The 270,757-nt window shown below is 39.2% G+C and overlaps 1 protein-coding gene across 11 annotated transcripts; it reads right to left on the reverse strand.

Annotated features, from left to right (window-relative positions):
• Window positions 1-1,892: 1,892 nt before the first annotated feature.
• Window positions 1,893-201,031, reverse strand: SSBP2 (single stranded DNA binding protein 2). 11 transcript variants are annotated; one of them, XM_054810053.1, is made up of 18 exons: window positions 200,896-201,031; window positions 156,031-156,103; window positions 152,073-152,134; window positions 150,361-150,445; window positions 71,455-71,544; window positions 52,285-52,344; window positions 48,830-48,896; window positions 48,569-48,639; window positions 44,731-44,798; window positions 38,340-38,388; window positions 36,340-36,375; window positions 31,743-31,797; window positions 28,550-28,620; window positions 27,142-27,220; window positions 24,089-24,117; window positions 19,859-19,924; window positions 18,768-18,866; window positions 1,893-15,976 (listed from the first exon to the last, which is right to left on the reverse strand). In XM_054810053.1, exons 1-18 carry the CDS (start codon window positions 200,952-200,954, stop codon window positions 15,947-15,949), a joined length of 1,149 nt encoding a protein of 382 aa, XP_054666028.1. In that variant the 5' UTR covers window positions 200,955-201,031; the 3' UTR covers window positions 1,893-15,946. The 11 variants fall into 11 exon arrangements, with proteins under 11 accessions (XP_054666028.1, XP_054666035.1, XP_054666031.1 ...); XM_054810060.1 differs by lacking the exons at window positions 19,859-19,924; window positions 200,896-201,031 and adding exons at window positions 171,667-171,862; window positions 174,833-174,951; XM_054810056.1 differs by lacking the exon at window positions 71,455-71,544.
• Between the last annotated feature and the right edge of the window lie 69,726 nt (window positions 201,032-270,757).

A 270,757-nucleotide genomic window follows, 5' to 3' on the forward strand; every position in this document is an offset into this window, starting at 1 on the left:
TACCAGTCTTTCACAGCTGAAAAATTAGTGAAATTAAGTTACTAGCCCAGGTTCACAGAGATCTATGCTTTTCAACAGTTTCCCAGTTGAAGAGTACCTTTTGTGGCACAGTAGCCTATACCAGCACCTCTGGCACCACCACCGGATGAAGGTGGCTGGACAACACTGCATGGCTGAGACAGGCTCTGGGAAGCATCTTTGTGAACCATCACATTTCTCTTTATTGATGCACACTGTGGTGAGAGGAAGAAATGGTAAAAGGCAGATGGAGGTTGCCTTACATTCAAACCCATACGTCACTCAGTCACTGTCTTCGGTGAAATTTTTCTTTTGAAATGAGAACTGGTGGTGAATTAGAGTGAGATCAACTTCAAAAGTCTGGTTAACTAAGAAACCGACTTCCTTTCAGAATTGTTGCTTGCTAATACAGTTTTAAAAAGTTTTTGTCAATAAATGATTTGCATATAATGGCTTGAGGCTTCTGGTGCTAAACTGAAATAGTAAAACCAACATCAACAGGTGCGGCACTGCTTTAAATGCATTTACAAAGAAAAAACAGAATGGATATCAGGTTATCATCTCCTAATAACATGCATTTGTAATAGAAGCAACATAAAGTAAAAACCTTTGTGCAGCACAAGTGTTATCTCATGAGTGCTGTGAAGAACAAGACACAGTGCAATGGCTGTAGAGGAACTGTGCCAGAAGAGGTAAGGCACTTTATTAATAAAAGATGACCTCACTATTAGATGTCAATAAATCTTCTGTAAAGTAAAGCCATTAGAGTGAGCAAGAAGTACTATTCAATCACACAGCACAAAGGCAGCTAGCAGCCCACTCAACTAATAGCGTAGCTGCTCCAGACCTGCATTTCACCCAAGTTAGAATTTATTCTGAGAAATGGTATGGAACAATGGGGTAGCAAAGGAGGCCTGATTAAGAACCAAAATTCCACAGAAGCCTGTAATCTAGAATTGTATTTTGGCTTTCTGCCAAGCTTCTTTTTATATTTAAACAGATGTATGCACAACTGGAGAGCTTTAGTGGTTCCTTGGAAAATAACACACTAATGTGATAATCATGACATCGTTAACACATTCACAAATCTTTTCTTACCAATGGAGTCAGCAGCCAAACTGCTGGCTGGACACGCCTCCAAAATGGATCTTTTTGGTAATGTTTCAAATACAGATGTCAGTTACTGCAGTAAATCAACTACAATATATAGGTGTGCATTTTTGTAGACTGTGTACTTCTATATTCTTGAAACAAAATATTACTGCCTAAAGTTATAAATGCTTGTCAACCCAGCAGGTAACTGAGCACCAGGCAGCTGCTTGCTCACCCCTCCCCACCTAAGGGGATGGGGAGGAGACTGGAAAAAAACTTGTGGGTTTTATATCTAAAGACAATTTAATAGGATAACAAAGGGAGAGGATATTATTATGCACAAATGCAATTGGTAACCACATGCAGAAGGGGAAAAAAACCTCAACCTGATGCCCAGTCTGTTTCTGAGCAGTGATCTCACCTCCCAGCTAGCTTCCCCAGTTATATACGGAGAATGACGTCATATGGTATGGGATATCCCTTTGGCCAGTTGGGGTCAGCTGTCCTGGCTGTGTCCCCTCCCAACTTCGTGTGCACTTGGCAGGCTGTGAGAAGCTGAAAAGGCCTTGACTGCCTGGCAACAACTACAAACATCAGTGTGTTATCAACATTCTTCTCATCCTAAATCCAAGACACAGCACTAACCAGCTGTTAGGAAGAAAATTAACTCTATCCCTGCCGAAGCCAGGACAATGTTTCAGAGACTCATATGTTTCTTTCATAACCCTAGTTATTCAGGGTAAAAAGGGGGGTTTTGACACAGCTTGTGAAAATACAACTACTTCTTGTAAAATGAAACTTTATTCTAAAATGTATCCAAAATTGCAAGACACAAGCACCATTAAACAGATAAATAGACATATATTTATGTACAGAGAGCATCAAAACACAAAACAATTGTTAATATAATTCTTATACCATTTTAATGAGTATCCATCAATAAAACTTTACAATTTAAAGAAGACTTTTCAGTTGCAAAACAGTTGTAAAATCATATGTATAAATTATGTTTACTACAATTCCAATAACAGAGGCAAAGTAAAATACAAAAATAATAATCAATACTGTAAATTCAAATACAAAACCCAAAGTAATGCTGCACAGGTACATATGTACACTGGATGAATTCATGCAGCTAGGCAGTGCAACAAATTAACTGCTGAGTTTAACTTATCACAAAATGGAACAACCATGTTGGCAAACAGAAGAAAATATATTTTTGTAATAAATCATAGTGCATTTTGAAGTTAGACTTTATAAAATGATTGTTGAGTGATATACTTCTAATATTCCCCATGTGATCTGATATTCCCCAATTCCTCTCCTGCAAAATAAAATACAAATGACAAAAGCTTAAAAAAAAAAACCACAAACAAACCACTGTAGTACTGAGTCTGATGTACTGGTACCATCTTGATTTTTTTTCTCCTCAGTATCAGACTTCTTTGCAAGTGTCCATGTCCACAGGGACATGCATTACTCCTTGCTACCAAAAGTAAATCTTTCACGCACCAATGCTGTCTCCATAAGCTGAATCTCACACTGCACTGGTTTAAAGAGACACAGCTGAGCCTTGAAAAAAGGAACTCCTAAATCCCTATGAAGTACAGAGAGAGAATAAAACAGAGGATAGAGAGACCTCATTATTCCTGAAGCTCCTATCCCTCATTGCTTTAATTACATAAACACGGAATAACATAAGAGGCTGTTATGGCTTGGGTGAAATTTCTGCTGATTTGCTGGGCAAGCGCAAAGCCCGTGTTTCTCCACAGGGCTTGCCTTTCACAGTGCAGAAGGCTACAGACTATTTTGGTTGGTGAAAGGAAGCCTCAGGTAACTCTATAGAAAAATACTTCGGCGGTGAAAATGTATTAGAGCTAAAGAAACAAAATCAAAGCTCTTTAAAACTGTGATTTCTTGTGTAGCTGCAATACTAAAACATGGCTGTTCACCTTTCAGTTCTGCGTTGGTTGGTATATCATGAACATGTAGATAAAACTGAGGTTCATACCTCATTGAATATTACTGGTTAAGTGTCAAAATTAGATGAGATACAATTACACAGTCTGATAACTTTTTCCTTAAAATCTTAAGTGATAAGCACGCTCAGTGTTTTCACTAGGAAGTTACTGCTAAAATGCTACATTTTTTTGCTGAGAAGACATTAATTTACAGCAGCCTGTAAACTACTGAATAGTTGCTCCCTGCATCCTTTGTGCTTCCAAAACCCCCTTTCAAGCCATTGTTAACTTTCAAGTTAATGGGAGTTTCGAGCAAAAAAGGGATGCAGAAAACACCTGTATTGGGTAAACAATGTAGCACTTTATACAGCAGAATTTCTAAATTTCCAACATGCAAGCACGTGTAGAGAGGAGCTAAGAGATGGCATGCACTGCAGTGATACGTCATTGTGCTTATGTCTGGTGAGAATACTATGGCATTTTCACCTGGGAAAACATAAATGTTAGCCCCAGAAGACTCAAACAGCCAGTATTAATGAGGCCATCAGCTACTACGTAGTAAAGAACACCCAAAAAAAGGGAAGAAGTTTGTCTGCTTGTAGCTTATAGATACTGAAGCTGAAGAGAATTACAAAGGCACAATACAAGCCTATATTTCTTGTAAATTATATATATTCCTATATTTTTGCTCATACCACCTCAAGATACTGAATGGCAAAATAATCACTGAAGATACAAATGTTAATTGAAAGTTAAGCACTACAAGTAAATGATTGCTGGAGAAGATAGCTCATTACCTGCTACATTTCTACCCTTCCTGGGTGGTGAGCTCGTCCACCTTTCCTCCATTGGCTGACAATACCCATCACTATACTCAAGAACATGGTGATCCACTGAGAAAAGTGGAAGAATGTCAGATGATATACAGAATGGCTTTATGTATCTGAAAAGTTGTCAGTAAGTGGCTGCCTCAGCAATCTTTCCCACTGCAACTGTTTTACCTTTGGCCCTTGTGAGAACCCAGAAACAGTTAACTGGAAATTCATACCCATTTTCATGCAGAGATGAGGCTAAGATAATCCGTGAAGATAACATTTTGGTTAAGTTCAGCAACTCAAAATATCGAACAACAGAGCAGGGATTGTAATAGCATATAATAAAAAACCAATTCTCAATTTTTCTATTCATAGCTACACAAGATGCGTATCATTTTCAACACTGAATGACTCACAACTCAGGAAATAAAGCAAATATATCAGTACCACTCCTGTTAAACTCACAAAAAAAAAAATTACTCCCACTTTTGTGTGATGAAGGTATATGGCAATTTTGGAGGCAGCTGCTGTCTCAGGCCCAGCTGTGAGAATGCAGACACTTCATGACAGTGAAAAGGCGCAAGTTACAGCATTTGTATTTTTAAACTTCAGCTGCTCCTCAGCTTGCAACAAGAATTGGTACAACTGATGTTATGATTTCGTACTGGCAGTTAATGAAGAAAGATACCAAGTTGAACTAGTATAAGATAGGTGTATGGTGCAAGCCTGAGGTGGAACCTGCTGTAAATGGGCTTTGCTAATCCATAGTAATGCTGTCTGCAAAGATCTGGTCTACCTGAAACTGGATACTTTCCTCATCTCCAAACCAGCATGTGAAATCGTACACATTTACCACAAGTTTACAAAAAAAACCCAACCAAACAAAATATAAACTGCCATTAATACCTGTATTCTCACAATCCTGAATTAGGAATTCCTAGATTTATTCCTTAAAGCTCTTGGGAAAGGAGTCTTTAGCCATTAGTTTCTTAGTTACAACCTCACAGCTGAATTTAAAAGCAGTTGATTCATCTATGCAATGGTTTCTTCATGTGTTGCTTTCAGTGAATTAATCAGTGCAGGCAAAGAGTGAGAGCCCACTTAAATAAAGGTGAGGATTTCTAGCAGGTGTAAACCTTCTAGAAATGTTCAAACAAGTTAGTTCAAGTTACACCTGTTTATAAAAAAGGAAGTAAAGATGAAGAAAGTATCAACTATGGGGCAGAAATCTCATGTTTGAAGGATTCAGAAGCTCATCTGGAAGCCACTCAGATTCAGGTTCTTAGGAGCTGCATTATTCTCGCCCATACCAGAGTTAAATAAATACACTTCTGTGTACAGGGATGTGAAGCTAAATATAAACCCTTGGATTCATTCCACCCAATTGTAGGCCTTTAAAAGCATGCAGGATTCATCAGTGGAGAGGGAAGTTGATGCCGTAATACAGTCTTCCAGAGGCATCTCCTCTTCTGTCCCTCCTCTGGCTTACAGAAGAGACCTCGGCTGGTAATTTTAAGGCAGCTAAAATTAGGGTAGGATGAATCAGTCCACAGTGTGGAGCAGCAACAAGTCTGATGTGGTGGTACAGCATTACCATTACAAAACACAGTTTGTAATAGCTTTGTCTGAGGCTCCAACCCAGATATGCTTTGTGGTTAGTGACCCACGCAATCCGTGTCTTTGCAGCTCCCTAGTCTTGCAAAGAACTTTTAAAAAAATAAAACAGTGAGCCTTGATTTTATGACCTTGTTTCCCTTGTTTGGTCCTTAGACAAGGTGGCTTCTCCGAACACTGGATTTCCAGAGCTGTGCTACACTGAGGGGAGACCCTCTCAATATACACAAGCAAACACGGTTTTATTTTGGTACAACAAAACTAGCACCACTGAACCTCTCAGCACTTTTACAGCTGTGGAAAACAGCTGTATATTTCAAAAAGGATTTTGAAAGAAGGGAAGCCTTCAGGGGCAGGTCTGTTTTCTGACACAGACGAAGGGCTACAAATAAAGATGTATTTGTGGTACAACTCCTTCCAAGGGCTGCAGCTGGGATAGTTACAATTCCCCAAAGAAAGACCCAAAACTATTTGGAAAGGGATCACTGACAGGCAGCATGTTGGACCTTTCATCAAAACAGACTACTGTCCTTCTGAAACATCGCAGAGGCTGCTTGTAAAAGTTACACACAAGGTCTGGGGAAGTTTGCAGTTGGAGCGGTTACTCATCCTAACACAATACTCACACATGTCCGTGTATTTAGGATGTCGTAGGAATTTTGTATCACCATGCTTTTGAACCCTTTCAGCGCAGCATGGATTGGCTCTTTGTGGTAGCTGGTGATAATGAAGAACACACTGAGGAGAAATACAGCTGCTCTGAAATACACAGACTTTGTGAGACCGCCAATATTATCCATACTAATGCTTAAGGTCAGAGGCAGTATCAAGTTTTGCATGTATTTTCTACATTAATATTTATATCAACAAATTTAATTCTTGCTGGTTTGGAAAAATTACTGTTTTCTCTTTACTTCCAAAGAGTGGAGTTTGAACATTAGGTTCATTTATGATGTTCAAAGTTATTCTTAGTCTAAAATACTCCTGCCTAATTGTTTAAATGTGACCTGCAAATACTTAGGATTATGGGATTGGGTTTACCCTCTTGTTCTGTGTAAAGGGCTGAAGTATTCTGTAGAAACATTTTTTTCTACCTTAGAAATATAGGGAATTTATCTACAGATTGGCTTGGAAGTGTGAGGAACATTTATTGTAAGTACTCAAACTCACGTGAAAGAGTGAAGGTGCAAAGTCACTAACAAAGACTGCCTTTATTCAAAAGATTAATGTAGCCATTTAAACTATCAATAAAAACAAATAAAACACAGAACTTAAAATAATCCAAGTAAGAATCCCCATCAACTTTCCCAGCTTTTTCACATTTCTTCTCATTGTCTTTCAGTCTAGACAAGACTTGATTTTCTGATGTTAGAAACCAGTAAAGAACACATACACATTTTCAGGTCTTTGTTGTGTATCAAAAAATACTACTAAAAAAAGAATCCAGAGTGCAAGAATTCAGATTATTTTTCTATCTTGATAAATAGACAAATAATTAAATTCTGCTTAAAACACTGCCTCATGTAAAAGTCTGTCATAGCTGGGGATGAGGACACAATACAGAGGCAGTGTTTTACCCCCTTCATACCCTTAGAGGTGGGTTTCCGTCCTGGCACCGATTCAGAAGTTTTGCAAAAAAATGTGTTTCCTGCACAGGGTCTGATCTCTCAGGCTTGCAGGTACCTGTGATTGAAAAGCAAACACTGCACATAACCAGCACAGGGCTGCGAGATGTGCAGCTGCTTCTTGTCTGCTAAAATCCAACCCCAAGCTCTCCAAAAGGATATGAACTGGGTTGAATTCTCTTACGTTACATTTAATATTCCTGTAAATGGCTTATATATCTGCTGTTTGAAATAAAATCAGAAACCACTAAGCGTGCTTAACAAAGCTTTAAGTATATGTGAACAGCAAGTTTTGAGGACAGAACAAGTACTGCTGTAGTATATAATACACATGGCTGTACAATCAAAAGCCACCTCTTGCTTCAAAACAGGAATTTACAGTAGTAAGCAATGGTGACAAGATTTCTTACACAAAACCTACAGGAATTTATAGAATATGCATGGATCGCTGAGGTTATAATGCCAGCAGTAGACTACACGAGTATCTTGTGCAATGTGAACAAAGTTGACAATATTTTACCAATGCTTTAAGTAATTCACATAAATATGCTAACCCACCAGCTATCACATCTTCCTCCTCTCCCCACCAGAAACAAGTGTTTGCCAGATGCATATACAGCAACCCATAAAAAAAATCCATTTGTTTTTGTGATTTTAGGCAAACATGCACAAAATAGATGCACTGTAACATTTTTGCAAGGGGATACTTGCCACAAAAAAAGCCCTCAAAATTGGTCTCATAAGCATATACAGCATTTTGATCCACACTTCTCAAATAGCCACTGCAAGGCTAAAAGTTTCTTGTATGGATACTTTCTGTCCTGAAAAAAAGAAAAGTACTTGATTCTCAACTAACAGAAAGCTACAGCTTCTACTTTACTCATGCCACTCTTCCATGTCTGCATTTCAGCCCTAGCTTAGGAACTTTTATTCTCTTCCTTAACCATTAATGTAAATGTAAATCAAATTATGTAAATCAAATGAAAACCAGGAGTTGATCAGAAAAATGAGAACAGACTTGGGAACAGCCTTCACCTGCTTCTGAATGCCGTGTTTTTAGATAGCAATTCAGCAAACACTGCTTTTCTTTCCTGCTAAACTGCTGGACATGCTCTGTGCTCCTGCTAGAGAAAGATTTGCCATCTGCTGGAAGGCCACCTGCACTTTGCTCATCTGTAACAAAAGGTGTGGCCCGTGGATATCGCAGTCCCTGGTCCACAACCCGCCTAGTTCAAGAAACCCAACCTCTCTGCTGGGGATTACAGAGTCTGCAGGATGCACCTCTGCATTAAGAGAGCAGCTACTGAATCCTAGCTACCAGTTTTGCTGCTAGCAAACTTGGTATCAGTAACATACTGTTAAAACTTTCCTAGTAAATTATAGTTTTAGTAAATTTCTACCTCATTTAAACATCCTCTATTTGGATTTTATTTTCCTCCAATCTGCATGGCAAATAATCAGCTTTTTTTCGAGCTGATTTTATGTCATTGTTAGAAATCATCTCGTCTAACGTGTGAGTCTGTGAGATGCTAACTTTCCTCATCTCAAACAGTAAGAGCTCTCAGGAATTGCACTGCCACTCCTTATTTGTTGTTACGTTCAATGTCTCTAATGAAATATAATAGGGCTCTAGCTAAAGATGTGAACAGCTTTCTGCATGTTTATTGGGCAAATTGTTCTTATTTTTGTGCAAAGATCTGGCATGGTACATTTAATGGGACAATCCAAATGAGAGAGAAGAAAACATGAAGATTAAACAACAAAAATAAAGCCTACAAATATCCAGTTCATCCAGTGGATAATTTGGCTCCTCAAGGATTGGAGCAGTTGTTACACAGCAATAAATCTTCATATCAAAAGCAATTACTGATGATTCACTCTATAGGGACAAACATAGGTTTGGTCATGGTTATTGTTACAATTCCCTCCTAATCTGAGGAACTGTATATATCTCTGTAACAGACCAAACATCTAAATTCTATGGTCTATTTCCTAGTACACCCAGGGTATTGAGAAAAATGCATCACCTTTGAAAATCCCCATGTTTTGTGCTGATTCTCTATGAAAACTGGTGCTAAACTGCCAGAATTTTCTCTTAGCAAAATTAAGCTTGTCTCCACATTGTAAAATCTTCAGGGAGCCCAGACTTAACTGCAAGAAGAATTGTACAAGTTTTCAAGAGAACAGCGAGGTAGCGTATGAATACCTTGTTTCTGAGCGCACAGCTGCGCGCACCTGGTGGATATATTATCCAGTCCTTAATTACCAGACCCTGTGAACAAGCCTGCTCGACCACTCAGTTACTCTTCTGAGAAACACAACCACAGAACCCTGCACAGCTAAGGGGCACCCTGAATCATCCATGAGATATACACTGAAAACACGAAATAAACAAATGAAATTACTATTTGTGAATTAGGCTCTTACAAAGTCATACGTATCAGATGTTAGGCAATCCACATTTGGGGATGTGGAAGGAGCTTTCAACATAAAATACAGCTGTATTACTCATAGCAACTAGGTAGTAAATCTTGTTTTGATCTGATTTCCCCAAAACCATGTCTTTCAGCAAATATTTATGATGCTGAATTCAAATAAATAAGTATTTTTTAAAAAAGGGTAATGTGCTTTCTCAATTTCTTTTGCACATTGAAATTAGATAGTGGCTAGAAAGTGACCATTTCAAATAATAACTGAAAATTGCATTTTTATTAAATGTGAAAACAGGTACCCAAGAAAACCTTTATACATTTTTATGGCAAGTTTTCCCATTACATGAGAGGCTTTCTTACATATTTTAAGCTTAAATGAAGAACAGTGACCAAACAGAAGTTTGGACTAAAATTGCAAAGCTGTTGGCTATGTTGAGGGAACTATGGCTGCACAACCGAAAACAAGATGGAAGGACAAGTTCACAAAAATAGCTCATGTAGTAGTGAACCAATACTCTAATAAAATAAGAAACAGAAGAAAGCCAAATCTGTTCCGCATATCAGTACTAGATACATAAACATGCTCCTGCACTGGTAAAAATCTTTAAAATAATGTCTGCTTCAGGAAGACTTAATTTGAGCTTCTAGACTGTCCACGCTTGAGCATGATTTTAGCATATTAGCAGTCCCACTTTTCTGAAGGATACTACTTTATTCTTCAATTGGTTTAAAATTAACTATGTGCAGGCTTTATTTCAAACAAATGTGAATGTGTTTGCAGGATCTGAGTTTTAATGTGCTGAGTAGGGGATCTATTTTCTCTAAATTTGTTACTGTAATTTGTTTCCAAGATAAGAGCAATGGCAGACAATCTGCATGCATGCACTCAAAGCAGTATTTTAGATAAGGACTTTTTTCTTGGTCAGGCTGAAACATAATTTTGGTAATTTCATCAGACCCTCTGTGTTTTGCTCTATTTACTTATTTTATGTATCTGCCAAATAATGTCACACCTCAGATAAATTATGTATTTCACCCAGATCAGAGTGAAATCCTACCCAAAATTGACCTTATGTTAGTGGTTTCATCACACTTTGAGCAGGATGACTGACATGAGCAGCAGCTTATAGGCCTGAACCAGTATGTCTGGAAAGTAGAGGAAGCTGCACACACTAAAATTTAAACCTAACTCATTTATCTCTGAGTGTACTGAATTTTTATAGTTATTTCATATCATTAAATCCTGAATTAGATCCTTAGTGTGATCAGTTTGAGGACAAATGAGCTGTCACTGTTGAAAGAGGTTTTTGGGTTTTATTTGAAAGATGTACTTTGTTAGGATTCCCATCCTTAGGGCTCAACCAAACCCAAGCATGTCTGGGACAGGAGCGATGGTTATATCATCACTTACAGTGAATTAAAGAAAAATAAATTTACCTGTACTGATCCTTTTTTTTTTTTACAGGACTAAGCTGCATGTTACATTCTCCAAATGCAAATGTGCAGGGTCAAATCTTGAAGAATCCAGTCCATAATTAGCAACCACAACAAAACCAAAGAATTAGAGCTGACTAGGAACAGGGGATAACACTTAAAAATAATTAACTGATCTGAGAAATAGAAATTGGTGCAACATGTATCAGCTGAAAATTCATTTTGACTGGTAAAGGGAATAAAAGAATAAAATGCTCAACACTGAATATTGTAACAGCTGGTCCCTCATCAAATTACTGATCTAATTCAAAATCATCTTTACATGCAGTATTTCATTTGGCAGCCACAAAACAGGGGAAAATTCAAATGATTTTTTAGCCAGTTCAGGAAGCTGTCCTTCTGACACATGAACTGCTATCCATAAAGAAGCAAGATTCTATTCACTTCTTCCTAATTTGAATTATTTAACATAAATAATTAGCTCACATATTTCTCATTGCACATACTCATTGCAAGGGAAAGCAACAGCTGGATGTCTGGGGGACATGAGGCATTTAATCCTATATTAAGAGGAGCAGGCTGGTCAGTCTCTGAATATGTGACCCATTGGTGGTCTGGGCTCTGCAACCAGGTGGACTCCAAATAAAAAATGGCAAATGTGGCCTCCACCACAGGCTGATGGACGACCCTCTGATCTGGGGACTGTCACTCTGAGATGCTGAGGCACATTTGTGTCAGTGGGCAGCATACAGTGTGTCAAAGACTCAAGGTTATGGCCACGTTTTTTACATGCACCAAACTCAACTCTGTGGTGGAGGCGGGGAGAACACGGAGTGCAACTGCAGTTCTTCCTCATGCTCAGGCAATTAATAATGCAACCTATACATGCAAATAGCCAGGTATTTTTTTTAATGCACATGTCAGGCCACATGCTTTACATGTGATTCATACAGCTTCTTCCTTGCCCTAAACCCTGTTCTTGCCTATACAAGACTTAGACATGGAGATAAAAATCTGGGTACAAATACTCCTTTTCATGGGTTGATGCGGTAGGTAAAATACTGGTTTCACTGTGAAATCCCAATTTCAGCTGGTTTATACAAGGCCAGAATATTTGCCAGAGTTCTCACAGTGAAATAGATCCATTACTTCCTATTTCTGCTACTCTAAGATTTCATCACTTCTGTTTTTTAAAAGCCTTACTTTAACTTTGCCTGAAAGACCCATTTACAGAATCTATTTATTTCTATATTAAAGAGAGAAATCTATCTAAAAACCCAGTGTGGAACAACTATCCTGCACCACTTAAAATAAAATTGCTCCCAGAGCTGGACAAGTTCTGACATTATCAATAATGCTGTTGCATAAGGACAGATATAAACAGCAAATACATTACACACTGGTATCTAGTGGATTAGAAACATAAGCAGGAGTAAAAAGGCAGCACTTGGAAATAGTCTTTCTTTCCACATTAATACTCTAGATATGATGAAAATCCTACAAGGATTTATAAGCAAAAGAAAGAAAACAAATTAATAAGCAAAAAGCTCTATGGATATTTAAAAAATCCACACACACACAAAGGGATACTTATAATTTTGAAGCTGAGTATTTAGCACATAAGATTGTTTTCTAATGGTTCAGCTGCAGAACCCATGTATGGTTATTATCACCTGATCTTACCAATGCACATGTAACTTTACTTATGTACGTAAGAACAGGGATGTAAGCATTCCCTACAGGAAGCAAGATGATTAGATTTCCTTATATCTGATTGAAATACTAACAATAAGATATGGAGTGAGTATTTAAGCAGATCTTCCAAATCTAAAATTTTGCAAGCTTGCACATCTTTTATTCCACCAGTCTACGGGGCTACATGGGTATGAGAAGTGCTGGACATACCTAGTAACCTGCAATATCAGGGCACAGAATGACAGGCTACAAGAAGCAGGGCCTGATCCTGTTCATTTTGAAGCTAGGAATGTATTTACTGAGATTAACGCTGCAGGATCAATGCAACAATGTTTAATGATATGAATGTTCTGGAAGAGAAATGGACAGGGGAAACAAAGATATGCTGGCAGTAAGAAAAATTGTACAGAAGGGAGTTCAAAAGAACTACAGAAGAAAAATTACGTGCCGAAAAGGATGTTAGGCTCTTGTATATAAATTAGGGTAATATTTTGATAATCATATTCAATATGTGTCGGCAGTTCCATTTACGGGGTTTCTTTGCACAGGTTTAATTTAATGGTCAGGCTTTCATCCTTAACAGGTGCCTATAAGCTAAAATACTGCAGATAATGCCAAATTCAGAAAGAAAAAAAATAATCAAGTCTCTGATTAATACTAAACCCCGATTCTGCTTAATTTTGCCACAATATGAAGCTTCAGCAGCGGCACATACTCTGTCTTGTAAGGGAGCCCTCAGTGATGCCACCACAGGCAGCTGTCGTGTGGTCACTGGACACACTGCTTGCCTGCAGGACGCCTGGCTTGGCATGGGACAGAAGGGGGGTTCCCCCGGAGGTGCAGAACAGACCCCAGATGCACTCAGCGGCTTAAGACCTCGCTCAAGGGCACACTTACCTGGTGCGTGAATGGGCTTTGGCACTTGATGCATAGTCCAGACACATCCATCTATCTTAGTGCACTAGCAGTGACATCATCTGACTGAAACTGGGCAGAAGAGAGTTCTCAAGTCCTTCTTAGAAGACTATCAAGGATAATATAGATGTAAGGACGCCTGGACTCTGCAGTGCTTATGGGAGAAGCTGGGGTGTGCTGGGGACAAAGCCACTGAAACCAGTGGTATTAGTGACAACAGTGAAGGGTCTGAGGAAATTAGATTTGATTTTGTGGATTTTGTAACTCAAATCAATAGTAGGGGCTTCTACCATCTTTTGAGACAGCAACAAAGTGTTTTCCAAAGATAAGGAAATGAATGTGACTTTCATAATCACTGGGAATGAAGTCCACAGAACTATATAATGGCTATCTAGTTTATGTTTACAACTAATCAAAGTAGTTATTATTTCTAAAAAAGCTACCAAAATCCTTGATATTTTAACATAATTTTAAGCCTCCGAGAGTTTTACCTTTGAATAGCCCTAAGAAAAGAGTAGTGTTACACCTTTTTATTTTCATATATTATATATATATTATCTATATATAATAAATGCAAATAAAAATGAGTTAGGACAATTGTTGTATTCCTTACACATCCCGTTACATGCAACTACTGTCAGAATGAGCCCATTACATATGCTTCTTTATCACAAGTTCATGAAAAAAAAATCTCCTTGCAAGACTTCGTGGACATACCACATCTCAGAACTGCTCCTCCTATCTAAGTGGCTCTTCTATATGCAAAATACAAGAAAGTGACTGCTTTTTGTCTGTGGCGTGAACTTTTGTTCAGCCACTTCGTGCCTGCATTGCTGATCATTGACCTTTTGATCACTACACAACTGAAAAGCTTTTGTTTTCTTGGGGGAGCTGGAAGTCATTAGGAACTAAATGTACCAGAATCTTGGTTTTAGAGCTCTGCCTGAAGAGACACGGGACTGCTTCCAGAAGCATTTCTTTGAAGACCATATGCCTTTTCTCCATTCTGTCCCCAGCTTTCATGTTTACTAGGCTGACCTCCTTATAAAATGGCCCAGACCTTTGTTTCTCTTCTGTTCATGGCAAAAGGTAAGACCCTCACAAGGCCAGTAGTCATAAAAAGTTTACTCTATAATTTTGGCTCAAAAAAAAAAAAAAAAAGACTGCTTACTGGAAAGTTTTGGGAGAATTCATTCTGATAGATGTGGTGAAAAATGCACACCCAAGTAGCAGGGTGACCTGATTTTTTGAGTGGGCTTAGGAAATACTGTTTATAATTAGGATGTTACTGTTTATAATGGATTGCTACGATTCGGTTGAGAATCACTGAAAATGGGAAACATAACAGCAAATTGTTAGAAAAGGTTTCAATGATAAGGACTCTATTGTATTTCCACTACCTAGCACCCCTACAGAAGATCATGCTAAATAGAAAACTCATTTCCACGGGCAGAAGCCCTGACACTTTATTGCTAGATACTATAGCAATCAGAGCTCACTTACAGTAACCTTAGAGTACTCTATATAAACTGAGAAGCTTGCATCAAATTCAGGCTTCCATTTAAAATAGATATTGCAGATATTAGGCTTCAATTAAAGAAGAAAAATAACCTTCAGTGCTTCTTTTTTTAAAGGCAAAGTATAAAAAAAATCACCAAGTAGGTGAAAATTATTAAATTTCTCCAAAAATTAAGATGAGCTTTCTTCTATTTCTTGAGACAGTACAATTTGTGATTCACAGGGTAACTGGTATCAAACACAAGTTAATGAAAGCTCTTATAAGCAATTTTATTCCTATCCATAATGGCAGACATTTACAAAATCAGAAGAATTTATCATTTGAGTTCACCTTAAAAAATAACTTATAAAGCAGTGATATATGCAACATAAAACAGTTCAGGAGGGGAGAGGGAAAGCAAATTTTAATAATTAAAATGTAAACGTGAAAAAAAAAAGATGGAATAAAAGTCCCTACTTCTCATTTCTACTTAAGATGTCATGTGATAATATTTTACAATGTCCTGTGGGTCTATATATGTATGTGTGTATTTCTATATCACACACACATACATATACATTAACCCACACATGTACATACACAGATAATTGTTTGCAGTTCCATCTTGGGCGGTTCTGTTATGCCACTCTTTACAGTTGCCTCAATCATGTTTGGGACCCACTGTCTTGACCAAAGGGGGGAGATGGTAGAAAAAAAAAATGGTGGGTCTGATTGTGTCTGAGATCCTTTTGTTAAACTGTACACTGGGACGAATAATTTTCTTCTGCAGTAGCTCTCTGAAGAGGGCCAACTCACTGTGGTCTTCATGGCGAGACTTGTTAACGGATCACACACTCATTGTCATGCTAGGGGAGTACTGAAAAAAGAGGAATCCACATTTTAACAACCATTTTTTCCCCCCCAGGTAACTAAAACCACTTCTGGACCACAGCAATGAGTTTAAATGTCAACATGCTCTTTGAACGTCCTCCTAAATTTGCACTAAGTCGTGCTAAGGCTGTAGTTCAGTTTGTGGTATCATAACTTCTGTTATGCTTCTTGCATTATGCAAAAACACAGCTATTGATGATAAAGCCAACTCTCTGTTTTGGTGTTACCTGGGTGCTGTGATGAACCAATACTTCTCTGATGCGTTCCATGCCTTTTCCTGGTCAATGTTGGCTGTTGGGGGGATCTAGTTAGGCAGATAGCTAGTCTGAAGCAAACCAGCATTCATGGTTAGCTGAACCACAGAAGTATTTTGGAGAGCTTTTTATTACTTTATGGGAGGAAAGATCTGACTGGAATTAAAATAGGCTTTTGGGTTTTGTTATTCTGTATTACTGATTTTAGGAGGCAAGCTGAATCAAGGATAAGTGGTCATTCTCCTTTATGTGAACCAAAAAGTCAATCACCACATTACATTATTATTGTAACACAAATTGAACTGCAGCCCTTATACAAGCTATAGTAGCCCGCAAGTTAGCAGTACTTCATTACAATAATCAATAGGACACCACAGTGCCTAGAAGAAGTGCACATCTGTATGCCTAATTTGTTTTTAAACTGGAAGTTGTGGACTGCAGAAACATTTAATTTGGCCTAAAATCTTCTAAGGAGAGGAAAATGTTCAAATGCAAGAAGTATTAGCATTATGAAAACTGATAGAAGAAACAGAAAGATAAATTTGCCTTTGCAAAAACAGATACGGAATAAAACACCTGCCAAAGCTACAGTATGAAGCTGGCCACTTCCAAGTATCCAAACATACTAGAAAAAATATTTTGGAGGCGTCTTCTCTGTCATGGAAACTGCATAGGATGGACTACTTGGTTAAAGTCTATTTTATCCCATGTCATGTCTCTGATGGTTTGTCTGTCCTATCATGCACTGAGCACTCCCATAGTGGGCCAGCAAAGCTAGTAAGGACATGCTTATCTTTAGTCAATGTCAGAGACCAGCTCAAATGCTTAAGGCAAAGCATCTGTTCAAGGGATTTTCTGTATCTGAGCCAAAGTGCCTGCATAATCACTTTGAACAAGGAATCTAAAAATTATCTAAAGGTGTTTGTGATTTTTAACTTACTATTAGCCAAGCACCATTCCTCACCCCCAACCAAAACTCCTGATGAACTGAACAGCACATCTGCCTGAGAAAGGACTTCTTAGTAATGCCTACTCTAAGTAGCCAAGTAATGAAATATGAATCTGAACGCAAGACAGTTCCCAAAGAGAACAACATGCCTTGTGGCACATATAATGCATGCCTCATAGGCATGTATCTCATGTAAAACCTTCAGAAAACTGGGTCCCAGGTTCTTCTGGGTAGCAAAACAACATCTAGGAGCACCTAGAATCCAATAAGTGTCTGGATTTTCTTTTGAGTACAGCTGATGTCCTTCTTTTCATGACTTTAGTTTGGTGAACTGGTCTGCCTGCTGATCAGACTGCCAGCCCTCAGTACAAGCAACACTTACCAAGTTGAGAGTCAAGGATTACCATGACCAAGGATCACATTTAATGGAGGTTCTATGGCTACTGGTTTTTTTGGCAGATATTGAAACATCAGTCTTTTGGGGTTGTACGAACCAATTTTCTCCAATACTCCACAAAATCTGAACACGAACCCTCCTTATGAAGACTAACAGTCTAACAGCTAACATGCACAAACCTCTTCCTTTTCACTACTTAAAGAAGCAAACTCAAAAAATCCCAAAATCTGATTCCCATGAAATTTGCCATGCAATTGATGACTCTGTGATCTAACAGAAACTATTTACTCATCATAATGTCTGAGCTCAAGTTCACCACAGCATAGTTAATGAAGGTGCACTCACTTCTGGCAGCAGTGATTTCCAATAAGAATAGAAGTGTTGAAGTCACTCAGCACTTCTGAAAAATCAGGCCACTTCTATTTAGGAATCTAAATATGGATGTAGAAACCCAGCTTCAAGCACGTGAGTATGAAAATACTATAGTCTTGCTTTGTAATGTATTTTACACCACATTTTGCTGCCTCAAGTATTCTCCATTTTAAAAAAGCGTAATTTGTCCCAGAATGAACACTAGAGGGAACCTTTGCTTTTTCTGGCACTAACAGCACACTGCATCTTTCCAATGTGAGATCTACTGGTGCTCTAATTACACACTTCAGTGTGAATCCTGTTCTAAAAGACATTCCCTGCAAAACACATTGTTCAGGAGTCAAAGGCTGGGCAATCGCACATTGAAAAAACCTCAGATGTAAGGAACTGTCAACTATGTGTATTTAGGCTGCTGGGATATTGCTTGACAAATGCCTGTTGTGCATCACTGAATACGTGCAGCGTAATTAGTACTGCTTGACAGATCTAACTTTCATTGACAACTGACCACTTTATCTAGAAAAAGAGTTTCTGCAGTAAATCTACACCTCCCATATTTTCCAGTTTCAGCTCAACTTCTAGCAGTATTTTGCACAATTTTTTGTTGAATCAATACTAAAATTTTAAAAGCTAGTAAAAAACTCTTAGGGCACAGTACTGCATTACAAGTTCACTACGAAACTGTTCTTGCTGGTTTTGGGGGGGGAGTTGGGTTTTTTTTTGTTTTGGTTTGTTTTTTTTAAGAAAATGACAGAGATAAAGGTTCACAAAGTAAAAAAAACCCAACCACTAGGTAAATACTTACGCTCTCACTCTGGAAAGGGTTTAGGAAGTTTCCACCCATCTCACCGTCATCCCTGGGAGTGCCAGGCTGATTACTCATGCTCATATTACTGGGAGAGTTCTGTTAAATAAGATTTTAAAATATAGATTAAATGTTGAAGATTTCAGTGCATTTCCCAGCTTCACCAAGTGTGTGAAAGGCACGCTTTACACAGTACTGTAGCACACAAAGATGCACTGTGCAATGCACTGGGATTTTCAAAGATGAAAAATAAGCCCCTGCAGGGTTCTGCATGATTCAGTCACTAATTTTAGCCTGGAAGTAGTGTTTTCCTCCCTGAAGCAAGAATTATTTACCTGCAATTCTTGTCTTCAGGTTATAGCCAGCAACTTCTGTGGAGTCAGGAAAAGCTATAAATGGCTGGGGCTGGTATGACAGGTAGCTCTGCCACTACATTAAATCATGTGGTCAAATTCAGTGAAATCTATGACCATGTGCTTTGACACATTTGACTTATGAATCTGTACTTAAAAGGCAGACATACGGATGGATCTGGTCCGCACAGACCTTCGCAAAGGCCTGTGCCTGGGGTCTTTGTTCACAGTGTTCACAGTTTAGTGAAATGCAGTTTCACAAGCAGTTCACAAGTGTGGTGCAGGTGCTAAACCACTTCACTGAGCAGAGCTAATACACAGCGTTTATATGTAAAAGAGTTAACAAGAGTGTTACATAAAAGACTCCTGAGTAACAGCTGGCCACTGGGCTGGGCTTGCAAACACTTTCAGGAGGAGCTGTATGTTTGTGATTTGCTTGCACAGAGCATAATACAACAGTGTTTTAATCTAACTTTTCAGTGTCTAGGTGTAACTGAAATGCTAATAAATAACAACAATACAAAGACTTCTGAAGATAAATTTCCTTTTTTTAAAGAAATGCTCCTGTACAACCACCTCTGCAATATTCAGGAAACGCTTTCAAGATTCATTTACTTACAGAAAGGATGAAATGAAGTGATTGTCACAGAAATTATTCTAAGTCATAGCTAATACATGATTATTGTAGACACTACAATTAGTTAGGTGTTTTTACAAAGTTGATTTGTGGTACCCTACCATGCTTGGAGCATGGGCGATTCTCTTTCCATCACTGTTAAGACTCCAACTTATAGAGGATTTGTGCTGGAAAAGGAGCAGTCAGGGAAAGGAGGGAGTGAAGTCATGAACTTCATTATGAAACATTACGTCTATCACAGTTCTTCCCTTGAATTTTTTTTTATCCAGAAAAATTGAATGCAATATTGCTGTTGAGATTTTACTTACACAAATGTAAATCTGGTATGTCACAATAAATTTAACACAAACAGTCAACAGGCAAGCTAACAAAATGCAACTCCAAGAAGAGCTCTTGATCAAAGGGACCAAATCATAACAGCTGTAAGAATCCTAAGTTAATTTGTTCTGGTTTTCTTAGGTTATTCTCAATTGCAAACCTGACACAGTATGTCTGTTAGCATAGAGATTTTTTTCTTTAAAAAAACCAAGTTATTTTGTACTTTGAAAATACCTGCACACAGTCTTCATTTAGTATAAATAAGTCTGCAAGAGGTCAAACTTTGAATGAAAACCAGGAAATGTTAAAAAAAGTCCCCTTAATTTCTTGGCACGTTCCTCACAACTACAAAGACTCTCTGTCCTACCCTGGCACTTTAAAGATGTATAGTGGAGTAGTCACTGAACAGAAAATGGGATGGGTCAGCTACTTCCCCCTCATACCATATTTCCACAGGATCCCCTTTGTAATCATGAAGTCCCATGTTGACCACTGTCCATAATTTAAATATTGCAACATATTTCACTGTTTCACAGGATTTACTTCACTTCCAAAAAGAACAAAAAGCATTGTTCCCAGCTTCACCAAATACCAAAACTTAAATGAGTTACTTTTTGCTACTGTATTAGCAGAGTGGTACACTTGATGGCTGTACATACTGTCTGCTTTGCAATGTATTTTGTATGCTAAAAGAAAGTCTGCTGTTAAGTTTCCACCATATTCCCCTGAGGGAAGATCACCATTCTCAGTATGAATGGCTAAGTATGTTTATGGGTTCAGCTCAGTGTATTTATTTTCACTCACAGATTAAATATAAAATTAATTACATAAAGTGACATGCAGGCATAACTGGTTTTTATTAGCACCTGAAATACAACTTACAGAGTCAGGTCAAGACTCTTGCCTTTGTCCTTTTGCCTTCTTCAGTCTAGTTCACCGCTTCTGAAACTGCGATCCCCAGATCTCCAGGAATCACTGGACATTATGTCCACCAAAGACAACTAAAAGCCTGACTAGTTAATTAACATTTATCCAGTGATAAATGATTAACAATTATCCAGTGAAAGCAGTATAGCAAATATTTAGGGGTCCACAGCTTGAAAAAGGTTGAAAACTATTGCTTTAGTTCCACCACAGCTATTGTACCTTTAGCAGGAATTAATGTAGGGAAGTCCTGTTGCCTGTGTTATGCAGGAGGTCATACTACACAATTGTATCAGTCCCTTCTGGCCTTAAAATCTATGAATATAAAGTTTAAAACCCACTAAGGCCTTGTCACATTTATTTTATATGACGGCCCTGCATTTTTTTCGTTCCTGGGGGATTTACCTTACCCCTATTTTATCTTGCTCTGTGTAGCGCAAAGCTTTGAAATTCTGCAATTGCTACAGTATGCCAGCCCCAAAGGTTTAAATTCCTGACATAAACTCTTTTATAGCAACTCCCCTGGGCTGCTTTTATGGCCAGTATGGGGTCTAGCATTGTAGCAGTTGCTGAGTTTTTCCAAAGCAAGTATGTCTTTGATGCCTGCACAAATTCCATGGGCACTGCAAGAAACTCTGGTTATTAATGTTTATTTAATATGCATAATTTCAGTTCATTTACTTCCCCCATCTCAATCTACTTCATAAAAACTTCATGTTTTGCTGTTCAGCCAATTAAATTGAAATCTTCTCTAGAAAATGTAGCTCTGAATTCTATGAGCCGTAGTACTGATTCTACCAAGACTGGTTTAATTTGCTACTTCTCCTGGGACTTGATAATCAGCTCCTCTAATATGCATTTTACTCCCTTGAAGTCCCGTGCCTGGACTTGAGCATCACACACCCCAAACTGTGTTAAATTCAGTGAAACATTTCCATCACTGGAAATCTGCTTGTGAAAAAGCCAACTGCAAGACTGGCCGGTGCTATCTACAGGGAGATTGTTGCCTCAGCAAGAACCATCCTGGTAACTGTGTACAAAATTGGAAGGCAGCCACGTACTAATTTTGCATGTATCAACCCCAGAAATCTACTATTCCTTGCAAGCAGAACTTTTCCATTCAGACTGCAAAAGCACGATGTACTACTCCCTACCCGAAATTACTAATGCTACCCGCACGTTTTCAGTACTGTCAATGAAAGCTGCATATTGGGCAGCGTGACTCAGAAAAAATACAATGGTGTAACAGGACAACTCTGTTACCTCCAAAGTTAGCAGCATTTTTCTTTTAGTTATTTGAAAAAGACATGCATCAAATGTGATTTCCATGAGTTAGTTATTACTTACAACACTTCCAGGTAAATTTTTGCATCCATGTTTTCAGAGCTCCTGATACTTGTATTAAGCACATATACTGATATTTAATACCAGTTAGTTCAATACAGGCTTTTAAAAATAATCCCATAGCAAGCTAATGGAAATGTTTTGTGGTTTTTTCTTAAAAAATGCTGCAGTTTGCAATAAAATGCTAAAGAAAAAAATGTGGCCATTGATTTAAAAAGTGCTGTGTGCTTATTATCTCATTGGGGGCTTTTATTGCATCCATCACTGCACACCGTAGCACAGCACCACTGAGGCAACACGGTCATTTCAATCCATCATTTTACTCTTTGCAAAGCCTGAAAATGTTATGGATCTTAAAAATGTACAAAAATATAGGATCGCTATAGATGCTGCTCCCTAACAGGAGCCTTGGACACATTGCTGAGGTCCTTCTCTCCAGAAAGAGGCTAAGCAAACTTTTCAGGCTACCCCTCTCCCCTACCATACCACCAGAAGACCACGCGCTGGGGAACTGTACAGGGTCCTTCTCCTACCCGTTGGATACACAAATATGTATCACCAACTGAAGAACAATTCCTGCCTCTTGAACACCTGGAAGTGTATTCTAAACAAATTCACACTATAAACTTCTATGTTAACCCACGGGAATTCAAATGGGTATTTTGTTCCCTGTTGGCCAATGTGTTGGCATCTCACCATAGCTCCCGAGAGTGCACCTATGTACAGCAAGGTCCCTACCGTGACTGGAGCATGTGCAGACCAGCCTTAGACAGGTCTGAAGTGGCAAAGTCTGCACTGGGACAGATCTAGCCACAGCACCACGGTGCTCAGTCCAAAACGCACAGGCAGCTGATATGCTCAAAACCAACTCATACTCCCTTGGAAGATCGCGAAGAATTTTGCTACAAACGAATGAGTTACAAAACTTTAACTGAAACAATCTCTTCATCAATTTCTGTATTTATAGATCAGAAGCACAAAAGTGCAGGGAGATTGTTGTAATGATATATTTATTCGTTTCACAGAGCCACATGTGAAGATGCTGAGTATAAAACACAGTGTTTTGCAGGGGACAGATTTATGCTGCTTTATCAATAGCAAATAAGCTCGTTTATTCCTAAATTAATGATGATCACATATGTACTAGTTTTGTGAAGAAGTAGTGACACATTCAAGCACTTTTTTTTTTTTTTTTTTTGGTAGATGCAAAACCCCTGCAGGTTAAGCTTACATTTATTTCCAGTGTACTATTTAATGGTTGTGATATCAAAGCAGTGCTTCTTCTGAAACTACTTCTTAATCTACCTTTTAGGAACTTATACTAATGATGAAGATATTAACATTGCCTTACATAGGTGACAAAAGCAATCATGCAATATATAAAAGTAACATCCTAGTGACATTTTCCCAAATTTCAATTAAACTAGAATTGATTATTAAAACTATATTAATTTGTCTTAACAGTATGGAAGATTATAACATGATCAATCAGATTATGAACTGGATATAATTAAACACATTCATTAATACACATTATTATGCAGTAGGAAATAAGTCTACTTATATTCACTATTGATTATATTGGTTTAAAGTTTTCAATTAATACTAATTCTGTCTGCACAGCCTCCAAAGAGTTGACAAGCAGAAAATGTAGATACGTAATAAAAAGGTTCATAACAGAGTCAAAGAAAATATGTTTAGAGTGAAATATTCTAAAAATTCCAAATATTTGATTAGATACTCACTTTGGAAATACTGTCCATGTCTCCTGAGCCTTAAATTAAGATAGACAATTATTCAGTTAGTTTTGAGCTGACATTAATCTAAGGATTTTTTCATAGTAAATATATAGTGTAACAGCAGTATTTTAAAACATAACCAATCATGTGTCATCTCACTTCCTTCTCAATGTCTCTTTTAGTAAAAGTTTACAATCAGTATTGAATAATGTTAATCCTTTCTCTGTGTACACACCCAGTGCAAAAAGTGAGAGTAGAATGAAGGACACACTTCTGATCTGTGTCGGTTATTTGGATGGCATCCTTTCAGGATGAGACAGCCCAGCACAACTCAAGAAACCCTATGTCCAACCTCCCTGACCGATTAGCAATGGTAGGGTACAGGAAAGGTAATTAGTTTTGGGTATATCCACCTAAGGGAAATGTTGCTTCAGCTTGAGGGAAGAAAAAGCAAAATTGTGGATAATTAGCAAAAGTCGATGTTCCTGAAGAAAAAAAAAGACCACTGAACTTCAGCTACTCAAAACTCCAGTGGGATATCTCCAAGGTCAGCAGCAAGGGTTTCATCAATGTCTTTGCTCCCAGAAGCAGAAGCCTAGTACTGAAATTGGCTGAAATGACATCAGCTTTTGATGCATTACAAATACTGATGATGACAGTATCTTTCAGAAGAAAGCGGATGATCCAGAGGACCAGAGTAACAGAAACCAAATAAAATTAAATATAATGAGACTCTTGGAAAGAATTTTTTTCACACACTGTAGCTCTCGGGTAAAGCTAAGAATAAAGGAAATATAGTTTTAGGATGGATGTATCAAAAAAAGCATTTTCAGCAGCCACAGATAGTAAGCAGTTCTGGTCACCTACTTTCAGGAAAGACAAATTCAAACCAGAAGAGTATCAGAGAAAAACAATCAAGAAAATGGAGTTGTGGGAGGAGACTGAAATAGCTTACTATACTTAGCCAGGCAAATTAAGGCTGAGAAGAAATATGATTTCTCTCTATAAATACATCAGGTAAATAAACATTAGGAAGAGTCACTTTGTCACAGCCCAAAAGATAAATTTTGGTGGAAATTAGGAAAAGATTTATTTCTAACCATCAGAGCTATGAACAGATACTGAGTAGAAGGGTTGTGGTCAAAGAAGTTGGAGAAGTTCAAGATGGACCTTGACTAATTTATCCATCTGATTATGAGACACAGCTACCTACTGCAGCATGGAAATGAACACAGCAGATCTCTCCCAGCCCTCCTCTCCTAAAAGAGCTCAGGTTCCAGTTTAGATATGAAGTTAGCCCTAGAAAGCAGTCATCATTAATTTGACTAAGCACATCATCATTTTCACTAGAGAAAATAACTAACCAAACACTAAGTACATGTAAAACCCTTCCATAACTGTTTCAATTTAATTTTTTCTTTTAGCTAAGAAATAATTGTCAGGCTACAGAAAGTGACAGAAAAAGATGTTTTTACCTTTTACGCAGTTTTTCATTTACTTGAATATAATGTGCATCATTATTAATTAAAGCAACAATCCATTTCAGGATTGTAATATGTAAAGAAAGGCTGTAAAATCACAAGGTGTCCTTATGCAAAGTAATCTAGGAATTTCAGGGACATGCTTTCCTAGAAGAAAAGGTAATTATATTAGGAGATGGATACCTACTGCTGAATTTTAATTGTTCAGAACATGTCTGCTAAGTGAGGTTTGATAGCTTAGGTTTTTTCTCATCTTCTCATAGCCTTTTCCAAGTTCTCCCTTTTTCTTACCTGTTCATACTTCCCGTCTCACAACCTCCAAATTTTGGGCTACAAGTGGTAGATCTCCATCCACCATGGTAGGACGGACTTAAATCGTATGGACGTCAGGTTGGTCCATGTCTGTGCTGGGAAGATGATACGAGCTTTTCTTCGGGGACAGAAGCACAGGGAACAGTGGCAGCTTGGCTTCTGCCTGCCTGTCCTGTATCTAGCTCACTTGGTCTTCTCCCCATAAAGGAAAACGCTGCTCAGCAGGGTGCTGCTGGTGTCCCCTATGGGCAACGGGCCAGCTCTCAGATGTAAAAAAGAACCTTGCTGGTGGACAGTGGAGATAGAAGAAGAAAGAGATCTGAAGTCTTTGCAGCCCAAGGTTCCCCGGTGTTGTTGCCTGCATGACCAGCACCCCTTGGTGCAGACAGAAGTGAAGAGTACAACACAAGAACTGTATACAGAGCTACTGGCCTGGTGTTAGGGTATGAACAGAAATAAAAATCAGGTATTTATTTACCTTGTGGGTATGGAAGAGGAAGGCACAAATGCAATTTATTTAGCTGTGTCTTGTTTATTAAATCCCTTTCAAGTGTCTATTATGCTTCCAGCAAAGAGTAAGAGCAAAGGAGATAAAGCAGCGTGTGTTTTGCAGAGTTGTGCAAGGCTTCTCCCCTAGATGCGAGTCCTTCAAAAATCACAGTGTCAAAAGTCAAGCAGTACACTGTTCCTCCTGCCTCTGCATGCCCTGACAAGAATTCACATTCTTTTGGGTGCGTTACAATTGGCACCTGTCTGAAGATGCTTAACAAGGATGGAGTAATAATACTCACACTTAAAGAGACATGGCTAAGTATAGAACAAATGAGGATATCAAAATGTTGGGATAAAAACAGCTTAACAGATAGATCGGAATATGTAATAACTTACTTCAGGTAATTGATAAGAATGTGCAGCAGCATGTCACAATGACACCTTCCCAAGATTTTCAAAGAGGAAGAGAGGTAAATAAAAATGGTTCTTAAGCCTTCACTTCTCTGTTACTGCAATGGTATGCTTTTAGACTGGTTTTAATCAACTGGATTAAAACTATACTCTCATATAAATAAAATAGAGTATTTTTCTTCCAGAGGTGCATGATGTATGCCAACTCATATGCTTAAAAAGTATCTTAATACTTCTTATTGAACTTTTTCAGTTTTTAAAAGAATTTTACATACAGTCTTTCACATGACTCAGAGAACTACTCATAGAAAATGGCACTAGTCATTGAAAATTGACAATGTTTGTAACATTTACTATCATTACCTAATGATCCATTCATATGATGTGAATCCATTCCACCCAGTCCACTCATAGGTCCATCTGACCCTGGCCCCATTGGAAACTACAAAAGGATCAGACATCAAAAACTGGTATTACTGTACAACATTTTGTAGATAATCTAGTGAAAAGAAAATATTCCTCAGGGAAAAAAACCCCAAAACACTAAAGGAAAAATGCACAGTCCCAGCTCTGAATGCACAAGTCAAGTCAAAGTCTTTGATGTGAAGACTGCAAAAACATCGCTGCTTTTGTTGACTTTTTGCAATGCTACCTTCACGACTTTTGGAAATTCTCACCTCTGTAGACTGGAATATAACTTAGGAATAATTTATTATTTACTTCAACAATTAGTGTTTGACTTTCAAACCTGCTAGTGCTGACCTAGCTCTACTCCCACTGAAGTTACAGGGAACTTAATGATTCTCTTGAGTGAGTAATTAATTAATTAACAGCTTTCAAATCCCACCTTATCCATAACGACAGTTGGACAATTACACATTACCTTTGCAGCATGAGGACCTTCTGTCCAATTTCAGATATTAACCTTAAATTTAATTCTTCAAAAACTTAAAGACATTAACATTACAGAAAAATTTCTAAAATTCACTGCATAATTATTTAGCAATATCTAAATATCTATATTTTTAAGTTCTACTGGCCTTTTTTTCCAAAGGCCCATAATATGGATCGTGATTAAGTGACATATGGCTGTAATCAGAGAAATACAATAAAACTGAAGACATAGAGAAGGATCAGAGAAGAAACAAGTTCTACCTAAGAATCCAGGTTTTTGTCAGCTCTAGAACTCCTGAAATTCAGGCTAAAATAGTGACAAGTTAACTAGTTCATTAGGCAAATACTTAAATGTTATTGATAGGTTTCATTCTTAACATCCCATTTAGATAAACAGGGAAATTTGTTTCATCTCAGAGACATTAATTTTATCCTTTTTTATAGAATGGTAGGGCAACATAATACTGGGTCACTTTCAGCAATTTTCTCCTCCCTTTTCAAGAGTAGATAATTTTTTTATAACAAAAGTTTGAATCCTGCAGAAACTAATGCTTTGTGGCAGCTCCTAGGATGATGTCCTATCACACAGAAGTCTATTGCACCACAGTGTGACAAAGTAAGTTGTCCCCAAGATCCACATGCAGAAGCTTCTAAGGTCTTTTCCATGTAGAAGAATATGCCCCAATCATTATTTTGCATGTATTGGCATGATTGATTTGGGAAACATTAAAAGGTACATGGTGGGGGGGTAACCAACTGAAGCTTCACCAGTAAGAATGGAAAACTTAGTATTAATGATATGTGATGGAAATGTAGTGTTTGGATTAAAAAAAAGGTTGTATAATTCAAAGAAGTATATAACTAGATTCATATTTACATTAGGTCTGTTGGGTCCAGGTGGTACTGCATTCATTAAAGTGTACATGTTGTCTCCAGAGTTGGTTGAATCTGTAATAAGAGATTATTTTAAGTGCTAATATATACCTTTCAATAAAACTACTCACCTAATACATTTCCTGTCATTTTGTTCATATTATTTCCGTGCCTGAATCACTGATACACAGTGGCAATATAATGGAAGATTTCATTCTCTATCTACTGCTACCACACAACAGAGCTATGAAAAGAAATAATTGCAATGGTCCCTAAGTGACTACTTCTAGACTCTAGTTTTATGCATGACTGTTAAAAGGCTTATAAATCACCCCATATCTGTAACTATTTAATTCCATAAAGCCTTTTTCCTGAAGTTCCAAATTACTTTACTAATCTTCAATATTCTTTACAAAACAGGAGTTTTTCTTATCAATACTTCCTGTAATTTGTTTTCCATCTGTAATAAATGATAAATAGCTTCTCATTATGCAGACTGAAACTTAGTATAGTGAATAAAATTTTTTTATTTTCATTCATGTCAGTCTTTGATCTTGGATATATCTAACTATTCAGTGGAGCATTGTGCAAAGATCCCTGCTCTAAGGGCTGCTTTAACTGATGCACAGTGTGGTGCAATGCTTCAAAAAACCCTGAGTCCAAAACGAACAAAACCATCCTGGCACACCACAGTGCTTAAGCTAATAAGTTCTGCCAAGGCCTTGCCAGACATGGACACAGCTATATTGCATCTCAGCCCTTTTGCTCTGATCAATGCACATGAACTTTCAGATGGAGCACCTCCAAAGTTGAAATGCAAGATTTAATTAATAAGACACAGAAGACAACTCACATAACTCTTCTGGTTGAACTTAAGAAAACAATGCCTAAGACCCATTAGTAGATACAAATTATTAATTCTGATCTCCAACTTATCCCTACTGCTAACACATGCAAAGTCTTAACATCCTTCATCAATATTCGTAAGAAAAAGAAGGCAAAAAATGCAGCAGATGATAGAAAGTTAGGCAAAAACCTTTCTTAAGGGAACTTGAGAAAAGTTTACTGTGATGAGAATGACCTAAGAAAATTCTAAACACATCCCTAAGGAGATAGCATGGTTTAAAAAAATATTGTCAATTCTGTAAAATCAGTACCTCTATAGTACCCACAAAAAGAATAAAGAGTAGCTTAGTACTCTGTACCTAGCTCCTCCAAAAGACCATTCCACCTCTTTGAACCAGAGTTTTGAGGTTAACAATACACACCAAAACCACTGTTGAGCTGTAATTGCTTTTCCAAGACAAGGTGATGGGGGACTCCCGAGTCATAAGTAGTGAAAGTGAGAAAGCCAAGATCAGACCGAAATGCTGGAATTGGGAATGCAGCCTTGACCTCCTGCAAGAAGGTATTTGCATGTACACCAAGCAGTTAAAACCAAGGTCTTCGTCTATTCCTTAATCTTTCTAAGACAGTTTTCTAAACATTAATTAACCTTGGGGAGTAAATAATTCCATTATATGTAGAGCATTATGAATCACTACAACATTCAAATATGTTGCTTGAAGAAGAGCAGGAACAAAAAGTTTTTAGCTTAAAGTTAGCAAAGTAAAATTAGCATGTAAAAAGTTATTTTTAATGTTCGATGAGGTAGGCAACAAGTTCTTCAACCACCAGATCCTGTTGCAACATACATCTCTGGCTCTTCCCATGTTCTGCTGGCTCATGTGAAAATACATACAGGCTAGCTGGGCCATGGGAACCCTCGGAGCTGGTTTGTCTCAGAGGCAAGTAAGTATGTTTGCAAAATTCTCAGGTGGCCAATTTCTAAGTGTTTTCATACTTTGGAAAACAGAATCTCAAAATGTCTTTGACTGTCTAGGAGAAAATGGGAACAACTGTCAGCAGAAACTTTACTTGAGCTGCACAGCCTAACATGTGCTGTAACTACAGTGATGACTATTTTTAAAAGTGCAGGATGGCTAGAAGTTTGGTTTATCTTAAAAGAGACTCTAACTTTCAAATGCCAACTTGCACCAATTATCTTTTTCACTAATGATACAAACAATGAAACCTTTATTTCAGGTTGCATTTTTTAAAGTCCTGGAATCATATTTAATGAAGATATTATATTGGTGCAAGAAATTCTCATGGGCAGTTAGGAAACTTCCTTACCCTCTTGTGCTGTACAGGGCAGCAAGAACATGTAGGACATAAGGATTGAGGATGCTGTAACCTCACTAGTACCTCTTAGCTGGTGAAAGTGAGTTACTAAGGCAGAAGTTGGCCAAGAGGAGTAGCCACTGAATACTGGGTTATAATACTGGGTTAATCTCATTTTAGCAGATTTCTGATGATGTCCATGGGGGAGGACAGCATCCTCCACATCTTGCAGTTCCACCTTCATATCAGAAGCTTTGCAGAAAATCAATGGAGGGAAATACGCCCATCTAGTTGACCATCTTTAAGCCTTGAGAAGCTAGCTAGCCATCCTGAATCCTCCCATCCTCCTCTTTGGTTCATCAAACCTTAGTAGGAATGTAGCCAGTCTTTTGTATGGCCAAAATCTCCATGTGGTCAGCGTTGCAAGATACAGCCCATGTTACTTGGAGAAACAGTGGGGCAGTTGAAGTTCTGGGAACAGACCGCTGGTAGGACACGATGATGGTTCCTCTGGGACCTAACTCCTCCATTGCAAGAGAGAGGAGAGCAATCTGTCCAGCATGACCCTGCTGTTGGTCAGACAGCATAGCTGCAGGATGCAGCACATTGCTCAAGAGCCACACATTGATCTGGTCTAGTCCTTAGGATACTACAGGGAAAGTTTCACCAGATTCAGAAATCTCCTGATTTCCAAACTGGTGGAATGATCCCAAAGAACACTAGCAAAAGCAAATAAAGACCATGACTTCTTCAGTTTTTAACTTGTTGTTGCTGAAATTGTGCAAGAAAAGATGGGCTCAAAAGACAGAGAAATTAATTGTTCTGAACTGCAGAGATACAATGCTTTGATCTCTGCAAGACAGTAGGGAAAGAAAGAGAGTGAAAGCGCAGGAAAAAAACTGATACAGAAAGCACAAATCTAATAATCTCTCATTAGCTGATTTTTCATGAAAATCAAAGTCTGAAAAATAATTTGTGTACTTCCTAATATGCCTTATAATTATCTTTTATTATTTCGGAGTATATTTCAATACCTGCAGGACTAGGCATGATAGGTGTTCCTGGTGGCCCTCCACCTCCCGGAGGACCCTAGAGAGGGTAGAAAATGTCAATTAGCATGAAAGAAAAAAATACTGCAGTAAAAAATGAACACAGAACAAATGAACAAAAAGAAAGTACCGTGAATGTCATGAGTTACTCTGGTAAAAACATGCACATTTTCTGATAAATTAATGAAATAGCTCGTCAAAGAGTAAGACAAGGTAAATGGTCAGCAAGCTCTGGCACAGACTTCTGATGTACATAGGTATACAGACCCAAGAATATCCATTAGTCAATAACTCTGTGTCATGCTGTGAGTCAGACAATAGAAATAGTTGGAGCAGGGCCTAAGACAGCTATATTTAATTCCCTCAACCTACTTTTATTAACACTGGCTTTTCAGCTGGCACTTCTGTTTTGTTGCACTCTGTACACAGTCAATGGTAGAGTAACCAATATTTGCTAAGCACAAAACAAGGGGTTGTCCTATGGGGACAGAACTGCTTAAGAAAGCTTTTTTTTTTAGGCAGACTTGGTATCTCAATGCCACAGGCATCTTAATTCTGTCTGTATAATATCCTACAATTTTTTAAAAATAATATCTGTATATAATTTCTTCTCAAATTAATGGCAAATGGATTAAAAAAGTCAGGATAATGCTGGGTACAGTCAAATCACTTGCCTAGACTGCTAAATCAAAGATTAAAAAAACCAAGGAAAAAACTCCATCAAGGAACAGCTATTTTCTTACTTTCAGGTATTTCTGTGTTACAAATCTGTTTACGACTAAGAACTGTACACAAACTGCTGTGGTTTTTAAACAAGCTTTTTAAGGTTCTTTAAGAATTTCTCCAAGAATTTTATTCTAAACATCCTAGCTGTTTAGTAAGAACAGAATTGTAACTTCTTGCTTCCTACGTTTGCAGATCCACTAATATTTTTAGTTAAGTAACATGAAAAACTACCAACTTCCATTTTGATACAAATGTCTTTGTCAATAAAAGTCAATAAATATTGAATTTCCATAATAAAAAATACACCGATTGCTAGCAACAGATTATTATTTTCATTGCCACATGACTCATTATATTTTTCTCTCTTTTGTTTTGTTTTAAAATAGCAAATATACTGTTCCAGATGGGAACATTTTTTCAGCAGCACCAAATATAAAGGTTTCATTGTTCCTGTTTGCTTACAAGGACATTGCTGAGATTTGCTGTAATTCCCTGTGATATTTTGGAAGGAGGCAGAGAACTCTTGAATTTAAAACAATGGATGCTGTTTTTTAATGACCTACTTAAAATAACATTTCTTACAAAACATTTAGCAATAATATACTAGCAAATACTATTTTCAGACAATCAAACTCAGTAACGTATCAGCTTTCTGATTGATACCGCTCCACCCCAGGTTCATACAAGTAAAATACTTGCAAGGAGAACCATCTGTCTGTCAGCCAATCATCAACTCTCCTTTAATTGCAGATGAAACAAAAATCTTTTACCCAGAAGCAGCAGCATGCCCCTGCAGTCAGTCTACATATATATACACCTCTGTGCTCTTATACATAACCCCACCTACCAGCTCTTTACCTTGTGCTTCCCCTTGCTTGTGAACTAAGCAAGGTCACCAAGTATCTTTTATAAAGCGTGATAGAACAAAAGCTTGTTCCACCATGAAACCCACAGATCAGCTTAGAAAAATCAAGGCATAATCACAACTTCATTTCATGCTGCCAGCAGCCACATAGCTTTTTTCCCCTCCCAAATTACAATTGAATCAGTAATGAATGTGTTAGGATTGAGCTTGCCAAAACCGTCTGAAAGGCCTATTCAGCCCTCAGCAACAAGAAGCTCCCCCATTGCTGCTGCAGAGCTATAGACTCTAAATTCAAAGGGACCTTTGGGTCACATATATGACCCTCTAGGCATCACAGGCTATGACTTTTTATCCATGTACTTGTGCACTAAGCTCACTAACTTGATATTTTTAGGTTTATATATATTTTTCAGCATCACATAAAGAGGTATAGAAACCACTAACTGGGCATTTATTAGAAAAGTTACTTTTCTTCACTACCAACTTTTGCATCTAATTTTAAATTTGCATGTACTCTCATTGTATATTTTCTTCTCTTAGAAAGTCTCGGTATCAGCTCTTTTCACTCTGAGAACATATTAATATGTAATGGAATTATTTCTCAAAAACTGTCTGATAAACTAAACAGATTAAGCTCACAAAGCATGTAGTTCCATGTCACAAATCCTTTGGCTAAAAAGCTGCTTTAAGAGCTCTCCAGCACAAACGTTGTCCCCAACTGACTGCTCTCTTGGAAGCTACTGCCCCCCAGTTTTGCTTACTTAGCTGTTTGTATGGCTGGACTCCATGTGTTCCTTTCCCAAAATGTGGTGAGCCTTTCTGAAGCAAGACTACTCTCTCAGCATTAGACAAGACATGCACTGTGCAAGCATTTATGCTGGGAGAAGAGGATTTCAACCCTTGGCCCACCTCAGCTGCTCCACCACTACCCTCTGCTAGCAGCAGCCTCAGGTTGGCTTGGAGCTGCCTCTGTGAGTGTCCCTCCACCTATTTTGGGTCAACTGAAGTGCTTCAGCAAGGACCTGGTTCTTTAAATGCTTCAATCAACTTCAGATGTTCTGGATGAAGAGGGTCACTCATCCAAGGAACTCCAGTGACAGACCTGAAGGAATGGTAACCTTCAGCAGTAGAGTAGGGACAACAAATCAGGCAGAAATGCTACCACAACTGGACTTCACAGAACGCATCTGATCAGGCATTTTCTCCAATACTTCAATTGTCTGTATGTCTCACTCTTGCATCTCTGCATATCTTTTGATTTCCCTTCAATGTTGCCAATTAGAGATGCAACATTCCGGCATCAGTCTCAACATTGTCACTGAAAGAGGTAAAATCAACTCTTTACTCTTACTCCTCTATCTATGCACTGAAATATGGTGATGTCCTCTTTTGTCCAAGTCATTTATCCTGAATGACCTTTGGCTTGATGTGAGGACACCAAGAGAGTCCACTACTATGACCTGCATTTAATTAGGTTTGCTTCTTTAAAATAATTTCCTGTATTATCTCCTTTTCTAGTTTCTCAGGACTTCATACGTCTAAAAAATTAGACTATGAAGTCAAATATTCCAAAAAAAGTCTTCAAAATCTGCAACAATAACTGATCACAAATATCTAGGGCAAAACCAACAAAAATTCTTCCCTACACAGAGAAGCTTATTAAGTTCTGCATTACAAGAACTGGTTTGGAGATCAGCAGATTTGGACCATTTCCACTAACATGTGGCAAAATGAGTACTAGTTACGGACACTTACGAGAATTGTAGCCTTTTTCACAGGTAATTGTCTAAATAAAGGACGAAAGAAATTTTTTTGTCTGGACAAAACAAGCTCATCCTTGAACTCATCCCTCAGCTTTAGCTCTGCAGGATCATCTCTCTTGCAAGACTGAAAGTAAGAGAAACCTACAAGCATCACAAACAGATGAGAAAACACTGGTATATTGTCCTCATGGTGAAGGACCTTGCTATCTATGTCCACACTCTGAAATAGCTTCAGTGTTTATGCTGGTTAAAGCCAGCGCCCTGCTGTTATCTAATCTTCAGGTGGTAAAACATGAAAAATCAAGAGAGGTCTACTGAAACCTGACCGACCAACAGAAATTTGGAATCCAACGTATGTATATATACAATTCTCCCTCATTATCCTGTGACACCAGTACTAAGCACGTGATAAAACCAGATGAAACAACACACCTTAGAAGAGTACATGAGAAGAACAAATAATCCAAGCACAACAGTAACAACAATAACAAAGAGCCTAAAAGGATAAACAAAGTTAATCTCTCCGGACGAAGACAAAAACCAGCAGTATATCCTCCAACAAAACCCCATTTTGTTGATAGGTAAAGTGTATATGTTAAATTCCAGAGAGAGTGGCTCTTTTGAATCGACAGCTCATTGCTGGGCCTATTACAAAGTTTTAACTATTCCATTCAAAAGTACGCACTGAGAAAAAAATAAAGATACCGACTAATCCATAATAAACTAAGAGAATGTCTGTGAAATGAAGACATAGCAGACTATGGAGAAAAAATAATTTTCAAGTCTTCAGAAGGTAATTATAAAAATTTCCCTTAAAATGTTAGCTATAAGGACCCATTTATATATCTCTGGGGAGATAAAAGCTTGTTCTAATTCTTCAAATGCTTTTTTTTTGTGAAGAAGTTCAGAAACTCATGCACAATATTGTGTTACCGAGAAAGCTAGGGGTTTTTATTCCTTATTATTGAAGACAATATATTGTATTGGTTATGTAAATGTTTGCTGAAATAAAACAGCACTCAGGGCAATTTTGACCAGACTGATAATGATTCTAGTAATGAACATCAACATATGCACCATAGATGGCAGGAAAAAACCTAAGTGCAGATCAGATGTTCAGTTCTCAACCAACACACAAGGGTTCTTCTTAACATCTGGACAGCTATTTTTTTGCCTAAATAAAATGTAACATCTATTCTAATACGCAAACACACACAAGTGTACTTACTACATAGTTCCCAGGAGATGCTGAAGAATAAGGTATCTGTAATATCAACAGAAACAAAACAGTGACTTCTTCTGCAGTGAGACACAGCTAATACATATATTTATGTACAGCTGTAGGTTAATGCTTATTTGTTCAATTTATTTCAAAGACACAGTTAAGGATTGCAGAAAAATGCTACTGTTGTCAAAACAAACACCTCTTCTTTTCCACAACTTGTCCTTGTAAGTATGTTCAAGTTAAAAGCTATCAACATAGACACAACCCAAATTTAATACCCAATATTTCAAATAAAGATACTTCCATTTAAGATTACTGTGCCCTGGTAGCCACTCTAATGAAATCAGTATGAATAACATAATTCACACATTTAAATGTCTGTAGGCTGAGGTCTAATATCTGCTTTCTATTTTTTCACAGTAAGTGAGGCATGCATTTTTAACAGCCAGCATCACTTTTTTAAGACATCAAGTTACAAGCCCTAGTACCAATTCAGCTCTTGCATCTACTACAATAGTCTTCTTATTCTTACTGCAGGAGCCACAATAAGCTCTGTAAAGATCTGCAGTCCATAGTAAAAGGTTAAGCTGTAAGATTATTAAGGTAATACGTTTTATAAGGTTTATAAAGTTAAGCAGCACATACTTGCATTTAAGTCAATAGGACTTCAGAGTCATCCCAAGCACAGACTGAATTAGCATGTTCTTATATATACTTAATCTTGATTAAAATCTTGACCATAAAAGGAAAAGCAACTCTCTTAGGTCTCTCACCCTAGAAGATTCTAATTTTATGTCTCTGCATTTTTTTTTTTTTTAAAGGACAGTGTTCTATAACCATTTCAAATTCAATTGCGGTTTTTGTTACAGAGGATATGTGGAGAAATCCAGTTGCCTGCAAATAATCCAGTTTTCTTCCTTATGATACCCTTTGCAATTATTCTCTCTAAAGGAGTATGGACCAATGATATCATAGGAGGATGGGGTAAGAATTAAACAACTGTACTGACAAAATACACAATTATGCTGTAGCATAAGCATCTTACATGATTGTAGACAACTTGTCAGCCAACTCATTTTTACAGATACATCTATTACTGGACTTCTCAATTAATTGCACAGAATGAAAATATTTCAACTATTAGTTAAAAAACATCTTAACATCCATGGATACATGCAAAAGAAAACTGAGGAAGAGTTTCAGCTCTTTTTCTCCCTCAGTCATCATCAGTAGAATATAAAAATCAAAACTGAGAACAACAGGAAGAACCAGGCTACTCTGTTAAGCCAGACACATCTTATCCAACTGCAAGTGCTAAAATGGGACACATTTTTATACTAATGATGTATGAGCACTGAATGAAAATGAAAGCTTTGCCTTTGTGTTTTCTGAAGAAATATCAGACACTGCTGTTCGTGTGGGATGCCTCACTGACCTCCTCCTTCAAACTGCTATTAGGCTACTTCATTTTGTAATTGTTGCAATGAAATTCAACAGAGTGCACTGCTTTTTACAAAAAGCATATAAAGATGGCTGGTGTCTTGCAAGCAATTGCTCTATGATTCCATATTACCTAGTTAAGAGCAGCAAATGTGCTTTTGTTATGTAAAATATGTGAGCACACATTAAGCTGTATCTTGACAAGCTGTGATTTCTGTAGAGCTTGCTGGCCAGCCAGTGTGGACCTAACTCATCTTACTTGTGCTAAAGGAAGCCAAAATGTATTTTAAATATACCCCAGGATAACAATTGTGTTGTAACTGATGTGAAGATGCAGACCTGTTGTGTGATTATGAACAGAGCTGGATATTTGCAGGTCAATGAGATCGCTGTTCAGATGTGCTCCTCACTGTACCAGCTCTGCATTAGGGTAATAGAGAAAAATAAAAAGCATGCAGTATCCTACTTGTTGAATGAATTGGATTTTTTTTTCCTGCTGTATTGATGAGAAATACTTCCCTAAATATAAGATGATGTCGAATATGTTTTAAATGTTTACTTACAGAATTGGCATTGGTTGGGTTTGGCCAAGGTCTACCACCCCCAGGACCCCTGTAACAGAAGACAAAAGATGAGACACAGAACAATCCCCATCTTCTGACCAGCTCTGAGGAAGCAAGTCAAAATAATCTGTTTGCAGAGTAAGGAAGGAGATGGCTTTTTTCCAAATTAAAGTGTGTTTATAAACCACAACTACACCAAGTTATAATGTTATAGCAAAATTCTCATCATTGCACTACCATCATAATTTAATCAGTTTATGAGCTTATTATTTATTTATTTATTATTACAACCCTGCCGCTCACTTTTCAGACAGCTCAGATCCTGACTCATTCCGGTACTCCTGTACTCTCCGGGACGGGCCCTGCCAGAATGGCACCATGAGGAGTCCTTCCCCAGGAACCACACTGCCAGGCGCTGCAGTGGAGACGGCACAGCTCCGCATTGGTCCCAAACACTTGCAAATTTAGGAAGCGCAAGCCATTCCCTTTTATATTCTCACTGGAAAAATTTGAAAGACCTTGCAAATTTACATCGTTTGAAGCGCTTCCCTTCACGGAGAATTTAACTCTGTGTTACATAGATGCAACATTTTAATGTGGCACGGAGTTTTGCAAAGAGTAAAAAACAAGTTCCCAAACTCTTCTAGTTCTCATGAGGAGTGTTTTCCATTGTACTCTGTTAACCTTTTTAAAAATATTTGGAGGAAGTATCACACATTCCACAAAAATCTACTTAGAGTAGAGACAAAGGCAGAAAGGTACTAAAATGTAAGTGTAATTTCAGTCACAGAAACAGTCTTGCTTGCATAGAATCATAGAATCATAGAATGGTTTGGGTTGGAAGGGATCTAAGTAAGTACCTTCCTGAAGAATTGAGGGTGCATGTATTGAGTATGGATCTAGAATACTGCAAGCATAGTAAGGTTTCATTAGTGAAACTGATGCTAGTACCTTATAAATGTTTTGAGAAAACCTGTTTTTTAAAAGAGCAAGCCACAGAAAATATGTTGCTATAACCTGTATTTGATAATAGTAATAACAGTAACAATAAAAAATCTCAGGTATTAAAAATTGAAAACATGCCATTTTATACATGTGCTTTAAGCATATGTTTAGATACATATCTAAAAACAGTTTGCTACTTGACTAAGGCTACATTACCTCCACAGAGGTCACAGAAACATGAAATTTATGATACACCACGCAAAATGGAAATTTCACACTTTTCAGACATTCTCGTTACAGTTGGCCGAAATGGTGTGCGCATGATTAAGTGGCAGCTCCCCAAGGCTGTACCAGGCAGAAGACCTGTTTGATGAAGCCAACTCCAATGAGACATCAGACAGGTACTAAAAGCAGAAGGAATGGGGAAAGGAAAAAGGAAAACCTGTCCAGATAGAGCATGTTTTTTCTCACAACTCTTGCTGTTATTTTAAGTTTCTCACTCTTAGCTGAGCTCAGAAAAATAGTTTGGTGGTTAGGCTTCGTCTTTTAACAGTCTCAGGGGAACTAAGCCATATGGGAGGTAAAATCTCCATGTTTACAGTCATAACATCTCAATAACCGTAATTATTCCTAGGAGCATTAAGAACTCTTAGTTATTTATAAATACGACAAAATCACTTTTTGAAGGCCTGGCAACTGAAAGGCAGAGCAGATGACAAAACTTTTGCATTTAAAATGGCATTTTGGCCTCATTAGCTTTAGAAAAGCAACATTAGCCACGACAGCTTAGCAGATATGGGAGAGTGATTCAAATATAAAGAAAGCAGGCTTTATTAATGAGTTCAGGAAGTTTTCTATCTATTTTAAAGTCTTGCAAAACTAAAAATTGTTAAGTAGATACATTGCCTGAGGGATTTAATATTGAATCTTATTTTTTTAATTAGTGTTGATGAAACTATAAAAAAATTAGCTCAATCAACCGAAATAAATCACGTGAAAATTGATTTATTTCCACTGATATTATTTTTGGAATGTCAGAAAACAAGAATGTAGGTAAGGGTCTTTTCTGCCTTATTCACTGGGAGGAGGGAAGGCAAAGCAAGAAAAAGGAGTCACAGTACTCATGCTCCTCAGGTCAAATATTCAGCAGTTTCTCCTCTGCTAACAATTACAAGCTAAAATATTAGGTTCTTTTTTTTCTTTTTTAAAAAAAAAAGTAGTTCTTTTTCCTATGTACCACATTTGGTTTACTGGGTCCTCTTTTTCAGAGAAATCAGGAATATTTGTAACAACACTGGAAGTCTGTTTTCACTCCAAAATCCTGCACTTGGTTGTGTGACATTAAATAACACAAACATACCCAGTGAAAAGCATCAAATGGAAAATGGCTATGGCTACACTGCAGAGTACTCTGAACAACAGAGATATTAAAAAGCTGACTCAGATACACAATTGGCTTAAGCCAAAGCAACATGGAAATTTAGATAGCTTAGAAGAAGACAGGGAAACTCACCTTTCATCTAAAAAGCTGTTGGAATTGGCAAATTTATTGGAAGCCATGGACAGCTCTAAGTATAGACTTAGAAAACACTGTGGCAGATTCTGCTGGAAAGCCATATGGTTTTTGTGGAGCCCAATGTTGTCAGCTTATAAAACACACATAAAGACCCAGCTACCTGCACCTTTTTTCAATGCAAGGCAAGGAATTTTTTTCCCCTTTATTAAATGTTTATTTTGGAAACATCAACAGAGTCATAAAACATTACTATGAATACACCAATTCCAAAATGGATTAATTTATGAAGTATCTATCACTATGACTAATTACAACTGCATTTTATCCTTGAAGGTAGTCCTATAGCATTGATCATAGTACTTGAAAAAAATAAAGTCTAAAATTTCAGTTTCCCAAGGGGCAAATATATTCAATCAGGAAATTAAACATCTAGACACAAGTTTGTGAATTGAAGTAAAAAAAAAAAATCACTTTTTTTTTCTTTTCAAGCATGACTGAGATACTTTTAGCGCTTAAGACAGCACTGCAGGTCACACGGGCCATTAAAAAGTGCCAGTGAAATGTAACACTGCTCCTTGACATTTTCCATTTTATTCAAAGAGGGCATTTTTCCACAAAGAAAGAAAATCTTACTAAAAATGGCCATACCAAGTTTCAACTTGAAATCTTATAGCTAAAATAAAATTATTTTGAAGAAAAACACAGGATATGTATCAGCTAGTTCAAACTGCAATCTGATAGGCGTTAGTTATGACTGAGTAAGCAATTATTTAGCAATACTACATTTGTGGAGTATATGCTCCTGAACTGAAATACTGTGTATGAGCTCCCAGGCTGGTTGTTGCCATTTTTGACAATAAAGAACACTTTTTCATCCAGAAAAATGTAAAATTATATCTGGCAGATACTCTGCTCTTAACCAAAACTTCTTCCTTTCAAGCTTTCCCAGGAGAAAAAGCGAGGTTTTAAAATGGCAACTGTTTTTGTAGAGTACACATTTTTGTATTTTAGCATTGTCAAAAATCCAAACACATTGAATAGAACAGATTCTAAGATTTTAATGTAAGAAAAAGATATGGCTATGTAAAGACAAATGTATGTTACTATAAGGCAATACCATTATGTGTAGCTATCCTGTTTCCTAGAAATGAAAGTATACTAAATGTAAGTACACTGTTGCTTCTTAGCACTGTGCACTAGATAAACTGTAAGGAATAATACAAAGAATGCATTTGACATAGCTGGGTCCATTTATTGCTGCTCCCCGCAGGTTATCCTTGGATGCAGTCTGACTGATCCTCAGTGCTTGAATTGACCAGACAATGAGTCTTCACTAGGATTTTGGTGTAAGGACTATTTTGACAGCAGTAACTTCACAGTAAGCAAAAAACCTGATGTCCTGGAAATACCACTAAAAGAAACCCAGACCATGTAACCCTTTCCTTTTTCCTTTTGATCAGTGTGTGTCACTCCATTTGGCAGAGGAAAATAATTACTCAGTTTGATGGTAAAAAAAAATATTCATAGTAAGGCATGCAATAATGGAGCTCCTTGCAACGGTCTGTGATTCAGCCTGTAACAGACCTCACGATAAGCATAATGTTCCAGTACTTGCACTTTGGACTCTCTTATGCCTTTAAAGTAAACTATAACAGGCAAAGGAACACTATGAAGTCTTGTTCAAAACCAAGAAAGAGCATTCTGTTCCCACTTTCAGTTGAGCTGGAGTAAAGATGAGTTTGTAAGAAATCACAGAATAGTAGGGGTTGGAAGGGACCTCTGGAGATCATCTAGTCCAAATGTAAAGGAGTGCAGTATATGCCTGGTAAGATGTGGAGACAGCTATGGCTACGTACTTCATAATTATTGCTTTACTTCTTCTTGTTCTTCTCAGCACATCATATACTATATTAAAGTTCATCGGTTTCCCAAGTAAAGGACTCCAATTCATGATGTCCCCTTCAAGAGGACATACAAGTTCAAAAGAAAATGTAATTCCCACATCACTGAATTAAAAGAACCTGATCTATGTATGTTTACTGGCTCAATACAAGATGAAATGTGCTTATTAAATGCTACAATGTGGAAATGTTAGTATTTCAACCCATAACCATCTTCTCTCTTTCTGGTGTATCAGGAATTCTTTTTGTCATCCAGGAACCTGTTTTCTTATTTTTCTTACATAAACTCTCCACTCTATGTTGATAAGTAGCCTACAATATCTTACCTATCCTGAATTTTAATTCTACATCATTTTATTTTAGAAAGTTAATTTTCTTATCATTAAATCTCCTCCTGAGGACAATCCATGTAGTGCTTATATTATACTCACACTGAATTTCAAATATCTAAATATTTTTTCTACATCAATTTTACTTAAAAGAAGAAATGCCTACCCTTGGGAAAGTTCCTAGAATTGTCTTGAGTCCAATATATGATGTCTATGACAGAGTAACACCCAACTTTAGACTTAATTTTATTTGCTTCAAGAATTCAAGATATGTCTGGAAATCAAAAGAAATTAAGGATATGGTGGATTAGATATTTTTTCAACAGTATTTTCTATCTCAATGCCTCTTTTAGTTTTTCATGTTGGTAACTATTTACTTGAAATGAAATTTATCATCTCTTGTTTGTTTCCTATAAAAATAAGAGTAAAAATGGGTATCTATGATATAATGGTAACAAGCATATATAAATATTGACTGTTGTTTTCTGTGTTGATCTTCTGAAAACTCATTCTTGAAAGATGAAGATGTAAAAGGAGTAAAAGAAGATGCTCTCTGCTTTAGATTGTGACAAGACACATTCTAGTGTCTTGATAGCTGGACCACAATACTATCTTCTGTGACCACCCCAGGGTCTGCAAAATGCTGGTTATGAAAAAAATGTGCTAACTTCAGCAGAGGTAGGGCCAGGATAGAAGAATAACTTGATAATCTTTGGTCTATGTTAAGCTAAAGGTAACTATAGCAGCCCCTTAAAATCTGTGAATCTCTTAAAAGAGAGAAATCTAAATAATACAAGGAGCATCTTACTTTCCCTTGGGCTTGCTAATCATTTAAGCAACTCCAGGCAAGCAAAACATTTATCTAAAGTGCAGAAGATTCCTCATGTTGGGATACTTGCTATGCTAAAATCTTCAGCTTAAATCTAGTCTACTCTAGATACAGTCATTTTACACTTGAAATTTTTCTACATACTTAGAAAGGGGAGTTGTCTACAGGTATAAAAGGCATAATACACTGCCATGACTAAATCCATGCTTGAAATAAAGCAGTATAGCTTAACTGAACTCAGTCTATATCAATTTTTACCGAATGATGATCCAGTCCCAGAAGTACACAGAGACACTGAAAACCTTACACTCACATCTGTAATACTCTTCTATCTGTTTAGAGTGGAAATGAATGTAGTTATGAAAATAAAAACAGCAACACAGAGAGAATCATCCATATTTCTTTTTTCAAATATGTCTTTTTTTATAAATAGTTCTAGACAGTGGTTTTGTTTCGCTAAAATAAAGTACTTCTTTATTTTGCAGAAAAGAACCATACTTGTACCATTATTTACAAAATATTTAATCAATAAAGTAAAAAAAAAAGTGTAAATAATGCCATTTTTAAAAAAAATGCATACAAGGATTTATCAGTTGCTATACTGACAAAATATTCCCAATATTTGAACTTTGACCTGTGAAAGAAACTGAGTAGTTGTACAGACTTGTAGGGACAGCAAAGGTGCCTGTAAGAGATGCATGCAGAAGAAGGAAACTGCTGTGGGTTCACTTTTTCAAATTTCTATTATTAGTCATCAAAGCATGTTTCTTATCAAAGCATGTTCTCCTTGTCTTATGTATCCCAAATGTTACTTATACAATGAAATAATTATTTTTTTCTAAATATTATAAGATTTTATTATTGTGCTTACATGTTCATTCCAGGCATCCCCGGGCCACCTAAAGCATTCAGTGGGGGTCTCATTGCACCTCCATAGTTCTGCAATGATAACCAAGGGTCAGACTACCACAAAACAAAAAAACAAAACCAAAGAGGAGGGGGAAAGAAAGGACAGCAGGTTAATGATATCCCTACATAACTGCTGACTGGATAGGCCAATGAAATTCATTGTTTCAGGAGTTTCCATTGTTGACTTAAAAAAATAATATTGTTAACCCCAGGGAGAAAGAATTACAAACAACAGAAATAGTCCTAAGAATACTGAAAATGTCAATTGTTTCAGGAGGAATTATTTACACATATAGAGTTCTAGTCAATGGTCAGCAAGGGGCAGTTCTATAATGTATTCACTTTTATACCAAGGGAGCTCATTGAAGATCAGAAACCGGAACTTAGATTCTAAGATTTCTATATCACGGAATTTAAACAGAATTTTTTAAAATTAGATTTTGTTAGGATATCAATAAATGCTTGTATAAAATTACACCACATGATATCACTTTTAAAACATACAGCATAACCATTACATTTCTCTAATAAGTCTATGGTAAATAATATGAAAAGTATTTAATGATAATGTATGTCATAGTGATGCCAACAAATGAATTACCCAATGCCTATAAAATCTGAGTTTGTGCTCTGATATTATGACGAAAGTTTAACTGTACTACTTACATGAAAAATGAAATTATACCTGTTTTTATTCAGAGGAATACAAGCGGAACAGTCTATCTTACCTCACAATCATAATGCACTCCCTAATCTGTGTTAATCCTGCTACATTTTTCTAATGAACAGCTGTGCATTTTCCAAAGAGGGAGGACAAAGAAGCAACTTTAAAAACATTTAGGTCATTGTTGCAGTCTATTGTGCAATAATAAAACTAATACACTCTATTTCATGTACAATGTACTACAAACTGCTATTTGACTCAGGTTTATAGATGTTCTCTATATTGGTCTGATTCACAAAACCACATAAACATGAAGTCATAAATAGATGGGAGAAATCCAACAGTGATATTGAAAGTACGGGTCTGGTGCTGTGTGTACCTTGACTGATATGACATATCAGTTATCAGGAGCTGATCTAGAACTGATCTATAACTAGGACAGGAGGTTCTGTTGCTGCAAACAAAAACCTCAAACTTAAAATTTTCTTCATTTTTAACAACTCTGAAAATATTCCAGACCCAACAGTGCCATCTGAAGACAGTATTATCCACAGCTGACAGCCATCAATTGCTACTCACTCCTGCCTTTTTGAGTGCAGCCGGTAAACTGACTGGTGCACATGCTCAGGCAAAAGTCAGCCAGATTAACTCAAACCTCCTGTTTAACCTAGGTTACCCTAGATGATTTTGCCTGAGCAACTCCTCTGTCAGAACTGTAACCAGTGGGTAGTCAAAGCATCTGGGCACAGTACCATCTCCAGTTGGCACTACTGGATCTGGAAGAGAACTGACTGTAACAAAACAGCAGTTCTGTATCTGTTATATTTAATTTTTCCATCTTGATGTGGAGGGCTGAGCCATTCTCCTTCCTTGGTCTGTCTGGTATCTCCCCTCTTTATTTTAATTCAGGAATCATCTGTCTGGACCAGGGTTAAAGAACTCTATGGAAGACTATGCAGGACTGGAAGAATCCTAATCAAATGTACTTCTAACTAATTACTGCTAATTCTAATCAAATGTACTCCTTCATCCTCAAATAAGAGGGCTTTCATTAAGGCTGCCAATATACATGTTCCTTCAGCTGCAGCTATGCTCTCTGCAGAAGTTAGTGTCCCAAATTGTTCCTTAAAGCTTTTTACTCAGTCACCAACGCCACAGTCTATCTGGTAGTTGAGTTGTTCATAAAAGTGCTCCCTAATGGCCAAAATGAGCCAGATTAGGCAAGACTTTTTTCATAAATATTTAAGATGACCCGATTCTTTTTGACAAGAAAGCATTAGGGAGCATGTGGGAGGCTCACCAGCAGATGTGAAGGATGGGGAGAAGTAGTGGTCATGGACTGGAGGTAGCATCCCATTCATCTAGCGTAACTATGGCTTAAAACCCCCCCTGAACCTCATTCTTTGGAGCTTTTCACAGATTCAAGCATTTCCAAACATCCGCTGTTTTTTGCTTCGTGTAATTTAACAGTCTAGAATCATAAAATACAAAACTGAGGAAAATTTTCTGTATGTTTTCAAGCAGATGCGTGCTATACTTGCTATGCCGGATGTAAACATTTCTATATCAGCACATTAAGTGTTTTGCAAGTTTACTGCCTGTGCAGCAAGGCAGCAGGGCCTCCCATTACGGGCACACCTACATCAACTTTGCAGCACTGTAGCAAGAAGACCTTAAAAGCAGGTGTGAAAGATTCATCAAATTTGTTTTTAGGACTGCATTCTGAGAAGATCCTAAATGCCAGATACAAAGATAGATTATGATCCGTTTATAGAAAAGATTGATTTGTGAACTTAAATTTTGTGTAGATTAGCTACATTTTTCCTCATTTTAAGAGGATGTTCAGTACAAGTAAGAGGAACCTTACAAAAACACTGGATTTTAACAGACAGAAAGAATGGAAAAAATATCCTTATGAAAACTGGCATGAGATTTGCCTGCTGTGTGACTAATGGTGCTGCATAAAGTATCAGCTCAATCTCATGTGGCAGCATTGCAAAGCTTTTCTTTCTACCTCCAAAAGGCAAGTGGTAAATATACTTCAATGCTATAGAAAAAATAACAAATGTATTTAATAATGGTTTGTTGGTCACAAAGCAGATGTTGCATAGAACTGCACAACTGGTTTCTACCAAGAAGACCCAAAACTGTAAAGATAGTTATGAACAGATTTTAAAGGCAAAGCTATTTAACTGTTTAAAATTGAGTTGCTCTTCCAAGGAACAAAGAAGTCACTAGAAAGATTATCTGAAATGGGGAAGTAAAAATGCAAAGTGTGGGCACCACAAGCACCCTGTAAAACAAAATACTGGCAACACTGGTATGAAATACCACCACCGTAATTTTCTCTCACTGAGAGTGTTGACAAAATACAGAATATAATCTGTTGCATTCATATTTCAGGTATGTGTCAGAATTTATTTGTTTTCTACCTTAGTTTACTGTTGAAACGTAATACTGACAAATATCCACTCCTATTTTCACACTTTTGAAGAAAGAGCCTATGCACAATTACAACCAGGTCAGCACCATGGAGAAGTCTGATTCTGGCAATCCAAGGTTGCTTCAATCCTCAAAAACAGAGCTAGAGAGATGCTTATGATTGACAAGGGGGAGAAATGGCAACATGAACTTCTCATTTTACATTAAAATCTCTTTAGCATTCACCAAAAAATCTAGATCAATCGTGGATGAAAGAAAAACTTTACAGAATTTTGGGGTTTTTTTGGTACAAAGAGTTTGCCTAAGTTAAAAGTCTTAACAATTGTTTCCTCCTAAACACCATAATCAATTAGGTTGGGAGGATGAGGAAACACCTACTTGATCCTTGGTCTCCTTTACAAATGTCAGCCTTTGATTGCAACATACACTGGCTGTAGGACAAACATAACTTTTCTAAAATAAGCAAGTTAAGGGATTCCTTTTTTAATTTCAAATCTTAATTAAAATGACTGATGTTTTCATTTCACACTTTGTACAGCTGCAACTCAGAATCAATTTTTGTAAAACAGAAAGTTAATTTTAAAATGGGATTAGACAAACAAGTCCTGGCCATCTGCAAGCTATGGAAAGCCAGAGTAATATAGTGTAAGTATAGGCCTATCAATAAAACTGGGTATCTATCTGTGGAAGGTACCTGTGGTCCTAACGGAACCATTCCTCTTGGAGGAGTCATTCTCTGCATCGGCCCACCCATGTTTGGATGCCCTGCAAATTAAATTATGTAACTTAAAAAACTGTATGGCACACAAACACTTTCTAAAATAACTTTAACAAATCATTCCTTTTTAATTAAGACAAAGCTTAAAAAGCTGCAGTAAACTTTGAAACACAGAAAGAAAGACACAGGTTTGAGCAGACAGTACTTTTGAACGGTCCAAGTAATTATATCATTCACCTTGCTGCCGTGTTGGGTCCATCCCGCTAGGCAATAATGGCTGACTTCCTGGGACACCTCCGAGCGCCTGCAGGCATAGAAACCATATGTTAAAAGCATATAATGCTTTGAAATTTGTGATAAAGACGTAACACAGATATTTTGGTTTTAATTCCCAGATGTTTCTTCTGAGTCAAGAAGAAGAGTTACCTTTCCTAAATGTCCTAACTAAATGTCCTAAGTGCCTAACTAAACTGGAAGTCCTGAATATCCTATGATCCTGACTATGGATTTGCATGAACAAACTCTTGGACTTCTGTGGAATTATGCATAAATAATCTCAAAAATATAATCACCTAATTTGCTTTCCCCCCACCAATACTTCCCTCATTTTAGCTTACCTATTATTTAACCTCCAAACATTGCCTTTTTCTTGGGTACGTGGCAATTTATCTAAAGCTCATATTGCTAGAGTTTTCCCTTGTAACCATTATTTTAACGTTTCCTTTCAGAGATCAGGATGTGAACACTGATGTTCTCTGAGAGTGAGCCGTAACTGAGCCAACCACACAGCATTCACAGGGTACGGTTAACTAGGGCTCTGATGTGGCGGGCATTTTATCTTCCACTCTGCCTTACTCTTGAAGGGCATCAGTGCCAAGATAACCTTATTATTCATCTACAGGAGATAACAACATTCACAAAACTTGCTCCTAAATTCTGCCTTCAAACATGAAGGAACATTGCTTTGTTACTTCACCTCTGGTCCAAATCAAACATGTTGCTTTTATGCTGCCACATTTCCATCTGCCCTTTGGGTTTATAGTAACTGGATTAGGTTTCAGGCTACTTTCTACAGTCTCTTGCCTACAGTTTAGTCAACTAGGAAAATGTCTTCATGAATTGATCCATTAGGTGCTATTTAGCATTTCAAAACACCACCACATTTTCAGTAAAAAAGTATGGAGAATGAGTAAATCTGTTATTATGAAAGTATTCTACTCAGACACTACAGGTATTGCTTACTAAGGGAATGGGTAAGTAAGTTACTCTTGACCTGGAAATACTGTAGTACTCTTGGATACTTACAAAGGGGAACCTATCTGCAAATATTATACAGTTTGTTTCCACAAGAGGTAGGAAATGCAAAATTAAGATGCATGTTATTACCTCAAAGGTAATACAGTCAAAAGGTACTGCACTGCAAGATTAATGGAATAAACAAATAATCTGAGGCAACATCACTTGAATCAGAGTTTTACATGTACTTTAGTGGCTTGAAGTCTGGGCAATACGTAACGACAATACATAAGTACATGGAGGAGTGTCAAATACTAGCAAAGCAGGAACTGGTCACTTCTGCCAGAGATGGCAGATGAGACGCAAGGACATGAAGGGATTTGCTGCTGTGAGCACACGTGGCCAAACTTAACTCATGCAGTCATTACACCACGGGTTTTTATGTGAGGCACTGTGGTGCCTTTCCAACACATCATACAACTTTTCAAGAAAAACAAGTGTACCTGCACAGCCCAAGGCATTGCCAACAGCAAATATCCTTGTAGGGCTTCATCTTTTAGGATGTGATTGAGTAGTGGAGGTGACTTAGGAGCACTAGTATGGCACTTGGTCGATACTAACTTTCCTTGCTACAAAGCCTAGACCTAGCTTAGATAAGTCTTACACAGCATTGTAATGTGCTGTGCACGCATGCCCTGTATTATCCTTCCTTGCCTAAGAAACACAATCCGTACTGCAAGGCATTAGGCATTAGGGTTATAGTTACAGTGGGAATTTTCATTCTGATTTTTACTGACTTCCATCTAATCAAATTTTTAGGCTTAAAGCTGCACTACAATAGTTTATTACTTCCACACACTGCCCTTCTATACTGTAACATAAATAATGGCAGGGTTGTTAAAAGCAGCAATTCATGAATGTGGCATAATGTAAATTAATTGCAAGAGCTGTAATACACTAAGATTATGTGATTATGGTTCAGCTCTGAACTGAAAATATCACAATGTGCAGACAAAAATGCTTCCGAAACTAAAACTGCAGGTTGGCAGCACTTTCACAGCATTCACCACATCCAGTTTCCACCTGCCAGTATTTACAGTGTTCAGAAACATAGAAAGAGAAAGAAAGGAATATGTGAAACCCAAACACTGGTATATTGTGGCCAAGATATTACTGAAAGATGCAAAAATCAGGAAGATATTTTCTACTGAGTTACAGTATGTCTGCAGCAAATATTTAACTAAAGTACTAATGACATTGAACTATTACATTGTCCCTTGATGATCACCTCAACAAGGTTAATTAAGTCACCCATTTCCCCTTGTAAGAAAGTAGCTATGCTACAGGTACCTTAACCTGCTCCAAAACTCACCATGTTTGATTTGCAGAAACATTTGAAGAAGTCTTGCAACCTGATATATCCAGTTCACGAAATTTTAAACTTAAACTTTCTGGCAATATTGTGCCAGTGCTAAAGACAACTTTTTTGACACTGTGTTACACAGATGTAAAAAACAGCCAGAACTGAGGTTGGGGCATAAAACTCTGATCATCAAGCTTTTACAACAAAAAAGGCAGTCCTGGAAGTCCAAGTTGGACCAAAACACCCATTCCATCTGTCCTATCAACCCTTCCCAATATTGTAAATGACCCAGTTTTTCTTTCAGAGCTCCACTGATATTTTTGTGTCTGCTTATCTTCAACTTTTCATCTGCTGACAACCGCTTTCTTCCTCTATCTGCACTACAGAGAACTTAAAAATACAAATGCTATCTGCTTGCAGAACCATCTTTTCACAGATGGGCCAATAAAGGTCTCTGCTGACGAACAGCAGCTCATTACTCATTCTTGTTACTCTGGCATGTATATCCTTTGATGGAGATGAGAGAAAATTGGGAATTTGATGCTTTTATAAAGTCCTCAGAGTGTCTGCAGAGCCACAGAGGACCTTATGAGATGTGTTTCTCACCAATAATCTCCATATTTACTGTGAAATAAATATACTTCGTACATCCAACAAAGAATAGGAGGGAGTGATGCATTTTACATAGAACAAAGTAAAAAAACTCTCAGAGCTAAGTGCTTGATATGGTTAGGAAAGTTTAGAGAATGTAACAGCTATGGGGACGCTCTGCGTTCGTCTCAGAGCAGGCAGAGTTGGCTGAGTTTAATGCAGCACCACACAAGGCAACTATGTCCTCCCTCTGCAGACAGGATTAACACACAATAAATTTTGAGGTGTAGACACACTAATTAAGCATAGGAAAGTGAGCTGGGAGTGGCATGGTCACACCATATCAAAATAAATATTTCATGGTCAGACAAAATGGGGTGGAGAGGGACTGAGCAACTGTTGTAGCCACTGAGCCACTGGTAGCCAATGAGACAGCATTCCCTGTTCCCATCACTGCACCATCATCCCGGACCACAATGGTGCATCAGTGATAGGTTCTTACCTGATTGGGTATTCTTAAAGGTGGCCTTGGACCTCCAGGGTACCGAGGGGACATGAAAGGCTATGAAAAAAAAAAAAGAAAAAGAAATACTGCTAAAAAATTCAACTTAGCTTGTAAATACTGCATTGAGTCATTGGGCTTTTGCAATGCTCGCACCTCAAGCATCCAGTTTAAATACTTTCACAGAGCATTCAGTATATTATTCCACAATGTTTAGCAGAACTAAATAAATTTAGAGATTCTTAGCAAATGCATCTACCAGCATATATTATTTAAAATTTTGTTGCATCTATTGTGAATGGAGAATATAAACAACTTAATGTGTTAACTGTGAAGAATAATAAACCATTTAGATGATATAACTATCCAACTGTACTTTCCACTGGAGAAGGGAAAGATAGGAACCCTAGAATACAAAAGAAAAATGTTTTTGGGAGAGTCAAGAGGTAAGTAACAGCAAAACAACTTGCAAATACTTTCCATTCACTTTTTCATAATAATACAGCAAAATGCAATACAAGATTTAACTTGTGAGGCACAGATTTCAAGTTCCTGTCACAAATAATTAGAACTTTAGTGCTTTAAATGAACCACATTAATTCAGTGTTACTCCTCCCACCCCTCCATACGTAACTCCACGCTCACTCACTCAGTACATCTCCTCTCTCAAAATCAAATATACACCCAAATCTGTCGTACCATCTTGCACCTTGTGAGGTTCTAGTGGCTCTTGGCTACTACTGTACTACTTTGAAGCCCACGAACAAGGTCAGTCCCATATGATAAACAAATGGTAGTACCAGCAAATACATTTAACATCTCTACTTATTCCATCCCAAAGTGTGACAGTAATCTAGAAATCTAAAAAGCTAGGAGATTAGTGGCAAGTGTGAGATCTGCAGGAAAAAGGCACAAACATCTGACTAAACAGATGATGAAGAGGATCATTTTGGCAAGCAAACATACCTATAACTCCAAAAGAAAATTAAGAGCTGAAAGTACGCTTTGACTGTGAACACAGGGACAAAAAAGACCGATTCTTTATATCATGAAAGAGCTCGCTTCTGTTCATGACACTGTCACTGGAGACATGGGAGAGATAAAAGAAAGGAGTCTGCTGGGACTTCCCAGGGGCAATTTCTGATGACAAATGATCTCCTGCACGTTTAAACCCACTCTTCGAGGGTCTCTTTGAAAAGAAACAAATATACCTACACAGGCATCATCTATTCAGCTGTAGCTGAGGACCACTGGCAGGTCCCTAAAAGTCTGTGATCAACATCACTGTTTTACAAATGAATGGCGTATTTCAGCTCCATCAGCAGCCCTGCGTTATAAAGTAAAATGCCAGTGATCATCAATGTTAGTAATGCACGTATTAATAGCAGCAATAGCTAGCAAAAGAATTGCAATTATGTTACCAATAATTAGTAATAGAATTGTTCCTATGATCTTGCATGAAAAAATTTAACGGAACCTTTCACATCTGAGAATCACATGAAAGCTGAAATAATGTAACCTACATAAATGTGTGTTCAAAATAGGCACTAGAAAGCAATTTAAATGCAGAGGGTTTACAAACTGGAGAAGAAAAGTTCAATGACAATTGTGAAAAGATTAATATAAAAGGCGTTTGAAATTATGTGCTACAGAAGAGGGAGGCTTCTTCACGTCCTCTCTCTGATGGTGAGATTCTCTGATAAGAAAGAAAGGAAAAAGGATTGTGCATGTGGTGAAAGCTGTAAATACGCAGGCGCCTGCAAAGCAGTAAAAGTGTGAGGAAATTAGAATTTCAACAATTTCCATAAAGGTCAACCAAGTGCATTGTATGGAGTGCAGCATACTCTAGGGAGTACCTTGGATTTGGCTGACCTCATTCAGCAAACGAAACCTGAAATTTATTTACAGTTGCACAGCTCATAAAAGGGGAAATCAACAATGTCTCTCAAGTCAATCATATCTTAAAGTAGAATCACACTACTAATATTAGTATCTATGACAGTGTTATTGGCTGAATATCTACTCCTTTCAAGCAGGATAGAAACCTGTTTGTCCTCTCTTCTCAGTGGGTTCACCTTCCCATGCAGTTTCTAAAAATACCTAAAAACTTGCATTTTGTATGGAATTGAAATTTTATTTAAAAAGCTCAAACAGATATTCCATTGCATTAAGGAGAGAAAGAGGCTTACTCATATAAAGTCGCAATCTCTCTTTTCAAAATATGACTCACATATTGTTTCTAATACCTAACAATCTTATTTTTTGGTTTGCTGTGCCCCTGAGGGCAGTAGCTGCTTCAGATTTTTGAGAAGGTCTAGATCTAGGTAGGTCTGAAGTCTACTTAATAGTAGACTTCACAGAGTAAGTCCAGGATTATTCTCTGAAATTATATATGGGGTTTTTGTTTGTTGTTTTAAGGCATTGTTTCCTAAGCAGGCCTCAAAGCAGACTTTAATTTGAAAGCCAGTGCTTCTATTCTGAACTGACTTGTTAGTTCACTGCATGGAATAACTACAGGAGCCTCCTTGATACGAGTCTGTCTTACAAGGAGGTTTATATACTGTAAATATTTATATATCTATGTATTCCCCTTAAACTTATTTGTGGAAGTATTAAAGCCTTCTCCCATTCTTTATGCAACTGAACTCAAGTGAAACTGCAACAAATGACTTCATCTAGTACATTTCAAATAGTTCCTATGGTTCCTGATGATCTATGGATATAAACACTGCACAGTTCTAAAGGCAGGAAAATATATAAACAACTGAAAGGCACAACTAATGTTTTGATGAATATGCGTATCAATAAAGGTCTCTATACCATCGCAGAAAATGGTGAGATAATGATGTTCAAGGACAATTCTAAAAAATTTAGACTGTTTTGGATCAGCATTTAGTACTTAAGTTTACCACAAAATTCTACCACCAAAAAACCCCCTTAAAATATTGTAATTTTTAAGTCAGTTACTAAGCTTCTCTCTCTTCATCAGCAATGTCATGTTTGTCCACAAAAAGTTCTACTGAGACGTATCAAGACACCAAGGAAATTCTGTCAAACATTTTAATGAAAATAAATTAAATAAGAATAGCTTCTCACTGCATTAGGAGCAAGTATTTTCAATTCTGACACACACATATAATATCATTAAGCACTAGGGATTCTGAAAGACAAGAACTCAACAGCAGGCACTTTTTTGTCATGTGTGGTGTTTTGCTACTGCACTGTCACTAGTATTGCCACTACTGCAGCTCTCAAGTCCCTCTAATCCACAACAGGGAAATTACACAGAGAACGAGGAGGTATGAACAACACTATTTGCACTACCCTAACTTAAAATTAACTTCTCAAATGGAGTTCAGGAACTGGCACATAAACTGATGTATTACAAAAAGAAAAGAAAAAAAACCCCGAACAACAAAACCCCAACATAAGCCTAAACTCAAACCAACCAACCAAACCTAAACCTAAAATAAATAAAAAAAGAAAATAACATGCAGAAAACAAAGCTACAGGCAAGAATGTCATATCTAAGCCACAACCAAGATAGAAATGCGTTTGAAAACATGTGTCACGCAAGTTGTAGCAATAGCAGAAGAATTTGATAAGTGTTTTTGGAGAACAGCTAACTAAAGACATCTGCAAACACCAGTGCATTGTAATTACTGCCTCCAGGTATAAAATTCAGTAATTTGGTATCACAACTAGCATCTCGAAGGCTGCTGTCATGCAGCTGAGACCAAAGGAATATAAGCAGAAACTTCTACTAAACTAGATGAAAAAGAAGCCAGATAGGAAAAACCTTTTGTGTAGTCACCACGGAATATATTCATTTGTCAACTTAAAGTTAAAAAAAAAAAAAAAGATAAAGCACTAAAAAAGAATAATAAAAAAAGTAGTAGGAGAGACTACACAAAATAAAATCCAGATGTGAAATGTTAAGTTTAGTAAGCTCCCTGCTCTTACTTACAGCATCCTATCATGTCAGATTGTTAAAAATACTTAAAAAGAAGTAAAGTTCAAGAACTCGAATGACGGTGCCACACATTCTGGTACTTTTTGTTACCTTCTTGCTAAAGAAAGAATCCAACCATGTACAGGGAGAGTAAAGGGTATCTCATGAACTGTGCACTTAATAAAATTTTGCAAGTTGTGTGTGCATGTACAATGTAAAACCTTATAAAATATTATTCTTCTTAATCCCTGGGAACACAAGGGGACAAGCAGATAATAGGTTTCTAGGAGGGAAGCCTTTGAAGAAGCAATGTTGAAGCACAGTAGCCTCACTGCCCACATTTTGCTTCCAGTATTCAGGAAAAATATTTTCACAAAAAATATCCACCAGGAAGCTGATGACGTAAAGGCATAGAAGCTGGCACATTTCTCTGCCAGTTGTGTAATTCTTACTCTGTCTTCTTTTAGTTGTTTGGGCAACTCTAGAATATGGTGTGCATTACTTTTCTCCTACCTAATACTGGTAGAATAAAAGAATTTAAAAGATGGTGTTCTAGTAAGTATGAGAGATTTCAAGAAACCTACTTTTCTTTAAATTTACTTCCCTTCCAAAAACTGGAAATAATTTACCTGCTTCCAAATATGTTGTTGGATTTTTTTTGCATTGACATTTTTATCCCTTTTTTACTCATAACATTGCATTTATTGACTACATTTTGTCCCACAGAAATTGCAAAATTTACAATAATCCACAGGTAAATAACTAATCCTAAATATTGCTTACATTTCAATTCCTATTGAGACTTCAATTATTCAATTCCTAATTCCTAATTATTCAATTTTTCATTTCCTAATGAGACTGAATTTACCATAAATATCTGTATCTGTTCCCATATGTGCATATTATGTGATACACTATGACTTCTTATACTGGACAGTACAACCACAAATAACACACACACACACACACACACATACACCAGAAAAACAAATAAATGTAGTTCAAAAATAATCACTGCAGGTATTGGGCATGAGTAGTGGAGAGATTGCACACATCTGGCAACCATAAAAATACCAAGAACCAAAATGCCAGGAAACAAAGCTCGGGCTGAGGAGAATAAAATGGCAGGAAAATTGCTGGAACAGAACCATGTCCATAAGGCATGAAAAAACCTGACCTTTCTCAGTCAGGGTAGCTTAAAATAACAATGTTCATCTAGATTCATATTAACATCTTCCCAGCTAGGTGTACTAAAACATTTTTCAGCTTAAGAAAATCCATGTTTGGACAAAGCAGGACAGAAGGTATGTTTTAAAGCACACCACCAATCTGGTTTAAATGACAACATTTAAGGCTGTTGCAGTGTGTTGGGTTTGTGTGGCAAGGTTTTGGTAGCGGGGGGGCTACAGGGGTGGCTTCTGTGAGAAGCTGCTAGAAGCTCCCCCTGTGTCTGACAGAGCCAATGCCAGCCGGCTCTAAGACGGGCCCGCCGCTGGCCAAGGCTGAGCCCATCAGCGCCTCTGGATTAACATATTTAAGAAGAAGAAAAACACTTAGAGCTTTTGCAGCCGGAGAGAGAAGTGAGAAGATGCAAGAAACTCTGCAGACACCAAGGTCAGTGCAGATGGAGGGGGAGGAGGTGCTCCAGGCGCCGGAGCAGAGATCCCCCTGCAGCCCGTGGTGAAGACCATGGTGAAGCAGGCTGTCCCCCTGCAGCCCATGGAGGAAGGATGAGGGGGTGTAGAGATTCCACCTGCAGCCCGTGGAGGACCCCACGCCGGAGCAGGTGGAGACACCTGAAGGAGGCTGCGGCCGGTGGGAAGCCCACACTGGAGCAAGTTCCAGGCCGGACCGGTGGACCCGTGAAGAGGGGAGCCCACGCCAGAGCAGGTTTGCTGGCAGGACTTGTGACCCCGTGGGGGACCCCACGCTGGAGCAGTTTGCTCCTGAAGGTCTGCACCCCGTGAGAGGGACTCCATGCTGGAGCAGGGGAACAATGAGAGGAGTCCTCCCCCTGAGGATGAAGAAGCGGCAGAAACACCGTGAGATGAACTGACCGTAACCCCCACTCTCCGTCCCCCTGTGCCGCTGAGGGGGGGAAGGTTGAAGCCGGGAGTGAAGTTGAGCCCGGGAAGATGGGAGGGGTGGGGGGAAGTGTTTTAAGAGTTGATTTTATTTCTCATTCCTCTACTCTGTTTTGCCTAGTAATAAATCAGATGAATTCCCTCTCTAAGTTCGGTCTGTTTTGCTCGTGACAACAATTAGTGAGTGATCTCTCCCTGTCCTTATCTCGACCTACAAGCATTTCGTTATGCCTTTTCTCCCCTGTTTAGTGAATGAGGGGAGTGAGAGAGCGGCTCTGGTGGGCACCTGGCCTCCAGCCAGGGTCAACCCACCACATGCAGAAAGCAGGGCAGTAGCATGAACAGTTTCAACCAGCCAAAATACGCCCTCTGAGATGGACTGGCTTGCAGTGGGGTGACTTGCTAAGTAGAATCATAGAATCATACAACGGTTTGGGTTGGAAGGGACCTCAAAGCCCATCTAGTTCCAACCCCCTGCCATGGGCAGGGACACCCTCCACCAGCCCAGGTTGCCCAAAGCCCCATCCAACCTGGCCTTGAACACTGCCAGGGAGCCAGGGGCAGCCACAGCTTCTCTGGGCAACCTGTGCCAGGGCCTCACCACCCTCACAGGAAAGAATTTCTTCCTAATCTCTAATCTAAATCGACCCTCCTTCAGCTTAAACCCATTACCCCTTGTCCTGTCACTACACTCCCTGATAAACAGTCCCTCTCCAGCTTTCCTGTAGGACCACTTCAGATACTGGAAGGCTGCTCTAAGGTCTCCCCAGAGCCTTCTCTTCTCCAGGCTGAACAAGCCCAACTCTCTCAGCCTGTCCTCACAGGAGACGTGCTCCAGCCCTCTGATCAGCTTCATGGCCCTCCTCTGGACTCTCTCCAACAGTTCCACGTCTTTCTTGTACCAGGGTCCCCAGAGCTGGACGCAGTACTGCAGGTGGGGTCTCACCAGAGCGGAGTAGAGGGGCAGGATCCCCTCCCTCGACCTGCTGGTCACGCTGCTGGACACGCAGCCCAGGGCACAGTTGGCTTTCTGGGCTGCAAGCGCACACTGCTGGCTCATGTTGAGCTTCTCATCCACCAACACCCCCAAGTCCTTCTCCTCGCGGCTGCTCTCAATCCATTCTCTGCCCAGCCTGTAGCTGTGCTTGGGATTGTGCCGACCCACGTGCAGGACCTTGCACTTGGCCTTGTTGAATTTCATGAGGTTCACACAGGCCCACCTCTCCAGCATGTCCAGGTCCCTCTGGATGGCATCCCTTTCCTCCAGTGTGTCGACCACACCACACGACTTGGTGTCATTGGCAAACTTGCTGAGGGTGCACTTGATCCCACTGTCCATGTCACCAGAAAAGGTGTTAAATAGCTCTGGTCCCAATACTGACCCCTGAGGAACACCTCACATTACTCATCACTAATCTCCACTCGGACATCAAGCCATTGCGTGGAAGCCCCAGAAGGCATGTGCTTGATGCATTGAGTGCTCAAGCCACTGAAGATGTTTCCTGCCCAGCTTGTCCCTCCAGCTGTACCCAAGGTGAGCGTTCCTACAGGAGATGTCATGAAAGGGAAGGTGTTTTATGTATGCCAGGTGCTTCAGCACAGTGTCAGCCACCAGCGAGGAGGCTCACCTGGACAACTCTGCCTGCCAGGGACCTCTCCTCAGCCCCAGCCGGGGCAGCACTCCACTGCAGTGGCAGTGATGGACAGTGGGGAGAGAGGATCCGTCTCTAACAACAGCTCCATCCAGAACTGGTCCCACATTCTTACTGCATTTTTCGTGGCTTAGGAAAGCAGATGAACAGGTTCTGCTTGCAGCAGACCTACTCTGCAGGGCTTCCCAAAACCATCTCTAAATTCATGGTTTTAAAAGCAAACAAAACCAAGTCATAACTGCCTTTCAGCATCCTTTTTTTTTTTTTTTAACCTGCATTATCAAATATAGGAAAATCTCCTTAGATTGCACATCTTAACACCTCGTGAGACGGATGATGCTCCTAACTTGAGAACATCTCTTAGAGGAGCAACAAAAGTACACAACAAATTAAAAAAAAAGGTGAAACACAGTTTTAGCACTTAGCATAAAAAAAGGACTCGAACTGTATTAAGTGGTTTGTATAATTCAGTCACCATAATCAGCACAAACTCTAAACAGTACTTATCACTAGAAGCTGAAAATGGAACCACACACTTAATTTGTATACACTATGACAAATTACTTTAATTTTGCTGCTCATCAAAAAGCAGGTATCGTAAGAGGGTCCAAGCAGCCAGCATCAAGGTCATAAGCTACATGGGAATTCTTATAATAGCCAAATCTATTCCATTTATTCATTTGAAGTTCTAAATGATAAGTGAAACAAACCAAAAATCTTTTTTCTCCTCTCCTCCATTAAAAAATGAATTTAATTGCCAAGTTACATATTCTGTCTCTGAAAATACCATTCATATTCAGCTTTTTTGCTTTTCAAACTCTATTCCTGGTTAAAAGGATTGACATCACTTAACTATTTATAGTCCAAACAGTAAGAAATGAGACTGCTTGATATTTTTATTTCATTTTTTTATTATGGTAGTAATAAAATGACTCAAAAATGACTAGGAAGTAACATTTTAATGTATTTCCTTAAAGATGCTGTATTTTATAAAATGGTTTAGAGGTGCTTTACGACTACCACTGGTGTGTGTGCTTCCATTCTGAATGAAATGGGGGTTTGTACTCTTGAAGAGTACCAGTGGTGAACCATAAAATATGTGAATTGAAGGTATCCAAGTTAGTTTACAATTCATATACTTCTATTTATTTCGTATCCTCTATGGTTTTTTTGTGGACGTGTCCATTAGCAATAACAGTCACCACAGTGTATATGACACTTTTCATTAACATATTTTAATTCTAACCAGGACTAAACTAAATTAGCTCTCAAAATGGCACAGCCTGCTGATAAGCACAAACATGTAACCTATCCTCTGCAAAGCTCGGACAGGCCATCATCAATTCTTAGCAAAAAATTATTTTCCTGTTGAATTGCATTTTACTGTTAATTATACAACCCTTCTTGTCCTCTTTTGCCCTCCAAATGGCTACCACAGGTCTTTGTTTTATGTTTTACTAAAGTATTTCAGAGATGAAATTTAAGTTACACACTATGTATTTTGTAATCTGACAGTATAAATCAAACTAGCTGTTTTCATCTACACTATTTCACATAAAATTGTGTTAGATGCTCAGCACCAAGACAGGATTTCTCTCTACACTGGCCTTTCCTGATGACCAAACTTATTTCCACAAGCAAGTACTTCTCTGTGCTGATGTGCTGATACAGGGATGAAGATCCCTGTATAAATCATTTCCATATTTATGGTTTTCTAACAGCCACCTGACATGGTCTGGCAACCTATAAATGGCAACAGTAAGATGTTTGATTTAATTTATAGAGCAAAATTTAAAAAAAAAATTAAAAATTGAAAAGCCTTCCATGGACCTCTGTGTTTCCACATCTAAAATTCCAAAAGTTACAATAATGGCATTTCAAACAAAATTCATGCTTTATCCCTGGCCAAGTGTCCTGGTTTTGGCAGGGACAGAGTTAATTTTCCTTCTAGCAGCTGGTTAGTGCTGTGTTTGGATTTGAGAATAACATTGATAACACACTGATGTTTGTAGTTGTTGCCAGGCAGTCAAGGCCTTTTCAGCTTCTCATCCTGCCTCCCAACTGAAGGTGGGGGGCGATCAAGAAGCTGGGAGGGGGCACAGCTGGGACAGCTGACCCAAACTGACCAAAGGGATATTCCATACCATGCAATGTCATGTTCCATACGTAACGGGCCAGGAGGCGGGTCAGCTTGGGGTCTTGTGGAGCATTGACTTTGAGCGACAAAAACTGTGCTGTTCACCACTTGTTTTGTGTATTTATCATCATCATCATCACCATCATCATCTTCTTTTTTTTGTTTTCTCCTATTAAATTGTCTTTATCTCAACCTGCGTGTGGTTTTTTCCTTTTCCATTCTCAATTCTCTCCCCCATCCCATTGGGAGGGGGGAGTGAGCAAACGGCTGAGTGGTTGTTTTAGCTGCCAGCTGGGTTAAACCACGACACCAAGAAATACAGGACTCACCCACCATATGAAAGAATACTGCAATACATACCTTGCACACTCTGCATAGAAAAATGAAGAAGCAAAACCTCTTGAAAAAAAAAGTAAAATCCTTTTGTCCCTAGCTAAACATCTCTCTGTGATGCTAAAAGCAGGATCTGCCTGCTAGCCAGGCTACTTCAGAAATTTATTTTGATGATAGATGATCTTTAGGAACTGTGCTGTTACTACATCTGTCTTACTTTGTGGGAAATATATCATCACCTCATGTTCAAGAAGATTTAGCAAGTGGGAGAGAAAAGGGCTAAGTTCTGCACATGAAATTTAATGGAAATTTTGAAAGAAGCACAATTTTAGAAGAGCTATTACCTACATGCATTTTAAGCAGGTTAAAAGCTTTTACTTTAATTTTTATTAGATGCAAATACTACAGAAAATTGAGTATTTCAAACCTGACAAGCTAAACACAATATATCAAGAATAATCACCTTTTTTTAAAAAAAATAAACAAATTGTGCTTTTAGAATTAAGACATCATACACACAGATCACGAAACCCGAGAAAGCATTTCCTTAAATTTAGTAAACCTCCTAATCACCCCTGTTTATGACATACAATTGATTTTTTGGAACAACTTTGACAATGACAAGCTGGAGTTTGTTATTCCTGCTCTTGTATTTAATAAATATATTATTTCAAAGCTACAGACTTTATCATCATCCAAGGATTTTGGCCTCAAACCCAAGCACTTGTGGCTCATCTAAAAAGTAAGAGTCAGACTAGGACAGGAACTAACTTGACCTCAGCAGAAGGAAGCATCATATGTAAGTGACAACCCTTCCCTTACTCTTTAGTACACATCAGCAGCAACTATAATGCCAATTTTGGTATATGGTCAGTAACAAATTTCTGAGGTTTATCTCAGAGAGAACTTTAATTTTCAGGATAAAATTCTAAAAGTTTGGAACAGACCTCCTAGGTAAATGATTTGTGCCCAATTCCACCCCTTCCCCCTGCACTGCTCCACAGCTAGCGGTGGGTCTCTGGCTGCTTGAGATGTACATGTGGAAGGGGAGGTGGGGGAAGCGTGGGCTCAGAGCTTATTTAGTTATTCAAGCTGAGCAGTTTTAATTTGTTCTAACAGTTACGAGCAGTAAAACCATTACCATAACTGCAGGATAGAATTATCAAAGCTGGCAGATGTCGGACACCTTTATCTTTTTAAAGTTGACTTTATTCCTGGTACTGAGAGACAATGAACAGAAAAGAGAGGAACAAACACAAACTACTTACAGATCTTTCCAGATGCTAATCCCCTCCTACACAGGCTAAAAACTCAAAATAATTCTTGAAATGAAAATATTTTAAAATACAATGTGATACTGGCAAGGGCAGAAATGCACACATCCCAAGTCTGCAAAGAGTTAGACATACACTTAGTTTTATGCACTTGAGTATTTCCAGTGGGTATCAGTCTGCATTACTGGGGTGGATGCATTTACAAACAATGGTTATTCAAAAAATTCAATAAAATTCTTATTAACATTAATTATATAAACCCAAGAGGGGGGAAAATCCCCTTTAAAATCCATTTTCGTATTTTCAAAGCTTTTCAAGGCCTACCAAAGCTACTAGCTTTACTCACGAGCTGTATTTGCAGCTTTGGTGATGTTTCATTCGCTCACAGTAATGTTTTAACAATCCATGATGCCTTATACACTTCTTGGACATCACTGTATCTGCTCTGCTCAGGGCCCAATTCTTTAACTGCAATCATCTCATTTGCTCCACTGTAATTTAGGATGGGTGTGAACATGCAGCAAATCTAGCTAATTTTGCAGTCATGTGCCAGTTCATTTTTAATGATTTGTACATTTTAGTTTTTTTTTTTTAAAAAAAAGTACAGGCAATGCTGCAAAAGTGGGGAAAGCATGATCAGCAGTGAAAGGTAAGTGATGAAACAGGATGCTAACCATAATGAAGTGTGGCTGCTTGAATGAAAATTCAGATGGGGGATAAAAAATGGTAATGCCCTGGAAAATCAGGAAACCATGTGAGTGTGAAACAGTTCAAAAGGGTTTAAAAAGAAACAAAACATTTTTAAATGGGTATAAGTACACATTTTGGTCCTGAAAAGACCAGTCTGAGAGATGTCTGCATCTTCTAGCTTTAGTCATGTAATTTAGCAGCTGGAATTAGGAACCCTCATTCCTTGTGCAAACAACGACCCCTTGGTGGACAATTCATAGAAGCAACAAAGTCATTCCAAAATGGGTTTAAAGGGACGCTGGAGGATTTCTCCCTCCTCATCTTCCTTACTGCTGGATGCTTGTTCAAACAAGCAATCTGGGAGAATGTTCTGCGAGTGTGAAGGGGCTGAGCAGAGGGTCACGTACCCCGCAGGCCCCTGGCCAATGCAATAGTTTCCAGGAGACTAATATACGTGAGCTGGATTAAAGTGAGTGCGAGGACTGGGTGAAACCACATATGGGCTGGTTTAACCCCAGCTGTAGTGGAATCAGAGGAGATGAGGCAAAGGTGCCATCTGTATGTGTTTGGGAGACTTCAACCAATTGACTTTTTAAAAAGATATTTTACAGCCTTACAGAGAAGCCTACAAATCCATTTTATTTTTATATATAAATAGGTCATTATTTCTGTTTCAAAATGCAAGAGGCATGTGTTGTTATTGATTTTTCATTCATGAACTTATTTTAGTTATTTTCACTACTTAAATGCTATTTAAAGTCATTTTTTTTGTGACAAATAGTAATGCTAGGCAGGAAGAGAAACAGAAAAGTTCCTTCTGCTCATGTGCCTTACTGTAACGATGCTCTCCTAAGGCATTAGGTCAGCTCTAATAAAGCAAAACAAGGCTAAAAATAATACTTTAGAATAATACGAATTGAGCTAAAATGAGAATAAGCAACTGCCACTAGATGGCATGACAGCCTTACATTACTTTGGTGGGTTGGGTTTGGTTCGTTTTTTTTTCCCCCCTTTATATAAGAGGAATATGTAACATTTGTATTTCAGACATGGTGTCGACACATTTTTCCCATGCCATTCCAAGCATATCTGATCACAAATTAGTGAATGAAGCAAACTACTTGACAATTCCTTTAGAATATATATATGCACTATGGAAATACGGTTTAGTGGTAAGCTCAACTGGAACAAATTTGCTGAAAAATAGCAATGCATTTAAAAGAAAGAGTACTTTACTTATATGTGAAAAGGTATAGTCAGTGATAGAAATTAATTTTATTAAAAACTACCAAATTAAACAAGTGAACTGTAAATTATCAAACAACCTGCTTCCTCTAAATCTCAGCTGGCACTTGATAAGTTCACTATTCAGCAGTGTCTGTCAGGTGAGGTAAGTACAAACCTGATGTTGTTACCTGCCTGAGTGCCTTTAAAAAACAGACAGGTTTCTTATACAGATGCAGACATAGTAAATTTTTGGTCAACTGTGTAATAAAAGAGGTGAAGATAACTGAGGTTTAATTAAATATGCATTTAAATGTTTCTCATAATTGCATTGCAAAAGTAAGCAATCAGGGTCAGATATTCAGCAGTGTTAGTTGTTGCTAACTTGGAGAAACATGATGAATTCCACTGGATTAGAGCCTAGAACTCTGTGTTTAGGTATGTTAAAACTGAAAAAAGTAACTGAAAGGCAAATAAAATCCTGCAAAATCAATACTTTTCATCCTGCTTAAAAAAATTAAAAATACATTAATGAACACAAGCTCCAAAACTTCCCTCTGGCCTCTGTTTATTTGCTTACTAAAGCTGATAATGTCCACAAAGATCAAATAGTCTGTGAAAATAAAAATGTAATGTATCTCAAATTTTTAGCCAATTTAAAGATCAGTGAAGAGATGGATGGAAAAGGGCCAGCACTTCACTACCTGAAGAGCAGCGGTTTGCACCTGAACGCAACCCTGATGCTTCACATAGTACACTGGTGTGTGCCATGGAAGAAGTGTGTATCCAGGCTTCAAAATTTCCCTGATGGTATTTCCAAATGTTCATGTCACTGTTTTCTAAATGCATATACTGTACCATGATGTGCACGTATAAAACATGATTTTTTTCCTGATCTCACTGTCCTCAAGAAGAAGGGAGTGAAGACCTTGCTCTGCCTGTATCTAGGAGGCACTAAGGAACAGTTCTGCACTGCACAGAACCAACGCTGGTGAAAAACGCTGTCTGTCCTCAGGCCAGAAAGTGAAGTAAAATTGGATGTAAAAATCTGAGCATCTTTGAATTCTATGACCTAATCCTCTTTGATCACAAGTGGATGAATTTAACTCAGAATAAATGAGTGTATTAGAACCCTGAGTAAAGCTTTGGCTGCTGACATTACATGCATCCTCTGCTGTCTACCCAAAGGTAAATAATGGCTATAATCTTACTTAGTCCTCCAGTTGCCCTATTATTTCACTGTCAGATAGCACTCCAAAAAGAGGGATGGAGACCAGGTCACGTTGATCTCTGCAGGTGGCCATACCAAGAAACAGAGTAACTCTGATGCTAAAAAATGGCACAGAACATGTCCTAAATTACTATTTTATTAACATAGTAGCTAAGTGCCTTCCTCACACCTTAGCTCCATGTTACAGGATGTGGTCTAGAGAGGAAAACTGGCAAACTGATGATGAATTGAGACTCAGACCGGAGTTAGATGAGCACTTCAGAGATGTATACAGCCACCTTAACCTTATGCAATCTAAGATTGTTTTATGATGTCTATTGCCCAAGCAATTAATAATTATGACATTCTGTTTTACAAGTGGAGAAACATGAAAAAAGAGAATTGAAATGACCTATCTTGGGTTATCCAGGAAAAAAGTGGGAAACTTAGGAATAAACTGCACACAGTTCTTTGCATCCAGCCTTGCACTCTGATTCCCAAACATTATCCTTCTCTGAGGGTCTATATTTAGTAAAGCAATTTACCAGAAGCACTGACCCACCAGACACCACCCTCATTGAACTGCACTTGACCGATTATTTCAGTCTGAGACAAAATCTACTCTAAAACTTGTTTGAGTTCTCCTATTTGGAGTTTAAGAGTCTTATATGAAAAAACTATTGTCTTCATTGCTCCTGTAGTCCCATACATTCAGTTTTGCTGCTAACAAACCAAGAGCAGATTCAGTTAGTTACTGTATAATCCCAATTTCCAGAGTATCACCTATTTTATGTACTGAAAGAAGATGAGGACAAAAAATATGTAACTATGAAATTTAAAGTCACATTAAAATACATACACACCAGCAGATGAAACTGACACATCCTAACTCCACATAAACATGTTTTCTTGACTTCTCAAGTTTCTTTTTTTTTTTTTGACACTGTAAACAATTTTCTTCTTTTTTAAAAAAAGTAATTTAGTTGATAACAGTTGTATGCAAGTCTACCACCTTCTTTTCACTGTATCATTGTAAGGTGTTGCATTTTGGACTGTCAGCATTGTAGTGATCATCATCCATCACCTGAACTGAAGTATAAAAAAACAAAATACAGAGATACAAGACAAAATTTCAGCTGCTGGCTTCAGAACTCCACCTCTGCAGACCAGACATAAAATGCCAGAGACTGCTAATTAGCCTTAGTGCTAGTGGCCCACATATACTTGAAAACCTCATTTTACAAAGAGCAGAGGAAAGGTTTTACTGGATACTGTCTGAGAATCCATACTTCTCCCACATTTATCTACCTCCATGTGCTATACTAGTGTACTGCATTTTTTTTCTTTTATAAAAAAATAGAATACATTTTCTTCTATGAAAAATAAAGGTCACAGAAATAATGCTAGTGGTCAGCAGTGCCAATAAAACTGGAACCTGTGTAATGTTTCTTGGTTCCCAGCACAGTCCCCACCTAGGTTGCCATGTTCCCCTGAACTGCCTGGTAAGAAGCAACTGCAGCAGCAAGAGCATGTTATTTCATTTACATCCCAGTCAGTGCATAGTACCACATGCCAAAGGAAAGTTGCAGTACAAAAACAGGAGCCAGTACTGATGAGAAATAAAATTATTTTAAATCGACTAGCAATTCTGAGGTTGCCAAGCAGAGCTGGAGGGTAGTGGCTGTCAATAGCTTTAGCTCAGGCCAATCAAAACATTTCATGAAGCAATAAAAGGCAGCTTTATCATTCCAGGATGACCTTCTAGATAAATTTTAGGTTGCAAAAAGGTGAAATGTTACAATGCTTTTGTAGTGCAAAGTCTTAGAGAATTAAATATAAAGATAAATACCATTCTCCCACTATTTCTATAATCTTCTGACTCTTAAAACAAAATTGTCCATTTTCATAATCTGTGAGTGAATTGCAGGTCTAAATGGCAACCTTTCAGTGAAAGAAGACTGGCAGTTCACAGACATTTGTCAGTATTCAGACTAACACAGATGTTTTCTGTGGTGATTGTGGTTTACTCTTGCGATTATTAGGAATCAGAAGAATTGCAGAAGAGCATGCAAAAACGTTGTCTAGTTAAAGGTGTACTAGAAAGAAAGCACCTACGAAAAGAAATAGAAAGTTTTGACCATGACTTTCTCTTTCTTGCTTGTCTTTCCACCTGCTTTTTACATCAGCAGATGATGCTCTTCTGTTTACAAAGTTCACATACACGGCTATGTCTGCCAGTATATTTTCATGTCCTCAGATAAATTGACGTTGGTAAGATTCAGCTCCATCTGAAAGTATTACAACCAGATATTAACTGCTTCTTGACAACTCTTATTCCAACAGCACAACACATTGTCACCAACTGCCTGTACATATTTGCTTTATACACACCTTACAGTTTCAGCACTCTGTTATGTAACTGACTGGATTTTGGCTCACCTCCACTTGCTGGGATTGCTCCCAACCATATCAATATATCTCCTATCAAACTTGCAGTTGGATTTGCTGACTAGCATGTTAGTTCTTTACATGTATTCTTAAGCAGACGACTACAGTGAAAACCAATAATCTCTTGAAAAATGTTTGTTCTGTTGAGAAGGCCATTCAACTGAGGAAAGCAGATCTCTGTCAACTAAAACTGTAAGGGACTGATCTTGAGTATTGTGTGTTACAGAGAGGCATGATGGCACAGACCCAGCAGTTTGAAGCAGAGGTGAAGGGTGATGTCTGGAGGAGTCCAGACCAGACTGTGCAGGCCAGCTCTTGGAAGACTCATCAACCGTGCTGTTGAGTTGACGATAGCTCTGATTAATGTCACAAACTGTGTTACACTGAAAATGGTTTTTCCTGTGTTTATTTTCAATCCCAGGCCTTGCAAAAAGAACAGGCTGTTGGTGGGGCTTCAAGTAAGACTGGAGCCAGATACTGACAGATGAGGAAAGTTTACGCATACTTAACTTTCTATCATCTTGTCTTTCTTACATCTTTGAAGATTTAGAGTGGCTAGAAGTCTTTTCACGCTTCTAAAAACAAAACTCCCACACTTGCCTCCCGCAAAACCTTTAAAATAGTTACTCTCTCCTCTACACTTCACATACTTGTCCTATGTGTGCCCCTTCCCCCTCTTAATTGTCCTCAAAGACAATAAAAGAAAAAAACTTTAAACTTTAATTCCTTTGACATTACAACTGGAGTGGGCGGCTAAAATAAGAAAAAGTGAAATATTTATACAATCTAAAAATGAAGATAAAATTGTGTTTAAAAAAATCTACCTAACCAGCTGTTCAAAATAGGAAAAGCAGAAATAAAATAATTGATCAGTTCTGCCAGCTCCTGAGGATTTTGTGACTGGCAACAGTAAGATATTTTCTGCTTCACTTGCAAGTACCTTTTCATTCATGTATTAAAAATCATGCATCACTTTTTGAGTTGATCGAGGAAACAACATGCTCATGCCAGGTTCAGGGTTTCTTTATGTAGGTGTCAATACTGCAGACAGCAGTTTTTTCCTCTGTGAAGGTGGGAAAAGGAACACCATGCAAATAACATTGTCACTTACATACAGTATAAATAAAGACTGCTGATATCCTGCCATTTCTCTACCATCACCATTGAACAAAAGAATAAAAAAAAATTCTTTTTTTCCCAGATCAAATATGCTGCTTTTGTCTACGTATCTTGAGGAAGAAGAAAAAAGACACTGGTCTCTACCTGGATTTCAGCAATTGTTTTTTACAGAACATCCTATCACAATGTTCTTCCCACATCACGGTCCTGGAAGTCTGAGTTGTTTCTTTCACATCATGAGATTACATATGTGAAATGGAAATCACTGTTCTTCCTGAAGAGCTAGAGATGCTGCTAGTTTTTTCTTCTGCTGCACAGCCACAGTTTGCCGGTGTGGAGAAAAACAACCGAGCCTTGGTGAAGAGGAGATGCAGGCTTGCTCATAGGAGCAGTCCAATCTTGGATTACAACTGTTAGGTTGGCCCCGTGCTAAAAACTGCCACTTTTTCCATCATAGTATTGTGCACTGTTAATGTCCAAAGTGCTAACTGGGTATTTAGTTTCATTTATGACAAAACTTAATAGAAGCAACACATGGTCTAAATCCTTGGCTTGTTTTTTTAGGCATTAGGGTTGAGATCTTCAATGTAGCAAGGAGATGCTCAGTGGGATATTCTTAATTGCCTAGGTCTAATTCCCACTGAAACTTAAACATCTTAAAAATCTGGCCTGTGTCTTTACTACAGAGCTAAACACAAACAACAACATTCTCACTTTAAAGTTTCAATGCAATGTATGTATATTATCATAAGAAATTATTTTGAAATTATATTCAAGCATTTTCAGTCTCCACTCATAAACCAGCACCATTTCTTATCCTTGAAATTTTGAAATGAGTTGTGGTGTACTATTTCATAAATTAAATATGTGACAGTCAGAAAGATCCCTTCCTTTCCACCTATTCACTTTTGTTAAAAAATAAACTCTCAAGTATTGCACCATATAGTGACACATAGTTTAGAACAGGACCTTTTCTACAGACTTGTAAACAGTTTTACGGAGGATTTTCTATCCTAAAATTCCTGTAATCATAATTTTTCTGAATACCTGAAAAAAACCCGGTGGTACAGGACCTACTGGCATGCCATCTCCTGGGGGAATGTTTCCTAGCACTGGACTGGGAGCTGCTGCAGCACTCTGAAAAGAACAAAGGGAGAATAAACCTTTGTCATTGCATGGTAGGCATTAAACTCCCCCCCAAAAAAACCCCAAACCAAAAAAAACCCCAAAACCTGACCAAAATGCAGGAAGTAATCCTCTGGATATGCCATAATGTCACTGTTTCATGTGAAGGTAGATTGAAATTGTATAATGTTTAATCTTTGTTTATAGAAGTATAATGATTTGTTAGAATAACAAATCTGTGTTGAGGGCAAGTATGCTAGAGATTTCATGGATATACAAATATGCATCAATTAGATAAATCTTGACTAGATTTTAAAAATAGTGCATCTGAATGTGTCGATATATATACAAATGTGAATGTAACTTGCAAGCTTTTTCTTGTATTAAGTGTATAACCATCCTCACACATGCACAAGGATATACATATAGTTTAAAGAAAGTAATTTATGCATTTTATCAGCAATTTCCAAGCACTTTAAAGATAATTTCAGCAGACTGTAATATTCTTTCAGAACTACATCAAGCTTCAAAACGGGATCCTGCTATAAACAGTACAAGAAGGAATGCTCACGACTCTGTTGGTAATGCTTATGATTTTACCAACCCCAGAAATAACCACCATGACAAATTAGAAGAATTCAGGTTATGTTTTTGGAAGGGAAAAGAAAAAAGGGATTTCTAAGAAGTGAATCAGAGGATGAAATTAGTTACCTTTGCAAATCCTTCAGTTGGAATAAGCAAGTAAAGAATATTGCTTCTGGCAATTTACAAGCAGGAGATCATCACAAAAAGGGAAGGCAAACTGTTATTGTTGTTTTGTATTGGAACCTCAATTACTTTTAATTTCTAGCAGTTTTCCTTCCTGCAATATGTTTCTGTTAGGTCATAAGGCTGAATCACCTGTGAAGGCTCACTACCTTTTGTGAAAGTACTCAGGCACACACAATGCGCTGAGAGTCACTTGCAGCTTGCTAATCACCTGCCAATATTTGTCCTACAGAATATTAATTAAGGTTTATGTTTATTAACTTATCATTCTATTATATGCTTACACTTGATACCAAAAGATGCAGATCTGGAAATTGTCTTTCCAGGTGTTTGGCACACTACCTAGGAAATCAAAGAATAATGCTGGAAAGATTTGAAAACTGGCACAAAGACGGGATGACCTATTTAAACCAAGCAGAAAGGAAATATTAGAGTCAATTACCACTGATTAACGTGCTTAAGTTGTGCATTAGAACAAAATTTCTGAACAGCTAGCAGTAGCATATTTAGCATGTAAGCTGTATGTTCTTTCCAATCAAAAGTCTAGAACGTATCATTAAAATACAAAAGACTGCAGAAAGTGCTGGCTTCAGAGCTGAGTGCAAGACCTAAATTCACTGGAAAAACCTGTAATAAAGGGTCTTATTTATGCAAAGATCTGGCCTACAGGATCAGTGTTAAAATACTATATAATTGCTATTGACAGAAAAAGCCAGTCAGACGTAGGAAACAGTTTTGAATACCTTCTCGTGAAAGGCTATCACAAACCAACGAAAGCAGCCTATAAAGAAGAAAGACGGTTCCCTGGTAGCCACTGCCATTCTTGGAGCACTGCCTGAAGTTCATGACACTGGAGTATGATGTTGCTTAGATACATGCAAAATCATGCAACTCCCAGGAAGGCAGAACTGCCTGCAGAAGGTGTGCCCAGGTGAGGGACCTCCTGCAGCAGGTGGCTGAGCTGCAGAAGGTGGTGAGAAGGCTGAGTAGCATGAGGAAAGCTGAGAAGGCGTTAGATAGCTGGATCCAAGCACAAATTACAGTGGGCCCACAGCCCATGGCAAACAGCCAAAAACTCCCTCATTGACACACACAGACGGGAGGGGGGACAATAATGCAGAAGAATGGAAGCTTGCAACAGCAAGGACTAGCAGGATGAAGAGACTTCCTCCAAAGCCCGAGGTGCCCTTGCAGAACCACTTCACCACTCTGCAGGCTGAAGATGAAAGACCCGGCACATCAGGAGAGACGCTGGAGCTGAGTAAGGCAGTCTGGTCTGGTCCCCGTGTAACAACCAGTGCAACTAAGAAAAAGTAACCGGCAATAGTAGTACCCTTCTGAGAGGTAGAAATGCACCATCTGCTGACCTCACATGCTCTCTAGAGAGCTGTGCTGCTTACTGGGGGCTTGGAACAAGGATGTCTCTAAATTGGAGAGACATGGATTTCATGGATTGACCACTCAGTAGATAAGGAATTGTCTGGATGGTCACACTCAAAGAGTTGTGGTCAACGGCTTGATGCCCAAGTGGAGATCAGTGATAAGTGGCGTTCCTCAGGGGTCGGTATTGGGACCAGAGCTATATAACACCTTTTCTGGTGACATGGACCGTGGGATCAAGTGCACCCTCAGCAAGTTTGCCAATGACACCAAGTCATGTGGTGTGGTCGACACACTGGAGGAAAGGGATGCCATCCAGAGGGACCTGGACATGCTGGAGAGGTGGGCCTGTGTGAACCTCATGAAATTCAACAAGGCCAAGTGCAAGGTCCTGTACGTGGGTCGGCACAATCCCAAGCACAGCTACAGGCTGGGCAGAGAATGGATTGAGAGCAGCCGCGAGGAGAAGGACTTGGGGGTGTTGGTGGATGAGAAGCTCAACATGAGCCAGCAGTGTGCGCTTGCAGCCCAGAAAGCCAACTGTGCCCTGGGCTGTGTGTCCAGCAGCGTGACCAGCAGGTCGAGGGAGGGGATCCTGCCCCTCTACTCCGCTCTGGTGAGACCCCACCTGCAGTACTGCGTCCAGCTCTGGGGACCCTGGTACAAGAAAGACGTGGAACTGTTGGAGAGAGTCCAGAGGAGGGCCATGAAGCTGATCAGAGGGCTGGAGCACGTCTCCTGTGAGGACAGGCTGAAAGAGTTGGGCTTGTTCAGCCTGGAGAAAAGGCGGCTCCAGGGAGATCTTAGAGCAGCCTTGCAGTACCTAAAGAGGCCTACAGGAAAGCTGGAGAGGGACTGTTTATCAGGGAGTGTAGTGACAAGGGGTAATGGCTGTAAGCTGAAGGAGGGTTGATTTAGATTAGATATAAAGAAGAAATTCTTCCCTGTGAGGGTGGTGAGGCCCTGGCACAGGCTGCCCAGAGAAGCTGTGGCTGCCCCTGGCTCCCTGGCAGTGTTCAAGGCCAGGCTGGATGGGGCTTTGGGCAACCTGGGCTAGTGGAGGGTGTCCCTGCCCATGGCAGGGGGTTGGAACTAGATGGGCTTTGAGGTCCCAAACCATTCTATGATTCTAAGGTCTCAGGTACTTCTCTCAGGTCTGTCCCTGTCTCTTGGCGTCCAAGACAGATGGGGAATTAAGCAAGTGGTATGAAAGCACAGAAATAACTCCTGAAGAACAAAATAATTTTGTTACCATTCCTTTCTTTTGCATGGCCTCTGTGAATGTCCACTAATTACTTTCAGAGTATCTAAACTTCCAAAGGAAAACAGAAGAGAAATTTTTCAGCTTTTTTTTAAGGCAAAAAAATGACCTGTTTAAACTGAGCGTTGGGTAACGATGTAAAATCCAGTAAAATCATGAATAGGTGCAGACACAGTTTGAGTGAAGTATGTTGGATCTTACTTCTGTATGTACGGGTTTTCTAGATGAAGAATGACAACAGTAGCATCGCTGATGGAGAAAATCAATTATGTTAAAAGCCTGACCATCTTAAAACGTCCAAAATAGCCTGCACTGCAGTCTCTGACTAAGAGGGAGTAGCCCATTAAAGGGGCATTAATAATTTTTAACCTTATTACAGTATCATCCCTCCTTGCATACTTATTCCTGATTGTCCCTGTGCTCCTTCAGCTGTGTCCATCTTTACTGACCATGCATGAAGCAGTGTAAGATGTCCAATGGAGTCAATGCTACAGAATAAAGCATTTCAACAGACTGTAATAAATCACTGGGCAAACACATCTCAACAGTATGAAGTCAGGTAGGCAAAGTCCTGTTAACTTGTGAGATCTCAAAAAAAGAGTTAAGCAGCACCTCCTCTGCCAAACAGTTTTCAGAAGCATCCCATCCCAGGTTTCTTCACTCCTACTCAGATTACTGAAACTAAACTATGCCAGCCATTAATGCATGTCAGAGTGTCATAATGCACTCAATGGGTCTTAGATCTTCTCTCAAATGAGGCCTCTGCCAGACCCCCCAGGTTAGGAAAGGATGCTTGTAAAAGGAGGAGGGAACAACTTTACAGGATGCGCTGCTCCTATAGGGATATAGGTATCTGCCGCAGACGAGTTCATGCCGTTTCCCACATTTTAATAATCACTTTAAAAAAGAAAAACGGTAAAATACACTTAACAGTTCAAAAAAAAGAGAGAGGGGGAAATCATAATTATTCCAAAACAGGGGGAGAAAAGGATCAAAATTATATCTGTTGAGATTTATGTTAGTCATTAAACCTTGTAACAAGGCTTTGTAAGAAATGTATCTAAAGATAACATTTTCATAATTGTCTCAATAGTATTTTGGGTTATTTGGGGGTTTTTTGTTTGTTTGGGTTTTTTTTTTAAATTTTTTTCCCTATTTTTGAATCTGACTTAGCACTGACACCAGAGGAACACAGCTTTGTTCCTCCATGAACCTGAGGGACCAGCACGCAACTCTCCAGGCCTGTTAAATGGGCACAGGGTAATTCTTTATCTACAGAATCAGCAATGAATGACCACAAGTCTACCTCACACACCTATAGATACAATGAAACATACTACTTTCAGAGGTGCTGCCAATACCTGTGAAGGGGATATGGCTCCAAAGTAGAAACTTTCTAAAAAGAGTGGGGTTTGTACAGCTTTGTTGATGAGGAAGACATGTAGAAAGGAGCCTAATGGATCCAACTGGAGACTAGAGAGCTTCTGTGGCCTCCTTAGAAAGCCTTCCACTTGAGGACTGAAGTCCCATACTGGAGACATGCCCTGAGGGTGGCCAAAAGATCTGACCAATGCTATCGGATGGATGTCAAAGGAATCATTTGGGACGATGAAGGAGGAAGAAAAGCAAGGTCTCGTGGAGGAATTACACAAGTGATCCAGACTGATTTACCCAATCTTGGTTCTTGTGGTTTCTGGAGAAAAAGGTCTCAACTAGAAGAGAACCAGCTCTTTGCTTCAGGCTAGTTATTAAAAATTAAATTAATTTACTAATGTTGGCTATTTTTTGATCGTAGGCCATGATGTTTCAAGGACGTATTTAACATGTTGATTTTAACTTGCCTAATTATTTGAGACTTGACTACACTGCACAGTTTACAGACACTCGTGCAAAACCATCTCTCCTTCGTATTTCTGAGTTGGAAGAAGGATAGAATGCTGCAGAGTTTGAGTTGCCATAATAGTAGGTCAGTACCACTTAATAATTGTAATAATAGTGTAGTAATAGGCATTCCACAATAGACTAATCTTAGGTATTACAGAAACTGCAATTTCCATCTTTCATTATGTAATATACTGGAGTTTTTTTCTGTTTTCATGTTTGTTTGGGATTTTCTTCCCTGATGGGCAATGAAGTCCCAAAACAAAAAATAAAGCATTTTCAGTGTTTTAGTAAATTACATTTTCTAGCTTCCAGTATCCAATGAAGATTTTAAGAACTTGTACTAGGTAGATCAATAAACAAACCTGCAACAGGTGCATTGAAACATTTTTGTTTATTCTATCCTGATGAATTATTCAGTTCTTTTCTCACAGTTCCACAGCAACCCATGGCTTCTTTTTGCATGCATTACAAATTGTTCATAATTTATACTGTCATTAGTTTGGCATTTCAAATGTTTACAATTGGCTTTTCCTGTTTTTCATGAAAAGATGAAATAGGAAAATTTAAATGGTCTAATCTTTTTTTATAGTATCTCACCTCCTCAAAAATGGAAAACTGTATTTGCTTTTGTAGCTAAAATACTGAATTATGGTATCTACTATTATTAATTAAAATGGTGTATTTGAATGAAACCTTGTGGCCATTCTTGGCTCTACCCAGTACCCTCCACAATGGAAAAATAGGTGATAAACTAGTCATGGTTTGGGCTGTTTTTTACAATAAAGAAATCACAAGATAAATTAAAAATAAAAATGAAATCTGTTAGTTATTCCATTAGTACAGTACCTTAAATATAAAAATCCAGAGAGAAGTCTTCAACACATACATCATTTCTTGAGGATATCTCAAGAAGTGGTTTATGACAGAAGCTCACAATAGAATTCCAATTGCAATCAAAGAATTTTACAAAGAAGGGACTTCACTTTATCTATAAAAATCCTCATCAGGTTCATTCACTAATTTCAAATATTTTGCTTAGAGTAAGACATCTTTATTCTAATCCGAAATAAGAAGTTTATCACGTGACTAAATTTTTCCACAAAAAGATTTCCAACTTTTTAGCAGTCTACTTGATGATGAATGATGAAATCTACTTGACAATGGATGAGAGAAGTTGAACCTCACATACAAGACACATCTATGGCCACTCTGGGCCACTCAATTTCCTCGTTATCCAAGCCTTCTCCATAAACTTCCTCTACATCAGCCCTAAATCTGCAGAGTTAGCTGGACAGTCCTAGTTTCTGCTGAATTACTAGAGGTGGTGGGTACCCACTTCTTCAGCTGCACCAGGCATCAAGCTAACTCATCCTGCTGCTGGCTTATTTGGAGGCAGCATCCTTGTATTCTGTTTTCTGTGGCAATAAGCTTAGCTATAAGAAAATTTACGCTAACCAGAAAGCTACTCAAGGCCTGGAAGGAAAATTTCCAAAAAGGGGAAAATGTAATCATGGGATAGAGGCTGTGAGACAGAAACTGTAGAATGATTAGCTTGGAATAATTAGTTTGCAATCAAGGTAACAGGTAGTGAAGCTAACTGACCATGGCAATGTACAATGCTGCTACGTTCCGTGTACAGTCTCTACCCAACCGGACAATAGGCCCGAATACTATTCTTATGAAGTAAGTTGTTATGGACAGATACATCCACAGTGAGGATACTGCACATGCCTGCAAGAAGAAGGTCATCCAGCAAACACGGGTGTGCGACCACTGACGACCACCAGAGACCCCTTGAGGACCACCGACTCAAATCACTGAGCATGCATGATGGGGAGGAGAATATGTAAATTAATTCCAAGAAATGATTATCATAGGACTGCCTTTTCTGAGAAAAATGATGAATATGTATGTTTTGATTCTATATAACCTGTGTATTGGTAATCACCTGCATGCACATTTGGTGGAGCTGTCCCCCGTGCATCCAGTGTGCTGTAAATAAAGCAAACCTAGGGCAACTCATGTCAGGCAGACTTCTTATACCCTTTTACAGGCAAAGCATGAGCACATTACCGGCGTGCTGTGAAGACCACGCAAGTAGAAGCCTCTGGTGGACTCCAGGAAAAGACAAGGAAGTGCCTCTAGATGACACTGAAACTACTGGCATCAGTGTTCAATAGTGTCAAGATGAGGAAAGGAGCTGCATCAGTAACTAGCTTGGAAGAAGGTGTGGAGCTAGACCTAGTAAGGCACAGATGCTTGCTGTCAAGTGTGCTAGCTTGAGTTGCTCTCTTGAAAATAAGTTATTTCTATAGGGAGAGTCAGAAAAAGTTGATTTTCCCTTTTAAAGATGTTTCTTCTCACTGCTTGCACAGTAGATGCAACTGTGCTTTCTCACGCTCCACAATACATCCCATCACATAGCACACAAGTGAGGTGTGCCTGAGAACTCTTTGTCATCCTGAGTTGTCACTCTTCCACATAGTGCTGGAAGCAACAGCCTGTTGATGCTTCCATGGGTAATCTCCAGGCTGACAGAGCCTCTGAAAGACAGCTCTCACCCCTTAATGTTAGGGTAAAACAAGGTGCTCTCTGGAGGGGCACTGCAATGCCCACCTAGACGGTTCACAGATTTTTGCTGCATGGCTTGATGCACGGTGCATGTGATGCACCGTGAATGTAGCAGTAAAGGCAGCTCAGGGTGAACACATGAAAGTGAATTAGCAGCATTAGACTGATTATTTAAAAGCTTTCATATTGGTAAAAATTTTTAGCAGAAGTATGTCTGAGAGCATTCTGGAAGAATGAAGTTCCAACCTGCCTTCAAGAGTCCTAGAAGCTGAAAAATCTAAGCAGAAACATCCAATTGCAGAACTGGCTGCAAATTATTGCAACTGCATGTTGTATGCACTATTTTTCTAGGCTGAAGGTCAAGAAAAATCAAACCAACCAAAAATACCCAACAAACTTTGTGTTTACACCAGATCTCAGAAGTCTAAAGCCTAGGCAGCACTTGCTGAAAGTACTCTATGGTGTAGGAACTCCTACTTCTCACACTCCTTTATGCTGAGACTCTAATTACTTTAATGATACAACTGAAAGATTTGGTTTTGATTATTCCAAAATCTCATATCTAATTTTGAATGATAATCAGAAAAAACTGCTAAATGTACTCTGAACCATTGTAAACAATGCCAGACATACTTTAGCTTTCTTTCCTCTTTCTGACTCCTGCTTCAGAGAGAAGTTAAGTCAGAATTTTGGCAAGATCTTCAGAAATAGTAACATTTAAATCAATTTCTCAAATACAAGTTTTTCATCAAGAGTGATATTTTCATAAGAAATCTACTACAGAGCAATTCTGAGAACTAGCTGTATTGTACAAACAGTATAATTTTACATTTTATCTAAAATTTAACATGACAAAGATATATTCACTCAAGTACTGAAATACAGATACAACTGGCACTGAATGTGGTGTTAAGGATCATTTTGATCCTGTAATAAATAAACAAATTATTATTTTATTTTAAAATCACTGAGCTTTCTAACCTACATGAATTTAGATGTTTTTTAAAATGATGGTGTAAGTATTAATATTGTGTTTTCATATATTCATATATGCAACTAAAATATACAGTTACTAGACAGAAATACTCTGTCATGGAGGGTACTAAAACAATCAGTTGAATCTAAACAAGAGCAGAAACGTTCAGCATCTCAGGTCAGTTTTGTGTATGTTCATATGATATTAATGCACAGATAATTTACACAAACTGAATGGTGAATGTGTAACGATTGATGTGAGAGACAATGCAGGGAAACTACAACTGCCAATGGTACTAAGTTTGAAACACTGATGACAGCAGCATACTGTTGGCAGGAAAAGCAGAAAATGTTTAGGTTTTGGTAGATATCTCCTTGAAACCCATGTTGAAAACTCACACTGATGCTAAGCATAAATAAGACTCTGCTAGTCAGTTGATAGCTCTGAGATGAATGTACAAGTAAGTTCATATGAAAGTCAAACGTCTTTCCAAATCAGTATTGCTTAATTCATCACATCCAGCGATGCCAATTAAGAGAACTGTAAATAAACACAGGAACAGATGACATTGGGGCCATTGCGTTTAGCTGTGACCAGTCCCTGATGCACCAAAAGCGCAATACTAACAGAAAAATAATCCAAAAGCCAACTGTCTATTTTTGTCACTTTCTCATACCCTCCTTTTTCCAGCATTTTTGTTAAGTTAAGCACAACATTCAGCTTGCTTTCCCAAAGGCATGGATATGTATAATGCACCAAAAAGCTAACTACTTATTACCAACTTACTAGTCATTATCTTAAAGAATACCTTTTAATTCACAGTATTGCATGCCTTCTCCAGCTTCCTGCAAACAAACAAGAAACTAACTGAACAGACACAGACATGCAAAATTGTGTATTATGTTTTACCACATTTTACTGGGTGTTTTTGATACAACTATGTTGTCTTCTTTAGAACACTTTAAAAACTTATTGTTTCTCTTTTTTTTTTTCCTGAGGATGAAGGATAAATATTTAGTATTACTTTTTCAAGTTCATGAATTTAGGGGTTTTGTTTTTGGGTTTTTTTTTCCTGTAAAGACAAATGATGATTACTATTTCCAATCACATTTACCAGGTGTTTAATTTCTGGTCATTGATAATTTCAAAGTGCCAGACATACTGTAGTCAATATTGTAACAAGATCAGCAAATTTCCATTTGTAAACACTTCAGCTTGCAACTTATCAAGTATTTCTAAGCCATCAGCTAGTTACTATAATAATGCTCTATTATTTTTTACCTACCACAAATCAGAGAAAGAAATATTAAGAGGAACTACACTGATTAACCACTAGAAACCTAATTTTGTCCAAGATAAAACATAAAACTACTCACCACTCTAAACAAAAGTTCTTTGAAACTGACTGGCAATAAGCTATTATTGCTTCTGTAGAGCCTTTGAATGCTCAGCTGTACACAAAAGAAACAGAAGCCTGGTTTACTTATAATGAGTTTAAAATCTTCCCCAAAAGGTAGATTCATCACACTGATAGAAGCAGGCCACTTGAATCACAAGACCTAATTAATTCTTCATGTAGTTCCACTGATATATATTTGTTCAAAATGCTTCATTTCTGTTCTGTAACAGGAAGGCATTCAGGTGACAGTAGTAGCCTGAGAAGTATTATTGTAGAAGTCATAATGCTATTCCTCATAACTTCTCCGTTTTCCTCACGTTGCAGCTCCTTACAGTTTGATCTGGACTCTGGCATCGTATTTCTGTTCATTCCTCCTTATACATTATTGTGAATGATAAAGAATCTATAATGCCATATAACAATAATTCTATTAATGAATTCTATAAAGCTGTAGGTCTGTTATCAGAAGAAAAAAAATCACATTTAATCTTTTTTTGGGGGAAAAATTTGTTTGCTCAGTTTGTATCAGCAAACCTGTTCACTCAGTGAAGAGCAAACCCGTTGACGAGGATGGTATGCTCTGGGACTCCATCCATTCTTCTCTCCCCATGAAATAATCCTACCCCCAAAACAACTTCACTGTAAGCAAAGCTTCCCTATATCTGAAGTAGGATTACAATTTGTTTTATTGTATCCCAGTGCCCAATCTGGGCTTTTCATTCACTTAGCTGAGACAGTGAAATTCTATTATAGAACTGAAAAACAGGTATTAGGCTGGAAGTATACTCTTACGGGTAACAGAAATGATAGCTTTGCTATCAATGAATAAAAGAATTACAAACTCTTGCACAAAGACAACATTTCAGTCCTGACTCTTAGCTGATGGTTCTTGGATTATTTAGAACACATTTTCAAGACAAAGATTTCTCTAAATTATAGCTATAGAGAAAATTTATTTTAAAATGAACATTTGTTCTTCACTGGAAGTTACTAAAATCACTACTATGCACAGATATCAACTGAATGTTCACTTAAAAAAAGTGCAAAAATAATTCTTGTTTTGAATATGGAAATAAAGTATCAAATTTCTGTCCATTCTTTTTCAAAACTGAACACAACTATACTTAAACGCTGAATACTTGAGGTTTCCCATATCTTTACGAAGATGCAAAAAAATAAGAGTAATATTTCAAATAATATTTTCAGACAATTTTCTAGGAAATTAAGGGTATTCATTTCAGATAAATTCCAAGCCCTGTTATTTAGTAATGTATACCTATGTACAAAACCTAAAAACCAAAGGCTAGCCAACTGAGTTACGTTACACTTTTGATAAAATGCAACAGTATTATCAGATTCATCAGTAATAACCATGCTGCTGACAAGTTAAAGGCACTTGAGGACACAAAACACTGTTGTTGCAGCTTGGAGCTGAGTTGCAGTGATATTTCAATGAAATGACTTCTTCCCTGAACTGACGCTTACACCCCTCCTCCAGATTCCCTGGAGACCAAGAGTGCTTCGGTCTGCTAGCTTAACAACCACAAAATACTCAATGCGCTCTTTTTTTCCAAGCTGCACCTCCAGATCACATCTTTGTTGAGTAACTGACATTGCAGACCACAGGCTTAACCCACTGCCTTCCTCATCACGAGGAATTTGAATGAAGATGTGCAAAGATGCTTCACTTAGAAAGGAGTTAGCAGGAAACTCATCAGAGGAAATTGTTTAACTTCAATGGTTGTGACATGTTACGTGTATCTCATTGAATTTTTAAATCTGTCTTACCAGATTGAAGCATTGCTTTTACATTTAAAATTGCTGAAATACAAAACTGCATCTATTGTCTTCTCTCAGTATTTTCTCAACAGCTGTTGGGGTCATGACAATAGGAATACAAAAAAAAGACAACTACTGCTGCAGATTTTTAATATACACAGTCAAATATGGCTAGCTCCTGATTTCATTATTCCAAATACCTTTAAATGGTGACTGATCATACAGCACCCTCTTTGATCAGGCCAAAGACAGGTACCTAAAGATAATTTTTAGAGATACTATCCCTAGTCTACCTATGAGTTTGAGTAATACTCGGCCGATCGCTGTGCTTAAGCCATGACATACTGCACAAAGCGGGCTGATCACTGAGTCCTTTCTTCCCGCTCCAAACACGCTCCATTTTGTTCTGTTGATGCTTTACGGAAAATTCACAGTTGGTACAGTTGTGCTCGTTAAGCTAGTATGACAAGACTTATATGCTAACTTTCTCTAGTAATTAAGCTGCTTGGCACGGGGTCTTTAAATAATTTAATTAAGGTAATTTTTAAACCCATTTTGTTTTCCAAATATTTTAAGATTGCGATAGTATTGTATTCCAGTTCTCATGCCACTGTACTCCCCACAACAGTGAAGTGCTTTCCCGTTTTACAAATGTAGTCATCAATAATGTTAAGACTAAAGTTCCTCTGCACCTCTTGGTCTTCTCCAAGTTATGAAACACAAACAAATATGCTGTGATTTGAAAGACTGAATTTTGATTATGATGAAATGCAAAGTAGACTAGTTTGGGGTTATCCTTAGGTCACCTGGGAGTGATTCAGCAATCTTGGCAATATGTGCACACCTTCAGAAAAAAAATCCAAGGAAACTCAGTAATTCTCTCTCTGTGTAAAATGGCTTTTTGTCTCCGTATGTAGCTGGCTGGAAAACAAAGCATATGCACAGAAAACTAAATGCTATTTCAGAAGAAGCTGAGATGCAGATTTCACATCATGATGAAACTGCTCTTCTGCTCAAGAAAGAGTATATTTGGGTGTTCTTGTCTGGACCTTCATGTCACTAAATTAATCCTTAATTACCATTACTAAAATACTAACTACAGATATAAGTCTCTCTTTTTCGAGGATGTGCTGTAAATGTTATTACTCTTCCTTAAAACATAAAAATGTATCACTTCACAGATATTGTAATTATTGACAGCAAATTTTCATAGACAAAACAAAGTGAAGCAGCCATTTGGATTTTTTGAACATTAGCTCCATTCTTGATTGAGATAGTAGTACGTACCACAATACATACTTTTCTTTAGAGTCTCTAGCCTGAATTTCATGACTTTAAAATCAGTGGTATTTCTTGTGTATACAGGTGCTGAAAAATAAATACTTAATTCCGTAACAAGTACATGTTCATTGTAAGACACTGAGGGACTGCAATTAAAAAACTACAACACAATATTATTATTATTCTTTTAAAGAGATTTCTCTGTTTTCTGTAAGAGTGAAGCTGTTCTCTAAATGTCCTGAAGTTAATCCCATAAGCAGAAACGTCAGCATGGGGCCAAAATTTTCAGAAAAATAACAAGCACCTGAAAATTAAAGATATATGCTGGAATATCTCAATTTCCATATAACACTGAATAAAGCCTTTATGAATACTTCCCTACCATGCAACACTAACTAGCCCAGTGAGGCTCATCTCCTCAGGCTCCCTCTGCAGCCACCACAAAGGGAAAGCCGCTCTCAGACATCCTCTGGAAGAGCATTATCTTCTCCCATCACCTAAAAGGACATGCAGGAAGACCAGCCTTACTAAGACCGAAGTATACCTTTGTGAAAACCCTCTACATGTTCAAGCATTTTTAGTTTAACTAACTGAAGTGCTGCACGCAGTGCAGCATTTCTAACAAAATACAGTCCACTAGATAAGACTTTTGAGACACGCCTGTAACTTGGGTTTTCAAGAACAGCTAGAATGTTTAATTTTTAATATTCAAGCCTGAGAAAAACATTGCTAATTTGAAGGAAAATAAGATAAAGTTAAAACTCATGGAAAGCTAGCTTGTAAAGTATCTAATTTTTCTCATGTTGTCTGAATATCTATCTTTGGATAAATTTAACTTGTTGAGCACAGAGTTAACACCTCTAAGTGCTAAAACTGAATTAAGTACTGTGCTTATGAAGACTTAACATTTTCATGCTGGTAACTATTTGCTATAAAGTAGTTATCTTCGGTAGTCTACCAGTAACAAGAGCCCGACCTGCTACCCCACGGGGTACCAGAATTCAAGAAAGAGTCCATACTCAAGGGACAGCAGAGGCAGAGGGCTCAGTCCTCCGAGGACCTGTTTGTGTAAGGCTTTTTAGACATTCTTCTAAATGCTTCAGTATCTGAAATATTCTGCCTGTATCTCTAACACTTTCCATCTGGAATGGTGGTCTGATGCACCACTCTGAGACTTCTGTTTAAATTTAGGGTATGGGTAAATAAACCCCCCCCAAACCCCCAAAACCAAAAACCCTAATAAATGGCATTTGAAACCCAGCAGTTCTGCCACCCCACGAAAGAAGCCAGGCGGAACAGCTGTGTCCTTGAAGTTAAATACAAATGGGTTACTGAAGATAAAAAAATCTAAACCCTCCCCTTTCTTTGGGAATTATATACACACAAGAAAACAAAATCTGCGAGTGCCCAGCATGCACCCCATGGCTTGGTGAGGACTGGAGCCAGGAACAAACAGCCTTGCTGGGAGAAGCCCTGGCTTCAGCCACGGGTAAAGTCGCTGGGTGCCCAGGTCACGCTGCAAAGCAGGTAGAACCCAAGTGGTTGTCTCAGGTTGCTTCTCCTCAGGGAACCAATTATTTTACACCCTGTGGTGTGAAAATCCACAGCGGTGATAATAAGAACTCAAGTCTTTTAGGGTTAACTAGCCCCTACACTTCTTAAACACACTTTCAAACCTTATTCCTTTGCTTATTTTATTATTATTAATGTTTTTAAGTAGTGCCCACGCAAACATTGGCATGGCCCTTCCTCCACGCTGCCGGCAAGCCCCAGACGTGGGAGTGGGGCACCTCCTTTCCTGGAGGGATGCTGATTCATGCACACCCTCCACTTACACAAGCAGCTACCCCACCGGGCTGGTCCCGTCCTTCTGCATACTGCCAGGTCACCCACATGTAAAATGCCAGTATTGATAGTGTATTTTAAAATACATGTATTATACAGGGAACAAGAGACAAAATCCAGCTGATTTAAGACGGATTGCTAAAACTTCTGCTTCACCATGTGATTCTTCGTTGCACCCCATGAAAAAAAAATCAGCTAAACCCAGGAATATGGTATGAAAAATTCCCTTCACAAACTGGCTGAATTATAAGCAGCTGAAAACAGTTAGGAACCTGTCACAAAAAATGGGACTATCCAACCTTGCCTGTAATACACATTTATACATATATAGATTGCACATAGATATAGATTGGCTTTAAATGTGAATTTTGAGTATATGTATCTTCACTGAAGATGCACACTGTGGGGAAGGAACTTTATAAAGTAAAGCAGGTATAAAAAACATTATTTATATAAATAGGTCAGGTCACCTAACACCAATACAAAACAAAAGCAAGCACATTTTCCCAAGCTCCCTAACAAAGCATTTGAGTGCAAACCTAACTGTCACAGTCACCTTCACTTCAGGACAGTGTCCAAGCTGATCTAAAAGACTAGGATGGTAGTACTTAATGGCTGCAATAATTCATATTTCACTATACATAAAAAGCTGGCTTCCTCCCCTCAGCTAACACAGAGAGGCTTGCAGGAAGGTAAGTACAGATAGATCCAGTTTAGCGGATCTCTTCCGGAGAGCAGCTGAACACCCATGTGCCATCTTACCACCACCCAGTCATTAATGCTGTTAGAAGTTGATTTAAGCTCAGGTTAACCCACAGCAGTCTAAGAACTATGTAATATACAGGCTGATAACAAAAGAAAGTAAGAATTTAAAAAAATCAAAGCCTACCCCCCATCCTAAACTAACAAAAAAATTAAAAAGTTCAAAAAAATTGAAGCCTTTTCCCCTTCCTAAACTACGACAGTCAGAGGCATTTTCCCTCTTCATCCTGACTCCAGCGCATCCTTCCATGGCACTGTTTCTCTCCTCTCTGATAGAGAAAACCCAGCAATTTCTCAGCCAGGTTAGTTAATTACAGAGAGCTGCCTGTCCCAAGTGCTGTGCTACTGGGGGATAATAAAAGCTACAAAATGCTGAAGAAAACCAGCACTCCAGCAGTGCCCCTTACTATCAGGTAAATAGCCTATATTAACTTGGGGAAGCTGGCAGTGGTGATACAGACTTTTGATGGGAAATTATACAGCTCTCGCTATCTGCTGCTAAGATTCATATCAGTAAGTAGTGGAGAACTGACATTCTTCTTCCTTCAGTCTTAAACGGGGGAAGTTTTGACAAAATAAGACCCACTTGTAAAAGACAGCGGCTGAGCTGCCAGATACAGGGTTTACATCCACGTGGTGTTTTGTTAACAGAGCGAGGGAAACACAGCATTTATTGGGACTTGCTCTGAGCAACGGCCAAGGCACAGAACTAAAAGCTCATCTATACCACCATTTCTTCTTCTTCGCTTCCACTTCAAAGTCTTCAAATCCCTAGAAACAATTCTAGGCTTTTAGGTCTCCAGGGACTTCAGCCCATCTTGCAAAAATAACCAGGTTTCTGCAGTCACGGGGTCCCACGGGAGGGAAACCCATGTTTAGTAGAAAAGCTGACAAAACTGAGTTAGTGTCAGGTAACAGTGAATAATTAAGTAGCACTTCATTTAACTGCTTAATCTACCCCAGCAGTCTCAACATAGCAAGAGCCGATGAAAGGGCCAGGTTGGATGGGGCTTTGGGCAACGTGGTCTAGTGGAGGGTGTCCCTGCCCATGGCAGGGGGATGGAAGTAGATGGGCTTTGAGGTCCCTGCCAACCCAAACCATTCTGTGATTCTATGAAAGGAAAAGGATACAGATTTCTGGGATGGTTATGCCAGGTCTTTTGCGAAATACTTCAGCAAAGCTTAGACACGCTAACCTGCATGCTTGATGTCCTTTATGCCCCCAAGTTCGTGTGAAATGAACAGCTACCATGTTTAACTTTCCTTGTGAGTATCACTGCCCAACGATGCAGTGCACCACTGTGCCTTCACTTCATGGAAGCAGTTTGGGAACTCAGACTGTGAATGCTTGTGCTTACAGTGACTTTTCTGGAAAAAGAGTCCATTGTCTCATTCCATGTGATTCGTATTCTCATCAACATTTTGCTGCTCAAAATTATATGCAATAAAGGCTGCTGTCCTTACTTTCTAACCACTCAATTCACTACCTCTTTATAGTAGACACCACCACCACCACTTTCGTTCTCAAGACTGCCCATATTGTACAGAAAATGCTTCACACTGTTTGTAAGCAACAAATACTGTTCTGTTACAAGTTTTTTTTTTACTCTTATTGTCCTATTAGTCCCTTCATACCAGCACTGAGATATGAATAAGGACAACATCACTAATATCAATGGACACCAAACACTGTCAGAACAGATGAGCTAGACAAAGAAAACAATATGTGATTTTTTTGCTAACTTGGTAAGAAACATGTTCAAGAGATACTAGAAAATGAAGTTTCAAGTGCCAGGAATATATAATTCCTACTCAGGTATATTTCATCTGCTGCCAATTAAAATGTTACCACTCCAGCCTTGAAATCCAAGAGAAAGGGGCTGAATTTCAAGGCAGAAGGATAACCAAAAGTGGTTTTTTTACTCTTAATGGCCCCAGCTTGGTGTTATTCCTGTATTGACTTGTGTTTGTGGCACACTGTATACTGGTTTTGCTGTGTGTACTATCCATAGCAAGATTCACATTTAGCACAACTATTTCAGGTCAGTGAATGTCTAGCTATAGCTAGACTGAATGAAACAACTTGTAGTTTCCAGAGTGAAGAGCAGTTCAAAACACAATAGTAATTGTGTGAAAAGGTGACAAAAATCTGGGCTTAAATATATATAATGTGAAGCTTGGACAAATTGTTTAACTTCTCAGGCTGAGGTAACATTGTCACAATTTTTATCAGCCAGAGCAATGAACTTATGCAGCCTTCCCATTATTTTTTAAAATCCTCCTTTATGCACAGAACAGCATGCAATTTTAGCATGACAATGATATATGCACACTTGATAAGACACTGTAAAAAAAAACAGCTCGCATTTTATTACTTGACTCGGTGAAACCATTGTTAAACCCTTCTCATCCTTAACAACGCTCAACTCTACCGGTGCCTATTCCTGTGATATTTGTCAAGTACTCTAATTCTGAGTGTATGGGTTATTTTGGGGAAAAGAAGCATTTCAAAATTAAAAAAACCCCAGTGGTTTTACCATGATACAGTGCCAAGACAAAATTACAAGAGGCAATGGTAGGCTATTCCAGATTTTCAAATTTAAGTTGTGCCATAATTGGCAGATGAAGATAAAGACGTGTGTGCCTGAAGACTCGAGGCGCATTCAAAACTTCAAATTTGGGGTACTTTTCTTCAGCTGCTGCAGCGCTCCCTCCCCTCCGGCTGCGATGGATGCTGCTCAGATGCGGGTGTGAGGACCGACAGCCATGCTCCCTGCACCCGCGAGCAGCTGCAGAAACTGCAGCTGGAGCCCAGAAGGACGTTTATTTTGGGTGGCCTTCAGAGGTCAAAGGAGGAGAGTGGAAGATGCAAAGGCAGTCTCTAGGACTGATGGTGGGGAAGGTAAATGCAAACGGTCTGTGCAGTGCAGTTCTGAGTCATCTCCACGCTCGTAATTAAAGAATAAGAAAACTGCAAAGCAGGACAGAAAGTTCAAAATACCCCTGAAAAAAAACCGTTTGTTGGTCTCAAAATTGTCTTGTAACCAACATTTCACGTCAGAGACTAAAATGTTTTGCACAGGCAACCCTCCCCCCTGCACTTTTTAGGCTGTTGCTTTTGGCTGAGGCCACTGTTACAACAGGAAATAAAAATTATATTACTCAGGAAGGAAGCTAATGAGTTTCCCCTCCCCCAAGCGCCATTAGACACTTCCTGAATAAAGGAGAAGCACATTAATATAAAGAACGGTGTTACGTAAGTCACAAGAAGCTGAGCCTGCTGTACGATTAAAGCTACAGTTTCTGGACAGAGGAAGAATACCAGGTCAGCTCCTCTAATGCACCACCACCATTATGCTGCCTTATAATGTTTGTGCCAGAGTGCTTTGTCCATTCTCCTTTTAAATGACTCAAAAGCAGTGATGCTTTCATCACTTCCTCTGGGAGCATACGCCAAGCGATAAAACAACTCCTTGTAAGGAGTGTTTTCCATGCACTTATTTACAAGTTACCCTATTCGTTTCTTTTATTGCTTTGAATTTCGGGCTGCTTAATAAACCCCCAAATCTGGGCTTTTATTGTTTGGTTTGTGTTGTAGATTTTGGATGTTCTTTAGACCAGGGGATTTCCCAATCTGGGAAACATCCAAAGCCTGAAAAATAAACAAAATGTCAAATGGCAAATGTATGGAGGCTCAGTGATCGACCCCACTGTTATTAACATTCAGCATTATTCAGCTTTAAAAAATGCAGTAACTTTTTCAGTCAACAGAATGTAAGTACTTTTGCATCAATCTATGTTAAAGAAATTACATCAAAACAAGTCAAAATTATCAAGTTTTCCATTTAATTACTCTGTACCATGTATTTTGGACTGTAGTTACTTTAATTCATTCTTGGTGTGTTTTTTTCTTTTTTGTAATCAAGTTAGTGTAAGTAATTTAAGAGGTGATTCTGCAAAAATGTAAGTAAGCACCGTCTGAAGTTAATTAAATACAGAAGAGTGAGGTTTTGCACCTGCTTAAAACCTTCACAGGATCGAACCTTCCCTGTAGACATGTACTCTTCCCTTAATGGTTTGATCACAAGCACATGAAGTATGTGAGTTTATAGTTATTCAGCATGAGTTGGGCTTTTTTGACTACCTCAACAGGACCACTAGTGAAAGCTATGGGTGTGTTTCCAGGATAAATGCCCATGTGCCATATGGCGTTTCATGTCAACTGCAATGACCTCTTGGGTAGGACCAATGTACAACAGCACCTTGTCTTCTCTTCTCCTCTTTCCCTCACAGTATTTTAAAGACAGCACCTGCAAAATCCATTTTTCTGCTTTGGCTTATTCTGTTCTCACTTCTTTTTCTTTTCTCTTCAGTAAGTTGCTTGTTTCCTTGCTTTCGTGTTCCTCTCAATTCCTTGATCCACTACTCCTTCTACCTCTTCTGATTTAGGTTAGTTGCTGAGATTTAATATAATGCTAAAAAAATCAACCAAATTTTTGAGTTTAACTCTTACTGGCAAAAAACAAATGAGGAATAAAAGTGCCCTTACTGGTACACTGGCTGGGCCATATGCATAGCAGCACATAGTGCTCATCAGAAAAAAAAGATTAACTTAATGAAAGTAACTGTTTGCCATAGCTTCTCCCAGTATTTGTATTCTATAACTTCTTCTGTATCTAAACCCTGGCTCAGAATTATTTTACATGCCATTTACTTAGTTTTAATTTCAAACAACACCTAAAATGTAGAAAACAAAATAATTAAGAGCTTAACTTACATAATTTTAATTTCAGACATCCTTTTCCTAGTGTTACAATACATGCATTATTTTATTGTACTTATATTATAAAATAGGGCCATTTCATAATCACACCAGGACATTTTAGAGTGTGTTTCATGCTGGGATCTTAACATTTCACCAGTAGCTGAAACACTTGGCTTTTTGTCTTCCAAGGAAATTAAGACACGGCAATATGCCAACATGACACAGTGCCTGTTGAGTCTCAAGATTTAATTACAGGATCTTATTTTTTTAAAGAGAAATCACATGAGTCTGTACACCATGTTTAAAACAACAAAAATGTGTCATTTAATCAGTTTTGATTAAATTCCTTTGCTACTCATTGCAGATAAACACTGTATTAGTGATGTTAAAGTACAATACTTAAAAGGCAAAAAAAAAAAAAATCTTCTTTTCCAATCTGTTCAACCATTCAAAAAGTACAGCTATTATTTCCAGCCAAAACTAGCAGCATTTGGCTACAACTCTGAACATACCAAAATAGTGTTCTGAACAACAAAACAAATTTAAATTATTGAAGAGAATTCCTCCATGAAGTAGGAGCTGGACTGAGGCCAACACTACTAGTCAGTTGTAACCAGGTTCTGTTCACAGTGACCCTGCCTAAGCTGGAGCCCTGCAGACCAGAATGCCTTCAGACACCACGTTGTGAACAGAAACAATCAATAAATCACTCCCACCAAAATAAAAAGTACATACGTGCATAAAACCTTTCATGTCTCTTATGCTCCTGAAATTAAACGTTAGCGAACGGTTAAATTTCAGCACTTGTTAATTCCACAGAACAGCAGAATAACTCTGCAAGGAATTAACGCTAAATTAACCAAAAATTATAAATTATTTTTTCCCCAAAACTGATGGCTTTTTTTATGTATGTAACACTCACACTCCACATGTACTCCAACTCTGTGCACGAATATATCTGGTTGAGCGTGTTTTTACACGCTCTTCACAAAGCTTGTCATTAATCACCTGCCAAACATCTAACAGTTTACAGCTTCTTACACAAGAGAGCCTCTACATCTGTGGTTTCTGATACCAGCATATTGTCCTAATATCAGCACAAACTGTAAATACGCAGAATGTTTTCCCACAATTTTTCTTATCAGTTGTAGCTAAGCAAAACAAAATCTAAACCTCACACAAACCCCCAAATCATTACCACACTACTCAATAACCATTTTGTCTTCATTTAAAAGCCAATAAACATTACATTAAAACATGAATGTACTAAACCATTCGATTTCTCTGGTTTTGGTTTTCTGGGTTTTTTTCTGATAACATGTTGGAAAGTCAGCAAAAGGCACTAAGGATCATCCCAAGATTAGAAAGCTATTTAAGTAGCACAGGCATTTTAAAACTACTGTATTCTCCAGGGGACAGCCCCCTACCTTCCCTGCAGGTGATGCTGTGAGCCTGCTAGCCCCAGTCCAAAACACCATGCACTTAGTTCTCTTCTACAGAGAGCAAACATCAACTCTGGGGCCCAGACATAAACTCTGCTCTCTAGATACAGATAAATTATAAGGCTTTTAAAGATGAGGACCAAAGATAGCAAGAAAGGTCTATTCTGTTGGTTGGTTTGGGTTTTTTTGCCCTCCTTGGAAAGAAAGGACTTCCTAATAATGAAGTAATAAAGTAGTAATTACTCTCACACCCTTATATTATCATTCATTTCACATGCCCTGTCATGCTTTTTGTTGAGAAAATTGCTCCAGTATGCTAAAAAAAATATTTGAACTGCTTCAAAATCCATTTGAATTCAGTAAGATTTTTCATTTTTGGCCTATTATATTGACACTATCACTTAATATCCATATGAAGAGCAAGTTTATTTTCACCTGGAGATATCCGAAGTGCTGGGCACAGAAATCTGTTGATCTTTAAGGTATTCAACATCTTTGAAATTAAAATGCGAATATTCAAAGAATGCCTCCCACACCAAGCCTAAAGATAGTAATGTTTCATTCCCATTGTATATTTTGAACTCCAGAGCTGGCAGTTTTGAGTTTCTGAATTTCTGAGTGCACTGTTTTTACTTCAGAAGATAGAAAAGACTGCACAATGATTTCATCAAAGCTCAAAATATATTTTTAACCCTTATTTAAAATGATGTTCCTTTTGCCCTCATACTTCTTACATGATCTCAAATGGAGACTCACCTTTTCTGTAGCACTTTAACTGCTTTATAAGGCATAAACAGAGCATTTATGTAGCACTAAATCACTGTTTCTGATTCATATGATACAGCAAAAACCTTTTGAACGGAATTTCTAGAACTAAGACATCTAACAGTCCTGAAAAATTTGAGTCAAATTGAGCTTAACCACTGCAGCTAAGACTTTAAAAAATACAACTGAAGCAGAAAATCCTAATATTTAAAACGAATATAGGCTGGTTTTGCAGGGTTGTTTCAAAGCTAAATCCATGACAACACGATGAGGCAGTGGCACATAATAGTAATGGCTATTGCAGCTTTGTAGCAACGGCTATCCAAGATTTTTAAAAAACCCCACCAAAACCAAAACACTATCATCAAAGTGAAATTAAAGCCTTTCTTGACATACATTTTCAAAAACAGTAAACCAAGCTTCCCTGAGCAGTCGTCCTGTAATTATATGGTTTCCAACAGCCACAACCTCGCACAGCCATTATGTATTTAAATAAATAATGGTTTCTCTGGTGTAGTAATAACAATAAGCAGTATCTTAATATAAATCAGCAGTCTGTACTTGCAAAAAAAATCTAGACCAAGCAGGATATAACTTCTCTGGGGACCGAGGTGGCCTTGTGTGTAAACTGTCAACTCCTTCCTCTTCCCTCAGCAGCAGGAAAGGAAGCGTTAAGGGTGGGACATCATTTACATGTCCTATAAAAAAAATGTTAGGGATCACAGATAGGACAGAAAAAATACCTATAGCACAGACAGGAATAAATTTATTTTATTCAGCAGGGAGAAAAATAAAAGCCCTGTAATTGCCGTATTGGTATCTGACACAGGAAGAGAGAGGTGGAGTAAATGCACGCACCATGTAAATATAAATATGTACAGCTGGACTTTTTGTACTGCCTGGTAACAAAGGGGAAAAAAAACCCCTTAAGATAAAGTTCTTCCTAAGAAATGGAGCAACTTGAAAAGTCAAAACCTTCCCAGCATTTGAGGGAAGAGAATGCACTTACAGCCATCCACAACGCTTATGTCTGTGCCAGCTAAATCTCACTTAATGGGATTTAAGTAATTTTCATTCAAAATTAAGTTGTATTGGAAAAGGAATACCCTTACTCTAAAATTATTTAATTTATGACTTACAAGTCACTTTGTTACTGAGGTTGCTGGTCCTACACAGACAAAACTGACAACAGAGAACAACCGGTCCTCCAAGTTATTTATTTTCACTGAAGTCAGTGAACAAAATTAAAGTTTAAAAGGGAATTTTAGAAAGGTTCAAGGAGCAACTCTGCATTGTCTTAGAGAAACATTTTTGGTTCAGCGGCTTCGTATCTTGGCATAACTTTTCTCATAGTTTTAACAAATGTTAATCTGTCTGCGACAGACCTCCACAGGCCCCTCAGCAGTTCTTGCCTGTGGTGGTTTCGTAGCAAGTTCAGAGAGATTTCCTTTCACAACAGGCTCCCGGGTTTCAAGAGAGCTTTAAAGATTGTATTTGTTTCAAAGACATTCACTTGAAGTCTTTGTTCGTGGAAAGAATAAAATTGCTGTACTATGTACCTTTACACCATGAAAGGTACCTTCAGTTGGATAGGCTGACACCTGTGGCCATTCCTTGCTTTAAGCACCATCAATCCTTAAGGGTTGTCTCTGCAGAATCAAGGAGGACATGAAGGTCTTCGTGAGCATTAAAAGACACTGCATATCCCACAGAGGGTTCTCCAGATTTTTGTTCAAGAAACTTGGAAGTCGCCTCATTTGAGAGGATTAAGGGATAAACTTCAAGGATTATAATAAAAAGACAGAAAGACGAAGCAGGATTTTACCAAAACCTGGCTCTGGTTGATCACCACAACAGATATACCCTTCCTCTTCTTCTGGGAGAAGCAGTCAGCTGACATGCAATTCAACTGAGACCCACAGTGGTGGCGGTCAGCACTTAAGTCGTGCTTAATTTTTTACTGATTTCCATAAAAGCAAATGAGGATGAAACATGCATACAGGCAGATAATTCACAGGGCAAGGCATCTCAAGGCAATTATCCCTACCTCAAAAAGAGGGCAGAAAGAACTAGTTAAGAAGAGAATATGGCCAGCACACAAAGACTACTGTAATCCCACGAACCTCTACAACACTCTTAAGAAGTTGGGTTCTTACTGAGTCTAGTCCAACCCCTCTGCTCACAGCAGAACCGACGACAGCAGGATTGGGTCCAGCCAGATTTTTACTATCTCCAAGAATGGTGACTCCACAGTCTCTCTGGGGAACCTATTCCAGTGTCTGACTACCGCCACAATAAAACAGGTTTTTGTGATGTCTAAATGGAATTTCCTGTATTTTGATTTGTCCCCATGTATGTTAACTTATCTCAATTAGCAGGATCTTGTATAATTTGTAACCAGTATTCAAGTTACAATAGACACGTATTAAAATGAATAAAGCAGTGTACAGTGACTCCTGCTAGTTTCAAAAAGTATCTCCAATTCACCATGTGGTATCACTTTAAAAAAATTACGTCAAGATACTATATTCAACATGAATGGCTTTCATCTTATGCAGAAAAGTAAAAATGTGGGCAATGCTAGTGAAAGAAACAGTACTTATAGAGTTTCCTTGGGTAACAGGAATTCAAGTAGTGTTTTGGAAAGGGATGATTTTTCACCAAACTTTAAATAGAAATATATCAAATAGACCCATGAGTAGAAAGTATGCTTGTTGGCATTGCAAAGGCATTCCAGGGCTGATTGTCCAGCTCAGAAGTCTGAATCCAAGCTCAAAAACAGAGCTGAGGTTGTTTGTTTGCTAAGATTATTTTTAGGTTGCTTCCTAAAGAGTCTGTTATTTTAGTATTTCTTTTTCAAAGAAACTCCACTCACTTCAAACTTTGGAGACTACCAAGGCGACCAGGACTCAAAAACCAAAAAGCTGAATAGTTCACTGACCAGGAAGGACCTGGCCCTTTCATCAGACGAACTGCAGAATTAGTTTTTTTTCCTGTACACTTTTGCTTAAAGCAAAGCGTAGCGTGTGTTTCATATAGCCTGTCATTTATGAAGCCATGCTTACATCAACACTCAGCACTCAGTATGATACATGCATGGCTGCAGAGCCACCATACCTGCATTATTACATGGCAGAAAGGAAAATGATTGAGTAAATCTCTAGAAAATACTATACATAGTCTAAATTTTTTCAATGTTTGCAGATATTCTGCATTACCTTATCCCAATGACAGCAATTCTAATCAGACTGACTTAATCACAAAGTGACATGGGCTAATTAGATAAAACTAGCTTGGTTTAAGTCAACATGCCTGCCACTTCTGACCCCTTCTTAGCTGGATGAGCAATGAATGTACCCCAGAAACAACTGCTAAGTGTGCCTATTGCTCTAGATGCAAGTTATTAACTAGTGTTCATTGTGGTATTACTTAAAAAAAAAAGTTCAAAAAAGATCACTGAAGGAAGGACAATAGCTTGAGTTGGAAAATTAAATAAATAAATACTAAACCATCCCTTTTTAAGAAGAATCCTACCAAGCAAAGTTCCCATTCAACAATGCTATGATGTGTTATGAGGATCTAAACACAGAAGAAAGAAACCAGCTTGTCAATAAAAACATTTTCCAGAGAAGTACTGTGGAGGTATGAAGTTTACATGAGCTTGAAAGTAAGATGAAATAGAAAATTCTTGACCAATTCCAAAGAGACTAAGGTGGGAAGAACTCCCTGGAGGTATAAAATAAAAAGACAAAGAAAAGTATAAGGATGACCAAGAGTATTACATAATCAATAGTATCTTTTCTTCATAATTAAGCTTAATTTTGTAGCTTAAAGATGTGCTTAAGTCTTAAGTGAACAGGTATGAATATGAAGTTATGCAAAGCAAGTCCTAAAAACAGAATAAGAAAACATTATATTATTTTTACATTATTGAAAAAGTGAGCTTTCAATTATCACCTACTACCTTTATTCCTCGAAGTCTGCAGAAGTATGTGAAACCACATGACTCACAGATAAATAACTAAAATGAAGGTCTCCTTGGGTGCTGAAACAGCTGTTAACAAACATCTCACAGTTTAGGTGCTGTGCTAATGGCTGTATGGGAACAAGTACAAAAATCAATGACAGAATCTATTAAGTCTAAAAGGTACTTTTTTCACTTGAACAAGCATTATTAAAAGCATGTCTGCAATTCACATTTTCCACAATCAAATAAAAAAAAGAAAGAAACTGAAATCAAGCAACTCTTGACAACATCTGAAGAGCCTTCACAATGCTAAGGAATACCCAGGAAAATAGTGGGTTTTACACAAAGGAATCTTGTACAATGACACTCTGCAGAGTCATTCTTGTATATGTGGTGTACACTTTCTGTAGCTGTAGAAATTATGGATCTCTAATGAAACTAAACTAGATGGAAGTCTTCTTCTGAATTACGGCAAAGCAGTTCTCCACCTCTAAACTGATACATAAAATTACTATCCTACTCCCATCAAATGAGGTCACTTGCACCATTATAGTAAATCTATTTCACAGCTATATAAGAAAATACCTAATTTCATCATCTTTCTATACATGTATGGAAATCTCATTAACAACAATGGGAATTTCACATCCACAGGGAGAAATGTATCAATTGAGTCACAAGGATTTGGGAGAGCTTCTTGTGTTACTTTTTTTTTTTTTTTTTTTTTTTGCAATATCTGTGTATGCTCCCTTTGAAAGCATATGGAAACAATTCACGGGTCTCAGTAGATGAGCAGAGATTAAAAATAAATATGGGTCATTAGGAATTTTGAAATTAAAAGCCAGGCTCACACTGTGCTTTAAGACAACTGCAGTACCCAAAGCTGTTTGATCTTAGCTGTTGTATCAAAAAGATTGCTTAGAAGAGCACAGAACTAGAAAGATTATCAATTTGTTTCCAAGCTAAATGATACTCAATGCAAAAAGTGCCAATACTTAATTCCTCTTAAGATTGGGCCCTTCCAATCTACCTGTCTACTGCAGCCAGAATAAATGAAGACCACAAGGCAAACAATTTTAGGTTTTCTGGGACTTTAACTTCTGATGCAAGATAGGCATTTCCCTTGTATTGGCTGTACTAATGGCTAAACCCAAAGACTATTATGGTGATGATTCTGATCAACAGAATTTCTCACAGGGACACTGCATTTCTCATCAAGCAATGTCTTCCAGGATAACTCCAACGAAGTGTGGTTCTCCAGCACAGGTAGGATTCTTAAAAGAGCTTAAAAGGAAGGCACCATTTTAGACACACAAACCAAGTCTACATGGTTATTTGGCAAATTCAATATTTTTCACAGTATGGTTATTTTCTGATATCATAATACAATTTGAAAACAGATTTTGAGCATTTTAATAAGGCATAATATTTTGTTAAAGCACGAGGTTTTATGAAATTCAAATAATGTTGCTTTTTTTCAATTGTTCTTAAATCAAATTTCTAAGAAATTTCTGCTTCTATTTAGGTATTCGCAATAATGATGTACATATGTAAGGCTACCAGGTGACTGCAGCCAGAAAGGGTTAACATTTATTTTGGCAATCACATGTGGCTGCATTCTTTTATTAACCGAAACCAAAGACTGACCTAATCACTGCTGAATAAAACAGCTTCTGCCCATCATTTCTAGCCTCAAAAATACAAAAGAAAATGTTGTCATGGAAACCAGTCTATCCCAAAGGTATACCACATTTTGCTAGATCCAAATTATACTAGTATCCATATTTCCCCTAGTAGTAGAGATAACTTAAATTCTTTGCCACATTGCACATCACGCTGAGCACGACCATTCAACACAACTAAAACCAGCCTAATTTTTTAAACAAATTACTAAGTAATGTTAAGAAATATGTTCAAATTATGAGTTTTGCTAAGATGTGAAAGTATATATAAATATGTATATATATAAAATCTTCAAGCAAATATGAAGATGAATGGCAAATCACAGAAGACAACAGAGAATACCAAGTAACTGAAAATCACAAAATGTTTTTTGAGAAGAATCTGAGTGTTCATGCTCGCCTTTGGCTAATTTTCCAGGACTTTCAAATGGATACATTATTCTGATTCACTTCTGGACCTAAATGCTGTATATTTACTACAGAGTACTACACATTTGCTGCTCTAGGCTCAAAATCTTTAGATAAAAGGAAACAAAAGCTGAAGAGCTTTAATAGTGGTCATATTTCTATAAAGTTCCCTATAAGGAGACGTTCACTGCAATTCTGTGTTAAAGATTGTATTTTATTAAGACTTCATTGCATAAGCACAAAATTTGATGACATATTCATGGTACTTCCAGCCAAATCTAAAACAGGTTGTATACAAGAGCAACATGAAGGGGAAGTGTAACAGCAATCACATGAATTGAACTTGGCCATGAACACAGCCTGATCATTAACTATGGATCTATAAAATGATGCTAGTATGCGGGTCTGATACCTCGTGCTATCTGTCCCCCCTGGCCTTACCCAATCCTTCCAAGAAGTGAGCTTCTCAGCCCCCTTGGAGCAGAGGTCCTCAGAGGAGGGCCCATCCTCGGCAGCCCCAGGGACCCGCAGCAGGAGTATGCCACGCTCTGTCAAACTTAGTGATTGCCCAGAGGGATACTCAGGACAGGAGGGTCTCTGCCCCCCCCCCCCCCCCCAGCAGTGCCACTGTTTGTATTTGTGCACACACTCGCATACAGAAACACCCTAACCTAGATTAAAAACACATTCATTTTCATGGGGATGTCACAAATACTGAGGTGTTCTAAACCCAAAATTTTCTTGAATCTAAATACTGGATTTGCTTCAATTGTACATGTGAAATTAGCTGCTTTGCTCAGTATTACAAACAAGTACAATTCAGTAAGCAAATCTATGAAGCTAGCTCAGAAACATATGGTTTCCTAGTCTGATCACAAGACAGAGAACCTTCCAGATACTGCAATCACAAAAATAATTTGGCCTTTTAATACTATTTCTCTAACATCTGAGATGAGCCATCTTTGTATTCACCACAGGATCTACCTGGCAAAGAACTCGGTATTCTTACAATGTCTTTAGGGTCCTTCAAACACCACTGAAGATGAATGAATTCAAAACGGCAAAAGCTTGCTCAAATTCTGCAATTTTAAGTCTAAAAGAAAATTTTTCTTTGTAGTTTAAGAAGCACTGTGCAAAAGTTTGATACTTGAGATAAGGGTGGTGATTACATCAACCCAGAGCAACATAATCAACTATCTGCAAGTGCAGTCTCAGTAGGAGGGTATTACCTGTCAACTGAAATGAAACAGCTACACCCAAATTCTCATTCTTGATATTTTTCTGCACTAAATGAAAGAGTACTTCTTGGGCAGCACATGACATCCTACTTCAGATTTATTCTTGCTCAGATATCTGACACTAAATGCACCACTGTAGCACAGAAAGAAAAAAGTCAGAAAGCATTCTGGATCCAGGTGAATCACAGCTAAGCAGAAAAACAGGCTAATGAAAAGTAATTCCAACTTGACTACTGAATAGATTAAAAAGAAGCTTCTCAAAGATTTTAATTACAGACTGTCTCAAGAATATTCATGCACCAATGCGCTTATTAAGAACTTGGTGAAAATGGAAAACGTCTGCTTATTTGAATTCCAACTCAAGAAGACACAATCTCAAAAAATATTCCTCCAAAGGACCACTAATTTCAGCTTCCATGAAGGAGGACAAGAGCTATAAAAAACTGCTGTGGAACAACCAAGAAGGCAAAATAAGAAGCGAGGCAGAAGACGACTGTAAGGGAACAGTCTCAATTCTTTCTGACTTGCCGATGACCATGCTAGCTAATGACACCTGGAGGCTCAAAAAGTACTCTTGGACTTTGTGAAACTCTGCACAGTATCACCCAATGTTAAAACCTTGCACAAAAGCAGCCAAATTCCAAGAGAAAGCTTACAACAGAATTTTTTGCTGGTAGAGCAGCACTGGTGACAGGACTGGTGACCCTTGCAAGCCTCTGAAGTGCTGGGTGGTAAGTAAAGCAGAAGACTTTGCAGAGCAATATATACATTTGCCTCCATCTCCTGCTGCTTTACTCTTCTTGCCCAGCTTCCCCTCTATCACACTCTTCCAACATTCCTCCTATCTCTCTGTTCCTCATGTTCTTGCTCTCCGCTGCTTGATCGCTTTGCTGCGTCTCTACCAGCTGTCCCTGAGGCTACCATATACATAGCTTCAAGGTGCGTGTCATCACCACTCCTTCTCCACTGTCCTCCCAAGGCTGGCTGGCAAGAACTTCTCTCCCATCTCCCATGTGCTTATCATTTATCCTCAGGCTTGCTCCTCACAGGACTCACTATGAAGCTTCCCGGGAGTCATCCTGCTGATGAAGAACCACCGACTTATCTTGAATTTGTACAAATTATACCGGCAGAAGCATTTTTTTTCCTCAAGTTAAGCTACAAGCTTAGTAGAGTTTATTTGGGATAGACTAGTAAAGCCTTTTGATTACATATAACAGTTAAATGTTGGAGGTCTATCTGAAGAACCACCACAACCTGATGCACTGGAAATGTGTTTACTGGAGGATCTTCCTCCTGGAGTTTCTGGCAGGTAAATCCATTAATTGTGCCAACACATGCCTGTGTTTGCAACTTTATGAAAAACACAGCAGTTTATGTTTCTGAAACACCTATTAATCATTGTGAAATACAAAGACAACCTTGGAAATTGATATTTATTTTCAACAGATATATTAATATATTTGAATGTAATTTATTATGATGGTCTGTGCTGCATCTGTAGCTTTTCACAATGGTTTGAACATCTCTGCCAAAAATACCCGTATCTAACTAGCAATTCAAGCCTGGTTTTTTTTTAATGTATTCCTTTCAAAACCACCTTGAAGTGGCCCAGTAGCACCATGCTGTCGATGATTTTGACAGGGCACTTCTTTGGAACTTCAGTTTCTGGTAACTCAATCTCAAAGTCAGCAGGCTGGGAATGAGGTGAAGGTGGTGGCTCCCACCATGGGAAATCCAGTCCGAGGAACCGAGCTACGCTGAGGAGCGAGAAGAGCACATCATCCTACACACTGGGGATTTGGATACTCAAAAACCCCCTCTAACTTAGGTTTCGAGCTTAAAACTTGTGAAGATTCTGATCAACAGATAATAAGAACTACTCTAAGGTAAGAAAAAATAACAATTTATGGAATGTGTTCACTAGACACAGACACTGTACAAAATTTTTTTTGAAATAACTGTAATTATCAAAATTAATAACTATAATGGTGGTTTTCTGTTCCACAATTTCCTCCTTTTCTACAGACTTTTAAGAAACGCCAAATGATATTGTAAATGTAATAGCATACTTTGTGGGCATGGTTTAACTCTTTCTTTAAATAACATTTCAGATGCTCAGTGACAACATGAACATAAATGTAATTTTAAATACATTTAAATATGAAAACCTGACATGGTCCACTGTCAATAGTTGATTTTTGTGAGACTAATAAAAATTTTAAACTGTAGGATATATCATACTGAAGTAACCTACACACTCTCCCACACATTCTATTTAATAATCCTGTTTACAATGCTTCAAAGGTAACAAAAAAAAAAAATCTGACTTTTCATACAACCTGCAATTTCACAAGCCTGTCCTGGAACAACTTGGAACTGGAGAAAATTTTACTCCAGATTTCTACTGAGTTTTCTAAAGTCTGTAAAGCTCAGTCATGGGAATTTCCATCCTAGGACTTGAGATATACTCACTGATATTACAACTAACAAAACATGATGTATTTGTTGTTGCTAATCATCCAAACTGGATGTTCTTTCGGGCGTTTTTTTGTTGGGTTTTTTTCCCACAATCCTTCAACTGTTTCTAAGTAATGGCTATCAAAATAACTTAGATAATCCAAACTTTAAAGTTCTTAGTATTATGGAAAACACTGTTCCAACCCAGGACTTCCCAGTAGTTATAAATTACTATAACCTTTTGTAAAAGGAAGAGATAGATCTTGTTTATTTTTTCTGAATTTAGGCAGCCACAATTTGAGGCATGCAAAGCCATTCATCATGTATGGAAAATCTATTCCTTTATTAACAACAAGACTTAAATTCAATCAGCATGCAGAACTCATTACATGGATTACAGTGTACAACTTGTTGATATTTAAGCTTCCACATGCACATTACTAACCTAGCCATAATACAGTCTTGAGGAATAAGTACTCTATCAATTTTAGGCTACTGCCAAAACAAAACCAACATCATTGTTTGCTCAACAATATTCAATAGTCTTGTCTTTGACAACTCTAGACTGAGCATTGCAAAGTAACACCTGTACAGAGTTAACACTAACAGTGACTGAAAATTTGTGCCATTTCCCCATAAATTCATTGAAAGCAGTGAATAAAAGAGAATTAGAGTGAGAAAAGCAGCAAATTATCTGGAGCAAAGGCAATTAGATAAATTAAGATTCCTCAGATGTTATCCTTACTTTTATTTAAACGGTTGAAACTTCTTGTCTCTTACTTATTTTTTTGTCTTCTGCACTCGACTGACCCCATCTATATTCTCAACTTTCTTCCTAGCTTATTTGTGTCGCACTTTTTTGTTCCAGGCTAACTGTATTTCCATACCACAATGTGCCTGGTAAACTGGAAGAGTACAGAAAGTCCTTACACAGCTTTGCAGAATTGTTACAAGAAATTTTCAAGTATCACTGATAAATACTACCTGCCTGCATACAATACCAAGTCATATCTCCTTAAGCTGCTGACAGAACTTCAAAATAGGCAATATATACAAAATAACAAATGGGCGATTCAGTGCCACCTAAAACTAAGGCAGAATTAAAGTTGTTCAGAAATCTACAGAATCACAGAATGGTTGAGGTTGGAAGGGACATCTGGAGATTATCCAGTCCAACTCTGGGGCTCACAGCAGGGTAACCTAGAGCAGGCTGCTCAGGTTTATACCCAGATGGGTTTTGAGTATCTCCATGGATGGCCTCTACAATCCCTCTGGGTAATCTTTTCTACCTTAATTGGCCTTACAGTGAGGTCTTCTTTATGTTTACAAAGAATTTCCTGTGCTCTTTGCTTCTTGTCCTTTCACTGGGCACCACTGAGAAGAGAGAGCCTGGATCCATTTTCCTCACTTCCATGAGGTTTTTATACACATGGACAAGATCCCCTTAAGCCTTCTCTTCTCCAGGCTGAACAGTCCCAGGGCTCTCAGCTGCTCCTTGTACAACAGATGCTCCAAGCCCTTAACCATCTTTGTAACCCATTGCTGGACTCAGACCATTAAGTGCTTCTCTTGCACTGAGGAATCCAGAACTGGACACAGCACTCAGGTGAGTCTCACCAGGGCTGAGTAGAGAAGAAGGATAACCTTCTTCAACCTGCTGTCTATACATCCCTAGCTGCTGTTGGTCGCCTTTGCTGCAAGGGCACACTGCTGGCTCATGGTCAGCCTGGCGTCCACCAAGATACCCAGGTCCTTTTTGCAAAGCTGCCTCCCAGCTGCTTGGTCCCCAGCCTGTGCTGGTGCCTGGGGTTATTCCTCTTCAACCATCAGGATTTTGCATTTCCCTTAGTTGATCTTCACAAGGTTCCTGTTGACCCATTTCTCCAGCCTGTCACAAGTTCCTCTGAATGGCAACACAACTTCTGGCTGTATCGACCACTCCGACTGCTTTTGTATAATCTACATACTTACATACACTGTTCCATCATCCAGATGATTAATTAAAATGCACACACAACTCTGTCACCTATCCAGAGATGGAGGTGAGGCTGATTGGCCTGTAGTTCCTTGGATCCTCCTTACTGTTCTTCCCAAAGATAGGAGAGGCATTTCTTTCTTCTAGTCCTCAGGAACCTACCCCAATCACCATGGCCTTTCAAAGACAATAAAGAGTGGCTTCCAATGACATTGGCCAGCTCACTCTGTACTTGTGGGTGCACCCCATCAGGTCATGACTTCTTTATGTCTAGTTTATCTAACGTTCCCTAACCTAATCCTCCTCCACCAAGGATAAGTCTTCGTCGCTTCAGTCCTTCCCATAGGGGTCAGGAGCCTGAGACTCCCGAACACAAGTTACACCAGTAAAGACCAATGTGAAGAAGGCATTAAATACCTTGGCCATTTCTATGTCCTTTGTCACCAGAGCCCCTGCCCAATTCAGCAGCGGGCCCACCTTTTCCAGTCTTCCTTTTGCAGCTGATAAGACCTGTAGAAGCCTTTGCTGTTGTCCTTCATTCCCTAGCTTTCATTTCAGCACTCTAAATGAAGTATGTCATCTGAAAACAGCCATATCACATTTGCTCTTTCACAGTTTGGAAGCAACTAAGATTGAATTCCTACTTCCCCCTGCACACAGTAGGCATTCATGGTGAAACAATTACCACACCAATTAGTACTTTCCTTAGAAACAAGCTGAGGGAGGGGTATTGCTGCAAATACTCCATGCTCTTGCACTACCTCAGAGGCTCTAGAGTTCCTCAAGAGGACAGAGAAAGCAATCAGAACACTAATCACTATTTATACTGGAGAACAAAGGTAGTGGAGATCGGGACTTTCCCCTGCCTCTTAGTCTGTCAGAAGAAGAGCTAGAGGATGTATTTAAACTTCTTTTTTCACATCTGTTCTTACCTAGTAACTTTGAGCTTTTCATAATTCAAAAAGTTAATTATTCTAGTCAATATTCCAAACTATTTGAAGCATTCCTGGTCTTCAGGTGACTTTCCCCTGAAGTCCTGCTATGACTAGGCCATAGCTTGTGCTGATTCTGGGCCTCATCACAAGATAGTCTGGGTCACTTAGAGAGGGCTTAGGTATTTTTGCACAGAGCTGTGATGCTCCTTACAACCTGGACATCCCAATGCCTAAGTATGTTATTGATTTGTTGTTTCCCATGTCTGGGAAAACAGGGAGGTGAAAGGGGAGAAAGTACAAGGGACCCATGAAGATAAAATAAAGGCAGTCTATTTGGCAGTCTGTTTTCTGTTTCACAGCAAGGGCTTTTGGCTCTTTTACTGGCTGCTAGCTTATGAATGACACACCAATTTTGACAATTTTTTTAAACTTGAGATGAAATTGTTTAGACTGCAATTGCTGCATCTTTTTTTTCGGGTCTCCTCTACTTCAACACACCTAAAATATACCAGCAGTATCTTAAAAATTTCTGATCATCTGTGGTTTCCAGTGATAAGCCAGATGTGCCTCTTACTGCTCTCATAAAACTCTTTTGCATGCTAAAACTTCCATCCATGAGAAATGTAGCATCTTTAGAAATTTTACATCTTTGCACTCCAAGGGGAAGCATTTTTATCGGTGTCGTACAATCTTACATATTTATTGGCTTGAGGCTTTATCTATTTGAATCAGAATTCAAATTGTCCAAATGTTCAAAGTGGCTTACTTTCAAAATGTGTAACAGCCAACTGAACTGCACAAGAGACTGAAATATGGGGTGGGAGATCTACACTAACAATAATTGCCATGTGTAAATAATTCTTAGAACATTAATCACCTTCCTAGAATATTGCTACTGCCAGCATCCAGAAAAGGTTTGTTTTTAAGAATCTGAAACAGTATAAAATGGTGGTGCTGCAGACTTGTACTGTAAGCTATTTAGGTATTTAATAAAAGTAAAGATTTCTGTGGGATAAGCCAAGCATTGGACTGCACAAAACAGCACTGCAAAAGTGCAAGTTAAAAGAGGATGGATTTGGGAAGTATGGCTAAGATGTATACATATGAGAAAAGAGGAAAGTGGAATCAGTCAAGAGACCAAAAGACATACTTCTCAAATGTAAGCTGCAAAACATTTTCTCATCACCTCTAATGGAAGAAGGCACTTATGAGCTAGCCCAGCAGGGCTAGTAGGCACAAACAGCAAAATTTAGAGAAGACATTACATTAAATTCACTCATGCTACTCCTAGGCAGTTTCTTTTCTTTGACTGTGACTGTGATAGTGGCTAAAAATATTCAAAAGCACTTTATACCCTTAAGTTAAAACTTCATTATTTTACACAAGTATTGAAATTAAACATTCTGGTACTTTCATCCAACAAATAAAACAAGTTTAAAAACAAAATCCAGAATCTAAACCTCTTCTTGTCAGGTGCTTTATGGGTTTTTTTCCACACTGGAAGAGCAACAGCTGTTGCTGAATGTTTTTAAACATTAAACAAGAGGATTTCTTTTAGTACTGCTGGAGAACATGGCCAAAATTTAAAGTGACAATAAATTAAAGCTCATTGTTCTAATAATAATGGCAGTGTAACATGTTTCATTGGTACTAAGAGCCTGTGTCTCCTGGAGTTAAACTTAATTACACCTGTTCTGTTTATGATCGATTGATTCCACACTTACAACCTCTGATGAGGTTAAAAAAAATCCTAAGTTCCATCTCATACGTAAACTCTGTGTTTTTAAATGAAGGACATATCTAGTGATGAAATGTGATGAAAATACCATAAAGAATCACCCCAAATAATGGAACATGTAACTGCAAATGACATTTTTTCCAGCACACAACGTTATAGCCATTCTCTTTACAATCGCTGTTTTCAAAGGATTAGGTTTATTTCTGTAATAAATGATATTTGGAAGATTTTAAATTTTGTTTCAAGATAAATATGGTAGAAAGAGCTTCCTTCAAGAATGACTACAAGATTGCACCGGCAAGCAGGTCCCTGCTGATATTTTTAACCACTTAAGGCTTGATGTTCTGAAATCCATGCTGATTTCGTATCAAACTCAGAAACACAGCTCAGTGCAATGGGGTAGTGTATCTGGTATTCGCTTCATACTAATTCAAAGCCACATTAGCCAGGATTACAGCAAACTGCAAACTCACAGGAAAATACCTTTTCTTCGATGTGACCTCAGAGTGAACCTCGTCACTGATTTCACCAGCTAGACAGCAGAGCAGCGGAATCAAGCAGGATCTAATACAGTTAGCATAGAGGCAAAAATATCTGACTGCTGCTCATGTAAAGAGTGTTTAGATGCTGTTGATTCTGCTCCCTCTAAATTTCCATGGACTTAAATTAGAGGAAAAATTCTCTAGCTTTGCTTTTAGCTAAATGTAAGATTTTGACAGATACATCTATTTCCAAGGACTCTAAAAAATGCTACTACTGCAAAGTCAAGAAAATAGCTGTACTTTTACAGGAGTCTACAAGAGAAAGTTTTGTGGTTACAATCCTACAGATCCACAACATGCTGATACTTTTGCTAAAATGTGCTACCTAAGCAGACGGAACATCACTGATCTTTTAAAATCATGAATCTTTAATGAAAGCAAGGTATCCCAGTATTTTGGCACCCTTCGCCAAAGTTCAGATTTCTACAAATAGCTATTCTGAGATGCTGAAATTGTTCTGAGGTTTTTTAATAATAGCATTATTTTACATTTTTCACATAAAGACTAGTTGAATCTCAACAATCATAACTGCGTAGAACACAGGTAAGGAGCATTGTAACTAAAATGGAATAATTTAGGAGAGCTGGAGATTATAAGCAGCAGGAAGTACTAATGCAAATATTTGCACAATCTTGATAAGATTTGTCATTCTGACATAAAACATTATTTTATGAATTGTGTGTACACATTTTCATTTAATCCAACTGTGATTTATGATGCATAGCTTTACATTTATATAGCCAAAACAAATTAATTTTTAAATTCACACATAAGATCAAACATATATATATATATATAGATATAGATATATATATATACACAAAACACATGCTCATAGGCACACAGCTCAATATGATGTTACCTCTAGTAACACACACTATATTGAAAACTGGTAATAACTGCCTGTGAAACCTTCAGAGGATGAATTTTACTATGATGTGAATTGTTTTTAATGCGTAAGATAAACTGTAAAAAGTCAAAGATGAAGGAGTGGTTCAAATTTAATAAACAAAAAGACAAGAGAAGGCTGTCTGAGATACTGATTCCCAAAAATTCTTCTTTAGCAAGCCCTCCAAAGTAGTAAGAATTACAAGTTTGTGTGGAAACAAAGAACGATGCCCACCAGAAACGCCATTTATCCTGCTGCTGAGTGTCCCTCCTGTGCAAGCAATCCCAAAGCTGTGGACATACGTCCATTTCAGGATCTATTGCTCCCAACTCTTGTTACTGCCCACTCAGAGTTTTTCTGACAAGAACATCATGTAAAATCCCTCAAAATCAAGCAGGTTAGCCCAGAATCAGTAGTTTGGTAAGTGAGAAGCAGCCTGAGAGGATAGGACAACATGCAGTACTAAACATAATTCTTTCAAGGTATTACACAGAAGGAAATAATCTAAATAAAATGAATTAGGGCCAGGGATGGGGAAAGAACATGCCCTTTCCCCTCTCTAAATGTCTGCAGTACAAAGTGGAAGTACAATTTAGTCACTTGAATTCAGAAGATGCTCAGACTTCTCTCACATGAATCTTCCTTGAACGACCCGAGTCATGGATCTTCATGTATTACACAGAAATATTGATATACTGGTTCCTTCCTCAGAACTGCTTTTCTTTATGCTACACATAGCAACAAAGATAACATTTAATTTGACCTGAGAGTTATAACAATTATCCTATACCTGCACTGTATCTATCCAGTGAAATACCTACACTTATTCATATTTGCTTTACAAGCAGGCCATCTTAGCTTTCCTGTAAACAAAATACACTAAAATAAAGAAACACAATATCCAGTTGTATCTTCTCCTAGGGTAAAATGTTACTGAGTCCAACATATATTATATGGATTCCCCATCTTCTTTTTTTTTTTAAAGAAAAAAATCATAACTACTTCCCTTTGCTTCCATGTATGGCTTGAAACCAAGTCCCCAGTTTCTTTCAATTAGTTTTCTTCTCATCCTTAACATCTGTACATTTTTTATTCCAGCAGTGCTAGCAGTGTTATTGGTAGTGAGAAGAAATATCCCTATTTTAAGATTACTGCAGTAACACAAAGTAATTGAGTTTGGAAGAGACCTCTGGAGATCATCTACCCCAACCTTCTGCTCAAAGCCAGCTTGACTAGAGCAGGGACTTGTCCAGACAAGCTCTGGTATCTCAAAAAACGATACCACAACTTCTCTGGGCGACCTGTGCCACTGTTTTATCACAGTTGTGTAAAAAGGGTTTTCCTTATATTTATCTGGAATTTCCTACGTTCCAGTCAGATCTTATTCAAGTCAATTCACCTACTAGAACTAATTTTTCAAATAATTTGCCCATTTATTTTTCACTATTTACACTACCTGAAACTATATGAAACATATTCTCTGTGCATTTCATTTATGCCATCATTTCTCTTTAAGTTAGAAGAGGGAATTATTGTTACAATAGAGTCTTAAAACTCAGTGAATGCACTGTAAGTGTAAGTTGACAGGTAAACATATGAGCAAAGAACACAGTCATCTGCATGCCATGAAGAATTTAGGAAGCTTCATATACACTCCTATGGCAAAAAAAACCCCTGAAATGCAGAAAACCAATTCCCTCTGTTTATTCAATATCATTCAGCATTTAAGGAAAAGCAGCTGCTAGACTAAAGACTACAAAAGGCTGAGTGCTTTTTTTTCTTTGCTACCTATTATTTGCTCTGTCCTCTCAAAACCGCCCTAGTCGTTTCCAATACTGCATCCAAAAGGTTTAAAAACCTGACATGAAAACAAAACAAGGAAAAAGCCGTTCAATAGTTCTGTTACACCTCGAATTAAACCCGAAGCATCTGAGAAGAGCAGGGCAGCCAGCTCAGTGGTTTCAGCAAAAGCAGAGGGTGCTGGAGGGTACCTGTCGGAGTTGTAGGTGCCACCCACGCAGGATGCCCCTTCTGAAAACACAGCATTTTCCATGCTCCGTCAATCTCACTCCCAAATTCAGCCACAGAAGAAGCTGTGGAATTATCTTTAAGGTTTTTCTGATTTTATTTTTTTTTTTAATACCCCAACTACCATTTGAATAAAATGTCAATTAGTAGGGGAGGGACACTTTCAGACTGCCAAGTATAACAAACCCATTCATATATTTCACGCTTTTCATTAAACTAACAGAAAGCTTTAACTGCACTGATTCCATCCGGAGTATAGTAAGTTGAATTTAAAATCCCATTTCACTGGAAAAAAATTAGATAGGTAAAAATATCTATTAATATTTACAGCTCCAAATTAAATAATTAACAAATATGATTTCTTAAGGAAACCTACTGTTGAACCAAAGTATCTTATTTTCTTTTACAAAACCTAAAGAAATGAAATTACTAGTTATTGTACGCAGAGGAAAAACAGATTTGAACTCTATGGAAGTTGCGTAAGTTAAAAACAAAAACTATCCAGAAAAACCAAGCGCACACAAAAATCTCCAATGGTTATGCTCCCGAGAAGCTTTAATACTCTGTAATGATTCCTCTTGTCCTACCATATGTCAATTTTGGCAGCCGTTCCCCAACAACTATTGTCAGTGCAGCTGATCTGACATGGGGCTCTCGGTAGCCATTACACCTCCCACAATCTGCAAGCATTAAGTGGAATTTTCTTTTTATCATCTCCAAAGGCACGTTTGTGGTTTTTTAGTTTTTACATCGTTAAATGAAAGGAACTGATTAAATGGCTCTGACATGAAAATTTATTGGAAAGGAAGAGCTTCAAAACCCTATCTTACTAGATTTGTTTAAGGACTTTATTACATAAGAACAGGACTGTAAGAATTCAGTACAAAATCGTTGCAAATTCTAGCCTCGCAGACGTAAGTGGAAGCTCCGATGCCTGTCAGCCTGGCCAAGACTTCATCTCTTGATTTAGTGCTAAAATCTACCTTGAGTGAAAATCTTGTAGGTGGACATTATAAAACATATTAGAGTTAAATTAGTATAAACATGTAAACAGACAGACAGATGTCAGAACCTGCAAACGTTACCATTTTAGTAAGACTAAGAAATAAGTTAATTACATATGGCACCTTTATTTTGTTCTTATATGTAAATATTAGGCAAAACTGAATTAAATTCACAATAATAAACTTTTTTCTGGCAACAGACCTAAATATGTAGATTATTAATGTCATACCATTCAGACTCTCCTAGTACATAAAATGAATTATTTTAAGAATAAAATAGGCAACTTATGCTTTGAAGTATGTAATTTACTGAGATACTGAGAAGCCAGTCTGTGCAATGGCTAAGCCTTACAAAGGACGAGGATGTGAGCAATAAATTAGAGAAAATTATTTATTAGAGAAATCAACATTTACATTCTAACAGGACTTTCACTGGAATCAGCCATCAGACACCTTTCATTGCATTTTTGTCTCTATCACACAGGACAGTGATGTCCTCCTCCCCAAAGCAGAAGAGTAGCAGTAAGTCACCATGAGGAATCATTGCTGATTCAGTGAACCTGCAGAGACAAAGCCCTGAGCGCTGCCTCTGTCAAAATGATATTCTCTTTTATTCACAATACCTTTCTTTCAGCTTGGGAAAATACGAAATATTTTCTCTACTAAGGAAATTTTAAGTTATAACTCGAAAACTAATTTTCTAAATAACTTTAAATAAATAAATAAATAAATAGTTGCAAACAACTCTTCCTACCCAAGCCTGTCTGTGAACTAAGGATATTAAGCCCATGTTAGCTCAATTAGAGATGACCTATGCAAACCCTTTATCAAACACTTGAAAACACAGGGAAATTGAAAGTCAGGAGAGGTAGCACAGAAGTGGGAAGTGACGAAAAGCACTGTCTGCATATGAAGAAATATAAACTGGAAAATCAGCAGAAATTTTGCATTGTGGTTTACAGTGCACATGTGCATAAACATGGTCTAAAGCTTGTCTCTGTAAATACACAGGGTCATACTGTATTTATGGACATTATGTTGTAGCAGGATCATACCAATAAAATTTGGCAATTTCATGAAGTTGAAAAGTCTCAGTAGTGAAGGGAAGGATCAGAGTGCCACTGGTGAGGAAACAGACAGATAGGATGACCCTCAAAGGGATTAAATTTAAACAAGTGTAAACTAGAAGATGAGCAGTGCACAGAATGGCATTTTTTAAAACTATTCACCTATAGCAAGACAAATATATAATAATAAAGAATAGTTATGAGATCATGAAAGCAAACATAAATCTAAAATTGTAAGTATTTTTGGTAAGCATAGGAAAACACCGATGTCATATCCAGAAAGGATTGGTGAGATCCCACCTGGGACACTGTGAAAACTCTGACCATTCAATCTAAATAGAATTCATTTGAGCTGGAACAGAATTAGAGAAACACTAGTATGACAACTGCAACAGTGGGAAAAAGTGTGACCATTAAGTGGTGGTGGACATCTTATCAGACCTATATGGCCATTTATTAGTCATGACTATTTTCATGATGTACATTAGGAATACTGGCAGAACCAATTTAAGATGGAGCATCTTCAGATGGAATATATTCTTTGTACTTTGACATCTTTTGAAGCAAAACATCTGTATAAAATTAAACAAAACCTAACATGATGGTCTTCCACATGCAGCCTCTTCTCTTTTTTTTGTCTGGAGTTTTTTTGTTTGCTTTGGTTTTGGGGGGGTGGGGCCATGGGGATATGGGGGGTGGGGAGTGACAATAGGTTCACTTAAACCATATAACAAAACTAGCAATTAAAAGAAAGAAAATTATATTAACAGAAAGGTTTGATCCAACTCCCATGATTTTTGCAGTAAAGTATAAAGTGAGCAATTCTATCTCCTTCACATCCGCCACTTTCCTAAAATGCTGGACAAAATGCTAAAGGTACTCATGCCTGTGTTCACACACTACACTATTTTGTAATAGTCTTGTGCAATATGGTCATAGGTTCTTACGACCAAAATAACTCCAAAGAAATATCTACACTGCGTTACCCTGGATGAAAAGCTGCCCCAAAACATTAATGTCAAATCCTGGTTCCAGTAGCACATAACAAAGAAAAAGAAACAAAAGACTGAGACAACTAAGGCAAGGTGTTTTTTGAAAATTAAACCCAAGCACATTTTCTTGCACGTTAGTACTAAAATTAGATTGTTTCCCTCAATGCTTACATGTAATGCTAATAACGTACATTCTTTAATATTCAAGACCAGTAAAAAATTCAAAGTGCCTTTAGAGGTGGTAATATTCATTTGCCCCATTTTACAGGAAAACAAAAAAGATACAGCAAGTTTGGGGAAAAAAGTTCACAGGGCAGAACAACGGCAACATGAGGTGCAGACAGGGAATCTCAGAAGTCCCAGTCCCACATCCAATCGTTTTTATCACATTATCTCTTTTTGAAACCATATGTTGAGTGCACAATGCAAGTATTTTTAAATTAAGAACTGGAAGCAGCCAATCTCCTGGCTTTATACAAAAAGTACGAGCAAGTGCTGTTATCTGTAAATACAACAAGCAAGTATTGTATTTACGTAATACGTATAAATCTTCTTTTACCTAATTTTGAATGCTCGTGATCTGATAAACATATACAGCCACATACGTATTTTTCAAATCTACAGCCATGTATATTCAGTTGATAAAGGCACACAACATGTTAATTGCATCAAGGCGTTGCAGAGAGGCGCGGGTCATGGGATCTGTCTGCTGCCCTGGCGATCAGCCCACTAAAGACAAATGTGCAAAAGCTGGCTGATGCCTCCTGAAGTAGCACGCAACAAAATATAAACTGCACCGAGTGATCAAACACACTTGAAATTTAACTACACTGAAACTACCTGCTTATTGTCATGACCCAATGTAACAGCAGCAGACCTGTATGTAGGAGAGCTTATTATTTTTGATCCCAGAAAAACTCTGGTTGGTTGCAAGGAACAAAGAGAACAAAATGTACTTGAACAAAACTGGGGGGGCGGCGGGGAAGAAAAAAGGAAAAGGCAATCATGTTCAACAATAGACAAGCATTTATCTTGATGTCACATTTCAGCCATAACGCTAAGAGATGGCACCCGGTCATTTTAGGGTAAGCGCTTGTGGTGTTGGTCAGTGGAAGGTATTTTAGAACAAAAGGTTTTCTGGGCTTGTAATAACTGTATACAGAGAAGTGGAAAATTCCATTTCAGAGAAAGGGAGTTACTTAAGAACTGTAAGGTTCCAAAATCTAGAGAATGTCCTTGAATTTCAATATAAATCTATGATGTTATTTTTAATAATAATAATAATAATAATAATAATAATAATAATAATAATAATGGCTAATGCTGGAAATCCCAATAACAAATTGATTCTACATTAAACATGAGTATTTTACCTATTAACAGAAAATAAACTAATTCAATGATTACTTTCTGAAAGACAAGACACAAAACACGAAACGATGCCTATTTTTGTTCTGGGGAAAAAAAAAATCTAAAATTACTGTATGATGTGTAAATAATTAGCAACAGCAAAAATCCCTGCTGTAAAATCCTGGAGAACACACTTGAGCTTTTACTAAAATAACATTTCCCATAAATGATCCAAACAATCATCATTATTATATTATATTATATATTAATTATATACATTACATTATAATATTTTATCTTTATAAAAGATAAGTTTTAAAATATATTAATTGTTGGCACAAGCAACTCATCACTGAAGGGGTTAAATGAAAAATTGTATCACAGTAAAAATAGGAAATTTATTTTTCTAGAGTCGGCATTAAGAATGAATCTTACGCTGAAATTAGATGGCCGTACTCTGGTATCAGAACCTTTCCACACCTTCTCTCAGTTCAGGCTTACCGCAGAAGAGCATCCTGTGGTGTCCTCACAGGCAGAATTGAATTCTGGGCATACTCAAGCCCTCCAACCATTAATAATTTAATAGGCTAAGCCACCACCACTATCAAGCACTGCATGTAGCATTTCTAGAAAATTAACCTCCTCCTTTACCATTCAAAATCCAATCAATTACTCCCCTAGCCTACAAACATCGAAATTATTCCCATTTTTAAAAAAGTCTGTAATGTCTAATACTTGAAATCTAGCTTACTGTGTAATCATTTCCCATTAGAAATGTACTATTTGGAATAACTGTTTAGATTCCTTTCTGGAAAACATAATCCCAAACCAAAGCTGGTTCTGTATTAAATACAAATGATCCAAAACCCATTTGATTTTATCATAAGGGTATGTACAATAAAGTTGGAAGGAAGAAAATCTGTAACATCCATACCAGAAATTTTGTTCTGAAAGAAGGGAAATGTGCTTCCCGTATGCATGTGATAGACAGTATTAGTGTCTGAAGTAAGCTAACATTTGCGTTCACACTTATTATGTTGAAATTCTACTAAGTATTGGCTTTTTCTTCTCTTCCAAGAGAAAAGAAACTCCTGAGGACACATGTTGCTGCCATCAACAGGGGCTTCAGAAGTATCCTTTGCTCCACAATCTTCACCATTACATCACATCCCAGCCAGGGAACACAATGTTTTTCAGTATTTCCAAGAGAAAGCATTTTCTCAGTAACAATTCTTGAGAAACTTGCTTTAAAAAGGTTTATTAAGTGAACAAAACTATCTATATTGCCTTTTTTTAGTGTAAATCTGCCGGAATAGAAGTGAACAACAGAGTAACTTTTAGTCCTTCAGGACGCTAGAATCAAAAGACATAATCAATTGTGTGAATTGTTGGCAGAAGAGGCCAAAAGAAAACAATGGGTTATATTTCAAGAATCATTGCTAAAAGATCCTCCAAATGAATTATTTAAACCAGATTTAATATTTGTAAAAGGAGATCAAGCCATTGTGATGGATGTAACCGTAAGATATGAAAGTAAATAAACTTTGTTGGTGGAAGCGGCAGCAGAAAAAGTAAGAAAATATCAACATCTCAGAAGTCAAGTGTGAGAACTGACGAATGCCATTAATACCAAATTTATGGGATTTCCTCTGGGTGCACGCGGGAAGTGGCATCCAGGCAATTATGAACTACTTGCAGAGTTGGGACTCTCGAATTCCGGACAGGATAAAGTGGCTCGTCGTTTATTGAATTGAGCATTATTTACATCAGTGGACATTATACATGTGTTTGTGAGTCAAGTGCGGTCTATTGTAAGATCTTGAAAATTGTAATGTAACTGTGCTGTATATTGTAATTATATTGTTTAATAAAGTGTGAGTAGTATGTAGGGATGATATGGGACTCGAAATCATAAAGTGTCTTCTCTCTTGGTGAGAGATTTAAATTACTAAATTTGACTAAGGTGGACAGGCCACCTATACTTAACCCAGAAAAGGAACATGTATAATTTTATATGTGTTTGATAAATAGAAGCTTCATATTTGATTTCTGTATTTCTCTACATAACTCACACACTGATGTCACTAAATTTTTAGCATTTTGAAATTTTAACAGGATTCGGTATGGCATGACCATGAAATATTTAAATGAAATAAAATCTAATAGCACAGAAAAAAAAAATCAAAAGAAATGAGAATGGGTATCTTGAAATTAAAAAGGCGTATCCTTCTATCACAATGTTTTTTCAGAACAAAATATTTCTCCACTTTTAAAAACTATTTTCATAGTAAAAATAATCTATATTGACAGCAATGGTGGGGAATGCTAACATGTAATTAAACATTTTCATTTAAAATTCACTTCAGTAAAACTGTACTGATAATTACCATAAAGTTTATCTTACTATCAAATAAGCCCTCTCATGTTTATGAATTAAGATGCCAATAACAGAAATATTCCTAAACCAAATATCTCATTTGAATCTGTTGCTGAAATCCGTGTTTATTATTTGATACTATGATAATTCTTTAAAAGTTATTAAATTATTTTGTACCTCTTTTTTTTTAATGAAATAGAAGATTGTTTTTGTGAGTGAGAGCTCACTGTACTGTAAAAAACATCTCTGGTAATTCAAACCTACAATAGTCACTGTTTGAAAACAGTACTTTTCCACACAAATAGACTATAACGATCATAACCCAACAAAGTTAACTGTGATAACACAAGTGGAGTTACACCATATCTTAAAATACATCCTGCTTCCACAGTACAGAGCTAATCTACAACCACTTTTAGATAGTATTAACAGAATGCCTGTTAAGCTTTTTTGAAAATTTTAAATTTAATAATGGAAGTACAAACCATACTTGCCCTCCAGTACATCTGCTAATTTTTTTAAGCACCATATTCCAAGACCTTTTAGAAAAACCCCTCTCTAGTTCTGAAAAATTAATCAAGCAGCCAGGTACGTACGACATTGTCTTAGACATGTGGTTGAAAGACCTTAGCCAAAAAAAGATTTTGTTGAGCACTGGATCACTGATATATATCTGAGGAATAGGACGATGGTAAGATATGGGACTGTGACCAAGGAGAGATGCAGCTAACTGGAGATAAAGGAATGACATAAAGTGTACCCATAGCACAGGGTCAAGCAGCGAGTAGCAAGAATAAGGAAAAGGAGAAATAAGTCTTTGTAAAGAGAGAGAAAACAGAAAGAGAGGAGACACATTTGGTTAAAATAACATTTTCATCACTTATAATTGAGCAGCGCTGTTCCAAGAGCTAGACGAAGACACAGAGAATCCTTCAACACACAGGCTATAGGACAAAAAGCTTACATCACTGTGATCATAAAAAAACAGTATTTAGCCAGATGTAAGCCCTTTCCTGCATACCAATACTGCTGGGGAAATCGAATGGATGTGAGAACCTTCTAGAACCCCATCCTACCTCTAGAGGGGACAAAAAACTTGAAAGCAAGCTGTTAGCAGAGGTGAGGTTAAGTTGATCAGGGCATTGTACTTCGTTCTGGTTTTCTAATGTTAGATGTTTGCCTCATCTCTGACATACCAGCTTCAAACATAACTGCCTAATACTTTTATACCAATCATTCTGGATGTTGCTGTTATCTCCCATATTGTCAAACCCCTTCTGACATCTTGCACTCTAACTTTCACTCTCTGAACAACAGAGCATCCTACAGCATAAACATACATGGTGAGAATTTTTTTCCTTTTACCAATTTTGCCTTCACAATTTTTAAAATTTTATTCAGTACCTCTTTTATTGCAAATAGCCTTGAAAAGCATCATTTTATTCAATAAACATTTGATTCTTACATTGCTCCACTCATATAAAGCTGCAGCCTCTCTCATCCAAATCCACTGATCATAATTTATGACCAACTTCATGCTCGTCCCACCTCTACGCCCCCAAATTTTTACCCTTTGAACCCAAAGGACTGATTCTCTTTCCCATCATTAACTACTGAGTAGGTGAAAACACTCTGGTAACCAAGAATAAATTTTCATTTTAACCACTTAATTTCAATTTTTAAAAAAGTTTAATTCTAGTTATGACACAAGTAACATTGTTTCACTAAGTCTTACTTCTGCAAGGGAAGTAATATTTCTATTGGTTCTGTCAACCAAAATACAGGAATAGGACAGCTTTGGAGAAAACATGAGTTGAAAAGGAAAATGAAACTACCTGTGTAATTAGCTCTAATTTCTTCAATGTCATTTATTTTGTTTCTGTGACCTTCACCACTCTTGTCATCTTTCTTGCTGTTCATGCAGAAGTATCCTTTTTTTGTGGCTGAGGTGACCATTATTGCACACAGAGGCCAGATGAGGCCATCACACTCGTTTTTCATAATGAGGTTATAAAATTTTCCATACTGTTTTCCACCCTGTTTATTATGCAAGTCTTACACAAGTTCATTTTCCTGTGTTTCATAAATAATTTCAAACTGAGGATTTTTTTTTTTTTGATAGCTAAGGAGCAAACTTCCTTAAATCCCAGTTTCACAAATACTGTCAGCTGATACCAAAATAAGCCATCAAAAGCCAGCAGCACTGCAAACAACATGAGAAGGTTAAATACAAAATGCTTGTGTCAGAAAAGTTGGTTAATTTGAGCTCTGGGTTTATACATCATGTGAAGAATTAAGTAGTGTTTTTCAGAGACTGTGTGTTTTGTCAAACAAACTTTTTTAAAGATTTGTTCGTATATTAATTTATGCAGTAATTATATTAATATAGATTTGTTTATATATTAAGAAGGATTAAAGATTTTAGTGATAAATGTGCAAACCAAACAGCAGTATGCTCAGAATTAGAATACTGCACTCATCTCTCAAAATACTGGAATCTCTCAAAGATGATTATAAAAAGTGGCTGAACAGCTGAACAACACAAGTTATGAACCAAATATTTATGATAATAAACATCCACCTTATAACAGAGAATGTTTAAAATGGTTCAGTCTGTGGATACAGGCACTCACATACATGTAATTCTTTGATCATAAAGAGCTTACCAGTCTTACTGGAGCATAACAAGATCCAATAGCTGGAGGTTAAAGTTATATTGTTAAAATTGAGAAGTATTCAACACTAAATGCTATTTTCTAGAAGTCAGCATTATTAAACTCTGAACTCACTCACCAAGAGAGGTCAGGGGCCTACTACTGGCTGGCAGTTGTTAAGGTGAGACCACGGCTTTTTTAAGTTATGCTCTTATCCACTTTGGAAAAAAAAATTAGCTAGTGTGCACTGAGCCCAATCTCCTCTGCCTCTTTCCTTGTTTCGCCCTAGGGAGAGCTAGGTTGCTTGCATTGCCCTCAACATACTTGCGACACTTGCAACCCTCTACGGTGGCACCAGTCATCATAATGTATCATCCTTAATTGCTTCTGGTGGTTGCCTTTCAGAGTCCAGGAGCAATTAAGAACAAAAGTTTGGCTTATGCTTTTTGTTCTTCCCTTTTCACTGAAGTAGGAGAGGCTGGATGTGACAAGGTACTGATGACCACCGCTCTGAAGTAACACAGAGTTCCCTTTTCAGAAGCTAGCTTTTGACCTGACAGAGTGATGGGTGACACTTCATGGTCTGAGAAAGTCAGGCAGTCAGAACGACCCCTTTAATCTTCCCTTCTGCTTTTAATTTTACCTTAATAGAGTTATGGATCACAATTACACATTAATACAGTGCACAGAGGTCCCCACTGAACTACCTGCAATGGCCCATGCCCTCTTCTCTATTGTTATAGCTTGTCAGGACACTTAAGTATTTTATGGGTTAGTCCTAATTTTTAAACAACAGAATGCTTCTCAGTTTAGCTTTCCTAACCCTCCTAATTATTTTGCAGGTTGTTTTTAATAGACTTAAATAAGTGGTTTAGTTTTCTACTTTTGCCCACACAATCTTGAAAATCCATTCTCACCCTTCTAAATTTCCCTTGGACACTGCTTGCTGACATTTACATTCCTTACTATTTACCTTCATGAAATTTTTTCAAATTTCCATGTGTTTTTGTCTGAAGAGCATTTTACACTTCACTGGTTAAGCATCCCATCTTACCTTTACTTTCTGTTCAATGGCACACTGACTTCCAAAAAATTGCTGGTGCTCTCCTAAGTAACATCCAGACCACGTCTCTAATTTTTTTTTTTCTTTTTAACTTTTAACCTCAGATTCTCTCTAACTCATTTTATTGAAATCACTTCCTCTAAAGGTTAGTCTCATCCTGTGTTGCCTTTTGGTTCTATATCTCCCCCCCTAGGATGCTGAATTTAATTATACTGCAATTATTATTAAACTGGTGGCTCAGCCATTCTGTCAAATTAACTTCAGTTTGCTATTTAATATTAAAGTTGAGAATACTGTTGGCTCTCCAACTAACTGTTCTGAAGAAGTTCTTTAATGTGCTAAAAAGTATACCAAAACTTTTGTGCTAGTCACTCACTTTAATTCCAACTAACTGAAGTCCTGCCCTATTATCATAATTTAGACCAGATTGCCCAGACTTTTCATCTCTCTCTCTTGGTAAATCAGTATCCTTTTCTTGCTTTATGTCTGATTATGTAGCATGTTCAGTTTCTTTCAGTTGAGGATGAAAATCTGAAAACTAGTGGCTTTAAATCCACCAGCTAACAATGCCTCTGTAAAGAAATAAGTAAAATTTGAATCAAATAAGCATTGCTTGAGCTATGTGACTGACTGCCACTCCTCACTTTTCACTTCCACACACAACTACACACCACATCTGAAAATATGGCCCAAACCCTGTATATTCTGGCAATCTTTGCCTCCAGGGGCTAATAAATTTTAGCCTGCCTTAAGGGTTTTTAAATCTGCAATGAGATCCCATGCCTATTATTACTTATCATTTGGACTTTAATAAAAAACTCAGTCAAATCAGAATTAGATTATGGGAGACATTGTATAAACAAAAAGCAAGAAATAATTCTTACCACAAATAATTTACAGTTTAAATAGACACAAGAGATCTGAGAAAAGGATAATTATGCCTAGTTTACAGATCAGGAACTGAGGCAGAGAAATTAAATTATCTTCATAGTGGAATTGTGCCTTAAAGTTGTGCATTTTACTCAGTCCTCCCCACTTTACACCTACATGGAGATATATATATATATATTTAACTACAAGATTATCCTTTCTTTCTGGATCAGAAGGAAAAGAATAAAAGGAAACAACGGAATAGTAACTCTGTCTCTGCCTTTTGAGTACTGAATGGTTTAATGCTCCATGATAACCCTCTCATGAAGAAAGAGTCAAACTGGATTGCCTGTATGTTGAAAGTTAGGCATGTTTATCATCTCCTCTGTCAAACAAGTGACAATTGATTTTGGTATTTCTACAACATTTTGCTAATATGCTGGAAAGATTAGAGAATATGGAAACACCATAAAAAAATAACATATAATCATCATGTAGAATACAGATATGCATGATACCTTAACGCAAGTGATTGATGTGTCTCTCACCAGCAGTTTACTGATGGAAAAGGAGTTCATTAACACACACAAGAACTGAAAACAACACATAGCAACAGTTGAGTACCCTCCTTTATGGCTTTTAACATTTACTATTTTGCCATATGAAGAACTTAATGAAACTCTTATACCCAGACTACTTGGAAAGACTAGTGACAACTTTCACTGCTTTTTTTTGCTGTCTCGACTTATTTCTGAATTCTCTGAATACATAAATGTTAGAAATACAATCACACTTCATGTTCTTTATTCTGCATGCTGTTAAACATATGTTCTGTAATATATGAAATACAGTGATGTTGATACTTAGAAGTCTGACCACGCATTACAAAGCAAATCAGTCACATGCACCAAAGACACCGATTTTGAAACTGGAAAGTATTGTGTCACTGGCAATGCCAGGAACACCTTCACAGAGGACTTTATAAATTTTTGTATAATCCAGGTATCCCAGAAGAGATGTGAATCAACAGTTATTCAACACAGATATACCTCCCTGTGAACTAACTGTTGTACAAGAAACAACATGACTTCTCTGAAGTAGAAGAGTTCTACTTCACTCTTGTAAAACTGGTACTGTTAAACTATACACCACATTTAATTTATATATGCATTTTTACATAAGCTAATCTACTTGATATCCCAATCTCTTTGCTCTAAAAGCATTCATAAATACAGGCTATTACACATATATGTATACCAACATGTAGAGATTTTAATCTGTGCCCTACAGTCAGGTTAACTGCTGCCTCATTTAATGACTGAGAAATGTACTTCAGTCCTACCAATGTAATTAAAATGTTGCTTTACCGCGGCTTTATTTTGGTAGAATAATAATTAGAGGAATAAAAAGAAGTTTATTTCCCTCTCCAGTGTAGCAAGAGAAAACTTCAGTTGTGTTACTACTCAAGTAAGTCTCACCTTTGCAGAGGAAAGAGACATACAGAAATGGCCACAGAAGTAGGAAAATCTGAGAATGTCACATCTGAAATACATTGATAATATGGTATTACCTGAGATCTGCCATTTAGTTTATTCAATGAACCATACTTTTATATTAGACTGCTGATACCGGCTTTCACTTGACTAGTTAGTTCCTAGACATGGTAAGCCTTAAGCTGTGCATGTTGTTGGGTGTTGATGAGGGACCAGAGAAGCATCCATCCTACTTATTTACATCCTCTTCCTGATGTGCTCACTTCTATAGCTTAATAGGAAGCACAAAATCTATTGTCTTTTATCACTTTATTCATTAGAAAAAAAGTTATTTATCCAATCCTCCACAGCTTAGGAAAAAAGGAATAAAAAAGCTCAATTTGCATATACTATTTAGTTCATACCTTCCAACCAAGTATTTAGAACAACAGTTCCGCTTGGGATTCTCTTGCTGGCCTCAACATGTCAGGCTTGGCACTCTTTACAACAGGATGATTTCCTAAATACTGAGATCCCTTTGACCTCCAGGACACAGAAACGACTGCAACAGACTGACTAGCGCAACTGTGCACAGCGAGTCTTGAGAAAAGAGAAAATAAAATAAAAATACATGTCCAAGTCTCCCTTCCTGAAGAAGGGAAACTGCTTTGCTTGAAAACTTCTGTTCACTGTGAAATTACCATCAAAGAGGATATGGAAATTGTCACTTAGATATAGTAATATTTTTGCAGGCACAACTATCTGCTAGTTGAATCTCTGGGAGAGAATTTACTTTCAGGTTGTAGCATGGTTAACTGAAGAGGTTAAAGCTACATTCAAAGCTACATTCAAACAATCTTTTTTTTTTAATGATATAAAAGTTTGGATTTTTCTATTATTACTGTGTTCCTAAGGTCTTCCAAATCTGCATAGAGAGGGATCAAAGATTTCTTTTTTAGTGCTGCTGAGTGGAAAATATTTTCTCCTTTGTTTATTCTTTTTTTTCCTATGCTGTACATGAGGATGAACATCCAGGGTATTAAAATAACTCAATCATTGTTTTAAAAAACAAACATGTACACCCTAGGGGAATAATCCTTCCTGAATTTCTTCCTTAAATGTATCCAGATCCAATTCTGAGAACTCTTTTTCTTCTACAGATGACAGAAAAAGAGATGCACATGCTCTTGCTTCTTCATGTTTAGGGTTTTCTTTTTTATTTTTCTTTGATCTTTGGACTTGCTTGAGGAGGATTTTAAAGCATAAATTAAAACAAAACAAAGCTCTTTTCCAATTTGTTACTAAGTAAAAAGGGATTACTCTTCCTATCAATATCCCTGCTGGAAAGTAAGGACAAACCAAACTAACGTTAAGGTTTCGTGGCACCTTTTCTTACTGTGACATGGCGAAGTTTTGGACACACTGAAGTTGCACTGGAAGGGAGACGACAGAGGCTAACTGGGGGTTTGTTTGCATTCTTGGGAGATACGGAATTGGTATAAAAGTGGCAGGTAAAGACTCAGAGGAGGAAGACAGTTTGATCCTCTAGAGTAAGACTGATGGAACTCATTTATTATCCGGGCACTTGCAGCTGCAAAGAATGAACTGAAAGAAGGCTGCTGAATTCAAATACGATAAATTTCAGAAAAAAATCCTAATATATTTAATAGTAATCTTCATATTCTATAAAAGCATTGTTAACGAGACTTTCTCTGAGAAATCTGAAAATACTTAACAGTATTAAGAACGGAAACGTAGAGTGGTTAAACGACAAACAGAAATTAATCTAAAATTCCAAAACAATTTTGCTACCATATTTGAACCATGCAGCATACGGCAGTGAATTGGTAAGCAAGTTCCTAACGAAAACAGCATATTGAGTAACAGCTAAAATTGTTCAAACTCAAGTTATGTTAAGTATGACTACTCATTAAATCGTCTCCATTTGGGTTTGTATCATTCTCTCAACTCTTTCTCCACAGTTGTCTAATTCTATCCCTAGAATTTATACTTTTGTTGGGTTTGCACCTCATTTCCCAAACTAGTATATGGATTATTAAAAACACTGCTGATTATATCTCTGCTTCTGAAGATTCATTATTTGGGAATTCAGTATTTTTTTCAAAAACATACTAATATAATGGGGTATCTGTTTTGACTACTCTGATTTATTTTAAAGCAACTTACTGGTATATACATCTTCCATGCATCATCTTTGGTCATAAGGCCTTATTCATTCTCCAGCCTAAGGAGCTACAATATTAAGCTCTCAAAATCTTCCTCTCAGCATTACTAGCTTGCTTCCTTCCTCCCCACCACCTCCTACCTGTAATTTATCAATAACAAGGCCTGAATATTTGCAAGTAACAGAGCTATGTATATCTGGAAAAATACATATTTTTCTGCATAAACAGAAAATGGTATGTACTCTTCTGGTTTAAATATAAAGAGTTATTTTGTTTTCTATAATTATGTCCAAAGGTTTTCATCTTGCTGTTAGTGACTGACCCTACCCAAACAATCATCATTGTTTACTTAATCAGTTTTTCTCAGTTGTTTATAAATCTCTGTAACCTACATCTGACATATTTTAATATTCATGGAAACACTTTGGGGGCAGGGAATAACTGAGATGTGAAAAATAAATAACTAAAATAGACTCCTGCCTACACAAAGCCGCAGAATAGCACTGAGGTCGCTATTAAGATCTCTGGCAAGTAAATCTGACCTTGCTAGCCCTGTAATCAGCAGGTACCAAGATATCACACATGCGTGCACAACTCACCGTGCACCTAATAACAAATGCTGGAATTGATGCTAGTATCAAATTTCTGAAACGTTAATTCCACCTTTTTTCAGCTTAAGTACAGAGTAAATTAAACCAGACATGTTTTGTTTTGTTCGGGTTTTTTTAAATATTCTTTGCCAATTTATATATATGAAGGAAAGAGAACAAAAGGAACATTTTTTACGACTTTTCTATTGTGCCTTGCTCAGTCACTGCAGAAGGCAAAATGAGGAGTACTTTGCTATTTACTCTGCTTTTTGGGACACCATGTATCCTAAGCCTCTTTTCCCAAGTCTTGTAGGGAAGGTTGAGATGTTTGTATAAGGCTTGTTCCCAGGGGACAGAGCAGCAGCAGCTCAGAAGTTGATGTGGAGTCTACCTAGACTGAAATTTCTAGGGAAGGAGTTTGTTCAAGCATTGCATGTCAAGTCGTACTCTATAATGTTACGTTAAGACCAGAATTATTTTAAACTATATGTCAAATATAAAGAGGACTACACTGCTCCAAAGGACTCCAAGCATGACCATTTCTGAAGACGCTCTTCCCGAGATAAGGCAAAAATAATTACAATGTCGGATAAATACCATTAGTATTTAGTTTTTCAGCTACCATAACAGCTAGGACTATAAACAGATGGATACAGAGAGTGAGGAAGACTCAAGGAAAAAAATGAGTCAATACTGACTAGCACCTAGGCAGCAGACGAACCAAATTAGCAGTACATCTCCCTGATTTTTAATGTAAACCCCCTCCCCCCCAAAAAAAACCAACAACAAATCACAACAACATATTAAAGCCAAGTTTTAGAGATTAATCTGAAGAATGGTAACAAGGTAAGTCTGGGGGTATTCAGAGAGCTTCTCTTCAACACAAAGTGAAAGTATTGGAGTTCTTCTTTGAAAATCTATGCAGGAAGGACTGACAGGTGATGAACTTCTGATTGGTAAGGGGTAACAGAAGATTGTGATCTCTGAAAGGAATGGAAAGAAACACAGAATTGGCAACCAGCAGCATGTAGTAAAGAAAGTGATCAGCAAGTTAGAAAAAGGATCTTTACAGAAGTATTCTGGATGAACACTGGTATAGCAAACTCAAATTTTTCAAGGCCAGAGAAAAGCACAATTCCATAATCAAAATACTGGTCAGGCACAGAGATGATAGTTTTTAGCTGTACAGAAAGACAAGAACGAGCTACGTATGGTAACTGGAAAATACCTGCAGACCTCAAAGCGTATCTGGTTATGATGAGAAGAACAAGGCAAAGAGGATACCAAGTTTACAAGCCTGAGGGCCAAGCAAAAAGCCTATTGCTCCACGCAGTCAAAGAAGAAGATGGCAGAAACAGAGGATAATCTTAAGTCTCCATTTCAGTCAAAATGATCTTGGAAAGGTGCAAAAGAAAAGCTAGGATGTTGATTTGGGAGAAAAGAAAAGTTTTTAAAGACATAAATGGGTAAACGTATGAAGACAGTAGCTGAGTTTGTGTTTGGAACTGAAGTTAGAGTGAATATACCAAGAGGAAAAAGCGCAGTGACCTGGTGAAAAGGAGAAAAAGGTGGCAAAAAGATGAGGAAAAGCCACCATAGGAAACACTGAAAGAATATCTGGCAGGACAGGAGATGAATGAGGTGAGTACATAGACAAGTAATTAACGGCACTGAAGGTGAGACAGATTTAATCAAATCAAGAGCAGGTCAAGAGTTCCACTTCACTTTAACGTAACAGGTGAAATCCGGATTAGAAGGAGAGGTCTCTCACACCTTCGAAGGAGAGGTACCCCAGATGCACGCAGTCAGAGACGAAAAGTTGGTAGCAGACAGTAACATGGATCATGAAAAAGGGAATCCAGATTTTTTTTGTGTTCTTAAAGATGAGACTGAAAATCTTTAGTTAAAAATCAGGTGGGAATGAAGATTAAGAAAAGAAAGGTAAAGAATTATGCAAAAGAGAACTGGAAGATTGGAACAAGCAGAAGGAGAGCTAAAACCCCTTCCTGAATCTGTGACAGAATAAAACTGAACAAGAAAAGGGGAGAGGAAGGGCAAACCAAAGGAGGGGAAAGGTCACGCTATATGTTATTATGCTATTATTTTATTGTTTTTAAGAAGCCAGTGAGATCATACATGGAGAATGATTGGAGGAAGAAGCCAAAGACTGCAGAATGAGTTGAGAAGTAGAGGAAAGCCAACTGAGATGGCAACTATGGGATCTGATTATGTTTGAGTGTAGAGCTGTTCAGCGACAAAGATGGCAAAGCAGGGGAAAAAAGGAGATAAATCTGTAGCAAAAGGAAGTCGGGCTGGTCACAGGATTTCCGCTAGAGATACTGTGCTACATGAGAGCAGGACTGGAGGAAGCGGATGCTGGGAGACTGCCAGGGCCAGCAGTTGGTGAGGGGGGGGGAAAGAGGACAGCACAGTTTACCTAAAAGCTCTGTTCAAATAGACGGTTAGAGGAGGACAAACCCAGGAGTCAGAACAAACAGAGGTCAGGACCTGCAGTGTTTGCTCCTGCACAGCAGAATTTGCAGGGGATTTGACAGGCTTAGTTTTGCTCTCTGACCGGGGGGATGGGGGGAAGAAAAAAGGAAATGATGGGTGAGCATGCAGAAAACTGAAATGTTAATTACCTTAAAATATAAATTATCTCCAGGAAATCTCCCCTTTGATTTGGGGAATCCCAGCTTCCCAGTGGCATAGAGCATATGTGTGCAGAACTGGAGATATTTCTATGAGATATTTCTGCATGCCTAAGCTAATGGTCCCTTGATCTAGAAGTGGTTTTGATCCAGTACTCATTACGACAAGTTCTCAACAAGACCAGTGATTTTTTAATCTTCAGTTTTACATACCAGCACGTCAACATTCAAGCAGTTCCTGCTTACATCAACCACACAGTTGCAGGCTTAAATGCACACCTCCTCCTTCGGTGATAGTTAAGAACAATAATATAATGCGAATTCTGCAACATGTAATTGTTTTCAACAAGTACTGCTGAAAGATATAGGCTTGACATTATTTCACCAATTAAATATTGAAATTAGAGACAGCTTCATTTTGAGACATACAGATTATAATGCCCGCATTCATCAGACATTTACATACATATGTTTATACATCTTCAAATCTAATTCAAATCGCACTGTACTGCAATCCAGCAGTCAATGTCATCTTTATTGGCGGGGCGGGGGGAATTAAAAAAAGGTTCTCTAGATCTACCTCCAAAACTCAATAGTTACCTTAAAAATTCAAGTTTGGGTACAGCGATGCTGATTTTTTTGAAGACGACGACTACAAAATACTGTTACTCATCCTGTGGAAAAGATTATCTTAGATCTTGATCAATTGTTCTGGGAGTCTAAATTGCAGTCTTTTCTGAAATCTCCCAGTCCTCAAACAATCTTGCAGCAGAGTCTCCAAATCCCCACTACAGTGGTATTAAATTAGCAGGCAGGCAAATTAACCCAATCCTGACAACTTAGGTCCTTATTTACTTCCTAATCCTCCTGAAATTCCCAAGAATTCTGCCATACTACAGGAAATCAGATTTTACATATTAGATTTTATGCTTGGTGCATTGTTTTAAGACTACGTACATATACAGTACAACTTAATAAGCAAAACAGGGTTTTATAGTAAACAGTAGATGAAATCTTGGTTAAGTAATGCAGCATCTGAACTACTCAAAACAATTCTTTTACTTAGCATCTAAAAATCAGAAGTACTGTAGAGACATAGCATACGCTAATTGCCTATCTTCAGAAATAAAAGAGAAAAAAAACCATCGAAAAAACTTAAATACAGAAAAAAACATCAGCTACTTGAAGCAGCAGATATAACTTTCTGGATATAATGGTGAATTGATTAATTTTGGGGCTGCTGTTTAATTAAAAAGTTACGAAGGAGTCCAGAGATGAAACAAGCTATGAGAATATGGTTGTGCTTAATCTATACCTAACATAGAAGTGAAGGGGAAAAAAAAACCAACCAACATTTTCCACAGTTTGACACTGGATATGGGGCCCATTTCTAAATTTCTTCTACTCCATAACAAAGGTTTAACTTTGGCAGCTGCTACAATACAAAAGCCCCTCAATAATATTAAGCTGCAAACTGCTGAGCAACTAGAACAAAGAATATTGACAACACTGTTTAGGTCTCAAAAGGGTACATTTAGAAACCATAACTGGAAATGAAACTTGAACCAATTCTATGGTTCATCAAACATATGCAATAATATGTTGATTCTAGTGCAGTTACAGGCAATGAATCTCAATGCCTGTCAGGTCAGGATTAAAAATTAAAGCAGAGGTCTTGGTGTGTCAGGAATTGACGTTGTTTTCTGAAACAGTCAGTAATGCTAGGAGGCGTTTGGAGGGAAGGCATAACGCACCACGAGACTTCTCGCAGAGAAATATGCAGCACTGCATCTTTGCCTATAGCACTTGTGAACCAAAAGGGAATGCTGAAGAAGTTCCAATTAAACAAAAAGAAAGAAAAAAAAAGAAAGAAAAAAGAAAAAAAAAAAAGAAAAAATTTAAAAGCAAACCCACTTAGCAGTGGGGGATTACCAGAACAATGGTGAGAGTGGGTTGAGAAAAGGAGGAGAAGAGACTAGCATGAAAAATTTGCATATTTTGTCAAGGCTGATAGCCAGTTTTGAGACAGTCATTCCAGAATGCTTTAGAGAGTAATAGTTCAGTTATTTATTTTTTTTTACCATTTTTATACAAGATACTAAACACCCGTTCAGAAAGTAAAAATACAATTTTAAAAGCAGCATCAGTGAGCTCAAGGTATTTCTTCTCTTGTGCACAGCCCCAAGAGCATAGATTCAATTTGAGTAATGTTAGTTGTGCCTGCAAGCTGGTATCATCTGGCTGATACTAGATGGCTTATGAAAAAAATGGTTGGTTACGTCATTCAACAGTATGATGAGACATCTGTCTGCACGCAGCAAAGCTGACATAAAAGTATTAACTGACTTTTACCTTAAAATAGTTTAAGAGAAGTCAAGATTAAGATCTCAAACAAAGTTAAATAAATGCAGAGATCTAACAGTGCTAAATATGCAAGGAAAACACAAGTAAAAGAAGAATCTGTGCCTCAGCTTATATACCATGTGCACACATAAAGCACAGTGCTCAGAGCAGTCATCTCGTCTTTGTATTCCAAAGCATTATTTACAATGTCTTCTTCAGTGATCTGCAGAGGAAATGGTTATCTTTCAGTACTTCACTAGAATTGGGGAATGGGGGGACGGACACAGCCACCAAAAGCAATTCATATAACTAAACACTCTTCTTGTATAAACAATAGCACTAATGGTTTTTACAGAAACATTAATACTAAGCAAGTGTCATTTTGTTCTAGTCTTCACTTTCTATTTATTTTTAACACAAAATCTAAAAGGAAAAATATTGGGGGTTTTGTGATTACGGAGCCTTCATTTGTGTTCCTCTACTGAAAGGACATTTCAGTGAAAACTAATCTTTTAAAGTAAAATGGACCTGAAGGAGGACTGCTAAAGTTAAAGTTTGGAATTACTTGTGTACTAACACACATGAAAACTTTTGCTCAGTACATTGCTCTTTTCAACACTTTTTACTATGAAAATCTGTTTGCATGCTTACATTTATGTAATTTATCAAATAATTATTTTTTTCCTAAGTGATACAATGGAAGGTAAACCAAGCTAAAGATAGTAGTTAGTGAAAAACTGCTAATGGACTGGCATTTCCAAAAAAATACATGTTCTTTCTCCACACATGTAGAAATCAGAAGTCGACAGACCCTAGGTTATTGGAAATTATGTATTTTATAAGCATAAAAATGAGAGGTAATTTCAGCACCTCCTGCTGCTTGATCCATGAACAAACACAAAAATGACAGCCCTAGAGACAGACATTTGACTGATTTCCCAAAAATAAGCAAGAGGTCAGTGTGACAGTAGTTGTCAAGGGCAGACTAGGAACTACGCTGGGCTGCAGTACACAAGTCTACCAGCCAAAGAATTGTCCTGGCACGGAGGGGTTCAGGGGTTAAATAACTGGGCCACGTGCTCAGTAATTCACAGAAGGAAAGGAAAGGTTAGATAATGAAACACCTCCAGGTCTATGTTAATAAGTAATAACCAAAGAAATAATTTTGTTTCAGAAATATTTACATGGTAAATTGCAGAAGTTTTCTCCTCGAGCTTTTTTATCTGAGTGATCTTGCAAGCATTTAAAAAAGCTGCAGGTAGAAAGAGATAAAGAGAGAAAATTGACCCACGATAAATAGTGACAACCCCCCACAGCTCCTTCTCGTTTTCCATGTCCAGACCTCCTGATGTCAAACTGGCTAACCCCATCACTAGCGATGCTCTGGAAGGCTCTGTGCTGGTTCCTCACGAGGTCCTCACAGCCCCTTTGGAGCACAGAGCTGGTCTACCTGAGTCAGCTCCGCACACACCCTTGGAAGGTATTCATAGCGAGATTCTGGCAAAGTTGCTCTAAAATACTGTAAACACATAGAAGACTTAGAAATCAGAACATCAAGTTTAGACATATAAGAATTACGCTACTCCATTTTACTCTGACAATTTGTGCAATACCTATTAACTAGTATGGAAATGCCTTTTTATGGAGCAGCCAAATGCTTACTAGAGTTCATGAGCCACAGGGCTATCAAGAGCTTTAGGTTCAAAACTTCCTTCTCTTTCATACTAAGGAAGCACTCTCAAACGCAAGAAGCAGTAAAATTTCAGAGAAAATTATGGGGAAAACTTGAGGAGGCTTTAGGATACATCTGCTGTGACAGGAAAACGTCTTTTAAGAAACTCTGTTATTTTTTTCCTCTCTAGAAAGAGGGAGAATCTCTGTTCAGAGATTTTCAAGTCAATCACTTTTATTTACTACATGTTGGTGACTTGAAAACAAGATGTATCACAAATGGCACTTTTACAATATTGTCCTGTAACTATTTTTCCTTTGTACCTCACCTCAGTTTAATGACCAGTTCTATTAATTATATTAATTTTACAAAGAGTGTAGAATGCCAAGTATTGCAGCACAACTCCTAACCATACATAATGTATCTTCTGAACCAGCACCAGTACAGGTTTGCTAAGCCTTTGCATCTTCCATGGAAGTCACACTTGAGGAAACAACTCCAACAGTGTTTTGTCATTAGGAAGAGAGCACACCCTCCGGATGGATGGAGAAATCCCATGGAAGGCAAAGAATCCTCAATGTCTGGAAACCTCCAGGAAGGAAGATACTTAGCCAGGAACATGCAAGCTGACCATTTTTGTCTAGATATGTATATTCCTGGGCAAGCCAGAAGAGCTTGCTTTCCAGGACCTACACAGAGTCCAAACATTGAACGTCCACCCCTTAAGAGACAAACCATCAACTAGAAAAAAACTGTGCTTCTGACAGTTGAAATAGAATTTTTTAGCATAAGAAGAGCAAAAGGCACCTGCCCTATAGAGCCTGACATCTATGAAAGAGCAGACAGTTGTAGGTAACAATCTTTTAGCCAAGGAAAGAGCTAGAAGTCATCCAAAACAGTTTAAGGGTGGACACTTTCAGTGTCATAGGAAATAAAACAAGCACCCAGCCTGGAGAACTGTACCACAGCTGTGCAATGACACATGGTTTAAAATATTCAAGTAAGATGCATTATCGGCAACACAAAAATGGATGCATTTTAGTTTTGCAGCTTCAATAGCTCCATGGTTTGCTTATTCAGCAAAAACGTAACACAGAAATTACTATAAAATAGGCAATTTTCACTGACAGAATTCTTCTTCCAGGAGAAGACGTAATATACACGTTTAGGTAATGGTTGTGTGTAATTGCTTACAACACATGCAGAAACAATAATTCAGTTTCTGCTATTATCAAGGCAGTATCTCAACAACTGCAACATTTGCTAGGCCCCATTTAATAAAGTTGGAACACATTTTCTGACACGGCTTCTAGTCACTAATAAATAGGAAATCCAGTATATAAATGTTTTATGCTCTATTTTGTGAAATATTTCCTTTGATCTCAAATTGAAATTCTGAAAACTGCAAATAATCTAAAAAGAGAACAGGTATTTGAATTACTATCTTTTATTATAATTTTTTTAAACCAGAAGGTTCCTGAGAGAACCAGCATATACCACATATTTGATGTGACCGGTTTATGGAGTCCTTTTGGTTCATCCAGTGTTACCTCTGTATCAAAAAAATGCCTATTTGTTAAGAACAAAGATATTACTACAGACACATGTATGAACTGAGCCATAGCTTGAAACAATAAAATCCAAGATTTACAAGATAAGTATCCTAATGCCTATACATGCACTCAGCCTCTTAAATAGGCAGCCTGATTTATAATAGCCAGAGCACCTCTGGAGTTCATCTCACTTCAATAAAAGCTGCTGCATACTCAAGAGATTTTGAAAGGAAAAAAGAAAAAAAAAAAAAAGACAAGAGTTACCTATACTAGCAATAACTTGTAACCAATCTTTAGGCGCGCATAGCTGAGATTTAATTGACAGCGTCAAAACCATCAGAGCCCAAATTATTAGCTCTTTCAGCTCCCACTCTCTTTAAACATATTTTTAACGCACATAACAGAAACAGAAGTTTTAACCATCATTCAAACCTAGACTCGACGGTAATAACATTAATAATGTTAACTGAGCCATTTCCAGTTAACACTATTAACAAATCATCTTCTGCTCTATCTGCCAGCACTGTTTTTGAACCAGCGGCAGCCTGAGTTACACAAAATCCCACTCCCCAAGAACAGGAGACAGGAACCTCATTAACATCAATCCCCTGTGGCTCACAAGAATGGAATGGCTGCGGTAGCCGACGTGCACTGCAATTCACATATTGTCATTCAACTACCTTTTCATTTATTTTTTTAAGATTGATTTATTTTGCATTTTGGGTAGCTGACAAATTAAGGACAAAGTGCAAAATAAACATACCAAGGTGCTGACTTTTTCTCTTTCATTTGTTTGGAAGTTCTTAAGTCACAGGCTGCTAACCAGTAAACGCACCATTTGTTAGGGCTGTCTAATGCACAGAAATGTGGACTAATCCAATGACGAACGCTTTAAAGACTGCAGTAGAATCAAAGAGGGTCTTCTGCTAGGACATGAGGTTCCAGTCAAAACAATTTGTGTGCTTACTGTGGGATTTAAATACAACATAGCTAAACATAGCTATTTAATTTAAAAAAAAAAAAAAAAACTTCTAGAAAAACTCATTTGTTACCATGTAGCTTTAGAGATATCTAACTGCTATCGCAGCTTCTTTTCTTAAAACCAAGTTTGCAGTTGTTTAATTTTCCTTTTTCTTCCCCAAAGCAGCAGTTTTTTGCAGCTCTGCAGTTCAGTGCTCAGCTGCAGTTTCTCTCGGTACAGCTCCAGAAACCAGGCATTCCCAGCAGAACTCCACTTGACAAACACTTGTACCCAGGATTGAGCTTTTTGGGAAGGGTAGTGGTGGCTACCATTTTTCTCAAATGACTCTAGGGATGTCAAATCCCTGCTCTTCCTTTAAATATTGCCTGTAAGCATGTTGATGACTCAGTAACTACACGATCACATGTAGGGTTTTCTTGGGGACCCTGGCTCCACAGATGGACTGGGCTGCACATTCCTCCAACAGCAGCACAAGGGCATACTGAATGCAAGGATGATATTTACAAATACAGTAAATATATATTCCTTCAATACCATTTTCTTGTGCTAATTTGGATTTCAGGAAACAGAATATAAGCAATGTCAACTTTACCAGGGAAATTTCTACTTTTGGTACCTAGTCATTTTCCATCTTTCATTCAGGTCATGTTTTCTAAGCAATCAAGCAGGCTAACAAATGTATTTTTAAAAAATTATGAAAGCTTAGTTCCTTGTACAACTTGAGAAATGTGATTTAGGGAACAGAAGCTTCAACAAAACCCTCCACATATGGTAGTGCTGCAAAAAGAATTATCAATACCAATGTTCTTCCAGGGAGATTCTGCAAATTATCAGGAAAGACAGCAGGGATGTAAAGGAGCTCCCTTTTTCCTATTAAGAGGAAAAGGAAATAGCATATTTCTCTGTACGTCTCACTGTTGAAAAGGCATGGGATTAAACCTCAAACCTGAGAGACTAAAGAGATGCTTTGTATCAAAGCCTGGACTGAATGTTCATGGGAGTACAGAGAACGTGCCATATTAACTATCTAAGAATTAATAGTATTCAGCTAGCTACTGGAAGCAGCCAAGCTCCAAGAGACCACCACAGCCAAGCATCAAGAAGGGCCACTGACAAAGGGAATACAGAAACCTGAGATGCTGACAGATCCACAACTTCCTTCTTCGTGCTAGAGGAAAAGGTTTCCCTGCAGACAGTGAGACGAAACCTTTCTCTCCAAGGAGGAGAGAAGATCCCACAAACACACGAGGGATGGCCATCAGACAGTGAGAGAAAGGATAGTTGGTAGGAGGCTTTTCATTTTTAATTTTATCTTTCAAGGGAAGAGAGCAGTAACTGGAAATGTTAAATGAAACTATCCAACTAACAGAGAGTAAACTGTTCTAAACAAGTGAAAGCCAAGACAGCAGCTGGATCTGACTTAGGAGTGGTAGGAGCTATATTCCTGTGATCCGTAAGTGCCCAATTCACCATACGTCCTTCATATAACAGTGAAGGGAAAGAAGCTGAAGCAAGAAAAATAAAGCAATTGGCAATGGGAGTCAGAAAACACCTGTGCACAGCAACATGAATAACGTAAAACCATGAAAATAGTGGAAAAATAAACAAAATATTATAAATTAACTGCTAGGACCTAGTAAAAAAGCTTTCTGCAATGATACATGAGAGTTGTCCATGTACCTTTAACACAGTTTTGGCCTTATAAACAGGAATTTAGAGTTTTTCTTCACAACAGGGGGAATCAGAAGAGGGTCTCTTTGCACATGGTTATTCAGGGAAAAAAGACCCACTGTCTTCACACCGTTCACTATGATCCTGACACTGTGCACATGTATGTGAGTTTAATGAGAGCATTCACGCATCCAATGCTACTCGACCATGAAACTGTTTGCCAGATTAGGGCCAAAGTCCCTGATCCTGCCATCAGATCTGTACAGGCAGATGTCAATATGTGATAAAGTCAATGAGGTCATGCTCCACAGGGATTCAAGTGTCTGCCTTTACAAATCTCACTGCAAATCTTACTCATGTAAAATTGATTTATGAAGTGTAACATCACACTCCACTACAGGCACATACGCTATCTGTACACTTTTCTCCCTCTATCTCAAAACGGAAAAGATATTAAAACTCACCTGATGGATTACATCCCCTTAACTATTTCATAGTTAAGAACTTTGTACATTTCATAGGCTAAAATTTCAGTGTTGCAGTACGTTTATGGAAATTGAATCTGAAAGCAGAACTGGAAAATGTTTTCCAGATTCTCTATGGCTCTGAACATAATATTTATCATATACTTTATAATGAGCTTTGTCTTCCTCTTCCTATGTCAGAGTAAACTAGACAGGTCATGCACCTCTTCTGGTGTGAATTATGCAGAGTACTATCTTGGCAGGGTAAATTAGCCTCTGATGGGTTACAGACTGCTGCATTTGGGTTTTTGTTATAGGTATCCTCTCTAACTGGCATAAATCTGGTTTGTGGATATTACTGTGACAACACTATGGAGATGTCCATTGAAGTTAAGGAGGGGTCACAATGAAACAGCCTACAATGACAGAGTGCAAAGCAGACTTTCACCTTAAGTCAAGCTTAATTTTGATTCTCCTTGATTACACCACAATCTCCATTTTTCTCTAAATACACATATATGCACATACGCTTTTTTCTGCAATACTATACATGGGAATGAAATGTTCTGTTTGTATACATTGAAAGTTTATGTATTTTCAGTGGCTGTTAACGTGTTTAGAATGCAAAGATTTAAAAACAAGATTTCAAAACCTCATTTGCAAAACAGATATTCTAATACAGAGATCTGCAGAACACTTCTTCTCAAGTAAAACATTCTGTGCAAGCTCAAGAATCAATGTTAGCACACTTGCTTGTAATATTAAGGCATTAATTTGGTAGAAAATTCAAAAAGACTATTATGTTCCCTGTGACTCGTGTTACATAATATGTATTTCATATTTAGTGTAATTTCAGATGTGACAGTTCTAGTCAGGCATGGATATCCACATTCCCTCAAGAGGCTTGCCTGCCTTTCCTCCTCATTACTTAATTTTTCACTACCTCTCGTAAGGCATTTGTTGTTCAGCTGTTCTTACTAAGGGCTGCATGTCTACGGCAATTTGTGATCTTCAGGATTCATCTTTCACCATATTAGAGAGCAGATGGAAGTTTTAAGTCTTTGGTTTTTCCAGGCATGTGCTAAGCAAGTCTGAAATGAGTCACTTAGATGTATTAACAGAGCAGTCGAGCCTATTACAAAACCCACGTTTGGCATATTGGCAGAAATAAGACTCTCACTTTCACTTTTCCTTTTTATGAGGCTAAAGAAGAATACAATTAGGCAAAGTGCCTCAAATCTAGCCAAATACTGGTATCAGAAAAATGCTTTACATCAATGTAGTACCTGCTTGCACTGTATTCTTCTGGTGGAGACAAACATATTGCTACATACAGATGCACACATAGAGGCACACACCTTGGCAGAGTTCTCAAAATACCCTCTCGTAATTAGCTCAGAGACAAATCTCACTAGCTAAATTGGAACTGCTAAATGCAAACATTTAATAGAAGGCTACCTAAATAATTTAGCATTATAAACATGACATTAAATCCTGATACAGAAAATAAAGCATCAGATGAAAGAATACCGACGGAGAGGAAGAACGTGCAGAGAAAGTGGGTTGTTGCAAGGCTTTAATCCAACATTTGCTCTCTATTGATCAAATGTTTGTTCAGTACTTTATTGATGTAAAGCATTACGCACAATCAGTGTTAAATATTAATGTCAGAAGATCTTTAACTCTAAATTCAAAGCATTTGTTAGTCAATTTAATATTCCCAACGTTACTAAGCTACAACTTAACCTCCTTTAATAACTTTCTGGAGCGTGTAAAAACACATTGCATACACTATGCAATGGATAAGAATGATCTGTATGTCAATGGTGGTAAATAAAATGTTTTTAAATACAACTACTAAAACAAAAGTTGAGAAACAGGACATTTTTCAATGCATGCTACTTGAACTCATGGTAGAATGTATCTTCTCATTCTTAAAAGCAAACTAAATTCAAAAGAAGCAAAGTTTCTTCAACTTTTGAGGGAGTAACTTAAATCCACATGGTTTGCACTTTTATATATTATTAAAATGTGTGTCATAAAACGTGTATATGCCTGAGAAAGAACTTCTTCCATTTGGAAAAGAAAAAATATCCTCTCTCCATTGAATACCTTGGTTATAATTCGGAACAAACTCAAAATCTTTCTAAAGTTCAAAACTTCTACTGTACTACAACTTTTGCTGTGATAACATAAATAATCCATTATAGCAAACCAAAAAAAAAAAAATTAAAATTTGAATCAGCAGAGCTCGATTTCAAATACACCAGGAATATTGCATGACATTTTACACTGAGATATATTTAACAACATAATTCTGAGAAATGGCTGAAGTTAACAACTGTTCATCAGGACAACCAAGCAGGAAAAAAAATTGCAGTATCCTGGGATTTCCATGGAACTGGTGAAAAATTTCCAGTGGACCCTTCTTCCAGGCAATCAAATATGTCATAACTTTACAGTAGAAGTGCCTTGGTTTTATTTTAGTTATAAAGAAAGCCTTAGACTTCACAACACAGAGAAGTGAACCCATGGAGAAATCTATTATGGACTAAAACATCTAGTAATTTAACAGTGTGTCTATCAACATTGAAAAAAAAAACCAACCAGATTTTACCTGTATATTGTAAAAACTAAACTACTCTGGAAGGCTGCAAAACAGCCTGAGTATTCCAGCTACTTCCCTTAATCTTCTGATCTCTACCTCCTCATGTACACTCCACACTATCTCCTAAACCACCCACTTCTCCCTTAACTTGTTGAATCTTCACATACTCCCCCCTTCCTGCAAGCAAAAGAAACCAGAAATTTTTTTTCCATTTCATAAATTTGACATGGTGTTACATATAGTGCATATAAATCTTTTTAGTGCTCTATTCTGAATAAATACTTTTTTTTGCACAGAACATTCCCGGAAAGCCTCCCCTCATTAGAAAGGCTGTTATCTCCTATTGTTCTCAATGAAAATGAAGCGTAAAACGGCTCTTAGAAAAGAGGCACTCTTTCAACACGTCCACTGCCTCCCTCTGGGAACCAAGAAAGAGGAGCGAAACTGCCTTCAGGGGAGATGCTGGTTCCTTACACTGTTAGAGGCTTACACTTAACTCAAACTAATTAACCATTTTACTTCTAAATTCTGAGAAAATTAAATCTCCATTCAAAGGAGAAGTGCTGAAATTTTGGGGAGGAAATGTTGCCTTTTCTCTCTGAAACAAAATGTTTAGTCCTCACATTAAAAGAGAAGAACAGCACAAATTTACCTGTGAAATTACCTTTATAAAGATAAAAAATTATGTGGACTGTAGGAAACAACACATTTCTGTATCAGAGCTCACAATTAACATTTATGACACAGAGTAGTTCAAATCTAATCATTGTATTGTCCAACAATTTATGGGAAGGAATAATGAAGGAGGATGGTAGGAGCAGAACAAACACATCTTCCTTCTTCATGGAAATCTGAGAATGAGAATTCTAAGGGGGGAGGGGGGGTGTTCTTAACAGGATACAAAAAGAAAATAAAACAGTATTTTCCTGTAAAATGGGTCTCTACAATCCACGGGAAGTACCAATTTCTCAACTTTGAAAATTTCTGAAGAGCAAACAAAAAAATTTTCATGGTCTTGGAGATAACACTGCAACAATGCACCTATAAATATGTAGACCAAATCCTGACACAAGTCAATGCAGTTTTGCAAAGAGCGATGCATAATTTGACTGGGGGCTGGAGCATGCTTTTAATTAATCCTTCCCACACAATTGCATTGAAGAACATCTACTAAGCAATAAAATTAAGGAGCTGAAGAGACTAGAAAAGTCAAGCTTGCCTGTGTACAAGTCTGCCAATACCATTGTACAAAACTCAGATTGTGAATCTTGCTGTCCTCTCCAAGCCCTCAAGAACTGTCCTCCCCCAAAGACACTCCCCTCATTTGATACTGGTGTTCCTATGCAACTGACCCAAGATAGGAATTCTAAACATTTATCACATTTTTCAGATTTACAGCTTTTTGGTTGCACATATGAGAAAGCCAAGGGCTTATCACCTTGTGAGACACATTAACAGAGTATTCTGCACAAAATAAGATTTATTAATTGTTCATTTTATTTTTCTAAAAGACTAGTGAAATCTTTAGCCATATGAATTTACTTAATGTGTTCAGATAGGGAATTTCAAAGCAAATGCTAGACTTTCTTAGTCTCCTTCTAGCTTTCATATCTAAGAATATATTTTACTATACATATACCTGAACACCAGGAAGTGAGACATCATCTCTGCAGTATTAAAAGAGCACTAAAGAAAGGCATTTCACTCGTACTTGAACACCATTTATACAAAAAGCAAAGGATATTGTTTTAACAATGACCGTATGGAGAAGTTTTTAATTTCCATATTACTTATGAAAACAGTGTTATGATCACTTAAAATAAATTGTTTCTGGTTTTAAGAAATAACTTGTTCTCCAGGTGGACACAGGTAGTATCTACATAGTAGGAAGAATCACATATTCTGAAGGTGAAATTACAGATACAGTGATGATGAATAGTAAACATGTACAGGGCTTTCCACAAGTTTGCAGAACTCATGTAAGGAATTAATAGGTAACTCAGAACAGAAGCATTGCTTTTGGTACAACAGTCCTTGACGATTACTGAGCAAAGCAGGCCAAACACAAACTATGCCAGGTATTGCACATACTCCTCAGTCAAAGGAACTCACACATACCAACAGAATTGTGCCTGGGAATCTCTGCATTTAACGACAGCCCTTGGGACCATGAAGAACCTTGAAAACAGAGAAGAAAGCAATGGAGAGAGGTTCTCCTGAGTTTGCAGGAAGGCAATTGCTCAGAGATCTGAAATCTGTTGCCCTCCTTCATGGACCCATACATTTCATGAACCCATGGCAATACAATTTGGCATTTGTCCCATGAGAGAGACTGAAGTCAACATTTTGTAGATTATCTCTGATTCCCCCTGCCCACACGCCCCCCAGGCTCGTACTTGTCATGTCTTGCTCTTCCAGACTTAGGGATGGATGATGGGGAGCTTTTGTTTTGATTTTTCTTTTAAGTAGAAGGAGTTACCATGCATTCCCCATGGAAACAGACAACTGGAAACCAGATCTAGAATTCAATTTTTGGCAAGAAACCTGGGAGGACCCAGACACACAAGCTGCCCTAGCTAGGCTGCCTGCAGAAGATCACAGTAGCAAGAGCTAGGAAAGGCAAGAAAATCAACAGCTGAAACAAGTTCTTCCATCCCTGATACGCAAAAGTCAGAGAAGGAGGTCCTGTGATAGACTGCCTGGAAAAGATTGTGACTGCTGTTACGCATGAACTCAGACCATCTGGGGAATATAACAAGAAAATACATTTCTATAAACTATGCTGAAACAGAATAAGCTTCCATGTGTTTAGATCAACAAAAATCTGCATCTAAAAGACAGTTCTGTGTGGGTTTTAGAAGTAAAAAATGGTAGTTTAATGAAACTAGAATAAAACAGTTCTCATTGCAGAATAGAGTTTCACTGTGCTACGGGAACTAAGGTTTGAGATTTATGGTCACTTCCAACAAACATTCAATGATGTCTTCAGGTAACATCTCCCAGGCCTTTCAAGGTAAGCTTCAGTCCTCAAGAAAGATGTAAAAATATTCACAACCTCTCAAATTCTGAGCGCTACTAATGATATACTAGGGGGGTTGGGGTATTCAGGGCAACCAAGTGTGTCTTAGTTCTGCTGAAGGAAGATGGGCCCAGAGAAGAGGGAAGTAAGTAGTAAATTTTTTTCCCATAAAGTACAGCAACAAATGCAGAGACCTAACTTGTTCTTATGAAAGACTCACAGAGAGATTGATGGCCATCTCAAATGTCCAAACACTATGCCAAATAACTTCTAGAAAAAAATTATTTATATCACTATGGCCTTTAAAAGGAATAATCTGCATAGAACTGATTATAGCATAGTCTTTAATATACCCTGCAACCTTCACGTAAAGCTAAGCTCCCTGTCATACAACTCATTCTAAAATATGCTAACAATTCAGGTGGAAATGTGATACTAGCTTCTGTACTATGTACAGTCTCTGAGGCAATGAATGTGTCTTTTTTCTTACCCTTTAAACCACCTGGCATTCTTTTGGGAGTCATAAAAACAAACAAGAGACCCTTCCTCATACCAAAAGTGATCTTTCAAAGAGCTGTGGAGAAGACACTAACAAAATCTTACCTGGAAAATAATCGAGATTTTACTACAGCTACTTGTGAGAATTAATAGATCCCTTTTTGCACCAATGCCACAGGGAAGAACTTCCATTGTAAGGAGGGTGAGAGGCACAGGAACTTCTGGACTATGTAAATATGTAAAAACATATTAACTGTTACGTACAGAAATCATCTTGCACGAAAGAACTTTTCAGGTACCACCCCTCCAAACCCAGGGTCCAGAGATACGAGTGAATGAATGGCCAGGCCTGAGGAAGAGAAGACGGCTGCTTGTGGCAGTCAGAAGTTCATTGGTAGGGGTGCTACTAAAAATCCATTCTTCTCCAAGGAATCACAGGGTTTATATTTTATTTCCCCTTTTGAGCCAGTAGGTTTTCAGCTTGTAAAGAAGTGGAAGGAAGGCAGGAACAAGATGCATGCTGGTACCCTCTTCTCTCAACAGAAGATCTCAGTTCAAAACCCAGAGAAATGAGATCTTAACTAGACAGATGAAGAGATCTCCTTAGGATGCTGTGAAGAAAGAAAAACTCATTCTACCGTGAAGACTAAATTTTGTCTCAGAACATCCATGTAAAATGCTTTTTCAGAAGACTTCAAAGCACAGAGAAGTGTTCCTCCAGGAAAAGTAATAGGTACCCAGAAAGAAACATGGGGGCTTTTCTGCTTCAAATAAGCTACTCCTACCAAAACGTCTGCAGTATTAATAGGCCAGGTGAGTGAGCACTAGTTTTCTTTCCTAAATGTAAACAATTATTACCTGAAATGTAAACAATTCCTAATGCCAAATCATTTACATTAAAACTTTAAGGCCAGGAGCTATCTCCCTGATCCAACACATGCACTTTCATGACATGCATCTGTCTTTTCAAGCTTAAAATATATAAATGTACCTAATGAGTTCAGAACCTTGTTCACTCAGAAGAAAACATTTCCAATTGCAAATCTCAATAGAACACAAAAACAGAATCACTTTTAGATAATATAGAGGGGCTGCAAATACTTAACCTCAGGATGACCATAGAAAAATCATCTTCTTAAAGCCAGAATAGGCCTTTGCTTTTCTATTCATTGGATTTTGAGTAAGATGAGCATTGTGAGTACTGCAAGCAGTTACAGCCTCCACCTTGAGAGTCAGTTCATGTTCCTGCTGTCAGACATGAAAGATTCTTCTCCTCTAACTAGCTTGATAAAAATCGGAAGTTGTATTAGTGCAATCTGAACACAATGAAATAGTACTTCCAAATACTTTCTCTGCAGAATGGGGATGCTACTATATGAAGAAATCTGTACACACATATACACCAGAAAATTTAAATAATAGTTACCTAAAAGAATTTGGTTTTACTGTTGTTTTACACAAATAGTCAAGAACAGACTCAGTGGCACAGACTGATAGTCCCACATGGGTTAAGGCTCAGTTTGCTTGATTAGGCAGAGTTGATATTAGAGGAAACCCCAGAGGTATTCTTTTTCAGGACAGCACTTATAGAGAGACTTGAAGAAGGATCCTCATAGTCTTCTCACCCAAGTATACTGCAGATGTACAAAGTCCAGGTGCAGATATTTAATTGTATTCAATGACAAGCAAAGCGCATGCTAAAATCTTATGGCAAAGTAAATAATGAAATAAACCTCATGTCCCAAAAAAGCATTGTCTGAGAAAGGGGCGGGGGGGGGGGTGGGGGGGGGTGGTGGTGTATGGGATCAAATCCCTTTATTTTTGCAGCTGCAGTTAAGATACTGTACAACTTGTAAACTTAAAACACCCGAAATCTTTCTGTATCCATTTTATGAGTCAACCTGTGTGTATTCCAGACTGACTCACAACTATGTTGACTGAGACCGCAATATTTCACAAATCATTAAATCATCTACAAGTGCTTTCCTCCTCCATCGAACTTACTTGTAAGCCTTTCTCTCTTCACAAAAGCAAAGACAGACAAGATATTGGTTCAGCTAATACAATCTACTCAGTGTTAAAGCTGACACGTCTGGTGTAACCAGACCACTCACACCTTCAGCAAGAATGATTTTTCTTAGGTCAAGTAGAACACATACCAAATAAAAAATTCTGAATTGCTAGTATTAAATAATAAACAAGCTTTCTCTGCTTTTTGTACTTACAATTATAGTTTTCAGATATGACAGTACAGCTACAAATGCTCTATTACTTGACCTGCAAGATGACAGCAGGTTTTGATTTACCAGACCCCTCAGCCTGATGGAGAAGCCAGAATCCAGCAACCGGCTTTCTGATGGTCCTCACTGACAATGGAATTTGGACGCCTCCATAGAGTTAATGGCAGAATGCTACATGGGTCAGGATTTCACTTAAAAGTTCATCTTCCTCTGCTGTGAAATATGCTTGGCCGTATTTTATATCGATTTGTCATGTGCTTTAATATGAGCATACAATACACTCATGAAATATTAAATACATGTAAGATTTCAAAAGTATGCACTTATCATGATGCAGATTACCTTACTAAGCAAAAAGTACATGATGCTAAGGAACACCATGCGTCTTGCTAGCTATTAGACAAGTTTATCTCAACTGTGACAAAAATAATGCAAAAGCTAGCTTTTCCTGTCACCTTAAAAGATTAAGAGAGAATGGGTTTTAGAAATACCTGGTGAATTAATTTCTAAGATAGACCAATTTATTTCTAAAATAAACATTCATCCTGCCTTAACACAGACTGATATGCATATAGAAGCATACCATGATTATTTTTTCTTCATCAAACACAACTTTATACATTAATTTAAATATTGAATCACAAAATCGTATCACACACAGGACTCATTTGAGTATTTTCGCAGGTTATTTGAATTATGACAACACACATCACAATGCAGACAGAAGTAAGCAATACGGCCATGTAATATTTCAAGACCTGTAGAAGTTAGAAATGCGAGAAGGGTGATGCCAAGACTTTTTTTTTATTTCATGTTATTTTGGTTCACTTACTCAAATTCTTAGTATACCTCAAAATTTAGATTCAATAGTGAACTTATTAATCAATGAAACTCTCATGAATTTAAAGAACTGTGGACTCAACTCCTTTTTAGATTTCCAAATACTTTTTCGTTGAAATTTTCCTCTTGTTGATCATTTTGTTTCAAAATTATTTCACAACAGGTACAACTTTCAGATTTTGGCTTTTGTTATACACATTATATTTTCAGAGCGCAATGTCCCCCACTGAAGTTAACTGTCATACTGTTGATTCTGATCTCCACAAATTTATTTCACTAATGTCATTCTCTGCAGTCGTAAGCTATTCCTGTAAAACTATTTCTCCTTCAGTGGCAAATTAAACCTTGCTCTAATAAAAAAGGCTCAAAACAAGAGCTAAATATTGTATTTTTCCAACAACCATATAATTAGAACAGGTGAAAAAGATTGCAGCAATTGTACTTGCAAGAGTTACTTCATTTTTGATTTGAAGAATATGCTTTACCAAGCTGGTTGACCTTAACACCTCTGTGGGTGGAAAATCTCCTTATAACTTTGTTCCTCCCTCTGACACTTTTTTTTTTTTCATTAAAATGAATGTGACTAGCAAACAACGTAGCCCAGACACGACTGTGCAAAGGTGTCCAAGCTCCTTGATGAGTTAGCCTCATAATCTAACCACCAAGAACAGGTTATTAGAGTGGCATTGGTCTGTAAGTAAAATATGCTGAGCAGTTCTACCTGTGTTGATGGTGCATTTACAATGCAAGTCATTGTCAGCTACAAATAAGGCAAGATCACCATTAGCTCACATACTGTAGGACGCCAAGCCACTATCAGATTATAACAAGAGAAAAAGGAAAATGGTCACTTAGCTGATTCATTTCCATTTTTCCAAATTTGTGTTTGTCAGACATGGGCTACAGCAATCTAATTTTAATTTTATCTGCAGAAATATTTTTTCTGTAGTAACCAGACAATATTTCCAAGCAGACCTGGAAAACACTCAAGGAAAGAGGTTTCAGAGTTGTCTTGTGAGACAGTTACACTCCCTCTTTAGACTACATCAATGGCCCAAAGGAATGGTAAACTAGAGTGATCAGCCTCCTAAGGATTTCATCAGTAAAAATGAAATCACCAGATGGAGAGGAGCTGACATTGTAGAAGGAACTCAAATTGCATCCTAACTCTGGAATGCAGTTCCACATTTCTAGAGAGTTCCATTTACATTATGAGAATGGAGAAAACAGAATGAAACTGTTCAATGTTTTGGACCCTATTTCCTAGAATTTTTTTATTATTATTATTATGACTAGTCCTTGCAGGCAAATCACCACCAAACTCCGTGCTGTGTTTTGAACTAAGTCCCAAAGGCATAAAAATTGGCGTAATACTTTTGCCCTTTATTCCTCCTGTTCTCTTGGACCAGGTCATTTTGCATTTAAATTGTTCTAGGATGCTTAAGTGTTTATTACTCTGATGAAAAATACCTACTTCAGGATACAAAAATATCTGAAGAACAATCACACTTTAATTCAGAATCGTCCTGACAGAAGCCAGGTGATCAATTCCATCTACTGAACAGCCTTTTCTTTAGCACCGACAGAGTATGGATATTTGGACAGGACATATCTGTGCTTCCATTTGCCCTGCGCCTTTGTGACCAGCCTGATGTGTCCATGGCAGGGGAGACAGAAGGACATTCTTCATTCTGCATTAACACATGGGACAGCACTTTCATCTGTGAGATGGCTTCCAGGAGTTTACTACAAGGTGCTGGGTAATCTCAGAATTAGGAAGTCCCAATTCTAAGGCATCTCCAGAAAACTGAGAGTTATATATTAGACACTTGCATTTCTGAGCCACTGTAGTGTAGAAATACTTCTCTATCACATTTATATGTACAATTAATGAAAGTGTGGTAAAGACACACAAAACTTACATAGTCATGAAAGGCTTTTGCTTCACTTGAATGTTCACATGTTTCTCGTCTTTCTGGAGCTGCACAGTAGAGATCCCAAAATACACTGCAAGAAGTTACGGAGATGGTGAGAAAATCATTGTAATACTCATGTAGACTTTATGGTGTACGCACAACACACTTGCATGTTTATATATATCGCTTCCTCACCAAGGGATGAAAACACTTACCTCTGTGAAAGAATTTAGCTTTGTAAAACATCTATGAAGAATCAAGTCCTGCTATCTGATTCCTTGAGGCAAGCAGTGCTGTATTCCTTCAACACCACTATAGTACAGACCAAGAAGGTAGCCTAATATACAAGGTTTAAGGGTATAAAGCATATTACTGAAGCTCTGCATTTAACCTCACCCCTCTGGCAAGTGCTGCAATTAACTTCCACAAAGCATGGGAAGGGACAGATTCGTAATAACATAAAAAGGCAAGAAGCTGGAGAGAAAACTGGGAGTTCTTCCAATGTCCAATACTGTGCTTTAAACAAAAGTTCCCAAAGAAACAGGTGTATGGACGAGAGTAAGAAATAGATGGGTACGTTCTTGGGTTACAAAGAGTGAAAGGAAATTATGGTACTCCCATTGGTTTTCCTTCCCAACACCCTTCAAATAGAGTTACGCACAAATCAGTTCTAACACAAAGTTTTTGGAATAAAATTATGTGTATTAAAATAACAAAATTTGTTAGAGCTTCATAGAGTTTCTTTATTGTTTTAGACTTAATCCTCTGTAACTTAGTCTAGCACCATAACACAGAATTGTGGAAAATTTGAGCACTCTGCTGCAGATGACTAAAATTAAGGATAAAGCAGACATCAGAGATACAAGGAACGCGTTCTCCTTGCCTGGCTTCCATCACACAGCTAAAACCTATGAAAGAAAGGTCAATGAAGAATATGCCACCTTCCACGCAGCTGTACTAATCACTTGAGTTTTTGTGTTCAAATGGGACCACTTTAAAACTTGTAAGTTGTTGTACTCCTGACAGTTGGACATATTGTCTGTATTTTGTATTCTTTCAAACACAGGCATATTGGATATATTCAAATCATGTGACAACTAATAAATACCATGGCTAAATAGCAGTGACTCTTTCCTCCTTGGGAATTTTATGCGCGCACACGCATATATAAGCAAATGCATAAAAAATTATAAGTCAACCCCATGTCTGCCCATATTCTCAGCTGAGAGAAACTGTGCAAATGCAGACACTGCAGCACCAAGCCCATGCTGATGCACGCTGCCTCTCAAAAAGACTGGTAGCTTGGGTTCAGCTAATTACTTTCATATGCTATTCCCATGACTAGAATGCGGACTGAAGACTGAGGAAGCTCACATCTATATGCACTGTCTCTGTACATACTGTTTGCTTCAAATGTAATTATTTAGGGTATGTAGAATGATCTCTTAAATGCATGATGTACTGGTGAAGAAAGAAATGCAGGCCAACTTCTTTCAAAGATGCTTTCTTATCAATGCATTATGCAATATTTCTTTTCCTGTATCTAATATATATATATATATATCTTTGTCTAATTTTATATTCTTTCATTTCTTAACAAGAAAACGGTTCTTGATCCTCATCTTCCCATTCCTTTTACTTGAATTTCTTGTCTCCAGCTGCTGGACCTAGCAATCAACTTATTATAAAAATCAGAGGAGAAGAAAACTGATACTTACCACCACCAGGAATGCAAGAATCCTGGGGGCTCCCCCAGTGTGATGTTTTTTTCCCATCTTATCTGAAACAAAACAATAAAAACAGAGGTGCACATTTTTGTGGTCATTGTGACTAAGACCCATTACATAATTCAGGCAGATAACAAACAGAGAAAGAAGAAAAGATTTTGTGGTTATGAAAGGCTTTATCATCATCAATCTGGACGGCCATATTACTCACTTTATTATACTTATTAATACAGCTGATACTTAAAATAAGCTTTTCTTATTCTGGAAAGCCTATTTTATTTTTTTCATTTTAGGTTATGAACATAATTTTATTAAGGACGTATTTGGTATCACTCCACCACTGACGCATACATTATTTTAAGGTCAAAAATGCACAACGCCCCCCAAAAAGTATTAAAAAGTATCCTTAAAATGATCTAAAAGATTTTTCCAATTTGCACTAAGGACAACATAGAAGACTGAGAACTAATGTTACTGGTTCAGCAGGTGGCAGTCTTCCCTCCGCATCCACAGCAAGCTGGTGTTTCATAATCCTCAAGGAGTGCTTTACTGTTAGAGGTAATGTGGAAATACAGCAGCAGCAGAGTTATAACCCAGTTTCCCATCACTCAGTGAAAATGGAAACCTGGTTTGGCTTGGTTTGTCTGTGCTGGCAACCTCTCCTGAACAGAGCTATACTGGTTACGACTTCTTTCCCACCTGGGAAGCCCAGTTTGTTTAATACTGTTTTCAAAGGAAATGCAGTTTAAGAACTCTTATCCTTGACCTCACACTTTTCTTGTTGATGAGCAAACCCCTAAGACAACATAATGCACAGTGACAGTGTTCTGTCTCTCTTCAGTTCTTCCCAAATGATGAATCTTGACTATGATCACGCAACCATTTTATTAATGTCATCATCATTAGTTTGTCCTTAACTACAAAATTAAATAGTTTGGACTATAATAAAGCCCATGTAACTGCTTAAGGAGTTCTGTTGCAAATAACTGGAGGTCCTGCAGAAATCCACACAACACCGTACAGAAGAATGTCTCATGTTAAAACCGGGTGGAAACCAAGGCGTTGCATGCACTCCAGATTCCTCCAGTTACAGTGAAACATAGCATTATTTTCTGTCCAATTTTGTTAAAAAAATGTTTAAACAAATACCATGTTCTGCTCTAGAGACAAAGGTAATGGCAGACAAAAAGAGGATCATTTTAATGAAATGCTTAAACAGCCTTAATAACAAAGGTATGTAAAGATATATATACAAAAGTACACAACTCTTACTATAAAAGGTAGGCATAGTTTCCATACTGCAAGAGGCACTGGTACAGCTGGTATTTTCCAAAAGAGACTAAAACTTTGTTTCTCAACTCCAACTTGATTACCACATCCAGTTCTTAAGAAATTTAAACACAGGTTCTGTCAATAGCTTGCAGAAGAATATGTAGTTCATACACCTAAAAATGTTCTTTGGACTCAAATAAGGTAATGTAGTGTAATTTGGATATATTATATGAATATAACTATTAAAAAATAATTTTGCTATCTAAAAATTATTTTTAGAAGGTAACCTTGCAGCACTATCACTTCTGTTGGTAAAGCTGGCAGAACAAACCAACTGCATGGTGCTTAACCACACCACCACCACCTAACAGTAGTTAATATCAAATTTAAATTTTCCTCTTCTTAATTTTGTTCCTTTACTCTTAGCCATGTTCCCTTGTAGATCTTTAAGGAAGGGCTCTTAATCTTTGTTATTTATACATATATAGATATCAATAACTGCTGTATAGCTCAGATGATCTATGTATGCTTCCTTTTTTTACACCCCAACATTCAGTTTTAGAGCTACTCTGAACTATCTTATCTTTAACAAAATCCACCCAAACTATTTGGGCAGGTGCAGACTACCAGAGCAGAGGGCACTGAGCCCGACAGCCATGCTTTTTAAGGAGGGACCAGACCAATACAAATTTCTGCCTATGCCACCTGGGTGCCTCCTGCACCTCAAGTACCTCACAATAAGCTCGCCGCAACAGGGCAGTGGCTTCTTAACAGCCATGAGCCAGAAAACGATGCAAACACACAGAAAATCCTACGTTTCACTACATCATAAATTCACTACAAGACTTTTTTTTGCACTTCTCTCAACTGATGTTCTCTTGTTTTGATCCTATACGCCAATACTCACCCTCTAACAAAACCAGTGGACACACGTGGGTTACAGATTTGGGTAGAGCTATTTGTGGTTTACAGCCCAGGACTGAATGGGCTTTACAATGTTAAGACCTCTCTACTAGTCTATCAACTATCATTTTTTTCCTGCAGCTTTTACCACTTGCCATTTAATTTGTGCATTTTAGTTTACTTTCTCCAAGACATATTAGCGTACAGTTTTCTCAATCTGAACCTGTCCGCCCAAATACAATTTTTTCCAGGTTTCTCTATATCAGTGATAATTGTCTCTGGTTCCAACATACAACCATTCACAAGTATTGTCAGCATAGTATTTACCCTTCTGCACTGCTAATGAATGAGCTAAATAAACTCACAGCTTTGTGTGAAATCTAACAGACACCCCGTACCAACTCTACACATTACTATTTATCCCTGCCCCATGTTTACGATCTTTTGCCTACTATCAGTCTTAATCTGAAAGATTTTATACATATTCTTGTATTGCACTCATTCAGACCTAAGAGTTTCTCTATAACCTGACTGAATTAGTTCTAAAAGCTACATTTCAAGACACTGTATTGTATGTTTTATAGAAATCCAAATGTCATACTAGTTATACTTCTGCCAACTGCTCATTTTGCAAATATATCATAAAACCAAAATGAGCAAAAGAAATCTTGCACAGTGTAGTAGTTACAAACGACAGCTGTTTTGGGAAAGCCAAGATAATACTCTCCATTATATTCTCTCTTATTTTTCCATTGCTTTACCAAAGAGAAAAAAACAATTGCCAAAATCATACTTCACTATAAACTGTTACTACTAAAATTCTGCCCCTTTTCCTTCTCTGTCCTATGTGAATTTTCTATAAACACCATAAACAATGCTCTGGGTTCTCACTCTCCCCTCTCCAACTCCAAAATGTCATCACCAGTAGACTAATCTTACTAGCTTTCGGAAAAGTATCAGTTGAAAAGGCAAATTTTCCTAGTACAACATCTTGCATAATTTTTCCTCGCTTCTGCCCACTATTCAACTATCATTATTATCTTAAATGTTCTGGTCAAATAAAGATTAAAAACAATAATAAATCTAACAGACCTCAATATGTTTGGCACACAGTTATTTTTGTATCCCAGAGTACATGTAAAATGCTAAGGAAATATAATTTACTTCAATCCTCAAAAGCTGTATACAAAGTCTTTGAAAGACCGTGAAAAAGAGTAACTATTGTGTTAAGGTAAAAATTCCATTAGCAGTTGAAAGTGCTTAAAAAACAGGACCTAAATGGTTGTAGTCATAATTGACTCACCAGATGAAAAGAAGTGGTTAGAAGCATGGTAAGAATACAGAGAGATCAGCAGTGCTTAAGAGAATGTGAACTATATGTGTATGATGGTAGGATGTAAAATACATGATTGCTGTGTATTTTGGAAGGGTACATCATTCACAGTTGGAGATATCAACAATAAGTTAGAAGGTCATCAAAAGCGGATCGTCAATGCATTCTCTGACATGCACATTTATTACAGAAAACAGGTTAATCTTTCCCCAATGTAGCAGCAAATCACAGAACGGGGATAACAAATCACAGCAAAAATAGTTATGCAAAGGCATGTTAAATGACATGGCAAACTGGCTTCTGCAGAATCAGAAAACTATGTTGATCAATGTAAACACAAATTCAAGGTTGTCTCTGCTGTTTATTCTAGACCAACGTATATTTATTTCACTTGCACACACTGGAAAGCTGTGTAAGGAAAAAAAAGGATGGGGAACATACCTCTGATAAAAATGTCTGGGCTGATTTCTGTGCTCCTACATGGAGCAGATATTCATATACGTACAGTGCTAATCTGAAAAATAAACAGAAAGGACAATATTTAGTATTGGGCATTTGTTTGTTCCTCTTCTTTAGCAACAAAGGATTATCAGAAGTTTGAAGTGCACTCTATTGCCTTTCACAAACCACTATATACTGAACATGTCATATATTATCTATATCAGAACTTTTAAACTAGACATGTAGGTCAATCTACCAGAGATGTTTAAATAGTGGTTAATTAAATAATATTAACACCCAAAATTACTTAATGTCAACATTTTTAATGATAATGAAACAAGTGCCCAGCGAGTTAACAACCGACCTACTGCTGCCCTGTATTTGTCCACTCTATATCATGCTTACTGTAAACACGATATATTCATAACAGCAACACCAATTACTCATCTAGATCAATTTTTTTTACATGTGGACTATGTTGAGGTGTTAGCACACTTGAACAACAGCCTGTGTTTATTCAAAGAACATGCGAACTTCGGGCTGCATCAGGACAAGTAATCCCAGTATTTGTCCATGGCACGGAAGCTGTACAACCACATCTCCTAACGAAGTGCAAACAGATTGTTAGATTCATTCAGACTTGTGCATCTAGGAGCTCCGATGACAACAGAGCTACAAAGCTCCCAAAGAAGCTTCCCAAAAAGTGATCTTCGCACCCACACATGTCTCCAACTACGTCCAAAGAGCTGGAATAAGGATCTCTCTGCAGAAACAGGACTCATTGCTCAAATGACTACGCGCCACAACCTGGGCTGGCAAGCCCTGTTCAGCCGCCCAAGAACAGGTGAGTAGTAACAACAACCAATTTCTATTGATGTAAGCTATGTAGGCTAGATTTGAATTAGAAAACCAAAGAGTAACCCTTCCTATTCCTCAGCTGATTCTCCAGAGAGGCTCCCATCTGCCTGCCAGTACAAAGTCATTCAAAATGGAATCTTGTTTAAAAGAATGATTTAATAATAATGCTTGGAAATGGTCTGTAGAACATTTCAGTCCAAGAAAAGAAAAGAAAGTCAGGCTGCACAACTTCTAAATTTGGTAGCTGAACTGTTTTTAAGAAGTAAAATGTATTTGCATGCACTTAGTGACACACCATTATTCTTATTTGAAACATTTTCTATTCGTATTAAAAAATAAGGAGTTTAACTAAACAAAATAGAGGCAGAGAATATCTATTTTCCTGTTACTATTCAAAATGTTATGCAACATTAGATGAGATAACTGTCATCATGGCACTGATAGAGTAGTAATTATTGCAGTAATCTATTAAATGTGAAATGTTAAAATCAAGGAGAGGCATTCCATAAAAATGGTTTTCATTAGTTGTTTATACTTGTACATGCAACATACACACTACTTTAGTCTCTCTCCAAAAGCAAAAATGTATGCTTTCCATCAAATTTAAAAAAAAAAAAAAAAGAATGATATTCAAACATGTGACTGGCTTTGGTTTGAACCTTGAGAAGGGTCGTATCCACTTTTTAATTCCAGTATTTTCCAAATAAATTATTTATTAGTTTGTATTTTGCCATATCAACAAAAGCAGAGCTCAGTGTGCTAATCAGAAAACGCTTGGGTCTTCTGATGGAGCACGGTACGATTGATCCAGTGCTCAACTGCAGAGCAGCTCAGAGAGGACACAGCGATATGCCTCTGCAAGTACTGTGGAGACACAGAGGACCATGCACTCTATAGCCTCTCATCCCTAAAGCACAACTGCATCTGTCCAGAAAAAGAAAAAAAAAAAAAAAAGTCACATCTTGTTGACTTAATTCTTCTTTCCAGTTCAACTATCATTCAATTTTTAAGCAATAAATGGTTGTAGACAAAATCTCAGACAGACGTAAAAGGCAGAGAGGAAGCACTTTCAACAACAGCCAAGATGACTTGAATACCCAGTAAGACTTTAAAGCATCTCATTTGTCTTCCAAGATTCCCTTTTTTCTTCTTATCAAAACATGAAGCCTGCAGTCCAGATAAGAGGATTTGCGTGATCATATCCTTTCTACCCCACAAAGGAAAGTGAAGCAGCACAAAACCCAGGAGTTTATTGCAGGTACACCACCTTCATAAGTCTGCCATCTGTTGAAAGCTTTACCAAATACTGCACCATAATACACAAATTGACAGCGCAATATTTTAATATTGAGATAGATTTGTGAGTCTCATCTCAGGACTCCTGGAGTCGACTTGCAAAACACGGCACACTCAGCCGTGCTGCAGCACAAGTCAACATCACTACTATCTTTGCTGGTCCAAAAACCCCAAGATATTTCAACATTGCAAAAAAGACAACCATAAAACTTTGACGCTGGCAAGGGGACTGCCTGGCTCCCGTGACAGTTAAAGCCGGGACCACCTTCCACCAACAGATGTGAGACAGAAGGCACAACACAAAATAACCTGATTGTGTCTTATTAGATCTAAATCGCTGGTCCATCTCTAGTTATTAGGCTGTCAGGAAGTCTTTACAGAAGTTAACAACGTTATAGCTTCATTCAGAAATAAATGCATTTACAGAGATCAAAAGAAATATACTAATGTTTTACTGCATTAGTTGCAGCTGCATTAATTGCAGCAAAAGGATCAGTGGAAACTGATGCTCTGAGAAAAGACAAAAAAAAACCCCAAAAGATACAACACTGTGTAACGAGGATTACCAGATATACAAAATTTAACTACAGCGTAAGACCAGAATAAGATGAAAATTAGGCTACAGTCCAAATGTGCAAAATTAACAAATGAGTAAGCTACTTAACAGCTCAGCACAAGACTAAAAAAATAATAGTGAGATGGTCTTCAAAAGCAAAGGACTTGGGTTTGAAGTGGCATTTTAAAAGACAGTTTTTACTCATTAAACTGGTGTGAGAAACCCTGTAAAAGCAGCAAGGAGACATATGTTAAATTTTCACATTTGCATACTTGTTGACATCCCATGAGTAACGTGAGGATAAAATATTTCCAATCAATTTATGACAACGCTGAAGTAATTTTTGTAAAGACATGCCATAGGCCAGAGTTCCCCCCTCCTCACCAAAACAATTAGATCACACATTCATCTATGGCCTGATGATACATTCACTCAAAAAAAAAAAAAAAAAAAAAAAGGTATGTTACTGTCTAGCTATTCCTGCTACAGTGCTCATTTTGCTAGGCTGGTGTGTTCTGCCTGAAGTTTCTGCTCTCACTGAACAAGGCTTTCATACCTCCTACAAGTACCTAGTGAACTCCAAAGAGAAGAACCATTTAAGTGGTTCTAGTCAACCAGTTATCATAATATTACCGGGAAATAAACAGTAATCACTCCAACTGTGCTGTGGAAATTACCTTCTTACACATTAAGGTGGGAAGATGCAATTATCTTAATGAGAACTTAGAAGCAAAGCCTTGCAGCAATATGTCCATTGATGAAAACTGGGTGGCAAACTTCTCCAATTCCAAGTCAAAAGATTAAAGACAACACTTAACTTTCCATAAAAGGCAGTGAAAACCTGGAAGTACCAGGAAGATGTGCACTGTATGTGTTTTTGGTATCTAACTTAGCCGGCACCACTCAGCAAGCTTCACTGACTATACGTAGGGTACTCAACTGGCTGTTCAGACGAACATAGGCCCACAGAAGGAGGACTCAAGTTATTATCACAAAGTCTTTCAGGAAACAATTTGTCCATAAAAGGTAAAACAGTAGTATCTTTGTTTCATTACCTAAGAAGACGTGTACCAAGGAAGTTTCTGTCTCTCAATCCAAGACTGAACTTCAAGCACTGAGTTTGGTTTATCATTATTTCTAAGGAGACAAACAACAAAAGGAGAATGGCCCCGTTTTTCCATTAAGTTCAAAAGCTGGGCTTAGAAGAGTAAGGAACTGCAATAAATTTGCTTCTGCTTTGTCTTGAAAGCTGCCCAGTAAACCTGCCAAAATCAAGCAACTATTATACATAGCTTCATGCTGTTGAGAAAAAGTGCAGTTGCTTTCACTGTTTTATTAGCCACATGTCATTACTAAAAAATATGTAATTTAACTGAGGGTACAATGGTGTATAACCATTATCCAGAAGGTTATAAAATCAATGTGATGGAGCAAGAGCCTGCAGCTCCCCAGGCTTGGCAGTGTGTCACGGCACAGTTCAGGTACTGTACCTGCTTTCTGCAGCACCGACAGTCTGCTTACCACTGTGATAAGCAACTGCTGCCTCCTCGCCACAAAATTGACGATGGTGAATGACTGCACAGAAATGTCCCTAGATGCTACCACCTCCTCCACCAGCAATAGACATTATGGTGTTAACATCTGATGCTGGATGTTTTAAAAAAACCCAAAAAAACCAAAAAAACAAAAACAAGTATCTATAATAGGAATGTTCCCGATCTGAGCATTACCAAGATAGATCTAGCATTTTTTGATTATTAAGACTTACTTTTTTGAAACTACCCATGTACAGAAAGTTCTGCATATGACACACCATCCATTTAACACTTGGTTAGTTAAACAGTAACTACACAATGAAAACTAGTAAATCAATATCCACACATAATTTTTAGTTTGTGTGAAGAAGAGTGAAGCAGCTGGGCAACATTTAAAAGTAGCTCCATACAAAAGATCTTAAATGTTCCTCTCTGTTTCAGACTTGCAATATTCCAAAATCACTACCTGACCTATACAGAAAAGCAGCTTTTTTTTTCTTCCAAAAAGGTATATAGACTTCATTACAAATCCAGAGAGTCCTAGGACCCTCACTCATTTAATATCCAAAATATAAATCTCATTCTCTGAAATAAGATAAAGTAGCACTGAATCTGTAATTTAAATATAATACAGCAGCTAAAAACATATCAAATTTGGGGGTTTTGAACAAATTTTATTGAATCCATCAATCCAGTACTTTAAAAACTGCTCTGAAGCTCTTGATGGCAAGTTAGTTTTGGTAAGTTTCAACTCACAAGGGCAAACAGGTTGGTTTTTTTTAAGAAAGTTTCTTATTTTTAACAGACACGTATGCCAAACTACTCTTTCTCCCCTATTTGATCACACTGACAGTCATCTTCCTCTCTCTCCCTCTCTCTCCCCTCATATATTTATATGCAAATATACTTTTTCCCTGTATATTTATTCTTTAATATTTTTTTTGTATGTACATACATATAATATTTTCCTATAGATCTCATCTGAGATTTAGGTGATTCGGTTTGCTGCCAGTTACCCACCGTAAGAGAGGACAGGAACAAGAGACCACACGGACCACGCTGGGTGCAGAAGTGCTTTGCTCCACAAAGCTGATCCCCACACAGTCACCGGTACATATCTCTGCTCAGCTTCCCTGAACGGTGGGAAGATTAATTTGGATGCAGCATCAAACTTGAGCTATACCCAAGAATTTAGTTAGGCTTTTTTCATTTGCTTAGGCAGGTACATTCACAATGGCATGGAAGTTACAGTGATTTATCTGCACACACACCCCCAGCACATCAGGTCTCCCGGGCATGTCGTTTCACCTACACATAATTTACATTTTGGTTTGTTTACCTTGAGGCCAGAAGACTGCTCTTTTCAAGAGCTTCTAATCATGCCAGTCTACTAGGGTTTTTTTTCCAGCTCAAAACATCGTCTACGTTAATGTTAGTGTTCTGTATCCTATCAACATTGTGATCAGTTTTCTTAGAAATGCCTGGGTATTAAACGAAACCCACACACTGGTCTGCAGAAAAAGTATGTCCCAAAGGAGATACTCGATGTTTGTTCGGTTCTGTGTACTGCCTTTTCTGAGAGCTCCTATCAGAGCCCTGCAAACAGAGCAGCACAAAAGTGTATGTATTCAACATTATTCATATCCATTTATTTCTTCCCCTCTCTGTAGATGGCAGAAAACATTCTTCTGGTACACATTAAATATTTTGGGGCTAAAATGAATAGTGGCCTCAGTGCCTTCTGTTAGGCTTATGGTACTTTCCAAATAAGCTGATCCTTCTTGTTTATTCCAGTTTTACAGATAGGGGCATGATTCTGGGCAAGTAGACTCACCTCTAGTCTCTCTTGCACTTGATTGCTTGCAAGATGTCCTGAAAATATGCATCACTCTCCCCTTGGCTACATATACTGCTTCAAGTGTTAAAAACAGTTGTGACCTAATAAGTGCCCTTTTACAGTACTAGAAATAACGGCAGGGTTTTTTCAGTTTACCCATACACCTGCAACTCACAAATTCTTTTTGCATCCTAATTTCATATGCTTTTACTACTTAACCTCCTGTAGCGTTCAAGCACTAGCATAACTATCTCCAACACCACATTAACTTGTGCACCAGTATATAAATAAACATGGAACAGGTATCTGGCATCCACTGATCTTTCAAAAAAGATCAGAGATATATGCTGTGCTGGTGTCTGTCGGTAGTCTCTCCCACAAGCACTTAATTGCACGGTTTTACATATTCTTATGTGCTAAGGATGTCTCTGTTTGTGCTAAGATGGCACACTGCACAGTGTTCCCAATTTTACTTTCATCTGACTCTGGTTGAATTTCATATTCATTTTTGTCTCAGGTCTCAGTTTATAGAAGGTACTACAGATCCAAAGTATTGCAAAATTTAAAACTCTTACTGTAGACTCCATCTTGAATGGGACAATTTCCATTGATTTCTAAATATGTCATCAAAAGGTAGATTTTCTTCAGGACCTGTAAGGTTTCAAATAAAAATCTGTCCTTTTTGCACTCATGTTTTACACATACATTCCTCAAAAAGTTTTCCAGGAGAATTTCACAGACTTCCTAGTCCATGGTTAAGAAAGAAGTAAGGCTTATGCACCTGCATCTGTATTTTTCCAGCTCTATTTGCTTGTGTAAGAAAATAATATATCTATCTTCCTGCAAACGTAGTTCTCTTGGGCCACTTGAGCTACAGCATTATTCCCACAATATCACAGTGTGAAAGTGGTTTAACGTCTCAAGTGCACCAGCAGCTGCAATCCTCTGAAATAAGAATACCTTACTTTCATTTGCAAATGACAGATGCAAATGAAGAGTGAAACATGCTGACATTAATTGACTTTGTATTTTCGGTGTTTATGGAGCTTCCTAGTGCTCTGTGCCTCCATTCTGCTAAGGTGCCGCTTACCTCTGCTCAACAGGTTGTGTTTCTGTAGCCCCCTCTCCCACCTTCTTGCCTCCCCCAACACAACACCACCAGCCTAGAAAGCCAAACCATTTTGATGTATCATTCCCGAAGTCACATTATGGACAGTTCTTCGCTCTTTATGCGGGTTGAAAGACTGTCCCCCCCTTACTTCTCCCCTGTGCCCGGGGGCCAGGAAGCAGAGGCTTACTCCAGACTAGCCAAACAGATCCTGATGGAAATCTTTTCTCATCAGGGATGAGTTCGCTGTAGCGGAGGAAGCAAGACAAGCTCTTTGGGTGCTCTGGTGACTTGCAGACACCATAAAACACCTTTATCATGTAATTCTCAGGGCTGTCAACGTGAAGCCAGTCTGCTGCTCACGTTGCCTTGCCCTTTTTGATTCTCCTCATTGAAGGCAAGCTATTTACACTGAAATAGCCCAATTCCTTCCCTTACAAACAGAAAAGCAAGCTGAGTTTATCCAACCACCCACTGACAATGAGGACCAGAAACATCCTGTTCTCACTACCCCCTTGTTTCTTCTCCCCTTCCCAGCTAAGGCATCAGAAAATTAACCCAACCAAAAAAAGTGAACAGCTTTCTGCTTGATGAGTGAGCTGAATCAGCCTGCCAAGGGCCAGAGCAGCCGCACAGGAGTGGCAAGAAGCAAGAGTGCTCATGTTAGCAGTCCTGGGACTGCTTAAACAGCTCTGCCCGCATTGTCAATTCCTCCTGCTGGCTGGAATCTCAAACTTGGCATTTTATGAGAATATATGTATTTTTAAGGTAACCTCTATATGCTTTCTTGGGCTTAAACCATATAACTATCCAACTTATCACATGTATAAAATACGCTAAATGGCAGCTAAAAATAGTTATATGACAAAACATATTTTAAAATGTAAACTGAGACTTTTATAAAATATATGAGGTTCCACCTCTTCCTGAAAATAAAGGCGCTAACCTTGGTCTTTCCTGCTGATTTCAATGGGATAGTAATGGGGTTTTATATGCTATTTTTCCCTGGTATATAATTTGCTATAGTTAATGAGTTTAATGTAAAGCATCCTGTCCTGGCAGTAAGCAGAGCTAGCAGCATGGAGCTATCATAAGGAGAGTCACCAGCAGAGAGCAAAGCACAGACATGGTCCTTAGCAAAATGCAAACTTTAAAACTACACATGTGCCACAGGATTACTGGTAGGGTAGGTGGTACCTAGCTGAGCAGCTAGTACATGACATTTCTTTGGAGACTTAAAACACATGTTATATATGACAGCAGGTTGCTTTAAATCCTGTATCAGCAGATACCAAGGCTGACACGGACCCATGACACTGCAAACACCGGGTTTCACTGCTCACCGTTGTGCGAGCACTTGTAACCCACTATACTCAAAGGAAAAGTTAATTCCCAAAATCTCACAGTGACTGAAATGTTTTAAAATCATGTATGAATTAAAAATACATTTGTATTTATACACCAACAGAAAAACAGTGACTGGCTTCTAATCAATGCCTTGATAGCATGCACAGGCTGTTGAGAACATTGCTGCTACACAACCTGTGCTTCAGCACTGCTTGCCTACAGCACAGGCAGATGACATGTTCTTATGATAGAACGGCTTGAGAGGCTACCATCTTCAACACTTCATGGTGGTCTTTTAGATGGGAAAGACCCTCCACCACACAGCGAGATGCACTACTGATTACTGGAGGTGCTCCCAGTCTGCTTCAGTGCAAAGCCACCCAGGTCAGCTTTGATCAGCTTCAGCAGCAACTGGAGCCACAACAGTTTACGTTGCACAGATGCCAACGAGGGGTTACCATGGCTCTGTTGTAGTAATAGCTCCAAGCAGTGGAGTAATATAATCTTAAAATATTACAGCTGTTCCTAAAGCAACTGCCTACCCGGGAGCAGAAAGAACTTCTCCCTGTCTACAGCAGCACCAGGAGAAGGCTGAGAAGAATGAGGAAACATGAACATATACAGCCAGCTCCCCAAGGATGAGTTACTCATCTCAGATCAGCACGGACTTGATATGCAACGCCCATCAGCCCCACAGAGCAAGCATCACGTAAGGTGATTTTCATTCATATTAAGAAAATAGTATATATGAATATTTGGCTCCTAGGAGGACCCATGTTTTTGCTAGTAGTTCTCCCAGCTCTTCTCAAGAAACATAGGTTTAATATCTTATTAAATATGGTAGGTGGGTCCACAGCATTGAAGATTACCAGGGATCACTGGTACAGAAACCTGAAGTCCTCTCTCCAAAGCAGATTAGAATCTCACTTGTTGAAACGTGAAGAAGTGGAAGAGGAGGACTCTGGCCGGTACCACAGACAGGCTGGAGGTCTCACACTGCTGGTCTCCTTTGTAAGGGTCAAGGTTAACGTTGGGCAATTTATTTTTTTTCCTTCTTTTACATCATATCATGTTTAAACCTAGTAGCAGATAACTAGTCAAATAAAGATTGTATCATTCCTTCTGCTCTAGTTAAGTTTTTAAACTCTGTTAAAGAACAAACTTGGTACTCAGCGGTTGACAGGATGCTCTAAAGAGCTCCCTTCCAGGTTTCACGACCTGGCACATGACCATAGGAATATGTCAGCCTACATGTCAGTGTACCCACAGGCTGATGTAGCAGCCAACTGGTAATAGATGCAAATCCAGTCATCTACTTGGAAAGCCAGCGAGCCAATCCTGCCCAGCCTTTTGGCACACCAGTATGGCAACCCACAAATGAGAAATAGCTGTATGCTGCTCTCCCAATCCAACTCCTTCAGCTGTGGCAGTTCTAGCACACACAGATCTCCTCCTGTAAAAGGTTCAAGGTTTTGCAGAGACGACTTGTAAGTTTAGTGGCCAGATCAGATGAAATGCATCTCAGACTTACTGGCAAAATGTTTTCTGAATTTCATCACAAGTTTCTTGTTGGAACCAAACAGTCAAAGACTGACTATTGCTAATACTTGTGGCTGGCAGATTACCTCAATGGCAAGCTGAAATAATGAATATTATCACAAAAGAATAAAAGAGTAGACTTCCAGGACACACAATCAATCATGAAACAGAGAATTAGTCTCAAGAGGGAAGATGAGAAAACAAGGATGTAGAGATAAGCAACAACAAACCACCTCAAGAATCTTTTGGGAATCATACGGGATAAGAAAACTGAGGATGAATTTCCCTGAATATCTGTCTAAAAAGTGATGGTGGAAAGTAATTTGTATGACTGATTATGAAATGATAGCATTTTCTTCCGGAGAGAGGAAGTTCTGAAAGCATCAGAGCAAAGCTAACTGATCCTGGAAGTCAAACAAATTCAGGGAATTGGTGGAGAGAGTTTCTTCAAAAAAACCCCAGATAACCTGAAGGGAGAAGGTGCAAGACAAACATCAGGTGATTAAAAAAACACAATGGGAAATATCAGTGGAAGACAGACAGGAAATATTAAGAGGTTACTCTGTCTGCATCCACAGTTCCTCACTGATCCAAGAAAAAGGTGCAACAACAAAAAAGAAAGTAAAGGCACTTAATATTAAGGAACAAGACAACCATGTAGGTGACAAATGCAGAAAGGCTGAAGTGCCAAATGAGTTGCAATGAGCAAGGACATTAAGGCAGCAAGAATGAAGCCTATACCAATGAAGAACTGGAGTTCCACTATTCAATGCAAGAAGTATGAAAAGCAAAGAGAAGGCAGGGAAAGTCTGAAGTCTCAGTGCATGCTTTGTTTCTACCTCCACAAAACAGCAGAAAAAAGCAATACCACTTAAATACAACAGGAATACACCCAGCAGGAGGAAACAACAGGTTAAAAAACAGCTTAGTAAGAGCTGTACTACAGGGGAGAAGGCTGGAGCACATTCCCTCGAGAGTGCCAAGAAATGAGCCAAAATATTTTCTGAACTTGGAAGAACTGAAGGAAGTCTAGTATACATCTTTTGAAAAGAAAATGAGAAAGGGCTCAGGATTTACGCACCACTCAAAAATAATCCTTACCACCACAAAATTTCATTTTTTTGGACCAGACGAGCCATGAACATGACATTAGCTCCATTTCTTAAGAACAGATCACAGGAATTCTACTTCAGTAAAATCCCAATCCCTTCTCTGATAGAAGAACCAGTGCTGCTAGAATCAGGGAAAGCAGACCTTGACTGCAGCGTAAATGATCCTGGCCTCTGTCAAGAGAGGCATCCAGCAGCACCCCTGGCTGCATGTTATGGGGTCCCAAGTGTGGCAGCATCCAAAGAGGCTGTGACCAACCCGCTGGTACCAGGTGTCCCTTTGGCTGTCAGCATGGAGTCAGCAGTATGATCATTACTTCTCCAATGCCACTGCTTTGCAACAGCTGGAGATACAGGTATGAGGGGAAAATAATGAGCTTTTTCTAAAGCCTCCGCCCCTCCTTCCCCAGTTCAGAACAGCTCTTCTCTATTTATTTTGGAGGCTGGGTCATTGCCTTTGAATGCCTTGCGGTTCCAGAGCTGCAGATGACATACTGTCAATTCTGACATGAACTTTTTTATGCAGTTCCTTCATTCCTTCTGAGCCAGTTTCTCTGCAGAGATCACGAACATTGCTTGCCTGTTTAACAGCACTGAATGGCTCAGGCTCAAGCAACATCACACAGCTGAGGTCACCAGGAAAAGCAGATTTCCAGAGTATAGTATTAGTTTCACCTTTCTAAACTTTGGGGTCCAGTAGATGACAACTAAACATCTACCTGAACCATTAAGTTTCCCTTCCAAAATGAGTGCTATGATGCTGGTCCCTGGAAATAATCACCCACTGGCTTTGAGACTGCTACTTATGTTGGGTGAGAAGTTCTGCACAGGGGACTGAGGTGGAAGGACTTGAGATATTTCTCTAAAAACAGAAAAACAAAACAACTGCAACAACCCTAACCAAAAGTCTTTGCATGTACAGGTATAAGTTTAAGTGTATGTACGAAATTCTCAGCACACATAAATTGATCCCGCAAAACTTCATGCACAGTACTCGTCCCCAAATCACTGCAATTTTCACTCAGAAGACGATCACATACAACTGGACATTATTGGACCCATGAACTGCTGCAGGGCTGCCAGCCCTATCACACCTGTCTGCTGAATTCTCATACATCTGGCTAACCTGCTGGAAGGCTTTAAGCATTTGCCTGCTATTCCTCCCCTTGGCTGATAGAGACATTCTGAGCAGACAGCTGGAGGTATTCTCTTGCTGCTCCCCAAACTGGATCATGGCCAAGAAGGATTAGCCAAGACCCCCCGCTTACTCAACATTTCCACTCAGCTACAACTCCAGATAAGCTGAAGCACCCAGCCACAAGCTACGGTTCATGCGTGACAAGTTTGCTGGGCTTCAACTCCTCTCTCAAACTGCCCAGGCGATAGTCTACTACTCAAATATATGTATTTTACAACTTTACAGATAATTTGCTTAGATTCCAAACTGGATGTTACCAGAAATATTTTCTTTTGAAATGCAGGTCATTAAAAAATTACTAGTTACAATATCCTCCCACAATTTTTTATAGTGAGAATACTTTCCAAACAGAAATAATTTCACCAACAGAAGGAAGATATTTGAAAATCTGGCTAACAAAGAGTTGTTCCACAAAAAGCAACACCACCAGCCCAAATCCCAAAAACAATGACAAAAAAACCCCAGCAACAATAAAATCTTGCAGTTGTGAAGCTGTACTACCAAACGTTTGACTAGCAGTCTAGAAAATTGTAATGCTAACTCTCTAAATTGCTTCTACTTGCTAGTCTCTGAAATGAAGAAACCAGATACTGAACAAAAGGAATGAGAAGTATTTGATTCCATACTGACAGCTGATGTTTGGTGGAAAAATTGATACAGTATTGTATTTCCTCATAATTAAAACAGGGAAAATAAGCAAATCACTTCTTGTATGATCTCTGGCTGAGCACTTCTTATTTCTAAATCAAAATTTAAAGGACGTAAGCATCAAAAAAACTGCAGTTGTACTATGTGCAGGACACAATTCAGACTGGCTGTTTTGCTCTTATCAATTACAAATGCGTTCCTGTACAGTACATATTCAATTTAGAAAAGGTTATCTTACATTTGGCTTACACTGGAAAACAATAAGTTCTATTTTCTCACTTTTGTAAACAGGTATTACTAGAATGCTGTAATCCATACTGGATTCAGTTTTGAAGTTAACTTCATTGATACATTCTGTATTTCCTGACTTGCCTGCCTATAAAGTAAGTCAATGTCATATCGTCAAGGCGCAATTGCTGCAGCAGAACAGTAAACAGTGAAATAGGAGACTTCAACAGGCCTTGGACAGGTTTGAAGATGCCAGGAGTTGGCACTGGAGGGGAAAAAAAAAAAAAAAAAAGATTATGATGATGGGGAGAAGAAAAAAGGGGCGGGGAAACAAAAAAGGGGCGGGGGGGGAGAAAGGGAAGAAAAAAAAAGAAAGAAACCAAATCCAGATGGGTTCTTTGCAGCCAAACAATTTTAAGCTTCCAGAATCTATCATCAAAGCTAATGCTTCAAAAATGTGATGTGCCCCAATGCTGCACACTTCTTAATATAGCTGAATGAGTCCACACCTCACCCCAGCTATAGGAGCAAAATTCAAATCACTAATACCCTTGGGGTTTGCTATGCTTGGTATGTAAAGAAGTACGTAAAACTGTCAGCTTGTGACCAAAAGGAAAAAGATAGTGAAACTGTCTTAATGGACTCAAAGGTTTACAATTTAAAAATACTAGTGAGCTCTATGCAAGAACTTTGGATGTGGAGGTAGTTTTGCTAAGGAGAGTTTCAGAAAACATTTTCCAAAATATGATCAGTGATAAAGCACTTTACCTAAACATCCTCTGTAATAACAGTGCAAAAAAATTAACCTTGAAAAGGTACTCCAAAATGTTTTATTAAATATAAACACTACTTTACCTATTGCTCAGGTTCAAACTACTGCATGAGCAGCATTTTTAATTTCTTCTCAGTGATATTTTAAAAAACTTTGATCAAACTGCTCAAGAACACAGAAAAGTTGTTAAAAAGACTTACACAACTTGCACGTGTTTTTCATTTGTCAGTAAAATATGAGTATTAATATTCAGCAAATATTTGTATTTAAGAGGCTGTTTACACACTATTTGAAATTGACTTAAGCTATTTATATGGTATTAAATAGATCTGATCTCAAGCCACAAAGCCCCACATTGCAATAGTTATGCTGCTATTCCAAGCTTCATCTATTACCTTCATCATCCTTTCTTCATTTTCTCTGTTTGTTACCAGGAAAAAAGAAATTAATCTTGAATTACTCTGGAAACTCTTAAGAGCAGATTCCAATGCAAGAAGCAATAGTCTGCTCAGCATATGAGAGTTACAAATAGCAGAGAGCAAGAGATCTGCCTTGCTCAACGTTATCCTAAACGGGACTCCTCCTACCTGCAGAAAGAAGGGAAAAGAGACTTACTTTTGTTTATAACGGTCTTCTCTGGTCTACCAACATTATCTCTACTAAGTTGTGAGGAAATGTTAGTCCTACCAGGGCTGCGAAAGGGGAGGAGAGAAGCTTTAAGACTCCTCCAAAGATATTGTACAAGTTGCTTCAAGTACCAGCTGATGAAAAAAATCTAGCAAGATTCTTTCACTCTATCAAACTGTTTCTTTTTCCCAGTTTACATAAATAAATCAATTTATGCTTCCCTGTTTCATGTTTTACACACAAAAAGAAAGGCTGAACACATCAGAATTTTTCAGACACAACCACTTCAATTTAACAATGCATAACGACCAAATTATTGTGAAACTATAATTTTATATTACATAAAACTTTTAAATGATAAATTAAGATTATATCAAACCATACTCTCTTTCAGCACGTATATGCTTTTTCCAAATAAATGTTAATTCAATTTTCTGAATAACTGCAAAAACTATGAGTGAAGAAAATTGTATTAAACTTCCAATGAATAGCATTAAAGTGAGGAGAAAGACAGCACTTGTGATTCATTACTGAACGCTCCTGTTTCTATATTAACTCTTCCCCTGAAATTAAATGGAGTAAAAAAAAAAAAAATTCAGTTCTCACTATAAACAGTTTAAATCAGTGGGCTTAACAAATCACTGTATTTTTGTGGTAGAGTGACAGTCAAATAATGGTTGCAAAACAGACTGTTTGTAAAAATCTTTATTGTTTGGATGAGAAGTTACCACGAGTTGCACGAGAGCGTGGCTAGCAACAAAACTGCCTCTTTTTCACTGTTAAATGTCAGTAAGATTCAGCAACACATGGAAGAAACCAACCTCTGCACAAAGTGACCTGCCACCTGACATACAAAAATAAATATCCCACCTTATTTTTTGGTTCAGTATCCCTCTTCTTGACACCAGAGCCAATTATTCAGAGTTCAGTCCTACCTTCATACATCCCCCCCATAGTACATGAGGTTTCTCTACAGACCTGTTCCAATGAGAAGAGTCAAGAAGAGAGGAGACAGCAGTGGGACTACATCAGAGAAGAGGTTCAAATCCACGCACAAGTCCATGGGACCTGATGAGACGCATCCACAGGTCCTGAGGGAACTGGCGGATGAAGTGGCCAAGCCACTCTCCATCATATTTGAGAAGTCCTGGCAGTCCAGCGAAGTTCCTGCCGACTGGAAAAGGGGAAACATAACCCCCATTTTTAAGAAGGGTAAAAAGGAAGACCCAGGGAACTACAGGCCGGCCAGTCTCACCTCCATGCCTGGTAAGATTATGGAGCAGACCCTCCTGGAGACTATGCTCAGGCACGTGGAAAACAAGGAGGTGATTGGTGACAGCCAACACGGCTTCACTAAGGGCAAATCATGCCTGACAAACTTGGTGGCCTTCTATGATGGGGTTACAGTGTTGGTGGACAAGGGAAGGGCAACTGAGATCATCTACCTGGAATTGTGCAAAGCATTTGACACTGTCCCACGGGACATCCTTGTCTCTAAATTGGAGAGACATGGATTCGATGGATGGACCACTCGGTGGATAAGGAATTGGCTGGATGGTCGCACTCAAAGAGTTGTGATCAACGGCTCAATGTCCAAGTGGAGAACAGTGACAAGTGGCGTTCCTCAGGGGTTGGTACTGGGACTGGCACTGTTCAACATCTTTGTTGGCAACATGGATAGCGGGATCGAGTGCACCCTCAGCAAGTTTGCCGATGACACCAAGCTGTGTGATGTGGTCGACACGCTGGAGGGAAGGGATGCCATCCAGAGGGACCTTGACAGGCTGGAGAGGTGGGCCCGTGTGAACCATGAAAAGTTCAACGAGGCCAAGTGCAAGGTCCTGCACGTGGGTTGGTGCAATCCCAAGCACAGCTATAGGCTGGGCGAAGAACGGATTGAAAGCAGCCCCGAGGAGAAGGACTTGGGGGTATTGATTGATGAGAAGCTCAACATGAGCCGGCAGTGTGCGCTTGCAGCCCAGAAAGCCAACCGTGTCCTGGGCTGCATCAAAAGAGGCGTGACCAGCAGGTCAAGGGAGGTGATCCTGCCCCTCTACTATGCTCTGGTGAGACCCCACCTGGAGTACTGCATCCAGCTCTGGGGGCCCCAGTACAGGAGAGACATGGAGCTGTTGGAGTGAGTCCAGAAGAGGCCACAAAGCTGATCAGAGGGCTGGAGCACCTCTCCTGTGAGGACAGGCTGAGAGAGTTGGGATTGTTCAGCCTGGAGAAAAGGCGGCTCCAGGGAGATCTAATTGTGGCTTACCAGTACCTGAAGGGGCCTACAGGAAAGCTGGTGAGGGACTGTTTATCAGGGAGTGTAGTGACGGGACAAGGGGTAATGGGTTCAAGCTGAAGGAGAGTCGATTTAGATTAGATGTTAGAAAGAAATTCTTTCCTGTTGGAGTGGTGAGGCCCTGGCACAGGTTGCCCAGAGAGGTTGTGGAGGCCCCATCCCTGTAAGTGTTCAAGGCCAGGTTGGATGAGGCTTTGGGCAACGTGGTCTAGTGGAGGGTGTCCCTGCCTGCAGCAGGGGGGTTGGAACTAGATGATCTTTAAGGTCCCTTCCAGCCCAAACCATTCTATGATTCAATGAAATCTCCTCTTCCACTCAACAGTTGCTGGAAACCTCATCCCCAACGCACACTGCAAAAGGGTTTCCCAAAAAGCCAAGCACTAAATATCCTTCAGATCTGCCTCAACCTCAGGAGAGACAGACTAAAACAAAGAAAAGGACAGACTACACCCAAAATGAATGAAAACAATCAGTTACCACTAAAGAAAAAAGGATCGGGAAGGGGCACCACAAAAAGCCACCTCTGCCATGACCTAAAAGAAAAAGCTTCATGATATCTCTGTCACATTAATTTCGTATGACATGAAACACACCTGCAAAAGTTTCTCTCCTTGTAGGGAAAGGAAAGATTAGAAACAGATCTCACAAGAACGAGCATACATATACACAAATCTGCATTAAATGCAAGATTTGCATTTGCATCAGCAGCTGGTTGCATTAAAACCAAAAATAAACAAAACATAACTGCCTGTTTAAATACAGAAATTAATTTTCACTGGGAATACCATTTTTTACTCCCAACCTGATTTAAAATGAGATTGCACTCTAAATCTTGTACTCAAGTTATAACACCCTACTTTATCTTCCAAATTACTGACACTGAACTTGGTCCTATGTCTATTTAGGAAAAATATTAATTAATTTTTAAAATTTCCTTTATTAGTATGTTACAAGAAAACAGCTTGTCAGCACAGCACCAGGCATTCACAGCTCTGGATTTCACTGTCACCTCAAAAAGCCAGCCGCCTGCTTCATTCCCTCCTCAGCAGGGTTTTACTAGAGGGTTGGAGTCAAGTCCTGGGATTATATTCAGTATTAAACATAAAGTATTTATAAATCTGTATTAAGTAAATTAAATGTTTAATACACATTTTAACAAAGGGTCATTTGTTATGGATTTTAATGCAGCAGTTAGACAAAACACTGACTTTAACACCTTCTACTGGTGTGCTTACTGCCATATATAATACACACTCTTCATGCCTGTAACCTATTTAATAACAGACATTAATTATTTATTAGCCCTCTATAAACAATTTATAAATGTACCCTTACTATAAAGCATGACTGGACTGGCCTTTACTTCCACAACAAAAGAGTCTGCAGTATTTTAACTGCTTCATTAAGAAATAAAACCTATTTATAAAGAACTTAGCAGCGATACACATTTTGTGATATAAAAATACAACCAAATAGCATAGCCTATCACTTCTCTCAGAATTCAGTAATATGCAGTGGACTTCCCAAAAATTTATATGAATTGGTTACAATGCCACTGCAAGCAAAATACCTCCATCATGCAACTATTGGATAAATTTAGTTTTTCACCTTGGGCACCTAACTACCCATTTTTTGTGAGCACAAGAGGTGTCATCCAGGCAGGCTGCCCTGGTACCCCATCACCAACAAACCGAAGGCAAATTTTAATACCAAATTCCTGGCAGCAGCTTGTCCATATGCTAAATTCTTCTGAAAATCCCACTCCCCAGCTCTGTGATCTGCATGTGCTATTTCAGGTAGGCAGCTAAGATGCCAGGTTGGTACCCATATGTTATTTATAAAACTCACATACATCTTCAATGCCCCAACACTGGACTATGACCAGCTTTTGTTTTCCTCCACGCTGTTCGAGATGTCTTTCCTGCTTCTCTGGGTAACTTGACGTTGACACAAATAATCTCCAGAGCCAGCAGCTCGGTGGCAGGGTGCTCCCATGCAGATAACGCTGGATGCTGAAAAGCCTGCACGACTACCCTCCTATTTCTCCACTCACATACATGTTGGAGAGTCTTAGAAGTATTTTAACGAGATTATCTCAGCTGAGGCTCCCTAGGATCTCTTGCTTGCTCAACAGGGAATGAAAATTTTAAGGAAACTGTGTATTTCGCCACTCTAGGTTTTAAACATAGACTTTGGAAATAGTACTGTATGTTAACTGAGTGTCAATCTTCACTTTCAGGAGTAGCTGACATTCTATATATTCTTAGTATTAAAATCAGTTATTAGTTTTAGTATGTATAAGGCATTCTGTGACGCCTCCTGGCACTGGACTGGCTTCTTTTACTACAAATGTTACTCTTCTCACATGAGAACCGCATTAAATTTTAAGCAAATACAGCATAGCAAAATGCAAGAAAAGTTTATTAATGGCAAGACACAAGGAAAAACACTTTCCTAAGTTTTCAAGTCCACTGTTTGCACCTCCCATCCCCGGCATCTTTCTCCAACACAGCAAGTGAGTAATCAACCACAGCTTTGTAACAGTGCTTTAACTTATGGCATTTTTTTAATTAAACTCAGAATTTTCCTTACAGAAGACATCGTTTCTGAACAGCACTAGAAGATCTACTATGACCTAAGCAAATTGGTATAACATCAAACCAAAGTATCAGTGGTGCTACACATATCACTTGTGTTGCCCATCTTTGAAAGCATGTTCTGTTAGAGAACAACCACCAACTGTGAGTAAGACCACATGCAAGAAAAACCCCAACCCAGCTATCAAGATGAATGCGGCATGGCTTCTTAACTCCTTGTTCCCAACCGTCCGGATTCATTCAGGAAAAAGATATTGCACCAGGGGAAAATAAATACAAAAACAAAGGCTCACAATGTAAAATTAATTCACAAGCAGCTCAAAATTACTCACCTATTTTAAGTCAATTAGAAAATATTAATCACAGTCAAGGCTGGTCTTTGTACATGTGAAAAATGCCTGTTTTAAATAATAAAATGTCCTTTTCAAACCTAAATTATACCTTCTGTGTGCCATCTCACTTAACACAGAAGCACAAACAGAAAAAAACAAGTTCTTGCTCATGTGAAGTTATGGCAAAGTTGACAAAGGAACAACTACATAACTTGACTAAAGGAGAAAATAAGTCTAAACTTCATAAATTAAGAGAGACTAATAATTGCTTTGTAAGATATGCAAGGAAAAAGGAAAAAAGAGCAAACATGGGAGACAATACCCATGTACATTCAAGCAAAAGAAAACATAAGAAAAGCACAGATACTGAAAAATAACCACAGGATGACACACAACAATACGCAGCATTTAAGATCCTTGGGCCAAGACAGCATAACCTGGCAGGACGGAGGTAGCGGGTGGGAGATCAAAGAGCAGATACAGTGTTTACTGCAGCAGGGAAGAACATGGCACTAACATCATGACAATGCTGGGGTGCAAGGAACTTCAATGTCCTCTACCGACAACATCTTCTGGTCTCATCCTCTGGTCTCCTTCAACCGAGGTGAGTTAAGTGCTAACACAGCAGATGTAGGTATGCAGAGCACACTCGTATATTTATAGATGACCATACCTGTACAGGTGATGTAGTCTTCCTATTGCTTGGTCAACAAGCCAATTCCAGGTGGAATTTGGAGTCAGTAAAAAGGTCTTTAGCACCCTTCAGGGTGATGAACAAAACGTTCCAGCACTCATTTATGCAGCTACCCAGTCCTTTGACGATCAGTCCCTGGAGTTAAGCAGCACTGACTACCTTTGAAGATGTCCTTAAACTATAAAACAACAATCCTATGTGGGGGAAAAGATACACATATGGGAATAACTGAACAAGCAAACCTGAGATAAAGATCTGTCAAGTTCAATGTGAAACTCAAGACAACCCCAGCAAGATCAGCATAGTTTAAAGCTCCTCATTATTTTGTACTTTGTTCTCACACAGCTTCTGACCTAAATAATGTCCTTGCTTTTTAGAAGATGGCTACTCAACGGTCACTCATTGCTTGCTCTCTCCAGGAGAGCTCAAGCCTTGCTGTGATAATTACAGTAAGAGGTAAAGGCACTGCAACCTAAAACTCAGGGACTCAGCTGTCATGCACCCCAAAGAAAATGACAGAGGCCCAAGACCTAAAATAGTATGCCCTTGAAAACAGTGTAAGGGGGACAAGAAGCCTGTAATTGTATCACTCAAGAAACTGCAACAGATGGAGAGATGCACTTAGAAACATGCTAATCTCTACAATGTTTTCTGTCAGACTATGCAGTCTCTCTTCATCCCTAGAAATGTGGAAATGGGGGGAAAAAAGGAGTAGTTGGAGATATGCAAGTCTTGCTAGGATGAAAGTAAAAGAAGTCTGTGGCCCCATGGAGCCTACCTTTATAAAACATTTCTAATTGGAATCCTGCATTTTTCCTAACTCTCCCTGCAGATGCAATAGCCACAGAACAGAAAGATAATTCTTGACAAAAGATTTTTTACCAAAGTAGCTTGTTACTGGCATCAGCCATTAGACTGTATTTAAGCCCCATGGGAGTATTGGGATTTGATGGTGAGCAAACTCTGACTGGGCCTTTCACTTTCTACTTCTGAGCATTTACCTTCTACTAGGCCTTTTACCAAGACCTTTTTACAATCACAAAAAACGTTTTTACCAACCAGATCTGTTATGGCCAACAAAGGAAAAAAAGGGTCTCCTCACAAAGCCCGTACCACATGACCCCCATCTCCATGCACAGAGAGTAAAGACCCTGATGGTGCACAGAAAGATAATCCTGGTTGTTATCACCACCATCACACATTTCTTGTGTTGTAGTTTTGACAGAGGGGTACAATTTGTTCCACACTAGCTAAGTGGTGTATAGTACAGCCCAGCTGCTCACCCAGAGGTATGAGGGACCACTTTAGCTCCATGGAAAGCAGATCCTTAAAGACGAGCGATTCCTATCCTTATCCCCGAAGATCAGTCCCAGGACAGCACCCTGCCTGTGGCTTGGGCGGGGGCTGCTCGCAGTAAAACTCGTAGCATCAGCCAGTTCACTTCCAGACTGCACCCCCCAAACACAGGTGGTCATGCTCAACTTGTGTCCTGATGTCCTGCACAAGCTCAAGGTATTGAGACCACGTTACCCCAAGAGAGAAGGGGAACTCACAGGCCAGCCCCCCACCCCATCTCCCTTCCAGACCTGCCAGGGACATCGGGGACAAGCCGCTTGGCGAGTGCTCGGTGTAGGGTCCCTTTTTTTGCAGAAAGGGGACTTCTGTGTTTTGCATTCAGACAAAGCACACACAAGACCTTCTGGTATTTTTGCTATATTTTGCTCTCCTTTTTATCATGTATGCAGTCCTGTGCCGAGTGCTACAGAAGCCAGAGGACCTGCTCCTCATACCCTTTCTCCTCCACCGCTGCAGGTGGCTTGGTGTTTGTAGCCTGGCAGCCCTGGGGTGTTTGCTCATGCCCCGTTTACTGCTTTTAGACAAGCTGGACTTTTTGTTATGACTACTTGAGAATGCTGTTTTGGTCAGCACAACGGCTGCAAGTATTCCTCAGGAAACCAAACCTTATACTTAATTTGTTTAATTTTCAACACAACACTTAAAAATCTAAGTATGCAAAAAACCCACTGTCATTTCATTGGGAGGACACTGCCATGTTCATTTCATTGGGAGGACCACTTAGTAAAATAGAGAAAACTGTTTTTTCAGTGCCTCTCTCTATTTTGATAATCTTACCTATTGACTTTAAGAAAAATAAGCCATTCCTTGCTTGTGAAAATCTCATATCAAATTCAAAAGGCAAGCAACATTTGCTACTCTGAATTTGATCACACCCCTACAGTGACAATTTCACTGAACCATTGAAATATTATTTTCATTTTTTCTGGAAGCGAAATACAAGCAGTAACAATTATTTCTTTTTTCATTCATCCTTAGACAAAATTACTGGAATAATTATAATGGAATGCAAGAGTAAAGGTTATCTAGAGGCTGAAATTTCTCATCATTCACCTCAGACCAGAATGATCTTTCCTGTTGTTTGGAAACTTTTAAGGTTGGGGTTTTTTCACTCAAAAGTCTATAAAAGAACTTTCTTTAAAGCAATAGAAAAAATAAGATAATACATTACCACTGATTTCGTGTCAAGTCTTCCCCCCAAAAATGTTGAAAAAGCATTTGTGTGATTTTTGTTTCAGAAAGTTACTAAACTCTGTTAGAGACTTGATATATCTGCATTGTTCAAGTTTGCTGTGTTTCATACATGATGCATCAAATGCCTAGATGACCTGTAAAACTTCTGTGGATTTGAACATAACATGGATGACATGCTGAAGTGATACCACCATCCTCAAATCAAGCTAACACAAAATACATTTAAAAAAACCAACAAAAACCCAAACAAACCACAAACCCAACCAAGCCAAAAAATCCTATCATTGAACTCTCAAATTAGTGTCTGTGATCTCAAGCTTACGCATTCAGTACGCTACCCTAAACAGAGAACAGGTTCCCCTAATGCTTCTACTCCAAGTATTTGTGTGTTAATTCCCAAAACAACTTATCAGAGCCAACCGCCAGCTCTTTAGGCTGTCACTTTCTCTTTCACGAGCATTCTGTCACATTTGGAGGTAAAAGGGAAGATTAGCCCCCCACCGTGCTTTTTACACTTCGTTCAAGGTGAACAATGCACCAAAACTTTTCTAGGTGCAAACTTCACAACATCAGGACTAAATTTCAAGGCCAGGAAACTGGAACTTAAGATTAACAGGAGCCCCTTGGTAACGACTGGTTTTACAAAGCACTCCACTGCCCCCAACTTCAGTTCAGCTTGACCTACCTGGTACCAGGATGGGTGATTATCTCCCATTTACTCTACATGGGCTAAAAGGTTAGGCTGATGCTTGCATGTGACTGTGCACTTTACATAAATACATACACACAGAGGCAAAACTTAATCTATCTATTTAAAAAATCTGCTGTTTTTCCAGTGGCCAAGTTGCTATAGAACTCTGTTGTGTTGTGCAAGAAAGCACAGCTTCATTCCTGCTCTAGTTATTTCACTCCCCAGGGTTGCCATGAATACAACAAATGAAACCACATGAACGGTGATCTTGTCAGATCTCATAAGCAAAGCAAGAGCTGGCCTGGTCATTATTAGAATAAGAGATTTCAAATATAACCTTGAAACAAGAGTATGAAACTTTTTGTACACTGAGTTGAAGTCACTCAGTGCAGCTTCTCTGTAAGACCTTCCTTTCTTCCAAGTATTTCACTGTATTGCTTTTCATGTACAAGGACCAATGGAAAAATTAGTTGTACAAATGGCAAAAATTTTGAGTCAGCTGCTCAGTTTATTTAGGGTCCCTGCAATGCACACGGCAGTTTAAAAGAAGTTGCACAGGAAATTCAGTCAGCAAAATTAAAAAGGAAAAAAAAAACCCCTTATTAGAACTGGATTTGCAAAGAAAAAAAAAGTCAAGAAATTCCCAACCAGGAAGCTAACAGTGTAATTATACTAGCCTGTTACAAAAGAATTAAAAGTAATGAAATTTTGACTGTTCTTACTAAGTGTTAAGAAGCTTAAGATAAGTATTTAGTTCATCTGGCATTCCCACTGAGAAGCCCCAACATAGACCAGACAACATACTTGAGATGGTAGTGTTGCTCCAAAGCTTCTCAGCTGCATCAGTCACCTTGAAGCACAGAGACCAATGGCGCAAAACAGTAGCAGCTTACCTAAAATTACATTTTGAAAGGTGCATAGAGACTCTCCATTCAAAAAGGCACAAAAAGCAGTTCATATCTGGGGGTACAACATGGAACCTCTGTGTTTAAAAGGCCCCACAACCTACAGCTTGAGAATGGCAAATTTCAAGAAAGGTTACACTTATCAAGCATAAAAAATCTTCACAGTGCTTAGTAAGTATAGACACAAACATTTTTCTAAGTGCTTTGGGGAAAAAAAAAAATCAACTGGTGCATATGTATTGATTTGGATCCTCAGAGATTTATGTCTGAGTAGGGAGTGGTGATTGCCCAACCTCAAGGAGGAGCAGAGGAGTTAGGATTAAACAAATACCAAAAAAAAAAAAAAAAATCCCCCAAACCACACTACTATTTTAGGTGCCAGATTTAAGGCTTCAGCTTTGCACATGACTACTGGAAGGTTCAAGGCCCCTACAGGAATAGTTGGGTGGTGAAGAGCTGCTGTAGACTTGCCAATACATACTTGTATCCAGCTGGTCCCAATTAATAGGATATATCCTGGTGGTTGTTGGCAGCCTTCAAGCGGCTCTAACATGCCACAGACCAGACTGGCAACCAGAGGACTCAAGACAAAGACTCTGAATAGATGGCACAAAGTCATCTCCTCACTCTGCAGAATTGCATCAGATAGGTGAAGTGGATAAGGAGTAGAGCCGTGTAATATATTGCCATACATAAACAAACATCTTGGAGGGGATAATGAGAAAAAGGTAGAATGGACAATTTATACCCAACAGCAAATGCTGTTTAATTCTTATTTTAAACTGAGCGTGATTTCCGCCATCTGCCCCTCTCAGCCTCACCTCCTCAGACCTACAGAGACATGTCTGGAGTATTCGCTGGAAACACTACATTTCATGTTCTCAAAGAAATTTGGATGAATCACTTGCCTAAAGAAGGTTTTAGTCCAGTGACCTAAACAGAATTACTATTCAGACAGACTATTGTTTTCAATATGCAGAAACAGCTCTGCTGAAGCAACAAGACAGCTTTTCATCTTTAGTCTGAAACTTTGTCAGGAAAAGGGAGAAGAACTAATGATAGTAGGATCTGTGATATTATGGTTAAATAGCTTAAAGTGATTGTTAAAGGCAAAAGGTCAATATGAAGTATTTTTAATATTTTTTTCAAAGTAACATTTGTGTAAATTTCATGGAAGGGTAAGAAACTTGAAAATGCTATGTGTACAAGATATGCCAGCAAGTTCAAAATTTGGAATATTAAAGAACTTCATCAGATCATAAGCCAGGCAATCAAGAACACAGTAACATTAGTAATAAGACAGAGGATTCTGCTGCTTAAAAGATACTTGAAAAAAAAAGAGGAACAAAGAGAATTTTGGAGAATTTATACCTCATACCGCAAGTTCCCATTTTAGGATTCTCTGCTCTTTTTCATTTATTTACTTCTGGGTGTTTTTAAGCAGAATATCAATTACATACATTTTTTTTATACTCTTAAAGAGGAATATTCAGCAAGAAAATAGCTAGAGCAGCAGTCAGAGAATGGAGTAATGAAGCTGATTGAAATACTTCAGACCACAACTCAAACTTCCCCCCAATTCTGAAGTGTTCAGATTCCTGGGAATAAGTGCAGGCAATTTGGCAAGCATGCTCATGAATATATCAACTGACAAGAACCATTTCCCCCCACACATAGTTAATATATATCGGAGGAAAACACGTAAAGAGGCTCCAAAAGCTAAATATCTCAGGCTAAAAATATCAAGAACTCCCTCAGCTGGAAGTTGTTAGCAGAGCTCTGATAAAAATAAGGAACCAGGACAGCATAAATTCTTTCCCTTCCCTGCAGAAAATAAACTACATTTGGGAGGAAAGTATTCAAAACATAATAAAAGAGGTGACTCACCCCTGTCAACATAGAGTACACACTGGGAGGAGGGTGGGGCGGGAGAATGGGGGATACAAACCCAACCGCATCCGCAACCACAACCATGAAGTCTTGGTGGGAGGAGAACAGCCGCTCCCCGCACCCTGCACCACTGAAACACAGAGTCCCTGCCCCCCCGCGTCAATCTGAAATGGTTACCGCAGCAGTTTTGCAATATACACTGTACTCCTCCCCTGAAGGATGACCTGTGGTACTCAAAGGTCTTCAGAGAAAGGCAAATGACCAAACCAAGTAAATGGTTGCTCCTGGAATCTTCTGCCCAGGTTAACTCTTCCCCTCAGGTGGGATGCTCCTCTAGAAGGCTGCTAGCACTTGGCAGGAACTGAAAAGCTATAGATATTTTAAATTGACCTCTTGGCCAACAAGGTTTCCAGACCCAGGCTGTATTCTGTATTTCTTATTTATTTTTCAAACTTAAGGTGACATAGTCAAATGAGCAAACCGCAAACTAGATGAGCCAGCTTTGTTTTGGTTTGCAGGTAGACACGTGCACATCATTCAGCTGTTTCATTACTCTGAGGAGGCAGGGTATTAAAAAGCAAGTAGAATCCACCTATATTTAACAGCCTTCCACACTCAGAAGAGTAAAGAAGAAACACAGCAACCATGATGTTTTAGGACAACTAAAGCAGCAAATAATCTACAACAGTATCACATTACTTCATTTTGGATGGAAAATTATTAAAACATTGGAGGAACCGCATAAAAGCTCATCACACTATTACCACTCCATAATCACATAACTGAAACTTGTGCATCACGTTGGGTCATACTACACTAGAGACACTCAAAAGGGTATGGATTTTTTAGAACCATCTCAAGTACCTCCTTCCATGCAGCATCCGACAGAAGCGTAGGATGCTTCTGTACACTTAATTTCTCCCCTTACTTGGAAAAACAGAAATTCAGAAAAGAAAGAGAATACCAGTACAGTCTGCTGACCTCCAGCAGACACAGTAGTTGAACATCACTTATATGAATGCCCAAGACAGAGCTGAAATTTACTTAAGTTTACAAACTGTGTGTCACTAAAAAAAGATAAAAGATAATTCTGCCACTAGGAAATACTCATAGCCCAGACACTTCAGGCAGTGACATTCTTGGACTCTAAATTACAAACACAGAATATTAAGAGGCAGAGCATCTGTGGGCTGGAAAATGAGAGTTTACTGAATTTGAAACTTTGAATGTAAAGAAAAAAGAACATTGACCGCTATGTAAGGTCACCTCAATATCTTCACTGAAGGAATGTCACAGTGTAACTCATGGATTAAATCAAGTCACTGAACATTACAATCTTTTCTACCAATTTAAAAATCTAACTAATTTCTTACTTTTACATGTTGGATGAAAAAACCACACAGAGAGATGCTGGGAAGCTTCCCATGCTAAACTTTGGGTTGAAGGAAGAGGAGATGGGAAGCCTTGTCCAAGGAGCACCTCTGAGTACGCAGGCACATTACAAATTAGCATAGAATACACAGCGTTTTCATCTTATGGTCCTTACAGCTGTAAGGCTGTGGAGCAAACAGGGTTCAAACACAACCTTGATACTTAAGACAGTTTATATACTATTTCAAAAAGTGGAACATCTAGCCTGTCCTCTTCAAATGTTTGTTTAGCTAAAATATCTGCTGGTCGCTTAAGAGCACAAGTCCCACTCCATTCACCTTACCCAGTCCTCTCCATCCAGTGCATTAACCTCATCTTGCCTGCAACATGACTTCGCTACCCATTTGACATACTTCCACCATGCTCAGTACACTACACCATATAACATGTCTTTCACGAACAACCGTAGTAAAGTTAACTGTCAACAGGCAAACACATAATTTTTTGCAATGCACATGCTAAGGAATGAGCTAGGAGAGAAAACATGTACTTCATGCACCATGTACTTCATCCTGTTTTTCATGTTGCTTTCAGGATTTCCCCAAACCGGTGAATCTGTGAGGTTCTCTCACCAACAGAAGGTGCTGCTCCGGACTCCAGCCATGGTACACTGTGAGGCCAAATCTGTAAGTACTATCATTCAGTAGAACAAATCAATAGAGCCAGGGGGGAGGGGAAAAAAAAGAAAAAAGAAAAGGAACAAGAAAGGCAAACAAAACAGGATAAACCTTGGGGTAACAAAACCTTCAGGTCACCTGGACTGTCAAAAGGGAAGAAAAAAACTATCTTTTTTGGATAAGCTTGTGTCCATTGCCAGGGGCTATCCAGGGAGACACACTGATGGAAGCTTTTTGGAGGAATCTGAAGCTTGTTTTACCAGATAAGCATCAGAGGAGTTGTACATTCCTAGGCAGAAAAAAAATTACATCCATAGTCAGCTTTTTTTGCTTTCAGATGCTTTCAAATTGCTCTAAACAAATACTTTGCTTTAAGACGTTTGGCGGTTGGGTAGTCCTGTCCTTGCCCCAAAGAGAAGTGTATTGGTTTCGCATGGCAAGGTTTTGGTAGCGGGGGGACTACTGGGGTGGTTTCTGTGAGAAGCTGCTAGAAGCTTCCCCCATGTCCAAAAGAGCCAATGCCAGCCGGCTCCAAGAGGGACCCACCGCTGGCCAAGGCCGAGCTCATCAGTGATGGTGGTAGTGCCTCTGGGGCAACAGAGATAAGAAGAGGGGAAAAAAAACAACCTAGCAGCAGCTTTTACAGCCAGAGAGGAGTGAGAAGATGTGAGAGGAACAACTCTGCAGACACCAAGGCCAGTGCAGAAGGAGGGGGAGGAGATGCTCCAGGCGCCAGAGCAGAGATTCCCCTGTAGCCCCTGGAGAAGACCATGGTGAGGCAGGCTGTCCTCCTGCAGCCCAAGGAGGTCCATGGTGGAGCAGAGATTCCACCTGCAGCCCATGGAGGACCCCCGGCCGGAGCAGGTGGAGACACCTGAAGGAGGCTGTGACCCCGTGGGAAGCCCATGCTGGAGCAGGCTCCTGGCAGGACCTGTGGCCCCGTGGAGAGAGGAGCCCACGGCGGCGCACGTTTGCTGGCAGGACTTGTGACCCCATGGGGGACCCACGCTGGAGCAGTCTGTTCCTGAAGGACTGCACCCCGTGGGAGGGACCCACGCTGGAGCAGTTGGTGAAGAACTGCAGCCCGTGGGAAGGACTCCCGCTGCAGAAGGTGGTGGAGGACTGTCTCCCGTGGGAGGGCCCCCAGGCTGGAGCAGGGGCCGAGTGTGAGGAGTCCTCCCCGTGAGGAGGAAGGAGCGGCAGAGACAGCGTGTGAGGAACTGACCCCAACCCCCATTCCCTGTCCCCCTGTGCTGCTGTGGGGGAGGAGGGAGAGAAATGGGGAGTGAAGTTGGGCCGGGCAGGAGGGAGGGCTGGGGGGACGGGGTTTAAGCTTTGGCTGTACTTCTCATCGCTCTGCTCTGCTTGGTAATAAATGAGGTGAATTTTTTCTAAGTGGAGTCTGTTTCTCCCGTGACGGTAACTGGTGAGTGATCTCTCCCTGACCTTATCTCGACCCACCAGCCTCTCATGATATTTTCTCTCCCCTGCCCAGCTGAGGAGGGCAGTGACAGAGCAGCTTTGGGGGCACCCGGCCTCCAGCCTGGTTCAGCCCACCAGAAGTAAATCACAGATGCTGAATGTAAAGACAGCCTTGGTAGTCACAGTTACTACACAACAGACCATAGGCAGGTCGTAGGTAGGAAACAGTAAATTTCATGGTTCCATACCAAGAGACATGACAAGGGTATGAGGGTGACACTGAATAAACTTGGAAATGGATCAAGAGTGCAATTAATCCATTAACACTGAAAACGCCTCTTCTAATTTTATCCCATATTTGAATCAAAATGGTTTTGTTTAGTTGTTTTTTCTAATCAACCTGTTTCTGTGATTCAGTACATGCAGGTGATGTCCAGTTGCCAGTTCTAAGGACAAAGAAGATATCAGCACTGCCTTCCAAGCTTGAATGCATACATACATCTATGCATACACACACACACAAACACATGCAATAGAATATGGAAAATAAGTACATTCAATTTCAGACTGGCAGACTGGTCATCGTTCTTCAGTTATGTCAATTTAAATATGCTATTGTACTGGAAAAACAGAAATTCCAAGAAAGTTGTGGCCATGCTGAAAAGAAACTGTCACACAACTGGCTTTAAGTTTAGCTGAAATCCATAACTGAATCACAAAGCCAAAAAAACCCAAAAACATTTCCAATTTGATGCAGCAGAATACACAACACCTACTTTGCCAAATTATACCATTGGTCTCTTTAATCTAGTTTCTCGTTTCCCTTTTCAGCCCTACTGGAATGCTTCAAAATAAGGTGCTAGAAAGCCTGAGGCATATATGACATTGTCATAGGTTCAGTTTCCCTTCATTTTCCTTTATTAGTTTTCCATTTATATCCTGAATTAGTGAGAATTTCCAATGTTTGTGCCGAACAGAAGAGCGTGCTCACTTAAATACACAACCCTTCGTAGAAGCAAAACTCTTTAACAAAATACTGTATCGAAGAGCCTCTCTAATTATGTTTTGTCTATTGAATGTATATAGTGTGCAAAGAAAAATTAAACAGAAACTAATACCAAAACACTTTCATAAGCTCTATGTGTTTCCTCTCGGCTGCATTTTATCATCTCTAGTCTTGCCTTAGCAAAAAGTCCCTTTTCTTTTGCTTTGCCTACACTTACCTTTTAACAAACAGTCCTGAATTGTTTCAAAGCTTGTGACCATGCCAGAGGACATCCAGCTACAGGACGTAAGCATTTCGCACTTTAGTCATGAAAATGAAGATTGCTACACGTGTCCTTCCTTAACTAGCGGGTAACCATGAACTGACACTATGTGTGCAAAACTGGCTGCTCCAAAAAAGTAGGAAACAAAGATGTTTAAAGCTTTGGGTGATGTCTTGAGTGTTTTACCAGTTCAGGCTACTACGGATCAAGAAGGTATTAAAGAGGGAGAAACAAGACTAACAACTGTTGTATCGCTGTCAGTCTTCCTATAGTCCCTGATACAGCCTGAAGCTTTTGGCTGATGCTCCTTGTCAAAAAGTGTTGGTGTGAGAACCTGGAATACAGAACAGGTACACCCACAACCTGTTGTAGGCATGGCTGTACATTTTCAAATGCATTTGTTTGGCTCACGGTCTAAATATTAAAAATCACAGAGTCCTTTTTCAACTTTCTGAAGTATTTTGTAAGAGCTTTAATAGATAGCAGTATGAGTGAAACACTGCTCAATTCGGTCATATCATTTTACAGGGGAAAAATAGTTATGGTTTTATGACAAGAAAACCTCCTCCTGTCTATTATGTTTTGGGGTTTCTTCCCCCCCCTTTCCAAATCAGTAATCCCACATGGAATTGGAGACTGACACCAGGCAACTCCAAACTTTTTTTTTTTCCTCTAGTTTTGAATAATTAACTGCAGACTTACAGGGCTGTTTGGGGAATATTTGGAAAGCTTTGTAAGTCACTTTCTCAATTACTAGAATTAATACAAATACACCTGCATCCAGTATTCCACTCTGATTTTGGTTTTAATCATCTATTTAAGATGTTCTGTGAAATAATTCAAAATAATTTTTTCATTCACTCTTCATAGGTTCCTAAACTACAGCTGGACAAATTATTTAAGTCTTGCATCTTCAAAGAATGCAGCTTTCTTTGTGTTTTGCTGCCTTGTAGTCCCTCATTTTATTTCTAAAAAGATTTTAAAATATGTATCAGAATGTTTGCAGTTACACAGGTCTACAGATACTGGTCTCATAAGAGTAAACATCTCTTTTATAAAGAATTAGATAGACAGATAGTAAAATTCAAAGTGACACTGAATTTGAGGAGCTGCAGCAGAAGTCAGAAACACCAATGTGTTGTACCTTTCAGCTCTGCTTGTCAAGCATATTATCATTACTAGAGGCATATTTTCATATTTCTCACACTGCTCTTCATCTTCTGATCAGAAGTTCTCCTTTATCTTTTCTAGCTTTGTATTTTTTTACATACTGTGCTATGTGCAAGCTCTAGGTGTTTATTTGTTGATCGTGTACTTTTCCTATTCCAAACCAGAAAAATCAACATTCCTTTATATTATTTTACAACATGCATATAAACACACAGGAAAAACAAACAATTCCTCAGGACAGGATATGTGCCTTTAAGTTTTTAAAACATCCTCTCCATGTATAATACTCTATAAATATTTTATTAACACTGGCATCATCACAGAAGTCTCTTTAACTTGCAGAAGAGAGAGCATCCCCCACCTGCACAGTGGCAGGAGGCACCAGCAGTTCTGCTGCCCATCACTGAAGTCAACTGGCTGCTGGAACAAGCCACCTAGCAGCAGTTTACCAAAGTTTAGGAAGCACTTACAGATGATGCAATAAATTCAGACAACTTTTCACTATATTACTCAAAGGCCTTTGACTTGCAATTCACATTTCAAGGCAGATTAAACAACATACAGGGTATAGGAAGGTTTTAATAATAAACAATTAAAGGAGCTGAACAGTTCAAGAGACTGTCAATGGGAGTCCTAACCTTCACTTGTAGAGCAGTTTCAGATTCAGCAGGGGAGCTTGATTATTCCTGATACACCTGATGAAATTTCATTAACTCATCCACACTCCCAACCATACAAATAGCGACTACTGACTCACCACCACCACCTCAATTCAAAGGATGAGCTAAACAGGAGTAGTCAGAGCCATCCAAGACTGGACCCCATTCTTTGAGGGTTAGTTGGGAGAGAAGAACAGTAAATAACACTTCAGCATGGAGAAAGCAAAGGGGAATTGGTTTATCAAATCTTGCTGTTGCAATTACAAGGATCCGATAGAGCACCACAGCTTCCATAGTAGGAGTGTTGGGTGGCATCCTTACTTCCAGCCTCATAAATCACAGAATATTTACAACACAATCATACAGCCTGTCAGCTACATGATCCATTTTGTCCTGTGACCGTCAAGAACAACATATTTATGAAGGAATTATAGTTCCATTTCTGCACTCAAGTATTTTCTTCAGAAAGCACTGCTCTTCCTAGGGAAAGGCCAACATGACAACACAAGCTACCTCAGGTTGTCACTGATTTTGCTGTAATGTTTTTAACCTATATAAAACAGTTTCCAACACTAATGCTGCCACTTTTCTATAAGCATTAAGTTGATTATCAGAGAAAACATAGATAGTATTTTACTTTCCTCTTAGTACCTGGAAAAATACTTAATCCCAATAGTGGAACATTACTATTAACTTTCCAAACCCATTAGAAGAATTTAAAAATGCATCTGCTAGTAACAAGACATTTTCAATATCAGTATGAAAAATATACAGCATGTACAACCATGGGATTTACATATACTGATAACTTATTACCACTGATAACTTATTACCTCTGTATTTTCAAAACAGTTGCTTCTTTCTAAAAAACTTTAGGGGTTTGCTTTTGTTTTAAGGTGAAATCTCTCCCAAAAGTCAGAGGCATTGCAAATAGAATGAAAGTTAATATAAATCATGGGGCACTGTGTAATCAATACCTTCTTACATTTATTTCTTCTTCATGACTGAAATTCCCTCTTTAAAACACAGTCTTTTATCTAGGAATGGGAGATAGGAAAGAAATAAAATAGCCAAGTTTAAGTAGCAAACCAGCACTTTTACTGGCAATTTAGGCTTGATCGATCCCATCAAGAGTCGAGGTTAACATCAAGGACTGTACTTCAACTAAACCCATACAAACTTAGCAACAAGTTTTGGTCCCATCATGGTCAGCTCCCAGTTAAATGAATCTACCTGAGCAACTTAATTTCACACCACAACACAAGCACAAAGGCAGACTGTAAAGTCTAACAAGGACAGGATCAAGCAGCCTGTGAATTCAATGCTAGGAGACACTGAGGAGCTAGACAACCCTCATGATCCACAACCACAGCTGACAAACCATACCTGCCATCAGAAGTGTGATTTCTGACACCCAGATTTTTACAAATTGGTAATTTCCTAATTGATATTTGCACAGGAAACAAAGTGGGGAAAAAAGCGTGCTCTCAATACACTTAAAAGAAGCAAATCCAACCAGTCACTGTTCTTTCACAGCTGGGTCCAGCTTAAAACTAAAACCCAAAAACTCCAATACACTTGCCTGAAGAAAGACTGCAAGCACTTTGAAAAGCATACAGAAAATTAATGGGCAACATACATTATATTAATTTACATTATGGCTCTTTTATTGCTAATGAAGCTCGTTTTCCTAAAAACAAGATCTGGATGTCAAAGCTGAATGTAAGTTGGAGTTTGGAGGAGCCAAAGGCTCATACATGAAGAGTGTCAGGTCGCTCCAGGCACAGAAAATGGGAGGTACAAAGGGAAGAGGAAGGGCTTCAGGGGGTCAGTTGTAAGTAGGCACTTAGAGAGTACCATAGTGAGATGTTGTTTGTCAAGTTAGTATACAATAGCCTACATGTCAGGCCATTTTCTGAGAAAAACAAAACCAAAAAAGAGGATCTGAACTTACTTAGCTCTTCAGGTTAAACTCAAACTCACACCACAGTGTAAGGTGAAGCTCTGCCACTGCACAGAAAGATACAGGTGAGCAGAAATGAGCTGTCCAACTGTCCAAGCACTCATATGATGAGCAGGAGTCAACATTTTGGCCTGTTTACACATATTACATTAGTCTGGTATTGGAGAAAACAAAACAAAAAAACCCAAGAAACAAAAAAATCTTAGCATGACATAGCATGTATAAAATATATATTTAAAAAAAAAACCCACAAAAAGGAGATTTCATGCAAACATCTGCTTGACTATTAAGAAACATACAGAAAACAATTCCAGAAACAAATTTATGAACACCTTCGGAATACAAAGACAAGAAAAAGCCAACATTATCTGTCAAGAAAAAGAAGCTGTCAGCTCAGTTTGGTTTACTTGGAAGGGAGAGTGCACAGTGGGTAAGGAGGAACACATGGATGGCTAGCTACCGATATGAGAGTTTTGACTCAGCCTATCACATGACATCTACATAAGCAAACAGTCTTCATGAAGTGAAAAAATGGTGTAGTCACATGAAAAAAACAATCAAGAGTCATTATCAGTATGCCCCTACAAATGACAGAACGTTTCAAGAAAGCTCTTGCTACCCTACGCCAATTCCATTAAAAGACTTTCATTCATGAGTTTTCTGTAGAAATACAAAAGTGTACGTGATAAGTTGAGAAAGATTACAAACTCTTTTGGAGACATGAACAACGTAAGTAAAGTTAGTAAGAGAAAATTCAATACAGGCAAATGTAGAGTACTCAGGAGTAAGAAATCAAATACACAAATATGAAATGGGGAATAATTGGCTAGGCAGCAGTATTGTAAAAAGAACCTGGAGGGCATGTGGACTGCAAAAGGATTTTAAAAAAAAACCAAACCCACAACAATATCCAATAAAAAACAGGCAAGTGTTCTAGGGAGTATTAGCAGCAATCTTTTATATGCAAAACCCAAGTAGTATATATTACCTCAAAAGAGAGGTAATTATTTCATTCTACTCAGTTGTATGCTCTGATCAAGACATGCTACTAACAATATGGAGAAAAAAACAAAGAGTCCAGAGGCAAGGATCACAGAAGGTTTGAAGGGGAAAAAATGACTCACCACAAAAATTTTCAGTTCATTTTTATATTTATTTTTTATATTTAATGCAGCAGGAAAGAAAAAAACCTGGAACAGTATGGTCTTGACTATTGCCACCTTTCAGCTTCTTAGAAAAGAACATTTTATGTTATTACCTGTTACCTTCCTGAGAGTGGAAGAGAAAAATATCCTAAAACCTTCTGAATGAACACGTTGCTATCTGAGGAAGATCTTCTTCTAGTAGTTGAAACAATACTGACCACTACCTAAACAATCTGGACTTAGGGGTCTGTGGCTCAGCTGATCAGACACCAGAAAAGAAAATTCAGCTTCAATTCAACCCAGACTGGCACTCCTTCCTGGCCTGTTTGTACACCAACGAAGCAGAAACCGAGTGGCCCTAATCCCAAGCAACACTGCTGGGAAGCCTTGAAGTTGTGGGTCAATCCCAAGCAACACTGCTGGGAAGCCTTGAAGTTGTGGGTCGTAGCTACTGAATAGTCATGGAGAAAAACCATCATCTAGCTGCGTTCTTGCTGATGCCCAAAGAAGCTTTTGCAGAAAACTCTTAGAAGCAGTGGTTTTGAGCAGCTGCCAATTACCTGCAGCGGCAGAGTACTACACTGTGCTGTGCAGGACCGTGCCCTTTCCTACACTCTGAGGGTTCATGGAACAGCCTCTCTGAAGTCAGAGGGTTCATGGAGCAGTCTCTCCAAAGTGAGAAGGGTCTCTCTGAAGTGGCTCTACCGAAGTACAATGCCACCCTGAATTATACAATCCTGTATTTGCAGTCTCCCACCCTAAGGAAAGCAGGCTTGCGAGGTCATGCTGTAAGTACACAACTGGATAACTTTTGAGTTCATTTTCCAATTTCAAGTGTATCTGAAAGAGATGTCAGTCTCAAAAAATATTACATTTCTACAAGTTGCTGCAGCTGTGTGCTTTCACAGAAACACCGCAGCATGACCTCAAGAAGATAGATGTCCAGGAAATCAGGCTTCACCCGTTCTGTCACTCATGGGACTGCTTGTTTCCATCCTGCCCTGGACTGAATCGCAGTCCATTTGAGGCAGAAGCAGCATGCTGTACCAGAAGAGAAGGCAGACTCTGGGGAGGAGGGGACTGTGCTGCAAATGGGTCCTTCTGAGACCACCCGAAATGGTCCTCCATCTCCAGGTGTGCAACAGGATGGCTCCGAGTCTCAAGCCACTCATCTGAAACAAATTTTGGGCAGGGGATGAATCATTTTCTGTTCCTCATCTTCCGGATGCCCAAGGTGATAAAATGGCATCTTGTCCTTAGAATTAGTGGCAAAAGAGATGGTGGAAGTTGTACATATGCACCAGTGGTTTATGTGATGCTCAAAACCAAAAAAAATCAGGGCTACAAAGCTCAAATTGGGCACCCAATAATCAGTGAGTGTTTTTGCCTTTCACCTTTCTGCACCTTTCTAAAACTGGCAGACAGGCAGGAGTGGCTTGATGCATACTTTTAAAGGTCTGTGAAACTCAGACACCGTGGCGCTGGGCACCAAAGAAACAATATATTCTTCCTCTAGGAACAGCTGTATTATGAAACAGCAAGTCAGCCATGAGGCACATACCGCATGACAGCAAAATAGCAAATTATCAAATAGCTACTCATTATGAAAACAATGCTCTATTCTGCGCAATAAAAACCCAGAGTTTTTCCAGAGGAAAAAAAAAAATACATCAGTGAACACGCAAATGAGGACAAAGTAAGAACAACGCGTAGTATATATCCATATTTTCCAAGTTAAAAGAATGTTACTGAGAATGCAAGTACAACACGCAGACATTGCACTCAGACACACTATTCCAGCTGCTTTTGAATGGCAAGTCCTACCCTTCCCTCCCAAACCGCTGACATCTAATCCGAGCTACAGGTTTTAGGACTTCTACACACCTCTGCCATTTCAGTCAAGTCAGTATTGCATAGGTGTTCCTAGGTTTTATCTTGGAGATCAGACATTTTACCCCTTGGTCTCATAGGTACTTGCTGGCAGCAAAAGAACGGTCATTTTCTACTACCTCCCTTGAAGGAGGGACAGTACGTTCCTCCTAACTTAACAAAACCCTTCCAGTTCTTGACCTGTCTCCCTGAAGGCATCGCTGTCCTGGCTCTGTTCCCTGCTTTGCACCAGGTCTATTTTCCTTGTCTCAATGCACCAGCTCCCAACCAGATCTCTGGTCCCTTAAGGGAGCAATTCTTTGCCTTGTCTCTCCAGACCGGCCATTTCCCCACCCCGCTTCCTCCATCCTCCTTCAAGAGCCAGCCCCAGTTATCTCTACGTCCTGGCATCTCATGGCTGCAGGCTCCAACTGCTCATATTTACGCCCTCCTTCCCACCAGCACCCAGTCCCATTTTTTTCTCCCCAAGCCACTCCTCTGATCCCAGTATCTGCTGCACTCCCAGCAAAGATGAAATATTCAGCGATTACAGTTAGTAAGCCCTAAGCATATGCAAATTGATCTTTTTGAAAAGGCTTGTATCCTGGCTAAATTCAGATGCTTTGTCATGCAAATTGAAAAAGACACATCCTTGGAATAAAATCCCTCATCTTTTTTCAACTAGATTCCAAGTGTTTTGAAGTAGAGAGGTACTATTGGTCTTCCATGGTAAAAGTTGCAAGAACTTTTAAAACATTGGAAAGCACATTTTTTCCTTGCCTAATTTTCAAAACGAGCCAAAACGTTTCACCTGAACTTTTACACACACAGAAATTAAATAAATCAGCATAAGGCTTATATGTGCCATTATAAATTTTCCACCCAAACAGTGTAAGATTGGCAAAGTTATGAAAATCTTGTTTGGCTGCTTTAATACTTGTGACATTATCATATGCCTATAATTCAAGCAAAATGAATTATTAATATATACCAGTTTCTGTTAACTACTGCCTCCTCCAGCAAGATTTAATTACCTCGTAGCCAAGCCCAAATCAAGCTCACTGTAGTCCAGGCTGCATCTGCTGTACCCAGTAGGTCTGAGCAGGCTCCAGAAGTCCTTGCTCTCCAGTAGCAAGTTTGCTCGGCACTACAGAGCCTACAACGCTGGAATCAGGCACCTCGTAATGTTCATCATTAAGAAAAACCACAGGAAAAAAAACCAAAACCAAACCTTTTGTGAGCAGACCAATTGTGTAGAGGAAGCAATGCAGAAACTGAAGCATCTTTTTTTCCTTGGTTCTTGCCAGTTCAATAAAGTATTTGTATGTGCTTAACTGTATGGAAACAAATAAATATCCTTGCCGTAAGCAATACACGTAAAAGTTGGGTATGTGTTTCAGGACACTGCTATACTGAAGTAAGTCTCTATGGTCCACTGCAGCTGTCGTTCTGACTGTTAAATCTATACCATAAAAGCAGTTATTTTCAGTGGTCTGAATTGCAGCACATATCTTATCTGAAACACCTTCATATGCTGTCCAACACACATGTGCAGTGTAAAAGAGTACTTGAAGCCCTGTGATCAACAATAAATACTGAGCAATCCAGAATCTTCCCTTCTGCGCTCTTATCAAAAAGTATATTCTTCTAAAATTGCAGAAGGTGTTATATTCATAGTCTCCCAGAGCAGTATACCTGCAACTTTTACAAGTTAGATCTGATGGATGAAATCAGTGTACAAATGTCAAACCTGAATTTTGTAAAAGAGGCTGGATTAAACTGCCGATTTTGTTTTCAAAGGGAAGAAAAAAAAAAACCCAGATGTCAATATATCTTTCACCAGCTGAAACTTGAAAAACTAGCTCACCATTTCCCAGAGATGAACAGCAAATTTATCACTGAAGCCAATTAATTTTAATCTGTATCTTATTTTTATGTAGCTTGCAAACATTACAGCAGAAAAAGGTAACCTGCTATGTAAATGAATGCAATGCTGTCTTTCCAAATTTAAAAACAAAACAAAAAAAAACCACCAAAAAAACCCCCACCAAACCAACAACCAAAAAACTATCTCTAGAAATCCACAAATCCTCCAAAGCCCTCAGAAATCTCAGTTTTCCTAAACAGCGGCAGAATCAAATGAGAAAAGCAATGGTAAGTTTTTCTCTATTTACAGAGAACCCTACTGGCATCAACAAGAAAATGACAGCAGTTGTGTAAATTTCACTCCCCTTTCCCGCTTGGGAAGAGAGATCTATAAAAGCAGGCACCCACACCACTCATAAAGGAGCCATACATCCCAATAGCCAACCACCCAAAACAGACTTAAGAAGAAACAACAAAGGAGACATCTTCTTTCTCCTTCAAAGCAGCAGCAAAGTGGAAAAGAAAAACACGCGTCTTCCTCCACGTGACCAACTGGCTAAGATCAAACGTGCAAGACATTTACAGCTAGGGTCATACAAAAAAGTGGAGCAAGAATACCATGACAGCAGCAATCAAGTATTCCCACTTTCTTTATGTCTTCTTCTACACCAAGCTGATCTACACTAAACTGAAAATCAATCAATAAGTGACTCTAATGTTTGCTTCTATGTTGCTATTTTGATCATGCATCCTTTTAGATCAACGAAAATCACAATCTGGAGTCACCCAGTTAGTTGTTACACAAAATCTGCATGTCTGCTGAGCCCGAACAAGGTAAGGGCATCTTGGAAAAAAGACTAGTTTAGAAGAGCCCTGAAAGATCAAGAGAACTGAACACAAAACATGTAATCCCTCCAGAGTCTAGTTTTCCTTATGATATATGCTCCTTTCAACTTTTTCTACATATGTTTTCTAACTTAAAACATTATTTATAGATTATCTATCTACATAACTTTTGTATAGTCTGGTCCTTCTTTCTCCAAGATTAAAAGTTTACAGAGTTTCACCATTCAATGAGATATCGGCAGGTCCAAGCTCCTAATCTGAATTAATCCAATTTTAAAGGATGGGGGGGGGGGGGGGGGGGGGAAGAAAAAAGATACATTTGCTGTGAAGACATAACAAAAGAAGCTGTTTAGTCTTTTTCCTTCTACAATGCAGATCAGCCTTATTTGGCCCCAGCACAGCACAAGTGGTGGAAAAGCTACTGTTTAATACAACTTTCCCATCTTTTATGGGATAGGGATGGCATGAACCCAAAATTAAGTAACAGCTGTTCCAGAATGGGAAGAAGAGGCACAACACTTGTGATTTTTCTCTCTTCTTCATGCCACACAGAGGGGTACCCCACAGGTATCGCGTGCCTTCATTTTTAGTGTTTTACCCAGCTGTGCTGTAGTGTACCTCTCTGGCATAAAATTAGGTATTCTTTTTCCCTGAATTCACCTATGCACACTTCACATGTGTTGTTAAGCCAAATAATACAGATAATTTACCCCAAAGGTCAGGCAGAAGGGAGAAAGGGAAAGACCATAAAACGAATGGCACCTTTGGAACTGAAAACTTGCCAAGGGCTACTCTAAATGACTTGCAAAACTTGTTCATTTTAATAGAAATTATATAACCTCAAAGGACATAAACATTAAAGACATATAGTGAGATACCACACTGCAAACATATTTGGCACTGGATTGATCTGTAAAATATATCACATCCTTGATTACAAACAACATCTGAAGAACACACATCTTTTCCACACTTGATAAATACTCTCTTCACACCCTAGTCCTCTCACTGGCACGCATTCTCATGGGAAAGAAACATGTTCCACATAATTAGGCCGTCCAAACCCAAGGTAGTGCATTTTTTTTTAAAAATTATTTCTTTAATTATTGTAAGTGTATTTCAGAGATTGGTTACTGGCTACACAGTTTAGATACTTAAAACCTTGAGGAAACATGACAAAGTTACATGTTCTGTTCTAAAAACTTTCAAATTAAACATAATTATAATCCTGTTCTTCTTGATTAAATAAATACTGAATGTATCAGTCAAACATACACATTTTCTCTGTGGTTTTCAAATTAACACAGTCTCATGCAGAAGTCAGAGCTGTATCTTTGTAGAGCTATTTAATTCAATAGCAACTTTTCTGAGCAGAACAAGAACTCATGCAGCAGCTTGGGAGAAACATTGCATAGCTGAAAAACAATGTCATAAGAAAGAGGAAAAAATGTAATCACAGCTTTTTGGATGTCAAAAACAAAGCATATGAAAATGGCAATGATATGATCTGCTAAGAGGAAACCTGAAAATATGTAATAAAAAAAAATCTGGAATGCAGACTATATAACGACATTCCAAATCATAAACCAAGTCTTTCAGCTTTTTTTTTTTTATTAAAGGAAAGGACAGTTGCAGGGGCAGGGGGAGGTAAGAGAGGAAAAGGGTGTTTCTAAATTCCCAGTTGTGTTTATCCGTAAGTAGATGCTACCAAGAAGTTACTAATCTGTCAAGTTCATGATTTAAGAACAATTCATTTCAGTGTTTTGCATAAAATAATCTATACATGAGGAATTGACACTTCCTGCTGTTAGTTATAATGAGTGGGAGGCAAAGTGTATTTAAATCAAACAGCACCATCTAGCAGGCCCCCCATAACTTTACTTAGGAGGGCAGTTGCTACTGGGCAATAGGTCAAGTTTGGCAGTCTTGTCCTGAAAATTATTAAGCATTTTCTTACATGAAATATCATGTGCTTTATGACAGCAAGAATCCAGAAGAAAAATCAGCTACAATGAAAGAAGAAGACTGAAAAAACAGTTTAAAGTTTCAGCCCTAGGACCAGAGCAGTTGCGTGTGTGGCTTGTAATGGGTAGTTTTTGCAAAGCAGAATTAAAAGAACATGATCTCCATCTGATCCAACAAACAGCAGCCCTATAGATTTGTTTTATCTAGACCCATAGTGTGATCCTATTGTGCCCTTCAGGAACTTACCAAGTGTACTGGCAAATGCCAGCAGCTATGTGGCACAAGAAAATGGTTTAATTGTATAATTTTGCTATACCAAATAAACAACGCTTCCACTAGCCACTTAAGCAATTATTTTAAAAATTACTCCTGCACTGGGAGTAAGAAGTGCCACTAGTTGATTAGATTTTAGTGCCCAAGTTGTGTCTCCCACTCCATCTCAGCAATTAACATTTCACGTCAGGGCTGCCTCTGTCTTCCTCTACCTTCTCATTGCAAAGTTAGGTGTGAAATTCCCAAACATAACAACACTTTAAATTTCCCCTAGCATCTCCCTCTCCTGTAGCAACAGAGATGTCCGGCCTGCTGCTGTTCCAGGAAGCTTGCATGCCAGTCTCTGGAATTAGGAAGTCTCTAAAATACTGTAGCAAAAAAACCCAACAAAAATCGACAACAAAAAAACTTTTAGGTGAAGGTTCAAGACAAACTGCCTGAAGAGAAACTCATCAGCCGTGCCCGGAGTATTCAGTCTGATGTTAAACGCAATTCTGGAGCAATGCGATTTTTTGCAGCGGATAGGTGCAAACCTGGTTGCTGGCAGGAGGTCCCCACCTCCGGACCCCCTCAGCAGCCTTACCCCGACCTTCCCCAGGCTGAAGCCACCTCCTCCCCCTCACACGGGCTTTTCCTCCCCCTCCACCACCGCCGCCTGCTCCCCGTGCTAAACCGGCCTCAGTAACGCCAAGAAGCTGCCACTACGGACAACTTAAAGAGACGCCGTCCATTCCAAAAACTCGTTCTTCTCCTCAAATCCTCCCCGCCTGCCCTAACCGCAGCGCAGGGCCCGGGGAAGGAGGCATCCCCAGCCCGGCAGGGCTGCTCGCCGCCCCGCCGCATCCCGCCGGGCAGCTGGGGCCCGGTCCGCGCCGCTTCCCGCGGGCGCCGTCGGTGTCTCCCCGCTCCCAAGAGCCGTGTGTTTACACGGGGAGGAGAGAGAAAAATAATAAAGGAGCCTTCGCGCGGTTCAGCTGGTGATTTTATTCGGGGGGGGGAAGAGCAGGGGGGGAGGAAAGAAAAAAAAAAAAAAGTAGTTTTTTGCAGGGTGTTTCGGCACCGGCCGGATTCAGGCCGGGGGGGGTGCGAGGGAGCCCTGCCGCGCGCCGGCACCCCAAAAAAGCCAAAAAGGGGGGGTGTGCCCATCCCGACAGCACCTTTGTTTGGCGGGGCGGGAGCCGGAGCGCGGCGCCTGCCCCGCCGTGCGCCCCGGAGAACAATGCGCCGCGGGGCCGGGGCCGCCGGGTGCGCGGTCCCGGGGAAAAGTTGCGAGGCGGCGAGTTGGGAAGCGGCGGGAGGCGGCCCCCGCCTGCCCCCCCTTCCCCGTGCGCCCGTGTGCCCGTCCCCGGGCCGGGGCTCTTTGTTACCCAAGTTGTCCCGGCACCTTGCCCCGCCGAGCCCCGCGGAGGGTTCCGGGGACGGGGAAGGGGGGAGCCCGGCGCCGCTCGGCCGCCCGCCCCGCGGAGGAGCGGCCGCGAAAGGCGGGGGGGCGCCCGCTGCGGTCCCCTCGCCCGGTTGCCGCCGTCCCGCCGCGGGGACCCCCGCTCCGCAGCCCCTCCCGCCCGAGCGGCGCGGCCTCGGCCTCCTGCCCCCTCACGCCGGCCCGGGCGGCGCCGGGCCCCCTCGGTCCGTCCGTCCGTCCTCCCGCCGCGCCCGCCCTGCACCGCACCGCCCGCCGGCAGGACAGTTACTTTGCGGGCAGGGTCGGCGCCCGCGTAAGGCGCGGTCCGTCCGCGCAACCCGGCGGGCTGTACTCACTTCTCCCTGGCCTGGCTGTCGGACGGGACGCTGCTGTTGCTCTTGCCTTTGCCGTACATGCCTGCAGAGAGCTCCGACTGTCACGCACCTGTCAACCCATCAGCCTCCCCGGGAACAGCCCCGTCACCATGGAGACGCCGCCACACACACATCCCATTGGCCGGGCGGGCGGGCGGGCACGCCCCTCGCGCCGTGATCGACAGACGGAGACCCGGACGGGCTGCTCCCTCCTCCCCCCCCCCGCCCCCTCGGCTCCTCCTCCCCCCCCGCTCGCGCTCTCCCTTCCCCGGCGCAAGGGGGAATTAGAAACGGTTCTAGAAGGATTTTAAACAACCGGCTGTTCCGAGCGCGCGCCACCCGCCCGCCGCCGCTGCCGGCGAGGGAGAGCTCGGCGGCGAGCGGCAAACTGCGGACCGGACTCGCTCGGCAGCCGGCGCCGGCAGCCAGCCCGCGGCCTCCCCGCCGCCCGCCCGCCCTCCATCCCTCTCTCCCTCCATCCCTCCCTCATCGGCCCCTTCGCTCCCACCTCCCCCCAGCCCGCTCCTCTCAGCCGGCCGCGCAGCGATCTACCACCCCCCCGTCCCCCCGAGGGCCGGGAGCGCAGCCGGTGCGCGGTCGCCCCCGCCACCCCCCTCTCCCCCAACCACCACCCCGGGGGAGGCCGGGCGGCGGCCGCCCCCTCTCCCTCCCTTCCCACAGCCCCCTCCTCGGCCGCCCCCAGCTCCAGGTGCCCTCAGGGTCCGCGCCCTGCTCCCCCTTTGTGCCTCCTCAGGGTTCCCGGGGTCGCCTCCCCCCGAGCCCGCAGAGGCACCCGCCTGGCCCGCAGCCGACGGGCACCCCTGGTCGGGCACCTCCCGCTGAGACCCCCATTTCCTCAGCGTCGAAGGTCAAACCCTTCCCCCACGGCAGGGCGAGGAAGGGTAGGGACGGGCCGGGGGAGCCGTCCCTGCCACGGGAGAGCGACCCCCGAGCGGAGGGGGCTCCCGAAGGATAACTTGGGCCTCATGGGCTGGAGGCGAGACCGGCCTTTAGCCATGGGAGGGTGGGAGGAAACATTTCCTGAACCGAAACAGTGTGTCTTAGAAAAGCTTGGGAAAAAAAAAAACAAACCACCACCAAACCAACCCTAAAGAAAATTAGAGGAAATGCTTTGATTTTTTAAAGGTACACTGCAAATAATTGTGTGCTCCAGAGAGATGATAGGAAGAGAGCAACCACTGGGACCATTTATTACTTGCTTTTTGTGAACCGCCCTGGTCTCGGGATTCCTTTTGCCTATTTGCCTGCTAAAGTATAATCCCAAATTTCGCAGATGTTGATACTTGCTTATCTCTACAAACGTATGACTAATCTTGTAAACCTTCTCACGTGTGTAACCCAAGGGGGCTTTTAGTGTTTAATGTCAAGCCCTCCGAGCGCTTTTCTTGGTCAGGCCAGGTTGTAAATACACCCATCTCCCCGTTGTGTTGGCAGGCAAAGGTCACGAACAATGTGCGCCACGCAAAATTCGAGGAGGGAAGTTGTACGACCACCAGCATCTGTTTATCATTGTTGGAGCTGCAGGGGAAAAAAAAAATATCCTCTGCATTTTGAGCTGCTAGAGTGAAGGAAACAGTGAAATTGGGGGGGGGAAGGGGAAGGAGATTAAGGGTATTAATGAGCGACTGGAACAAATTAGCGATGGAGTAGCAGAGACAAGAGGAAGGAGACACAGGCTGAAGAGTCCGAGGTGCCTGTAGCTGCACATAGGCAATTCCCTGTCACAAGTGGGCTGTGCGTGATGTGGGAGAGAGTGGTTGGAGTGGGTCTGGCGAAAGAATTAAACTAGGCTTTCCGTGCAGCTCACTGGCAGCGTCACCCCGGCCTCCATCCATGTCATGGCAGGACCCAGGCTCCTGCTTACTTCCAAGTTAAACCAGAGGAAGGATGATGAGCGAGGTGGCAAACAGCGGATTGTGGTGGGAGAAGAAAGTTAGTGGGAAATGGCAGGAGAAAATAAGCAAGGAGCAGAGGGAAGGTAGGAGAAGCTAACAGAGGAAATGAAGGAGAGGAAAATGACCATGGGTGAGAACAAAAAAAAGGAAACAAAGTACAAGAACAATGCACGGTGAATTTGGGTGATAAAAGGGGAGGAAAGATGAGGGAGAGAATCTGAGAAGGCCAGGTTAACGAAGCATGAGTCAAAGGGAGGTATTTTGCCCTCATTCGTACTGAATAATGCTTAAATGTCTCTAACGGGAGTTCAGGTGGAGGCAGCCATGTGACTGACTGCATTCAGTGTGAGTACGGGTGGCAGGAAATGGTTCAAAGACAGAAAGGCAGAGAAAGAATCAGGACAGAGAACAAAGAAGGACTTGAGTTGTGTGTAAAACAAAAAAAATAAGAGTTGCTGAGGGAAGGAAAAGAACGAACATGGATATCCTTGCGCAAACATACAAAGGATGGTTGACACTTACTTTGGTACAGCTTCATCGTAATGCAGAGTACAAATTTTATCTAAATATTTGCTTGCCCTCTGTGGAAGAGCCATTATCATCCCATCAGACATGTTGACTACCTCCTGTTCAAGGCTTTACGCTGCACCCATCAGCCATAGTATCAGCAGGGCTTTCACATGAAACTGATAACACTGGGGAAGTCATTCCTGGGCAAGGCAATCTTCTTTGCATCTTCTTTTTTTTTTTTTTCCCCTCCCCTGTGAAATGTCTTGTTTTGTTTGCCTCAGTAGTTTTGATTGATTTGTTTGTGGTTTGAAGGGTGGGGGGTTATTTTGAGAAGATGGCTATGTCAGTGTTGTGTCAGCCTTGTATGGGAAAAGTTTTATTCTGGAAAATGCAATGTTGAGGTGTTTCCTAAAATTGCAATTACAAGATTTCTGTGGTGTCCTTGGATGTGCATTCCATGACAAGATTTGCACGCCTGAAAATGCTTTGTTCCCGTTTCTCATTTAACTTATTTAGATTCTTGTGATTTATTTTGATCTAAAGAAGTGCGAATGCCTTGCATGTTCATAGATAAGTTATGATTTGGGGTACAGTGGAATGAACTGGGGAAGGATGGACGCTCAGGCATGAGCAGGATGGCTCAGTCTCCAATAACAGTGTTAAAACTCCTCTTTACAGGTCTGGTTCCCAAGCTACCATTAACATTCAGGTGATGACTTTGTAATTTTGCTTAGAGATCCTTCAGTGGAAAATACAGAAATAGTGCTAGTACTTATTTATTATGCATATGAAAAATAGAGCACAAAAAAGGGATAAGGTACTTGTAGGACTCTGCTGTAGATTTGCCAGGCTAATGTTACAACTGCCTTTGCAGGAATGCTATCACGGTGTATTATCTATCAGCACCATGCAAACAAAACATTATCACGTGGATACAAAAGTTCGCTTAGTAAGCAGGTAAATTAACATGAAAACATCCAAATAGTCCTATGGCATTTTATGTGTCATTAATTCTTTCTTAAAGTGTTTGTACAGATAAAATATCTGTGTATCTGTGCCCTTGCTCCAATCATTTTGAGCACAAACACTGCTCTTAGCAGCAGCAGTTGTATCTCATGAGGCCAATACTGTAATTAATGAGATTTGAGGCACAAATACTGAGACAAATTCAAGTTTCTAATACCAGAAATGAAGATCCAATGTTTGTTAAAAAGGGGGATGAAGGGGTGGCAGTACTTTAAAGCTTCTCAGTCCAACACTGGAAAGGAATTCACAATGTATTTTTAGAGTGTTATAAAAATCTCTTACATAATGCTGATTAATTCTTAGGTTTTAGGGAAGAGCACTGGGCTTTGTGTATAAGAGTGTTGACCAGCTAAGCCACTGAAAAGGGCTGGTTTTGGCTGGATTTTTTTTTTTTAACTTCTTGGATACAGAAAGCTGCAATTATTCAATTATTACAGGATTTGGCTTTTGTTTGGGCGTGTATGACTATTTTTCTGGAAACTGCATCTTATTCTTGGAAGTCTTTATCATTTTAAAACATATGTTATGTTATATCACCCTGTCTGAGATATAGGATAGCTACAAACTGGGTGGGGTCTTTTTCCCTGTCTTACTGCAGCTAGTTACGTTATGGATTAACGTTAAGAATGTCTGCAGTAGAACATTACTTGTGTGGCTGCGTAACACTTACTTAAACAATGTAACTTATATTACAGAATCGTGATTTTCTTGATATACTTGCAGTCATATATACAATTACTACATAGTTCTGCCCCTTCTGTTGATTTTCAAAATCATCAATTAATCTAACTGGCAGGTTTCACACAGCTCTTAACAAAGGGCTATTCAGGAAGTTAAGTCGGTAAATGGTTCTCCCTTATTTTAATTCTAGTTATATATAGTTATTGTTGTGTAGCTGGAAGGATTTTTTGGACAAGATCACGGGAAAGAGATGCTTTTGTTTGGTCTTTTTCAACAGATACGTGACCAAGGCAGCTTTGAAGCCTTTCTGAAGAATCCTTCTTCGTTCTGTACGATGTTTAATCTTTCTGTGGAGTTTCTAACTATGAACCTCATCCTGCAGACTTTCATTCGTGTGTCATACAGATGAGTAAGAATTGCTCAGGTGAATGAGCCCTAAATCATTATTGGAGAATAAAGAGAGGAGGACTTCATGGGTCACAAGTGCAAAACAAAGGCTTTATTTGTCCCTCTTTTCCAGTTGGGAGGAAATAAAATTATAGCTCAATGGTAGGGAGAGATGATGCTTATGCGTCACTTCCAACTTGAGATATTGTATGGATTCTACGTCTCAAAGAAAGGCTTATTAATAAACTGTCACCCAGGTCTCCTGCCGATGAGGGGTCTCTCTTTCCCTCCATGATACATACCTTTTATAGGTGTTTCTGCAGTTCTCCAGGAAGGAGTCTCCGCCATCACAGAGAGCCGATGCTGCTCTGCAGTGTTTGGTTGCCTGAATTCTCTCCTGCTAAAGGACACGAGATGCAGAGCAGCTGACTGAAGGGAGCTGGGGACATCTTCCAGCACAGAGCTACAGGATAGGAAGAGGCACTGCTGTACACTGAAACCAACTGGAAGAATTTGCAATCTGCTACAATTCTGTAACACAGTCTGTCCTTGCTTTCTCGCTCTCATTCTCCCATGAAACCTAGTTTATGACCCTGCTTCCCCCTTGCACTTTCTTTTTCCAATGAGAACCACAATTTCATCCTGTCTTTGGAGAGGAGGCAAGGATGCTTTGCAGCCTCCTCTTACACAGTTTATCTATGAATGGGCCAGAGAGAACCTGAATATGTTCAGCTTAACAAAACTTGGTAGGAATAAAACTTTCATTAGTTTATTGCTCTCACTGACGATGATATGGTTGCTCACCCATGTAAGTAAGTATTCTGGCTTCCAGTTTGTGTACACATGCAGTTCAGAGTATCAGAAATTATCTGTGAGGGGCACAGAATGACACACAGTCTGAATGCAGTTCATACAATGGAAAAAACAAAACAAAACAAAACATGTTTGTGAGCACTCGTTTCCTCCATACTCCCTCTTAAGACTGTTCTCTGGTGTCTTATGTGGTTTCTGGTCTCCCTGATGCTATTTCCACCGGAGGGGCTTTCACAACCTCTCGCTCACTCTCACACACAGATGCTCATGAGTGTGCCTTCTCAGGTGCTGGCGAAGGGTTGAACTCATGTTGCCTCTCATAGAAAAGCTCAGATATGGTCTCCCTGTTCTCCCCAGCCACATATTTTCACTTATAGAACTGGAATTGCTCCTTTTTTTTTTTTGTCAAATTTGGTTGATAATTGGGTAATGGATTAAAATTATGACTGACATATACATAAACACCTGCAGCATGTGGGATTGCCCTCATTTCTTTGGTTAGCATGGCTAAATCTGTTTGTTTTAAGCTGTCTGAGTGAAATTATGTTACCAGAATACCTAGTTGGGGGGGGGGCTGGAAATAGCATGTAGCCTCAGTTATTAATCATTTGAAGGATAGCTGAAAATCACCATTGCTGTTCAGTGATGTGTTACATCAGGAATGTGACTCTTGTGCTGTATGTGCCAATAACTAGCAGAAAAACAGCTTGAAAACTGTGGATATAGGTGGATGTGAGGCTATATTGGAGGTCCACGTGGGCAGGTCTATCTTTGCATGATGTGTGTGCAGGGATTTGTGGGTAAGGACTTCACTACTATGGTGCCTTAGCTGCCGCTTTTAGCATTTAGTGCTATGCTAAAAAAACCAAACCAAACCAAAAAACCAAAAACAAACAAACCAAACCCAACTGACACTCAGAAATCACATTAGCAGAATCAAAACTGCTGTTAGCAGAATCAAAATTACTTTTATTTTCAGGGTCACTACACTCAGCAATACTTTACAGAAAAAGGATGAACCCAGTATGGAGTTGCTGATGGTCTGACATATGCAGACTGCCATTGACTTCAACAGGCTTATTTAACACATTTGTTTCTTTTGGTTTTAGGATTAGTCAAAATGCAATTTTGTGAAGCTATACCAATGAGGTTGCATACCATGGGCTATAGGCTGGCAGTTGCAGACCTTGAGTTGCACAGGTGTAGCAGCAGAAAGACTTTGGCTTTAGCCAGCAATTAACCTTGATTAGGGTAAATAACCTCTTCAGAACTATCCACATTTTTACATCTATTAAATTCTGTTTGTAAAAAAAAGATTCCCAAGCAAGCAGTAGCACTCGAAGTGAAGATTCAGGAAAATAAATGGCCAAAGCTATCATACTGTGACAGCATTGGCAAACCTTTACACAGTTTTATAAAACAAACAGATGTGATGTGCTATTCTCTGGGTAGGTCTTTACATTAGAAGTTCATATTTAACACAAAAGATGACTAAAATGGTTCTCTCTTCCCCACATATTTACTGAGCACATATTGGTGAATTGTCATCTCACTGGTGTACCATATCAGCCATGCTCTATCAACACATTCAAACATACAGCAGTTTTGCCTTCTTTGATGTGTATAAGCCCAGGGAAGACAGAGATCATTTTGGCCTGTATTGTGGGCTTACCATTCAAAGGAGCTAATTTCTTTGGCTCTCAAGAATCATAGAAAATAAAATAATTGTCTGGAGGCTTGCTCTTCTTTTCAACAAGTACGAAATGTTCCAGTGGACTCTGATAGCCTCTGGAGTGTTATCTCATTTGCTTTCAGCACCAACATTTGAGATTCTTCTGCTTTTTATGAACTATTTGAGGTTTTCATGTTCAGTTAAGAACAGATATATTGAAAACTGCTAAAATTTCACCCTGTTTTGGACCTGGGGCCCAGGGAGAGGGTGGTGATGATTCAAAACACTGGCACGTAGCAAATCAAAGTTATACCAGATCTGACTGATTGCTTAACAGCTGGCAAATAGCAGTGTTAAAAGTAAGAAAGAAAAGCACAGTATTATTCATTAATTTGTACTTTATATGTTTTGTTTCTCTTAAACTTCCAAGATATCACAGATTCATAAATGAACAAAATCATTATGGGAATATAATCGATAGAACCTTCCCAAAAATCCAACAAAATAACAAGGAAAACTGACTAAAAGTGCTGGATGGTATATGGAACCAAGAAAAAAAAGTAAGACAATGTTGCTTATTTCTCATACAGGCTTTCACTGAACCAAAAGTAGATGGAACTTTTTTATTTGTCTCAGGTAATACACACTGCAGAACTTACTTTGTTGATAACCTTTGGCTTTTCATGGGTAACTGGGAGACATGAGGAACTACAGGAAATTCAGTCCCTGTTACAACTGTGTGTTACAGGCACAATTACACCAGAGGGACCAAACGACCACCTTTTCATTCTGAGTTCTCTATAGGTAAGGAAGGGTGGAGCAGGGTTATAATGGGCTATAGGCAGTGTCACAGCACTGAGGATGCACTAGCTTGGGAGGGGAATGCTTTGACTCTCACTGTGTTCTGTGATCACAGTACTGGGGGATTGTGAAGATAACTTGCTACTTAGGTTCATCTTTGATTCAACATTTCTTGGTTTCTCTTCTGAATAGGTAAACAAGTAAAAGGCAAGCATACTCTGTAATGTTAGCACGTGAATATTGTTTTAGAGATTTGTTTGGGGTTTGTGCAGCAGATTGTTTTGTGAGACAAAGCCTTTTACAGAAACTAGACTATTACTTGTATTCTTTGGCATTTCCATTTATAAAAGCTATTCATGTTTACACACGTGCACGTGTGTGCGCGCGCGCACACACACAATATTGTTCGTATATATTGTTCATCTGGTAAGGAAGAAATAAAAAAAGAAATTGATACCAGTCTGCATATGTGTTCAAAAGCTTATTGAATTCTTCAGGCTCTGCTGTGGATCAGATTTCATGAAACTGCAATAAAAAAAATCCTTTTTTACCTTGTCTTTGTGTGTTCTGAGGTGGGTTTGTAAGGTTTGAATTACCGGGTAATCACCAAGAAGTCTCCTTTTCATGAGCCTGCAGCTGGGAAATGGACAGTTTAATATTAATGGAAAGAACAAACTCTCATCCTTTCTCTCTCCTTTCTTCTCTGCACTTCTGCTTCATCATTTTCTTCTCTAAGGTCCCTACCCTGAAATTGCCTTTGTGGAAGTCCAGGATGAACTACAGAGCAAGAGTAGAGCCCAATTTTTTCAAAATACCATTTATCCACTTCAGTGAGTGTCATATGGCACTAACTTATGAATATTCAAGATATAGGAAAATACAATTCATTGATGTATCTGCAATTTTTATTCAATTAAGAAACTAATATTAAATGAATCTGCAGGCTTTCCTTCTGAAATACTCTGCCGTCACCATGCTAGGGGGAGGTATGGAAGTAATCACTTCTGGCTTCTGAAAGAAGAAAAATATTAAACTTTTACTGAAAATGAATAGTCACAAACGATTGGACTTTAATAGAAACAGTGGCAGAGTGGCTGTAATATGGTATATATGCACACCTATGTAGTCTGTATGGCATGAATGTCTTTAAAGATGCCATTAACTTCCATCATTTAATGATGTTCCTAGGAAGGTTCCTGGATAATACACCTTCCACTGATGGTCACCTCTAGATCCATTCTGGCTTCACTTTCAAACAAGTTGAACAAGAAATTGAAGTTAATTGCTGAAGTTTAGCACATCACAATTTTTTAGATTAAAGGACACTTATTCATATTCTTTTTCATTTAAGCCAACTGCTGGAAATCCAGTGTGATGACTGAGAGAGGACAACCCTAATGCAGGGTCTCCAGGGACTGCTACATCTTAGGGAAACATAAAGTTAACCTTCGTTGGCTTTCTAGCACAAGGAGATGTGAGAGCCTGTTGGGAGACCATGGAAGTCATGAGGCTGGACTGAACTGAGAGCTCCGAAAGGTTTCCTGCTCCTCCATTTATGGATATAAATGGTATATTTGAATTAAAACCTTTGCTGATGACTTCTCTGCTGGTCACTTGAATGCTGCTTCCTGTGTCTAAGTCTGACTTGGGGAACTGAATGGAATGAGCTCTTCCGACCTCTTGTTTTGGCCCGTCAGAGATTTGTTTGTGCAGGCGGAGTGGTTCTCATGGCTGAAGCCATTTGCTCTCTCCCCAGGTGGGTCTTTCTGACAAATGAAGGGTCTGTGAGGAAAATCAAGGCCTGGTCTGAGCAGCTGGAACAGGGAAGGTTACAAAATGAAGTCCTGAACAAGGGAACAGGGATGCCTTAGGGCTCTATTAGAAACAGTGGCTTCTCCCATCTGTTCTCTCCTCTTGAGTTCTCTGCATACTTACTGCTGGTAGTCTGGCTGGCATGGTAGATTCCTAGGATATCTGAGTAAGAAGCCTGAAATTTAAGGTGAATTGTGTTATTTAAAATGTCTTTCTTTTACCGTTTTTCATATCCAAGGTCAAAATTTATAGCCCAGCTTCATGATGCTTACCTGACCTGTGGTAGCCTTTTTCCTCTGGTCATAGAAAAGTGGACTTGAGAAGCAGAGATGTTTTAATTTCTTCCATTTCTTTTTTTTTTTTTTTTTTAATTCTCTTCTGCACTTAAAAAAAAACCCAAACCAAAAAAACATTCTTCCAACAGCACGAGATATGTCTGACTAGTGCATCCCAAGGTATAGATTTTAGTAGGGAAGAATGAGGTGCATTTTTTATATGACTGTTGCTAATACACAAGAGTGCAAGGTAGGAAGGCAGCTCTGGAGAAGCTCCTTCTGGCCTGGAAGGGCATCATGTCCGATTATGACAACTTACTTAATTCCAGACACTGGTAAACGAACAGGGATGTGGAAGGGCATGTATATGAAAGAGGAGGACTTTTTAATCTCGCAAGCTGGCCCTCAGGGGTTTTGGTTCAGAAACAGACAGGAGTTATATAGAATTCCCAGAATACAGCTGGTGCACCCATAACTGCATTGGCTGTAATAGGATTTTTTACTGTGCTAGGAATGAAATATTGGGCTCTCATTGTTATCTTTCCTTGTGCAGCTGTAAAGAATTTATTTGTTAGTTTTACAATATCCAGAGGTGGTTCCTTTGTACCCTTTTTCAATAAAGTTGAAATGCCAAAAGTTTTTTAGTTTCTTATTACTCTCTTTGCCCAGTACAAAACCCTTGTAGCCATCCTGAGACTGGCACTGTCCTGAACCTTTTCTGAAGGAGACCACTTTAATTTCCCTGTGTGGCTGGTCCTTCTAATGCCATTTTTAGTTAGCCCCAATACTGAGCCTTTTCCAGCATGTTGAGTTCAACAAACTCACACCAGACTAGCAAGACATTTCTTAATGGTTCTGAAAAGCTACGTTATTTTATGTATTCTTGACAAGACTTTGGGTCATACCTCAAATATTAGGCATTCTCTGTTCAGTCTATTGGAATTTCTTGTAAGCCTGAAGTATCCCACCTTAAAATGGAAAAAATGTCATACATTACTGTGGGGATAAAAATGTTTTGCTAGAAAAAGATATCTCAATTGCCCAGCATACTAAGAATCAGGGAGCCATTTCATTTCCACATGCTAGCTTTCTCCCTGATCTTTCCTTTGTGAGACTATCATTCTTTTAAAGAGTTTGGCCCTGGTTTCTCATTGCCTTAAGTGGAGGCAGGAGTAGGCACTTGATGTGACTTCCCAAATACTCCACTTTCCGTCATCAGTTGGTGGCTGCTCATGAGAATTGTTCTGGATTTGATACTGCTGTTAGACCGTATTCAATCCCAACAAACACACTCCTTTTTAAAAAAGCTGTCAGGATTAAAGGTAATTTTCATGTTAATGGAAACAACAAATTAATCCAGCAAAGAAATACACAATAATAGAGTCCATTTTAGTTTATATTTCTCTTTCTCCCTGCATACTGATTCCTTAAAAATCAATTTTAAGAAATACCTTTCTTTCCACTGAGACTTTTTTTCTCTTTCACTGCCTCTTATGAATCCTCTTTCACCTCCATAGGTGCTTGTAATGTCTAGGGAAACAATTTTAAATTCAGGTGTAGCGAGTCTGATCTATTAATGAGCAAATTTCCCAATGAAACCAGGATGGATCATGGCGTAGGACTAAGCATTACTGCTAAGGATTAAGGAAATAGCAAACTTCAAATTTTCAGAAGGACATGAAGGAAACTGTGAAGAAAATCTTTCTGTTAACCTCTTCCAGTGAATCTACCTTATATATATATATTATATATGAACATATATATATATATATTCAATAGCTATTACCCAACAATCCCCTTCTCATTCAAGAAGTACTTGGACAGATGGAAGTCAAAACAGTAGGGGTCTAATAAACTGTTTCAAGGTTCCCAAATTAGGTCTGCTTAAAAATAAAAAATGGATTTATAAATGCTAGCATCCAATCAGAGTGTTGCCACTGATTTCTGTGGTTCTGGCAGTATCTGGCTCCTAACACAAATACAAATGTCGTCATTTGTTTTCCATCAATGTAAACTATCTTTTGGATGGATTTGGATATTTGTCTTCAGGAGTATGAAGCCTAACTCAACAGTATTGTGTTAGTTTATGAGAAGCAGAAGGGGAATCTGACAAGTTCAGTGACATTGTCCAAGCTATCTGAAACATAGAAAATATCTTACATGATGAAAAGCATATTAGAGTTTAAGATATGTTCTATGTTCATTGCTTAGGTGTACATTAGAAGCCAACTATATCAAGACTTGAGCTAAAAATGACCAAGCTGAAGCAAAAGGCATAGAAATAGTTAATGTTTCATGCAATTAGCTATCTAAATATTCTGAAGCTATTAAAACATTTCTTGATGATATTACCTTCTCTCTCAAGATTCATGAGAAAAATCAGTTCAGAAAGGATCGTGTACCATACAAAAGAGTAGGCAAGATTCCCTCCAGCCTTTCCTATTCTTTAAAGAATAACCTGATGCATCTTTCCCTGTATGTATATGTCTTTGCTCTTGTCTTGCAATTGGAATTTGAATTCAGTCAGCTGCATTTCCCAAAGAAGACTTACATTAAGACCCAATTTAGCAAAAGCATTTAAAGCATTTGTTTTTGGTATACAAGCTATTCATATCTTTTGACAGAGGTGTTTAAGCCCATTTTTTAAACTTACTTTTACTTGAAATATTTCAGGAACTATTTTTTCAGAAAAGGTTCAGGCAAGCAGATGAAAATAAGTGGGTATCACATATAAAAGTTGCCTGTTTTGTTTTTCCAGGTGCTACACTTGGTGTGAGAATTCAGGGGTGAGTGTGCCTCGTAACAAAGGATGCTCTAGCATACCACGGGCAGCGCAGTATTTCTGTACTTGCCTGTAGGCCTGGCTCTTAATTTTGAAGTCCAGTCACTCTGTGCTCAGCTAACAACATTGTTTACCACAAAAGGTTCAGCAAAAACTACTGCTAAAATTGCTCAGTGGTCAGTTGTGTTTCTTGAAATTAATTTTCAGACAGAGTAGCTGCCTGCTGTGAGGAGGTTTATGGTAGACTGTCTCTCGTGACTGCCAGAAGTTGCCTAGGACCTTGTCATGCACGAGCAACACATTTTAAAATATGCACTTGCTTAGGCACAGTATTATTCTAAATGTCTCAAAGTTATGTTCTCACTCTTTGTCACCATAGAAATGATTATACAATTACTTACCAGTGTTTCCAAAGAAGGACTGCCTGTGTATCTGGGTACGGATACAATGGCTCTCCAAGGCATTGAAGAATTACTTGACTGGAAATAAGAGAAAATCTCTTCACTGCCCAGGACCTAGCAGGAAGGGGGCAGCTGCCAACCAGGCTGACCAAACACGTTTCAAAGGAGCCGGCAAGGCAGGCTGTGGGCACCTCCTCATCCAGCCTCGGCTTTCCCAGCTGGACAAACTGGCGCCGTAGCGTGATGCCCTGTTGCTGTTACCCCTCCGAGGGTTGTGCTTCCAGGTCTGCCAGGCAAGCCGCTTCAGCTCGTGCTGCTGTAACCATTTTAGCCAAAGCAAGCTATCCCCCAATTAGCGCACAAGCTGCCGAAGTGCAACATAGCGCAAGCAGTGCTGCCATTTCAGCTGCAGCGAGGACCTGCGGGCAGATGTTCTCACTGCGCCTGCTTGTGCAATGGCACCTCACCCGGTACAAAAAGAGTCTGTGCATCCCTCACACTCATTTTGACTTCACCTCTTTTGGCAGCTTCGGTGTTAAGCTGAGGTGCTGAGTACTTCTGCATGGTTTAGCCAATATTCAGATATTTTACACTTTAATCAACCAGGCTGGCTTTCTGTTTTCCTTCTTTTTTTTCTTTTTTTTTAATCACTTGATTGAACTGCATGCAGCAGCACACCAGACTCATCTTTAAGGTAACTCCTATTACACTCAGCATACAATGTATTCACTCTTTTTAAACCTCTTTCAAGTTCAATGTTGATTTCTGCCCCACTATTATATTCCTCAGTGTTTTGTTTATAGAAATAATCTTCTATGAATCATGGGTTTGGTGCCCAAGTTCCCTACAAGTCCTAAGAATTCCCTTCTCTGAGCAGTACATGCATTTGAGACACTGAAGAGAGCCCTTTCAAATTCAAATGCATAAAAGCAAATGGGAATATAAAAACACAAAATGCAAACACAAATGCTTTCCACAACACGGTGGAAAGCAAATGAAAGGATGAGGTTTTTGATATGGGAAAGCAATTGTCTAGGAAAAGAAAAAATCTAGATCTTTAGAAAGCAAGATTTGAGGTGCTTTTTCTGAAGTGGGGAGAAGTATACTGAGCAAGGTCTCGAAGTTCATCAGATACTGTGCTAATTTAAGAGTCTTAAGTAGCAGACTTTGTCTGTCATGCAATTGTATGTCTGTCCACTGCTAGTTGGGGCTCTAGAGGATCCCAGATGTGCCAGTGAAATCTCTACCCAAATTGTTTGGGGTTTTTAATTGTCTTGATTTTTTTTCTTTTTTTTGGCAACTTCAGCAGGGGTAATGGAAATAACTAGTTAAGAGTAAAGTTGGATCTAAGCTGTTTGTTACCTAACAATCTCTTTTTCATCTTCCAGAACCCTTTTTTTTTTACAGTCTGAAACAATCTACTTTAAAATAAACTTTTTTTTTGTGCTTTTCCCTGTTTCCAAACGGTGGAGAAGTACTGAAATGCAGTGCCAAAGCCTTTTCTTCCAGTATTTCCATCCCATTAGAAACCACAAAGTGAGGCAAATGATGAGAGCAAGCCTCTTCTTGCAAAACTTCCAGTTCAATCTATTGAACACAGAGGTTTGGATGAGTTTGATTAAGCTTGCAAAGGTTGGCTCAGTCCTTCATCCTCCACTGGTAGGTAAATTGAATCATGGGATTTATAAAGAATAAACCTCACCAGACAAACCTGATTGCATTTTTGATGGAATTACAAAATTAGCAGATGATGGGAAAGCAGTAGATGTAATATATTTGGATTTCAGGAAAGCATTTGATACTGCCTCATGAAATCTTACTTGAAAAATTAATTCAGATCGGCTGCGAGTAGAACACTGTCACGTGGGACGAGGAGCTCAAACCTCATGCAGAAGGACGACGACAAGAGTCAGCAGAGCCTTGCCTGTGCCCCTGACCTCAGCGCTCTGGGGACATCACCTATGGTCCTCCACGAGGAGATACAGCCGCAGGGCTCTCCGTGGGCTCCCGCCGAGTCTGGCTGCGCTGCCGCGGTCATACTTCATTAGGGTGGAGGACTGGAACTTAGCCCGACGATGTGATCAGCGAACGTGCGACCTGTCTGCCAGGTGGGATGGGGGCTCGGTATCACGGCAGTCACGTGCCGCTTTCCTGGAAGCCACTGATGCTGGCGTCTGAGGAAGGAGATGGTGGCTCTCCTGTGCTGGGGGACAGAGGGATAATGAGAGCAAAACCCACCTGTCTTATTGGGAAAAGGGTGAGAGCCCCTAAAAGGATAGTTATCTATCAGCTTAAAGTAAAGGAGACAGAGATCTTTAAAGAAAACAAACTATCTTAAGATTGATTGGTTCCTCTTTGTCAAGGAAAAGAAGCACTACACCGTTATATAAAATATTCTGCTGTGAGTTCACATTTCGTTCTGAAGGCATCATCCTAAGAAAAAAAATATTGACAAACAGAGGTAATTTTAGAGAAGGAGCAAAGCAAAATGTCCAGATGCTGATGTGATCGGGTTTTTTTTGTTTTTATACGTATATATCTACGTAGTATAAATAGCTTGGCTAAAAGGCAACCACGGGGGTTTGGCAAGGTACCAGCATCTAGAGGCCATAAGAATACAAATACAAATGGCACAGACTTAACCAGTCAATTCAGGGATACTGCAGCTGACTGCAGAAGGAGCTTCCTGAGGGAAGGATGGATCCTGGGGGTTATACAGAATGGCTGACTGTGGAGAAAGTAGTATAACGAGGCAAACTGGGGTGAAATCAATAAGAGAAATAAGTAGTTGAGATACAGGGAAAACTCTAACAGCGAACATCCTATGATGTTCTCAAAGGAAACAGTAACTAGCTCATCCATTGGAACATTTACATCTAATTTGCATAAAAACTGGGTTTTTTCCATGTAGATTCCCCTGGCCCCTGCCAATTCCTTGAAAGCTCACAGGAGTCCCAGTGGGGCTTGGTCACACCTCAGCAGAAGACAAGCCCTTATCCACCCAGTAGAAAAATATTTCCTCTGGCTATCTGCCATGTAGAAACCGATCTTAACATTTGTTTCAGTTCTTTCTTTACATTTCTTGCATGCCATCTCTCCTTTCCCGCTCGTTCCCCGTGCCTTTGCCCTCATTGGTAAGGGCCAGGTCTGCAGTTGCAGAAGAGCTTTGTTCGTGCCATGCTCCACAGAAACCTCTTCCCAGCAGCATCGATCCCCATCACTTTCACTTAGCAGGATGCATTACTGAACGTGTTTCTGCATTGGAGCATCCTGCATGTTTTGTCTGTGTGAAGGAGGTTGACTCTATCACCCAGTCGGGGCAGATTTAGTCATGCAACCTACCAATTTGTTTATCTCTGTTCAAAGGTTAATGTTTTTTTAAATACTGAAAGCCTAAATCTAAAAATTCACTGCTTTACTAAGACCTTTTAAGTCAACTTTCAAAGGCAGTCTTTTATTGCTGGGTTATAAACCCCTTTACAGAGGGAAAGCTTTAAGTCTGAATATTAAAGTAAAGTGTTTAAAGTTCCTTTTTGGATTGTGAACCTATTATTAAAGCAGGATGGAAACTAGTTTGCAGTCTGCCTTTTACACAGAGCATCCATGCCGCCAGAGTCCAAAATGAAGTCATTTTTTTGGATTAGGCGCAGACCACAGAAGGCTTAGAAATGCCACTTGTAATTAAAAACATTGCGCCTGGATCCTTCTGTCTTTATCGAGGTTAAATGGCCACTGAAAGCAATACAAGTTGAGACTGAAGAACAACAGCAAGCTCATGTCCTCTATTTTCTAATATATTTAACTGTTTATGGATGCTGGGAAAGCTTTGTACATTTTGTACATTTCAACAGTAAAATGGATGCAATTTCCTCTAACTTTGATAGTGATTGTAATAACAGTTAGTGCTCCGTGAGGCCAAGCAGAGCCACCTTTCCTTGTTGTCTTCTCCATGCCATATGAGATTGACTGTCAACCCTTCAGCGTGGACAAATGTTGTGGGCTGTTGTTGCAGCTTGCTTTGTTTTTTTCAGCTTTATCTGTTGTATTTCTACTAATGCCTTGTCTACTTTATGGATCAGAGACTTTTATCTAGCTGTCTGGAAGAGCTTAGCACAATGCAGCCCTGACCCTGCCTGAGCTATCACAATATCAATACCAATTGCACAGCATTTTAATTCTTAAAAGTGTTATGAAGTGAGCTAGATGAGCTACATTCAGTAAAGGATGTATGCAGGTACCTAAAGAAGGGCTTGGTTGGAACTGAAGTGCTAGGCAGAATATTGTGATCAAAAATATCCCCTTCCAGCTGCCGACAGCTGTGGGCTCACAAGCCTGTTGCTTTTCGACTCGACATTTTGTCAGGCACCGCACAGCCCAGTTTGACATCTCCTGCCTTACCTTCCACTGCACTATGGAAACTACCTGACTTTCCGTTCAGGTTTCCTCCACCACCCCTGGTAAATATTCTCAGGATATATTACATAGGATCAGACCTTTGCAATAATACAGCTCTAGCCGCATTTTTTCAACACACTGAAGGGACAAAAGAGACTTGGATACCTGGAAGATAGACCCACCTCCCCACAAACGTATGACAGATTCCAGGAGGATTATGTAGAAATGGGGAATATGATGCTGCAAACTAGTGATCAGGGCATTCGCTTTGCTCCCAGGACACTTTCTGTGGCTTGCTATCTTAGACCGTCATCAGGCAAGAGGGAAGAACAGTTTTGTGGGCAGAGTTCAAAACTGAAGAGTTCCCCAGGTTTGTTGATTGCAATCTCAAGGTACCTCCCCAGTCAGCAACCTGGCTGCAATCTCGGGCTCCATGCTTCGCCCAGCAGTCCCTGGGCTTACTGCAGGTCCCAGGTCCCCTCCTGGGGATGGAGCTCAAAAGCCACATAGCTGCTTTTTTTCTTTTTTTCCTTTTTTTTTTTTTTTTCCTGGCACAAATAGTCTCAGTATCAGTGAATTCTTTGCAACCACATCTTTTTAGAGGGATCCCCACTTCACCATAAACCGCCTGTGTCCAAGTTTAGATTCTTTCTGATAAGGACTCCCAAATGTGCTGAATTTGGCATGAAGTTATTTTGTGCACTTAGCAGACCACAAAGCAGAGGAGAAATGCCAACAGCTCATCAACCCTTATATCCCCCTCCTTTTAACCATATTCATTATATCATTTACCAATGCAGCAGGAGTTCTGCAGCTGACAGTCAGGACAGACTTGAGGGTCAAGTGTAGCATCCAGGCATCCAGTCCCAGAGCTGCTCAAGTGAATGATAACGGGGAGATCATCCACGGGGATGCAGTTTTTCCTGCACCACGTTAATCCATAATGCTTCTCAGTTGAACAGCAACCTTTAATTTTTATGTTTTTTTGTTAAATGCATCTGTAGATGTGGATGTCATACTCCTTATCAAGTTACCCAGGTGCCACATTTCTAGGTAGTTTACAAAATCCCAGCCTACAAACGAGTAAAGTTGTGGGTAAGTAACTACTAGTGATTGCTGATCTGGTGCTGGTCAGAGAGTTTCGCAGATGATCTTCAGTTTCTGTCACCAATGGCAATGTCTTTAGAAATATTACAGCCTGCACCAGGGGTGGAAGGGCTATGAATAGTTCCAATATCGTAGCATTTAATTCCGGTCTTGTCAATGAATCAGCAGTATTCAGAGAGCTGTAAATCCTGGTAATTCTTGCTCTCTGCCTGCTGACAATGCAGGATGGCGTGCTGAGCATCCGTGCCGCGCTCCGACGGGGAGGTTCTGTGGACGCTGTTGAGCCAGTGCTTTGTCGAAAGACCTCTGGATTGCTGCCATCAGAGCCAGGGTCAAGAAATACTCCTCGGTGAAGTAAAATCTAACGTAACATTACGTGGCGTGGTTAAGGACTCTGCATAGTGTGTGTACGTGTGTTACACTAGCTAGCAGAGCGTAACAAAACGAACGCCCGGTTTCCCTGAAGGTACAGCAAGGTGGCTACTTCTGGTTTTGTCTGCGTGAAGATGGCGTGTACGTCTTTTAGTCAAAAAATATGGGCTTTTTAGTATATATTAACTGAATGTGAAAGTTTCTCTGTTCTGTTTCGGGTGCTGGAATGCAGGGATGGAGAAAAGGAAAGCACTAAAAGCAGGGGGGTAACTGCGGCCCTGGAGCCTGCAGATGGGCAGGGCAAAAATCACGAAGGAAATCTGTATGTTATTAGCTGGCTCAGTTAATAAAAACTGAATATATGTGACACATTTAAAGGTTTAAATATCTCTTAAAACATTTAATGGCAAAATTTTAAAGCCAGAGATATTTCTGCACTGAGCCATGGAACTGTGAGGAAATTGTCTCGTGATGTTTTGCACATAGAAAATGTCAAGAAAAGCAAAAAGGGCAGATTTAGGTATGGGAATCAATGGGGAAAATCCTGCATATCCAGATACTTCTTTATACATGCATTTACATCTGTAAACACATACATATACTCTTTGTGCAAAGCTATTTTGTGCTGGAGGAGTAGAATAAGATGGAACTCAGAGCAGAACAGACTTCGAATGCAGCACCTGTAAGAGGACAGACAGTATGAGGAAAACTGGAAGTCAAAGACACTGTCAGGTATGAAGTTGAGGTAGGAGATGCTACAATAAATGCACAAGAGTGGAAGAAGGATGATCATATGCTTGGACGGGGGAGGTGGCAAGGCTGAAGAGCTCTAAGGCATGTGTCCAACTTTAGTATGACGTCCCCCACACTGTTCTTCCCAGGAAAGCTACCAGAGGTGACATCAGCAGCCAGCACATATGGCCGAGGGGAAGAACTATCACATTTCTCTTCCCACAGCTATTAACGTGCAACAAAATGCTTCTTGATGGGATGGAAGTAGTGCATGTGGCATTGTCACAGGACTAAAGACTGAAGTCGCACAGTTATAGATGTTTACTGTCACGAAGCAGGAACTTCAGAGAAACCATGCTTCTCTGCACCACATTACCAGAAAGGGGTTGAAGACCAAATTGAGACTTGCTGATAAATTATGGCCCATATCCTGCTGCAAACACCGCCTTAGCATTTGGAATGCATGACAGAAAACTGTCCTAAATGATCACTGACCTTCAAAGAGAAGGGGGAAGAAAGCCAGACCCAACTTGACAATATCTTCTCTGAAGCAAAAAAACCTATATTTAACTGGATTCTCATGAAAGATCACGTGTGCCACAAGAGGATAAATTTGGAGCATTCTCAGTTTCAGAGTGAATATTTTATATAAACACACTAAACAGTATAGGAAAAATACAGTGCTCTCCGCAACAGTAATGCTCAGTGAGCTAAAAAACCAGACTGGGCCAGATCTTAGTTATAATTCCCAATGCAACCTATTCTTGAGTATAAAGTCTCCTGAGAGATACCTTACATAACAGGAAATGGTGGATAATCACATAAAATACATCAAAGCCATTTCAGATATTTCTAACACAACAAGTATATGCTAAATGTTTTTCGGGGAAAAAAGTGCATATTAGCATTTAGGTTTTTATTTTGTATAGGTTGTAATATTTGTTCCATGAGCAGGTTTATACATTTGCTGGAGTGTTGAGTTCTGACCAGTCTGCTGTGTGTTATATTCAGACTGTATGATCTCAACAGGAGAGCACAGAAAGGGAACAGACATCGCGGATCAGAAGCAGTCAGGGAACATTAACTGCATACATGCATAATTATTACTACAGTGACCTGATGGAAATTTTGCAAGGATTTCAAAATAGTACTGTGTACTGGAAACATGAAGAGTGAAACCTTTCTCAAGCCCTTTTGTGTTTCTATACGCATGCTAGCAAATAGAAATGACAAATAATATTATCAACAAATATTAATTCATTGCAGTCTCTCAAATTTCATCAAGGATTTTCAAGAGAGAGTAACTGGGTGCTTTGAAAATGGTATAAGACTGCAGTGATACATAAAATCAAATTGGATGTTTTATCACTGTAGTCTGTACGGGGATAACTAAGAAAATAACAAAATGCAAGAGCGAGGGACTCTCACTGCCATAGCCTTCACAGTCTGTGTTGTGGATCCATCTATTTGTCTCTGTATCTGTGTCTGTTGATTTTTCTAAGTTATGGAAGTATTATGATAACTTAAAGGTGGAAAAAGAAAAATTCAGTTTTTTTCACGCAGGTTTTTTCACCACGGTACGATGGTGTTGAACACCGTGCACTGACTTAGAGTGCTAGGTCAGAGTTGGGAACTGTAGATTATGGAGTTTTAAAATATGCTGAAATTAATGGAACACAATCCACTGATCCATGGTTTTATACCAGCCCGTCTCAGTCTAAGGTCAAACTAGAAAAGTTTTCTGACAAGAGCTGTAGGTCTGACTCTATGCTTTGCTGCTGACTTAGCTGGTTAGCTAAGTAAGTACAATATAACCCGTAAAATCCTCCAAAAGAAAAAAAATAAATTCTACAAATTTAGGTTAAAAACAAAAGTTATGGTAACATAAGTGTCTCTAAGTTTTGCAATAATCCTCCAGTACTTTTGCATCCCAAAAGGCTCCAGATGTGACCAGCCACTGCAAAATGGCAAGTTGTTTATCAGCATTCTACATTGCAAACTGGCACCTGTAATTTCACTCTCACTTTGCATCAGCAGAATTAAGATACCCAGAAAAACCCTACTAAGACAGGTTTCTGCGTATTAATGCATAAACATTTATAGTAAAATGTCCTGTCTGTCACCCTCAAGGTGAGGTATGCAGCATCTGATTCTTCTTCCTGCTCAGCCGCGTGTACGCAGTGTGATCCAAGTGTTTCTCTCTGCTGGGTGTTCAGGGTAGCTGTGTCAAGCAAAAGAGAGAAAATGAATATAAACCAGTTACTGGCAGCACTGTTATTAAACACTTGATTTTTTTTCACCGCCTTTCCACCGGCCGCCTTTCTCAGCCGCGAGGATCACAGGCAGCTGAGCGATGGGGCTTGCCACCACCCACCCATGGGCTTCCTGGGGCAACACTCGTACTGTCTGTACGCTGACCAGATCCTGCAAACTTTGCTCGTGCAAATAATCTCTGCTGGTGTGGCGATCGCCCTGAAGAGATAATGGGGTCCCAAGCACTCGCAGTCACTGACAGATGGGGGGGCGGAGGGGAGGAGGGGCACGGGGAGTCTGCACAGTTGTGCAGATTTTGAAAATTGCATAGTTTTGATCGTGTTCCCTTCCTGATCTGGTCTATTCGTGGCTTCATTTTGTTTTGGGGAGGAAAGCTTCCTCCTGACTACCTCTTTCTAAAAATGAGTGCCACCTTCTTCATTTTTGCAGGTGATGAATTCTGTTGTTGGGAAAAGCTACAAAATAAGCCATGCTATACTCAAGGGGCAGATATATTTTCAGAAAGTCACCTCCTTATTTGTGAGAAGCACCTGCCAATTAATACAGTTAAAAATATCGCTAGAGTTATGTAAGATCTTAAAAAATTCTTCTGCTTCTTGACTCTGCAGCACTTCACCTATTACTAAAAGTAATCAAGCTTCAATATGCTTTAAAATAAACTCAAACCCAAACAGCTCTAATGTAATATAAGCAAGAAATTCTTAACTTCTTCCTCTTGTGCGTGATTATTCCAACCTTTCCATGTGACATGCAGCCTGATCTTGCACTACTGATCTTGCTGCAATTGCAAACGTGTCCCTGGTCAAGCACCCCCAACCATGGTACTGGTGTTACCAGCCACACCATCATTCTCCATTAACGATATATAATATACGTGACACTGTTTACAATTTATTGCCATTCAGATGGCGATGGCTGAATGAACTCCAGGCTCGGCGTATCAAATCAGCTGCCTGGGGTCATTCTGATCTCCCATCATTCTGCTTTTATAATTTTTTTAAGAGAAGACTGTATGGAAATGACTGTTCCGGAGCAAGTTGTGGCAAATGTCTTCTTTGGCTATAGGTGCAGTTTTGAGTGTGAGACGAGAATGATTTCAGGTAATGTGCGTCTCTACTAGGAGTTACACATGCATTGGAGCTACAAAGAACATAAGGGCAGAGTAAATGTGCTGCTTATGGCCCTTCCCAGTTTGTGCTGTAAAATGCATTTAAACACAATGGGATTTGTGTAATATAAATATTGCACAGCTACTGTTTAATATACAATGTGTTACATGCAATAAAGGTTTTCTGGCTTAAATTTATAGAAGATACTGAAAGGGATACGTGGTATTTTCTTTTTCAGAAACAGATTCAGGCCACTGAAGTTAATGAGAATTTTTCTTCTGTGAACTTTGGATCAGGCTTTAAGGCTAAGATTTCCAAATAAAAATAAATAAATATATATATAACCCCCCAAACGCTTTCTCATTCACCACCCATGTAGAGATCTTTAGGACTGGACCTCTGGTGCAGGAGAACTTATTTTTGTACTGCAGGTACTCCATGAAAGTACCAGTCTGTAGCCTTGCAACTTCAATAAAACCAAATATATTTAGACTGATGACTTGATTCTCTCATCACAAAGATATGTGAGTAAGAATTGTTGTCTATCTTGTAAAAACAGCACTACACTTGTACATGCATGTGTAGAACTGTTAAAGATTTTACAAGATACATGGGAATGTGCGCCTGCTTATCTTAGGAAAGAAGTGAGCTCAACATTAAAAAAAAAAAAATCCACCCTCTAGCCGAGACCTCGCCTGCCAAGTTTTAGCTGTGTACTTTGTTTGAAGCACATACTCCCACATCCTGCATGGAGAGGTGAATACACTCTTTAATTTAGAGTGAAGATTTAGGAGCAAATTCTACTTTCATTTACATCATTAAAATCCTAATGAGGCTGTAAATCAGGATAAGAATATGGTTGAGGTCGATAGGGTTGGATGGATTTAAATGACTGTAGAATTTCTCCATTTTAGGTGGAAATATAAACCAGACCAGCCAAAGTACAGCACTGAAACAAATATAAATACTAAAAGAAAAAGATTTTGCATTCTTATTAAGATCTGAACAGAGCAAGAACAGCCCTCAATTTGGGTCTGAATGGTTTGCTTCTTCCCGAAAAGAGATAATAGTGAAAATGTTTACTGTCCTAAATCACAATGATGAATAACAAAGTTGTTAAATTGGCCAAAAATAATTTACAAAGGTCTGAATTTTAGGGTTTTTTGCTAAAATATCCTTGATAAGGTAGTAATTAGAACTAGGTTTGTATACTCCAGGGTTTACTATTTTCTTTAAACTATTAACAAAACCTAATGTATTTCCCAAAACAGACCAACACAATTACATTTTCCATGATTTCCTTTTTGTAGGTAGGCTTTGATAGTTCAGATATTATATGGACCGGCAAGACATATGCTTTATATTCACTGAGAACTTTGGTTATGCACGGACAATATTTTCTTCCTTGAATTTGAACTTGAGGTATATTTAATTATGCCAAAAAGTAATCTGCACTCGCTACTTATTCTGTTTTATTCCTTGAGGGGAAAATAAAAAAAAATTAAAAAAAAAGATGCAAACCCAACTGCAGTTGGTAGCATGTTCTACGTATGTAGTTATTGCTTAATAGTTTTGTAGGTAATGGATGTATAGGATGGTGGTGTGCACCCAAGCAGCTGCCATTTCATGAGCTGGTGTTGATATGGCACATCCCAGACGGGGCTGATGGTATTCCACCTCTTTTTTTTCAGTGTTTCACTTTTATTTCATGATTAGCAGTTTCCCATTACATTTGAAGTCTTAATTAATGTTATTTTGTAGTGTTTCGGTACAAGACAGCATAACTTAGAAGCTGAAAAAGGTAGCCCATCCTGTATGCCCTGTCCAGATCCCTGATTTAAACGGAAGCTGCCACCAAGCACAGCCTATAGAACCAGCCTCTCAGCTCAGCTGCAGCCAACTTTTAAAAAGACATGCTGTACTTGCCAGGAAATACAAGAAAATAAAATGAGTCACTAAAACAGTAGTTGTTTTTATTGGAAATTATTAAAACAAATAGAAATGTTATAATGTATAAACCTTAATATTAACATTCTAGAGCAAAATGATTTCTGATAATGAGTAGAAGCATAATATCAAGGACCATTTTGTCTTACAAATAATATTAATATGAGCTGATGCAAGTGGTGAGATTGCCTAATATAATTTTGCTGACACAAGACATGTAATGAGAATCTATGGAATATGGCGTATAAACCCATTGCCTTGTGAGCAAAGCTCACGTCTTCAAATTGCACAGCAGCAAATCTATGATTTAATTGTGAAGCTCTTTCCTTACAGGCAGCATTAATTCCATATACCACTGATGTTAATGATGTTTATATTAGAGAGACATATGATTGCCATTTCCTTTCTAAAAGGTGAAGGGAGAGGTTTTAAAAAAACAAGATAAAATTCTATATAAGATTTCAATCCTGTGTGATAACTTGTAGATAAAGAATTAGATTTAAACGGACTTGAAAATTGAAATTATTAGACATTTTTTCCTCTCTTTCCTATGTCATGATCCCCGTTCAAGATTCTCTGTTTGCTTTGAAAACCGTGCAGTATCTGTTTTCTTGAATCCTTTGCTCTACCTAACAATATCACAACACATCCCAACACTCGAAACACAGACTATGCAAAGGGCAGCATCTAAGGGAATGAAAAGGTCTAAGGATTTATACTACATTGTTGAAAGTGCTTAATATCTAGAATTCTGGAGAGTCAAGCGGGTGATCTCCAATGCTCTCTTTGTAGTTGCTATTTAACCCAGGAGTTAGTAGTTCCTAACTAAATGTAAAAACATGTGTGCATAGGCCTACTTCCTGATTTAATGGTTACATAATAAAACATACATTAAAAACAGTAAAGCTTCTAATTAGATTTCCAGTGAAAACATTTACATTTGTCAGCGTAAAATATATTATCCATGAAATTTTTGAAATATTTGCCTAAAATGTGCTGTTTCTGTAAACAATCCTAACAGTAAACCTATTAGCTAAAATATTCACAAAAAGTAAACAAAAGGAGTGCGAACACAGCCAAATCAAATTCAACTTTCTGTCTTTGTAAACACTTGTGGAAGCATTTTTAAAAGCATGTTTCCAGCTCCATCTCAGAGTCCTTCTGTAATATAGGCATTGAATCTTTTAAAACATCTAAATACTGTTATTTACAGAATTATAAAATATATAAACATATATTTGCTCACAAACAACAGTAAAAGAACTGTTATAAAAATAAAGGTGGCAAAGTCAAGCACTGAACAGCCAGGAAGAGCCAGCATGACTCTTGCTCGTGAAACCCTAGTTACTACCCATATGCATGCTGATGCAATCTTGTACAACATGTACTTTGGCTACTTTTTTTGAAAGACCACCTGCTAATTTAGGAATAGATTTACAAGCTAATGAATATTTATTCAACCTTCAATATATGACCATAGCCCTACGTAAAGTATAGTATAATACACTTTTTAGATCCTATTGTGAAATCAGAAATCTTAACTTTCTCCTAGGTTTGTCTGTGATTTTCAGACGTTTATAACATCTGGAGGCACAAAAGTATTAATCAATTCATTTTCAGAACAACTATGAAAATAACAAGGATGCAAACCGAGGTAAAGAGAAGTTAAAAGTGAACACATTTTGGTGCCTAATTTGAGAATGTCCATGTTCTTTCTTCTAATTAGCATTTTTTATTACTCTGTATGTTCATTTCCATTAAAAGCTTACACTCTACCTAGCTGCCCCATTGGTACCTGAATCCAAACTATGCATTCTCAACCCCAACCCCTTGTTGGCTGATTTTTGTTCTAGAGATGTCCACAGTAGAATGAGATACATAAATTTTCCCCGTTAAGGTTATCTAAGTGGGTCTGCTTCTGGACATACCTGGAAACACATACATCTTGACAACACAGGCAATTTGGCTGTCACAGCCCTGTCAAGACCTGCAGTCTAAACATCCCTTCACTTAACATCACTTATATATTTGCTATATTAGAAACTGCCGTGACTGGCTAAAGCTGTGGTCAGAGTCCCAGGAACATATTCTTCATCGCCAATCTGCCATTTTCTAAAAGTATATGGAAGACACTAAGGAGACTGTAGTAATGCAGGCTGGGATTTGACACAGACACACAAAAAGCTTCTCATGAACAGTGCCATTTGATGCCGAAATATCACACTACTCAAAGACTTTGATGTCTGAGGGATGACACCTCTAATAGCAGATTGCCTCCTAGTGCCACGCTAAGGTAATGACTGCGAAGGCAAAGTACCAAATCACCAAAACCAATGTGATTTGCTTTAGAGTACCACATTTAGTTCATGAGTAAATTTCTTACTATGAAATTTAATGCCTGCTTTTATGATTGGATCATCATTTTCAAATAAAAAGTAAAAATGATCTTAAATCCACATTAAAAAAAAAAAAAACCCAAACATTTTGTCCACCCCCAGAAAGGTTGTTTCTGGTTTCTATCATGACTCAGAGAAATCCCTTGTTTTAAGAAGTTTGTACCAGGGACAATCTGCATGTTTTTTTCTACTTCAAACTTTAATTTAGCTCAATCAACTATTTATTTTATCTTTCTGGCATAATAAGCCGTTACTCTCTCTTTACATATATGAGATATATGATAAAAAAAAAAAAAAAGAAAAAAAGAAAATATTTGTCCTAGGTCCTTTTTCTTTTGAGGATGTCTTTTGGAACCAGAACTCCTCCATCTTCTTTCCAGAAATTATATACATAATCTATACTTCTCTGTGCTTGCTTGGCAGAAGTAAAACAATTTTTTATCTCTCACCCTTCAGATCTTTCAGTAAGAACAGTCAAGTGAATTTCACACCTCACACAATTGCAAAGGAATTACAGGCACATTGAGAACACTTGACTCAGTTTGCTTCCAGGATAATGTATTTCTGGTAAGAAGTAAAATTTACAGTATATAAAACATATCTTTGCAAATGAAACAGAGCAGCATAAGGGAACATTATATATATTCCACTTTAAACATACATCTGAGAAAACAGAAGAGAATGTCCCATGTAGTATCCAGCAGCCTTAGACAAAGGAGACAGAACTGCTTCGTATATGGCTGAAGGTGTTGTGCAGGGATCAAATGTGAATACACGCACAGATCAAAGGGGGCATAACGCAAGGCATAATCTATCCAACACTCACCTCAGTTTACACAAAGATCCCCGTGATGCGGTGCAGACTTATCTGCACCACTCCACTTGCCAGCTGTAAAGGGAAAAGCACCATAAGTTAAAAACATCAAAGTATGCTTTTGTGGTGCCCCAGGTTGCGTAGGAAACTGCGCAAGCCTCACAGCTGAGCCTGTTCTGCTCATGGAGAAGGAGCATGCCACTCTCCTGTGCAAGAGAGGAGGAAGGAGCCCCAAGGGAAAAAAAAAACCCAAAAGGCAGGAATGTTATATATTAAAAACCTGACTGAACTAACTTGCAGAAATTACTCAGATAGCTTGCTTCATTCTAACTGCTCCGTGTATCAAATGTCCTTTAAGATCTCTTAGAAGGGGTGCAACGCTACTTCTTGCACAAACAGCAGCAAAAAGTCTTAGGATGAATGCCACAAATAAAGTAGCACTTTTACCATTAGTGAAACTTCACTCTGGTCAGATCCTTAATAAATAAAACCCCTCCATCTCAGAAGCCTGATACAACACAAGAAGCAATGGGAACCCTGAGAATCCATGGGAATAAATGTTTATCTTCAGAAAGTGAAAACTTGTCACAGTTTCAGTTTTCAACTCAACATTGGGAAATAGTTCCTAAGGTTCGTCTCTTTTAAGAAACTGTAATAAAACTCTCTACAGGAAAACATTTGACTTGCTCCCACAGGATTCATTATTTCCCAAATACATGTAACATGGCATTGCAGTATGTTTATACTGTGACTTTACCAGGTTTTTTGTTATATATTTGAAATATAATAGTATTCAATAACAGTTCATGGCAGAGTTCTTTTTAAAATGTATAATAGTGACAGCATTCAGACATACTACATACTTCATTTGAATGAGAAAAAGCTTATGATTTCCTTGCATTACAGAAATCTTATTTTACTGTCATTATTGAAATTACATTATGTAATTTTAATACCAAATTATCTTTTCACAGAAAAATTCTATGTGGTCAATTACAGTGTATTAACATCCCGAACACCATTTTCATATTACATTACAAACATTTTTGCGCATTGTTTCTTCATTGTAGCTTTACTGTTTCATCAGATATAACCTCACGATTGAGATTTACAAAGCTGGTCTCAGTTGGAAAGAATATACAGGAGATATTGGTATTGGTATCTGTTATGCTAAATATACCTGTTAATAATCTGTGTTCTATTATGCTTATCTTTTTATGGATTCTTGGCTAATTTTCCAGGTCCAGAATAGTAACAGCGTTTTTACTATGCATGGATCAGGTTGTTATATTAGGGATGGAGTGGCTAAATGGGTGAAACCAAAGAAATGCAGTAAAAAACTGCTGTCTGTGGAGTTGTAGACAGTTTCCAGCAGACATGTTGCTGCTTACTCTGTTAAGGCTCAATGCAGCAAAAAGCACTGGGCCTGCAAGGGTGGATTCTTTTATTTGCTTGAATTCTTGGGTGGCTTTTACTACCCGAGGTCAGTTATTAATGAGCAAAAGGAGGTTAATGGCAGTAGGAGACGCTGACAGTCAAACATTTATCTTTCTGTGAAACCCATGTCATATCAGATAAAAATAGTACTCATATCATGCTGATTGCAACATCAGATGCTTTTCAAATGTGTCTAAATTTAACTGGACATTTTTTTAGTATATGACACGAAAGCTACATATAAATAATAGATATAGACACAGCGCATTAAGGTGGCTGTCTAATTTCACTAGTTATAATTAAATGTTAGAGATGGCTCAACATCCAAGCTGATGCTGTTTCTGAACCCATGCTCAAAGGGTGAATTTCACCCCCGCTCTCTTTGTTGTTCTGTAAGCAAGCTAAGAAGGTGTCTGTACCCTGGTGACAAGCATTTCTCCTTCTCTCCTGGTTTTTTTTTGCCTAATTTGTTTTACTGAAAAAGCTGCACCGTCTGTATGTGGTTAGGGAGGGATCAGGTTAAATACAAGGAGATGGGGTGGAAAAGACGTAGTAGAAAAGGCACCACAGGACCGGTCTCTTTGAAATAGGCAAACAGGGGTATGTCCCCGTTAGCGCAGTGCAATGAGGACCTACGGAGCAACAGAGCTGGTGCTGTGGACCTCATCTCCACATTGTATTTTTGCAGGTTTCACTTCAGACTAACTCAAGTCTGGTCCCATGGACTGAATGCTGTAGTGAAACAAATTGGATGGGCTCTTAGGGTGCATCTTTTGATTCAGCTTTATCTAAAAGCAATCTAATTTGCACGCTTCACGATGCAAACAAAATAATGGTAAATTAGGATAATTGGGAGATCCACTTGAAAAGCAAACTGGTCTGAACTAAGAGTGCTAACGCAGATGGGCTCTTCAGGTCATTCTTTAGCATAGCTTGCTGCATATTACTTATCTGTGCTTCCTCATAGCTGAAATGGTGAGATGGGCTGGAATAAAGAAGTGTACTCCTTCAGCCGGTGAGTAAATGCCTCTTGAATATGCTGAATTTCAGGGAAGCGTTCCTGAAGAATTCCATAACTGCACAAACATTAGAGTGTTTTGATTAATCTTATTAGAGAAATAGGTCTGAATGGTCACCAGAGAGCTGGACCTCCATTTGCCATAAACCATCATAACATTAGAGCAGGTAGGGCAAATAAGGACAACGGTGATGAACACAGAGCATGCAATAATGTTTTAAATTTTTAATCTTAATGTATGTGATGTCTTGGCATTACTGAAAAATGAAGATAACTAATAGCAAAGGGAATACCCATGTAAATCTACAATGATTAATTACTAGGATATGATTAAAAAACTGGGGAAATCTAGTATGATCTGCCATAGCTGTTTGGGTATAAGCTGATATCCCTAACTGGAAAAATCAGGTCCTCATGAGGCAGTCCCATGTATCTGTGCCGGACAAACTAATACTATTTCTCTAGAACAGAGTACTGAAGCACACATTATCAGGGATGGGAACATAATTTGGAGTATTTGTTAGGTACTGTCCATACACTCTTTCTTTTATTTAGGATTATTTTATTTACAATCAACACTATCATTAGTGTTGCTGTACTACCATAAAATCCCCATCATTCAGTGTCCATTGCTGTGCGAACACAGACAAAAAGAGGGCTCTTCTTCCACGAACAGTAAAAACGAGCAAAGGTACAACTACCTGTGACACCTGAGCAGGGAATTTTGGGCTCAGTGTTGCTCCATGCTGTCATGCTATGGTGTTTTAGCCCATCACCGCAGGCATCATCTTAACCAGGTTGCCTTGGTAGTTAGTGTCTCCTGTCTTGGTACTCTTTTGACCAATGACCAGATGGAGGGGAAGGGACTCTGCATACTCTTCTCTGGCACATCACAGACCGAGAGGAGAAAATAATGAGATTCCATATCAGAGTTTAACCTTTTAAGCTAACAGAATTGTAAGTAAGTGTGAAAAAATTTATTTGCATGAAGACCATGGGAGGTATGTGATGTCTTAATTCTAAATAAAATCCAAGCTTTTAATACAATTTTATAGTAAATTACCATTTTCAGTATGTATAAGAAGTATTTAACTTCTGCTAATTTAGGACACGTTCCAATCCAACCATCCAGAAAGGCCAAATTATACATAATAAATGATTGTTGAGAAAGAGGTATCACGTTATCTGTCTTGTCCACAGCAAATTATAAAGCTATTCTAAACCACAAATGTTGAGTTCTTAATCAAAGAAACTACTTACAATAATTTTACTACAGATTTTTATATAGCTGTGAGGATGTATGTCTGATGGAAAGATGATAAAATGTTTTTATAAGATCAAATGTTATTTAAAAATTCATATTGCTGTATGTCTTGAAATTGTACTGGCAAATCTTTTCATTTTTCTTTCCTCTTCAGTACTGCCATAGGCTCAATACTGTGGTCTTTACAAGCAGAAGTACCATGCATGGTTCGCCTATATGATGACATCATGGGGGGGGCATTACAGCAGCCTCCAAATAGCAAAGATGACAGTGAGATCCTGCTTCCTTAACTGAAGTCAGTGGGAGTTTTGCCTGAGTAAGGAGGTTAGGATTGGGTCCCTGAAAAAAAAGAAGATAATGAGACATAACTAGGAATAATGGGGTGGTATGAAGACATGGAAAATGTAGGCTGAATATCATTAAAATCTTCCTGACAGTGAGCTCTATTATACCAGGGAATAATCTCATTGACTTCAATGGGAGAACTGCCAGAGTGAGATCTGAGTAGCCTTGGCCCTGATTCAAGGCCCACTGGCATCAGTGGGGATACTTCCATGGACTTCACTGAGGTTTGGATCAGGCCCAGGGTGAACAGTACAGGTATGTTTGCCTGAACCTGCACAATTCCCAAGGCTTTTTTCATAATTGTTGTGAATAGTTGCTAGATGCATCTAAAACCAGAGTAACACGTGGCGTTACTGGTTCATTTAAGCATAGCTAAAACCGATCAGTTTAAAAGGCAGCTTCCATGTGGTGTAAATGTAAAAGAAGCTGTTAAAATTACCCGATTGCTGTTGTGCAGTCAGGTAATTTAAACAGTAGAGGCCACTATGAAGGATACAGGTATGCAATAAGGCTATACTGGCTCGCCGACTGGAGCTTATGCACTTATAACACAGCGGGGTATGGAGGCTGGGCATTATTTGAATTAGAACTCTCTGGTTTTAGTTTTCATGCCTAAGAACATAAGGGGGAAAAAAGTGGGGAAGCTTAGAGCAAGGAAGCACCAGGCACAGTATTAGAGATACTTGCAGAGCAGTGCGAAGGAAAAGTGAAGAAACGTTTTGGTTTTTTTTTTTTTTAATTCATCTTGTGTACACTTTTGGTAAATAAACTGGATCTCGTTGGAATTGCCAGCTCCTGCATCTGTTTCTCTGTTTCACAGACAAAACTTACAGGATTATAAACTTTAGCTACTACCTGATTCAAAAAAGGCAACAGACTAAATATTTGTGGCTTATGCCTTTGCACATATAATTTAAGTCATATGTTGTTTTGTAGACATCGGTGATTAAATGCATTTTAATTCTGGCTCCCACTGAACCTCAATAAAGTGTCACAAATACTGAATATTAAAAATTAGATTTCTTAACAGCAAACATGCTTTTGTCCTTTAGTGAATTCCCTGCACCTGGGTGTTTTTTTCAGCACCTCATATGGCTCTCCAGCCTATCCATATGTTTCTATCCTCTGCAACAGACTGGCAGTTACTTACGTGAAGGTTTCTGTTTCTCAGTAAAGTTTCTATTAGCTCGCTGGTTGAGTCGCTGATGGGAGAGGGGAGGGGAAGGGAAGGGAAGGGAAGTGGAAGGCCTAAAGCTCATCAAGGTTTTATTCATTAATACATGTACCACAGTCAATGAGAAGAAGCTGTAGAGATCTGCAGCACTCATATGAGACTAATATAACCACATTAAATAAACCTGCTGTGGTTGTTCAGGTAAATTTATTTAAACCTCAGAATCCACATATGGGGAAAAATGAGTGTACAAGTTCTTTAATTTTAACTTGCAGACTCACTGGGCTGTGACAGATTTGGAGAGGGTTTGCAGTAGCTCCAGTATGTTGGTCCAGTTACTATAGTACTTTATGATTGCATTAGTGTAACCCAAAGCAAAATGACTGAAAAAAAAAATGTGCAGCTGAGGACAAATTGAAATGACTGCCCCCACCTCTCCCATAATAATTTAAAGTTGTTCAATCAGAGAAGTCATAGGAAATATCAGATATATCTTCTAGTCAATGCCACTGCCTCAGTGCAGATGCAGTTCTAGACACATCATTCTGTATATGTGGTCCATCCAACTTCATCCTAGAAAACTCCACTGATGAAGATTTCATCCTAGACTACCTATTCCAGTGTTTCTCTAGCCTTACTGTTGGAAAGATTTTCTTAATATCTAACCTGCAATAACTGCAATTTAATCCACCAATGAACACGGAAAATAATGCCTTGCCTTTCTTTCACAGCTACGTTTCAGTAATTTGAAGTCTCATACCATGCTTCTCTCTATCTTCTATGTAGTCTAGGCAACCCCATTTCCTTCACTCTTCCCTCACAGATGAAATTTCCTAGTCCTCATTTTCCCTGCTCATCTCTTTAGTCTCTCTAGATAGTTATCAAATGGTGGAGCACAAGGTAGGGTGTACCAGAAGAGGCCTTATCAGCACTGGATAAAGCAGAAAGATTACTTTGCAAGTTTTGAGGATGACACTCCCAAATATATATCCTTGAATGATGTCCACCTCTTTTTGCAACAGTCTGATGTTTTTGAGTCTTGTTAAACTTTGGTTTACTACAAGCCTAGTATTTATTTCTACAGTACAAAGTCTGTCCTTACCCTGTGTAGCTGATCACTAGTTCCTGGGAGTGAAATTTTACAGTTATCCAAATTGAATTTCAACCTGGTTTTCAGAATTTTTCTATTTTTTTCAACAAAATTTTGAATTATCACCCTGTCCTTCAACATGACTGCAGCTGCTCTCCATTTGCTGTTATCTTCAGATCCAAGAAACATTTCCTATTCTACCATCTAAGTCATTACTAAAAATGGTCTATAGTATTGGACCAGAAAAGACCCTTGTGGAACCCCATTTAATGATGAACCTCTGATACCTATGGTCTCAAAATATATTTTTGGAAGCTGTTTAGTACTTTCATGTAGCCATGCTTCTCTACCTTGCATATGTGAATTATATGTCATAGTGACAAAACCCCACTGGAGTCAAAGATGTATGATGTCTACTGCTTCTTCCTATTTTTGATGCCTGTTACTCTGTTATGGAGGAAAATTAGATTGGTTTGACATGATTTGTTCTTGACAAATTCATGTTGGGCTGCTACTTATCTCTTTGTTGTCTTTTAGAAGCCCATAAATAGTTTAATTAATTGGTCCACGGTTGAAGTTAAGATGACTGATCTTTTGAAAGCTTCTCCTCTCTCACTTGTTTGCCCCTTTTCAGCAGTCTGGAACCTCCACCATCATTCATGTGCTTTCAGAAATAACTAGTCATAACACTGCAACTGCCACGACTACATCTCTAAATAATACCCAGGCTGAATTACACCAGATGCAACCCATTTTAAAACGTCTCACGTTGTTCAAGCATCCAAGATTTTTTTCCCTCGCAACTGTAGTCTCCATTCTTACCCCTTTACCCTTGGTGTTACTTACTTTTGCTGTCTGATCACATGGCTTGTTGCCATTAAGAGGGAAATTTAAAAAAAAAAAAAAGGCTTTTTTAGTACCAGTAGATTTTTCTTCCTTTTGAGGAGTAAACCAGCTTTCTGCCTTGATTTTCTTCTTCCTACTGCAATGCCTTCAGTATACCCTCCTGACATGCTTTATATTTCTCATAAGTTGTATTTCATTTTTTTGTCTTAGCCCTTTTAATTTATCTTCATGTTTTTATACTTTTTTTTTTTGGTAATCTGACCTAGTTTCCAACTTCTTATACTCTCTTCTTGTATTTTAAATCATTGAAACACTCACAATTTAGCTATATTCATTTCTTAATGTGCTTCTTAATGTGTTCTTCTTCATTGGAAGAATTTATGCTTCTGCCTTTAATATAAGTTTTTAAAGGAACTGTCAAATCTATTGGATCTCTCAGACTTGTTTCCCAGAATGACTTTCTAATTCTTTGTATTTATTGAAAAGTTGGTGTCCATTGGTTTTGCTTTGCTTTCCCAGCTTAAGGACTAGGACCTCTGACATTTTACGGTCAGTCTCACCCAAGCTGCTTTACACCTTCATATTCTCAATCAGTCCCCAATAGCTGGCTTTAATAAAATCTAGAAGAGTTTGGGGTTTTTTTTTCCTTTTTTTTCTTTCCCCCACCAAAATTCTATAAAATTGTTTCCAATGCATTTCTAGAACTTACTGGTTTCTATCCTATTTTTCTGGTTCCCTTTTCCAGACCAGTTAAATTTCTGCATTTCACCAAGTCCAGTGCTTTCACACAATTCTATCAGTTTACAAAAGCATCATTCACTTAATCTTCCCGGTTCAGTGGCGTACAAAAGCCTATGCTGTGACAGTGCCCTCATTTTTTCCTGTTATTTTCACCCCCAAACTTACAACCCATTTATCTTCTTTCCCAACCTTGAACCTTAGAACCATTCTTGTATAATCTTGAAAGATTATACAAGCAAGAAAACACTACCTCTCTTTTGCCCTCCTTACCCTTCCAGAGCAAATTATAACCTTCCATATCAATATTCTAGTCATGTAAATTACCTGAACGAGTGCCTGCTATGCCAATTAACTTGCGGTTTTGATCATGCACTGAGACTTTCAGCTCATCCTGTTAATCCCCCTACTTTTTACTGTACAGAATTGTAAGATATTGAGTAGACAGCTTCATCCTCCCCCTTGTCCATCCTGTAATCCTGTTATGAATATCCCCAGTTATTCTACTTGTAGGCCTTTGAGCTGAACTTCTTTTCTAACAAACACATGGACTCTTGCAACAGATTATCATTATTTCTAATTTAATGTCCTCATAACTTGGGTTGCAAGCCTATGCCATCCCAATTAAGAAAGAGAAACCAGAACAATTAATTTTAAAGATACTTCCTCCTCTCCAGCTAACTTGCAGGTGGCTGGAAGCAAGAAAGGAACGAGCTGGCTAAAATGGGAGATCAAGTAAACTTGGCAGGCTTAAAAAAAAGCCTCCACGCAGAGGATGTTACTTGTTCAAGGGAACCAGACTGAGACATGGAGGAATGTCTGGGTTACAGTCAGGAAGGACAGAGGTCTAGATAAGATAAATAGGTATGTAAACTACTTTTTGGAGGCCTTTCTTCCCCAAATACTTTATTCCACTGCTAAGTAAGCAGTTCTTGTCCAATTTCTGCATATTGCTATGGCAAAGGGGAAAATTTTAAGCACATTGTACATTTAAGTACATTGGCCACAGCTGATGGGATTTCCCCCAGGATGGGCTGCAACATTAGCCCTGACATTTGGGGTTGCACCGACTGGTTACTGTCCTGTTCTCCACAGTCACACCAGGCTTTGGGCGTCAGTCTCACAGCCACGCAGTTCATGCCATGCATCAGTACTCGGTGCACAGTCAGATTTCAAGTGTGAGCCATTTTGCACCAACACCACAGCTCCCTTGCACACAGAAGCCATCTGGCTTTTTCAAGACTAGTGCCACAGCAGCAAGCTGATGTTTATGCTTTATAAAGGATTGGGACTGACGCTTATGCTTAAGCCCCAGACTAATATAGACCTAAACCAAATCTTGAAAATAATATAGATGTAGGCCGAAACCAGTAAAAAGAGAGAAACGCACTGGGCTGTAGCACAACTGAAAGCTGGGGAGCTCCCGGGTAGCTCATTTAGACCTCTGAAGGCAGCCCACATCATCAACTCAAAATGGCACATCAGTGGCAGCATTCTGACCCCTCCACCTACTATCATGAAGTGTATGAAAAACCATACATTCTCAAATTGCCTTTTCTATACTCTTTTGAAGATGGGTGATGCTTTTTTCCTTTCATTTTTCTGATATTTGAAAAGGGAGATAATCACAAAGATTCTTTCGAAATAATGTAATTTTACCACAAGCCACCAAGAACTCTACTGAGAAATATATATAAAGTAGCAGGCTGAACGAGGGGCTACATTTTTGAAATGTTTGTTAAAATAAGGCCCAGTTTTGAGGAAATAATGAAAAATGTGAAAATTTGTGGTATTTAATACTATTAAAAATTCCTAGGTTACTGAAGCTCCACAGATACTTAGAATGAAAAATTTGGGGGGATTTAGGAGAGCCTTTCAGCATCTTGTGAAAGCACATTTTCTACCAGATGTTTGTAAAGAAAGAAAAAAAGCATATTTTGATTCCATTGAATCATCAGCTGCATGAGAATCTTTGTCTTCTGAAAGCCCCTTAAGCACTTTCTCTGGATCAAATATTAAGAGGAACTTTTATTAATTTCTTTTTTTTCTGTAATGACAGGGACTGGGTTTGGAAGCTCCTCAGGAAATTTTCTAACAATTTGGGAGACAGGTTCTTATTTTCTGGGATTTTTCCAGAACATTACTAGTGAGGGTATGGTGGTGGTTTTAAGATTAGCTGAAGATGTTGTTTATAATGCAGAACCTTCCCTGTTACAAAATCATGTGAAAAATATCAAAATAATATATTTTAATGCCATTGATAATTGCCATCACTTAGTAAAAGCAAAAGCAAATCATATCCATGTGGAAGAATTTGCTTTCTCTCTACTTAGGCTTTATTGAAGCATGATTTTCAAACTCTCTGTGATGATCACATGCATAATTGCTGCTGTTGCTGTTTTTCAGTGCTTCCAGTTTATGTTATGTTTCTACTGAAAACTGATACATAGCAGTAGCCACGAATAAGCCAACATTTACGAACAATGACCGTACAATGGCATCCGAAACACTACAGCTATCGCCTACCAAACGTTCAGAAAAAAACACGGGGGCGACTTGGATGTGACCTGAGGGTCTTGCCTCCTGAGCTCCTTCCGTGGACCTTCAGCAGCAGAGCTACTGAAGCCGATGTAAGCAGCTCTGCCACCCCTCCAGCTGCTTCTTCCCACCTCTGGGCCGCCCACAGCCAAAGAAACAGCTGTGCCAGCACAATGCAGCGGGCGGTACGGGAACAAGGGCTGGGAATGAGGAGGGCTGCTTAAAACGCTGAAGAAATACATGCGGTGGTGTTGTACAATGCTTAAGTTCCTTAGATGCTTTTAAAACCACCTCCGTTCATTCACTCAGCACAATTACTCTGCCGCTTTTGCCCATCTCTTCTTGGGGATGGCCTCAGGAAAACGGGAGGATAAAACACCCTACGGCCAACCGTGACTTTTTCGCCGTATCAGTCCACGCTGAGGATTAATTAGTGTGCAAGTGCACTGACGAAACTTCAACCCCTGGAGGAAAGTGCAGAACCAAGGCCAGTAGGAGACAAACCTCCTATGGACACTAGAGCAAGCTCTGAGCTGATGGAAATGTACTGGAGCATGGAGTTTAGTGGAGTGACAAAAGGTGCGTAGCCCTGTCACCCTTCATAATCACATTGAAAATGTCAGTAATGACTCACCTGATTTGATAAGCAACAACTTTGTAACGATCTTTACATGCTCCATTTTCGAGTGCTAAAATGCACATTTCTGTTGTCTACGTTGGGGTAAATGCAAGCAGCACAGTTAGATATGCTGAAAAACATCCTGTGAGGATTAGTTGTTTTCACTTCTCTGTTGTTGTTTTTCACTTGGTGTAAACATGGGTAGAAATTAGAAAGATACTCTTGGCTGCTCCCTAACTACAGTGCTGTACATCTGTCTGACATAAGGGTGCAGATCCAAGACAAGCCATAGTGGGCAGGACCAGATGGACTGATGGACATCCAAACAATCACGGAATGGTGGAGGCAGCGGGCTGTACGGGGTCAGAAATACTCCTGCCCTTTAGCCAAGCATGTCTACAATCCCACCAACGACAGGCTGTGGAGTACAGGCTGTAGACCAGGATAGCCAACAGTAGAGCTGCACTGTCGTCCTGTGCACAGGGGCAAGCAGGCAGTTGGGTACCGTGTTATCTCAGGCTACCGTGGCTTTGCTTGTCTGGCTCAAGGGTTGATGTCCCCAGCTATTTGCTCTGTCCTGCAATAGGAGGAATGAAAGCAGGTTGTTCATAGCCTCTGCCAGCAGCCTTAAGTGGAGTGTGGTAGGTAGGCACTTCAGTGGGGTGGGGAAACCTCATCCTGGCCCTGATCACAGGTGAAAGTGAAACTGAATTTAAAGCGTGCAACCCACTCCCTGCTAACAGCTTGTATGCACATTTTAACTCGGGGATAAAAGTGAGGTAATTCAAGGTAGCTTAACCCTCATTTTATGCATGCACACAGTCAGCTCCACCACAGGAGCTACCTGTTGCAAATTCACACCCTAATTCACCCTGCAGTGACTTGTCCATGTGTTCATATCCAAAGGCAATCTGGCCTAACACAGTGTCGCTGTGGAAGCAAGACTGTTACTGTCCCGACAGGGAGATGACTGACTTCTTAGCTATCAAAGTAAGAGCTAAGTTTGTAAAATGAGAATCTCCTATATGAATAAATGTTTTGGTGGATGTAAAGTGGGTTAATAGTAGTCTCTCAGCTTGAGAAACCCAAGTCACATGCACCAACAAATGTAATTGAAAGAGTATGTCCCCACGGTAGGTATTTTCCAGCAGATGAAAGTGACCACACAGTTTGAAACAACTCATTAATTTGCAATTTTTTCTTAGTTCAAAACAAACATAGGTGTATCATTTAGGTATTAGATATCCTATTCTCTTCAGTTCTTTAATCTGTTTCGGTAGTCGCTAGAATCAGATGTTTCAAATAAAAGTTCAAGGAACTGTCAGTCAAGATGTGTAGTAATCTGCCTAATATCTGTCTGTATCTCACTGGTTTGTTCTCAGATTGAGTGATGATCTAGAGCCTGAGGTTTTATATCTCCTTCTGTACATGTTTGTTTTAGTTTATCTATTATGGTTTTGAATGTTCTTCATTAAAAACATTGCTTGCTTTTGTAGCTTGGACCTCAGTTATCAATTGCAGCAATGCGTTCCCTCATCTAAAATCATGCGGCTTGATAAAACGTTTCCTTTCACTGGTAGTGAATTTATAAACTTTCATTTTCAGTGACTGTTCCACTGTCCTTATGTATCAAACAGTGGGAACAGAAGCTCTCAATCTTTTTTTCCGCAACAAACCATGAAATCAGCATTGGCATAGCAAGTAGGGACAGAGCAATCTTTATGCAGACATAACTGTCCAAAATGCTGCCTGGCTCCTGCCGGTGCATCAACAAGATCATATATCTTTTGGAAACAGTATCTTAAAATGATTGATTTTTAGTTATGAATTACTCTTAGAGGCTCAGAAAAACACTAAAATAAAGACTTGAAAGGAGTCCTATGCTCGCTCCATAACTTTTCAGTTGTGCTACACTAGTTTCTAAAGGTGTAACATGAAGAATTTTTTGGCCTCAGGCATTAGGACTGCCTAGAGGCAGTCCACCAATTCCTCATAAATACACCCTTCTTACTCTGCAAATGGAGATGCCTGCTCACAGACTGCTCTGCAGGCTCCTGTAGGACAACCGGCTTCTTCCAGCATTATCAAAAAGCCACTGCAAAGAGCTCCTCCAACTGTAAGACTGAAACAGTACATGTCATAGCTTGTCTCTCCCCAGCCTGAGACTGAAAATAATCTTTCTTTCCAACTCCCAATTCCCAAGATCACTGTGCTGTGGCACTAAGCCTGAGAAGTGGATGATTTCTTCTCATGACCTTCAGGATCTTTGGAGATCTTCTTGGTGAGTTTCTTGGAGAGCTTCTGGACCAAACTCTTCCTTGTCAGAACTCCAGATATTGTTCCAAGTTCCATGCTATTTGTGTGTTAGAAAAATTTGGACATACAGCAGCAGCTAACGCTTTGAAGCTATTTGTGTGATAAAAGAAGATGGCTGAAAAAAATCAAGGAGCTAATTCTCATGAACTGCAACTTGAGTGCTTGAAATAAATCTCTAAATAGCAAGACTAAACATGTTAATTCTTCTCAGATTGTAGAAAAACTTAGAAAAAGGAAGAAATATACTGCAGTTTTGTATAGGCTGCAGTAGCAAAGATTTAGCTCAGAAGTCCTTGGTTAGTACAAACAAAATATGCATAGGTGTTCCATCAGAATTACAGAATTAAAACAGGAAGGCTGAATGAGGGTAATGGGTGCCCATCTGTTTGATGAGCGAATGTTAAAAGTACATAGCTCTGGGTGCCAGGTGTGAAATCGTGATCTCATTGAACTCAATGGGAATTATGAACCGATATTTCAGCATCTGGATGTCATGTCACTTCTTCAGAAAGAGAAGGGTTAATGTTGGTATACATGTGTATGTGTGACTAATCAAAGTGCTATCTTTTTCAGATAGCAAAAAATCAGGCATTAATTAGCAGCAAGTAGAGGAGTTGGGCAAAGAGCTGTGTGGAGAACACAGCTGAAAGAGTAAAGTGGACTGGTCTGGAAAAAGCAGCAGACGGAGCGGAGTTCAGAGAATGATATAAAGCGATAGGCTGGAATAGCGAACCATCCTGGACAGGGAATTAAGGAAGAAATGAAATAGGCCAGTTTGCCAGGAGGCAGCAGGACTTGCTGGGCAGCTCTGATTTTAATGAGTCTCTTGTAAGCCATGTTTGCAGGACGTCAATAGTACCCATGCTGCATTTATTTTATTTATGAATAGACATCTCTGTGGCAATGGTGAACGTGTAAATATTCCAAAGATACAAAGCCCTAACAGTTGACACAACCTCTTCACAGGACGAAGGTGTATCGCAACATGGTAGGATCTGTCATGACATTGAGCAGCAGCTGACGTGGTGATGAAGTATCAGGACACTGCAGTTAATGGCAACTGTAACTCTGCAGATAGTGGGGCTGATCTGACATACATAAAATGTGAGCAGAGGGGCAGCCCGGTCTTTAGTGGGAAAAACAAGAGCGACACAACGTTACTGCTCCCCGACATGAAATACTGCCCAACTGCCCTAAAAAGGGGTGCTCAAAGGTAGCTCCTTACATCCTGGCTTAGGAGCCTGGTCCGCAAAAGGTGCTGAGCAGCTGGGTCGGTGGGAATTGTTAGATATTGGACATTTTTTAAATTCAAAACGGGCCTCTGAGTATGTATCCAAAAAAAAATCACTTTCGGCGGCTGAATTGCACTTTCAAGCAGGGCCAGCACAGCACCCGTCTACTGCCAACCGCCTCCAGGCCCACCAGGATCAGAAAGACCTCACCCACCGCCCGTGGGCCACAGCCCAGTGGCTGGTTTCGCGTCCCGGGGCAGGACGGGGGACAGGGCTCAGGCCAGGGCCGGGCGGTGCCGGGGAGGGGGCCTCTAGGCCGTGCGGGACCCACGCTGAGGCACCCCGGGGGCCGCGCACACGCCCTCAGCCTACGAGGGCGGGCAGACGCCGAGGGGAACCCAACCGCCCGGCGGCAAGGGTGCTCCGGCGGCACCTGTCCCGCCGAGGGACGGTGTTGGGGGTCAGCCGGCGGGAAGGTGGAGGGTGCGGGGGCACCGGCCGCCCCCAAAGCCCGGCGCTGCAGCCCCAAACTTGGCGGCGGGGCGGACCGGGATCCGGCCGCAACTCCGCGGCTGGGGCCCGGCGCCGGAGGGCGGGCTGGGTGCCCGGGAGCCCTCTCCGGGCAGGGATCTGCAGCGTGAATCAGCCCTTGCCAGCAGACGCAGTGCCTTCCTGCGCCTGCCAGGATTCTGGAGAAGAGGGGAAAATAAAAACCCCACGGACGGGAGGTTCCCCCCACCGCTGCCCACTGACCCCTTCTGCCTCCCCCGGCTCAACCCCGGCCCCGGCCCGGTGCGGCCGGCCGCTGCCCCCCGGTACGAGCGGCGTGTGCCGGTCTGCCGCCGCCGCCCGCCCCCCAAGCCCGGGCAGGCAGGAGCCGAGCTACCGCTCCCACTTCGTCTTGGCAGGGCACCGCCATCAGACGGAGTGGGAGGAAGAAACATTAACTCCAGCAGCTGTTTCTTGACCCCGGCTGTCAGTCTGCCCGAGAACACGTTTGGTTGTGGGTTTGGTTTTTTTTTTTATTTATTATTATTTTAAATTCGGCGAGTCCTATCGGGAGGACAAAGAGTGAGTTTTCGGGGCAAAGTTGGGTGCCCCCCCCGTTCCCGCCGCCCCTCTCCTCAGGCGGGCGCGGGGCTGCGGCACAGTAACTCTGAGTTGCCGCCCGCCTGGCGCGCGCGGGCACACGCGCACGCACACACTCACACTCACGCGCGCACACACACACACGCACGCGCGCGCGCGCGCGCACACACACACACACACACACAGAGCCAGCGCTAAGAGCCGTAGCTAGACTACAGTAATTCCCCAGCATGGGCGGCTTGAAACTGCTCGGGCTGAATAGCATTTGCTGTTCCGTCCCCGCGGCCGCCTCCCGCCGGCCCCGCGCGGCGCTGCCTCTCCTCCTGCTGGAAGTTGTGCTGACACAGGCTGGCTGCCGCACCAAGTTTGTCAACAGCCGCGCGCCCCGCGCGCTCCTCCCGCCGGCGGGAACGGGGCGACGCGACGCCCCTCAGCAAGGGGTGTCCTGTAGCTGCCCTCCCCCCCCGCCCCCAACACCCCCCGGCAGTGTGTGTGTGTGGGGGGGGTGCAGTGCGGTGGGGTGTTCTGTGGGGTGTTGTGGTTTAGGGGGTGGGCTGTGGGGTGGGCTGTGGGGGTGTTGGGGTAGGGCGGGGTGTCCTCTGAGGTGTGTGTCTGCCGGGAGGGCAGCGGCCCGGCGGCGGGTGGGGGTGTGGTGGGCAGGCAGTCCGGTTTTGCCCATTAGTATATTTGATTTTTTAGCTTTATTTCTTTTTTAATATGTCGGGAAAGTGACAGTGCTCCCACGGCTTCCCCAGGTGTGACTTGGAGAGGGCAGCGTATTAAAGTCAGGGGTGGGGTTCACATGGAGGCGTCTGCTTCTGCCGCAGCCATCCTTCGAACAAAGAGGTGCCAAAAATGTCTGTCCTTGCCTCTCGAGCAGACTGAGGAACACTGAACGTATGAACGCACACACACACACTCGTGGTGTACGAGCAGGTATGCCCACACCTTTATGGTCAGGCAGACCAAAGACTTCAGTCGATGCCTTCCGCTCCCATTGGACCAAGGTTGCCTGAAGTTGCTTCTACATAATCTTAAGGGTTTGGAGGTTTCTGGGGGGGTGGTTTTCTCTTGGCTTCGTGCCCTCTGAGTCCTCTGAAGGCTTCATGAAAGGAGGATTAACTCTTTACAGGGCTCAAAATGCACGTTCCGCACGCACAGCCCTTTGCAGTGCTGACATTTTAAAAATAACGGGCTTCTTTAGCAAAGCCATAACCTGGCGCAGGGTCACGGCTAAGGGGCAGAAGGACAGCAGACAAAGCGGCGATACTTTAAACTACTAATGATAGCTCTATCTGCACCCTCTTACTTACTTCATGTTTTACAGTGTCAGACTGTTGGTGAGCAGAAAGCATGCAAGCATACCTGCACCAGTGCCCTCAATACCAATGTATTGAGAAAGCTTAAAAGCTGGAAAGCTTTGGCCTGCAAAGTGCCCACCATCAGTGTGGCTCATGCTAAGGAAGTGCTCAAAGGACATGTTTATCTTTGACCGAGTAGGTGCAGTCCCACTTTTTGGCAGGATATGGTCCTGAAAGGGAGGAATCGCAGTACTCTCTGTGTAGTAACCCTGCGGCTCACAGTGCCCCAAACACACTGCCTGTTGTCAGCCCAAACTCAGCATCTGTCCACAGCAATCTTGTGGTATCTAATAAGGATGCAGCAGTGGTTCAGTCCTCCCCAGCATCCCTAATATGGGGAAAGGCACTAGGAGGAGAAGATGAATATAGAAATGAACATGGCTGTGGGTGTTTGTGTGTCGGGGAAGAAGGTGTGAGGAGGAGTATTGTGAGGGCTGGCTGAGGGCAGCCAATTCACAAGGGACCGAGGAAGATGATCAGCTTTACTTGCTGTGCTATAGACAACAGGTGATTCATCCTGATCAACTTTTTGGCTGAAATAGTACTTATATATTCTATACAAACTTAAAAAAAATCTTGAACACATGTTATAGATTGTTTGAGGGATATTCATCTTCAACTAGAGAAGAATATTTTTCCCATTCAGTAGAGCAGGAATACTTGTCTCTGACTCCTCAGATCTATACAAAGCCTCCTTATTTTGAGGTGATCGAAGAGATTAAGTTCCTGTAAACTTGATGTGATTAGAACTGGTGTATAGCTGTGTTTTGTTTTGTTTTTAAAATAATATTTATGGTTATACGAATGAAAGATTGCTGATGTAGTTTGGAATGTCTGGAGCTCTGTGAACAAAAAAGCAGAGATGCTCTCACTGCTTTTTAAGAAAAATTTTACTGTCCTCTTATAAAGTTTCTGGTAAATACTGTGTTAGTGCCTAAGATGATCAGGCTGGCCTATTTGACTTTTTTTTTGAGGGGGGAGAGGTCTTTCTAGTGGAGTTCTGGGGAGAAGGAGCTGGTTTTTATATAATAATTTGCCCAGCACATGCTACTGGCTCTGCTAGCTGTGGGGTGCAGGTGAGACATGAGTGACAGTGTTTCAAGATGAGTTTCCAAATACACAGCCAAGTCATTTTCACCAGTCCTTATTTCTAACCATAATAAACTATACCAGCAATGAAAACTGTGCTTATTCTTTAAAGGCTTCAAAAATTGCTGACTGACTCAGGAAAATAATGAATGAGTGTGTGGCTGTACACATTTGAAATATGCACAGTTTCGTATTTTTGTGATACTTCCATCTTGTTAATTGCATTTTTCTCCAACGTTAATTGCCCAGTCTTTAGGTGAAAGGTATTACCCTATGTGAAAACTCTGAGCGCTGTACTCGTTTGGATTCAATTGCTTGTAAGTTAAATAATAAATTAATTTGCAAATGTTGGTATGAGATGCCTTTGTGTAGGGCCAATGTAGGACACCCAAGTACAGAAAGTATGTGGAGCTGAGTGCTGGGGATGTTGAAGATTTATTGTTAACTGAATATTTTCTTGGAACTTTTAATCACATTTTAAAGTCACATGTTAATTACAGGTTGTAATTCTATGATTTTTATTCCGAAAGTTTTATTTCAAAGACATTTTATTTTAAAGCCTATTTTAAAATAATATCATGTGGATACAACCCTTGGCTCACAGAACTGATAAAGAATAAATTCGGCCTTGGCATCCTAACATGTACCGTCCCGTTGGAAATACATACCCACATGAGCCACAGCTAAGGGATTGTTCCATATGATCCTTCAGATGTATTTGATTGTATGTTACTCTAACGGGAGTACTGCTCTATTTAAACACCTAACCCTGTTCAGGCTGCTGGCAAAGCTGGTATTTTCAGTCCTTTTGACTTCTGCTGGCAGCAGCGGTGCTCTTTGCGCATGAGGTGGTTGGCACCTTGATGGATTGGGCCCTGGGCTCCCCTAAGTCTGTTGCCTCAGTTGACTGCAGTGGATCTGCCATTAAGAAATCTGTGGATAATATAATGCTTTAGCATTGCAGATAAATAGTGACTTTTGTGTGTTTGACTTTTTAAATCTTCTTGGAGAGGCACAAATTATTTGATCAAGCTGTTTATCAAAGCTGTTTCTGCATGAGCTCTCAAGACACACATTTGTCATTGTGAGAAATTTCCTTCTGAGACTTTTAAGGGGTTCCTTCTCTAATCTGTACGTATAGAAGCATTTTGGTAACTGAAAATGAACAACCACACAATTCCATGGTTTCGTGTATGCTTATGTAGTATATAATGTCGGTGATTGCTAAGATGTTAGAGGCTGCCTTCACAAATTTCTCTGAAAATGACGAATGAATGCCTGTACTCTAACTCCACCCACTTGCCACCATTTTGCTTGCAGGGCACATAAATAAAAAAGCAAAATTTGCTCTTCATACATAGAAGGTGGCATCACTTGTGCCTGCACAGAGGACACTGAATTAGCCAACATTCAAATTTTCTTGTCATTAGTCACACAGATCCCATGACAAATTTTGGCAAATTTAGTCCAACTTGAAATAAACAGGAAAAGTAAAAGTGTGGGGAATAAAAGGTAACCTCAGTGTGACAGTTTGTCTTCTGTACTCTTAGTTCGTATATTCTCATTGCAGCCTAAGGTCTCTCTAACGAACTGTGTTTATAAAACGTCAATTTATAACAGTGTTAACAGAAGCTGGTCACCAGCTCCAGTTGAGAGTGCATTCACAGAAGGTTGACCAGAAGACAGTAATCATGATTGTCTCATTCTTGTCAATAGTTAGCATTTAAGTGTACACTTTTGCTTTTTTTGTTTATTTAGTATTTCCATTAAAAACACTGTTTAAATGTTGAAATAATATCTAGAATAATTGGAACATTTTGATACTCAATTCAGTGTTTAGTATTCTCATGCAATAACTTTTTAACTCTTCCTACAACAAACACCCACATATATATATATATTACCATGTCCTGCAGGGTTTGTTTTATGCATATTTAATAATAAGGCAGGTGTAGAGAATGTATTGCATGAGAGTAAAGATAAGTCCGGTGCAGCATTGTTCTACAAAAGAGAAATATAGTGGGGCAATAGATACAGCTAAGATAAACAGAGTTTGTGTGCTACAGTCACAGTCCACAGTTTGCTGGTGTCATGATTTAATACAGAGATGAAATGAAAGTAACTGGAAGAAAATGGTTTCATCTCTTTAGAGTGCAACCACTGTATATTCAGCGAAGGCTAAATCCTAAAATCCTAACTCAATTGCAGCTGAGGAAAAACATCAGAACTCACTGCATTGTAAATAATAGACTAATGTTTTAAAAGAGTCCTCAAAATAGTAGATACAACTTATTTTCCTTGCATGTTATCTAATGGTAACTAGGTGGTGTCCAAAATCTCTGAAATTAGCTAAAGCATTTTTAAAAATCTAATCTGAGCTATAATCTGTTCTGTATTTTACACAAAGATTACTTTTATTTTGACTGCCTTGTGGCTAGCTGTAAGTGCATCATGTGCATGTTGTTAATCCAAGTGCAGTATTTACCATTCATGAAGCAGGTAGTATGATATCTGGGCAGTACAGTAATAATCAAAGCCTGTAAACATGAGGCATTTTTGCAGGACCCTACAACTGCTTCCACTGAAGTTGGTGACAAAACTCTCAGAGATCTAGTGGGTACAGGATCAGTTTTCTAAAAATATTATGGTAATACAAATAAACAGAAATAATAATAATGATAAAAGGGGAGAAGAGTAAACAATTGGAAAAACAAACTGTTCCATGGCCCATGCAGATGAAATTCATGTTTTTCTAAAGTTTTCATGCTAACTTTTTGTTCTTCACTGCAGTTGATAACCATCTCTATGATGTTTTGCGCAAGAGTAATTTTATGTTAGTGTTGATGCCAGTTTTAACCCAAGAATATCTTGCCTGAAGTTGGAATCTGCAGCTGTTTTATAATATGTCTATCATGTTTTTACATGTTTAGCAGCAGTGCTAATAAAGGTATGATACATAGAGGGTGTGCTAATTTTGTGTTTAGCTAAAACATGTATAATGCTTAGGTTTGAAAATGAAGGTGGTAAAAACTAGATTAATGAGGTCTGGATAAACAGTTGCTAATGGATTAAATTATATTAAATACTCAATGTATACTATTTTTCTGAAAAAAATAAATAAATTGCATTGTGTTGTCTAACTGTTAGAGAAATTTCTTAGCCTAGAAGGAACAAATGCTGAAAAAATAATTTGATAGCTTATAGTTATTATCTCTTGAAGTAGCTTAGATTTGAGCAGCAGTTTATTTATTGGTACAGTGGCTACCAGTCTTCTGGTCATGAATCATGGCAGAGTATTTAAGTTACCCCTGTGGACAAAATCTTAAATCTTTCCTTCTTATGGCAGAACTTAGAAAATGTTTTTTGCTTGCTGTGTATTAGGAAATTACTTAAATAATGCACCAAATGCCCATTTAGCATGTGGCTTGATTCGTTAATATATTCAATATGAACACATAAACACCTGAAGTGTGGATTTAACATTTCGTTGGCTCTCTACAATGTGAATGTGGTCAGCAAATGAACTCGGTAGAAAACTGAAATCTGGATGTGTATCCCACTAACATTACAGGTCTGAACTACAGAGTAAAGGACACCAACAGTGACTGCACAATCCTGTATCTGACAGTCCTGATGTAAAGTAGACCTTTTTGCTCACTGCCTCATTTTTTAATATTGTCCATGCAGAGGCTTACTGCTATATTCATGATGATGCATAAAACTAACAAACATCCAGCTTGTCCTGTTCTTTCTTTATGCATTTTATCTGCTTGCATTTCTTTTAGCTCCACAAGTTAATAGTCATATTAATCTTAATTTCTGTTTGCAATAAACCTAACGGAAGACTGAGAGGAGGTAAACACTGGAACTATCAAAATGCAGCTCCTATTAAGTAAGTTTTCTGATGATTTAAAACATTTCAGTATGTAATGTATGTCAGAAAATTTTATTCTGAATCCTGGCTTGACTACTGGAGAGCTAGGGTGATGCTTTGGGAGTACTTGGTTCCTCTGATCAACCATTAAGGGCCAAATCTTGATCCAAGTGTTGAGCAATTTCAGAGCCTTCCTGCACCTCTGTTGCTCAGATATACAGTATGACTGAGAACTGTCAGATTGGTCTTGAGAGTTTCTTCCCTGCTGGAAAAGAGGGTCGTAGTCTACGCATAGCTGATCAGGAGAAGAACATGTTAGTCAGAGGGCTGATGTGGATGACCACTCCAGTGACGTCAGGGTGTGCAGAATTGCCCTTTGCAGGAGGAAGGAATCAGCATGATGCAATAAACAAGGACTGTATTGACACGAGCGTGAGCCTCCCGCGGTAGTACCAGCCTGTGCTAATCGACAGCAAGGTAGCATAGCAGGAACCATTGTTCAGTTAAGGAGGAGTGAATGTTGTTCTCGCCTGGAGCATTCTGGAAGAGGTTATTTGAGAATAGTGCAAAATTACTGTTTTCATATACGTCTGTGTGCTAATGCAGCTCCCTCAAACTTTAGCTGGAGTTATGCTGTAATACACCAGGGATAAATGGCATGCCACTTAAAAAACACTCTCAATGTTTTACCTGTACATTTTTTGAAAGAGAGTTGTGATGGTCTCAGATTGCATATTAAATGTGTCCCAAAATTAAAAGTGTTTTGACTGATGATGAAAAAGATTAAATCTGTCATCTAAAAGCTGAGTTTGGTGATACAAGGATAGGGAGCTCAGCTAACAAGCAAATTTAATATTATGTTTTTGTTACAAAAATGTCCAGATACTGTTTACGGAAGTCCCATGAGAGCTAACTGATTCCACATAGCCTTGCAAACATTCGTCATTGGCTGCCACCCTGCTCAACCTTAACTTTAATTTACTGTTCTGTGGTAGTAAAAAGATGTATCCTGTCTGTTTTGTATAGGAGCAGTTAGATGTAGCAAAGATGTAAAAAGAAGTATCTCTCTGAAGTATATTAACGCACATCAGCTTAGTTTGTAGGTGCACTCCAGCTGGGATTAGCTACTGTAGTATTGTATTTTTTTAATGAACTGAATTAAACTGCTTGGTACTAGTCAATGTGTTGATTATATGATTGTACAGCCATGGCAGACTGGCATGCTTGTACTTCTAACTGTTCTTTGTTACCACTATAATCTGTTTGACTGTTTCGTGTATCCTTCATGTTTTCTCTTTGGGAGTGGGGAGGGGGGAAATAGTTACTGTTATTGTTACACTGTTAATTCTAGATACTAGTATTTTTGGCTGGGGAGAATGAACGGCTGTAGCATCATCAAACTTGCATAGATCTATGCAAGTATTCTAAAAATGTACATGCTGTAAACTGGGTGGTAATAATATGAGCATGGAAGACTGTAGCCAGTGTTAAAGCAGCAGATTACTCAGTTGTACAGTGTAACTTGCATTCCCTCTAAAAAAATTAGCTGAGCAGAGTGCAATAATCACAAACTCGTTTCTGGGAGTTGAGGAGGAAGAGGTGAAACCAAACCAGAGCTGGTGCTGTTGGGTGTGTGAGGAATTTGGAGAAAGAAAATGTTTGGACAACTTTTTTTTTTTTTTTTAATCTGAAGAAAGAGAGGAGAGAGAAAAAGAGTAAATCAGTTCCCTTCAGATTTTTTGAAAGGGAATAGTTAGAACTTCCAGAAGAAAAAGTCCTCTTGATATGTTAGGAAGCTTTTTCTTCCACATTGATGAGGACAGCAAAAAGAGAGGGATTGCTGAGGGACCCAGGATCCCCCACCCCTCACTTTTCTTGTGGGTTTGTGCAAGAGTGATGACAGTACCAGAAAAGCAGTTCCTGTTTTTAGATCCCGCTACTAAAGTCTTCATGTGTCTGTGGGTAATGGGAATCATGAGGAGATAATCAGTGAGTGATTCAGAGAGGTTGAGGATGACAAAACAGCTCCCAAAGTGACAATGGCATTGCTCCCTCCATCTCTGGGGTTCAGGTTACCCACCAGCTTGGATTGTACCATCACTTTTCTCCTCTGGTGAGAACTGCAAAGCTCTGGTGCTTGAACTGCAAAGAAGCTACTGCAATTCAGTCACAGGATGGTTCTCTCCCTAATTTACCCAACATCTTCATCTTTGTTTCTATGGAGAGGGTTTCAAGCCAACCCCTTCCTGTGAGAATTGCCTGTGGTGTGCCCCTGGTCTCCCATCCCTGGTCTTTGCCTGTATGCATCTCTTTGAGCCTCTGCTCTCTGAACTTTGTGTTCTGATGTATTCTGTCCTTTCTGTATTTCCCCCTAACCCAGGCTTAATACACTCATTTCATATGTGCTGGTAATCCCGAGTATTAGACCACCTATTTCATCAATATTTGTGTTACTAAAACTTTATTGTAAGTGGTATCATATGGATAATAACTTCCTGTGGCTGAGACTCACATTTCCTGCTGACACGACTGTGTTCAGTTGGTAATAACTTCACCAGTCTTCTGGTTGAAGTTTTCCAGGCCAGTTGTCCACATCCAACTTAGACACATAAACATGCTTATACATTGGAGCTAGGTGATCATGTAGTGTTTTTCACAGGTGCTCTCCCCTTGTCAGTATCCAGGGTGCGCCTGCTTGTAGATGAACTATGGCTTGTAAGAAGGGAGGATGTTTTCTGTAGGACCTCAAACTCATTTGATTTGGAAGGTAGAAGGTATTTGGTTGGTGAGTCAGGATGTTGCTGACACAGAAAGGATGCTTTAATGATTAAAACTTGAATGCTACTCTGGTAAATCCCATGACAGGACTGTGTCCCTTGCATGGGATTTGTATGTGGCATGAAACAAGTAATTTAACCAAATTTATCACAGGTGGTCATTGTCTGTGCCCTCCTCTTTCTCTAGCTTTCTGACTGAAGTCTCTGTGACCTAATTGGTGGTAGTTGTGAGTGCTTATGGTTGCAAACAAAATCAGAGAGGACTGTCCTTGGCATACATAAGTTCTCTGAAAAAAAGTGAAGTCCTAGGCATACCAAAGTAACAGATATCTCTAGTTTTCTTCTGGGCACCACAGTTGTCTCCTATAAAACAGTGTACGGTCACAGGTATTACTACCCCATCTCACAGAGGAAGTGTGACGATTCCTCTGATGAAGTAGAATGTTTTCTTTATGAGACACCCCAAAAAACAATTAATAATTCAGTCTTCCAAACAGGGTATAAATTCAGTACAGTAAATAAGACCTGCAACAACATATTAGAGAATGAGAAAAAGCATAAAAAAATGTATAGCTGCTCATTAAAAGAACATAATCTATTCTGTGCCCCCAAAAGGTGGGCAAGTACTATACAATTCAGTCACTAATTACTGTACCAGGACACTGATGTGTAAGGCGGACAAGTTAAAGCTTAATTTTGTACTTTGTGACTTTTGAGTACTTGACTTGGCAAATGTAATAATATTCTTTTAACATATTCTTTTGTGTACAATATGTATAAATGCTGGTAGTACTGCTAATACAAATGTTGCTCTTCAGAGGGCTACTTTACTAGTAGGAGGGTTACTTAAAGTCCTGGATAAATCCCCATTTTATAAAACCAAAGAAATAATAAACATAAAAGTACCCAAAGAAATAAGCTTGTATATATATTGTAATCCCTCAGCAGTCTTCCTAAAATACTAAAGGGCTCTTCTTAATGAGGCCAACACAACCAAAATCGAAGCAAAGATTCTAGAGAAAAGTTCAGCCAAAATAAAACCCAAAAGAATTTTCAGCTTGTTTTTAAAACAGTGCCGTTCAGGATCTTACTTTATATATTTACCAAAATCTCCTTTAAAATCATATCTGGAAGTGAGAAAGGATGCAAAATTTTAGGGGGAGTTGTTTTATTACACAGAAGCTAAAAAGGCCAGAGGGGAGAAAATGCTTAAAACCATGTTTATATCAAAAAAACAAATTCTTACTTATCTGGAAAGTAGCTATTGCAACCTTTTAATGCAAGATCAGCACAAACACGAAGACAGAGATAATGCAATGGTTATGAGGCTGGTTTTGCTTCATATGGCAGGTTTTGGAAAGAAAGATGCAGTGATTTCATATTTGATTGAAAACTGCAGCTTTCATGAGGAATGATGTTTTAATTGCATAATAAACAACTGTACAATAAAACTGAGCTCTGTAACAAAAGTCTAAAGATGTCCGAAGATACTGGTTATTGTTCAGGAGTGTAATACATACCTATTGCTCTGAGTGCTGACATACACACTGTCAACAACCCTTTCAGATAACCAGATAACTCATGGGCTTGTAGGATAATCCATGCTGGAAGGGACCTCTAGTCTCTAGTCCTGCCTTCTTCCCAAAGCACAGCAAGTTACAAGATATCAGACCAGGTTGCTCAGGGCTTTTCTCAGTTTGGTCTTGAAAACCTCCAGGGCTAGAGACTGGAAAACCTCTCCAGACAACCTTGACTGTCCTCATGGTGCAAAGTTTTCTCCCAGTATCCCAGCCAGAACTTCTTTTGTTTCAGCCTACGCACACTGTATTTTTGAAAAGTATCTTTTAATTGAATTGCAAATATTATACCTGAATCCTCACTGATAACATTTTAAATAAATATATAATTTCAGCTGCAGCTGAAACTGATTGATATTAAAAGTGATTTTAGTATGGAGTAGTAACTCAGTATGATTAGAATGCTCCAAATTCCAAACAAAATTGTAACACTAAAATAGAAAAATCACAGGACGATAAAATATGTTTGTTAGCATCATACATGTAAATGATGAACAATGCAGGTATTCCCCAATGAGAGTAAAACTCAGCAAAATGAATCTAAATAAAAACCTAAACAAGCTCAGATTTGTACAAACTTGTCCTGCACACACCTTCAAGAAATATTATGTACTGCTGTGATCAAAAGGATCATCTGCAGTTTCCATACGATACCATCACTTTATGACTGGCATTTAGTGTTATAGCTCATGGATACAAACTTTGAAGAATATTAACAATATCCCATCTAATGACCCTGTGTTTTTATACATTCTCTGTCTCGGCATGTCTACTCAGTGAGAGGCTTTCTTCTTTCTAACAAGCTTCTCCTAGTACCATTCAGAAGGTTTGTGATGTTACTAGTTCACAGTGACAGAAGACATACCTGGCACTGGAGTGCTGAGTAAATAAATAAAAAAAAAAGGAGCACAGAATGACTAGGAAGGAGGCATTCCCTCATGCTACCAAATTTCCTTACTCATCCACCCCATTAGGTAGCAGGTCAGGGCTAGAGTAAAGCACGTGTAGGACATGTAGGACAGAAAAGTTCCCTTGTGGAGTATATGCTTTTTCCAACATGAGTTTACTCTGAGTAAAATCTGTCAACATTCCAGTGTTTCAGGCTATTTCTTTATAAAGCTGCAAGGCAAATGAAGTCTAAAACAGGTAGTAAGATTTGACCACCTATCACCAGCTGCTATAGACTTGTCTTAAGAAGACTACATACAAAGAGTACAGCACAAAGGGATCCATACTTACAAGATGGATACATGCTTCAGAGGTAAGACCAAGTGCCAACAGAGTCATGAAGTTTTATGTTAAGCATTGCACTGCAACCACATGCCCTGGAATGAATTATTGAGCTTCTTATATGGTCATGCTAATGTTTTTACTTATGAGTTCTTACCTGTAGAGGTATGGTCTCATAATTACTGTAATTACAAGGCTTATGAGTCTCATCACTCAAATCACCTTGCTCCCTCAAGACATTCTCAAAATTGCTATCTGTCTGATTCCCACACACTAAAAAGGTAATTTTGGAGTAAAGTTTCCACACTGAAAAAACAACCCAAACAGTCAGAGGAAACAAATATGCAGCTATGTCATTCAACTCCCTACACACTCAAGGGTTTCCTTTCTAAACATCTGCCATGTCATTGCCACCTTCCGCAGCTGACATACTGAACCCCCCTACCTTGAGCAGGCACACCACAGCATGTACAATTAGGTTTTGATGATAAGCACAGTTAGTGTAGATTGCATACATTACACAGTGAAAACTACTGTGCATAGTTTTCTTAACTGGTGTTTGAGCTAATGTCAGACAAGAGATAGTGATGAAGAAATATTTACCTGTAATGCCACTCTTGGCATTTCTAAGGGCATCAACTACAGTACTGAAAGCTGCACTAAGGGCTGCACTGGCAAGTGTACTCAGGATTAAGGTTGTTGAGTATTTCTTGGTTTTATTTTTTTTCCTTTTCATGGCATTGTAGAATGGTTTGGGTTGGAAGGGCCCTTACAGCCCATCTAGTTCCAACTCCCGTGCCATGGGCAGGGACACCCTCCACTAGCCCAGGTTGCCCAAAGCCCCATCCAGCCTGGCCTTGAACACTGCCAGGGAGCCAGGGGCAGCCACAGCTTCTCTGGGCAACCTGTGCCAGGGCCTCACCACCCGTATAGAGAAGATTTTTTTTCTAATGTCTAATCTAAATCTCCCCTCCTTCAGTTTACAGCCATTACCCCTTGTCCTGTCACTACACTCCCTGATAAACAGTCCCTCTCCAGCTTTCCTGTAAGCCCCCTTCAGGTACTGGCAAGCCACAATTAGATCTGCCTGGAGCCTTCTCTTCTCCAGGCTGAACAACCCCAACTCTCTCAGCCTGTCTTCAAAAGGGAGGTGCTCCAGCCCTCTGATCAGCTTTGTGGCCTCCTCTGGACTTGCTCCAAGAGATCCATGTCTTCTACTGGGGATCTCAGAGCTGGACGTAGTACTCCAGGTGGGGTCTCACAAGAGCGGAGTAGAGGGGCAGGATCCCCTCCCTCGACCTGCTGGTCACGCTGCTTTTGATGCAGCCCAGGACATGGTTGGCTTTCTGGGCTGCAAGCGCACGCTGCTAGGTTATGCTGAGCTTCTCATCAATCAATACCCCCAAGTCCTTCTCCTCGGGGCTGCTTTCCATCCATTCCTCACCCAGCCTGTAGTTGTGCTTGGGATTGCCTTGACCCAGGTGCAGGACCTTGCACTTGGCCTTGTTGAACTTCATGCGGTTCACACAGGCCCACCTCTCCAGCCTGTCCAGGTCCCTCTGCATGGCATCCCTTCCCTCCAGTGTGTCGACCACACCACACGACTTGGTGTCACTGGCAAACTTACTGAGGGTGCACTCTTTCCCACTGTCTATGTCAGTGATGAAGATACTTAATAGTATTGGTCCCAGTATGGACCCCTGAGGGATACCACTTGTTACTGGTTTCCACTTGGATGCTGAGCCATTGTCTGTAACTCTTTGGGTGTGGCCATCCAGCCAACGCCTTATCCATCTAAGAGTCCATCCTTCAAACCCATCTCTCCAATTTAGTGGCAAAGTCTGAGTCTAGTTAAGCATTGGTAGAGCTAAGTAGTTCCCCTGGCTATCAAGACAGGAATTATTTAGAGTGCAGAAGAAATCTTCTATCCTACAGGGAACAGCTGTATGCTTAGTTTTGAAAGTTCAGAATTGCCTTATGGCTTAATATGTGCATGTGTGAAATCTGAAATTTATCAACATTGTGGCTGTTTAGCCCTAAAATAAAAGAAAAATAGGAACATGTAGAAATGTATCCTCTTTTGTAGTCCCAAAAAATTATAAAAACTGATTGTCTTTTGAAAGAATACTGGGTACATTTTGTATCTAAATTATGAAAGATATCTTAATTCTGCTTTAAGGGCCTAATTACTGCCTCATTGAAACTAATGCAGAGGGGCATCCAATGAGAAAAGAGTATGCTATAAATAGAAGTCCCAACTAGAGGGCTGCTACTGGAATGTTCATGATACTGTGTAATCTAAACAAGCAGATAACTTAAAGAAAGTTCAATAAATGAAATGTAGGGTAATCTAACTTCCAGTCTGTTAGTGTTATATCTCATTTATGTCTGACTTTACATCATGGGCACTACAGTTATAGTTAAATCCGATTTGTGGCAACCTGAGCTTTATAAATGTCATCCCTTTAGCCTTTTCTGGATTGAGTAGCAGATACTCCATTTCATGATATGCTAAATGTTCTCTGAAAAAGAACATGAGTTACAGAAGTAATCAGACAGGGGACTTGAGGGCAATGTAGGTTAGTTTGGACTTTCATCTCTAATAAATACAACTATTGTAAATCTTCAAGTACTTTTTGATTACATAATTCTTAAAAAGTCTTGCAATTATAATAAATTCATATTGTCTCCACTAGACCTTTATCTGGTGATATAACAATAATAATAAACCAGTAGGGACCTACCTTGTTAATGTTGTATTCACTGGGATTGTGAAGTTACAAGATTAGACCCTTAAAATGCTATTTTACAACTTCCTATTTTCAACCATACTGCAACATCTTACATCTTGTTTCAGATACCAATATGAAAAAAAACATGAAGAAAATGAACAATGCATGTTAAGAAAACCCTCCCTAAGCTAAATTAAGTGTTCTGTTTTTTCTTTATTTAATATCATGTCCCAAAATCCTTCAGTTCCAGTGCTCTGATTATCTCATCATCCTGCCTTCGATTCCCTTTTACTCTAAACAATAATGTACATTTTCATAATAATTATGCTTTGATTTTCTATACAGCCATGTCTTCACTTGAGTGTCTGAAAGGGCCTTAAGTACTATTGAGTTAATCTTCAAAACACCTATTACATTATCATCCTCATCCTCATTCCACAGTTAGATCAACATAACCACAAGAAGCAAGTAACCTGCCGAAGGTAATGGAGAGAGGCAGGGGCAGAGATGGAAGCAGATGTGAGCTGAAAATGGATGACACCACCCTCATGACTAGCCCCCAGTAATCCTCCAGTTGATAGAACAGGATACAGCAGCTGTTTCTCAACTTCTGGATACCTGCAAAGAGCTGTCATCTCCCAGGGTGCTAACCACCGCTTTTAGCCGCTTCTGTGTCTGAACATTTTCCTAAAAAAGGGAAGACATTTACCAGACAGACAACATTGGTAAGTGCTGTTACAAACATACATGAAAATGTTTTTACATAAACAAAATACGTCCATCCTTAAAGCCATGTTGCTTGACTGTGAGCAGGTAAGGGGACTGGAAAAGTTACAAAGTGTTGGGATAAAGGAGATTAAGCAGAAAGTGACCTGGATTTGTGTAAGCCTTCCAGATGGCAGACAAAAGAAACCGGGCTGGGAAAACACAGCACTCCACTTCTGCTGGGTGGGTCTCATTTGAATTGGTGCTTGGGGGTACATTCCACTATTGTTACATGCAAAATTACTACCTCTCTGGCCTCCAAATTACAAATCACATACAATATGTATACTTTGTACATTAGGGATCCACAATTTAAATTTATGTCTTATTTTGGCTTTCCTTCTTGAATTTGGCTGTTTTCATGAAAATTCCTAGGAAAAGAAACATGATTTAGTTTGATTCATATCCAGTTAACCGTCAATTATCTGTGGACAATATATCCCAGATGTGGCCCATTTTGGTATAGAGCTGTATGTTAGCTAAAGACTTATAAGCTGTATTTTAGCTGTACATCAGCTAAACCCCCCTATAAATCCACGTCAGCTCTGTGCAGATCCAGCCACAATGTCTCAGCATTGTCCTCCAGCTACAAGGAGGCTGATTCTGATGGCTGACACCGAAACGGAGCTAGTAAATGCAGCCAGAGGGAACCCGATTCCTGCACTTTTGCACTACGCTCCTCTGTGCTCGGGGAGGACGCGCTAGCTCTGCAGCGTGTGCTTGGCCCGCAGCACATTGGAGCTCCGTACAAAGACACCTGAGAAGTTCTGCAGCAGTCATTTCACCTCCAGCTCTGGGCCTGTGCTGGCTGGATCTCAGTTATTTCCAAGCACGGTCACGTTGATGCTTTCAGCCATGCGCCACAGTACCTGTATTACCCGAGTTTTTCATTCGTCAGGTGTTGCAGCCCCACCATTACTCCAGATAATGGAGAGTAACTGCTGGACTAAATTAATTCTGACATACCTTCATCGACTTCAGCAGAGTTACATCTGAGGTGAATTTGGCCCGTGGATTTCATTGTTATGTTAAGCAGCTGTCAGTGCCATGCACAGATTAGGGGAGCTGACACTGATGAGCTGGTGAAGCTAAAGTGTGCTATTTCACAGTGTTATTAAATAAATCATTCCAATTTCAGTGACAGTCTGCCGTCCATCCTCTTGTCCTCCTGACTTTCTTTTGACTCTTACTGTATTATTTACCTTGTGAAAAAGCTGCACGAGGCTAAAGTACAATGGCTGAAGCTCAGGACTGGAAGTGGTTTGGATAACCTCTACACCTTCCCTGCGTGAAATATCCCAGCGCAGTGTAACAGTGTTGTAAGTAAATACAAGTGAACGAAGTGGAGTTACAGCCTGCCAGGGTAAATTTGGTCAACTGGGTCAGCGCGTTTGGGAATCGTAGACAAGAAGTAAGAAATTACAAGGTGAGTATTCGGGAAAAAGAGTACCGGGACTGCAAGATAACTCATTTTGAAATTCTACTGACAGTGGTTTGGACCCCTACAAATCCTTTTTTTTGTACTCATTCCTGCAGTGGCAATCATCAGCAGTTTCAGGGTTAGGAAGTATTCCAGCACCATTCAAAGTATCACCTTACTTGATATACTCAATGGTTTGCTGCAGCAAGTTAAACTCTGCCTGAATAAATGTACAGTTTTTCTGGGAAAAAAATACAAACTGGATTTGAAAATATCTCATTAATTTAAAAGCCGATTTGAATGTTGAAGATCTGTTAAATTTCTGGAGTATAACAACTCAAGAGAATGAAAAAAAAGCCTTTAGCCTTGTCCAAATAAGGATAAACAAAAGCATGACTGTCATATTAACTAATGCTAGTTAACAGAGAATTTTGTGAAGTCTAGTACAGAGATGATATTTTAGCACATGCTAACTTGCCCCTTTGAAATGACAGGTCCTTTCTGTAGAGTAAAGAAAAATATTTTAATTAATAGTTCACTGACAATTGAATGGTCAATTGCTCACTGCTGACTTCATCATTTTATCGGGATGGCTTCTGATTTTTTTCCAATCCTAGCAGGTGACACTTAGCTATATTCTTCAGGCAATGAGAATTTTCTTTGTCAGTCCAAACTGATGAAGAAACAAACTTGGCAGACTGACTTCTAAACTTGCCATTAATTGATATTATGTTCTTCCACTGGGCTTCTAAAAATCCCATTTACATATCTTTATGCGAACCCCATCACTGGCTGAAATGACATTTTTGTCTTGCATTCTGAAGGATTCAGTACATTTATAATTTCGGTAGCAAGTCTAGAAAACAGGACTCATGACAATAAAAGATGTGTTAGGAATCAACCTTATTCTCCATTTGTAATACATGCTATATGATAAAAGAAATGTAACTTTAGAAAGGATTATGATGTTCTTATCATGCTGAGGTTGTTCACTTGCTACATTTCTCACAAATGGGAAAATACTAAAACTGTTAAGTTAGAGGATGTGATCTTATGTTGATGAGGACAATAAAGTACGGGGCTTTTCTCCAGTGCTTTACATCAAACTGGATAAATTGTCTTTTTTTCCATTTCTGTGACAGGCACCTCCAAATAAGAATAGGTAGCTGTGCCATTTGAAAAACTGAACAAGTGAACAGTCCAGCTGTGCAGAAAACAAGAAGGAATGATAGACAATGTGTTTGAGAAGCAATACCACTGGGTGAGGAATACAGGAGGTGGATTCAGCAGCTCTGAAAGGGAATCAGCAGCAGAAAATAAAAAGCTGAGAGACAGCCTGGTTGGTGAGACCAGGGGCCCACGTAGCTGACTAGTCTGTCTCCGATAACAGCAGCAGGAGAGCCCGTTTCAGGAAAACAAGCGAGCCCCTCCTTTGGTCCACTCCTTGGCAGACACATCTGTTGTATCAGAAATGCTAGAGAGTAATAAAATGTTAAAAGGCCTTAACTTCAGGGAGGAGAGGCCTGCAGGAGAACTGCGTAGTCATTGAGTATATCTGCAGTGGATCTCACTGAGTACCACATCTATGGCTGGTCGTGCAAGGGCTCTGCAAGTGCAAGTGCCTCCCGTTCCTCGCTGTGCACAACTCTATGGGATTTAGACTCCTGTGAACCAGACACCTTCAGCCTTGGTGTGGGAAGAGGCCAATACACCTCACCCTCTGCTTGTGCAGTGCAACAGATGTGAGATGAGGTATCAGGAAAGACAGACATGGGGCACACCAGGCAGCAAACACAATCCTCACTCAGTCTGGTTGCAGTTTTATGTATTGCTTTCTCTGTTGCACATTAACTTCAAGTTCCATGTTTTAGGTTACTTTGTTCCTGCACCTATTTAGCTTACATTAAAAAAGTGTTTTTTGAACTGGTAACAGAAAGAGCATCACCAGGCAGGCTATACACCTGCACTTGTCAGATATTTAATAACATTTTTTCCATGTAAACTTGTAAATTTCTTACAGATGTATCTCCAATCTGCCATTCAGAAACTTGCACTGGTGTGAACAGGCATACTTTATGACAGCATAAATCAGTTTAGTTTCATTACTGTAGGTCCATGTTCATAGCCCAACGAATGTTTTTTAGGGTGCAGAAGTCCAGAGTCATATCCACAGCTTTTACCTAGCTGACACGAGAGGTTATTTTCACAGCACCAACATGTCTTCAGTCAGCCAAAGGCATGCTCCAGTTCTACTGTTCCACTGCTAGGTAGGTATTTCCTCTTGGAACCTATGCAGTTAGACAAGGATTTCATGATCTTTAGTAAGAGAAATTAGTTGTTACTAAAATAACAGGGAGCGGTAATACTCCATGGTAACATTACTGGGAAGGACCTCATTTTGTCTATGAATGTAAGCACAAGGGTTCATTACTTTGGTGTCACAGAGCTTGCTGTACTTTCCGCACTGTGGTTCAAAACACTGTCCTTATCATCCATCAAGCCTTCACTGAGCTAGAGCGCATGGCTCTTTTGGCTGGCATAACTCTTTAAGGACAAACTGGGGGCACCTGCAGTCCCTTAGTATCTCCTGAGCTATCCGGGACCTCGGTCAGCTACAGAAACATTAGTCCCCGAAAGCCATTTATTTCCCCGTTTGGGACCACAAAGGGAAAAACAAGGCTTTGCAAAGCAAAATGATCCCCAGAAATCCTGCAATAAAACATATAGCTCATATAAATCCCTAGGGTGCAGGATGTTGTGTGCATACAGTGCTGTGACACAAATAACATACATTAAGTCAAACTTGCTGGGATACCAGATGCGCTAAACTATACATAATACTTTTTAACAGGCGTACCTCTTGTGATGTTGCTGGCTGCATGTTAAATACTTAGATGGGGTTCCGAGGCAGGAAAAGGGTTTGCTATGGACTGGAAAACAGCCTTGAAGGGATTATTTCAGCCAGCATAAATTAGAGCGACCGTAAGGGAAAGTTTGTCTCCTAGGCAGCCTGAAATGAGGAAAGGTGGCCTCAAGTCTCCTCGGCTTTCTTTCACCTCGCCACAGTGCCAGTACAGGTAAGGCTAACGTGCCAATTCATCATGCGATTTGTGTTGCAGGCAAGGTTTGGAGTATGTTTTGGCTTGCATCTCAATAGAGCTTGTTAAGAATGAAGCGCAAAAGAGTTACTGCTATAAACCTCCCTGGATGAGGGTGCGTGCCGGCAGTCAGGAATTTGCCACGACAGACAAGATCACCTCTGGATGCTCTTTCCCATACAATTTTTCAGTAGCTGCACGTCAGTCAAGATTGGTCAGGAAGAGGTGCCCAGAGTATCTTAGTAAATATGACTTGGTGTTACAACTTCTACCAGATTAATTAAAAAACAGCATTTGTTTAATGTTTTATGCATTTTGGTGAAATTTGAATTCTTGTGACTATTCATTTGTTCAAAAATATCTGCCTTGTAATGACAGGAATTCATCTGCAATTTCTGATGAACGATCAGTAACATTATGTGATGTCCACTACTACTTGTGTTTCTTTTTCCTTGGCCTCTAAATGGACAATTTCTTCATATATTTTTCTCTGCAAAAATAATAGTGGAGAGGGCAAGCTTATTGTTTTGGGTTTTTTTTTCAGTTTTGGATAGTTTCCGTTGTTGAATTACTTTACAAAACAATGTACAATCTATCATTCTTCATTCATGAAGAAACTCCCTCTCATTCTTCAGTTAAGACAGTCTCCTTAAATAACAGAGTTCCTAACTTTTACAGTAAACCTTCAAGTTAAGCTCTGAGTCTTTCCTCTACACAAAGCAGATGATAATTGGTCTGGTCTTGCCTGTTATTTCTTATCCAGTCAGATTCGCTCTTGACCTTTCTATCAATCATCTGAGGAAAATGTTCTTAAAACACAGCTTTGCGTGTTACATTATATAATTTTGGGTTCATAGTATTTTGTAGGAATCAAGAATAAAGTCCTGTTTTCCTAGCATCAATATCTGTCTGTCTTGACTCACTTCAGTGTTAATTATGAGCTGCTAATTTTATATGTGGGCCTGCAGACCTATACCAGATGAATAATTGGAATAATTTACTCTGGAGCTTCGCACTAGGCTTTATTTACCTTATATGTGTAAAATGAATCCTAGTTCTGGTCTGACTAGCGTCCTGAAAAAAGTATTTCACATATTGTACTTTGAACTGGTTTCTGATTTGCTGATTTTAGCAAACTGGAGAGTGGTCGCATAGGTTTGCTGGTTTAATAAAACAACAGAGACAGACGGTAACATGCTTATTTATTACAATTATATATATTTACTATAGGTTCTACCAGTATTCTTTTATTGTACTTTCATATAATCCTGTGTTATAATGACCTTTGCTCCACTATCTGCAGATCTTTTAATGCTGTTTTGACCATGAACTTGTAAGCTGATTTAAAAATTTATCTTTCTGTATCAATTAGTCCTCCTCATTATTCCCAACATCCCCCAAATCCAATTTCCCTGCTTAGGAGCAATACTTTTGAGGCCTTCAATTGCTATTATCTTTTATACTAATGACCTGAGTATTTCATATGTAGCCTGTCTCAAGTTGATTTCAGTATGTATTGCTTTAATAGAAAAAAAAACCCAAACAAACCAAGAATGGAACATGAATAACAGTAACAGAAAGAGCATACAAAACAAATGGAAAAAAAAATCTGAAGCCTGAAAGAATTATTAAACTTTTAAATACAATAATAAGAAAGAAGTGGGAATATTGCCAAAAACAGAAGGTGGCAACAATTGCTGCATTATGCTAGTACTTTCTTCAGTGATGGCTGGTGGCTGCTGGAGTGGAATAAAAATACTCATGAAAAATGTATGCTGCTTGTATACCTCTCAGTTCGTTTCCTTTTGAACTTTCTCTCAGAACAATCACAGGGCCCAAAAGTATGTTGAAGGCACACACCATGCAGCTAGAGAATTCAGCTCCATTTGCCTGCCTAACACAGTCATCACAGCCTTCAACAAGTTATTGAATTCCTCTTTTTCTGCCAGCAAAAGGAAAAAACACTACTTGTCTACTTCATAAGCACAGTGTAATATTACTGTGATTATTGGAAAATAAGGTTTGTAACTCCATTAATTTTGAAATAGTAACTCTCTACCTACGAAGTTCTGTCACGGCAATTTCAACTATTAAGTCTCCCAAACAAACAAAGCAGAAGAATGCAGAATATCTTACTTTTAATTCTTACTATGTATTATTGGTGCAGAATCTCCATAAGCACTATTAACTTAATGACAGACAATGAAGAGATTTAAGTTAAGCAGTCAGCCATGGTGAACGGTTGCTAATATCACCTTCAACTGGAATGAAGTCCAGTATTTCATTTTTGCAGATGTTGCCTGCATATGCAATCCTTCTTAAATTGTAGATAAGGCACATTTGTTCCTGTGACCAGATTAGTACAGCAAATGAAGAAACTATTTGCCATATCACAAATGGTACGTTGGGTTTGAACATGCTGTTGGATAGCCTCACGAGATGTTTTCATGAACATTTTACTTTGGCTGTACCATGATTTCTTATTTTGCTCACCTGGCAATATTCCTTTATTATAAAACATTGCAACCCAGGTACTACCAGGCACTGGTAATATTAGATTCTTATCTCTTTTTGTTTAGCAACATTGCCCAGCATCAGAAATTAAGAGTAATCAAAAACCAAAGTGGAAGAAATAGCATTAGAACCACTGTGAATTGCTCAGGATCTGAACCATACGAAGAAGGATTTGTGAAATTGAATGTGCATCATGTTAATTCTATCAGTCTGAGAGCTGTAATGTTAGCTTTTTTCTTTGGAGAGCAGAGTGTTGCCTGAGCTGCTGGACTGATCAATGGGTTTTGAATGAAGCTGTGTTTCTTGGGACCAAACAACAGGATGAAGAGATGAAAAAACCGTTTAGAGATCATTCAGTTCACTGCCTGGCTGATGAAGGATTATTCTCCATGATCTTTGTTGAGTTTAGTTCTAAAAGTTCCAGCCAACAAAGTTGCTACAATGACTGTATTTTAGTCTCAAAAATTAGGAATATATGATAGTATAGTAATATTAACATATATTAACATAGTTAGAATAAACTGAACCAGTCTGATGACCTATTATGCATTTGAGTATATAAACATCTAAGTAGTAACACAAGGAACTGGACTATTAATGCTTTTGTATGGCAGAGATGAGATGGAAACCTGAGGCATTTATTCAGAGTACAGGCAAGAGAAGGAAAAGAAAGGAGAGAAACCCCATGTTGGGACCTCTTGTCAAGTAATTTTAGAACTACAGCAAATGCCTTTCCCTTGATAAAGAGGCACTCACTGCAACTTACTGAAATGTCCTGGCAACAGTACTGGAGATGACCAAGCTGATAGCAGATTCTGCAAGAATATACCGTAAGTCTGATTTGCTCTGAAGACAGACAAAAAGGGAAACAGACACAGAAAACTGAAACAATTAGCCCAAATTTGTCAATAGCAGAACCAGGATTAGAATCCACCTCTAGCAGGTACAGCATCCTGTTTACATAGAGATGTAAAGTATTTCTGTTAGCAAACATGTATGGATACTAACAGTTTTCAAAGTGTTTTAGACCTTAACTTTTGTAACATGAAGAGTTAGTGTCATGGTTTTGCCCCAGCTGGGCAGCTCAGCCTCACGCAGCCACTCACTCACTCCCCCCTGGGTTGGGATGAGGGAGAGAATCAGAAGGGTAAAAGTGAGAAAACTCCTGGGTTGAGATAAAGACATTTTAATAAGTAAAGCAAAAGCCGCACACACAAGCAAAGCAAACCACGGAATTCATTCACCACTGCCCATGGGCAGGCAGGTGTTCAGCCATCTCCAGGAAAGCAGGGCTCCATCATGTGTAAGGGTGACTTGGGGTGACAAACACCATCACTCTGAACATCCTCCCCTTCCTTCATCTTTCCTACCAGCTTTATATGCTGAGCATGACGTCACATGGTGTGGAATATCCCTGTGGTCACTGGGGTCAGCTGTCCCGGCTGTGTCCCCTCCCAACTCCTTGTGCACCCCCAGCCCACTCGCTGGTGGGGTGGTGTGAGGAGCAGAAAAGGCCTTGGCTCTGTGTGAGCACTGCTCAGCAGGAACGGAAACATCCCAGTGTTATCAACACTGTGTCCAGCACAGATCCAACACATGGACCCATACTAGTGATGACGAAGAAAATTAAGTCTATCCCAGCCAAAACCAGGACAGTTAGTTATGCTCATCATGAGGAAGACAGCAAGTCCTGAAAAAGGATATTCAGGTCAACTGTTTATTATTATTGTCTATGTCCAGTTTAAGGTTCATAGATAATATTGCCTGTTTGTGATACTCCCAACAGTATGGCTAAATCCTATGCTCTTTAAAAATTACCATTAGTGTTGAGATCCTAGTTACTGGATGTCCTTTGATTTTTACAGAGGCTGTGTACTCACAATTTTAAATAAAGTAAATGGATCTGAATATACGGAAACGATGGCTTAGTTTTCTGAAAACTGCCAGTCAAGGCAACTAACTCCTTTACTAACTTCAGTGCAAAATCAGGGCCCTATCAGCCACGTTTTAAATGAGCTATGTCTTAAACCCAATGATTCTTCCCTAAGAAAATCCAGAGAGACAGTAACAAAGCTAAAATTAGAAATGAGGAGCTGTAGCTTCCAAGGCAATGCACATTACGTGACATTTTTTCAACACCACAGGCATTTTCTGTTAGCAAAAATGGTTTACACAATATATTCCACAATGTAAAAATCTTCCTTTAAAACTCAGGGTTGGATGACAACATAGTGTTTACTTACCAAAATTCAAAACACCAACATTTAAAAGAAACAGTGAAGAAGAATATAAATAATTAATTCTGATGATTAAATAATGACTATAGCATCACAACTTGTAGTTATAATGGCATCACCCAAGCTATGCAACTGCTTTCAAAAGTAACATATGCAGTCAAAATAGTAATCTATGGAGGTACTGTAATCTGTTCACAGCACATCACACAATTAATATTTCTTCAGAATACCTTCATGAAGCAGAACTTTGCTTGTATATACCTAATGTTGAAAACTACAGACTTAGCTGGAACATTGCATTGTTCACAAACAGCAGTGAAAATTATCTTTAAACATGAATCATGGTACATGTTGGAAGAACTAGGCTGCTAACAGCCAAAATCTAGAAAATGGAATTTTGAGAACAAAGAAAAATGGTTTACCTCAAAAATATTCCAGCAAAAAGCTTTGGCCCTTGTGAGCCCTCCACACCCAGAAAATTACAAGCAAATTAGGAACTGTACAAGTTGGAGAATGTCACGTTGCAACCAGCTAGAGCAAAGCACCATTTGCATATGGAGGCTCTCCACTGAGCAGCACGGTCTCCAGAGCTGATGGGACAGCTCGTTTACTCTTAATGCAACGGTCATAAAACTCTTTAAAATGGCAGTTTACAGCTGAATAGGTAAAGCCAACATTTCACGTTCCACTTAAGTCTATCGAAATATATTGCTTTCTGCACATACTACAGTCTGGATAGCTTAGTCATGCCAGATAGGACCTTACTACTGGAGAAGGTATGGCTTAATAGACTCATAAATTTAAAAATAATCCTTCTAACATTTGTGTAGCACAACAGCTTCTGTGTATCTACCAAATTCTGAGATCTAAAAGCAATTATAAAGAGAACACAGCTGGGTAACAAAATGAACACTGAAATTCACACTGGTTATCTCCTGGAAGCAGCTCAGGATTATAGTTTTGGTGAGACCTTGCATTTCTTCTTATTTTCATCCAGACAACTGTATAACCATTTTGGATTACTCTTCTGCTTACCCCCCATTGTACAAGTCAGTGCTCAGGTGACCTGGCCATTTTAATTTCACATTCCTCCTTCCTCATCTTTGTTAGGAAAAAGTAGTAACGTTATGTATTTATACTGTAGGGAGAAAAGGGTGATTAAGTGTGCGAAACCAATTAGAAAGATTCAGATAAAACTGGCATTGTTGAGGTTCTGGAAGAAGCCCAGCCTGAACTAAATTT

The sequence above is a fragment of the Grus americana genome, chromosome Z (genome assembly GCF_028858705.1).
Source record: "Grus americana isolate bGruAme1 chromosome Z, bGruAme1.mat, whole genome shotgun sequence".
NCBI classification, from domain to species: Eukaryota; Metazoa; Chordata; class Aves; order Gruiformes; family Gruidae; genus Grus; species Grus americana.

What these genes read in the sequence shown, in the direction of transcription:
- SSBP2 (XM_054810053.1), bottom strand. Translation starts at nt 200,954, where the DNA reads ATGTACGGCAAAGGCAAGAGCAACAGCAGCGTCCCGTCCGACAGCCAG. An exon ending in TACCACCGGGTTTTTTTCAG is followed by an intron (nt 52,345 to 71,454) that starts GTATTCAGAAAA and finishes TTTTTTTCATAG; the next exon opens with CCTTTCATGTCCCCTCGGTA. An exon ending in ACCCTTTCCAGAGTGAGAGC is followed by an intron (nt 15,977 to 18,767) that starts GTAAGTATTTAC and finishes CTCTTTTTTCAG; the next exon opens with TACTCCCCTAGCATGACAAT.